The 269602-nt window shown below is 50.4% G+C and overlaps 82 protein-coding genes and 8 non-coding genes across 90 annotated transcripts in view; 50 read left to right on the plus strand and 40 right to left on the minus strand.

The window, feature by feature from the left end:
- Positions 1-2286: 2286 nt before the first annotated feature.
- On the plus strand, positions 2287-3655 carry POX_h09482 (Protein ecm33; the record flags this gene model as incomplete). Its single annotated transcript, XM_050118236.1, has 3 exons — positions 2287-2362; positions 2439-3264; positions 3352-3655. 3 exons carry the CDS (start codon positions 2287-2289, stop codon positions 3653-3655), a joined length of 1206 nt encoding a protein of 401 aa, XP_049965023.1.
- A 5684-nt stretch (positions 3656-9339) lies between these two features.
- POX_h09483 (uncharacterized protein) lies at positions 9340-9659 on the plus strand (the record flags this gene model as incomplete). Its single annotated transcript, XM_050118237.1, has 3 exons — positions 9340-9405; positions 9474-9495; positions 9553-9659. 3 exons carry the CDS (start codon positions 9340-9342, stop codon positions 9657-9659), a joined length of 195 nt encoding a protein of 64 aa, XP_049965024.1.
- A 6821-nt stretch (positions 9660-16480) lies between these two features.
- On the plus strand, positions 16481-17780 carry POX_h09484 (uncharacterized protein; the record flags this gene model as incomplete). Its single annotated transcript, XM_050118238.1, has 2 exons — positions 16481-16536; positions 16595-17780. The coding sequence occupies 2 exons, from the start codon at positions 16481-16483 to the stop codon at positions 17778-17780; spliced, it is 1242 nt and encodes a 413-aa protein (XP_049965025.1).
- A 2565-nt stretch (positions 17781-20345) lies between these two features.
- Positions 20346-21284, plus strand: POX_h09485 (uncharacterized protein; the record flags this gene model as incomplete). Its single annotated transcript, XM_050118239.1, has 1 exon — positions 20346-21284. One exon carries the CDS (start codon positions 20346-20348, stop codon positions 21282-21284), a length of 939 nt encoding a protein of 312 aa, XP_049965026.1.
- A 2388-nt stretch (positions 21285-23672) lies between these two features.
- On the plus strand, positions 23673-25207 carry POX_h09486 (Mannan polymerase II complex anp1 subunit; the record flags this gene model as incomplete). Its single annotated transcript, XM_050118240.1, has 5 exons — positions 23673-23845; positions 23925-24556; positions 24620-24667; positions 24758-24973; positions 25041-25207. 5 exons carry the CDS (start codon positions 23673-23675, stop codon positions 25205-25207), a joined length of 1236 nt encoding a protein of 411 aa, XP_049965027.1.
- Positions 25208-26559: 1352 nt separating this feature from the next.
- On the minus strand, positions 26560-27814 carry POX_h09487 (uncharacterized protein; the record flags this gene model as incomplete). The annotated part of the gene is made up of 4 exons (XM_050118241.1): positions 26560-26589; positions 26768-26931; positions 27177-27232; positions 27438-27814. 4 exons carry the CDS (start codon positions 27812-27814, stop codon positions 26560-26562), a joined length of 627 nt encoding a protein of 208 aa, XP_049965028.1.
- A 771-nt stretch (positions 27815-28585) lies between these two features.
- Positions 28586-30422, minus strand: POX_h09488 (Methionine aminopeptidase 2-1; the record flags this gene model as incomplete). Its single annotated transcript, XM_050118242.1, has 7 exons — positions 28586-28642; positions 28705-28791; positions 28856-29017; positions 29104-29367; positions 29467-30062; positions 30195-30323; positions 30383-30422. 7 exons carry the CDS (start codon positions 30420-30422, stop codon positions 28586-28588), a joined length of 1335 nt encoding a protein of 444 aa, XP_049965029.1.
- A 1510-nt stretch (positions 30423-31932) lies between these two features.
- On the plus strand, positions 31933-33377 carry POX_h09489 (uncharacterized protein; the record flags this gene model as incomplete). The annotated part of the gene is made up of 3 exons (XM_050118243.1): positions 31933-31973; positions 32068-32457; positions 32612-33377. 3 exons carry the CDS (start codon positions 31933-31935, stop codon positions 33375-33377), a joined length of 1197 nt encoding a protein of 398 aa, XP_049965030.1.
- A 674-nt stretch (positions 33378-34051) lies between these two features.
- POX_h09490 (Mitochondrial outer membrane protein porin) lies at positions 34052-35461 on the minus strand (the record flags this gene model as incomplete). The annotated part of the gene is made up of 6 exons (XM_050118244.1): positions 34052-34201; positions 34294-34796; positions 34954-34984; positions 35136-35224; positions 35276-35309; positions 35414-35461. 6 exons carry the CDS (start codon positions 35459-35461, stop codon positions 34052-34054), a joined length of 855 nt encoding a protein of 284 aa, XP_049965031.1.
- Positions 35462-36070: 609 nt separating this feature from the next.
- POX_h09491 (Asparagine synthetase [glutamine-hydrolyzing] 2) lies at positions 36071-40128 on the minus strand (the record flags this gene model as incomplete). Its single annotated transcript, XM_050118245.1, has 11 exons — positions 36071-36110; positions 36207-36311; positions 36385-37643; positions 37735-37883; positions 37958-38083; positions 38175-38200; positions 38280-38330; positions 39358-39607; positions 39769-39792; positions 39868-40028; positions 40094-40128. The coding sequence occupies 11 exons, from the start codon at positions 40126-40128 to the stop codon at positions 36071-36073; spliced, it is 2226 nt and encodes a 741-aa protein (XP_049965032.1).
- Positions 40129-40794: 666 nt separating this feature from the next.
- On the minus strand, positions 40795-42670 carry POX_h09493 (uncharacterized protein; the record flags this gene model as incomplete). The annotated part of the gene is made up of 5 exons (XM_050118246.1): positions 40795-40893; positions 40972-41064; positions 41118-41932; positions 41998-42420; positions 42490-42670. 5 exons carry the CDS (start codon positions 42668-42670, stop codon positions 40795-40797), a joined length of 1611 nt encoding a protein of 536 aa, XP_049965033.1.
- Positions 42671-43498: 828 nt separating this feature from the next.
- Positions 43499-45017, plus strand: POX_h09494 (Sphingolipid delta(4)-desaturase; the record flags this gene model as incomplete). The annotated part of the gene is made up of 3 exons (XM_050118247.1): positions 43499-43696; positions 43852-44130; positions 44211-45017. The coding sequence occupies 3 exons, from the start codon at positions 43499-43501 to the stop codon at positions 45015-45017; spliced, it is 1284 nt and encodes a 427-aa protein (XP_049965034.1).
- Positions 45018-45667: 650 nt separating this feature from the next.
- POX_h09495 (Vesicle-associated membrane protein-associated protein A) lies at positions 45668-46927 on the minus strand (the record flags this gene model as incomplete). Its single annotated transcript, XM_050118248.1, has 7 exons — positions 45668-46108; positions 46186-46290; positions 46352-46470; positions 46533-46591; positions 46662-46714; positions 46762-46832; positions 46888-46927. 7 exons carry the CDS (start codon positions 46925-46927, stop codon positions 45668-45670), a joined length of 888 nt encoding a protein of 295 aa, XP_049965035.1.
- Positions 46928-48549: 1622 nt separating this feature from the next.
- Positions 48550-49602, plus strand: POX_h09496 (uncharacterized protein; the record flags this gene model as incomplete). Its single annotated transcript, XM_050118249.1, has 3 exons — positions 48550-48631; positions 48695-49041; positions 49093-49602. The coding sequence occupies 3 exons, from the start codon at positions 48550-48552 to the stop codon at positions 49600-49602; spliced, it is 939 nt and encodes a 312-aa protein (XP_049965036.1).
- Positions 49603-49899: 297 nt separating this feature from the next.
- POX_h09497 (DNA repair and recombination protein radC) lies at positions 49900-51937 on the plus strand (the record flags this gene model as incomplete). The annotated part of the gene is made up of 6 exons (XM_050118250.1): positions 49900-49907; positions 49976-50276; positions 50333-50419; positions 50488-50667; positions 50721-50901; positions 50955-51937. 6 exons carry the CDS (start codon positions 49900-49902, stop codon positions 51935-51937), a joined length of 1740 nt encoding a protein of 579 aa, XP_049965037.1.
- A 1095-nt stretch (positions 51938-53032) lies between these two features.
- Positions 53033-54461, plus strand: POX_h09498 (uncharacterized protein; the record flags this gene model as incomplete). Its single annotated transcript, XM_050118251.1, has 3 exons — positions 53033-53692; positions 53756-54120; positions 54200-54461. The coding sequence occupies 3 exons, from the start codon at positions 53033-53035 to the stop codon at positions 54459-54461; spliced, it is 1287 nt and encodes a 428-aa protein (XP_049965038.1).
- A 506-nt stretch (positions 54462-54967) lies between these two features.
- POX_tR171 lies at positions 54968-55053 on the plus strand. The gene has a single exon. It is a non-coding gene; the product is annotated as a tRNA-Asp (tRNA).
- Positions 55054-56130: 1077 nt separating this feature from the next.
- Positions 56131-57818, minus strand: POX_h09499 (uncharacterized protein; the record flags this gene model as incomplete). The annotated part of the gene is made up of 9 exons (XM_050118252.1): positions 56131-56323; positions 56379-56602; positions 56657-56690; positions 56746-56835; positions 56894-57050; positions 57115-57309; positions 57368-57386; positions 57453-57579; positions 57649-57818. 9 exons carry the CDS (start codon positions 57816-57818, stop codon positions 56131-56133), a joined length of 1209 nt encoding a protein of 402 aa, XP_049965039.1.
- Positions 57819-59274: 1456 nt separating this feature from the next.
- Positions 59275-60238, plus strand: POX_h09500 (uncharacterized protein; the record flags this gene model as incomplete). Its single annotated transcript, XM_050118253.1, has 3 exons — positions 59275-59305; positions 59374-59832; positions 59883-60238. 3 exons carry the CDS (start codon positions 59275-59277, stop codon positions 60236-60238), a joined length of 846 nt encoding a protein of 281 aa, XP_049965040.1.
- Positions 60239-61933: 1695 nt separating this feature from the next.
- POX_h09501 (uncharacterized protein) lies at positions 61934-64076 on the plus strand (the record flags this gene model as incomplete). The annotated part of the gene is made up of 4 exons (XM_050118254.1): positions 61934-62098; positions 62167-62248; positions 62309-63132; positions 63213-64076. The coding sequence occupies 4 exons, from the start codon at positions 61934-61936 to the stop codon at positions 64074-64076; spliced, it is 1935 nt and encodes a 644-aa protein (XP_049965041.1).
- A 1013-nt stretch (positions 64077-65089) lies between these two features.
- Positions 65090-66868, plus strand: POX_h09502 (uncharacterized protein; the record flags this gene model as incomplete). The annotated part of the gene is made up of 2 exons (XM_050118255.1): positions 65090-65712; positions 65791-66868. 2 exons carry the CDS (start codon positions 65090-65092, stop codon positions 66866-66868), a joined length of 1701 nt encoding a protein of 566 aa, XP_049965042.1.
- Positions 66869-68410: 1542 nt separating this feature from the next.
- On the minus strand, positions 68411-73527 carry POX_h09503 (JmjC domain-containing histone demethylation protein 1; the record flags this gene model as incomplete). Its single annotated transcript, XM_050118256.1, has 3 exons — positions 68411-69250; positions 69323-72828; positions 72882-73527. The coding sequence occupies 3 exons, from the start codon at positions 73525-73527 to the stop codon at positions 68411-68413; spliced, it is 4992 nt and encodes a 1663-aa protein (XP_049965043.1).
- A 271-nt stretch (positions 73528-73798) lies between these two features.
- POX_h09504 (Splicing factor 3B subunit 6) lies at positions 73799-74585 on the plus strand (the record flags this gene model as incomplete). The annotated part of the gene is made up of 4 exons (XM_050118257.1): positions 73799-73830; positions 74129-74185; positions 74272-74399; positions 74485-74585. The coding sequence occupies 4 exons, from the start codon at positions 73799-73801 to the stop codon at positions 74583-74585; spliced, it is 318 nt and encodes a 105-aa protein (XP_049965044.1).
- A 1506-nt stretch (positions 74586-76091) lies between these two features.
- On the plus strand, positions 76092-77236 carry POX_h09505 (uncharacterized protein; the record flags this gene model as incomplete). Its single annotated transcript, XM_050118258.1, has 2 exons — positions 76092-76547; positions 76604-77236. The coding sequence occupies 2 exons, from the start codon at positions 76092-76094 to the stop codon at positions 77234-77236; spliced, it is 1089 nt and encodes a 362-aa protein (XP_049965045.1).
- Positions 77237-78087: 851 nt separating this feature from the next.
- POX_h09506 (uncharacterized protein) lies at positions 78088-79741 on the minus strand (the record flags this gene model as incomplete). The annotated part of the gene is made up of 5 exons (XM_050118259.1): positions 78088-78515; positions 78734-78798; positions 78867-79258; positions 79370-79477; positions 79580-79741. 5 exons carry the CDS (start codon positions 79739-79741, stop codon positions 78088-78090), a joined length of 1155 nt encoding a protein of 384 aa, XP_049965046.1.
- A 3509-nt stretch (positions 79742-83250) lies between these two features.
- On the plus strand, positions 83251-85397 carry POX_h09507 (uncharacterized protein; the record flags this gene model as incomplete). The annotated part of the gene is made up of 4 exons (XM_050118260.1): positions 83251-83580; positions 83685-84203; positions 84277-85147; positions 85246-85397. 4 exons carry the CDS (start codon positions 83251-83253, stop codon positions 85395-85397), a joined length of 1872 nt encoding a protein of 623 aa, XP_049965047.1.
- A 1519-nt stretch (positions 85398-86916) lies between these two features.
- Positions 86917-89069, minus strand: POX_h09508 (uncharacterized protein; the record flags this gene model as incomplete). The annotated part of the gene is made up of 3 exons (XM_050118261.1): positions 86917-87354; positions 87451-88916; positions 88976-89069. The coding sequence occupies 3 exons, from the start codon at positions 89067-89069 to the stop codon at positions 86917-86919; spliced, it is 1998 nt and encodes a 665-aa protein (XP_049965048.1).
- A 1230-nt stretch (positions 89070-90299) lies between these two features.
- Positions 90300-90665, plus strand: POX_h09509 (uncharacterized protein; the record flags this gene model as incomplete). Its single annotated transcript, XM_050118262.1, has 1 exon — positions 90300-90665. The coding sequence occupies one exon, from the start codon at positions 90300-90302 to the stop codon at positions 90663-90665; it is 366 nt and encodes a 121-aa protein (XP_049965049.1).
- A 1092-nt stretch (positions 90666-91757) lies between these two features.
- On the plus strand, positions 91758-92849 carry POX_h09510 (uncharacterized protein; the record flags this gene model as incomplete). Its single annotated transcript, XM_050118263.1, has 2 exons — positions 91758-91823; positions 91905-92849. The coding sequence occupies 2 exons, from the start codon at positions 91758-91760 to the stop codon at positions 92847-92849; spliced, it is 1011 nt and encodes a 336-aa protein (XP_049965050.1).
- Positions 92850-95670: 2821 nt separating this feature from the next.
- Positions 95671-95937, minus strand: POX_h09511 (uncharacterized protein; the record flags this gene model as incomplete). The annotated part of the gene is made up of 1 exon (XM_050118264.1): positions 95671-95937. One exon carries the CDS (start codon positions 95935-95937, stop codon positions 95671-95673), a length of 267 nt encoding a protein of 88 aa, XP_049965051.1.
- A 257-nt stretch (positions 95938-96194) lies between these two features.
- Positions 96195-96854, minus strand: POX_h09512 (uncharacterized protein; the record flags this gene model as incomplete). Its single annotated transcript, XM_050118265.1, has 2 exons — positions 96195-96256; positions 96473-96854. The coding sequence occupies 2 exons, from the start codon at positions 96852-96854 to the stop codon at positions 96195-96197; spliced, it is 444 nt and encodes a 147-aa protein (XP_049965052.1).
- Positions 96855-100376: 3522 nt separating this feature from the next.
- On the plus strand, positions 100377-100491 carry POX_rRNA030. Its single transcript, XR_007588121.1, has one exon. It is a non-coding gene; the product is annotated as a 5S ribosomal RNA (ribosomal RNA).
- A 179-nt stretch (positions 100492-100670) lies between these two features.
- POX_rRNA031 lies at positions 100671-100786 on the plus strand. Its single transcript, XR_007588122.1, has one exon. It is a non-coding gene; the product is annotated as a 5S ribosomal RNA (ribosomal RNA).
- A 3262-nt stretch (positions 100787-104048) lies between these two features.
- POX_h09513 (uncharacterized protein) lies at positions 104049-104585 on the plus strand (the record flags this gene model as incomplete). The annotated part of the gene is made up of 2 exons (XM_050118266.1): positions 104049-104057; positions 104385-104585. The coding sequence occupies 2 exons, from the start codon at positions 104049-104051 to the stop codon at positions 104583-104585; spliced, it is 210 nt and encodes a 69-aa protein (XP_049965053.1).
- Positions 104586-107628: 3043 nt separating this feature from the next.
- Positions 107629-108120, minus strand: POX_h09514 (uncharacterized protein; the record flags this gene model as incomplete). Its single annotated transcript, XM_050118267.1, has 1 exon — positions 107629-108120. The coding sequence occupies one exon, from the start codon at positions 108118-108120 to the stop codon at positions 107629-107631; it is 492 nt and encodes a 163-aa protein (XP_049965054.1).
- Positions 108121-110137: 2017 nt separating this feature from the next.
- POX_h09515 (NAD-specific glutamate dehydrogenase) lies at positions 110138-113745 on the plus strand (the record flags this gene model as incomplete). Its single annotated transcript, XM_050118268.1, has 4 exons — positions 110138-110453; positions 110597-113430; positions 113526-113626; positions 113709-113745. 4 exons carry the CDS (start codon positions 110138-110140, stop codon positions 113743-113745), a joined length of 3288 nt encoding a protein of 1095 aa, XP_049965055.1.
- Positions 113746-115326: 1581 nt separating this feature from the next.
- POX_h09516 (uncharacterized protein) lies at positions 115327-115857 on the minus strand (the record flags this gene model as incomplete). Its single annotated transcript, XM_050118269.1, has 1 exon — positions 115327-115857. One exon carries the CDS (start codon positions 115855-115857, stop codon positions 115327-115329), a length of 531 nt encoding a protein of 176 aa, XP_049965056.1.
- A 2449-nt stretch (positions 115858-118306) lies between these two features.
- Positions 118307-118558, plus strand: POX_h09517 (uncharacterized protein; the record flags this gene model as incomplete). Its single annotated transcript, XM_050118270.1, has 1 exon — positions 118307-118558. The coding sequence occupies one exon, from the start codon at positions 118307-118309 to the stop codon at positions 118556-118558; it is 252 nt and encodes an 83-aa protein (XP_049965057.1).
- Positions 118559-119958: 1400 nt separating this feature from the next.
- POX_h09518 (uncharacterized protein) lies at positions 119959-121432 on the minus strand (the record flags this gene model as incomplete). Its single annotated transcript, XM_050118271.1, has 3 exons — positions 119959-120379; positions 120441-120829; positions 120896-121432. The coding sequence occupies 3 exons, from the start codon at positions 121430-121432 to the stop codon at positions 119959-119961; spliced, it is 1347 nt and encodes a 448-aa protein (XP_049965058.1).
- Positions 121433-122154: 722 nt separating this feature from the next.
- On the minus strand, positions 122155-124154 carry POX_h09519 (uncharacterized protein; the record flags this gene model as incomplete). The annotated part of the gene is made up of 6 exons (XM_050118272.1): positions 122155-122826; positions 122898-123302; positions 123395-123593; positions 123668-123797; positions 123879-123935; positions 123995-124154. The coding sequence occupies 6 exons, from the start codon at positions 124152-124154 to the stop codon at positions 122155-122157; spliced, it is 1623 nt and encodes a 540-aa protein (XP_049965059.1).
- A 1011-nt stretch (positions 124155-125165) lies between these two features.
- On the minus strand, positions 125166-126349 carry POX_h09520 (uncharacterized protein; the record flags this gene model as incomplete). Its single annotated transcript, XM_050118273.1, has 3 exons — positions 125166-125295; positions 125368-125790; positions 125871-126349. 3 exons carry the CDS (start codon positions 126347-126349, stop codon positions 125166-125168), a joined length of 1032 nt encoding a protein of 343 aa, XP_049965060.1.
- A 126-nt stretch (positions 126350-126475) lies between these two features.
- On the plus strand, positions 126476-127036 carry POX_h09521 (uncharacterized protein; the record flags this gene model as incomplete). The annotated part of the gene is made up of 1 exon (XM_050118274.1): positions 126476-127036. One exon carries the CDS (start codon positions 126476-126478, stop codon positions 127034-127036), a length of 561 nt encoding a protein of 186 aa, XP_049965061.1.
- Positions 127037-127129: 93 nt separating this feature from the next.
- On the plus strand, positions 127130-128965 carry POX_h09522 (uncharacterized protein; the record flags this gene model as incomplete). The annotated part of the gene is made up of 2 exons (XM_050118275.1): positions 127130-128098; positions 128162-128965. The coding sequence occupies 2 exons, from the start codon at positions 127130-127132 to the stop codon at positions 128963-128965; spliced, it is 1773 nt and encodes a 590-aa protein (XP_049965062.1).
- A 1202-nt stretch (positions 128966-130167) lies between these two features.
- POX_h09523 (uncharacterized protein) lies at positions 130168-132989 on the plus strand (the record flags this gene model as incomplete). The annotated part of the gene is made up of 3 exons (XM_050118276.1): positions 130168-132129; positions 132259-132736; positions 132874-132989. The coding sequence occupies 3 exons, from the start codon at positions 130168-130170 to the stop codon at positions 132987-132989; spliced, it is 2556 nt and encodes an 851-aa protein (XP_049965063.1).
- A 1771-nt stretch (positions 132990-134760) lies between these two features.
- Positions 134761-136223, minus strand: POX_h09524 (uncharacterized protein; the record flags this gene model as incomplete). The annotated part of the gene is made up of 3 exons (XM_050118277.1): positions 134761-134843; positions 134907-134955; positions 135144-136223. The coding sequence occupies 3 exons, from the start codon at positions 136221-136223 to the stop codon at positions 134761-134763; spliced, it is 1212 nt and encodes a 403-aa protein (XP_049965064.1).
- Positions 136224-139529: 3306 nt separating this feature from the next.
- Positions 139530-139831, minus strand: POX_h09525 (uncharacterized protein; the record flags this gene model as incomplete). The annotated part of the gene is made up of 2 exons (XM_050118278.1): positions 139530-139667; positions 139745-139831. 2 exons carry the CDS (start codon positions 139829-139831, stop codon positions 139530-139532), a joined length of 225 nt encoding a protein of 74 aa, XP_049965065.1.
- A 2813-nt stretch (positions 139832-142644) lies between these two features.
- On the plus strand, positions 142645-145641 carry POX_h09526 (Pheromone-regulated membrane protein 10; the record flags this gene model as incomplete). The annotated part of the gene is made up of 3 exons (XM_050118279.1): positions 142645-142686; positions 142771-142808; positions 143367-145641. 3 exons carry the CDS (start codon positions 142645-142647, stop codon positions 145639-145641), a joined length of 2355 nt encoding a protein of 784 aa, XP_049965066.1.
- Positions 145642-149803: 4162 nt separating this feature from the next.
- POX_h09527 (uncharacterized protein) lies at positions 149804-151941 on the plus strand (the record flags this gene model as incomplete). Its single annotated transcript, XM_050118280.1, has 5 exons — positions 149804-150025; positions 150239-150493; positions 150576-150824; positions 150947-151253; positions 151361-151941. 5 exons carry the CDS (start codon positions 149804-149806, stop codon positions 151939-151941), a joined length of 1614 nt encoding a protein of 537 aa, XP_049965067.1.
- Positions 151942-152680: 739 nt separating this feature from the next.
- On the minus strand, positions 152681-155189 carry POX_h09528 (uncharacterized protein; the record flags this gene model as incomplete). Its single annotated transcript, XM_050118281.1, has 2 exons — positions 152681-152849; positions 152962-155189. The coding sequence occupies 2 exons, from the start codon at positions 155187-155189 to the stop codon at positions 152681-152683; spliced, it is 2397 nt and encodes a 798-aa protein (XP_049965068.1).
- Positions 155190-155511: 322 nt separating this feature from the next.
- POX_h09529 (uncharacterized protein) lies at positions 155512-156325 on the plus strand (the record flags this gene model as incomplete). The annotated part of the gene is made up of 3 exons (XM_050118282.1): positions 155512-155656; positions 155745-155980; positions 156122-156325. The coding sequence occupies 3 exons, from the start codon at positions 155512-155514 to the stop codon at positions 156323-156325; spliced, it is 585 nt and encodes a 194-aa protein (XP_049965069.1).
- Positions 156326-157886: 1561 nt separating this feature from the next.
- POX_h09530 (uncharacterized protein) lies at positions 157887-159466 on the minus strand (the record flags this gene model as incomplete). The annotated part of the gene is made up of 2 exons (XM_050118283.1): positions 157887-159077; positions 159158-159466. 2 exons carry the CDS (start codon positions 159464-159466, stop codon positions 157887-157889), a joined length of 1500 nt encoding a protein of 499 aa, XP_049965070.1.
- Positions 159467-163280: 3814 nt separating this feature from the next.
- On the plus strand, positions 163281-165287 carry POX_h09531 (putative WD repeat-containing protein; the record flags this gene model as incomplete). The annotated part of the gene is made up of 3 exons (XM_050118284.1): positions 163281-163296; positions 163372-163460; positions 163557-165287. The coding sequence occupies 3 exons, from the start codon at positions 163281-163283 to the stop codon at positions 165285-165287; spliced, it is 1836 nt and encodes a 611-aa protein (XP_049965071.1).
- Positions 165288-165813: 526 nt separating this feature from the next.
- On the plus strand, positions 165814-169247 carry POX_h09532 (uncharacterized protein; the record flags this gene model as incomplete). The annotated part of the gene is made up of 5 exons (XM_050118285.1): positions 165814-165873; positions 166012-167349; positions 167416-168850; positions 168924-169085; positions 169147-169247. The coding sequence occupies 5 exons, from the start codon at positions 165814-165816 to the stop codon at positions 169245-169247; spliced, it is 3096 nt and encodes a 1031-aa protein (XP_049965072.1).
- A 504-nt stretch (positions 169248-169751) lies between these two features.
- Positions 169752-171403, plus strand: POX_h09533 (uncharacterized protein; the record flags this gene model as incomplete). The annotated part of the gene is made up of 4 exons (XM_050118286.1): positions 169752-169959; positions 170121-170395; positions 170492-170600; positions 170727-171403. 4 exons carry the CDS (start codon positions 169752-169754, stop codon positions 171401-171403), a joined length of 1269 nt encoding a protein of 422 aa, XP_049965073.1.
- Positions 171404-173304: 1901 nt separating this feature from the next.
- On the minus strand, positions 173305-173998 carry POX_h09534 (uncharacterized protein; the record flags this gene model as incomplete). Its single annotated transcript, XM_050118287.1, has 3 exons — positions 173305-173478; positions 173536-173651; positions 173803-173998. The coding sequence occupies 3 exons, from the start codon at positions 173996-173998 to the stop codon at positions 173305-173307; spliced, it is 486 nt and encodes a 161-aa protein (XP_049965074.1).
- A 762-nt stretch (positions 173999-174760) lies between these two features.
- On the minus strand, positions 174761-177769 carry POX_h09535 (Pre-mRNA-splicing factor prp1; the record flags this gene model as incomplete). The annotated part of the gene is made up of 3 exons (XM_050118288.1): positions 174761-174904; positions 174996-177282; positions 177390-177769. 3 exons carry the CDS (start codon positions 177767-177769, stop codon positions 174761-174763), a joined length of 2811 nt encoding a protein of 936 aa, XP_049965075.1.
- A 287-nt stretch (positions 177770-178056) lies between these two features.
- POX_h09536 (Dimethyladenosine transferase) lies at positions 178057-179469 on the plus strand (the record flags this gene model as incomplete). Its single annotated transcript, XM_050118289.1, has 5 exons — positions 178057-178193; positions 178256-178289; positions 178349-178570; positions 178635-178699; positions 178791-179469. The coding sequence occupies 5 exons, from the start codon at positions 178057-178059 to the stop codon at positions 179467-179469; spliced, it is 1137 nt and encodes a 378-aa protein (XP_049965076.1).
- A 127-nt stretch (positions 179470-179596) lies between these two features.
- POX_h09537 (GTPase-activating protein gyp1) lies at positions 179597-181854 on the minus strand (the record flags this gene model as incomplete). The annotated part of the gene is made up of 8 exons (XM_050118290.1): positions 179597-179761; positions 179829-179921; positions 179982-180862; positions 180930-181390; positions 181483-181599; positions 181671-181680; positions 181748-181763; positions 181831-181854. 8 exons carry the CDS (start codon positions 181852-181854, stop codon positions 179597-179599), a joined length of 1767 nt encoding a protein of 588 aa, XP_049965077.1.
- A 750-nt stretch (positions 181855-182604) lies between these two features.
- Positions 182605-185937, plus strand: POX_h09538 (putative RNA-binding protein; the record flags this gene model as incomplete). Its single annotated transcript, XM_050118291.1, has 6 exons — positions 182605-182648; positions 182710-183000; positions 184250-184290; positions 184379-184542; positions 184677-185712; positions 185798-185937. 6 exons carry the CDS (start codon positions 182605-182607, stop codon positions 185935-185937), a joined length of 1716 nt encoding a protein of 571 aa, XP_049965078.1.
- A 1739-nt stretch (positions 185938-187676) lies between these two features.
- On the plus strand, positions 187677-189824 carry POX_h09539 (uncharacterized protein; the record flags this gene model as incomplete). The annotated part of the gene is made up of 2 exons (XM_050118292.1): positions 187677-187990; positions 188081-189824. 2 exons carry the CDS (start codon positions 187677-187679, stop codon positions 189822-189824), a joined length of 2058 nt encoding a protein of 685 aa, XP_049965079.1.
- A 1261-nt stretch (positions 189825-191085) lies between these two features.
- Positions 191086-193450, minus strand: POX_h09540 (uncharacterized protein; the record flags this gene model as incomplete). The annotated part of the gene is made up of 3 exons (XM_050118293.1): positions 191086-191384; positions 191475-193046; positions 193150-193450. The coding sequence occupies 3 exons, from the start codon at positions 193448-193450 to the stop codon at positions 191086-191088; spliced, it is 2172 nt and encodes a 723-aa protein (XP_049965080.1).
- Positions 193451-196192: 2742 nt separating this feature from the next.
- POX_h09541 (uncharacterized protein) lies at positions 196193-196340 on the plus strand (the record flags this gene model as incomplete). Its single annotated transcript, XM_050118294.1, has 2 exons — positions 196193-196241; positions 196279-196340. The coding sequence occupies 2 exons, from the start codon at positions 196193-196195 to the stop codon at positions 196338-196340; spliced, it is 111 nt and encodes a 36-aa protein (XP_049965081.1).
- Positions 196341-199956: 3616 nt separating this feature from the next.
- Positions 199957-200029, plus strand: POX_tR172. Its single transcript has one exon. It is a non-coding gene; the product is annotated as a tRNA-Thr (tRNA).
- Positions 200030-200328: 299 nt separating this feature from the next.
- On the minus strand, positions 200329-201494 carry POX_h09542 (uncharacterized protein; the record flags this gene model as incomplete). Its single annotated transcript, XM_050118295.1, has 3 exons — positions 200329-200561; positions 200643-201025; positions 201094-201494. 3 exons carry the CDS (start codon positions 201492-201494, stop codon positions 200329-200331), a joined length of 1017 nt encoding a protein of 338 aa, XP_049965082.1.
- A 340-nt stretch (positions 201495-201834) lies between these two features.
- POX_h09543 (Actin-related protein 4) lies at positions 201835-203468 on the plus strand (the record flags this gene model as incomplete). The annotated part of the gene is made up of 3 exons (XM_050118296.1): positions 201835-201877; positions 202021-202516; positions 202592-203468. 3 exons carry the CDS (start codon positions 201835-201837, stop codon positions 203466-203468), a joined length of 1416 nt encoding a protein of 471 aa, XP_049965083.1.
- Positions 203469-204647: 1179 nt separating this feature from the next.
- POX_rRNA032 lies at positions 204648-204763 on the plus strand. The gene has a single exon (XR_007588123.1). It is a non-coding gene; the product is annotated as a 5S ribosomal RNA (ribosomal RNA).
- Positions 204764-204945: 182 nt separating this feature from the next.
- Positions 204946-205060, plus strand: POX_rRNA033. The gene has a single exon (XR_007588124.1). It is a non-coding gene; the product is annotated as a 5S ribosomal RNA (ribosomal RNA).
- A 1202-nt stretch (positions 205061-206262) lies between these two features.
- On the minus strand, positions 206263-208772 carry POX_h09544 (Phomenoic acid biosynthesis cluster MFS-type transporter; the record flags this gene model as incomplete). The annotated part of the gene is made up of 14 exons (XM_050118297.1): positions 206263-206304; positions 206372-206429; positions 206511-206721; positions 206787-206942; positions 207003-207162; positions 207222-207286; positions 207356-207713; positions 207773-207854; positions 207908-207990; positions 208056-208148; positions 208215-208296; positions 208360-208412; positions 208481-208561; positions 208620-208772. The coding sequence occupies 14 exons, from the start codon at positions 208770-208772 to the stop codon at positions 206263-206265; spliced, it is 1677 nt and encodes a 558-aa protein (XP_049965084.1).
- Positions 208773-209640: 868 nt separating this feature from the next.
- Positions 209641-210065, plus strand: POX_h09545 (uncharacterized protein; the record flags this gene model as incomplete). The annotated part of the gene is made up of 2 exons (XM_050118298.1): positions 209641-209739; positions 209832-210065. 2 exons carry the CDS (start codon positions 209641-209643, stop codon positions 210063-210065), a joined length of 333 nt encoding a protein of 110 aa, XP_049965085.1.
- A 364-nt stretch (positions 210066-210429) lies between these two features.
- POX_h09546 (uncharacterized protein) lies at positions 210430-211806 on the minus strand (the record flags this gene model as incomplete). The annotated part of the gene is made up of 2 exons (XM_050118299.1): positions 210430-211053; positions 211126-211806. 2 exons carry the CDS (start codon positions 211804-211806, stop codon positions 210430-210432), a joined length of 1305 nt encoding a protein of 434 aa, XP_049965086.1.
- A 2378-nt stretch (positions 211807-214184) lies between these two features.
- Positions 214185-214862, minus strand: POX_h09547 (uncharacterized protein; the record flags this gene model as incomplete). Its single annotated transcript, XM_050118300.1, has 1 exon — positions 214185-214862. One exon carries the CDS (start codon positions 214860-214862, stop codon positions 214185-214187), a length of 678 nt encoding a protein of 225 aa, XP_049965087.1.
- Positions 214863-215858: 996 nt separating this feature from the next.
- Positions 215859-223355, plus strand: POX_h09548 (uncharacterized protein; the record flags this gene model as incomplete). Its single annotated transcript, XM_050118301.1, has 1 exon — positions 215859-223355. One exon carries the CDS (start codon positions 215859-215861, stop codon positions 223353-223355), a length of 7497 nt encoding a protein of 2498 aa, XP_049965088.1.
- Positions 223356-224141: 786 nt separating this feature from the next.
- On the plus strand, positions 224142-224257 carry POX_rRNA034. The gene has a single exon (XR_007588125.1). It is a non-coding gene; the product is annotated as a 5S ribosomal RNA (ribosomal RNA).
- Positions 224258-227205: 2948 nt separating this feature from the next.
- On the plus strand, positions 227206-227321 carry POX_rRNA035. The gene has a single exon (XR_007588126.1). It is a non-coding gene; the product is annotated as a 5S ribosomal RNA (ribosomal RNA).
- Positions 227322-228120: 799 nt separating this feature from the next.
- POX_h09549 (uncharacterized protein) lies at positions 228121-228321 on the plus strand (the record flags this gene model as incomplete). Its single annotated transcript, XM_050118302.1, has 1 exon — positions 228121-228321. The coding sequence occupies one exon, from the start codon at positions 228121-228123 to the stop codon at positions 228319-228321; it is 201 nt and encodes a 66-aa protein (XP_049965089.1).
- Positions 228322-229996: 1675 nt separating this feature from the next.
- POX_h09550 (uncharacterized protein) lies at positions 229997-230480 on the plus strand (the record flags this gene model as incomplete). Its single annotated transcript, XM_050118303.1, has 3 exons — positions 229997-230066; positions 230124-230316; positions 230375-230480. 3 exons carry the CDS (start codon positions 229997-229999, stop codon positions 230478-230480), a joined length of 369 nt encoding a protein of 122 aa, XP_049965090.1.
- Positions 230481-231340: 860 nt separating this feature from the next.
- Positions 231341-231892, minus strand: POX_h09551 (uncharacterized protein; the record flags this gene model as incomplete). Its single annotated transcript, XM_050118304.1, has 1 exon — positions 231341-231892. The coding sequence occupies one exon, from the start codon at positions 231890-231892 to the stop codon at positions 231341-231343; it is 552 nt and encodes a 183-aa protein (XP_049965091.1).
- Positions 231893-234142: 2250 nt separating this feature from the next.
- POX_h09552 (uncharacterized protein) lies at positions 234143-236798 on the minus strand (the record flags this gene model as incomplete). The annotated part of the gene is made up of 3 exons (XM_050118305.1): positions 234143-235741; positions 235868-236453; positions 236581-236798. 3 exons carry the CDS (start codon positions 236796-236798, stop codon positions 234143-234145), a joined length of 2403 nt encoding a protein of 800 aa, XP_049965092.1.
- A 509-nt stretch (positions 236799-237307) lies between these two features.
- Positions 237308-237658, minus strand: POX_h09553 (uncharacterized protein; the record flags this gene model as incomplete). Its single annotated transcript, XM_050118306.1, has 1 exon — positions 237308-237658. The coding sequence occupies one exon, from the start codon at positions 237656-237658 to the stop codon at positions 237308-237310; it is 351 nt and encodes a 116-aa protein (XP_049965093.1).
- Positions 237659-239206: 1548 nt separating this feature from the next.
- Positions 239207-241512, minus strand: POX_h09555 (uncharacterized protein; the record flags this gene model as incomplete). Its single annotated transcript, XM_050118307.1, has 2 exons — positions 239207-240129; positions 240225-241512. 2 exons carry the CDS (start codon positions 241510-241512, stop codon positions 239207-239209), a joined length of 2211 nt encoding a protein of 736 aa, XP_049965094.1.
- Positions 241513-242452: 940 nt separating this feature from the next.
- Positions 242453-243862, minus strand: POX_h09556 (Uracil-DNA glycosylase; the record flags this gene model as incomplete). Its single annotated transcript, XM_050118308.1, has 3 exons — positions 242453-242800; positions 242925-243384; positions 243477-243862. The coding sequence occupies 3 exons, from the start codon at positions 243860-243862 to the stop codon at positions 242453-242455; spliced, it is 1194 nt and encodes a 397-aa protein (XP_049965095.1).
- A 777-nt stretch (positions 243863-244639) lies between these two features.
- POX_h09557 (Protein disulfide-isomerase) lies at positions 244640-246301 on the minus strand (the record flags this gene model as incomplete). Its single annotated transcript, XM_050118309.1, has 2 exons — positions 244640-245825; positions 245916-246301. 2 exons carry the CDS (start codon positions 246299-246301, stop codon positions 244640-244642), a joined length of 1572 nt encoding a protein of 523 aa, XP_049965096.1.
- A 3867-nt stretch (positions 246302-250168) lies between these two features.
- Positions 250169-252046, minus strand: POX_h09558 (Autophagy-related protein 22-1; the record flags this gene model as incomplete). The annotated part of the gene is made up of 2 exons (XM_050118310.1): positions 250169-251799; positions 251890-252046. The coding sequence occupies 2 exons, from the start codon at positions 252044-252046 to the stop codon at positions 250169-250171; spliced, it is 1788 nt and encodes a 595-aa protein (XP_049965097.1).
- Positions 252047-252760: 714 nt separating this feature from the next.
- Positions 252761-253491, plus strand: POX_h09559 (uncharacterized protein; the record flags this gene model as incomplete). Its single annotated transcript, XM_050118311.1, has 2 exons — positions 252761-253021; positions 253078-253491. 2 exons carry the CDS (start codon positions 252761-252763, stop codon positions 253489-253491), a joined length of 675 nt encoding a protein of 224 aa, XP_049965098.1.
- Positions 253492-255074: 1583 nt separating this feature from the next.
- POX_h09560 (Mediator of RNA polymerase II transcription subunit 14) lies at positions 255075-258384 on the plus strand (the record flags this gene model as incomplete). Its single annotated transcript, XM_050118312.1, has 2 exons — positions 255075-255755; positions 255835-258384. The coding sequence occupies 2 exons, from the start codon at positions 255075-255077 to the stop codon at positions 258382-258384; spliced, it is 3231 nt and encodes a 1076-aa protein (XP_049965099.1).
- A 584-nt stretch (positions 258385-258968) lies between these two features.
- Positions 258969-261371, minus strand: POX_h09561 (uncharacterized protein; the record flags this gene model as incomplete). Its single annotated transcript, XM_050118313.1, has 1 exon — positions 258969-261371. The coding sequence occupies one exon, from the start codon at positions 261369-261371 to the stop codon at positions 258969-258971; it is 2403 nt and encodes an 800-aa protein (XP_049965100.1).
- A 545-nt stretch (positions 261372-261916) lies between these two features.
- On the plus strand, positions 261917-263521 carry POX_h09562 (uncharacterized protein; the record flags this gene model as incomplete). Its single annotated transcript, XM_050118314.1, has 1 exon — positions 261917-263521. The coding sequence occupies one exon, from the start codon at positions 261917-261919 to the stop codon at positions 263519-263521; it is 1605 nt and encodes a 534-aa protein (XP_049965101.1).
- An 816-nt stretch (positions 263522-264337) lies between these two features.
- POX_h09563 (uncharacterized protein) lies at positions 264338-265399 on the minus strand (the record flags this gene model as incomplete). Its single annotated transcript, XM_050118315.1, has 1 exon — positions 264338-265399. One exon carries the CDS (start codon positions 265397-265399, stop codon positions 264338-264340), a length of 1062 nt encoding a protein of 353 aa, XP_049965102.1.
- A 1370-nt stretch (positions 265400-266769) lies between these two features.
- Positions 266770-267748, minus strand: POX_h09564 (uncharacterized protein; the record flags this gene model as incomplete). Its single annotated transcript, XM_050118316.1, has 3 exons — positions 266770-266992; positions 267086-267523; positions 267579-267748. 3 exons carry the CDS (start codon positions 267746-267748, stop codon positions 266770-266772), a joined length of 831 nt encoding a protein of 276 aa, XP_049965103.1.
- A 1268-nt stretch (positions 267749-269016) lies between these two features.
- The window catches only part of POX_h09565 (putative RING finger protein), a gene marked incomplete at both ends in the record, with an annotated part of 2151 nt that continues 1565 nt past the window's right edge, over positions 269017-269602 (minus strand). The window contains one exon of the mRNA XM_050118317.1: positions 269017-269602. This exon is cut by the window's right edge and continues 772 nt beyond it. Coding sequence (XP_049965104.1) covers positions 269017-269602 — 586 coding nt within the window.

Here is a 269602-nt window from a genome sequence, read left to right on the forward strand (position 1 = left end):
TTTAACACTAGAGCTGCCATTATGGAAGACGATAGCGCATAGTGGCAAAATGCGATCTTCACAATGTAATTACGGGCGAATGGGCACGGGCCTACCGTGGATTCATGAATGCGTACTTTGCGAGGGACAGGTATTTAATGCAGACTCTTTACAAAACTTCAACACGACACAACTCCTCGCACGTCGCACGTTTATCGGAGACCCGTGCAGAACGCTCATGTAGCAATGGCCAATCTCGAGTCAACTCTCATTGCTCCAGAATTGACTTGTGCTGTAGTATGTAGCAAGGACCAGCTTTGTACTCAGTTGTGCTGAGCTTAGATATTCTAGCTTGGTAGAAGAAGATTTTCGGTTTCTCTTCTGAATACTCGTATTTTGCCTAGGAGCTGCAGTGTTCGAAAGCGAATTACTGGGAAGAGAGCTGTTTGTGGATTGTTGCCCGTCCGCTGCAGGTGGGTGTCATACTGCGAGTGATCTCAAGATCACAGTTTCTACCTTGATCTTCACATTCGTCCTTTCTCATATCAGCATTTCTACCATCTGCAATGCACACGGTCCGTAGCCCGTGAGTTCTAGAATCCTATCTCAATCTGGAGCTGGACTGTGTCCGATCAATGACGAGTAGAGTCACCCACAACTAGCAGCACTAGCGTCCACCAAAAATAATACTGTATTGTTCAATTAACAAAACAGGTCCCAAACCAATCAGGTCGAGGTGTATTATACCAAGGAAAGTAGCCATGGAGCGGTCGCGGCAGGACAAGCACGTGTGGAGCCAAACTCTGAGAGGAGCCGGCAATGAGGTGGCTCCGAAATTGTCGATTTTCACCACAGGTATTTGATACCAGTTGATGATCAAGACTCCCCTTGTGTGAGAGCAACTATGCCCTTCATTGCAAATGAAGAAAAGGGGAGGTCCTGCTCCACTTGAAAGAACTCAATCATTGGTCTCAGGGTGCGGAAGCAATACAGATCTCCACTTGTGGGTGCCAGGGCCATCGAAAAAGCAGGAAATGGATAGGCACCACGATCCAACTTTTGTAAAGTATGGTGGCATGAGTCAGTACGGTTTTGTACCTGTTCTCGATGTAACTTTGCTAAATGGAGCACTTTAGCTTTACAGCTGCTGAGCAGCACAGTTGAGAACCCCGAATATCCTGAGATAGGATTTAGAAGAGAAGCTCTTCCTCATATGAAACCCAATCCCATATCTGAAGCTACGGTGTGCGAGATGATATCAATTCTTTGCACGTACGTTCGAAACAAATGAGTTCTCGAGCAGCGAAATATTTTTTTGTGACGGAATTGAGCGAGATCATCCCGATGATGGGGCTGTGAGGCGTCTAGCTCAGTATGTTTTTTTACGAGCTGTGGGTGGTAATGTAATTACTTCGAGGCTTCTCTGACCTACTGTATGTTACTGTTCCTGGCCTTCCCCGTTGGTAGTCTGTTCCTGGATCCCCCACCACCCTCACAATGCTGAACAATTGATGGAGCGCTTCAATGTCTAAGCAGCTTGCCTTGATTGTTGACCATACTGCTTATGGGAATGTGTGTGCTCATCACAAGACAGAGGATGATAGCACTGTAGTAGGCTGAATCAATCCGAGCGTCGGTTATCTTCGATGCCGATGATGATTGCAATCCAATACCAGTTGTAATTTTGCTCATCTTGCTCAGGTACCCTCGGCCAGTCCCGCCACCCAGCCAATAATACAATCGCCATGCCAAAAATACCAACCAAATATCCCAAAAATAACCAGCCGAGAGAGACCTGAGCCCGAAAAGGGGAAAGGAAAATGTAAATAACCAAACAACCAGAAACACAGCGGGAATTCTCCACAAGCATACAGCGCCTCCGGTCCTTACAGGCTAACGCCCTCCCTGACCTTCCCTCGCCCCCCCTCCCCAAACTTCTTATTCCTTCCCTTTTCTCCCCCCAAACCCGTCCACTCGTTCTTTCCTTGCGAGCTGCCTTTTTACCCATTCTACCTGTACCTCCCCTTCGCTGAGGAGACTTTTTAATCTTCCATCCACTCGTTCTCCCTCTTCACCCTCAACGCTTCTATCCTTCCCCCCAATTGGTATGTCAACGAGTTGTGTTCTATTCTATTCGAACGCGTCAGCCCACGGACCTATATCCGTCCGTGGGCTCTCCCCTGGAAAATTTCCTCTTAATGGTCTTGGATTGCCGCAATAACCCGAACAACTCGCTAACAAGTCGAGTGAATCAGCAGAGGATATCTTCAAAATCCACCACAACGCATATCAGCACATTCAAACACAATGGCCTTCATCAAGTACCTGCTGCCCGCGCTGGCTGCCAGCCAAATCGCCTTCGCTGCTTCTTCCGATGACAAGTGTAAGTCATATCTTGACGAAACAGTCGTGGCACTAAATTTTTCAATCTTGAGGGCTAACTTGAATGTCTCACATAGGCGGCGATGCTGAGATTCAGAACCAGGGCGATGCGGATGCCCTCGCTAGCTGCAAGACGATCAAGGGTGACATCAAGATTGTTAAGGGCTACACCGGTTCCCTCGCCTTCAGCGGTTTTGAGCGTGTCACTGGTTCCATTACCTGCCAAGGTGGTGAGAACGTGACCGATATCACCGCCGACAAGCTCGCCGAAATTGGCGACTCTTTCAGCCTGGAGGGTCTGACCCGCCTGACCACTCTTGCTTTCGGTGGCCTGAACTCCGTCGGCTCTATCAAGTGGAATGCCCTTCCCAAGCTCCAGTCTTTGAACTTCAACTCCGGAGTCACCAAGGCTGGTGACGTTGTCATCCAGAACACTGGTCTGACCTCCCTTGACGGTATCTCCTTGAAGACCGTTGGCATGTTCCAGATTGAGAACAACCGCGACCTCATGAAGATCAACATCAACAACCTCCAGAACGCCTCCGATCTGATCAACTTCTCTGGTAACTACGACCAGCTCGTGATTGACCTGCCGAACCTCGGTACCGGTACCAACATGACTTTCCGCAACATCTCCAGCATCTCGCTGCCCTCTCTGGAGAAGCTGACCGGCCAGCTCGGCTTCTGGGGCACTGAATTCAAGACCTTCTCTGCCCCTAACCTGACCAGCACTGGTGACGTTGTCTTCATGGACAACTCCAAGCTGACCAATGTCTCCATGCCCCTCCTGGACAAGGTCAACGGTGGCTTCAACATCGCTCGTAACGACAAGCTCGCCACCATCGACTTGCCCAAGTTGAGCAAGGTCACCGGTGCTATTGACTTCTCTGGAAAGTTCAACACGTAAGGCTCCCCATTCCCTCCCCCCGCTCTTCTATGTTTCTTTTATGCCCGCCTTGATCAGGAAGTGCTAACAAATGAACATCTCAGTGTTGACCTGAACGACCTGAACGATGTTGAGGGTGGCTTCAACCTCCAGAGCACCGACGGTAACTTCAGCTGCAGCCACTTCGACAATCTCCGCAGCAACGTCATCAAGGGTAAATACGACTGCGACGCCAAGACCGACCACCCCACCACCTCCACTGGTAAATCCGGCACTTCTTCCAGCTCCGGCTCCAGCAGCTCTGGTGCTTCCACCAGCACTAGCTCTGGTGCTGCTGTTGCCAACGGTGCCAGCGTTGCTGTCACTGGTGTTGCCGCTTTCTTCTACGCTCTTTCTCAGCTCCTGTAAGGGGTTGATGTACTTGTCCCGTTCGAGAGGTGTGCTTTTTGAGTTTTTTTTGCGGTGTTTGTTGCGAAGATTGTAGATGCCAAAGTTCCGTCCAGCAATGATTTCATATCCTTGTCTTACACTGCTATCCCTCATGATAATAATCTCGTCTTCCTTCTGAGCAGAAATTACGCTCCCCCACTTTTCCCGCGCGCGCGACCGTGCTCGTCTTCGTGCCCACCAACGAGGAGTATTCCCCCCGCTTCAGTCTGTCCTTTTACACTCCTTTGCGCTTTTACTTGTCTCGATATGTGGCTTAGCCGTGAGCATCCGCCATGTGCAAAATGTATTTGATTCTCAACCCTCTGGGGCCTTGTAGACGTATCTTGTAGTGTGCGGGAGGCCGTCTGTTGGCCACGTGGTTGGCTTGAGCCTTGATCTTGTCCAGCACCCGTTCATGTTGCCTTTATCGCATCCTACCACAGGCTGGGATTTCCTACATCCGTAGCGATGGTGCATTCACGAGTTTACCTTGTGTCCATCCATGTCTCATCGTTTTGGCAGATCATGGTTGCGGCCTGGCGGCCTTGACCTCTGCAGCGCGGTACTTTGAGCAAGGAACATTCGGGTTTACTTGCCTTGAGTCAGGGTTGTTAGATCCAGATGCGGTAATTCCAGTGTATCGGTAGAGGTGCGGTGACATGAAGAATGGCGGAAGCTCTCTACCAGCAATGTTCCCTTCTTGGAAGGAGTACGTTCTACCAGTATTTTGTGTTGTAGTCTCGTGAACCTGTGGTTGAACTTGATCAGATTCTACGCAATTATATGTCGACCAGCCGGAATAGAGCCATCTACCCTACCACCCTGTCATGCTGACTCCTCTCAAACATCTATATGGCTTTCCATGGATACCTAGGTACATCCCTATCATCATCGTATCCCGTCACCCATCTCAATTTTCGTGGAGTCTGGGGTGGACTTATCGATGGAACGGAAATCTGCACCTAAGGTAGGTCCTGGGCTATGCCATCATTCAAGTATTTCCCCCCTATGCTTAGGTGTACATATGAATTCCAACCATCTTCTCGAGTAGCTACGTATATGACGGGAGTACCTAGGTCGAGTAGCCTGCTAAAACCTAATCGAGGTCAGGTTCATGTCTATCCATCTATATTCAACAGTGAACCCGAACAGGCAGCTCTATATAGGTCCGTCTAGAGGGTATCATGAAAAATCATCTCGTCAGTATTGGAGCTTTTGATGTGATTATGGTTGAAATCTCAGGGGACCATCTATGGATGGTCAAATTGAAGATATTCATTTAGATGGAAGGGAAATATAATACGGCCACACATAGGTGTCCCATGATATCCCTGCATCGACGATTGCCCATGTTTACAACTCACCAGCCATTACCACCCCGACATGATATGGACGTTTTTTCTCCCATCATTGTGTCGGTATGCTACGCCACCGTCCCACACAAGATCTACCTGAGAAAAGAAATGAGTTCGATGTATATCAAGGGGCGCCAATTCCAAAGATTGTATGCTTTATAACCTCGTGATCTTCGACCAATTCGACACCCAGCAGGCCACGACCTACAGGGTTCGTAGTTGAGTTGTCATGCTCATTATCCCAAAGCCCACCTGCTCCATGCACGAGAATGGGATGATTTCCCCGACGCTCGACTCATAACGCCTTTCCCCCCTCATCAATGTTTGAGTCACGACGCTGCATGAGATGCATCCGCAGGCAAACTGAGCGACCACTATGTCTGTCCGCCGGGAGGTCCACTGTATCTATGCATGGATACAAACATCCACCTGATAGTATCGGTCTTTTTTTCCCTTTCAGTTTTCTTTTTCTCTTTTCATTTTTTTTTCGTCCTCGAGATCTGCAGATTCTATGAAGCCGAGGATGGGACGGATGGAAATACAATACTCCTCCAGTTAAGAAAGGACGTACGGACCACAGCCACAGACCCATCGTATGAAGCGGGTTTGTTGTGAATCCACAGCATCGCCGACGGGTGATGGAAGGGGTGTTGATCTACGCATGCTCGGACGAATTTTTCTCTCGACCCTCGTTATCCAGGTACTCGGGACTGGAAGCGCCTAGTTGAGACGAGACGATTGCTCTTGAAGAACTTACGGACTACTACTGTCTGCGCCGGGGGGGGGGGGGGGGGGGGTCCACATTGACGGTCGAAGCGAAGGCGACGATGCGATGCGACCACGGAAGAGTGACTTATAGTACGTACTTTGGATGAATATGGGACAGGCAATGTGAAAGGATTGGACACTGTACGACTTCTGGGGCTCATTGTACATATTTCGTAACTGGTTCTATTCCGACCCGCGTTAGACTGTGATCTATTTCTGCGGCTAGCATTTAGTGCTAGGTGTGGGGGGTGTTTTGCTGACGACTGCTGAAGGTGAAATTTGTCCCCGCTGTCGGAAGAGTTCCATTTTGCATCGTCTGCAGTGCAGACTATGCGCTGGACGGGAGTCACGGAGTCGAATCGATTGATTTGCGTTTGGGGAAAGGTCTAATTGACCGGTGAATATCTTGAGATGGTTCACTTTTGAAATTTAGATCTGGTAGTGGGTGATTTGCTCTCGCATGGGCGGGACCTTGGCGGGTTATGTGCACTATGGATAGGGTAGAGATTCGTAATTTTGAAAGGTGATTTCATGGTCTATTGACACGTGTTAAGTGGTGTACTGTATGAATTTATTTCTCTCGCTGTGTATGTATATCATATTGTATGCATTAAAAGGATGGATTTTCTGCCACTCGGGCTAGGCAAGTCCGAGATAGTGAAAAGCCAGATTAGCCTTCCGTCTCGAGAACCAGGTCTAAGATCTAGACGTCATCAATGAACTATTACAGTCTATAATCACCACCACTATCACCTCAAGTATTATCTCCCTCCTTACTCAGTACTTTGGTGATCCCCGAGAACCAAAGCGAACTAGCAAAGTATAGCCCGATGCTCTTGAAGTCCAGAAAAAGAGCGGCAAAGTAGACCCCGAGCCCGACAAGCGGGTACGAACACCAGCCTCCGAAAGTTTAACGTGCAGGCTGGTAGAGTTGGATTGAGACTCGCTGCGGGGTCAGATTCTTCGCGAGAGGCTTTTGGGGGGGGGGGGGGGGGTGGTTTAGGGTCTCTAGATTCACTAGGCTTGACTCGTGCCTGGATTTTGACAGTTGAGGGAGAAATCATGATTCACCTCATTTGGAGGGAGGAAGAAAGAATTAGCTCAAAAAGAATGGGGATATCACTTCAACAGACGCCCTGCTCAATTAATATCAATCTGGTCGCCATACGTGTTTAAACCTGGTCTAGTCTTTACATTTTACGCAGTACGTACTGCTCTACTCCATGTGTCTTAATGTGCAAACACGAAGGAAAAGCGTGAACGATTGAAAAGGGGAGGAAAGACCAAAAGAATCCATAATAAAGTAGATGATCATCCAAAGAGCGCAAAGGTCGTCCCAAAAGACCACTCTGAGAGGAAAGAGGAGACAGAGCCTACTTGATGCTTGTCAATGTGGCCAGCGCAGTGTACACTGGGACACAACGTACTTTTGTAGTGGCTGACCTCGGCACAGATGCAGATTCTACAGATATGCTCGATCAGCAGTTCGAGGGTCGAGAACCTTTGACTAGGCTAGTACGCGCCGGATAGCATCGGCCGCTCAAGCGCACCCATCGTCGTTCCTCGATCAAAATGCGATTCTTTTGACCCAAGTGCGTCTCATGTTTGATCTCTATGCAGCGAGAAAGGCACAGGTTGAAAGCGCAATCCCAGACGAACAATGACCAATAGGAAGTCATTGCGGGATACACCAGTGTCATCGACTCGTAGATCTGAGCTTTTCTGAATGGCATGCTAGCGGATGTGTCAAGTTAACTGAATTTGAGTTTTTGGTCCGACTTTGACCTAGATTGAGAGATCCTATTCGATGATCAGCGGGCATCTGGTGACGCGTGGAAGGTAGATTGGCCGTGCTTTTGTCCAGTGCATTCGTATACGAGGACTGAGCCTCGACCCGAACTGACAGGGTGTCGCAGTGGCTTTGACATGCTCCCAGGTGAGGACACTTCTGTGATTTGTGTGGTCAGGTACGCAAGCAAATACCTCCTGACGTGGTCCCTGGATCTATGGATCAACCATTGATAAATCAGAAAATCAAAGGGATTGGAGAGGGACACCCATCTATGACTTGATCGGGGGTACTCGCCCATGCAATGGAGCGGGGAGGTGGCGAGGCTGGAGGGATGTGGCTCGTGCGAAACTTTGCGAACCCGCTATACTTTCGCTCCGGTGGAAAGGAGTCATCCAGTCATCTGCACCAAAGCTTGAGCACGTAACAGGAGGATTTGAATTTTCGTGCTGAGAAATTGGCCCAGAGACTACTTTCATCCCTACAGTAGAGTAGATGTCTTGTCGATCGCTTTTCGTACTTTATGTTTCAGCAGGTAGCTCGCTTTGCAGATGAAGAAGCCGCCTGGACGAGTCTCAAACTACATCTGGGTATCTTCTCGCATAGAGCAGGTTTTTCATTTTCTCTTTTCTCCAGACGCAGAGACACATGATCGGACGGCCAAAGACTGGAGTCAATAGCTGGAGTCAATAATGACGATGTCAGCTTAAGCATTAGAAAGCAGGACCTCTGTTCGCAAATGATCTTATCTTGCATGATGGCAGGTGCGAAAATCAGGAACACGCGACGAAATCAAGGAACAGAGACTTTGGAGATGCAAGACAAACGAACGATGGTGACCTCGTGCTCCAAGTTTCAGAATGTGCAACGAACACGTCCCGTCGCGCATGGCGGATGCCCCACGCTCCACGCCACACGCTTTGCCATGTGAAGTGGTGAACTGTCGATAGGTCAAGGCTTGGCATTTCGGGCTAGACGGGGTCTATTTGAGGAGAGAGCGAGAGAGAGAGAGAAAGCCAGTCAATCAGGAGCTGGGCGATAGGGAAATCTCACTCCCAAATTGTGCAGTCCGAGGATCGTGAACAATTATGGCATTGTTTCTTATCGGAACAAACTGGACGTTCCAACTGCACCACTGATTTTTTTTTGTTTTGTTCTCAAGTCCCAAGTCAAAAGTTTCATACAAACGATAAATCTTGCCTCACTCAGGAACCGAGCATGAAACTCGCTCAACTGTCCCTGCGGGCTAAACGAGCTGCCCGCGCATGGACCGCGCAGTCCCCACGCGCAGGTTAGCTTCCTGCACGAGTCAAGGGTATTCCCAGGGACAAACCCTAAGCGACTCGAGAGCGACAGATCCAATCTGCATTCGTCCTGAAATTGATAGTCAACAAAGTTTTTGCCCCCTCCTGTCCCCCACGGTCGGGTCATCTGGGAATCGAACCTTTGGTAGGTCGAGCGTGTAAAGATGAGTGTACACGTTCCAGGGTCTCACATATTAACATGACGACAGGACGCAGATCGTGCGACAGGGACCCTAGATCCTGACATCAATTCTGACTCGTGAGAAAACCCTATTCATGAAGAACAAGGATTCAGGAAAATTCGAGAGAAAAACATGCTGGCCATGTGGTCATACAGGTATCCCGGGGGAAGGAAAACCTCTCTTCCACGATTCGACCGTAGAAGACGGTGCTGTCATTCTGCCATTTGAGCAGTTCGCACTAAACGCTGTTTCCCGTTTGGGTCTCATGCCTGCACATGCGGTGATCTACCGGGTCATCGGTGCCCTTCAGCTCAGGGAGTCGGTTCGCCACGTAGGTCATTGATGGTACCTCCGCGGAACTAGGCCGGATGATCGTCTGGGACTAATCGCGATGATCAGAAAGGTAAACCATGGTTCATGAGTGAGGCAGAAAGGTCATTGTGCTTGATAGGCTTGTTCTGAGACAAGGATCTGATAGACTTTGTTCTCGTGACGGAGAACAATCCCGAGCCGTTGATCCAAGATAATGTGCGAGCAAGACTCGAATGGTCTGCGGTTGCTGTTCTCATTGACGGTCGATGTTGAAAAGTACGAAAGTGTAAAATATTCTGCGGGATTGATGAGCTCACTAGGTCGAATTAATGGAAGCTGCCTGAAGTTTGACGGGAGTAGTGAGAGAGAGGCATGGGCAAGGTTTCCTTGACGCAGACGCAGGGCTCACCTCGTCCACGAGTATCAAAACTGGAACAGAAAGCTTTGGTCACGAGCATAACTCCATCGTCACTGTCAGGTGCAAAGAGAATCTATTCTCAGTCTCAGGAAAAAAAAACCGTCCCTATACTGACGCTGCAAATGAATTTGGCTTTGGACTCGACACGTAACTAGTAGCTTTTTCCATGGGGAGAAGGACAAAATAGGATCCGCCTACTGTAGGCCACAAGATAACAGTATATACTTTGAAAACCGATGAATGACCTTCCACCCTGCAACCTTGCATTGGAGGCTACTGAAGATCCGAGTACGTAAGACTCCTATTTCATCTCAAGCGGCAATATTGATCAGGCAACAAAGATCCCCCGAGGGAAGACCTACCCTCGAGAGGGGAGGGGGGTGGAGGCGACCGTCAATTCAGTATTTGCATGGGCTCGTTTCTACAGCCCTCGAGGCATGCAGTATAGTGTGTCATGTAGGTACCCTTCAATCTTCTGGAGAGACCAACGTGAGTCTCCCAAGCTCGAGGACTGTTACACTTCAGCCTCGAGTCGGCGGCGTGGCTTGCATGAATCGGTACCTTGGGAAACAGACGTGTCAGATGCGGCGAATTTGAGTTTGGAGTTATTGTACCTCCCTACGCACGGTGCTATGTGGAAACCGACACGCTACTAGATCAACTGAGAATCGGATCTACGATCCTTGCAGAACTTGGTAGTAGTCGACCACTTCCATTTGGTCAGTCGGGGAATTAGGTTTGTTTGAGATCTAGCCCGTTGATGTGGTGGTGTGTGTAGGAGACCCCTTCGAGTGCATATCCATTTGTACTACGTTGAGAACATTGCTGGGGCTGATTCGTTCAAAGAAGTGCATGGAAACCCTCGAAAAGTATTTTTGAAGACTCGGTGGCCTTAATGTATTGTTCAAATTGTTACGATATTCTTTCTCGGTTTATTCGGGTTCTCTCCGACTGAGGATCCGCCACGCTTGGACTGGCGGTCTTTCTTCATGATTAGTCTTTTTCTTTGTGATCTTTGCGTCTACACTGATCCACGGAAGGCAACATCGGGGCTGAATTATCCCAAACGATATCATGGATCTAAAATGGAGAATTATTTCGAATGATTCTCAAAGGAGCGGGGCTCTCTGTAGTCCACTGCAAAAAACAATACTGTAGCACCTTTGTACAAACCGCAAGATAATCAACAATTTCGGTTCTGTTTTGTTTTCCAAAGCAGCCCCCCATGCTGAAAAGTAGCTAACATCATGAGTCTGCATAGTGCACGCCGTGCCTTGCTATAGATGATCGTGCTGACCCAAGATCAGGGTCTACGGCTTCCAGACACATAGTTACGGCGAGGGGGATCGTGGATGGGCAGCACGTATAAAATTACACTGCAGAACTGCACGATAACATCAACTTACTTGGACTTTGTATAATCCGCACGATAAACAATGCACGGAGAGAAGCAGCTCAGCTTGCCGAGGAGGCTGGCCTGTTGAGGCTAGAGCATTGTGACAAGCTCCCATTGCAGATCGTACTAAAAACGCATGAATACGATTGCTTTTTGGGAAATGCTTCCTCCTTGGGGAACTGGCTCTCTTAGTGTCAGTCAGATGTAACAAAAGAGGCAACGGCATGTGAATGGAAACAAATTAAAGCCATCATCGTGTGAAGCAATTTGAAAAATTTTCTAAAACGAATACATTTCGTAGATGGTTACTTGAGTCGAGCGACTGAGGTCAAAAATGTCGCAGGAAGTGGAGACCCTTTGAGCACTGAACATCTTTTCAGTACAACCTCAAGCTTGCGGGCAGATTCACTTAGCTTAGTGTCCAAGATCCGAGCAGTCGAGAGTGGATCAGATCGTTAGCTACACTAGTGCGAAGGGAACTCGAATCCACTACCGGGACGATCATGGCCCTTACACACACTCCACTTGGTGATCAGCAACAGTGTCGACGGGCGTGACTTGCTCTTTTGCTCTGAGATCGAGTTGGTTGAGACTTGTATACATACTGGTGAGTATCGGATTCCATTATGAAGATGTTCAGAAAGTCCCAGCTTGGCCGGTTGCAAGAGGGTACGTATCATTTGAGAACTCGTGAGTTGTCAAGCTATTATTGGGGACATCAAGAAGGCCATTGCGCAGAAAGCATCTCCAGCCGCGTCAATGATCCCTTGCTCTGTGAGTTGTTCTAACCGGAGAGTACGGTGAAGTTCTGGGCCTGTGAAACGCAAGCGCTCGAGAGGTGCAGGGGAGAAGGCTGAGCCCTTGCACCGGGATATGCGCAGCGCATGGGTCAAGGCGCACGCTGTACAAATTCTATATTGGCGAGAGGTTGGCCTTCAAAGAATAATAATCGCAAATCATCTATGCGGTTCAGAACAGCGAGATTGACAAAAAATCAATGCACCTATGCTCATTCGAGTCATGGGCGTCCTGTTTTGGATGAGCCGGTTAGGCTTTGACCTATGAACATGTACGACTTACGAGCAAGAATAGAAAATTGTTTAATCGCATCCCACAGATGAAGATAGACTTACTCTAAATGTATCGATATTCAATGCCACAATTGGAAGTTAAGGTCCACTAGCCGATCCGTCAGGTCCCTGCTGAGATATGTCGAACAGTAGTAACTCTGATATTAGGTTTCCACCCCTCTGGACTATATGCTAACCAAAGGACCGGCGTAGAGACTCATAGATCTGAATTGAACCATGGACCTGATTCCTGAGACGCGTTTTCATTACTATCAATAAAACTTAAAATCCTAATCTGAGTAAAACTATTCGTCGGGTCCTTTCTTTCACGGTCTGTCCTCTCCCATGCGCTAATGGAAGGGGTCAGCCTTGGGCTAATGGAAAACACCTGGGATAAATAGAGAGAAAGTCTTTGAATTCGCCATCATCACTGATTAACTTTTTTTGGAAAAGGCACAGAACTGAAAGCAGCCACGGAGGAGAGACTGGGATTAGGTTTGACTGGGGAGCGGTACGAACACCTAGCCTTTGCCTTGTGTCTGATTCATTGAACTCCCAGGAGATGGATACAACCCATGTGCAGCGAGCTGGGCTCAACACTACTGCAGAGAGGCGGTCCGTTGCTGGCTGATTGCGTTCTCGTCAAGGGTGTGAGCGCACTGAGGCGATATCTCCACTCGAAGGCTGGTCGAAATTGTTGCAGAAATGGATCATTTGGGTGGCGATTGAGGTCGCACGAGGAATCGAGAATTGGAGAGAGACTCGTGTACTTTTCCATCAAAATTTCAATCATAAACCACGTCAAGATTGTTTCTACCGTGAATACTCCCACGAAATGATGCCAGAATGTTCCAAATTTCCTCATGACATAGTGGACTCCCCAGAGGCACTTTTCCTGATTCAAATCTTTGGGCAAGTTTATACTAATTTTTCCCTTCTCCTTTGGCAATTGATGCAAAGAAAACGAGGGATAAATAATTTCGAGTAAGCCAAAGTGCTTCGCTCTACCTCGGGCGATGGCCCCCGCGGGGCTAAAGTAGTGGAAATATGATAGCTCATATCCTCCTCTTGACCCATTGCGGTTAATCGTGGCGAGTTTTTTCCGCACATTGCGTGCAAGTGTGCAGAAACAATAACAATGACAAAATCGTTACCAGTGTCAATTTGGCGTTACCGTATAATCTCGTTGAGGATTCTTTAATCGAACGGATCTGTTATCTTGATATTATATTCCTTTCTGGAAACCGGTTAGCCGTTCAAAACGGTTCGACACTGTTTAAGAACGTAACCCCCCACACCCCATACACGATAATTTACGGTAGTAGTCTGCTTTGGGAGTTATTTAGTCCTCTGGGGTTCCATGACTCGTTCACAGGGGCTGATCTCACGAACGCCAACCGTCCGTGTGTCATAATACTCTCGTCGATTCCAAATCTCCTTCTTTGCTCTCATTTGACCGCTGACAGGCATCGAAACCCGGTCGCTGGATCTCGGGGCGTCCCAATTGAATGGGTTTACCAGGCGACAATCATCATGATCCGGGACTTTTTGCCTAACTAACGAGGAATACGACGCTATTTTTCATCAGCTGTTTTGGCTCGTTTCAGCACAGTACGCCCCGCGTTAATACCATCCAATTTTCATTATTCAAACTCCACATGAACCAACTGTCATTTGTTTTGGCTCTGAAGACCCGAGCTCGGGGAACTCCGAGTAGAGAGCAGTACAAAAATAAAGTGTACATTTTTCTTATTGGCCTGAAGCGTTACCCATTGTGGAACAAATGAATATTGCCTGAGAGCTGTGCTATCCTAATTAGATGAGGGAGGCTTGCCCGTACTGCCGCACCTCAGAGTTGGACTTCCGAAAGGGGAAAAAGGCTAGAAGCCATCCATAGCTGTTCCGCGAATTACACAGGATCGTTTAGAATTTGATTCAACCAATACATGGAGTCTATAGTAAGAATGCCATGCCATGTCCTGAGTGGCCTCCCTCGCATCGTTTCAAAGTGAAAATCTCCGAAAGTCCTTGCCTTACTATCTTTAATTATCAGGACCAAGAGCTCGGTCAATGGCTGTGCTTCCTTGAGCTTCCAGAAGTCATAATGGCTATTTCATAGATCAAATTTGGAATCTCTCGCCCTGTCACTCCATCTCGGGACGACTCTTCGAGAACGTGGTGGACCTCCTATGATAATCCATGCACGCGATCAATTAGCTCGTTATCCCTAGGCTGGTGCAAATTCAGGTGTTTGGCATCAAGTACGACGCATATGTACAATGGCTGTGAAGACAATGTTTGAAAATGGTGTCTGACCTATCAAGATATTGAAGCGGTGCCACTGCTCATTTGCCATCGGCGGCGAACCTCTTCCCGATTAATCTTACATCACTGTATGTGCGCCATTTCAAATGCAAAGGGTTGCCACGAGTGTTTCAAGAAGCACTTGCTACAATTCCAAACATAATTTGAACCTAGTCTCCCAAATTGGCGAATTAGTAAATTCAAAGAAGCAGACTTTATCAATGAGCCAGAAAAAAAATAAACGCAAATGGAGGAGAAATTAAAATCGCTGCTTCCAATTATTATCCCCTAATGAACTTTGAGGAATTGAAATACCTCGGAGGGAATATTGACATGGATACTTTATCTCGAATAGGGGATCAAGAAGATTGCAGAAAGCACAGAGTAGGGAAGAGTGATCCTGCCATTTGATCAATTGCGCCAGGAGTTACATTGAAAATTTCCGACCAACTAAGATACACCTCTCTTATGGCACATCGAGCAGTACAGGAAGATCATCCAAGCATGTCCTCGCCGTTAGAGCCATGTTCGATATTCACGAGCTCTCAGCTTCCTGCTTAGGCCATTGCTACCTATTCGTAGTCTTTAACGATCTCGTATCGTACCAGTCTGGGCGGTCGTCACGCGCTAATGTTTCCTCTTCTTTGTGTATATAGGCACTGAGCTCGACCATCTTACCACTCGACCAAGTTTCTTACTGGTAGGAAGATTTGTCTCTCACTAGTCCCGGACAGGAGGTCGCTATTTGGTAGCCTCTACCAATAGTAGAAAATGATGGTGACCACGGTTAAGCTCTGTTGACTATTGATGCAAGGGCCAGCTCGGTGGTAGAGAGTCATAATAATAATAGAAATTTTGGTGCGTTGTGTTTTCTTCGTCCAGAAAGTTCACCCCAGTAGATTTACTCTCTGCGGAGACTCCTTCCGAGCGCCAGCAGTGCGGGTGACAAATCACGAGTTGATGCCCTCACGCCCCCGGAAACCACCTCCTCGGGCACCATCTGCCCATCGCGAACTTCTCATTCGCCGATCTCATAGAACTCGCGGTAGCCCCGTCGTCTGTGCAGAATGTGACAGATACGCTTGCTCAAAGTCTTCCAGTCCCCGGGAGCGGTGGCACAGGCAATAGAATGCAGCCTATTTCGATCGACCATCTCGCGTCTCGTCTCGGTGGGCCCAGATCCTGAGTTCCGGCTGGTCTGCGAGGCTTCCCCGGCGTGATCGTGGGTCTCGCCGTAGTCTCCTATGCGCCATGCGCTCCACGCCATGCGCCGTACAACATGCTCAATATCGAGCTGTATGACATCCCACGCTCTTTCGCGCTAGATAGTGGATGCGGTGATCGGCCCTGATCGTTCCCCTCTCCTGGGTCCCGCCCACCACAGGTCCTGAGCTCTGCGTTCGCATGATTCACCATGGCGTTTCGTGATATGCATGGACTCTCCGAGATGAGCCAAAAGTACGCTCAACTCGAGGCCAATCCCCTTTCCCCTTTCAAGACGTTCCTCGTCATCAACATATAAACATCTTGCCCAGCCCCCGTGCCTTGTTTGTCTTGCATTCTGTATCCATCGAGCAATCGCCTTTCGCCACTCCACTTTGACTATACCAAATCGTGACTCTTCATCTAGCACGCTTTACCTCTCTATCGACCTCGTTTCTTGTCTAAGAGCTCGCTCGTGCACATACAGTTCAAAGTCGCTCCATTCGGTTTCACAATCTGCCCCAAAAGAGGCATTTTTGTGTTTGGTTATTGCTGCACCAGTCGTCTCTACCATCAGCCGCCAAAAGTCTCAAGGCAGATCGACCACCCATCTTCTACAGCCTTATAGCAGGCTATTCCACTAGACTCAAGATCCCGCTTTCTCGACTCACAGCTCCTTATCATCACCTGACGATCATCAACAATGTATGAAGAAATGCGTTCCGTGGCTGACGACACTACGCGGCGCTGCTCGCTTCCGTGAGTAATATCAAGGCGTTGAATTCCCCATCGAGGCCTTTTCCTAACAGGACATCAGCTCAATGAAAGCATCTACTTCCAATGTGAGCAGCAGCGCCAACAACAACAGCAGCAGCAGCAGCAGCAGCAGCAGCAGCAACAACAACGCTTTGGGAGAAGGGCGCCGCCTGCCGCCTCTTCCACGTATGGATCCTCTTCCTCGTGGCCCCTTCAACCCCTTCAACAAGGACGTTCTCGGACCGCTTACACCGGGAGTCCACGACTCATTCCAGCTCAAGTCCCCATGGTCGGGCAACGAGCAGATCAACGCACCCCCCTCACCTGCAAACTCCGCTGAAAGCTCCTGGCAGGAGTCCTTTGCCGCTCAGCGAGCTGGATCCACTGAATGGCCTACCGATCTGACCCAAACCGAAATCATGGCACTCGTTGCACCCCAAAATATTAACCGCAAAGCACCTCTTCAACAGCTTTGCGGACGCAAGCGAAAAGGTAGCCCTGTGTCACCAGATCCCGAAGATCAGCGGGAGAAGCATCGCATCGCGGAGGGGAACCGTCGCAAGAACCTCAGCCAACTCCACCGGGAGCTCGACAGTCGAATTCACGACTTCTTCCTCGAGCGGGCGGGCTGGAATCCCTCCAAGAGCTTGCCCCAATCGAAAGAGCACATTGTGCAGGGTGCTGTGTATCTCATCGATTTTATGCTGGCAATTATTGTTCACCTAATTCGACAAGAACAGGTGACCCCGCAGCTCTCTGAGAAATTGCAGCCGCAGGTCCGCTGCATGCAGCTGCAGCAACTAGTGAATTCACTCCAGCAACAGAACCAAACATCCCAGCAGCAATTGCGCTCCGTGAAGGCTGAGAATGAGATGTTGGCCGACCGCAACCGGGCGCTAGAATTCCAACTCAAGTCCTACGAACAGATGTTTCGCTCACCCAAGCCTGAATCTACGAGTCCTTCCATGATGGAAGTTCCGGAACACAAGCGCCTGAAGAAGGCGTTGCCCGGCATGCGCGCTTTCTGCGATGAGATCGGGGCCTCTATAGGACCTGAATCTGGTGCAATGCAGCCTGTCCACTTCCATGAACCTTTGCCCAGCACCACAGCTCAGTCATTCGGTATCTCGTACCTGAACTCCACGCCCCCCGTTACTGGCCCTTCATCCCCCGCATTTCCTCCATCGCTTCACTCCTCATTCAGCCATCCATCATCGAGAGTGCCATCTATGCGGGGCTCCCCTTGAAAAAAGCTCGTGGACCAAAGTGGCCTAGTGACTTATGATATATGAGAGCTCCATGCCTGCACAGACTGCATAAAGCTACTTCTTTCTTTGCCGAACCGTTGTCCTATCTTGCGGGCTTTCCACCTTCTCCGCCTCAAACTCCTTGCAGGCGGCGATCCGTATAGCGCTGAGGTCCCCACTTTGTTGCGTCTCCCTCTGGGCAACGATTCACGCTACTGGTTGCTACAAACCTTGAAGCTCAAATGCTCGGCTCACCAAGCTACCTTTGACCAAAACCTTCAGCACAGACACTTGTGGTGATCACTCTTGCCTCTGCTGTGTATCAATATTTTACACTTTTTCTTTATTTCTCTGCCCATACTTGCCCTCTCCCTCGATATTTTTGGGGGGGGTAATACATCCGGCATGCGGGCTCAACAAATTCATCTACACTGCCTGTATTTTGGCTAGTACTTCTTGTGCTAGTTGAAATGATTGCGAAATGCGCAGTCTTCGCATTGTTTAATCTTTTTCTTTTTCCTTTTTACCTATTTTCTTTTGTTCATCTCGAATTTTTCCTATGTCTCTCCATGGCGCTATGATGATCCAGACTCAGGTTTTTTGAGAATAACTTTTTCTTTGTCTATTTTTTGGGTTACTTCTATTTCTTTTGTGGATATCCGGTCTATGATATAAATATAAATGAACATGACGAATTTGAAACAATAAATCCCTTCAAACTTACCACGGGTAGTACTGAAAATGGGTCCACGAGATCCTAAAAAAATATTACTAGAGATGATTGTCAATTTTGCTAGACTACGCGCTCACTTCCCATTACTAGGTAGGAGAGTCATCAAAGCTGAGTGAAGAAATGTGAGGAACAAACATATTCTAAGCTCTAGTGAGAGAATCACATTTATTGTTAGCTCAGTGGACAGGGGAGGCTCTGCAATCGAGGAGAATAGACATATGTTAGTGCATTCAATTCGAATATGTGAGCAATTACATGCTTCATCATCAACATGAGGCACCGGATAGTCGACTTCTTTTCAACAGGCTGTGCTGGACCTTGAAAATCTACAAACTAGCCACCAAGGCTTGGTGAATCGCTACATGTGACGGCCTCCATATCCAAGTCACCGACCATTCCGCCCGGTCTTCGCGGGAAAAGCATGACTCAAAGCGGAATGTTCTCTGAATAACTATATCTAGCAAGACTCTACTAGTGTAGTATAGCTGATGGCAAATGGTTGTCATGAATGCCTGTACAGGAAAGCTATAACAAGAAACACACGCAGTAAGCTCACGCCTTGGTCAATTTGGATTGCTTCATGGTCAACAAGTTGTAAAATTATCTGGAGGGCTGTTTTTCCGCTTGTCCGCTCGGACAGTTTCCTGAATTTCCACATGGTAAGATACAATGTGACCGTATGCCACGTGCCTGGACACGTGATATCAAACTCGATATCACTCTCGCGTCCGACGTTCACTCTCCGATGTCAGTCAGTAACCAGGCTCTAGTTCTTCTCTGGCTTTGTGCTCCCCAATTGCACTCGGACTGAGGTCTAGTGACCAAACACGAATATTTTGATGCTGAGGCTATGTAATCGCTCAAGTTGAGCCCAAGAGGATCTCTGGCAGTCATGTTCCCCGGCCTCGGCTGGTATTTGCAAGAGGGGTGCCGGTAAGTAAGTTTCTCAGAGCAAGACTAAATGACGAAAACTGACAAGCTATTGCAGAGATCTGATTGAAGCAATAATCAAAGTATTCAGGGCTGATTTGAAAGTCCATGGGTTTCCTTATGACCGGATGCTTTTTGAACACCCACTGAGGTCAGACATACTTTCCTCATTGTGCCGATAGGTGGTGACATCTCATCCTCAGCTTGGAGGCCGCTCTTTGAAGAGCAAAAGCCAGGTTTGCCGTGATGGGGGGTTGTGGTCTTACTGGAAGATCGCAAGGCCGGATGCCTGTTGAGGCAAGAAATGTTTTTCGCGCTACGTGGAGAGGCAGCGAGATCTTGGCCCGGATCCCGATGCCTTCTATCCCAAAGAGAGCACTTTGGAATATCGGGTTGATGTTTTTGAGTCGCTGCTGGCTGACTGAGCCTTGGGTATCATAAGAGCTTATGCGAAATGCACAAGTGCAGCCTGGAGCAAGGCGGTCGGCTTCCTTGCAAACGTTCCTTGTGGGATTTTCTTCGTTGACACAAGCCTAAATTGGTGATAGAGGCTTCTGGTACTCGCTGAGCCGGCGATACTCGAATTGAGAAGAAAACAGTGCCAAAGGCTCGATTTCCTTGCGATGCCTAGCAGCTCTTTGCTGTTCTGTTGGCCTAGCGTGTTTGTCCACAACAACTCTAGTGGATATAAAAGACCATCAGTCCTCTTTCCACTTCTGACCTTCACCTCACTCGTTGGTTTAGTCTTATATCCAACATCAACATCACGACGCAACGAAGGAATTCCCACCTGAAATTCAAATTCCGCACTTCATCATCATCGCTCAACTCTTCTTCTCTTCTCAACCCTCCACGTTCGTCATCTTTTTTCCACCTCGCTCTCTACAGCCCCCGTGGGAAAAATGATGCCTTCCGCCAGCCGGGACATGACTTCTCAGGAGATTGACCAAGTCCTCGGTCTCTCTGGCAATCGCACTGCTCAGGCACAACTTCGGGTCCTCCTTGACAACCTGAAGGACGAGAACAACATTTCGTCGTTCACAGGATCTGAACGGGATCGTTTCCGCCAAATTCTACATGATGTCCTGAGTGCTGAGATTCTCGGCCAGTCGTCGCGTTTCCACCAGAGTATCTTGTCTGCCTTCAGACGCGGTCCTGAGAAGTGTATCGATGCGCTTTACTCCCGGGCCAAGTTAAATCGGAAGGCAAAACAATGCCGCGAGGAACGTTACCCTCGCAAGAAGAATGAAGATTCCATCGCCTCCGGTTCTAGAAAACCTGCTCCCGCGGTACCTAGATCTCCTGCCCAGCCCGCTGATTCCCCTGCGGCTGTAGCCGCCACACCACTCGCTGCCACTCCTGCCGTGAGAGACCAAACTCCGACTCGGGCCTCAACTTCGTCGGCAATATCCTCCCCATCTTCGGTATCAAACGCGTCCACGGCACTGGCATGGCCTCACGAGCTTCCTGTGATCGAAGATATTCCCGGTCTGCCACTCCCCGACCTCGACCTTCGGTTCAGCTTTGTCAACGCCGAGGGACAGCTCCAGTCATTGGAGCGAACCCTCACTGAGCTCATGCAGGGAGGACGCCTTGACGCAGAGGCTCGTCGAAATATTGTTTTTGTCGACGTGGAGACCGACTTGTCGCTCGATGACGTTGCCCAAGTGCTCGCTGACTCGTGGCACTTGAGTCTCGAGAGAGTCGCCCGCCTTCCTATACAGCTGTCAGCCCGTCAAGGATACTGGCACGAGCTTGCAGGGGGCAACGGCAGATTCGCAAGCCTCCGGGTTTGCTGGCAAGCGTTCTTGCGATGGGCAGAGGGGACATTCTCAGTTTAGGGTGTCCTGGGCAATGCGGCTTTTTGCGGGGGGCTGATGACCTAGCCTGTGGCGTCATCAGAGTGGGAATGATAATCTTGGGGCGAGATTGGGGGTTCTCTCCTGAAGTGAAGGACCCTAGTTGGACTGATCATGATGCTGGAGTCGGGTTCGTTTCGTCGGATATCGCATCCGTCCTCTCGGATGTGATCCTCGTTGCTTTTGATATTTTGGCTTGCTGGCTTTTGGACACCATCTTTTTCTTTCGTCGGATATTATCTTGCTTTCGTCGGATACTATCGGATACGCTCCTAGTATTCGGTAATTCTTTTTTTGCGTCGGATACCACAATGCCTATAATTAAGTCTATTTTTCTTTCGTCGGATGCTACACGCGTTATGATGATGATTCACTTCTTTCCGTCGGATCGTTTTCCTCTTGAAAGACATCTATGCCTGCTTCTTACTCAGTGGTCCTTTACTGCTCTTCTTTCCAATTTTTTGTGTCAGGCGCTTCTAGGTTGTCCCGTTGTATTGAATCTTTCAATTCGCAGGTCCCCCATTTCATCATTCGTGTTTCTGAAGACAACCTATCCCCATGTTGATGAATATCCCCTTTTTGCCCCACTCTATCTACCTGCCATACGTTAAGCCTATCTCTGCCTTGAAGCAGGTTTTGAATTCCTCGTCTCTTTTTCTCCGGGTTATTGATTATTTCTTTTCTTTTTTTTTTAAAAAAAAAAAGCTTTCTTATCTTTCGCTTTTGATGCTTCCAGGCTATACGGTATTTAAGGGAAGGCGCCTCCATTTTATTTCTAGATATACTCGTAATACTCATTATTCTTCAATATCAACTTTTCTTTACGCTCGGCTCGCTCTCACTGAGAAACCATTTTCACTCCCCATTCACTGCAGCCTTGCCCTCCTCTCATAGGCTATTTGTACAGAGATCAACGGTCATTCACTGGAGGTAGAGAGGTATGCTAACTTAGAAATCACAAAATCCTGGTTCTATTTACCACCCTAGTGATAGGTAAGTGTTGAATAAAGCAAGGTCTAGTACTCAGAGTCACAAAGTCTCTTTACTTTGAATGGATGAACTGTTCAGATTGTGCAGACTACCAAGAATTATTACCCGCTAAGCGACGAGTACCATGGAATTTACAGGGCGTAAGTCCAGTGATCCCGCACTAAGCTCTCTAGTTGTGTTCGATCACTTACTCCTATAATAGTCAGAAGGCTGGAATTCTCGATTCCTTGTAGACCATTTAATGACATAATTGAAGTGCGCCGGCTGTTCTTTAAAATGATTTGAAGCTTGAGGACTAGTAATGGGACAACGCCAAGTAATTGACGCAGGTCCCTATTGAGCCGCCTGCGTAGACGCTATGATAGCGTAGTAATAAAACCCCGACTTCGTTTACTGTTGCGCTCAGGTCGTGCACTAGTATAGACGGTGGGACAGTAATCCAATTTACTGGCCAAACGAGAGATACTAACAGTTTGGAAAGGGGCATACTGCGAAAAGGACATGAGACACACGTGCAGTGTTTCTTTTTGCCCACCTTCATAACTACTACAAGTCATCACTAATGGCGTTATGCAATTTTTGTGCTCCTCAAATTCTACGACCATAGAACTATCCTATCCAATATTGTGTGTTGTGGCTGTAGCTTGCTCGCGGAAGTGGAACAGTGGCACAGAATACTAAAAATAACGTGACCGTTGCCTTGAAATCCGATTGACAAGTGCCTGAGAACTCAGGAATTACTCCTGTCACTGGAACCCCATCCCGTCAAGGGGAACCGGTGCCGGTAGATGTACATGTACCCACGGGGAATCACAGTATAACAGCACATACTTTGCAAGCGAAAGATAAGAGGATGTGGATTAGTAGCAGTCGAGCATATTAAACGGACGATAAACAGAATACCTCACTTTGAACTCTTCCGGTAATCATAGATCAATCATGGAGTTTCAGGCCTGAAGTTCCGAGAGAAACGGTGTTCTGGCCCGTTCTGCTCGTTCGAGCCTCTTTTCACGCTTGGCACTCCGGCCAATTTCCCCCCGACGATCCCGTCACGCTCTCTCCTCTTTTCTTTCTTGTGCACGACCTCACTCCGTCTCCGCCCTCCCCTTCTCCCTCTTGACAGCCGTGATCTCTAGTCTTCAGCAATCTTCCTTCAGAGACCGGTGGTTTGCGCGAGCTCTGAGACCTCATTCGTTCGGTCATTAAGGGGCTTTCGATGGGTGTGCCCTCTCCTTGATCCCTCGAACCCAAAAAAACAACATCTCAACCCAGAAGATAGTTTCACCGGGCTTCTGACAGCCGGAATCGTCCCCTTCTGTCGAGTCGCCTCTCGACGTTTATCACTCCTTACACCTAATTCGCACCTCTCCCTCTCCCAATATGTTGTTGCCAAAAGGTGGAGTGAATTGGAAGTCCGCCAGAGCGGGCTTGCCCCCATGGAGGGCCGTCCTCGTTCTCCTGACGCGGACTCGCTTTTTGGTCTCGATCGCCGTCACAGGTCTTATTATTCTGCTGTGGCGCGGTGTCAGCAAGTCTGCCTCTGAGATGCAAAAGTATGTTACTTTGCCCTCTTATCATTTGGTCTAGCTGGTCGCTCGTTCTTGCCACTAACCCTTTCACCTCCTGCAATAGTTTCTACTGCTACGGTTCCTCCAAGTCACCCATGGAGATGAGTCTCAATGAGATGGTGGCATGGAATGCTCACGCTCAAACACCTGTCCTCTTCAATCACCACGAACCTCTCGAAGTCAACAGCACTTCCATCTCGGAAGTCGACTTGAACCCCATTAAATCCACCAACAAGGCCTTCTTCAACCGCGAGCGCGTTCTCATTCTGACCCCTCTGCGCGACGCTGCCCCCTACCTCGAGCAATACTTCAACCTTCTCTACAAGTTGACCTACCCTCACGAATTGATTGATCTGGCCTTCCTTGTCGGCGACTCCAAGGATGAGACTCTCGCCACTCTTGCCGCCGAACTCGACCGCATTCAAAACCACGCCGATGAAAAAGTCCGCTTCCGCAGTGCCACCGTCATCAAGAAGGACTTTGGTGCCGAGACTGAGATGACCGTGGAGGAGCGACACTCTTTTGCTGCCCAGGGCCCTCGTCGCAAGGCTATCGGCCGTGCCCGCAATTATCTTCTTTACTCGGCCTTGAAGCCTGATCACTCATGGGTCTACTGGCGCGACGTCGATATTACCGATTGCCCCGAGCGCATTCTGGAGGATTTTATGGCCCACGATAAGGATATTTTGGTGCCCAGTACGTTTCATTGCTGAGCGATGGCTCACGACGAGAAGAATAAGTGCTGATGATAATTCGCAGACATTTGGTTCCACCGCTACCGCGATGGTCACGATATTGAGGGTCGCTGTAGGTGAACCCCTCTGAGAGAGAAATGAAAAAAAAACCTCCCGGATTTGATCTCTTTGGCGATTCTGTTGCTAACTTGAATTCGTTCAGTCGACTACAACTCCTGGATCGAATCCGACAAGGCCCGCCGCCTGCGTCAAACTCTCGACCCCGACACTATCCTTGCCGAGGGTTACAAGGAGTACGACACTGGTCGAACCTACTTGGTCAGCATGGGCGATTGGAGAAAGAACAAGGATGAGGAGGTTGAGCTTGATGGTATTGGTGGTGTCAACATTCTCGTCAAGGCCGATGTTCACCGCTCCGGTAAGTCACCCATCTCAAGTTAGGCACTCTCTTATGACGGCTCTCTAATCCGTCTCTGCTCCCTTAGGTATCAATTTCCCTGCATATTCATTCGAGAACCAAGCCGAGACGGAAGGCTTCGCCAAGATGGCCAAGCGTGCTGGCTACCAGGTCATTGGTCTCCCCAACTACGTGGTCTGGCACATCGACACCGACGAGAAGCCCGGCAACTTGGGAGATCGCAAGGCGTACTAGACGCGATACTCATGCGTTTGCATTTATAAACTTATCCATGCTTAGCGCTCCGCGAGTCACCAAGTTGATCTTCGTCTCGCGCGATCTTTTCTCCGAATCATTTCGTGACTTTGTCACCTCGATGGGATGCTCACCCGTAAGGGGGCCCACCCCGATTCCCGCCTTGCTTCGGTCATCATGTCCCCAGACTAAGCGGGCCACCCTTGTGTGATTTGATTCCGATATACGCCGTCAATGGTGGGAGTCACCGTCCCCACCAGCTGGTGTCTTTGCATTGTTTCCCGAGGAGGGACGTTTTCACTCGCCATGGAGGCATAATGATCTCTCATAATTCCACCTGTTCTTCCTTTCTTTTTCTCTCGTCATGTGTTGTCTTAGGAACGACATTTGTTGTGTGTTTTTGAGTACGTCCTCGTGTGGATGGGTCTTGTACGTTGAATGTGTGCTTGTTTTGTTCTCGGCGCTTTTGGAGAAAATGTTACTCGACCGGATCACAGGAGGTGGCAGGGGGGGGGGCCTTATAGAAAGTGCCGGTTCTTGAGACCTATCCACTACTTTTTCTTTTTTTTTCTTCTTCTTCTACTCTTAGTACTATACACATCCTTCCTTCGTCTTTCTTGATGGTCCCCTCTGCCATCCTTTTTCTTCTTATCCTGCTTGTTTCTGGTCATTTTATGGTCCTGCTTCATACATAGCCCAGATGATGAAACTACGATCTGAATCGTGATTTATATTCCGCCTCCCGTCCTGTTATCTTCCTTCATCCGATCCAGCAAAATCTGCCCGCCAATGGATGGAACTCAGGCGCGAGACTAAGGCCTCGAGTGCCAATGGCCATCACCCATGTGTCTGAAAGTGATGATCCATGCGCCTCAGAGAAGTCATGTCCTTTTAAAAATTTCCCCAGCAAATCCGCCATCATCCATTTAATAGGATCAAGGTCGGTAGCTTCTACGCCTTTGTACCTACTTTGTTTTCCCCCTTCCAAGACGGGCTTTTGAATACTCACGCCACCAACTAGGTAGAGATGTAGAGGGTGGGTAGGAGGTCCGGAAGTATGGACCTAGTATGTACGTCTCGCGGGGATTCATTGATAAATCTCCCCCTTCCACTTTTGATTGTTCAGTTTTGATGTCCAGTAATGGTCAGTTCAGTGTCCTTTTTTTTCCCCTGTTTTTTATTGAAGTAAAAACGGAGGAGTAGGGGACTATTTTGCTTTTTACAAAGTAATCATGTAGTAAAACTTGCACGGGAAAAAGTAAATTCCGGCTGGAGGGTCTATAGACGAAATAATTGATTTGGGGAGGGGGTTTTCTGTTCTCACTCAGTCTTCGCACTTGGAGATAATCGAATCACAGCTCTTTCCGCACGGCGGATTTGAACTAGAATGTTTCACACAAAGTCGGGGATTAGCAAAGTGCGTCCGCCAAATAAGCACTTGTCTTGGTTTCGAAGATCGGGGTTCGACAATACTTGACTAGAATCATGGTACGAAGGAAGGGAAAGGGAAAAAAAAGAAGATAGGAGAGAGGGGGGAGAGGTGAAAGCTCCATGACCTACCGGGATGATCTGCGCATTCGCCAAATCCCATACTCCAGAGCGGGAGTAGATATCCTTCTCGAGGAGAGCGCGCACTTCGGCTTCACTTTCAGCCACGGCAAGCATCATGCTTCCCTTGAAATTTGGAACTTCTCCCTCGGCGGGATGAGACTCGAGCATGGCGCCTGTAGGGGGGGGGGTTCCAAAAAAAAAAGTAAGTCAGCGCGCTAAATTGGATTGATTTGGGAAAGGAAAGAGCTTGTCTTCTAAATGCCTGCGACTTCGTTGACAGTGCATTATAGCCAAAGGGAAAGAAAAGAGGTAGATCATTATGCGTGATGGGTGTTTTTCCATCTCACATAGTAGGTGGCAGGGTAGGGAATCGGAGCAAATGTTGAAGTTGGGATAGTTTGTCACGCATGATACATACCTCCGGCAACGATTTCACCCGATGCAACGAGGGGCTTGACACCTTCTAGATGCGCACTGTACGGCAATGGAGTATGTCAGCCAAACATGCAGTCCAAAAGATTTGTTCCCATTTCCCTGTCCTCCTAAATCAAGTTGCTATGCGGATCTTGGACGAGTCTATCTGTTTAGTCTTGTTCGTGTACCTCTGCCTCCTACCTGCGCTTTCACCGAGGGTATAACAGCAGATTGATATTCCCACAGTAGTAATTTGAGTACTTACGGACGAACTTCCAACCGCTTCGCCTGGGCACCGGGAAAATCGGGCAGAATGCAGAGAAACTCCTTCTTCGCGGGGGCGGACGACATGATGCTTCGGACGGGGAAAGAGTGGGGAGCAAAGTGGTGGCGCGGGAAGGGAGACGGAGAGGATCCGATGAAAGAAGCAGGTCTCGAATGAGGAATTGAGTTGCGAGGGGTTCTTTCCGGAGAGATTGCCGAGTATGATCGAGCAGAGGAGGAATAGGAGAGAGAAGGAGGAGAGTAGACTCGAAGAGATGAAGTGATTCTGGACGAGCTGCGGATGAAGACGTGCCGACGGAGCGAGTGGGGGGCGGCGGCCGCAGAAGACGAAGCGGGGAGAAGGTGGTGGGGAAGCATTTTGGGTTGGCTTTGGATGAATTTAATCTGAGGGGTTCCAATGAGGAATTGATCACTGGAGCTGGGGGCCGATGGACGAGGAGGTCGGAGAGTAGTGGAGGAAACAATGTTTACGGACTCGATTGACTCTGTGAGGGGTGAGATGGGGGAGCAAAGAAAGGGGGGGGGATAAGCTTGCGAGGGATGCAAACGGAGGAGTTGGAGTTTTGAGAAAGACCGCGCGGAGCCGTTGGGGAAAGGGTACCGGTCAACTGGTCAATGGACAAGTTATTAAGTTGTCACCCAAGTCCCACCGAGGAGGCGAAGGAGATTGGGAGAACTTTGATAGATGGTGAATTTGGTTCATCAAGGGCAAATTTGTAGAGGTACAAAGAAGGTACCCAGGATGGGTGGAGAGAAGTAGGCAACTTGGGGGGAAATTGGCCTTGTATTGCATCTTTCGTCATGAGGAAAAACCGACAGTTTGAAGCGTACGCCTGGAATTTGTCCCCAGGCTGAAACGCAGACTGAGAGTTTAGAGGTTGAAGGAAAAGATCACCTGGTCTCCGAGAAAGGTATTTACGCCGCTCAGAAACCAGCTGGGTCTCATCATCCGGGCCTGTCACTTTGAAGACTATAGGTTTCCAGGTTCAAATCAAAGGTGTGTCTTGGTCCAATCTCTCGATTCCGCGACTGAATCGGACAGACCTGAACGTTTGTCTGGGGGGCTAGTTTTGGGTCGTACACAGGGCATTTTGTATTGGCAAACTAAATCATGCATCATTCCCAGCCTTAGTAGTCGTCTCCTCGGCTGATAACCTCCTTCACGTTGGGGCGGAGCACAATGGTCTAGAATCATGTAAGCCACGGTCGAAGGAAAGGAGACATCCAGTCTGTGTGATAAAACTCACGTGCTCGTATTGGGCAGTATAAGAGCCCTTGATGTCGCAGAGAGGCGGGTAATCTTGAACGATACCGGACGAAACCAGATTGTTCAACTAAGAGAATCGTCCATGTTAGCAACGACCGAGGACATATTTCCCCCAAGACGGTCTGTCTTACCCCCAGAAGATACTTCTCCTGACCCAGACGATCCAAGTATCGCCGGCAGAAGGGCAATGTGCCAAAGTTCTTTTGAATCACATTCAACAAATTCTTGGCGGATGACAGACGAAGGGGCACGTTGGGCGCATCTTGAGCAATGGCATAGTGAGAGCATTCCATCTATTCTCGCGGGTCAGCAGGGATCCTCCCTTCGACGTGTTTTGCTTTTCAATGACAGGGCACATCTGCGGCATCAAGGAACTCACTTCTTCCCGAACATATCCCTTGCCGGTACTGCCAAACGTCTCAATCGCAAAGACTTCACCTTCCTCCATCTTGGTCTGATCGGTTCCCTTGACGATAGGTACGCTCTTGCCTCCGTGAATGACATGCTGTTCAATGTTGTGTCCGTTCAAGTTTCGAATGCACTTGACCGGGTGCATGGTTCCGTTAAGCTCAACCTCGTAGCTCTCCATGGCTTCTTGGATGGCCGCACCGATATCGCTCATACGAACGTCAATTCCGGCTTCCTAATCAAGCAGTCAGTTCTGAAATCTTCGTTTCTCTTTTTCCTTTTTTTTTCTTCTTCTTCTTCTTCTTTCTTTTTTGCTAGTGGTGCATTCACGTACCCGAATACCAGTGTTGGTGGCATCCTTGACAGCCTCCAAAAGCGGATCATACACGGGGTCGAAGCTCATGGTGAAAGCACTGTCGACAATACGACCATTGATGTGCGCACCGAAATCAACCTTCATGACATCTCCTTGGTTCAAGACCATCTTGTTGCCCGCATTGGGGGTGTAGTGAGCCGCGCAGTGGTTGATGCTCAGACCACAGGGGAAACCCATGCCACCCTTCAGGTTGTCCCCTTCCTCCAAGCCAGAGTGACCGGTCAGGGCACGCACAGAGTCCTCAATGCCCTCCGCAATCTCCGTCAAAGTCTGACCCGGGCGGATATTCTTTTGGGCGTACTGCCGGACCTGACGGTGGACCTCGGCACCTTGGCGGTACTCCTGCAGGAAGTCGTTGTTCATGCGATCCAGATATCGCTTCTCCTCGTTGGTGGTGCGGTATGAATTCTCATTCTGATACTCGACAATCTCGCCCTCGGGGTAGGTGTTGTTCGGGAATAATTGAGACACGGGGACACGGGGAGGCTCGCTCTGAACCTTGGCACCACCCTTCTTCTTCTTCTTGGACTTGCGCTTCTTCTTCTTCTTGGCAGCTTTTGGAGTGCAACTTCATCGTTAGCTTCATGTCATTGAGAAACCAAGGTCGGTGCGGGGTCACGGAAGTGGGGGTTGGAGATTCATGATGTATAATGGGCCGCAGAAGCAATGGTTTGACATCAGCATACCTCCAGCTGCTCCCGCCTCCGGAGCACCCTCTCCCTCTACCTGATCATCATCAGAGTCGTCCTCGGCTTCGCCAGAGGCCGTCTGGTCAACCGCGGGGGCGTCGGCCGGAGCGCCATTTTGGCCGTTCACTGCAGAGAATGGTCAGTCTTGCCGTGTTGAACGGGGCGTTCTCCCGAAGGCAACTCACGTTCCAGCTGCTGCAGCTTCTCGGTCGCCTGGGCTGCCATTGTATGGTAGCAGATAAGCTAGCAGATGAGTGGAGGAAGAGAAATCGGGGTTGCTTTGAAGGCGTCGGGGAAAGATTTTCTCGCGCGATAAGATCCGCCCAGCCCCGCTTAATGACGGACCTCCATTTGCGGAACGAATGTGACCTCTGTCAGATGATCGTCAATTTGTCCGGCACTCCTTTCGCAATCTTTCCACCTTGTGAGTGTGTTTATGAAATACTTTGTGGGTACTATATCCCAGTGGCAGAAGGGGGGATGAAGATCGACACCTGCTACAATGAAGAAGCTTCAGGACCTCCCTCAATTGAGATCTTCAGTTCAGCGTGGCAAGGATAGGTAATCAGCACCACCTAGTGGCCAGCGCTGGTTGGCAATTGAATATGAATGCACTCATTTCTTCGTGCTCCGAGCAGGACTTTTTTTTGGTCCGGTAACCAGGCCCCTGCTATTCTCGATAGCCATTCTCGAAGAGCACCGCAACGTTTCTACTATGGTTGTCTTCAGGTACATAAAAGATTCAATCACTTCAAAACACCGTTCATTTGTCACAGATACAGAGAAAGAAGAAGAGAAAAGACAAAAAGTAGAGATCTTTTTCCAGGTCCAGGTCCTGGTCCCAATTGGAGGCATGCTTATTTAGCAGGGCATTGAGAGATGTCCGGGATTTGAACTCTATCTGTTTCCGCGTATCATGTCTTGATGACAGCAGCCAACGACCTTGAGAATTCAGAATTTCTATAGGTCAAAGATGAGAATTGTAGTTTCTCAGCGGCCTGTTCGGGACGCAGCTGAGATAGAATCAGAAAGGAGATGGTAGAATAAAGGTATGGAACTAGAGCATTCAAGAATAGAGAGACTCCATGCTTGTAGGACCACCGGCACATGGCTCTGATTAAATATTGTCCAGAGCCACACCAGCAAGCTTGTTTGAGTAACGACTACCCCGAGACCAGTCCCCCGTCAGTTCCAACACTAAGGACTGAGCGAACAAGGGTATTCAGGCTTCTCCGGCTCCCGTCTGTAATTGTATAAAGACCAACCCGACAGTAAAGACGACTCCAGTGCGCTCTGGTTGCATTCGACGAGACTCCCGATCTTGTTACCGACAAGTTTCGAGATGATGAAAATGACACTTCACTATGGACCACAAAAGTAGGTATCATTGCAATATCTGTCCCATGCACAACATTTACTCTTTAGTATATAGCAATGAGTTGCACCAGAGTCAATCGTTCCATCTAATCTGATCATCTTTACCCGACCGCCCAACTCGAGTGTGCCCTGCGGCAACGGTCCAGTGGGACGTAACAAAAGGCCCGTGAAAAGTAGTAAGCAAAGGGACCTGACGAAGATGTACAGCTTGAAATGACATTGTGGAAATTGAAGCATATTCTCAAGATTTTCCTTGACACTGACATGGTCGATGACATTCCCCAACCCTGTACAAATAGGAACTCGTGCGCTACTACAATACTCACTGTCAGTATCGAGAGGCACACATTATCCACCGATGACGCACGACCGCCGATCGATCGATTGGCTCCGGCGGAAGTACGACTGCAACTCCGCGATCTCCCTCACTTTCCCCTGCAAACAACACGACTCTGGGACTCACCTACTAACCATCACGCCTGACGCCTCACAGTGTCTTTCAAGTGACCTTGCCTTCGTCGCCGGTTCAGTCGGGGTATTCAGAATACAAGGCAATGCCTCCACTTCGCACAACGTCTCTACGAGCCCCGTCAATACCAACAGCCAGGTTGGGACCGCGCGCAACGCATAGCAACCGCCATCAGAATCACATCCGGTGTCAGAGCACATCCACACGACCAAGTCGATCTGCAGATTCTTTTCGACAATTTCCCTCATCCTCCTTCTCTTCCTACTACTACTATTGCATCTACGCAAGATATCCTCCTCCACAAATCCAAACCCAACGTCACTCCTTCTCTACCAGCGCCAGATCTCCCCGAGACCAAAATTACTATGAAATCCTCGACCTCCCCGTGACAGCCTCGCCCGTCGAGATCAAAAAGTACGCACAAATACACACACTCTCTCTCTCACACACACACATACATATCCCGTCCCCATACCTCAATACACCAACCTGCCTCCACAAATCCTACTAAAACAACCCCCCTCAATTCTCCTCCCCTCCATCTAACACCATCCATTTCAACTCCCAGAAAATTCTACGCCCTCTCCCTCCGCCACCACCCAGACCGCAACCGTGACGATCCCAACGCCAGTCAACGATTCGCCAAAATCTCCTCCGCCTACTCCGTCCTCTCCAACACCCATAAACGCGCCACCTACGATCGAGATCACGGCTTCCACCATGCCCACGGCCACGCTCACGCCCACGGCCGAGCACATCCATCCGGCTCTCACAGCAGCCACTCCGCTAACGTCCACAAAGGCGGAGGCGGATACGCCGGGTCTCGCCCAGCAAGCGGACTGAGCAATCGCCGAGGTACATTCCGAGGTCCCCCGCCTAGTTTCTACGCCCAGGGTGGATACGGTGCAACGGGAAGAACGACAGAGGGCTATGCGGCCGGGAAAGCAGGAACTGGATATGGATCCGCGGCGAGCACAGCAGGCGCGGGCGCAGACGCCAGCGCCGCGGGGAAAAAATACGATCCAGAAGAGGACCCGCTGGGCTTTATCGAGCGAAATCCGCTTCACCATTTCAATGCGCGCGGCCACTTTCGCACACAGAAAGCGGAGGATGAGCGCCGACGACAACGTGTGACGAGGGCTCGAATGGCGGCGCGCGAAAAGGCGGACATGTCGTCGGAAGCGGGTGGGGATTTCGGCTTGGTGCGGTTTATCGTCGTGTGTGGGATTTTGGTATTGGCCGGGGCGATGACGGGGTTCTGGCAGTGGTCGGCGGGAGGGGAGGATTCAAAGACGGGGAAGAAGAGGAAGGATGTCTTGTCTGTTTCGTCTTGAAACGTGTCGGGTTTCAGGTGTGAGGATCGGGGGCGAGGAGAGGAATCAGATGCGATGCATGTGGGTACATAGTGTGCGATATACGAGATGAGTGTTGGGGTCTCTTGAACGCCATGCTCTGGTAGCTGGCTCAAGATGGCGGATGAGTTATGCTCTCGGAGCTCATATCGTTCTACCGATCCCTCATTTACACAAAGTCATGTGGTAGCTAATCGAATAGAAAGATGGCCGGTGAACTTATTAGAAAGACATCTTGAAATGGGTGAGCACAACCCTCACGTGAAGGCTTATACTAAGGCCAAGATGGAACGTGGCTTGTGATCAGAATTGGTCTCAAAATATGGGGGTTACGCTGTGCCCAGGGACTTTCGACATTGCCGATGATAGATGGGAAAATACCACAAGCATCACAAATAGGAAAAGTGGTCAAACAAAGGAGAAAAGTCTTTAGATTTGATATACAACGCGCGCAAAAGGTACATAGACATATACCACGCACAGAATTATCGGCTTAATGGAGCGCGGATCAATCTTTACGTCGAACATCCTTCTGTTCAAAGACATGCGGAATTTTTTTCATACAATAAAGACCCAACCACTTCTCCGGGGAGACCATTACCAAGGCGCTTCTACAGCCGCATGGTGAAGTCCAAAGGGGGGGGAGGAGAGTGCACTTAAGCCTCGAAGGTGAAGCTGGCGCCAACCTTGTGGGCGGCCTGGTTCAGGTTCTGGGTATCGAAAGAGGCACCCAGGCCGAGGGTGACACCAGGGCGAAGGAGAACGTTGTAGGCCAGAGCGGCGATACCACGGTCGTTGATCTTGGCCTATGGGAGAGAAAAGAAGAAGAAATCACATCGTCAGCAATCTCTTCGCGTATATTTACATTTAAATCTTCCACGAGAGAGATGAAACATACCTTGGCGAAGGAAGAGGGGTCCAGGCGGTACTTGCTGGCAACCTCGAGGCCGACAGTGTTGCCGGAGGTGGAGTCCCAGGAAGCCTTGGCACCGGCCTCAACCTGAGCGTTGACGCGGTGGTAGTAAGAGGCGGAGAAGAGGGACAGGTTGTTGCTGGCAGTGATGGCAGCAGAGTACTGGGGAACGGAGTAACCGACGGCAGCAGAGTACTTGGTGATGGCAGCCTTGTTGACGTCGTAGCCACCCTCAGCACCGACGAGGAAGCCCTCGTGGCCGAGGACAGCGTCGAGGTTGGCGGTGGGGCCGTTCAACAGGTCGAAGAAGGCACGGGCGTGCAGGTTGGGCTGCTTGAAGTACAGGTTGAGCTTGGCACCCTTGGACTGCTTAGCGGGCTGGTACTGAGTGAGGATCTCAGCCTTGAGGCCCTTGGCGATGTTGTTGTTGAGCTCGAGCTTGGTGTCGAGGGCGTTGGCGGTGGTCCAAGCCTGGGTCAGGGTAAGACCTGGCACGGGGGAGGAGCATTAGCTTGAAAACATGTCATAGGTTACCCGACGCGACACAAAAGGATCGACACGACAGAGAAAGTGTCGTTGGCCGAACCTTGGACGCGCCGGGATTGGGAGGTTTCATCTCTATTGGGGGGGGGGGGGGGGCCTTACCGGTGGGCGCATCAACGTACTTGGCCTCGAGCTGCAGTGGACAAGTTTTCTCAGTCAGTGAATGATCTAAAACGTATCGCCTCTCAATGCGTCGTGTCGCGCGTGAAATATCGCCGGGCTCAGCCTCGGGAGCGGGAGGGGGAAATAGAAAGAGCGAGAGAGAAGGGGGAAAAACCACTGACCTGACCAGCAATGGCACCCTCGTGAGAGGACTTGCCCTTAACGGTGAAGGTGACACCGTTGGGGGCCTTGGACTTGACCTCAAGGGAAGCTAAAGACTAATTAGCAATGACTACAACCGATCTGGGGAAGTTCAACGTACCCGGGCTGGCGTGGTAGAAGTCCTTGTTCAGGAGCTGTCGCAAGCCATCAGCTTCAAAGAATTCCTTTCTTATTTTTTTTCTCTCAACCAGAAAAAGCCGAGTAGCATCTAGCTAGCTTCGGGTTGGCTGATACGCACATCATTGGCCGCCTTGGCGATGTCGGAGAAAGCAGCAGGAGCAGACATTTTGAGGATTTGGAGACTGAAAGAATCGGTATGATTGAGGAAGAGGAAAGAAAGGGAAGGAGTGTGATGATGTTGGGGGGGGACAGGTGGGAAGGGGCCCCAGTCCACGGGCTGATTGTTACCGCGTGATTGGCCATTGCCCGGTTGCCGGGAAAGCCCGCCGAGGATGGATGAGGTGGAAGGAAAACAAATTAGGTAAGCACCGGTTGTCCGCCGGGTACCTGCTGGACGGTACCTAGCTGAGTGCTCTACGTAGGTACCAGTAATGGACCAAGCTACAAGACTCCAGACTGCGAGGGCGCTGATAGAGAGTCAGGTGATCCTGGCCCCTGGTTTGACCTGCGGCTCGGCTGGGATCGCGTGAACCATGAACGCACAGGTGATCAGACAACATGATGGGGTCTACAGCCTCGAACGAGGAGGTGGTCTTTGCAATATATGCAAAATCGGGCAAAGACATTTACACAAGTAGAGGAGAAAGAACGTCTTGAGAGTAATCGACTTGGGTATCTGCATGTCTTGTATTTCCCCCGTATCTCTGTCTATGTCAAGCAAGAAACAATTTAAACATCAAACATCCTCGCAGACTTTTATCGTCACAGATCTTTTTTAGGCGGAATCGTACTTGGCGTTGTGGATCGCAATGGCACTGTGAAAGAGTTAGTCAGATTCGTCCGCACAGAGAGAAAAGCACGCGAAGCATCATCGCGTTCGTCAAGGGGGGGGAAGAGAAGGGACCACGTACCGGCCACTGGGATCACTCTGCTTGGACCATGTGGGGGTCCAGCGCTCGACGGTGCCAGCGCAAGTGGGAGGGAAGTGCTCGTCGAACATGCAGCGGTACCAGTAACTAAGAGAAAAAGAAAAGAAAAGAGTTAATGATGGCGCTTTGCACAAGGAGAGAAGGAAAGGGGGAGACATACGCCTCCTTGGTATCTGGGATGTCGGTGCCCCATTCGGGCTTGGGGTTCTTCATTTGCTCGTCGCTAATGTGCTTCTCGGCGTACTCCTTCAGCCCATCGATCCAGCTGTAGCCGACACCATCACTGAACTGCTCCTTCTGGCGCCACAGAATCTTATCGGGGAGGTAAGGGGTGGTGTCGGGCTCGTCGCTGGTGTCGAAGGCCTTGCGAATGATGTATTTCTCAATGCGGTCTTTGGTGATCATCTTCTCCTGGGGATCGACGGCCATGGAGATCTCAAGGAACTCCTTGTCCAAGAAAGGAACACGAGCCTCCAGACCCCAGGCGGAAGTGGACTTGTTGGCGCGCAGGCAATCCGCCAAGTGCAGGTTCTTCACACGACGGACAGTCTCCTTGTGGAACTCCTCCTTGTTGGGGGCAGCGTGGAAGTAAAGGTAACCACCAAAGATCTCGTCGCTACCCTCACCGCTCAGAACCATCTTGACACCCATGGCCTTGATCTTGCGGGAGAGCAGGTACATGGGGGTCGAGGCACGGATGGTGGTCACATCGTATGTCTCCAGGTGGAAAATGACATCTGAGAGAGCGTTCAGGCCGTCCTCGACGGTGAAAGTGAAGGCGTGGTGCTTGGTGCCCAGGAACTTGGCGACCTCCTTGGCCGCCTCAGTGTCGGGAGCACCGGGCAGACCGATAGAGAAGGAGTGAAGCTGCTGGAACGTGGTCACGGTGGACAAATCGTTCTCATCATCAATACCGACCAGTTCGTTGCCATCGGTGGCATTCTGGGCAGCCGTGCGAGCAGCCTCCTGCATGCGGAGGGTCTCCCGCTGGGCAATGGAGGCCACCAGACTAGAGTCCAGACCGCCGGACAGGAGCACACCGTAGGGAACTTCAGCCATGAGACGCTTGCGAACAGACTTCTCCAGGGAGTGACGGAGGAGCTTGTAGTCAACAGGGGTGGAGGGCACCTGCGCAGGGTCCCACCACTTGGGCTCAAAGTACCGGGTCAACTTGTCGGTCTTGGAGTCGTAGACGTGTCCGGGGGGGAAGGCGATAATGTCGTCGCAGACAGGGTGCAGCGACTTCAGTTCAGAGGCGAAGTAGACGGCACCGGGCGTCTCAGAAGAACGACCGAGGTAGAAACTGGTGATACCGATAGGATCACGAGCAGCCACAACGCGGTCCTGCTTCTTATCCCAGAGGACCCAGGAGAACATGCCGTCCAAGTGCTTGGGGGCATCGAGGCCGTGCTCCATGTACTTTCCAGCGGCGGAGACCGTCAGTAAACCCCATCCCAAGAGAATGAAGAAAAAGAAAGGCAAATTATTGGACTTTGGTCGGGCCACATACGAGAGGAATGATGACCTCACAATCAGAGTGGGTCTTGAAGTTGTAGCCGGTCTTGAGGGTCTTGCGCAGGATGCGGTGGTTGTAGATTTCGCCATTGACGGCGAGGGCGAGGGACTCATCATCGTTGACAAGAGGCTGGGCGCCGGAGTCTTTCACGGCAGTCCTCGTTAGTCCAGAGTACGGAGAGGCAGAGTCAATTGATTTTTCAAACAGGACGACATACCGACGCCGACAATGCACAGACGCTCGTGGGTCAGGACTGGAAGAGGACACGGGTCAGTGGACGAGGTATGCAACAATCCTAGGGCTTGATTAAGCTTACTCGTCGAATCACCAATGAAGTTTCCGCCTGTACAGAGGGAAAAATTCGACACGTTAGTGCACTTTCTCTTGGCTCAGCCTGCATTTGGGGGCCATTGATCTCCCGTTGTATGACTCACTCCAATCGGGGCCACGGTGACGGATGCTATGAGCAGACGAAGTTAGCATAGGGATTCCGCCATTGCAGAGAAAGCAATTGCATTCCAGAAGAGAAGGAGACTTACGCCTTGGCCATGCGCAGAGCCGTGGTCTTGAACTTCTGCACATCGGGATGGCTGTTGCGGGAGAGGGTTCAGGTTAGCACTGAGTCAGGAGTCGCCTGGCCGAGCATGGACGCTCCCGTATTCGCGAGAACACAGGTGGATATGTAGATCTCGCGGGGCAAAGGGACAGGGGCCATCGGGTGCAGCATACTGGTGACACGCGAAGATTCCACACATGATGGGTGTGAGGCGATTCAGAAATCGAGTTGATCAGAAACAATTGAAGAAGATGAAAGTATGAAAAACAAATCACTCGAGAAGAAGAGATGACTGAATGATCGCTGGTTCCGGAGGAGGGGCCACCTTTTTTTCCACGGCGGGGCGGGGGGCGATGTCGGTATTCCGGGACAAGTCTTTGAGTCACCGATAATGACTCGGCTCGATAAGAGGGAAACCCACTGGCCCGCGAGACTGCCTGAGTAGTCATTCCCATTAGTCGAGCGAGTCATCGCTGGGTTTCGTCCGCGGTTTAGTCATCGACCTGGCCGAGACTGTGGACTCGGGAGTGGGAGAAATTGCCAAGCAATCTTCACCATCGTGGGTGTGCATAAGACTGGCCATTTTGTCGGCGTATACATTCACGTGGTCTACCCACCTCGGTGACATGCCGACGGCTTTCCGGTCAGCAGGTATGCAGGCGATGAAACGGTCTCTTGACTCTCGGTCTCATTCCGGAGTCGCAAACGGACACCTGCACCAAAAGTAGAATCTATGCCATCGTGAATGGACCGAGGATCCGCAATAAACAACAGTCTTCACTTCATCAGGAAACGCCTTCCGATTTCATTTCAAATAACGCCGCGCTTGTGATCGGCCGCCAACTAGTGCTGACTGAAGCTTGCTTCACCGAGAAAAGAGAATCCATGCAATCGAGTCTTTCTCTCGCCCACCCAATGTCAATGTGAAAAAGAAAAAAAATTAAAGCGAGAAAGAAAATAGCAGAGGAAGGAGAAAATTGACCAGGTAAATGTAGTAAACGTGTCGCCGTGATTCTTTCATGCTGTTTTTCCGAGGGAGGATGGTGGCCTCCCCGGCTTACATCTTGGGATTCTCCTTCACAACCTGCTTCACCCGACGTTCATACGCGGGACGATCCTTCTTGTAAAGATTGTAGGCCTCGGCCTGAGCAGGCGATTCCGGGTTGGGGTCATTAAGTAGATCCTGAATTCCGAGCAGGATCTGCTTGATGGTGATGGCAGGTCTCCACGCCTCCTCCTCATTCAAGATGGACAGACAGACGGTGCCAGATGGGTACACATTCGGGTGGAAGAGCGGAGGTGTGAATTTGCCTGCATAGTCAAGAGGCAGCACGTCAGTATGTATTTTGACAAAAAGGCAACAGAAAGCGAGTTGCCCGGGGAAAGATGGAACTCCAGCCTCAAAAATCGAACGAGGTTGAAGGTCAACATAAGTGAGACGATATGTCTGGATGCGGAGATTTCTCACGTACACTTGGGAGGCTTTGTAGGATATTCTGAACGCGACACAAAACATTCACGGTCAGTAAACACACATTGGCCTAGATGGAAGGGAGAAAGCAAAAGCCTACCATCGGGGAAGATCAATTCAAGCTTGAACAGTCCATCAGCCCAGAGAGTGCCCGTCTTTCCAGGAATGGCGCATTCCCATCGCTTCAAATCCAAGGTGGCTTGCTGAGTGCGCATGGGCTTTGCGACGAAGCCGAACGGGTGGTCACGACGCCACTGTTTCCTGTAGGGACATCTTAGTCTCAGCATACATTACACGAGAAGCTTCATACAGCGTCGATCCCATACCGTTCTTCCTGGAGACGATTCAAGCAGAGAGACATGAGGGCGGGTTTCAGGTGCGGAGAGGCTCAATAGGGCTAGAGGAACCGAACTTCGGCCGAGGTAAGGAGGGAAAGTTTATGATGTTGAATGGGATTGATTAGATTTCTGAGAAAAGCCAATTTCCCAAGAGTCAGGTACGCAATCAAACAGCGTTATATGTCTAAACAAAGAACAAATCACGTCGCTGTCGCATCGATCGATTGAGAGATCATCTGCCAGGCGGCCCCGCCAGGTAGCTTAGGTAATCAATGTACGATGGGCCTGGCACATGCATGGATCTGATGGACCTACGAACCTAAAATAGGCAATTCCCCCAATCCATCCATATCCATTTCGCAGCTAAACGAATGGAATCGGTGGATCTATTACCTCCTCGCCATGGATCAACTCACAGCGTTACTCTGCCATGTCAGATACACCGAAGTCTTTCTTCTTGTACTTTCCTTCTCGCCTCGATGTCGCGGAATCAGTCCAGGCAAGTACCCCAAGGACATGAATCCATCAATCGATGCACTGTAAATACGGATTTGGAAGTGCAGTAGCAGGACGAAATGATCGGAACAATGGGTCTTCAGTCATTTGACTTGGTGTGTTGTTCAAAGCTTGGATCCTTACTCGGATAAAATAAACAACACCACTTCCATGTTCGGGAAGAAGAAACGATTTCAGTCAACATATATCCCCTGTTCAAACTTCTCGGGATCGAAAAATCGGGCGGATATTGCGTTTCCATTGAAAATTCGTCCCTCCAGGGCATTCACGGCCTTGAAACCAGGCAATTGTCAATATAATGTTCGAAGGGTTCACATGTACACAGCGATCACCGAGAAAGGAAAACTCACCCGTAAAGCAGAGAGCTCGTTCGTAAACTTGACAAAGACAGGCATGGGTGGACCACTGTCGCGGGCGATATAGACGCGCTCCACTCGACCGTACTGAATATTGGTCAAAAACTTGACTTCTCTTGATCATCAGGAATGTCTCGTACCTTTTCATTGCACTCCTCGCCAATCTCCTGCATCAAACCACCCCCCTCGCGGTTCAACTCTTCATCTAGATCCATGCCATCCAGCATCCCGTGAAGAACGACAACAGGGCTCATCTGTCCAAACTTGCCCCCGTCGTCATCCTTCGTCTTCCTGCCTCCAATGATCTTGCCACGTCCCCCAGGTCCTGCAAAACCTCCCCCTTCGGAATCCGGTCGCTTTTTTCTCTTTTCGACCTTCACTTGAAGGGGGTTGACAATGCCGGAGCCTGTCGCACCTAGGCCTGAGCCCTTGGTCCAACCATATTTGGCCAATTGACGCTCTGCAAAGCCCTTTTGGCCCGGACGCTTGGACCGAGGTGCATCCTCACTGTCTTCTGCTTCAGGTGGTTCCTCGCTCGCAAGCATTTGCTCCAGTTCCGCTTCAGAGGCTGGTATATCTTCGGGAGGTGGGGGGAGGCTATATCGGACTGGAGCACGGGAAATGGTTGCTGAACTCGGCTGGAAAGCATCGAGTGGTCGAGCTGCAGGCAGAGTTGGCGTGGAACCCGACGTCGGTGGGTTTGAGGGTTGCTGTGGCAGGGGACTGTCCCCAGGCGGAGGAGGGGGAGAGTCTTCTGTAGCCTGGGGCGGAGGGGGAATCTCGACATGGGCTGAAGGGTCCGATGCACCAGTCGCCGCTTGACTCATGCGTGCGCGGCGTGCGAATGCATCCTCTCCGGTAGGATCGTCAGGGAGATCGGCTGCAGGCGGTGGAGGTGGTGGAATATCGTTGAGATTCGGTGGTGGCGCAAAGCTTGCTGGAGGAGCAAAAGAGCCTAAATAAACTCTGTCAGCTTTTCCTATCATTCCTTTGCAAAGGGTTCAGATGGGATGAGCCTACGATTCACCGGTCTTTCATCATCGCTGTCTGAGTCTGGCGTTGGCGAGCGCTTCATGCGATGCGCATACAGACGATCCTTCCATTCCCGGATCTCGAGGACTTTTTCATCACTGTGCCGATACTCCTCGTAATTGTTGGGTCGGGATGGGTCATATATGTCATCCCAATTCTGCATGACCATCTGTAGTTCACGATTCTTCTTGCGTTTTTTCCTTCCCCCTCGTTGTCTCTTCTCACCCACGTAGTAGTCAAAATCGTCCTCTTCCGTGGCAGCCCAGTCTTCCAATTTGCTTTTCGCCGGTGCTGTGGCAGAAGTCCCTGCTTGGGTTGTGTGAGATGATAGTCCTGTCTTCGGAAGTGTCGGCTTCGGCTTAGGTTTCTGGTTTAGCTGCGGCCGCTTAGTGGGCTGAAATCGCAGGAAAGCTGCTCCATAGAAATCCTGTGAGCGACTATCATTTCGAGACCGTCATGGGGAAGCTTTTCACAAAGTACCGGGATTGAGCTGCTGTTTCTTTGCAGCAGATTCGTCGGTTTCCGTATCGGCCTCGGAGCTCTGCTTGAAAACAACTGGCGCACGGGAGATTGACCCTGGAGTCGATTCCGCCGAGGGATCGAGTAAATTTGCATAGAGCGACAACTTCCCCCCCTTTGAAGGCGGAACATCTGGAGCCATACTGAGAGCGTATCAGGGCGATTGTAAAGGACAATCCTTGAATTCCATCCGAGAAAGCGGCAATGGCGATGATGTCCTACGATGATAAGAAGCTGATGTTTGACTTGTTTGCACTCCAGGCCCGCGGCGATAAAACGGTCGGAGACAGGATTCTTATCGCAGATACCCGGGGGGGGGGTGCTTAGTATCGAATGTACCCGACGCAGTTGACGCATGAGAAGTTAGCAAATGCAGAGCTTCAGCCACCAGGGAATACACCTTCACTCGAGACAATAGCCTTCAGCCCCTTGGCTATGATTTGTATCTCGCGCGCATGAGCAGCTCACCGAACGAGCGAGTTCCACTGCCTGGTGTCCCAGTCAAAGTCTCCGGGTACATAACTGAACAGCCGACCAGCCCATGTGGTTCGCCAGCGGTTGCTTTATTCTATGGGAGGAAAAAAGACAACGAACGGTACGATTTCAATCGAATATCTCTCAAAATATCAAGTCATAGTACGATGTTCTTTTTCGCACTCTTACACACGTACATTGAGAATCGGCTCCTGTAACAATACTACAGTTGCATGCCTGGATGTATTGTACGGTAGCTCTGTTCTTACCAGTTGGTACGCACAGGACTCTCCCGTAGATTTAAGCATGCCGATGGATCTCCCCCTGGCTCAGACCACTCCAGTCTCCAATGGTCCTGTCCCGTGTCGCCCCACGTGGAGAATGTCTCCCACCTCGTTCACTCCAGGCATGATTATTATTTCCTCCGTGGTGAGACCTCTTCACCACCACAACTTTCCTTGACACACATTCTTTTTTTTTCGTTTGAGGGGAGATCATGCCTTCAGTCGTTGAAACACAGGCCCCCCACCTTCGGGTGTCGGCTACGAAAGCAGAATCATCGGGAGTTACAGAAAATCTCTCGACGAGAATTACACCCCCCGAGACCTCCTCGGTCGACGATCACTTTTTCTGGACCTACACAGAGGAACCACACCGGTCAAGGCGGCAAGCAATCATCAAGGCTCATCCAGAGGTATGTGCTGAAAAGCTGCTTCAGATGTCGGTGTTCCGGCTCAGAGCTCAGAATAGCCCTTTGAATCCTTGAGCGGCAAAATAACAACACCATTCCCCGGTACACTGCCAATGTCAGTGAAACCCCTTTGCTAATTCCGTATTTTGAGCTTCTAGGTGACCAAGCTCTGTGGTCCTGAGCCATTGACCAAATGGACCGTTCTTCTTGTGGTCTCCATCCAGTTGACCTGTGCCTACCTTCTCCGAAACACCTCAATCCTCGACTGGCGATTCCTCGCCACAGCGTACGTGGTGGGAGCAACAGCAAACCAAAACCTCTTCCTTGCGATCCATGAAATCTCCCATAATCTGGCCTTCCGGTCTCCCATAGCCAATCGTCTGCTGGCCATCTTTGCAAACTTGCCAATTGGACTGCCATACAGCGCCGCGTTCCGGGTGAGTCCCCTTTAGCATCAACGATCTCAATCAGAACATCTCGAAGACATAGCAAGACTAATTTTCCATCTCATCTGCAGCCTTACCACCTCACTCACCACAAATCTCTCGGTGTCAATGGTCTGGACACCGATCTTCCCACTGCACTAGAAGCATTCTTGCTTGACTCCATCCTCGGCAAAACGTTCTTTTGCACGTTCCAAATCCTCTTCTACGCCGTGCGGCCTATGTTCATCTACAGCCCTCCGTTCACTTCCATCCATCTCCTCAACCTGATCGTTCAGCTGTCCTTCGATTACGCCCTCACGAAGTCCACCAACTCTCTCCAACCCTTCTACTATTTCATTGCCAGCTCCTTCCTGGCAGGCTCTCTGCACCCGTGTGCCGGCCACTTCATCGCTGAACACTACTTCTTCTCCAACGTGGCCTCTGGCGGCACTGAGTCCATTGCTCAGCTCAAGCAGAAGCCCGGCACAGAAGTGGACGCTTCCCACCCGCTCAGCTCCCTTGCTCCGCCAGAGACTTACTCCTACTACGGTCCATTGAACATCCTGACCTACAACGTGGGCTTGCACAACGAGCACCACGACTTTCCAGCCATCCCCTGGACCAGACTACACAAGTTACACTCGATCGCGAAGGAATTTTACGAGCCGCTGCCCTGCCATCGCAGCTGGGTGTGGGTGATCTGGACCTTCATTTTGGACAAGAACGTCGGCCTCTGGTGCCGAGTGAAGCGTGCGGACGGCGGTCGTATCGTTGGCGGTGGTAGTGGGACTTCTGGCAAGAAGTCCACAGGGCGCAGTGGAGAAGGTATCTCGGCCGAGTCGGCGGGCCCGGCTGGCGAAGAGGGTGATGGGTGGAAAGAAAGTGAACTTCAGCTGTAGACTATGCGTCTGTCCTGTTTCTGCTCTGTATATCCTGCATCCCTTTCAAGACGCCTGATTCGAGAATTGGACCATTCCTTTTGCGCTTAGTCTAGAGAATCTTGAAGAGCAGGCTTTCATGCGAACCACTGTCGGGAAAATCAACTCTCTCCAATCGGTGTACTTTCTTGTGAAAAGCAAGAGGATCGATCTGATACTGCAGAGCGAAGCTTTGGGCGTGTAAACAATTACTCTATCATTGCGGATTTCAATGAGGAGGAAATGCAAGACAGGTGCTTAGTCCGTTCATCATAAAATATTAGACACACAAATAAGGACATTGTAGGGAATAAGGGGGTGGGGGAGAACCGAATGGGACGAGGATACTTCGACAAGATCGAGAATTCCACATGGGGCCGGGTAGTAAGATAGAGGAGTATGAAAGGCAGGAGGAAGGAAAATTGAGCAAGGAAAAATATGGGGTGACAGATTCAGCAGGAGGCTGATGCTGAAATCAAAACGACAGGCTCTTCGAACAAGAGGGAGGGGTCAGGGCTAGACATGAGGCGGATGATGCGAAGCCGGAGCAGGATAGAGGAAACGTTGAGATCGTAAAAGAAGAGGACTAGCCAGATCCGATGAGGCGGAACCGGTCCATCCACGCAGCAGGTCTAAAAGAAGAAATATGCGATCAGGAAGCTCAGCAGGCACAGGCCGGCAACGACCTGCACAGAGACACCTCCCTCGGCCGACCCGTGTGTCTGTTGAATCATCGCAGGGGCAGCGGGCGCCTCACCACCGGTCTTGCGCTGCCGCAAGCCCTGGTCGGCCAGACGTTCCTTAAGCCGCTGGATCTGAGCATTGGCATCGGCGAGTTGGGACTTCAGGTCTTCTCCGGAAGGCAAAGCGTTGACCACGGCTTCTTTGGCATTTGCGAAGGGAGAGCCGGATTCAGCGGGGGGCGATGGCTCGGACCTGATGGACTTTTCGGAGAAATCGGGCGCAGGAATGGGCGAGGACTGTTCGACGTGGCTCTTCTTTGCGAGACCAACAGCAGGGGTTTCGAAGTTACCGCCGGGGGAGTTGTACGCAGGAGGCTCATCCTCGAACTTCTTCACCACAATAGATCAGTCAATGCTCCTCGGGCGGCTATTTGATTTTCTCTCTCTTTCGTTTCCGCACAACTTACAGGTTGAGAGGCGGGGGGCTGGGGAGGGGACTGGGCTGCATCAGCTTGCAGCCAATTCACGCGGATCTTGCGCTCGTTGATCGAGGCCTTGGAAGCTTTCTCGAACTGTTTTGTTGCGCATGTTTAGTTCACATCTTCTGTCGCGATTCTTCGAAAGGCCACATACAACGGCAGTGACATTAGACTGGTCCAGATCCGCGTCGGCGACTGCAACAGACTGCACAAGAAACTTGTCCTTGCACTTTTGTTCCAGTGGAGGCTCTTCCTTCATGGCCTGCAGGAGAACTGTGTATTGAATCGAGTCAGCCTCACGTGGTCCAGGCGCTAATCGGGGATGGATTCCGAACCCTGGACATCGACTTGCTGGCCGGGCTCAATCCGACCGGAGTTGGGGCGAACACAATAGCTAGCGCATATTAGTGACTGGTTTCATAGGCGTCAAAGTTGTCAAAGTTGTCAGCTCAGGGGATGCGTACTGCTTGGGCGCAGTAGTTTTGACCTGTTGTTCACAAACCGAGGCCCACGTTAGCTGCATGTCCCGAATATCACACACTTTGAAGGAAAGTCGAGACGCACCTTGAAGACTACCGGGGTCTGGGTTGGATTTTGCAAGTGAAGAACCTCGCAAACTTCTTGAGTGAAGGGTCCTGCAATTCCATCAGCTTCTGCCCACAAACACAGCATGGCCAGCTCCGCACTCACGCTTGAAGCCAAGCTCGGGGGGATCCAGTTCAAGTGACATCACAGCGGTGGCGTGAGTAAGAACAAGTAGGTTCGGTAATTAATCAAAAAAGTGCACAGTGTACAAGCGCACTGCGAGGAGTTCAAGTTTTGCTTTTTGGAATTACGTGTAAATGTTTATCTGGCCAAGGGAGCCTGAGCCTCAGGAGATGATGATTGTCCTGAGTTCCCGCCGGGGTGTTGATGATGAGTCAGCAGTCAGGTGATGTCATTGTACGCCCATTTTCAAAGGGGAACGTGAAGGTCCGTCACAGGTAATAGTCCAATCTGGTGGTGAGTACTTGATATGATCAACCAAAATTTTTATTCATGATATTTACTTGAAAATTGAGATGCCTATTCTCTTTTCTCATCGAGATCTGTTTAGACCTAGGGAGGAGTCTTCGAATGACTTGGTGGAGTATGAATTTCAGAATTGTGGGTCGTGGTTCTAGAGCCAGGGTACCAGGATACACTTGGTCGCGTTGCGACTCCAGCTACATTGAAACGCTTCAACCGAACCACAGCCCCGGGACTCCAGCTTCCATACGTATGGTTTTGATGAAGGGTGGAACTCAGAGCCGCATCAAATCCTCATCTTTCATGGTTTCTTTTCCATGTGTAGGTCGGGTAATGCCACCTCCATAGGTAGGTTAGGTCTCCATTGATTCTAATAGCCATCTCAACAAAAGATCTGCATGGTGTTCTTCTGTACGGGATAAGATAATTTGGTGAATTACCTGTTGAATATACCAGAAGCTTAGTCCATGGATGAATCTATTGGACTGCCATTAGATTTGCCTTTATCTCTCATGTTCTTGGCGTCTGTTGTAGGTAGAGAGCTTCAAGGACGAACGATCGGCATGTCCCTCGAGGTAAGGTTCTAATCTGCACGTTGACATCGGTTTGCTGCGTCAAGCCATATGCCTTGCACGAGGTTCCAGCGATGTAAATATTTAAACTGGCAGCCTCTTTGGAATGACACATGCCACTTGGATCCCAGCCCGGTCCAGGTGGGCGTTGCACACCATCTCTTGAAAACTCGGACATTCAGTAGTGAGTCCGAAGCACTCCCTCTTGAATCGCACGTGTAAGCGTCAACTGGTCAACGTCATCGAAAGGAGCTAGTAAGACAAAAATTGAGAGACAATTCCTTGAGACATAACTCAAAGATATGAATAAAGACTACCTCCAATGTTCTCATTGCTCTGGATTTAAACTTGGGGGTGGATCGTTGGTTGGAATCATCGAACGAAGCTACTGCGTCTTTTTGTTTACCTCGTAGCTTGGTAGTACCACGCCCGTGTAATCAATAAAAGCACGACCGCATTGCCACATAGATCATTGATGCTCATCAGGTCCAGGGCCGGTGCTGTGTATACAAGTGGAGCTCCCCGCGTCAATCCTGCCGGACAGATCGCACTTATCGCTCGCCGCCTTTACGATACATCACCCATCATCTCCACCAGCTCTCACTTCACCTTTTGTCCCCATCCGACGCTTGATTACAAGTCTAAGTGCTTCCCTTACGAGACTTCAAAATACAAACTTACTGTCATTTCTTTTCCATCTAAGGAAACATCTTCTCCATAAATTAACACGGCATCCTCTCAGTCCGACCTTCTTCCACCACAAGTCAGCACCATGGCCTCAGACCTTGAGCAGCTCATTGAGATGGGCTTTGAGAAGGAGAGAGCGGAAATTGCAGTTCAAAAGACTGGCAATTGTAAGTTGACCAGACAGTCCGACGCTTTTTACGCCATCCATGACTGATTAGCCCTATGAACAGTGCAAGGAGCGCTTGAGTGGCTCGAGGTGAACCAGGACAAGACTTTGGAGGAGATCAAAGCATCGCAAAGCGAAGAGGCCGACAATGACGAAGCCCCCGCACTCCAGCCTGGCGAAGAAGCCCGCAGTCTGGTCTGCAATGAATGTGGCAAGAAGTTCCGAAGCCAAGCACAGGCAGAATTCCACGCCTCCAAGACCGAACACACCGATTTCTCCGAATCCACGGAGGAACTTGCGCCCCTCACTGAAGAGCAGAAGAAAGAGCGGTTGGAGGAATTGAGACAGAAACTGGCTGCCAAGCGGGCGGCTCAGGCCGAACAGGATAAGATCGAGCAGCGGAAGAACGAGGTAGGCTTGAAAAGACCCCTCGTGCAAAGACTATGCTGACGTGTATGACAGAACATCCGCCGTAAGAACACACAAGAGAACCAGGAGGCAAAGGAGGCGTTGGAGAAGAAGCAAAGACAGAAAGAGGAAGCAAAGAAACGTCAGGAAAAGCTAGACGACAAGGCGCATCTCGCTCGTGTCAAGGCGCAAATCGCGGCCGATAAAGAGGAACGCCGCCTCAGGGCCGAGCGAGAGCGCGCTGAGCGAGCTGGTGTGGCTGCTCCTCAAGCTGCTACCGCGTCTATTCCCGGTCCAACGACGTCCGGACCTGTTGCATCTAAACCTGCCTCTGCGTACACTGAGACCCGTCTTCGCTTGCAGACTTCAAATGGCAACATCATGAAGACCGTACCGGTGACGACTACCTTATTTGAGGTGGCAGAGTCCCTCAAGCAGGAGAATGGCCTCGATGTCCACAGCTTCACTCAGACTTTTCCTAAGAAAGTCTTTGATAATGAGTTCTTCGGAGAATCGCTGAAGGATCTCGGCCTCGTGCCAAGCGCCAGCCTTATCGTGCAATGATCCCCCGGATTTACGTCGAGAGGGTCTCTACCTTCGGCACCCGCAATTCTCTAGTTTAGGCAAAACGAATGATGACCACATCCGTAGAATCTTCCAAATTCGAGCTAGGCGAGAAAGATCCGAGTTTCATTTACTTATTAACTCCGTATTCAGCACATCTAATCCAGCATCTTACGGCCTGGTTGGAGTGGTTCAGATCTTATCAGCACGTGACTTCGCGATCGTGCGCGTATGAAGTGAGACGCGCTCAACAAGCATGTACAATCAACTTGCGACCAACAAATAAGGTCGCCTATTATGCCAGCGTACGTGAATATCTCTGGAGAAAGTCCCGTGTATGGAGAAACGCAGGCCAGGCTGACTTTTCCGCCAGCGTCGGTGACCAACATCGTGGCGGACCAACAGCTGTGAGAATGCCGAACGCACCTAACCCAGTCAACGCGAATCCGTTCGAGGAACCGGAACGCCGAATGAGCGAGTACACTGCGATGCAGGTGGCAACTTTGCAGGCTCGTCTCGATCGAAAGCTTGGACCTGAATACATTTCATCCCGACCGGGTGCTGCGGGGCAAAAAGTGCACTATCTTTCGGCAGACAAGTGTATCAATCTGGCGAATGAAGTTTTCGGGTTCAATGGCTGGTCCAGCTCGATACAGAGGGTGGATATCGATTTTGTAGGTCAATATGAATGATTTGGGATGGCTCTCTCTAACAGTCACATCTGGAATAGGTCGAGGAGAATGAGAACACGGGCAAGGTCAGCCTTGGACTATCAGTGATCGTGCGGGTCACGCTAAAAGATGGAACATTTCACGAGGTGAGACAAGTAAATTCTCAAGAGTTGCGGTCAACAGATTGAGACGAGACTGACTTCTGCTGGACTAGGACATCGGTTACGGGCACATAGAGAACTGCAAAGGCAAAGCGGCTGCTTTCGAGAAATCTAAGAAGGAGGGAACAACAGATGCTCTGAAACGTACCTTGAGGAACTTTGGAAATGTGCTGGGCAACTGCGTCTATGACAAGGACTATTTGTCAAAAGTTACCAAAATTAGGACCACTCCCGTGAGTGCTTCTTCTCTCCATGCTCACGGTATCCTTACTGACTATCCCTGCAGGCGAGATGGGATGTCAACGAGCTTCACCGTCATCCAGACTTTGCTCCGATGAAAAAAGAATCTGCGCCAAAAAGCAGATTATCAGAAGACGATGATCTTCCTCTACCACGCCCAACCGAGCCAGCACGAGGCGCCATCCCCAGTCACGCTGCTGTGTTCGACGGTGACGGGGAGTTTGGAAGTGAGTGTCGTCAATTTTATCGCTGATTGAATGGTTCAACTAACAAGTGAAAGGTGACGTTTTCGACGAGGCTGATTTTGTCGTAACCAATACTGGTAATCCCGACGAGATTGTAATAGAACCAGAGCAGCCGCAGCTTCCCCCCACGCCCTTAAACCGTTCATATCCCCAGGCCGTGCCCGCGCGAGGCCGATTCGATTCGAATGCTGTGACGCCTTCCAAGCCCGAAAGGTGGAGTGGAACGAATGCCACAGGTGCAAGACAGATGGTGCCTCCTCATGCTCGGCAGCAACCCCCCTCTCTCTCCGACCAGCAGCGCGGGATGCATGCGCCAGGGCCTGGAAGCAACGTGCCAAACGGCAAACTGAACGGTCCTCCCCCTATGGCCAACAACAACAACCCACCACCCCAAATTAAACGCGAGCCTGTAGCTGTACCAGCCCAGGATAGTTCGAACCAACCAACACCCACTGTGGGGTTCTTTTCCGCGAGGGCTGCTGATCAGCTGCGAGATAATCCTAATGCTGCACCCATCCCAGGATCACAGTTTGATCCACATGCAGAAAGCCCATCGATTCGGAAAACCGCTGGCATAGACCACTCGAAGACTGTGGCGGTAGTCAGAAGTGGTAACGGGGTCTCTCCAGCCCCGGACAAGGGACGCACGCGCGACGCAATCAACCCAGCAACGAATCTCCAGTCTCGGGTGGGCGGTGGCGCACCTCCCACAGGGGGCTTCGGGAGTCCATTGTCTAGAGGTCAATCGGTCTCATCTTATAGGCCTCTCACTCGACCGAGCGTTGATTCCAGGAACGCAACAAACGGGGGGGCAGGCAATCGAGCAGGAAGCGCTCCTCCACAAAATGTGAACGGGAAGCGCCCACCCCTAAGCGACGTGACTAATGCCGACGGGGTATCAGGTCCAGGCTCGAACAATCCGCAGGCTCCGGCTAGCTCGAACGAAATCAAACGACCCCGAATGGCCGAGAGTGTGCCTGGTCAGCCACAGCAGAAGCTGCCTCGGCCCCCTCAGTAATGAAAGCTCATGGACTTGAGATTCCGAAATATTAGCTTTAGCCTTGCGCACTTAGCGGGTGTTCTGATGTCCATTGTTTATTACGAATGTTATTGTTCCTGTGGTCCGGTATTCCTCATTCTCATCTTTGAATTATTATCAATTTCTTCATTCACGGGGTAAGCAAAAGCCAACTTGGTCGATCCTAATGTTGTGTCGAGACTCAGATTGTTAGCAAGCTCCTGGTATGACAAAAAATTGCTTCGCAACTCATGTTGAAGCTCCTTTCGGTGGAGAGCCCAATCTAGGATTTCCTACGGGCACTAGATCGGACCATCAGGCGTGCCGTTATCCAGTATTCCAAAGACGAGATATCCCGTGCGCCCTTGGTAATTGTCCCTAAAGTCTGTGTGCACACGGTCTGCTGGGCGGAGCCTCGATTTTGAGGTGCTCATATGATCGAGAAGGATCATTGAGCCAATCATGCTCCCAGGTGTATACGAAGCTTTCCTCGAGACTGTCATACTCAAAAAGCTGGGCAAGCTTAAGCGACTTCTATCTTCCGTCTGTCTCTTCAGGGTCAGTGTTCTGGTATCAACTGATCCAGTATGTAGTTTGATGGGTCAAGCCCAGACAGGTAATTCGGCAGGGCTTCTTTTCAGCCTCGTGTTGAGGGTTCAAGCTTGATTGGAACTTTGCTCATTGCACCCCTTAGACTTTCTTGACTCTCCCCAATTTTCTCTTTTTTTTTTCCTAGCTCGCTCTCGATCACGCTGCTTTGTGGAACTCGGTAAATGCCTCTCACAGCCCATCTGCACCTAACAAGGCTGACTGGGCGAAGCGCCGCGTGACAGAAACCAACACAACAACCCTGCGGGAGGCTGATGTGTCTCACTGTGGTTCCAACCCTTGCGAGACACCTGCACATGGCCGGGATTTGGACCCAGTGCCAACCTACCACCTGCGCAAAGGCGCGTATGTAATCGAGTAGACGTGCGGGGTAATCTTTTCAGCCTCATTCACAGTCTACTATCTTCTACTTTTATATCGAGAGTTTGTCAATTGAGAAGATGTGAGTTTGTGGGTTAAAATTTGTCTTTTTCGAACTTCATAAGAATGGGTGAGCTGGCGGTGCCAAAAGTCGCTGTGTTGAGGCCCGGCTCGCAGACTACTGATTCTCGTGAGGATGAATCAAGTTTCGATCTCCATCCTGAACTTGACGTGCCACACGGTATACCCCGCCGGCTAAGTGCGTTGCTCCTTGGACACTCGTTGACGCCCGCTCTTGGATCTTCTTCTCTGCCTTTTACCAACATACCTGGAACTCGTCCTCCTCCACCTCGGTCAAATACCCCCTTGAAGCCCCGGGGAAGGAATTCAAGAAGACGCCGCTCGGGCCAGCTGGATCCTGCACCGGATTCTGCACCTCGTTATGCATCTGGTTCTTCTTCAAAGCAGGAACATGGCGAGCAGGATTCTCAATCTAGCTTCAGCAATGGTAAGGTCGACGGCGCTGAGGAATCCGACATCGGACCCCATGGGCAACGTATGAGTGCCTTGGAAACCCACTTGGGGTCTATTTTACGGGACGGCATGAATCCGATTATTTTCGTCTGCTGGGGCAAATCATCCGACTGCACAATTGTACCAGTCCCGCTTACTAACTATGAAGATGAGGCTGCGGTATGGACAGAGATCAGAAGGGCTTGGCTGTCTCGGCTGGGGTGGAAGAAATACGTTCCCTGGTACAACGTGAAGCGAGTGGACTTGGTTGAGGTGAGCAGCTCTCTTGAGCACAGGCGTATTCTGCTGGTTGATTTGATTAAAATGTGATATCAGTTGTCTCTTGCAGGTGTCAAGCCCAACGTGTCCGGAGAGTCTGCTCAGTTCATGGGCATGTATCGAAGTCGAAACTTGAAGTCTCAAGAAGCTCATTTCCAAAAAATTGTCGATGATTACCAGGAGATGCGGGAATACCCATGTGGATATGATGTCTCCACAGGAAAGGCGTTGTGCATGTGCACTCTGACCAACTGTGCATCGGGTATTGGCGACGAGGAGTGCCCAACAGAAATTATCGTTCAGGCCATGAGGAGTCTCAGAGCCACTCAGACTCATGATTTGATGACGACGATATTTTTCCATCCCGAGTTGGCATCCGTAAATGGATTCCTGCAGGCTGAAACAGTGATTTATGGACACTCGTGAGCTCCCCTTGTAACCACAATCCCGGTGTGAAAGAGTGCCCTGCTGATAATAAGGGTAAAGTAACCTTCTTTCCAGGATATTATACTCCTGGCATTGTCCAGAACTCCGCGAACTAGAATTTCAAGCGGTGCTCCTCGACGATAATTGGGATGACATTTTGCGATGGCTTGCTGGTCCCTTGACTATCTTGGTGCCGTTGATGACCGTCCTCATTGCCCAGTACATCTTTGGCGACTGGGGGACGGCATGGAACGTCGGATGTTTCTTCGTTGCCTTCACTGTGGCGTCTCCGTTCTTGAATATGGGATGGCATACGACCCCACGTCCGGAGCATTGATGGAGGCATTTTATCTCTTTCCATGAGACGTGTTTTCTATTTTGGATGGTAATAAAGTCTCTCCTATATGAAAGTATACTTATTGGGCCTCGGCCACGGCATGAATGAGGTCAGCCAGCCTGACTGGATCCAGGTTATACCTCGCAACAGCGGCATAGCCACGGATCGGAACTGTAAACAGGACACACCAAATATATCTCCAGTCCAGCAAGGTGTAGGCTGGTCGATCTGATCGAAGTAGAGGAAAGGAATTCTCATAGCCCAATTCATTTGCAATTCAATGTAGCTGCGCTCTGTTTAATTTGCGAGAGAGAGTGTGTGGCAAAGGATACATGGATTAGCCAGTCCAGTTCAATGAGAATCGTTGAATGGCCTGATCCTTTCCTGCTTCTGATCCTCCAAACTGATGTTCCACCCGGGATTTGTCAAAAAGTGTTATAAGATCAAAAACAACCAGGTTATCATCAGCCAGCACCAAGTGGTCGAGCAGTAACTCGATCATCGCATCTTCCTTGGTCTAGTGGTCATGATTTCCGCTTGTCATTAACACCGATAAGCGCGGGAGACCGGGGTTCGATTCCCCGAGGGAGAGATTCTTTTTTGGACCCACTCGAGGTGGCTCATGCTATTCCTTGTTTTTATCACGTGGAGTGGAGATCCAAGGCTCTCCAGATCCACTGGACCTGGATGATATCCATGCAGTTGCTCTTGCTGATCTTTGAAAGCTTAAATCCTTCCGCTGATTGTACTTGCGCCCCCTCTCACCATCCCCATTAGACTGGGGCAAGTGTACCATGAAGATGTCACCAAAGCACTGGATAGAAAATAGCAGCAAGGAAAGCACTAAGCGTCGAAGCGGAGAGTTAACTGACAGAAAAGGGAAGGATGTACTGTACTTTCGCACTTTCACCTGGCCTGGATTGTGACGAGCGGCTATCATTGCGATGACTACTTATTTCTTGATTGACGATGGTCAGGGTAGGGCTGCGAAGCCGATGATGGTAATGGATTCGACCCTGAAGTATCCCCGCTGTTTCTATGACGGAGCTGACCTTGCGGCTAGTTTACGGGGTGCGAAATCAACATTTCTTGCTCGGGTTTTACTGCTAAAGTGATTGATCAACATGAGTTTTTATTTTACTAGAGAGATCCTAGGTAAATTAGGAAGAGAGAACGAGCGAGCGCTGTAGAGAAGATTAGATTCTGTGAGAGTTGAAGGACGGTAGAGTCGGTTGAGGTGGACCAATAAGGGGACAATTACTACACTACGAATAGGTAGATAGGGGCTTGACAGTGTGTGCGTCTGCTACTGATTCGCATGTCATTCCTCACCATACTACTACTAGCCGAGGCACAGCCTACGAGAAACGGATGCATGTAAAGTCTAACAATCGTAGGCTGTCACGTCTTCATGAAGTAGACGGCTCCTAGAAAATAAGAATGTGACCATATCAGACATAAAGAATTGGATGCGATGTCAGGTAATAAAGGTATAAAATCAGCAGCAAGTGGAAGACAACTTCAAAAAGCTCATTGATTGTGTATATGGCGGGAGGGTCAAGTACCGCCACCCAAATTGGGTCTGCTGTTCATTCCGATCAACAAAAAGTCCCAGGAAATGAGTTCAACCCCCCCTGAGGGACAAAGTTGCCCATGAAAGGACAATGTACTAAGCTTTCGAGGCGAAGGGAGGGACGTGATTGGACATAGAAAACATTTCCGCCTTCGAAAGTTGCAAGCCTTGGTCTTGCTCGTCAAAAGACTTGACGGTGCAATTTCCTCGGCAGCGTTTCTGAATCGTATAAGAGATGACGTCCTCATTGCCCCGATCGCAGTCTTTCAAGTATCGTGCACCGCAGTAACTTCCGGTATGTCAGCGTGGACTGCAAATCTGGTCGTTTCGCAGTTTACACTTACCTCCAATGCGCTAGCCCCATAGCTATGTCGTAGCAGCCTTGAATGAATGCGGCGGAAATATTGGCAGGTACTTCTTTGCTACTATTTGTCAAGAGAGCCCGAGAGTGACGGAGTCCTTCAACTTCATGACGAAGTAACTCGTAGCTCTCTTGCATCGCAACATTGCAGCTGAGATTGTTGTTGAGCATCAAGATAGGGATCAGGTTCTCGAATTGGTCGTCCATCTGTTTCGAGTCAGACTGAAAGCTTGTGCAATCATCACGAGAGCTTTCACGTACCATTTCCTTGCGGAAGGAGAACATGTCGTTTGATCTGCTCCCATGTCAAAAAATATCCCATGAAGGGCTCCCAGGGGGTTCATCCTCACATGTGTACAAATGAAGAGCAGTGTTTCCAAAGTTTGCGCATGACAAGACCGTCACAAACTGACTTCTCCACGTCCATTCCGTAAACGAATCTATTTTCAAGGCCTCAGTTCAATTGTCTGGTAGACCAAGGGAGAGCCTCCTACGTACGGAATGGTGGCCACCACGCACAGAGCAGCTGCGGTGGCTTCACGCCTCTCCCAATATTGCTCAACGGACGGCAACTTATTGTCTTTGAAAATGATGTCGACATTGTTCAGACTCTGGACGTATCGAAGCATCTCCGTGCAAAGCACTTCACGAGTCGCTGTCAAGCAGTCAGAATTGGTCTTTGCCGTTAGGGCATGCGTCAAATGTTTTGTAAGGCGAACCTTGGGAACAATTTCCTCGAATATGATCGCCAACTTCATCCCAGCAATGCAATGCATTTTGAAGCTGGAGATCAAAGGAGGATAGGTCCGGCATTATTCCTTGCCCGAGTAGGGTGAAACGGAAGTAATCCAGGCTCGCATCTCGGTAGCGCTGGGCCCCAAGCTGGTTATACTTTAAGGATCCGCAGTCGAAGACTAATTCAAATCAGCCATTAGAGTTGATGACGGAAAGCCATAAAATTGAGGGACATACTGTCGTCAAATACAAAGTACTGCGCTTGGTCAGCTCAGTCTATGATTATCCTCAGATAGTCAAAGAAAGGGAAGCAAAATCATACCCAGGCAAAGTATTTTGAAGCAGAGCAGAGGATCTCATATGGTCGATGATTAGGGACCCATACTGCAGCAAAACGACCAAAATCGGCCGCACAGAGAGCTCGTGCTGTATCTTTGTCTACCACCCATCTTTAGGCGGAAAGGTTATTCAGCACGAAAAGGTGCTAGAAACAGGCCAAAAAAGTTGCATTCTCTTACCTTCTGATCCACGGGTCGAGAGATTCTTCCCGCGCAAGCTTATATTTCTCGTGAAGAGTTGGCTTCCATTCCGGTACCAATTTGTAGATACTTGGGATGATCACTCTCTGGCCTTCCAAAGAATTTTTAAATTGAGCATCGATGATTGGGGGCGCAGCTTCCGACATCATGGATTCAAAAGAGTTGAATCGACTCGATCACAAGTCTTGAGTGCCCCGGAGATATTCTTACCGCAGGATTATGAAGCTGAATTGAAAGAATGAGTAAATCGCAAGGTCTTCTAGAGATCTCCAAGTTTATGATAATTTTGATTAGGGAGCAGTCATATGCCGCTTTATATGAGTAAGTCAAACCAACTAAACTGACGGAAAAATCTGCCATCAGAGCCAATGTGTGAGATAGGCTGCTAATTCTCCATCACTCCGCAACAGACTTATAGCGCTTTGACCGAGCCAATGAGGGTCTCTATCTAGCAGGCACAAATAGTGACACGAGATTATTGTTTTGTAAATCATGCTGATTAAAGTTTTGTAGGTACGCGACATTCTCCGGTGAAAAATGCGTACACGAGCCATCTTCCCTAGCAAGCTGAAATTCAGCTAAGCCGAGATAGATATTTTTATATCTTGTCAGCAGCCAGGCCTTAGAATGGACAACTGCAATCCAGTATCATTAGCAGAGAACTTAGGTGATCCTGTTAGGTCCATAATTTATCATGAGGTATCCATGTTCGGACACTGCATGTTCAAGTCGGTGTGGTTTCTGTGGCGGGCTGAAAATCCGTATTCGTCAAACCATTCAGAGGAGCAATCATTGCACATGACTGCTCCACAATTATTCGTTTAAATGTCTCCTGCATAATACACCACTTATACCCGCCTATTGCTTTGCTGAGAATTTTGAAAGAGGACTTTCACACCATATCAATGTCGCTCACTTCTCGGGGCATTTGAACTCTGATTACGAAAGCGAGCTAGTGCCTTGAGATAACCGTATTGACCTCCGCTATTTGCAGATGTCCCATGTGCAAAGCGAGCGGAACGTACTCTCAGAAATCAGCATCAAATTAACACACTTCCCGATGGCCCCGCAGTAATTTAGCGCTCGCTCATTGCCCGCGAGAATCATCTGGAAGCTCTCAGATGAATCGCTCATCGATTTGAGTTGAGAGATTGATATCATATGTGCAGTGCGAGTGGTGTGAGGCTCCCTCTTGTACTTGTCTTTCGGTGAGTGTGTAGTCTGATGGTGTACGCATATTTCGGGTGAAGATTATGAAAACCTCTCCCCTCACGCAGAGTGATGGGACTAATGCGGCCCGCTTCGGTCACATCTTGACAGGATTAGTTGCTTGAAGCCAAGTGGATAGTGGCGAATATCGACGTGCATTAGTGCTGCAGGTCGCAAATGAGAAAGGTTGGAAGTATACTCCACTTGCACGCGAACAATCCATTGCGAAAGGGCCACATACCCGATAAGAAAACGAGCTGGAATTCTTTCCGACAAACATCTTGACGTTCAGCCGTTGTCCTCCTTGTGCTCGTGGAAGAGAAAAGCTCTGAAAACAGGGCTCAATTCAGTGATTCCTCCCATTTTTGTCCTGCCAGAGGGACAGCTAGAAGTACTATGAGCCAAGTCGCAATCATCACAGGCGGTAGTAAGTATTCAACCACTTTGAATTGTCAGGTGGTATTTTTTACTAAAAGCGATACCCTAAACGTACAGCAAGTGGCATCGGCTTAGACGTTGCCCGAAAATTGGGTGAGTCTGGTGCTTGGCATGTCCACATCATCGGGAGCAGCTCTCAACGAGGCCGAGAAGCTGCAAGCTCGGTCCCAAATACAACATACAATCAAGCAGACGTTCGGAATTACCCTGAATTGGCAAAGACATTTGCCCGTGTATTCGCCGAGTCCGGTCGGATAGACTTTGTCTTTGTAAATGCAGGAGTAGCCGAATCGCATGATTTTTTTGCGCCGCACACGGAGGCAGATCTCCCACCGGAGCCACCGATTGGTTTGATCCGTATCAATCTAGATGGAGCGATGAACACGGCGTATTTGGCCATGCACTACTTTCGTCGATCTCCCATTCTGGCACCTGGTATGAAGAATTTGATTTTCACAGCCAGTATCGGTGGTCTGTATCCGTGCGCTCTTACGCCGGTATACTCCGCAACCAAACGTGGGTGATGATCGGTCGTCTTTGATAGGCAATTTACTGACAACTTGCAGATGGAATAGTTGGGTTCGCTCGGTCAATCGCAGACAAGCTTTGGGGAGAGGGTGTACGGGTCAATACAATATGTCCTGGAGTAGTCAAGACGCCACTCTTCACTGACGACTTTGAGGGGGTTTTCCCTAAAGAGGTGGAGATTCCCATTCACATTGTCACCAACTTGATATTAAGCTTGCTCACTGGCGACGAGATGGTCGATGCTAAGGGCTGTGCTGTGCCCTCGAACGCATTGTTTTCCAAGACACTGCACATCTCTGGTGAGAAATTCTACTTCATCGATCAACCCGAATTTCACGATGAGCAGGGACGCTTGACGTGGAAGGCAATGATGGATCGATGGGACAAAACATGAATCACCACCTTATTTTGCTGTCAACAATCGATATTCGGTGTATCGCCTGATCTTTGTTTCGCAATCAGACTCGTGATCGGCCCCGTAGATGTTTGAGCTTTACCAATCTCCCACTCTCCTGATTAGCAACGTGACTCGAATTGCAATATTCCCCCCAAAAGTCCTTTTCAAATCATCCGACAATGTTTCATTTTCGCTCAAGGGGGCTAGGCACATGGGGGAGAAAGTCTTTCGTCCCATCTCGGTTCACTTGCGGCCGCAGCAAAGAAGCCTCCTACAAATGACCTCTACGCAGCCTGGATGCCAGAAATTTCCGTCGAGAGTATTGATGGTAAGATTCTAGTTCGTCCAAGGATTGCCCGAGACACATTAGTTCCACACTTTTCCTAATTGAATCTGACGTATGCAGGACAAAGCGCAGGGGTTAAAGCTCGTGATTACGTTTTAGGCCAAGGTTCTAACCGATACGAAATGGTCTCATCTAACCATAAATTTCCATTGTTTGCCAGGACAGTCCCAGTATCGCCGGTGATTTGCACCAAAGAATAATGAGCACACACGGTTCAGATCTCGTGACCAGAGTGAAAGTTTTGTTCATCAGCTTGGCACTTGTCATCGCTGAATTCTCGGCGTCCTCGAAACCTTGAAAGACCGCCTTCGAGCCCTGCTGTGAGGCATTCAGAGAGTGCCCCGCGTGCGATGGCCTAATGATACCTCCACTCTTGGACCTTTGAAAGTGGAGGCGACCAAGATACTCCGATCCTACAACGATGTAGCGGCCGCCGAGAAGGATTGGGTATAGTGAGTAGCATCGTTGCTGGGCTGGACCATCAGGTCAGATTTGGGCTGATTTTCCGAACTGAATGAAACCCAGAAGTTGCTATCGAAACAAATGATAGAAGAGTTGAACACTTTGGACAGGACCAATTGCCCAAATCCGTATAGGTTGGCAAAAGGGCCTACCAAAGTACCGAGTGCGGGCGCCAATCCGGCGCCAGGCTTTCAGCATCCGTCTACTGCCTCTCATTTTCTACTGCATTCACTCAGAGACATCTCAGCCATGGAAGCTTCGAGGCTAACTTGAGGGGTCGGAGACTGTAGCCATGGCTTTTTTCCCAGTCAAGACTGCGGAGTGCTCGCACAAGAGGACGGACAGTGGATGAATCTCGGACACCCCAGGACATCTTCGGAGAAATCGCTAATTGTGGCGGGGTTGTTCCACGCTTGAGTTTCCTCCCAGGAACAGTTTCCAAGGCTGCAGAATGCCCGGGATGCCGAGGTGCGCCGCTGTGGTTATCCCGTAGTGATGTGGATTCATGATCTCGGAGAAATGCAGGAACTTCCCAGGAGGAATCTCGGGTCGTTGCATCATTTCTCGTTGGCCGCGGCAACGTTACTGTCCAGCCACAAACCCCCCATGGGCATGCGGCAATGACCCCAGACTTGTGGGGACGGATCCAAGAAAAGGCGCTTTTAGCCTTCTGAACCAGCCAGCTCGACCCTGTAAACAGCCGCAGTGGAGGGAAATGTTATGGCACAGACACCGAGGATGTGGCGACCAAAGCCCGGGCTCACTGGCGTGCTCAACTTTTTCCCCCAGCCTCTTGCGAATATAAAAGGGCATGCACCCGGCATTGGAATCTACTTGTCGCAGTGCAATTATTATCTCCAAGGCAATCAGCTGGACAACGCATCATGAAGACGCACACAATTGCTACCGCAGTGGCCCTTGGTGCTGGCTCTGCGCCAGCATTGGGACAGTCGCTCACCGTCGACCAGATCGACGGCATGGCCAACAATACTCTCTTCACACGATGGAGGCCAACTTCTCACTTTCTCGCTCCTGCGGGATGGATGAACGTCAGTCACTCATAAACAAAAAAGGAAGCATCATGTTGAGCTGGGACGAGATGCTGATAGCTCATTAGGACCCTTGTGGACCCATGTACGACCCCATCAACAAAATTTACCACCTGCATTATCAATTCCACCCTAATCATGTCAACTGGGGTATGTTTGTACCTCAACTAAATCCCCGTTGAAAGAGAAACTGACGAGATTGACCCGCAGGCAACATCTCCTGGGGACATGCTACCTCGGATGACCTCATCACCTGGAAAGATGTGGATAGTAACCCACAAGACGGAACTGCCGCTTGGAAGGACCAGCAAGCTCAATCACTTGGCACTACCAATCTGACAAGCGACCACCACACTCCGGCTCTGTACAATCACCTCGGAATTTTCTCCGGAACCGCCCAGCCTGTCAACCTGACCGGTGGATCGGACGGCACTTTGCTGGCATTCTACACATCCGTTTCTGAACTCCCCACCTCGTGGACCAAGCCTTACCTCAAGGGCACCGAGAGTCAAAGCCTGGCCTACTCTACGGACGGCGGAGTGACTTGGCAGGAGTATGAGAACAACCCTGTCATGTCCGACCCTCCCGAGGGTTGGAATGTCACCGGCTGGCGGGACCCCTTCTACCATGCTTGGCCCGAGATGGACGCTTTCTTGAACGTGTCCGAGCCGTACTACTATGCTGTTCTCGGCTCTGGTATCAAGGAGGTTGGCCCTCGAATGCCTCTCTATAAGGCACCTGCGTCAGACCTGACCAACTGGACCTTCATGGGCTCTCTGTTTGAGCCCAAGATGAACAGCTCTCTGGGTGCTCTGCCAGAGACTGGCTCTTACGGATTCAACTTTGAAGTCTCCAACTTCTTCTCCATTGGGGATCGCTACTTCGTCACCATGGGTGCCGAGGGCGGCGATACCGACTTCCACACTCGCCGTTGGTCCCTCTGGAACGAGGGAACCCTGTCTGTCCGGGCTAACGGCAGCGTTGAATTCACCCCAGTGGCCGGTGGTGCCGGAGACTGGGGATTGCTGTACGCTGTGAGTGTATTTCCTTTGAAAGCGGAGCTCCGCTCCGCTCTTCTTGCCCTTCAATGCAAGCATGCTAATATTTTTTTCAGATGACTACCTTCGACGACACCAAGAACAACCGTCGCATTCAGTGGGGTTGGTGTCCCGAGGACATGAACAACTTTGCTATCACTCAGCAAGGCTACCAGGGCTCGTTCGCTCTTCCCCGTGAGATCTTCATCAAGGATACCCACAACGTGATCCACGACATGTCCAACAGCTCCGTGCCCGGAAACTCCCGCTACTTCGCTCAGCCCAACGGGACCTGGACTGCCAGCACTCTGGGCACCAAGCCCGCGTCCGACGTCGTGCAGGGTCTCCAGCGCGGCGCCAAACATCACAAGTTCCCTTGTCACGATCACAAGTGCGATACCGAGAAGATCAAGCTCCCCACCAACATGTCCAAGTCATACCAAATCAATGTGGAGATCAAGAGCACCACCGGCATCGCCGGTCTCACCATTGCTGCATCCCCCAACCGCGAGGAGTATACCAACATCTTCTACAACCCTTCCAATTACAGCATCGCCGTGGACCGTAGCCACTCCAGCCAGATCAACATGTTCTCCAACGACACCCACCAGGGCTACTTCAAGCCATACACCGTCCGCGACCGCGAATATGGCAAGAACACCACCGAGTCCATTCAGATGAGCATCTTCGTCGATGGATCTCTCGTCGAAGTCTACGTCAACGAGCGTTTCGCTCTGACCACCCGCATCTACCCCAGTCGGGAAGACAGTACCGGTCTTGCATTCTACTCTGCCCCTTGCGCCCAAGTCGAGTACTCGAACATTGAGATTTGGGACGGTCTGTTGAATGTCTGGCCCGAGCGTCCTCAGAACAGCAGCTCCCTGCTCGTGTTTGATACTGCTGCGGAGACGAATAACTACACCTGGTGGGATGGTAATTAGAGTGTCTTTCTCTTCCCCCCCCCTTTTGGAATGAAAGCGATGAAATAAAATTAGAAACGAAATTTAATTGCACAGAATTAGCCTTTCTTTTTTCTTCTTCTTTTCTTTTCTATTTTGTCCAAAGGAGGTGCCACTTTAGACGAGTTCAGCTAGCAACGGACCGTGAAACATGTAGCGATGAGTGTTGAAAGACTAACTTCAATGGTAGCCACGAAAGAAACTGTTCCTCTAGTGTCGATCACGTCTTTCCCCTTTGAAGAGGAGAAGATGGGGACTTGGGAAAATTCCTTCACCAAAAATAAGCTCTTCCCTACATCGAAACCCAGGTCTGTGGCTTTTTTACCCAAGGCAGTCTGAAGCTGCGAGCCGTCATGGATTATAAGGGAGGGGTTTACGCCTAGAGTCCATGAAAATGAGGTGTATGGGGTTGACTTTTGTGACGCAGCTGACAGCAGCGGGTACCGATCTCAAGTGCTGTGAAGACCATGGGACATCGATTAAGGTTACCTCCTACTCCAAATCTCCATTCGGCTGAGGAACAGCAATCGTATGATGATCATAAGCAGCATGTGATTTTATATCCATGGCTCGAGATCTCCACTCAGAGCTGCCAGTAACATAACTTTAACACCACTTCAAAAACGAATTCAAAAAAATACGAATAACAGTACGGGAGATTTCTTTTATTTCATTCTTGCCTACACTCGACCCGCAATCTACTCTCTTGATCGGAATGGAAGCTTGGGTTGCCTGGTCCAGTATGGCTGATGGACTTGCAACAGTCGCGTCCAAGCGATAGCATATTCAGCAGAGCACATGCTTGAATCAATTTCCAAGATCTCCTCATTGGTATAAGGCACATGCTCATAAACACTCAACGTCATCAAACGTGGCAAACGTGACACTATGATTTCTTCGGCCGAGTGGAACGAACTTCCGCCGGTCAAGTTCCATCGATAAAAGCTCCCTTTGGTATTCTTTTGTCCCCTCCGTAGCAACATGGACGACTTGACATGAGCAGCGCTGCAAAAAGGAAGAGAAGAAAAAACAACAACAACAACAACAACAACAACAACAACAACAACAAGATGCAGCTCCAGAATAGGAATCCTTTTGAGCAGATTGACGCATGGATTCTGGGCAGTGGAACGGCCTCCTTGGCCTCGGCGCTCTATCTGATCAAGTACTCAAGGATTCCACCGGCCCGAGTGCATCTCTTAGAATCACAAGATTCAGTGCAGGAGATCCTCCACCACACGGGCGATCCACATGGTGGATATGATCAGATTGCAGGTTGCTTGCCTCTTCCCATTGGAGGTCCACTGAAGGAACTCCTGGCGTCGATCCCGGCCTCTATCCCGGCACGATCGGGCTCAAGGCAGAGTTACTTGGGTGAGATCGAGACCAACAAGCGTCGGGGCCCGCCGAAAAAAGTCACCCAAACAAACTTCTTGGTTCAAAAGAATCACCTGCTGCAGAAGATTGCGACGGCTCCTCTAGACCTGCAATGGAAACACCGCATGCGACTTGCGCAGCTCGTTCTCAGACCGGAGCCGAAACTGGGAAGAAATCAGATCAAGGATTTCTTCCACGAGACCTTTTTTGAGACCACTTTTTGGGCAATCTGGTCCGCCCAGTGAGTATGCTTTGGTTTCCACGTTGCTGATAAGGCTTGATGCGAACATGGTCTAACGGCCGGGCTGCTTGTATTCAGACTTGGCCTGCAGCCTTGGCATAGCGTCGCTGAGTTTCGGCGTGCTCTCTTCCAGTACCTGGGCGATTTCCATCGTCTGTCCATCTTGGATTGCCTCGAGACCACAGGTCGATACCAATATGAATCCATATATCTTCCAATCTACCGGTACCTCCAAGGGCTAGAGGTGGATTTTCAATTTGACACAACAATCAAAGAAATCGTAACAACCGATGCCTCTGCTCGCAGAGTTTCACGCCTCGAACTGGTCCAGAACGGATTTCCACTCTCGATCAACCTCGGACCACAGGATATCGTCATAGCCAATTTGGGTTCGACCATTTCGGGGACCGCAGTAGGATCCAACGAAAAGCAACCGTACACTTCATCGTACGAGAGCCTCGATGAAAACTGGGCACTATGGCTCGATCTTTGCTCCAAAGCCAAGAGCCTGGGTAATCCATACTGTTTCTGCTGTCGCCGATTCGAATCCATGATGGAATCATTCACCATCACTACCGAAGATATATCCTTTTTCAATCGCTTAATCTCTTTATCTTCTCTTCCTTCTTCTTCTTCTTCCTCCTCGACAGCCGGCACAATTATCATTTTGAGAGAAAGTCGCTGGAAACTTAATCTCTGTCTACCGATGCAACCGGTCTTTCAGGACCAACCACACTCCGTGCGCGTACTATGGGGCTTTGCACTCCTACCCGAACTTTCCGGAGACTACATCAAAAAGCCCATGGTCCAATGCTCCGGTGCCGATATCACCGCAGAGCTAATGCACCATCTAAACCTGCCGCCGCGGACAATCTTCCAACGTACAGTCACAATTCCCCGCGTCATGCCGCGAATGAGCAGCCTTCTCCTCGCACACTCTGGCGATGAACGACCCAAACCTATTGTTCCGGAGATTACCAACCTGGGACTCGTCGGAGAATTCGTCGAGATTCCACAGTACAGCTGCATCGATATGAGTTACGGGCTTCGAGCCGCAAAGACGGTCGTATCGCGGCTGACGGGGGTGAAGATACCGAATTCGGAACGGAAGAGGTCGCGTATCCGGCTTTTGTTGCAGATACTCCTTTGGAAGTAGGGGTCATATCGTTCTGCAAGACGTGTTTGTCTTGTATTCTGCGGGCTATGCTTAGGATGTGCCAACTTTCCTTTTTTTCCCTGTTAAAAAAAGGGGGGGAAAGGCCTAAACTTGAAGAAGGCGAGAATATATCAAAAATGCACCTACCCGGTTGACGTGTGATATATCACCCTTCATTGCGACCTCGCCGACTCGATCTTTTCTCAGCCACGTCCTTTTTCTATTCATCTGTTGGGCCAGTACCTCCACATGACCAAATCCGAGGACGATATTCGGTCTAATAGTGAGTATGCCCCATCTACTCTTCCATTCCCAACGAAGACCTGTCGAATCCAACTGTGATTGACTACAAGTCAGGTCACCCTTCACTTGCAATGACTTTTACGAAAAGCATTTGAGAAAAAAAAAAAAGGGCTCTTAGGTCCTCAAAATATGACCTTCTCACGGCGCCTTCAATCCATTCTAGGTATATACCTATCGAGCAGTAATGGGGACTCCCTTGGAAGTTTAGTTCAGTTCGAGCTCTACATTAGTAGATACATTCATTCTTCCGAGGTAAATGTGCCGCGGGCTGCTCTGACAGAGTGCCGAAGTCCTGCCCAGGTGTCCTTTGGAAACTTATTGAAGACCTAAATCTAGGATTTAGCGTGGAACAGATCAAATGTCCAGGTGTTTCCAGGTTTCCGCCCAATTCTTAACTAGGGAATCTACCTTGTGTTAGTGGCGCTGCAACTTTTAAAGGCACATTGTCTGGAAGAGGCAAATGCCTACATTTTGCCTGAAAAACGAAATGCTGCGGAAGTAGCTGGCTACCAGGTCGATCATGAGATAGGTGGGTATTATTGTCAAGGTCCCAAGGATTCTAGATCCCTAAGCCCAGCCTAGGTGGTTCGTATGAACGACCTATCCTGTAAAGAATGGCCAAAATCAAACACAATCCATTATAGTCTTCGCAAAGAAAGAATCCAAGGTCAAGAGAAAGGCTCGGAATCTAAGGATGATTCAAGCAAAAGAAGACTGCCCGGCGAAAAGGGGAGAGCATTGACTCGATCGTGAAACGAGAAAAAGCTACAGGTCAACAAAAGGGAAAAAAGAACGACAATAAAACGAAACAAAACATCAATGATTTCCATGCAAAATAGCTAGTGGGGGAGCGAGACAAGAACAACGAGAGATAAAAGAAAGAAAGGGCGGGGAAATCTCGTCAATGACGCAGCCCTATCAAAACACCACACGTGACCAAATACCGAATAAATAGGAAACGCCTGCAGAAAAGCAAAAGTAGATATAAAAAACTCCAAAATTGTCAATTCCCAATTCCCGGAAGAAGGATACCCGTGCAAGAGCCATCGCAATGATCAAATAGACAGAATGAAATAGACAGAATGGAATGTGTTTAGAGTGAAGAAAGCGGAGGGAGAAAAGAGGTAAAAGAAGAAGAAGAAGAAGAAGGTAAGAAAGGGACGCAACCGAGAATGGGAGGAACACGGAGGAACACAAAAGACGTGAATATAGAGAAAGCACTGCTCTCAATTCAAGCGGCTAGCCGCGTCTCCTTCGGAGTCCGAATTCTTCCTCTTGAAGCTCCCGAATCAGTCGTAAACTCTCCTCGTCTGCATCTTCTTTGACGCGGTGCTTCGAATGCTTCGACTGGCGCGGGGAGAGAGATGTGGTCGCATGTCGACCAAAGTGCGTCTCGACCATCGGAGAGCTCTTCTTGGCATGCGATGAGGATGGGCGAGGGGACGATTTCCGAATCGATGAGGGACCAGGGGTGACCTGTGTCGCGGGAGGCCGTGTCACATGATTTGACGAGCGAGAGGGAGGGATCTCGGTGATAAACCGTTCTCCATGTCGGGGTTGTCGAGACGAATGGCGCGAACTTGAATTGGGAGTGTGGAGAACACCGGAAGTCTCACCCTCTACTGATGTCACCGGCTCGCCTTCTTGTACCGGGTCCATCTCGTCGGCCAGCGACGTGGGTGGCGATACCAGGGAGGCGGTGGTTGGGTTCTCAGAGATGGCCAAGGAGCTCTGATCTTTGATATCCATTGAGTCGACGTGGAGGACAGGAGGTGATGCATACAGGGCTTGGCCAACAGTCACGACCTCGGCCATTTTACTGGGGTGGGCTTGGGCGTGGCGCAGTACGTCGTACGCGCTCTGCGCATCCTGCGGTAATGATGTAGCCGCATAATCTTCGAATGTCATGGCATGCAAATTCGGAGATGTGCTCTCCTGCTTGGTCTTCTTGACCGGCGCTGGGACAGTCTCATCCTCATTGGGCCGGGGTCGTTTTGAAGAAGCTGTTCCGCGGGGTTTCGACCGTTCTTGTGCTTTGATAGGATCGACACGACCGAACTCATCATGTATACACCGACGCTGTTTCAGTTCACACTGGTTAGTCCTTGATTCCTCCAGATAATCCCATCAAGAGCATGTGAAAGCACTTACTTTGCTCTTGCGACAATCGTCACACGCCTTACTTCGGCCCTTCTTCCCCCCGTTGACACCATCAGGGCTCAGCTCGGCGAGTCGACTGCCCGCAACAGTAGACGTCCCCATCACTGTTGAATGAAACTTGCCAGACCCATCAAATTGATCAAAGCCAACAACGCCATTGCTCTGAAAGCCAGCCTGAGAAGCAATGGCAGCGAGCGAGTTCAGCGCAGACACGGCATCTTGTGCTAGTGATGACGGGGTGCTTAGACCCGAGGTGAGTCCCAACCCATTTACACCCAGATGAGTACCTAAGGTGCCAGAATCGCCAGGCTCGTCCTTGTGTCGGCATCGTATCCGACGTCGACGACAAGCATCACAGGCCACCCGCTTTGGCCCCAGTCCCGAGCCACGTTGGGCGGGTCGAGTCTTCGAGGCGGATGAAGGCTCCCGGACGACCACGTCTCCTGCAAAGGCGGGCGCCACGGGTGCCACAGGCGTCGCAGGCGTAGCCGTCTCGCTGGGGACGGGAGCAGGAGGATTGTTGGCTGGAGCAGCAGGCGTAGCAGAGACGTCATCCGATGGCCGCTGAACCGCCTGTCTTTCAGCGTAGGTACGTTGACTGTCGAAATTGCGCTCCGACCGACGGCTTGGGCGGCCGGCCGATTTTTTCTCGTTCAACGGGATCTTGGGGTTCGATTCGATGACGCCAGGACGAGTCCACTGCGGTGCCTTCTCGTTGCCGCGCTTCCAAGCGACCCAAATGCCAAACTTTCGGATCATGTCGACAGGATCACTAATGCCTTTGGGAACGGACCGTCGAACTGCGTTGCGCGTTTCCACAGTTACGCCCTCAATGTTATATGAGCTCGCGATGAGCGCTGTGCGCAAGAGGTATTTGGTCAGTTCCGGCAACCCCTCCAGCTCAGCTTGAGAGTATAAGCGCGCATTGTAGTAGGCAGACCCCGGCTGCTCCTGATTTGCACGCTCTCCAAATTCATAGTAGATCGGATGGCGCCGATGAAATCGGTAATTTTCGTCTTGAGCGAACGAGTCCATCACGTTTTGAGGAATTGGATCATCCTCCAAGTAGCGCAGAGCGGTGTACCACTGGATCTTTTGGAAGAACGGATAACGGAACTTCATAGGTACTTTAGTCTCCTTCTCGATGTTGAGGACCTTGATTTGCATGCCGTAATTCAGTCGGGTCAAGAAATTGCCCCCTATCACCAAACTGTTCTCCGGCGTCCATACTGCATGAATCCAGCCCGATGGGATCAACATGGTATCGCCCTCGGAAAGGTCCACGCGGTAGCATTCTTTCGTTTGATTGCCCAAGAAGATCGAGTCCTGCGCCGGAGACTTGCACCACTCCTCGTACTTCTTGAGATGCTTGTCCTTGGGAGGAATAAAGAAGAATGTCTTCTTGCCCCTGAGGATATGATAGTAGACAGACGATCCCCCGAAATCGATGTGAAAGTCGGTATAACAATCGGCCACGGACATGAGGCAGTAGAACTGAACCTTGGGGTAGTCGCCAATGGCCTTGAGCTCCTGCGGCCACACTGCATCCTGCAGATCAAGGTCGCGCACGACTTTTGGCCGTCTGATCAGTCGACCAAGTCTACTCTGCGAGACTTCCAGACTGATGACGTTTCTCACTGGCTTGTCGGGTTCATTGCTCTCATAATAGTCGGCCCACTTCTGCATGTTCCACCGCTTGTCCTCGCCCTGTTGTGACTTGACATCGATCACTTCTACCCTTTCTTCAGGCCCGTAGAGCTCAGCGACAGCACGGACGGTCAATCCTTGTGGTACCACCATATCGAGTTGATCTTGTCCGCAATCCACCACCTCCTGGACGCCTGTCTCGACCTCGTCGACATGGTCTAGCAAATCATCGAACATCTCTTGAGTTGGAGCCTCTTCCACGAGTGATGCAAAGTCCTCGTCCAGCTCAGGCATGGCCTCTCGATGATTCCAAGCGGCAGGAATCACGACCGGCTCAGCCCAACCATTCCCGCGTTCAAAGTACTCAGCAGTGATGAGCTCGGGCTTCATGCGAGGGAAATTTTCAGGCAGAAATCGAATCTTGCCTTGCCGGATGGGTTCAAGGTAGTGGTGTTCCGCCGAGTCCGAGGCAGCCTTGATGACGCCCTGGTTGAGCCCAGCATAATCAATGGCGGTGCGGGCCCTCGAGGATTTACGGACAAAGGTCGTCTGCCCATGAGTAGCTCGGCAATTTCGACAAATAAATTTATCGACGGTGCGAATCTCTCGGTCGTTCTTGAACCCGGCACAGAGAATGTGAAACCAGCGCTTACACCCATCGCAGCCAATCCATGTATCTCCTTCCTGCTGCGCGTCCGGTTCGACCGGTATTCGCACCATGTGACATGCAGCACAAGTCGCCTGGGTTGTGTCGCCTCTCACATCTTCTTCAACCTTTGGTGCAACTGTCGTCGCATCGTGAAGGCTCTTGTCGGGTTCGTCATGTCTCTGTGGTCCGTACCCCATGTACTGTGACGTGTCCGATACTCTCGCATGTTCCTCCTCTTCCTCTTCCCAGAGTACGGGGGGCAACGCCCCGGCACTCGTCGTAGGTCGCGCGCCAGGGATAATCGGGCGAGATAGAAAAGTCGACCCATCGGATCGTGACCTCAAGCGAGATGGCGGGACGTGGTTTTCCGTGTTGTGATGTGATGGTTTTCTATCCTCGGCAGAGAAGTGCAGTGAAGGATGTGGGTATTCTTGTCGATCGTGCCGAACCAGATTGCTTCCCCAGACACCATGGTGAGTGTGGTAGGATTCGTCGATGCTGACCCGTTTCGTAGAATGCCCATTGGGCCAGAAGTTGGAAGGTCGTGCAAAGTTCAGAAGCAACTCAGCATCGGTCTTCATACTGTCCAAGACGGAGTGTTGTAGATGGCCGCTGGGCGGCAGTGCATGGGAAGAAGAGGAGGGCGAGCGATATGGAGAAGAGTCTCGTTCCGATCGGGCCCGCTTGGCCGGTCGCTCGGAGTTTTGCGAGTCATTGGAGAAAAGAGGGAATGCGGAACGAGAGTGAGGAGAGGAGGGGGCGGGAAGGAGAGGCGTGAAGGTAGGACTTGTTGCGAGCGCTATCGTAGCGAGTGTGTCAATGGTCGAATTTGACCGGCCATGCCCCGACCGTTGATGGCACTCAGAATCGGGGCCGGTACTCCGACCAGCATCTAGCGAGCGCTGATCGTGTTCGAGGCTGGCAGCACGTGCAAGATCGCGTTCAGCCCACGGTCCTCGAAATTCGGCAGTCGACGGTGTAATCGGCTCCACAGCGCGTCGGGGAGGAGATGGTGTGCGGTAATATGACGGACGCTCGCCCAGCGGCATCGAGAAGGACGCTGCGCTCATCATCATGGGCGAGATCCAGATCGATTCACACACGGGAGAGGGTTCGATGATGGTGGGATGGAGCTGCGACTGGATGCGACTTTTGCGGCGAAGTGGATGCAGCAAAGCGGGGATTGGTACAACCACACGGACTAGCGAGAAGCCGTCGCAGGAGAAAAAGGTGTCATTCCTGGACACCGAATACACCGTCGCACTTCGTCTCGATGATCGACGAGTCTCGAGGAACGATTGAGGATTGCGGAGGAGATAGCCGACGGGGAGGGAGGGGGAAACTCAGTCGCGGCGGAGAGAGTTGAGGGGGTTTGCGAGCGTTGTGGCGGCGGGTTGAGCCAGGCGCGATGGGAATCGCGCCGCAGCCCGCGGGCGGAAAGAAAGGCTGAAAGTGAGACGACTTCAGTCAGCAGGAATGAAGTCCTGCAGACCGAGTTATGGGCGGCGATTCTCCGACTGGATGAGATGTTTCCGAGGGTGGTTTGGAAGAGGGAGGAGGGGAGAACGGAGCGCGGCAGACGATGGAGAGAGGAGGGCAGATCGCTCGGGGAGCCCGTCCGCAGAGGAGGAGGGTTCTGTACGGCCGCGGCCGCTTTGTACAACCGAAGATGATGCGCTCCGAGTGAGACGTCTTTGCAGTGCGGGGGTTCCAATTGTTGCGCTTGCGAGTGAATTGTGTCTGACGACTGGAAGTGACTGGCACGAAGAGACAAAGAGTCCGCTGGCGGCTCCGAGCTTGGGACTTGCGACTGAGAGCGTCTTCGCCGAGCTCCCCAGCGGCATTGATACGGTATCGAACCGTACCACGTGTAACCGTCGATCCGACCGACTTCCGGCATGAGGAGGGTGCTCTGAACCCCAGCCGGGCGGTATCGACCGTCACGTACCGTATCCGATAGTGGCAGGCTTACCTCATCCGTCTAGCCTAAGGCTGACGCTAAGCCTGAAGGGGGAATGCCAAGGTAACCTCGTGGTGGTCTCTGCGTGTCTCTCTTTTGACTCGCAAGCGCTCTGTCTTTGAAATCATCACTTACCTACGATAACGCCGGGTATCCCACACTCATCTCACCGTTTCAACCAATCTCTCACACGGCCAGTTTCAACATAAGAATGAGCCGGAAGCTCGCCCCCGAAGCAAATCGGTACGTACAGAGGTTCTTTTTCTTGCCCCCCCTCTCCTCCCGCACGCCCTCTGGTCAACATTGGCGGACACTGAGGATGGAGTGGGCTGTTGGCGCTTGCGCTTCGAAATGCACCCTCGGCTGACCGACCGTCTTTTTTGTATGGGATAGGATTCTCTTCGTCAAGAACCTCAGGTACGCCGGCTCGTCTTCCGCGCCTCTCTCCATACATCGGCCGTTGCGCCGACCTGTTTCCCACGGTCCCCATCTCTGAGCGACCAGCGAGTGTCGAGGCCTGACTTTGATCTCTCTTCACCAGCTACAACGTAACCGCAGAGCAGCTTTTTGACTTGTTTGGGAAATTTGGACCCATTCGGTAAGATCGGACTCGCTCTCAGAATCGTTGCGTCTTTTCTTTCCCTCGCTAACCGCGCGCCTTGTCTACTTTGTGTTCCGGTGCAGACAAATTCGTCAGGGTATCGCCAACAACTCCAAGGGCACGGCATTTGTGGTCTACGAAGACGTACACGACGCCAAGCAGGCATGCGATAAGCTCAATGGCTTCAACTTCCAGAGCAGATACTTGGTCGGTACGTATGGTTGCCATCCGTGCGCCGCGGCCCACGTACTTTGAACATATGGAGGAAGGTCCCGGACTGACACGACTCTCTGCAGTATTATACCACCAGCCCGAGAAGATGGTCCGTTCCAAGGAGGATATCCAAGAACGACAGGAAAACTTGGAACGACTCAAACAGCAACACGGGATAGAGTGAGGGAGGGGGAGCATTGCAATGGATCTGCTATTACGTTGATTCTGGGAATGGTTATGGGTTAGCGGCGTTTCTCTTTGTGCTTTCTTTTTGTGCTCTTGGATTCCCTCGGGATATCCTCTTCTTTTGACGACCCTCACTTTCTTTCTGGGAAGGATGAATCCGGAATGATCTTGATCGTTGTTCGGTCGACTCTCGTTCGAAGCATCTACGAGCCGCAGAATATATCTCCAGACACTGACAGGTGACCTTGTCACCGCTGCCGTTCATGATGATTATCATTTTTACGATATGCTTCCGGGGTTTCACTTTGGTGCTGCATGGGAAAAGAGGCGCTAAGAGGTTACCTCTCATTGAGAGTGAAAGGGTGCAGCCCTCGTGCAGCACTTTTAGGCATCGATCAACCGGGACCGATTAGCTTTCGCGGTAGACCTCACGACAACCAACCGTTTGTAGTGGTCAATTCTAATGGACTAGTAATTCAGCTGGCGATTCGTCCACCCTTGTTTTTGGAATATGCTTGATAGATACCTATACAAGTTCACCTCGCGAGAATGGTTAGGGTGCTGATCTCTTTTGTTTGTGTTGCAGGGTATTCTCCGTTGAGCGCCACCGGGGTGCCAGGACATCCGCCTGACCCGACCGTCACGAGTGCGCCGACATGGCTGATACCTTCACACAGCCGAGTGCAAGGACAGCGCCGATATCTTGACAATGTCTAGAACCCTACCATTCATCTCCGACAGGATTGGGATTCGAGGGAGTGGCTGTCAAGACGGCGGCTCTTGAGACAGCAAATGCGTCACAGAAGGACACCCGAGTCTCCACTTTACTGCAAAGTGACGGGATCGCTCGCCTTGGCGATTTTGGTGAAGGACCCTGATTGTGAAGATGGGGCGTTTGGGGAGTCTTTGAAAAAAAAAGCATGATGAGACCCAAATGATGGCTTTGACGGACCCAGATTTCTTCGACTTGTCTAGTCATCGACTCAAGCCTTGTGCAAGACAACTTGTCCATCCGGACCGGAGGAGCCAAGAACTGTCGAACCTCCGATGCGCAGCTCTTCAAGAAAGGGTCATTTGCGGGGGGCCCAGCCCTCCGGAAGAACACCCGCCACACGAACCGACTTGACGCAGGCGGTGCTCTCTTGGAAGGGTTCCAACTTTCCAGCTTTGGGCGGTTCGAGGTTGCAAGATCCCGCGGTTTTCGTTCTACCTACCGCGGCCCAAGCTCTTTTTTAAAAACCATCTCCAGTGCACCTCCTCAGGATAATATTCATCTGAGGCCTACGCTCTTAATTTGTCGACATCGGCCACGTGCTGATGCAGACTTGTCTCGGGTTCAAATAGGCCCGTTTGGCCCCTCCCCGCGCGTCTGATCAGTCTCGAGGACTTGCAACGCATTCACCGAAGCGCCGGCCGCTTCCTGGTTTTAGTCTAGGGCAAAAGGTCATTTCAGAAGCCGAAGAAATCATCCCCCGTTGGCTCTTGACTGTCTTGTTGAGGCAAGATGGATGCTGCCAACACCGCGTTATCGCTCGTCGCATCTGCGGCGAGCAACTTGGCCATGGCGACGACTGCGCCCAGCTCGGTATCCTTCTGGGCAACATCGGCATCACCGTCCCCTTCATCATACATGATCTACCCCCACAACCCGACGGCTTATGGTCAAGATCCCAACGAGGAGGAAGATGGGGAGTGCAAACTTCTTGGGCCGTTCTCACTGCTGGTGCAGGCAGCTCTTGGCGCCCTGGCCCTCTCGTCGCTGGTGTACAAGCGGTGGAGGGAACGCCCGCAGCGACCGCTCAAAGTGTGGGCCTTTGATGCGTCCAAGCAAGTTTTTGGATCGGGACTGCTTCATTTGGCCAATCTTTTATTGTCCATGTTCTCGGCGGGGGAGCTGGGGATTCGCAAAGCGTACAAACCGAATCCCTGTTCGATCTATCTCCTGAATCTGGGTATTGATGTGAGTGTATGAGATGTGGATTGAGACTGGTGCAGACGGCGCTGACAACCTCCTAGACTACTCTGGGTATCCCAATCCTCATTATGATCCTGCGTGGGTTGAACTACATCGCATTCTACACCCCGCTGGCCAATCCACCCGAATCCATCGAATCCGGCAACTATGGTCAACCGCCCCGAGCTCTGTGGTGGCTGAAGCAGTCGATGATATATTTCATTGGCCTTCTCGGCATGAAGATCTGCGTATTCTTCCTCATCTCCCTGTTCCCTTTCATCATCAAGGTGGGTGACTGGGCCTTGGGTTGGACTGAAGGAAACACCGCTCTTCAAATCGCGTTTGTCATGCTCCTGTTCCCGGTCATCATGAATGCGCTTCAATACTATATCATCGATCACTTTATCAAGAAGCACGCTTCACAAGACACCTTGTACGATGCGCCCAACTCGGCAGATGACGACGAGGATGCTCCTCGGCGAGAAGCGCTCCTGGACGGATTCGATGAGGCATACTCGACCGACTCGGACGCAGAAAGCTCCCGTCAAAAGCCCACCGTGACGGTCAGCAAATCCAAGACCAAAGCCACCTCGAATGAACTGGCCCACTCGGAAGACGTTCTCACGGAAGATTTCTCGCCGGTTCCGCCTTATGAACCGCCAAGCTCGAGCAGTAGCCGCAGCGGACGCAAGTGAGAAGAAGCACCGGGATACTCGTCTCGGTGGGGACATGGGCATCATTTGTTATGAAGGGTATACGCAGACACGAGCACAGTCATGAATCCTGGGCATTGGGAAAGTTTATTGAATTTCAGGCGTTTTTCTTTTTCTTGCTTCTCGGATTTTTTTTGGCAAGGCGCGACGTGGAATCATGGTCTTTTTTCTTTCGCTTTATCAATGTATTATTCTTTTTTTTTGGTTCTTCGTTTGAACCTGAAATATTCGGATTTTCTTCTTCGAATTGGATTTTGTTTCTTTCCCCACATGAGACAAGGGGAATAGGCTGTTCACTTGAGCTTGAGCAATTCACGTCACATTTCAAGGTAGTCGCTTCTTCCAAGGCTAGAAGCAGCAACCCGGTGCCGAGAGCTACCTAGCATCCGCCGTGATCACCCGTCATTAAATACAAAGTGATCTAAGCTTATCTTTGAATATCCCAATCATGGTCACGGTCTCCTGGGGGGCTTTGTATACACATCCTGACCAAACTGTCCCACTTACCTTGCCTGTACTACAGCCGAACATTCAAGTTGGCACGAATACTAAAAAAGGTACAGGAAGAAAAAAAAAACCTCTATTCATTAGATTCATGATTCACACGTAAAACGAAACGAAACGAAAAAAAGCAAACCCGGCAAGGCAAGTCAGCTCCCGGTCAAACTGATACCAAGAAACCCTCCCAAACCTTGACCTCTCATCAAACGCCTCTCTAATCAATGCCAGACCCAAATAAATCCCTGGAACTCCCCCATATCTCAAAACAATACACCATACCCTTCCTAGAAACAAAAAGAAAGAAAGACAACCCCCGAACCTCTCACCCAAATCTACTTCGCCCTCTCCGAAACCGACTGCATAAAAGTCCGCTGCACCGTGATCCGGCCCCCCTGCGAAGCCATCAACCCAGCTTCCGAGTGAATCGCCTCCTCACTATTATTCAACATGATAAACTCCCTTGAAGCAGGGATCGTCATCACGCTGTTTTCCGAAATACTGTGTTCACTGATCTGGCCGAATTGTTTGGGCGTGCGGGTCGTGGGGACTGTGTTTCGGGTGGCTTTGAGTCCGTCGCGGTCGAGGGTTCCGAGTGGATAGGTGCTGGAGGCGCCGGGGGGGTTGCTGCGGGTGGCGCGGCCGCTGGAGAATTTCTCGTCGAGAAGCCAGCGGAAGAGAGGGCGGAGGGTGAAGAGGCTGCTGGCGATGATACCGAGGGCGGTTTCGACGACGGACCAGATGGCGATGGAGTATGTTGAGCCTGTTGGGGGGGAGAAGGGGGGTGTTAATTTTTCTTTCTTTCTTTCTTTCTTTTTTTCTTTTTTTTTTTTTGGTGGGAGAGAAAGAAGTTAGAGAGTGTGGAGTGGTGGTGATTTGTATAGGAGGCATGTAGAAATGGGTATTTGTATTGGCTTTTGCCTTGAAACGACAAGGAGGGAATGGTCACGTCCTGTGTGTGTGGGTGTGTGGATGACTTACGGAGGAGAGATGTGTCCGCGTGAAGATGGAGGTATGGAATCCGAATGATCACCGCAATACTTGCGCTGTTTGGATCGAACGAACATGTTAGCAAATCCAAAGAAAAAAGAAAAGTTGCAGAACCAAAACTTACATTCCACCCATACTCAAAATCACGACTACGGCCACTTTCGTCCTCGGACTCATCTGCAACTTCCACACCAAAAAGATGGGCAAGATGGACAGAGTCAAGTCGCAGACGATTGTAAAACTGCTATACACGTAGACGATCATGGCCAGTTCGTGCAGCGACATGCATGTTCCCGTCTTGGTGGGATTCGCCGAGTCCCAGAAGTAGGAGACGGGTCGACAATTGAGCAGGAGCGCGATCCAGAACATCAAGCTGACGGCGATTGTCACACCCATGACAAGGAAGATGATTGTACGGTGGACTCGGTCTATCGTCAAGCGGAGGAGGGCAACGGCGATGGACAGTTTGGCGAGTGCGGAAGACCATGTGTAGAAGACTTCGCACAACCACCAGTACTAGATTGAGGCTCTCAAGTTAGTTCTATCGGGTCTGGACGAGGGAAAGATCCAGACGGTTCGAGGATAAGGGGGATATGCGATGCGAGGAGGTGATTTTTGCTCACGTACCAGGAGTGAGATTCTGTAGTAGGCGGCACTGGGATAGTCGCTAGTGGAGCGACCTCCTCCATAGAACGAGCCGACAATACTGCATGTAATAAAGACGATAAAGAATACCTAAACTTGCATTAGAAAATAGAGGAAAATTGAAAAAAAATAAGAACCCCTCCCCCCCCAGGACGGGGACCCTTTGTTTACGAGTCATTCAAGATCACGTACCAGCGCAAAGAGCATAATTCCATCATCCCATCCAAAAGCGCGAACGACGTGAACACGCACGAAGATTCTCAGAGAGACGGCAATCAGAGCGAGGATCAACATGACGAGTCCGACGACGACGATCGCCATGCTCCCCCCGGTCAAAGGTAGTGGTGGGATCATTGTGGAGATATCTTGTTATGTCGTGATGTCTGATATTGACATTGCCATGGAATTGCTCTGGCGACCAAGTGATTGACTAAAAAGCTGCAAGGAATCGAGTTGATGTGATCGAGGTCGACTTGGAAACTTGTGTCGGCGTCAAGGCCCAGAGAGGGTATGAAAGATCTGAGAGAGGTATGCAAGAAAAACGAGTGGACAGAAAACAAATTTCTCTGAAGACGATCATCCGACAGTGACAGAAGAACAGAAGGCACAGTTATTTCTCCATCAGCACCTGGCCAATTCATCGATTTTCCGCTCGAACTCTGGATCGTTTTGAGGCGGGGAGGGGTCCAACCAAGCCCCACGAGTGTCGCGTGGGAGGGCTCATCATCGGAGCCACTAGTGGATGGACCAGATAATAGAGGATTAGACACTGCATGATCGATTTAAGCTACCGAGGCTGATATGGGCATCACTAGAACCGAGCGTTCAGCTTCACACATGCCTATCTAGGAATCAACCCCGCGCATCCTTCGGCTCTTTTTGCAAATCAACCGCGCATGGAACCCTCTCTTCCCAGGATCGATCGAACACTAGTGCGCCAGATGAATTTTGGATCTCCCTCCTCTCTGTTTCTCCTCCCTCCCCCAAGACCGTACCTAAGCAGGGTCTCGACACTCCAAAGCTTGGACTCTGGGCATCACCTGCGTGGGAGAGTCAAGACCTTTGAATGAGTGCCAGGGATCATCCGAGGCACCCAAAGATGAGCTCCACACAAGCGCCGAGTTACAGGGGTCCAGGCCCACTTTGCACGACCCGGACGATTGGCGGCTTTCAGCAGCGCCGCGAGCGCACAACAAGCCCGACCCTCCATGGGGAGTGAAATTGGGTCGTTTCACGTTCAATGATCTGGAAGTCTGGACTGTCGAGCTGCCTATAAGGCGTTGACGGTCATGTTCATGATCAACCTCCGAGCGGAGCCAAAATAGACACCGACGACAGCATCGGCCAAGTCCGCAATACGAGAAAACTCCCCGCGGATACGCTCCTCAGACCAGCACTCTCTCATCAAGCTTTGTTGGAAAGCCAAAGTTCCAATCCGCCGGGTCCAGTCGGCACGAATTGCTCTTCGGGCGGAACGTAACTACAAACCGTCGAGTCCACGCACGATGGTGGCATATTCGTATGGAATGAACGTCCTGAACTCCCGAGGACTCCTGAATCGAGACCTCTGCTTGAGACCAGATTCCAACCCCGCTGATGTCCGGTTTTGTATCAAAAACGTTCTCATTTTCATTGGTGGGATTCGCCATCGGCTCGTCGCACGTGTTTTCCTGTCTGCTCAACAAGACGTGACCATGGTTCGATGCGTTTTATCTTCCATGTCTGAAAATTCCTACATGATAGAAAACGGCAATGAGATGCTGCAAGAATGTAAGAATAGTGCGTCTGACAGGTGCAGGAGTGACCTCTGATTATGCCATTGGCCAGAATAGCAAAATGCGTTGGTCGATATCCGTCAAAGCTTTTAATTTGTCACTATTTTACCAGCTCCAGCCCTGATCAATGTTACCGAACCTCATCACGCACATACTCGCGGCTGTTGACTCGGTGTCGAGGTGTACCCATGTGTCAAATGATCGGCCATGTCGTCCCGCCTACGCCTTTGACAAGTTCACCACCGAGTGTGTCTTTGGACTTAATCACTCATTCCTCCCCATGGAAAAAAAAAAACTCAAAATATAGGCAAAACAAATCCCCCCCCCCCAAAAACATCCACGAGAGCCGCGCCCCCTGATTATCTATCAGAAAATAAGGGCGACCTGACCATTTGTCATCCGAATCATCGGGGAATCAGCCGTTCGCTGAACGAAGTTTTTTATCATATTCCATGCAAGAGCTCCTGCCTGATTTGGAGTAGGCCGACACCAATAATTCCTTATTTGGAAAGGCGCCGATGGTGCTGGATCGATGTGCCAAGACCGACGCACGCAAGATGCGGGACCTTCCGCATCATCGCAAAACCATGTGTCTGAGATTCACTGTCCAGGGCTCGCCCTGACGACTCCACAAGACAGGTCTCACTTGTGGTTTCGACAGCCGGAGCCATGTGGTGGTCTGGATCCACCTGTGCTCATGAGGGTCTCTCTCTCTCTCCTCTCCCAGTATGCGCGGATCTACACACGTGTTTCAGTCCAGATCAGTAAGTCACACTACGCCAATGGTCGAGTTTCTTCACATTACGGTATCTCAGAGGAGCTTCATATATAAGGAGTACTGGTACCCGGATGATCTGATGATTCATCATCCGTGAGCTCCCTGGAATGGGATATCTGGTCTCGCTGGCATCTGAACAAGGGCCGTGATGTGCTGTAATCACGGCGTGAGTTCTGAATCTGCATTTGCGTAGTGCAGATCCATGGTAATTAGTCTCGTTGCCGCCCCACTGTTTTGTTTGTGGTAGGCTGGTATATGAGCCGTCCTCTATAGCTTGAAAACGGTGCTCGTGAACTCGGCCTTTTCTTCCATTGCGAGATATAAGTCACGCCTTTTGTGCTCAAGGCAAGACGGAATCCCGACCATGTTACCTGTTGAGGCCCCCAGCTGGGAGAGAAAGACCACACATGGTCGTCGGTCTCCATTGCAGATTTCTCCCTCCAATCGAGTACGCTGCTCGCTCTGCCTTGCCGAATTTCGTCACTGAGTCTTCTGTACCGGGATCAGGCAATTCTTCGACAAGCATCCAATTCTCAAGCCAAATCTCATCCTTTTAGCAGGCAGTGATCCATGCTCATTATATACTGCTTTGGCTAAAGTCAAGAGGGGATTATCAAGAAAAACTAAACCTTGTTCGCTCAATCTTGACAGATCTCTATCGAGCATGCACGAAGCGGCATAGAGTTCTCTGCCTGAACCCCTCGGCATTAAAGGGAGAAGAGACCTCTAAGGTCATACAACGGCCTGACTTCGAGGCCAGCCAATTACTAGATCATGTCTTTGCTGGTTGAAATCTCGTTGAGAGCTGTTCATGCAAAGCAAAAAGGGTGCTGCCTTCATCAAGCTCCCGTCGGCATCTTTTGCAGTTGTAACCGGGGCTGACATGTGCCTCTCGCGTAACCGCGATTTTCCGGATATCGTAGAGATACCAACTCTTGAGTCTGGGAAATGTGAAGAATACAGACTTGAACTGTGGATTTTTGAGAAAGCCTTGTCCTGAACATTCTTCTGGGTTGACGATAGTATTTTCTCTCGACGAGCATCCATGTGCTTCAAAAGATGGCTGATTTCATGCCTCAGGCTATAGTCCCTGCCTCGGACGACAAAGTTCAGCCTCGAAACATCCGCAAATGACCATGTCCACACACCGCATAATGCGCCGCCCATTTTCTGCCAGACCATGCGAGAAAAAAAAAACCAACCCGAAAATTATTCCGATCCCGCGATAGCAAGCTTTCGGTGCGAGTTGCTCTGGATATAAGATCTCACAGGTGAATTTCGGAGTACTCTATTCGATTTGCCAAGAAAGAATGTCCAACGTAGGGCTCAAAACCAAGACCAAGCGGGTCTCCGCTCGGTCACCATTCGAGAACAACACAGCCAAATCCCACTCGGCGGACGAGGATATCGACATGGACGACGAGACCAGCTCCGACGAGGAGAGCATTCCGGAAAAGGACGAGGATGAGCTCAAGCTTGAGCGGATGCTTTTCGGTGACGATGAGGGATTCATGAGTGCGTTGAAGGCTCAGCAGCAACGAGAGGATGGAATGCGACTCGTGGTGCATAGCGATGAGAGCGCTGATGAGGAGGGGGAGGACGAGGAGGAGGTTGACTTGGCCAACATTCCCGATTCAGATGTATGCACGCACACACACACACCCTCTCTCTCTTGATGATTGGATTTTCCAATGCGATGTTTGCACGGGGCGACTAATGACGGGCTTTGTTTTTTTGCGCATAGCTTTTCTTCCTCGACTCTGGCAATGTTCAAACTTCAACCGAACTGGCCGACTCTGCGGAGACACCATCTGACGATGAGGCGGATGAGGAGGACGACGATGATGCAGTTCCTGCAGTGTGGCACGACAGTGACGATGAGCGCATTGCGGTCTCTCTAGCGAGCCAATCTAAATTGCGCAAACTACGAAACTTTGAGTCGGAGGATATCATCAGCGGTACGGAGTATATTCGACGACTACGTCGGCAATTCCAGCGCATGAACCCGACACCTGAATGGGCGGACCCGGAGCTCGCATCGAAGCGTCGCAAGGTTGACTCGGACGACTCGGGCATGGAAAGAGACGAGGAGATGGACTCGGACGAGGATGAAACCTTGTCTTCCCAGCCGCTGGCCAAGCTCCTCCAAAACACCTCTGACCTGACCCGCATTGAAGACAACTCCAAGCCTGGCAGCAAGCGCAAATTGCGCCAGGAAGTGGTGAACATCCAGCGATTGAAAGATGTCGGCAAGGCGCAACCGGTAAGAGAAGAAGCAAATGACCTGCTTGAAACTTTCTACTCCACTCTAGATGCTAATATTTTGATGGAAACAGTCCTCCATCGACTCTCTCATGTTTCACCCTCACTACCCTCTTCTGCTCTCTTCGGGCCCAGCTTCTACACTCTTCTTGCATCACATCTCACCTTCTGCACCCTCGCCCAATCCCCTCCTCACCTCCCTTCACATCAAGCGCACCCCGCTCCACACATCAGCCTTTGCGCCCCCCAATGGAAACCGAATCTTCGCGTCCGGTCGTCGCCGATACTTCCACATCTGGGATCTCGACACCGGCAAAGTTGACAAGGTCAATGGCTCAGCGGACCGCAAGGAAGAGCAAAAATCCATGGAACGATTCAAGGTCTCTCCCTGCGGACGCTACGTTGGCTTGGTCGGCACATCTCGCAAGGGTGGCGGTCTGATCAACGTCCTCGACTCGGGTACTGCGCAATGGATTGCGCAAGTTCGTGTGGACGGCCGCGGTGGTGTGGCCGATTTCGCATGGTGGTCCGATGGCGAGGGTATGACGGTGGCAAGCAAGAACGGCGAAGTATCCGAATGGGACGGTCGTCAACGTCGAATCATTGCCCGCTGGCTGGATGCCGGCGCCGTCGGAAACACCGTCATCGCACTGGGTGGTCGCAGCGGCCGGACCGAACTTGGTGGAGATCGCTGGGTGGCCATCGGCAGTACCAGTGGAATTGTCAACATCTACGATCGTCGCGACTGGGCCGCTGCAGCCGCGGCGGGTGCGTCTTCAAGCGCGAAGATCAACGACGACTCAACCCAGGCAGGTGTCCCGCGAAGCCCGACGCCCGCTCGAGTATTCGATCAGCTCACCACACCCGTCAGTCATTTGGTATTTGCACCCGATGGACAGATGATGGTGATGGCGAGTCGCTGGAAAAAAGATGCGCTCCGACTTGGTAAGACCCAATCTGACCAACGGTTCCGTACCGAATGATCAATCCACATACGCTCGAGACCGAAATATGCTAACATTTCTGGTGTTTTTTTTTCTCAGTGCACCTCCCTTCATGTACCGTGTACCGCAACTGGCCTACATCCAGCACTCCGCTCGGCCGCATTTCATCCGTTGCCATCTCTCCTAACAATGAGCAGCTCGCCATTGCCAACGAGCAAGGTCGGATTCGCTTGTTTGAAATTCGCGGATAGCAGATTGCAGAGACATGTGGAATTGACGATAGAAATTTTGTTCACTTTCATCCGAAGGTTGGCAAAATGTGACTTTGATATCGAGACATGTATACATCAAATAGACCATAGGTTTATCAGCATCAGGGCCATTCATCGAGTAGACTATGAATGTTCCCAAGACGTTGAATGCTTTAAAAAATCCATTTTACAGGAACTCGAGATCTATTTCGTCTACACCGTTGCGGCTTTATGTCACCACTCGACAGAACGAGAGTTCCACCTAAGGTAAGCCGGCTGGAGGAAACTTTCCCATAGTGTCAATATGCTCAATTCTACTACATAGTATATACACTTGACCTTACTAGACCGAGGCTAATAGATCTCACCTTCAGCCGCCGGTAGATCCACCTCATACATCAGATCAACCTTCCGTCCTCGGCTAAATGGGAAAGAACCCCCTCCCCCCAACACACAACCGGAACAAGTCCAAAGTGATGAATCGGTAGGTAAAAAGGGCTATCCCAAGTCAATTTTATAGGGGGTACCTAGGTATTTACCTAAAAGTCCTCCGCATAGAGTAGTCCTGAAGTCTTCCATCCTTCGTATGGGTTTATAAGGTTTAAAGTGAAACATCATATCGATACAAGACAGTAAGTTCCATTTTCTAGGAGAGGTTTCTGGCCCCACGCATCTTTTGACATCTTTTCGATCTTTTTTCCACTTCTAGGGAAATCAAACAGAATCTAGACAGATTGCAGAATCAAAAAGAGTGGAAAAAAAAAGAAGAAAAGAGGGGAGTAAAAAAAGGAAAGAGCAATATTCTTATTGTATGCGGGATTTTCAGGACGGTGCAGTTGGGTCAGGAAGGGAGGTTTTTTTGTCTGAATTAACAAGCAAAAGCCATGGGAATACGGAACAGCCCGCGGGGAAAAGGAAAGGAAAGAGACTGGGTTCAAACGACTGTGTAGACGCAATACCGCCAGAGTCATCAACTTGTCAATGAACTGAGTGGAGAAAACAGGGAAAAAAGAGTACATTGCGCTATCTTCGAGAGTCTCGCCGGGGTTATGGTAAGTCAAATGAGATCATGTCAAGACATGTAATTTCCAAGGCGGATCGTTTCTCATAGCAGGTCCGAGCGATGGACCGATATCATAGGATGAGTGGCTGATATTCGTGTTAGCACCTGGCCAACGTTTGTTTTTGCGGTTCGATTTTGGATGTAATGTGAAAGTGAGCCACTGAGGGTTTCCACCTCTCGCAGCAAAGAAGCGTGACAAAAAACAAAGTGTACAAAGGGTATATCGTAAGGGTAGACTGAGCAAACGCAAAACAAAAAGAGATGCAAAATAAGAAAAACCAAATCAGGAACGGATCGAGGTCTGAAGACGAGCGCCGCAATCTTTTGCCAACCAAAAATTGCCAACACCAAGGCAGAAAGGTCGATGCCTTGCTGGGTCTTGTATAGGAAGGTACTTCATTCATTTTGTTCGGAAATCCACATGTAGCAGTAGACCGGGAGGGGAGATGGATTGCTTTATTCTCCGTTCCCCGACGCTTCCAATCCCGGAGCCCGTTTCGGTTCATCGATAAAGTCTCTGATGACACAAGTCGCACGGTCAGGACCCTGGCAGACCTTGTTACGGTTCAGATGCTTGAAGCGTGGACCTATAGGTCCATTGACCCAGTGATACTGGCCAGCGAAGCGGTACTGGCGGCGATCACTGAGCGGGTAAAACTTATCTCCCCAGTGGCCTCGGAAGTAGAACCATTCTGTTGGGGCCTCGGGGTTGGCGGTTGAAGCACGGAGGTTGTCATTGTCCCAATCGTAGGTGTAGCTCTTGGAGTTCAGCACCGGATCCCAGAGTGGGCCACGGTCTGTGACATCGTGCAGAAGCCCCCAAGGTAGAACATATTCGTGGGTTCCTGGACGAGCATACATTGCATGACTGCCACTGGCCGAATAAATAACGGGCTTTAAAAAAGACAGCAATTAGCACGTCTGAAACCAAAAAGGGAAACCAATTTGATCTCCCCGGGGAAAAAAGCAACTTCAATTTCATATGCTCACCCTTTTGCCGATTTTTTCGACGGCCTCATAACGGAAGGCTTCGCCAGCAGTATGCGCGCTGAAAAACAGAGCTTTAGGTTGACCGTGGTGGAAGCGCACCAGACAATGCTCCCAGTCTCCGACATGGTTTCCGAAGCGGACATTGACGACGGTATTACCGAGGTTGAAACTGTAGAAATAGAACCAGAACGCGTCCACAACGCCGTCGCCTTTGTCCATTACCAGGAGGACAGCAGGCGCCTCGCTGCGGCCTCCAGGGCTCTGCGGGTGGGCTTCCCGAAGCTGATCCTGGATAGGCGGATGTCCTCCATACCGCTTCTTCAGCTCCTGCTTCAACCGACGATGGGCTGCTTTGGATTCACGCCGAAGCTGCTCTTGCTCGATGCGTGCTCGTCCACGCGCAGTGCGTCGCCTGAGATCGTCCCATTCTGCATCGTCATCGTGCTCCGAGGCCGCGCCTTTGGGATATTTGTCGTACTCCTCCCAAGTTGGCTCACTCAATTGCTCGCTCATTCGATCCCCAGCCTCGTCGCCCGTATCACCGCCCGGCCCCTGCGGGATGTTTTGCTGGCCTTCAAGCCACGGCGGGCGGGAAGTGGGGTCATCGTCACTCGTCAAAAAGACATGACGGCCACCTTCCCACTGATTGAGGTCATTCAAATCCTTCAACGTGGGGTGATCCCATTGAGCCTGAATGGGGGTATAATTGAGTGTCGGGGTCGTGTGGTATAGATGTTCCGCAATGTCACCAGGCCAGAATTGCTCGCCGGAATACAGATGCACAAGTGGAGCATACTCGAAGACGTAGTCGGGGATCTCCCGGTGCGCCCGCTCGTTTGCATCCCGGACAGTCTGATTATTGTTATCGACCCCACTCGCCCAGAACTTGAGCCACGGTTTCTCGGCGATTTGGTCATCAAGCGGTTTTGACCAACGATTGGGATCTTCAGCACCATAGAAGCCTTGGGCTACGTAAAAATGCGAGGCGCCACACACGCCGAGCCAGCGGCATGCCTTTCGGTCGAACCATGACTTTGACGTGGCCAGCCAACTCGACTCCTCTTTGTCTTCCTCACACCAGATCCAAGCGTCTGGGTTGACCGTTCGGGCAAGGCTGTTGATGGAGACATAGAGGATCAGCGTCGTAAGGGCGGCGATAGTCGTTTTCGCCTTTCGCCCCATTTGTTGTAGTGACCCGGTCGCAACTTGCAGCGCCGAGCTCACTGAGATATTTGTCGATACAGATTGTTGGTCAATTGCGAAAGCCGGCGTTGCAACCAGGTTGGAGAGCGCCGAGAGAGCGTTATCCTCGCCTGCTGTAATACAGTGACGAGCAAGCGAATCGGTGGGAAGCGGCAAGCATGCCGTAGAGAAGGAATCCTGCGGTGGTGTAGTTGGACGAGAAGTAACGAGGGACACAATTGCAAGCACGGCCACGAGGAACCAGGTTCGTGGGGAGGGCAATACTATAAAGATAGGGCAACACCGACGAGTCAGTTGATCATCTTGTCTTGCCCGTATATACCGAGACTTCCGGGCCCATTAGACGGATCCGTGAGCGGATCAACAAGAGGGGGGGGAGGAAAAGCATGAAAAATAATGACACAAACGTTGTCCATCAATCGTGTAAACTGGTTATGATTAACAGGGCAGCGAGGAAATAGAAAAACCCCCAAAAGCATGTTGATCCGTGAAAGACCCATCGGCCCAAATTCGGAAGACAGTAAAAAGAATGGAAAAACGAAGAAAGGTCCAATTACAAATGCGCTTAACCAGCCAACGAATACATTCACAGAAGGTGTCGGGAGACAATCGATGGACGATCTCGAACGAGTCAGAGTGGACACTGGACATCCGGGAACGTGCGGAAAATTGGAAAATTGGAAACGCATGGTAACGCGCCAAGCCGGATGCGCTCATCGCGCGAGAGAGGCGGGGCGCTCTCCTGCTCTTCTTTTCCTTCCAGGCATAAACAGTGCAGAATTCGAAAAGAGTCAAGTGGAGACAGCCCTGGCCCTGTCATGGGAGGGGGGTTGTGATGACTCTCCTGCAGGGCCAGGATGAGGCCCAGACGGGACGAACGGGGATCAACGGAAGACTCGGAACGCAAAGACTTGAACATACCTGGACAGGATGCAGACCGGGCCATGGTTTTTTTTTCTGGCGGGACTGATCCACGAGCGAGGGGCACGAATGAGTCGGTAGGTGATTGTTCTCGAGGAGGGAAAGAGCAAAATAGCTCAATTGTCTAGACACAAGGGAGAGAGGGGCGGGGGACTGGGTGTAAGCAATATGGACAACGACTGTGGACAACGACTGTGGACAATTGCCGGAAGATCAAGATGCAAGTGAGAGATGGCGGTCGGAGATGGAAGACGACGCCTGTGGAAGCAGCTGACCCATAAGGCTGAGCTGGAGTTACCCGTAGTACCACGAGTGACTCCGGATTTACCGTGGTAGGCAAAGTACCAGTACAATCCCGTTGTGGAAGTGATGAACCTTCAGACACGCTCGGGTGAGGGGAAGGCCGTAATGCGGCACCCGTACTGTGTTGGTCTACCTTTTCCTGTAAAGTCCACCTCAGTTACTGCAGATACATTCGCAGTAAACGTCCCATTAGGTACTTGTCTGCCGACTAGTCTGATGTGATTCACCAATCTTAAATCGCCGCTTGATTCCAGCGTACTTGATATATCTCGTTGATCCGATCAGGTCAGGTCGGTATGCACCCAGCGCATAACCTTACATACTCCACGCATATGAATGGAGAGTGATGAATAAACCCCGGCTCCATCCACCGACACTACGGGGGATAACTGTGACCTTGACCTATGAGATCAGATTCCAACATGACTCGACTTCGAATTGGCAATCGCTCAAACAGTACCTCACTGGCGAGTTCATCGCGCAACCGTGGTGCCGTCATTCCGTCATGTCCTGGATTGTTTCCAATTTTCGATGATCATCCAGGGATCCATTTCGGCCCCACCCACCCCGCCGCTTTCGGCTCATCCGGAAGACCCAAACGCCGCCGACCGGTCCACACCGCCTACTTAACTTTCCATCTTCGTTCAACTGATGCGATACGGCAGTCGGTGGACGCTGGACAAACTCACGGTAACTGGCGACAGGTCAAGAGACCGAGTACGCATGTGATGGAAGAGGTGTCAAGCATGACCAAGACCTACGAGATGACGCCGGTACCAGCGATCTGAGTTCCCACCATCCTTGACCACAGACTGTGGACAGTGGTTACTACTCAACAAAATGTGTAGACGCAGTGACTCCATTCTCTCCTGCTCTCGGAATGCTCCGAGTCAACAACATACCTATCTGACTTCTAGAATCCGACCTGGTGGGCAATGTGCCCGCGTAAGCCTCGCATGATTGCATAGCCTCTTCGAGCTGAGACCTACGCGGCTGCCTAAATATGGATGTCTGAAAATTCGACGAATGCAGTAAATCAATACCTCTGCGCAGCTGGCTGACTTTGCGTGAGACGGGTAAAAAAAATAGTATTCAGTGCGTCGTCTCGCATGCGCCGAATAAGCATTCGTGCTTTTTTGGAATGCCAACCAGACAATGAATATGACTAGTCATCGAAAACAGGCAGAAGAAGTCAAGCTCTCGCGTCCGGGGACTTCGGGCAATACACCAATCGCCGGGTCCGGCTGGAAGCTTGACTGGTCAGTAATAGAGATGCCTAATCGCGTGTCTACTGAAGATCTAGGTGCCTGGAGTATGCATAATCGCATGTACATATGTAATGTTTGTTTTTCCATCGATCTGCGGACTAAACAGCTAAGCCAATCTTTTTCATTGAAACCTGCACGGGCTTGAATTTGGCTCTCTCCGAGATGCATACACCGTGGTCTGGACCTCTGTCAGCCTTGGGTGTACAAATCACTATGTACCATGGTCATTTTGGAAATAATTTTTGCTTGTTTGAGCTTACTTGGAAGTTCTATCGCGTTGTATGAGATGCTAGTCTTACAGAGCTCTCAGCATTAATTGTTATCCATTCGGGCAGAAATGGTAAGTGGCTAGGTAGATTGTACAGGCACCTCCTCTCCAAAGTTGCTCCTCTATATTCAATGATCCATCTACACTAAACCGTACCCCCGGGTGCGCCGGGTCTGGCTGACCCCACGCGTCTGCATCCTACCGCCACATTCACCGCCTCAAACTGCCAATCACTCTCTCTTCAATCTTATCTTATCGTGCGACACTTGGAATCACTCAATTTGCTATCAAATACGAAAAAAAAAACATACACACGCGCACGCATTCCGAACATAAAGCGCGAGATGGACCCTCCCATCGAGTCAGATGAGGATGAATGGGAGTACGAGTATCATGAAACTGAGACCGAGGTAATTCAGCACAGTGAAATATACAAACCTCCTCTTGTTGCAATGCAGTTCCTCAAATTGATTCCCATTACTATCGCATAGTCGTTCTACCTGAACTTGGACCTCTCATCAGTCCACGGACCTATCCGCCCACCGCGACGACGCCAACCACAGGACGACATAAGCGCACTTGGTAACAATAATAACGCCAATCAACTGGGTCACCTCGGGGAAGATACCTTGACGCCTGTTGATCCCAGCGACAATGCCGCAGACCAGCCCCCCACCAACGGATCCTACACGACTGAACCAGAGGCTCTGGCCAGCGAACGAATCCAGATCCTCGGTCTCCACACGAGCAACCCGATCATCTCATATTGCAATCAACTCTTCAGCTGTACCTGGGCCGACCAAATCGGCACGGAACTCATCTTTGCGCACCCAGATGCCCACACCAACTTGGACAATACGGACCACCAGTCCCTGCCATCCCTCATGCAGGGCCCATCCTTTGAGCTACTCGCCGCCAATAGCGTGAAGATTCTCGGCCAAAAGGCCAACATAACCTCGAGCAGCAACCCCGGAGTACCGGGCGATGTGCAACCGGCGGGAGCTCGGGATAATCTGGCGACTGCTGTCCCCGCGGACGATGCTCAGGCACTATCAATGTCTACCAATTTGCCACGACGCGGCCTGCAAACTTCTCACCAGGCAAACTTCCTGGCGCGGTTGCAGGCAATTAAGACCCAAAGGGGCGAGACGGACACTGTGCGGACAACTTTCAGTACCAAGCGCACCGTGACCGTTGCGGACAGGCTAGGCGCGTGGGCCAGAACAGAAGCTCAACTTGCAGAAATTCATGCCTTGAATGACCGAGCCCATAAGGGAGATACTGCGGCCATTGCAGCTCTAGAACAGATGATGCGTGATATCATACAGCAGCAGCATCAACAGCAGTCGGAACCGCAGCTACAGAGCTCGCAGCAGCAGGACTTGGAACAACCAGAGCCGCAGGACACCATGCCCATTGATCCGCAGCTGATGTGAACCAGCAGAATGGAAGGTATCTACCAATCAAGCATTGAGCTGCAAGCAGAAGATGGTCTATCCGATCAAGGTGTTTCAAAAACATCGGCGATATCGCCTACATTGCCGCACGGTTTGCTGTACTGAACGGACCCTTCAAGGGTGTATCGATGATGCAGGCTGCTCCAAACGTCTGCACTCATCATACTCAACGTTCATCTTTCATGGTATCTTGACTTTCGACTGTGGCCTGTAGGATTCCGAAAATTGGATCACCAGTCACGTGGGTACGTCCCGCCAAGTCATGAATCGTGAATCACAAGCTTCTTCAATAATCAAGCGCCGTCGCAGCCTAGCGAGTGCTACTTGCGCCTTCATCTTCTTCTCCTACGACTTCTCTTCAGCAGACGACAGCAATTGGGGCTCAGCTTTGCACGCAAGTCTGCCGAGTGAGAGGCTTTGCAATCCCCTCCATTCTACTCTGTCTTCCGCCGCTGCATGTTCGGCTTTTACCAATCTCTCCATGAGGCAACTTGCCTTGGAGAACAGCACCCTCTTGATCTGACGTGGGCCACCGATTGCATCAGCGCCATGCTATCATCGCCGTCTTTTCGTTCGGCTTAAAGTCGGCCCTGGAACCGTGACGGAGATCCACTGGTTCGCAAACTACAGTATCATCATATGATAAATCATTGCTGGCGCTTCCGTCTCAACCAAAGTTCGCGCCGGACCCCACACAGCTCCGATCCGTACTACCCTGGATGTCGCTGGCTTGTATAGTTCTTAAGTTTTTGTTTTCCATCGGCTTCAAAGCTAGACAGCATGGTGGGGAAAACGCAGTGCTAATCGGATTGTGTTGGTTTTTCCCCCCAAACCAGCTCTGGCTTGATGGAAACGAGAGCATGTAAATCGTGAAATCAACTCAACAATTTAATATATTGATCAAGGAGAATTTTCATAGATTCGAGAAGAACCTTTTGGTACTTACGTCCTTGAGCCTCGCTGCTCCTATTACTATCTTGATCCTAGCAGATGCCTACGTAATTCCAAGCTTGATGCTCTCCCTGTCGGGAGTTGAAGCGGACTTATGTACATAAATGGTCACTTGCTCACGTGTGTCATTTGAAAAAAAAAAAAAAAAAACAGAAAAAACCTAGAAATCTTCATCCCAGCCCTTTTACATATATTCACATGCCAGAAAAACGCTGAGTATAGTAATTTGTTCCATCCACAAACTCCACATCCTGATGAAAAAGGAGTAGGTTGGGACGTAAAGAATCACTATGACGTCGGTTTTCTTGTCCCGAGACCCGAAAGCTTGGGTTCGAGCATCCTGCGCCCCACATGCACATCTATAGGACCAAGTACCTCAGTAGTGTTGATGTTGTAAGATAGCAGGGCAACGTCTTTTTTTTTCGAAAGAATCAAACGGGACTCTCTAATTGTTCTCGGCTAGGAAAATTTCTCAATACTCTAGATAGAACAAAGTATATATTACAAGGCAGCTCTACCAACCTTTAATGCCATATCATGATTCAATCAAGTTGGTTGGAGCAGACTCCAGACACGCGAACAGACAGCAACACTACTGTTTAACATTGAGATAATAGCAGCACTTAAACTCAGGACTAGGTAGCTAGCACTCACTGGGCTCAAGTGGCTGTTGACGAGTAGACTGGATCCAAGGAATTCTACCTATCTCAATAAGAATTTTAATAAATTTTCACCAGAGTTCATACTCTAGTCCGTTTGTCCGTGGTTACTTGCAACAAGAACGTATATGTTTCGACAGATTGTCAACGGATGTCTTGTCCCGTCCAGGCTCTGAAAATCTATTGGAAGATGGGTCGTACATCAACATTCGAGGTTATTGATTCACCGAGGTCTCGGATTGGGAACTGATTCTTTGGAGCATCGTAGGGGTTGAAATCTGGACGGGACAGGACGGGACTTAAGAAAGGGTAGGTAGTAATCTGGGAGTATCCGTATTCCGGGAATGAAAGGAAGATTTGAATGCTAAGGTAAGGGCGAGTGGTTTTGGGAGCACTTCGGATTATCATTTCTATGGGGTAGGTATTCCACCTGAATCCTATATGGATGAGGTCAATATGTGGATATCGATAATATGGATAGGGAATGAAATGGAACCCTACCTGATACCTCCTCAGAGATTCAATTACCGCAGACAGTGAAAGAGTCCAACCCAATTGTCAAAATAGAATAAAATAAGTATATATTGATTCCTTTCATCGTAATCTACCGCTCAACGCCTTCCAATGTCACCCCTCACTAGAGGTAGTTCCTGCTATTGTACAAATCTTCCTCCGTGACGAGGGCACCGGCCGTTTTTAGACACAAGATCAAGCTGACCGATGCGAAGAAGAAGAGAAAAAAAATAAAGGGAAGGGAAAGGAATGAAAAAACAACACAAAAAAAAGAGGACCCGAAAGAAAAAGGTTGTTGACAACCCCGCAACGCCAGCATACCCGCTCAGTTGAATTCAAGGCCGAAACCACCCAAGAGCCTGCCTACTTAAAGACGGGAAGACCAAAAAAAAGTCGCGGTGCCAAGGATGAGTGAGAGTGAGTTCATGTTTTGATTTTGCCGATCCTGAGAGACAAGGACACCATAATCAAGACCCGATGTGAATGAAAAAGCCGGGGTGGAATGGACGGGAAATGATCGAATGGAGAAGAAAAAGAGAATTGCGATCCTTTATTCCAGAGTCGCAGCACCAGGTGCGATAGATCATCTCGCAGTGCGGTGAGCCTACGTCAGAGGAAGATGGAAAGAGAGAGAGAAGAAAGGGATTTTGTAGAAGGCTCTGCTGCGGCAGAGCCTTCTAATCCAGGCTCAGACGAGAGATCTCATCAAACTTGGTGGTACATTGCCCGCCATTACTATCAATGGCAAAGCTGACCGGCGATGGAGGCGGAGCAGGTGGCATCCCGTCGATGAAATGGGAAGAAGTCTTGGTGGTCTTGTGGTGATCCTGGGAAGACACCGAGGTCCGGAACGACGTGGTCATGACGCGGGAGATGTCTTGGGAGAAAGCGGCGAGTGACTCGGCCGTGGTGGGTGGAACAATCGAATGGGACTGAGTCGACATTGTGAGGATGGTGGCACTTGGTGCGAGGTGGTTGGAGAACAGACTGATTGTATTGTTGACGGGAGTTTTGACAAGGCAAGAGTGATTAGACTGGCGTGAGAGTTTTGTTTGAAAAAACACTTGTCTTGGGGTTGTCGGGCGATTTTTTTTTGGAAGATATCAGATTGTCCTGGACCGGTGGAGCGTAGTCAAGAGGACCTCGGCACGTTTGGTGAGCAGGTGCAGTGAATTGCGTTTTCCGACGGCGCGGCTAGTAATCAAACTCCGGGCTTCGGTGCGGCCTCTTCCGGTGGGACAATCACAGTACTGATTCGAGCGTCTGAGGAATAGAGTTAGTTTTTTAAAGTTTGACAGGACGAGAGTCAAAATGAGCAGGTCAAGTTGGGAGAAAAGCAGAGAGATGAGCACAGTCTTCCGAACCCGCCCGAGGATCCGAGAGACGTCTCGGGCGTTGGGAAGATTGTGGCAAGGAAAGTATGATGTAACGGGGATCATCATGAACACTTGGATGACTGCAACTAAACGCGATACTCACTTTGAAGGCGAGAAATGTGCGAATGGCCGAATGATTGCGAGAGGCGGTCAAGAGAAGTGAGGCGAACTGGGCTAGGAATCGTACTTGTATGATGATGAGGATGAAGATGCGGCAACACAACCAGAGCACAGTGGGAAGAAAAGCAGCGTGAACGGTGAGACTTGGCGTTGCGTGAGACCTGAGGATCAAATGTCTGCGAGGGAAAATCGACGAAGTAGGTGTTCTTTAAAGTGTTTTTGCAAGCGTCACGATTGCACTGTTTTGTTCCCTGGGGAAGTTGGGAACTGTTGAATCCGGGAGGAAGTCCGGGGAAATACCACAATTCCATGTTGAACCGCCGAAAAGGGCGTCCGGTACGGTCACCACCTTGTATGGAAACCATACAGAAGTCATGGTGAGGGCACGCTTCTACGAGACAGATACGTCCAATCAAGGAACATGGAGTCATCTCCCGGCCACAGAGCTCGAATGACCCTGAGGTCATCGATGGGAAGATGATCAACATGATCAATCATGAGCACATCGTCAACATGTGTCTCTGCTTGTACAGGGATCTCTGTAACTGTACAGTAATATGGTAGTACATTCATACCGTTACATCCCCGTCTCAAGACTCCTTCGATCGGGGAAGCGCCAAAAGAATTTCCGGGTGGAGTCCCCCCAACGTAAGCCTCCCCCGCCGGGCTGCATCCTGACTCTGCGACTGGGGCTCTGGGGTAAACGAGAACCCAGTAAAGGTTTGATTTGGACTTTGTGGATGATCAATTATCACCGACTACGATGGACAGTGTGTGGTTGCTATTGCTGTTGTTGTTTGCAATCGAGGACCAAGCCTCATTGCCGAGCCTATCGAGCATCGTTGATCCCACCGCATTCAACTTTTTTTCAAAAAGCACCCACGAAATGAGCAAACCTCTTCACCAGGCTCAAGTCACTGCCGTGGTGAGCAAACACCAACAAACTCTCTTCTAGTCTACACTCTACAATCCCTCGTGTCGCGTAGTCACCTCAAACAGTACTTTTGATCAAAGTCAATCAGAAATTCATACATCCCAACCCGATGGGGAAAAGAAGCCCCAAAAGGCTGCCCGACCCTTTCTTGCGCAAGAACTGAAATCCTGTCTGTTTCCAATCACCTCCTGGCTTGGACGATCGTCTTACCCTGTACACACAACAACCGCCTCATTTTTTCTTCCCTTTTACTTCTCGTTCTCGCCACCCCCCAGGGCAAGGTTGAAAAAAAAGGGGGGGGCGCCCCTCCCAGACTCCAATAATCGAGCGATAGCAAATTCCGACACAGCAAGGCAGCGTATTCAGCAAGGTCAACGCATGATGCCTCGGTGCTAGACTTTTCAGTGATCCCAACCATCGATCCGATCTTCCAGGACCAAAGCACTCGAATGTAAGATCCTTGATCGACCAGGTGTGCAATGTTCAAGAGCCGGTCAGCTAGAGTCCATGCATAGACGAGGATCGCGGATTAAGTCAAGGCGACTGGTCTATTTCCACCAATATGATTGATATGAACAGACTGCTTATGTAGTCTCCGAGGCGTGCGGGCTGCATTTCAATCATGATGTCGATGGCTTACCCGCTGGAAATTCAGTGGTAATTTGACCGTACGCCCAAGTGTTTCACATTGCTTACATTGGACTACAGATTGTGTATTACACAATGTGTAGAGACTAGAGCTCGGAGGCCATTGTGAAAATAGGGGAGTAAAGACCTCTAAGAGGGAACTGCCTTGAAAAATAAAGAACATGAATAGTACACAGGTCATTATCTACCGTCCATCTCCCCCCTCCCCCCCCAAAAGATAGAATGCTCAAGGCAAAATGTCGTTCAGAATGATTATTGAGATTCACTGTATCCGTACAACTTAACCCACTGTTGGACTTGGCTACTTGATTCATTCGACTCTCCACTCAATTATTTGAACCCTGGGGAAGACTCCAACAGGAAACACAAACACACCTCCGAAATCAGAAATCAGGGGGTGGATCCCGGCGAGAGTGAGGCAGACTCCTGTCCTCCAGAAACCACGCCGCACTAGTCCACGACCAGCGTTAGCGTGTCTCTGTGGCTTCAGCCTTTACAGGGGCCAGGCCCACCGTGCCAGGGGGAGAGAAGGAAATAGAGAAGCTTCTCATCTTCTAGCGCCCCCGGGGAAGTCGGCTAGAACCACGGGGAAGTTAGGATTGGCTTGTTACTCCAGGTATTCAATACATAATACGGTCAGTACGGTATGCTTGGTGATGCTGAAACTATCTCCAAATCCGGGGCAAATTGCGGCCTGGGGGCTCGCTCGCTACAGTACAAGGAGAGGGTTACAGTACATGTACTGTAGGAGTGGATGTTACAATGTTCCATTCCTCCCGCTTATACCCTGTTCACGTTCACGGACTTACTCTGGTCAGGTCAGTCTAAAAGTGTCTAGACCCCGGACAGAGTGATACCAGTGTCGTTCAGTGGCCTGCTATCCTGTATCCACAATTTTGATCTGAAGATCGGCCAGTCATCAGGTATACAGCTGGGCGCGTTCTCCGAATGTTCAGGCTATACGCGACTGGATCTGATTTCAGTCTGCGCACTGGCACAGAGAGGTAGGAACCGGTGATAGCCTGCACGGCACCGCGCGGGATGTTTAGGCTGTTTTACGCTTCCCGTTTACTCGACCTCGAATGACAAGTCTAGGGTCCCTAAAAGGGAATCGAAGCCTTAATACACACAGTACCGACTCTACTGAGTGGTGAGCACTGTGCCAGGCTCGCCGTATTGAAATGCACGCAAGAGACTGGGCCCCTTGTGTATAGAAAATCAAAATCACAATAATGATTCCTCCTATAGTATAGTACATACATCTTCTTCCCACGTGTCTGGTCTCCTTTCTTTTCCTTTCTGTTTTTTTTAAAGAAAAACTCGACAACTCACAAACACACTTTCAGCCTTACTTGCTTGTAAGAGGTTCTCACACCCTCGGGCACCTCTTTCTTTGCTTTTTGACACACGCACATGCCTGTGTGTAACAGACATGTATGATCCCGCTCTGTACAAGACCCTGGTCTCGGAACATTCCCTTCGCGGCTCTGGAAGGAAATAAATCCTTCTAGCGACCTGCCAAAAAGGGGAAGCACGGCTCACTTGAAGCGGACAATGATCATTAAGACTCCCCTCGGGCATTCAGTCCCCTGCCGCTTTGTCTGCGGGTCCAGGGACGGCAATCGTTGAGAATTTGAACTGGGTTTGCAAAAAATGTAGAGATGAAGCTCTGTCTTGAATGGATATGTTGTAGGCTGCCAGGACAGTATTCACCTTGGTAGACTTGAGGATATTGACCCGTGACCACTGTTTGAAAGTGTATTTATTCTTCTTATTCTTCCTGACGAGGCTTATACGTGGCCCCTCAACAAGCACTGCACTTGTTCTCTGTGCTCTCGATCAAAGAGAGGCTTGAGAATGACTAGGCGAGCTGTGAATCTGAAAGCTCTTCATTTTTATTGTCATTGTTCTTTTAACAAGCCAAGACTTTTCGAAAGTCCTCTACCAGGTACTCGGGAACCAGAATAAATGCTGCAAGTTCTTCACCAAACACCACATTTTGAGCGAATCAACACTGAAAATAACACGCGAAGCTTCTGGTCCTTGAACCTACCTCGGCCAAGTACTGTGGAGTGGATTCAATTTCAGTCTCGAGAGACGCACGCGTAATGGGTTGCCTTTAATCTAATTGGGCGAATTATGGATCGTAACTGTCTTTGAGACAGCGATCTGGATTGAAGAACTACACTTTGAAGTTCATCGAAGATAAATCGAGACTATATTACTAGGTCCTTGTATCATACCTATGATGAAAGGGATAACAATTCTTTTTGTATCTAAATCTGAACAAATGTAAGTCCATCACATACGACCATAGGGTGTGGAGAACAGGGCTTCCCGTCCGCTCAGCCGTACTTAAGCCACACGCCGGTCAGTTAGTAGTATGGTGGGTGACCACATGCGAATCCTGACTGTTGTATGTTTTTGATTTTTGTCTACTCTCGGTATAATTCCGAAGAGACTAAGGTCCAAAACAAGGTCATAGGAGGGAACTTATATAGAATTAAACCTTACCACAGGTACTTCTAGTCGCTATTTTAACTTACCTAGTCCGATACCTCGAAAGGTATATAGAGCCTAGAAGGCCTCAACCACGCACATACGACCATAGGGTGTGGAAAATAGGGCTTCCCGTCCGCTCAGCCGTACTCAAGCCACACGCCGGCCAGTTAGTAGTATGGTGGGTGACCACATGCGAATCCTGGCTGTTGTATGTTTTTGAAAATTTTAAGCGTTTCTCTTGCTAATTATTTGCAAATTGTTCCCTTTGCCGAATGCGGTAAATTAATTACGGACACAGAGTGAGTGTGTATCCCCCGTGGTGTCTTGTTTCCTCTCTTCTCTATTGTACAGCACAATTGCGTGCCATTTGATGCAACCTGATCTCCATTACTCAACGATGCACGTCAGAGTCACAAGAGGATTGAGGAAGGTATGGACTTGGGTAAGTTTCATGCTCTTTCTTTCAATTTTCACAATCAGATAGCGTGTTCTTCTTGAAGACTAAATTCAACTTATTCTGGCAGAGCGAGAGCTTTCTTCTCAAACACCTTCCGCTCTGCAAGTACGATCAAGCTCGATCATTTGATAACTAGGCAGTTGATATTCTATTGCTGCCTTGTGATACAACCAGTGTGGAGTTTCTGAGGAGAGAGGAAGGAAGAGAGGAAAGAAGGTGATTACAGGGGTGGGGTGTAAGCTCGAAAGTGACCCTCAGTTCTCTGCTCAGAGACTGGAGTGTTTATTGAAAAGAGCAAAGATCACTTCAGTTTTTTAGGTCCTCAACTCACGATATAAGAAATCCACTGCTACACTTGTTAATCTTGAAGACGCTCCGATTTTTTTACATCACGGATCTTGGGAACGGGTCAGAATTTGACCAGATGGATTCATTATATCAACTCCCTTCACTCTATCGCATGTATGAAATTGATCTATGCGCTTGAGAATTCTGCCAAAAGATCCACACAATAGTGCAGCTGAATACACCTGGCAACTTCATTCCACTGCGGAGGCAGGTATGCTCGTTGTTATTTCTCCCGCCCCCTCGAACGTGATTCCGAAGCAAACTTGAATACTTTCAAATGAGTCACTCTGTGACGGTATAAACGGCATCTGCCCGAGAAAGATGATTTTAGTGCACTTCCAGAGGGATATGGCTGTTCGAATCTGATAGTCCTGCTTCATAAACTATCTAGGTATATCCATCCTGATCCATGTACCCCTCTGTCGTAGCTATCCATCCGGCAAAGAACGCCAATGCTATCTCAAGGCGGATGTTGAAAAATTAAAGCTTGAGACTGGATGAAGGTCATATCATAGTTTCATGACGCATTTCTCGCACGGGGGATTCCGCGGCCTAGGCTCCAGAAAATTGTTGTATTAGAAGGCTTTTGGTTAGTGATTAGCTACTTGTTACCCTGTACTATTTAGTATCAGTTTGGTTTGTGATTTCATCACAGCTGTAGAGTCTTGGGAAAGGAAAGTGATACCAGACTCGCGACATAATACATATTTCCAGGGTAATCGTTGATCTTTGTCATCGAGAATAAAGACATAAGCAAGGTAGATTACTGTAGTTCACAGGGGTGATTGACCTTATATCTGATTATATGTCACCGTGAGACCACTAGAATAATCCAAAAAAAAAAATCCCAAGAATCTGATATGCATCTATCTACACAATACGCTATTTCGTGGCAATAAAAGATATATGAGCTCTCTCATACCTGATTTCTCTCGAGTTCCCCCGAGTCACCTTGTAAATGCTGTCAAGCGCCGGCATGATCTCACTATGCAGCTAGCCGTATAGCCAGAAATGACGAGTGTACATAATTCCCAAGGAAGATTTATCACAACTCAGATAATGAAACTAGACGCAGGACCGACAAGTATTTCACCATTATACCATGCCATCTGTCCGTCGACTCTTTGCAGCTTATACTGTAAAGGGAGATCTTCCTTCATCAAAATAAGCGATGTGGAAATCGGGCCAAGGAAGCCTTTGATACCTCTTGTGAGTCATGTATTCTCCAGGATCTAGGCTATCTTCATCGAAGACTCAGACGGAAGGAGTTCTGAGATGGGAGCACTTCCCGTCTGCATGTTATTATGTGCCCCTAGGCTTGCCATCTATCTCTACTGTCCCTTTCTCTGAAATTTCATATGCGACATTTGGTAACATCCGAGGCATTATGAATCTGACTTGGATGATCATTGCTAAAATTTTTAGACGAGCTGGATGAGAATGCTCCTATTTTCTTTGGACCAGGTAAGGTATAAATCTAGTTTTCAACATTTGATCTCCATTTTCACTTCTCATCATGAGGTCCTCGTTCGACAAATATTGGATTCATCTTAGATTTCTTCTCAACTGATTGATTGTCGGTCAACTCTATAAGATGTCTGCTTTTTTACGTTGCGTTTTCAAAGGTGGAAATGAGATTATAGGAGCTCGCTGGAGTTGATATACCCTTTTGAACTAGATTCGGAAAAGTCATCCAGACCAAGCCTCATAGATGTCAATGATCGAGATGCAGTTTATGGGGTCTAAAAACCCATATGTACCAAGGTTAATCAGTTCTTCTCGAATCCTGGTCGATGAATATCGCATTGATTTGAGGCTGCACCTCGATTTATCAGTACACCTGACTATTGCTAGCCCTGTCCAATAAGTACATACGGCAGTATGTGCACTGACAAGTAGTAAAGTACACATGACCAGGGTTGATGCTCCACAACCAAACGCCACTGACTCTCGGCATCGGCACTTGAAAACTGGTCTCTGTGAGCGTGAGCGATCGGCTTGCGACGGACTACCCGCTCTGAAACGTGGTCTCGTGGCAGCAGTGGTCTAGACCTATCAAATCAAAACGGGATTAGTTTGCCGGTTAGAAATCTGACAATTAGATCGATGCTGTGATTAATCGTATAGATGTCTCTGTTTCTATTAAGACACGCGAGGACTCATGCTGATTGTATCTATGATTTTTTTTTAAAATGCAGGGTCGTGTTCGAGTTGCGCGTGATATTGTGCTGCCACGTATATTATCATGCTTGTGGAACTGTGAGGTATGATGTTAGAGGTGACTTGAGAAGCCAGGTTTGGCAATGGAATAACGGATGACAATATGCTATGACCGCTGGTTTTGATGCTATAGTGGCCGATATCTGTTTGTGAACGCAAGTTACCAATCTTATACACGTATCCAACAGAGTCTGGTGATGAAATGATACGAGACTAGTGGCCTATTACATTGAGCCACGACCTCAAAGCAAAAACCTAGCAGACTGCCGCCTCTTGTTCCCATGAGATGGAAGAGATGATTACCGAGGTGCTTATCTTATGCCTGTTATTTTCGTTTTGTATCCCCTGTAATACCTGGGAGACTCAACGTGCCGAATGCGGCTCTTCTGAGGAGTGCAATACTCACCTAGCCCTGGGAAAATTGCAAATCTGGAGCGCTGTCAGGTGAAGATGTCCATGGTATGAACACTGACCAGCTAAAGTAGATAGTGGAGCATCGTTGCAATTTAGGAGGTACTTGTGGACTGACATATATAGGGCAGGTTGCATAGATGCCTCTGAATGGTAGACAGCACGGTAAATAGACTGACCAAACAGGAAAACTTTCTATGGTTACCTTGGAAGGGACTTGCGCTTCAACAGTCAGCGTGACAATGGGAATGATCACATGGGAAATAAACCGGTTCTATTTTCAGATTAGAATCGAACCCGTCTATTTTATTGTGATTGATTTGTATTGGATAAGTCATGGTTCATTAATGCTGACACGCTACTGAAACACACCAGAATCGCATCACTTGGATGCTACTAGCAGGAGTATGCATGGACGAGTGGCGGAATCCTCGGGCTGAATCGAATCTGGAGCGGCAACCCCCAGAAACACCTCAGGCCAACCGGACTGGATCAAACTTTGATCCGTCATTCTGGCCAACCAGCCACGGTTCCTCTCGCAACGTGGGCTACTCTCGAGGACTCGAGGCTGCGTAGCAGTAGAGAGAGAGAGAGAGAGAGAGAGAGGCAAACGAAGTCCAAGGCAGATCACATATTATCTGAAACTCGTGCATTCGACTTTGGGGGGATTCAATGATCCTTCCTCTTGGGCTTCGTCGCTACTCTCCGGATGATCATCCAAGTACGCAGTCCGTTTATTATCATTCTCCTCTCGTGATCCCTCCGCTTCCCCATGCAGCCGCAGTCTCACACTTTTCCCTTCTCCAGACTTTTTCTGTCTCGGTTTCTCCAACCGGGCCCGAACCCAAATTACCTCATCTCACGCCGAGTCCGGCCGCATCTTCCAATCGCACACCCGCCGAGGCTGCCCCACCGCGTCCACCCGCCCCGCGCAGAACCAGATTTCTGTTGGGGAGCGGACTGGGATCGTGGTGTTGGATTCGAAGTTCTGCGGGTGACTTTGGCCATGTCTGGGGGGGGGAGGAGTGAGGCACTGGAAAGGTATGAGGGTGGTCTCTCTCTTGTCGTGCCTGGTGATTCGCTTGCGCCAAGGTGAAAATGTGGGCTGAATCAGGGCTGGGCACTTGGGCGTGGAATTCAATACATGCTGCACTATATTATATGCCATGTGGCACATGGGATTCGAAAAAGACGAGATGGGAGGAATGCCTCGTGCAAAGTCATTGATCGCTTTTTTGATGGACTTGCAGATGGGGGGAAATAGGAGGAGGAGGAGGTTTGAAGTATCATGTTGGTGTGTTATGCTTGTTGCAGTATAGAGGTAGTTGCAAAGCGGCTCACTACTCTTCACACTGAAAAAACACATCTCAAGTACGTAGTCCGGCAAAAGTATGCCTACGTATGCTGAAAAGACCGTCCTCAGGGCTGGAGTGTAGTAGTAAGTATAAGGACTCTACTACTATCAGTGGTCTACGTAAGGCATACTACCTACTCCAGCGAGACAAGTTCCCAAAACAGCATCATCCTGGAAAATTTCCATCATTCCATCATTTTACCCCGCAATAACCGGCCGATCCAGGTACCGACGTGCGGCGACCGTCGGTTTGCCAAAGTGGGCGAACCCTCTCATCATCCTCGTGATCGTCACGTGTGTCTGGTTGGAACCGCCCTCCGGTTCGAAGCCCGGCCCGGGAACTCTGGGGACGAAGGGAGGCAAAAACAAAAAAAAAACTCTGAAAAAGTCATACCAAAAAAAAAAGCAAACGTTCTCCCACAAAAAGCGCGCAAATCACTGCGTAATAGCCGGGGCTATTACATTATGGTTATCCTAATCGAGTCATCTTATAGGATTTTTTTTTCCCTTTTTGTCGTCTCATTCTTCTGTATGCTTCCAAGATCAGGCTCGCTCAACTGCAGTCCAGTAGAGATTCAGCAACTCTCATCTGGCTTGGAAGTGTTTTGTCATTGTTGATGATGATGAAAAGAAAAAAAAAATGCTTTTTTCTTCCCTCCGCTCCTCCAATCTGATGACGGTCCGAATCGTGATGGAGGAACGTAGTTACGTACTGTAGGGGAGAATTGCCCCATGCCGTGTTTTGCCCGCATTCGACGCTTTGGTCGCTCGGCGCTGTCCTGGGCTCCAGGTTCCTCCACACCTATCAATTTCAATTAGGTACATACATGATCAGGTACTACCCCAGGATCACCTCCCGTTGAGAGATGATGGGCGAAAATCCCCCGGACGGAAGGAAAAATGGGGATGGACGGGGATGGTCGATACGGTCAGAGATTCATTGGTGAAGGTGGGGGTGGGGGAAAGTTTCTGTTTTGCATCATGGAAGGTGTTTTGAGTATGGGGTCGCTATTGATTGAAATAGTCATTTATGTAGGATCGGGGATGGGATGGGGATGGGATGGGATGGACTCGGTATGAGTGTACTAGGTAGCAATTGGTGAATGTCTTGGTGGTTTCAAGATTACGGCATCAGGATTGGGTACTCGGCCCAATCCTGGAACTGGTATAGAATCTAGGCTGTTGTGATTTATTGCATGGAGAGGGACGGGACGCGATCCATCAGGATCTACATCCATATAGATGGATCCCGTGTGGATGGACGGGAGTATCATCAAAGTGTACAGTCATGGAACCAACTCAACTCCTCCAGGCAGTAAAACATTTGAGCAATGGCTGATTCAAACTGATTGTGGTAATACTAGAACACAGACTCTCCTACACATCAGATCCCTCCTGAAAATGCCGCGCCTGCAATGTGAGGTGCATCGCACACCCCCCCCCCCCCCAGAATCGAACCGAACCATTCAAGAAAGTGGACGGGAACGAATTGCAATTCCTCGGCAATCCGACCATCGTAGAAGGTCCTCAGCTCCTCCAGCCAACTCCGTAGGGACTCCGATCGTTGATCCCCTTGCGACTGCCTTCCCCGGGCGCCATGACACATCGCATTCCACGATGGGTGGACGATCATCTCATTTTCGGACCACTCTATCGAATCAATCGTCAGCGTGACTTTTTTTTTGCCATGCTCCCGTTACCCTTTGCTTTCCCCACTTTTCTTTTTTTCTTCCTTTTTTTTTTCTTGCTGTCTGATTGCACCGTGGACATGCGCGATTAAATGGTTCGTGCTGTAGTATGATGATATGCGGGAAAGGGTGTAGGCCTAGAATTTCATACGGGGGGTGTCTATGTGGATTGCGTTATTCAGGTGGATGGTTTGGTGATACATGAGATTCTGGCGTAGGCGTGTCTAGGTAGTCGCAAGGGCTGTACAGTAGGTGTCTCACAAAATGGATATAGCTCGTCCATATTTCATACTCCAGGCTCACTGCTAGTGCGAGTGAGTTCAATAATAGACCGGATCGGGGAATCTACCAGTCAGTAGGGGAATAATGTAGATATCAAATGGAACATTGAAATCGATGCATTCTGGGGACAAACACGCCGTACCTGACCGCGGAATGCTGCACGGTTCACGCTCAGGTGACCTGGTTCAGATGGCCCACGTTTGGATCGAGTTGATATCCCTTCACAGGCCCCCCCAGATCTCGTGACTTCCCAGAGAGAGATCCGGTGCTCTGCGGCGTATTCTAGGGCTTCGTACTAACAATAGTCCCGTCGACTCGTTTCGAACTCGTTGTGATCCACGTTTCTGCTAGATATGTGTTTGCCCCCCCTTGACGGCAATATGGGCCCCTGGATTTGTTTCTTACAGAGTTCCGCCGGCGCGAGCTTGAGACATCGCTCTGGAGGCGGTCTCCGCAATGCTTGGGTCTTGTGACTTGAACTCCTGATCAACTCGAGGTGAGCTGAGGGAGTGAACGCCGCTTCCGTTGATGCACGCTCTGAGTACCGGGGTCCGCTATTGATTTTGACATGCCAGCGATGATGGTCCTCCGGTACCGATGGTGTGATGGAAGGTTGTGGTTGCTTCGTCCATTGGAAAGGGGGGTCATTGGAATATCTGGGGTAGTGTTCATACCGAAGAGAAGAAAAAGTCCATTGATTTTTCTCTACTGAGGTCGTTTCCATAGCTACTACTGAGTACCGTGTTGATCCACTATCGAGAGCGGGAGCGCGATAGGTCCCCAACATTACGATTCCTCTTGCTCACAAAACTAGAGCCTTGAGAACATGATGTGAAGCAAGTGGCTCAGATTTACTTTTCAACACTTCTCAATCCTGATCCAAATTCATACGAGGCAATTGTTTTTGCTCAGAAGACAATTGAATAATCGAATATACGTGCCCATGAGTTTCCATCTTTTTTCGGATTTGAATTTTCCAAAAATTTCTTTTATCAGTCCGCATGACGCAGCGGGATTTTCTGGACCTACTCTCTCTCTCTCTCTCTCTCTCTCTCTCTTTCTGCTCCTTCTCTTTCGACGACTCTCGACGTTCATCCTTCGGTCCAATCCAGGGGGGCCACTGGCTGGAGGGACGTACCAATCAGCGAGTCGCCGACCGCCGGGGCCCTGTCGCGCCGGTTGGGACTCGCAGGCTTCTCCAGGCGGTGTCTTCTTCTTAGTCACGTTCTGGAGTCCCGACCCCGCCAGCGCCGAGTTCTTTTTTAGAACGCTGGGCGCAGGGGGGACCCGTGGAAATGAGCGTGGACGCAGTGGAGCCGTGGAACCCTTTTGCGGATCAAGGGCCCTCTCAGACCCGTTGGTCACGATGGAGTCACGCAGTCGGAGAATCGGAGCAGGACAGGGCTGGGCCTTGGGACGAGGGACTGGGGCAGGAGGAGGGGGGGGGAGACACATCGTGGCGGGGGAAGTCCGCCTAGCATCGGCTATGACTCTGGTTTCCCTTGTGGTGTGCCTGTTGGTAAAGAGACAAGACTGCACCGTGTGTAGTAGATTTGGAAGAGAGTCAAACAACTAAGAAAAAAAATACCCAGAAAAAAACAAATAATTGGGGGGTCGACGACTCCGGGAAGTAGCAAGTATGAGTGAATTATGCATCATGGGACCTGAAGCCAAAGCGGCCGTCAAGGGAAGAAATGGGCTCAATCATGACCCTCATTGAGGGATAAAAGTGAAGAAAACCAAGAATCATCAAAAAATCAAAATCATGGTTTTTATTATTCAATAGATATTCGATGAAATCATGGCGCAATGCAGAGGTACGAATATCGGAGTTCCAAGGCCATGGGGAACAAAAAGAGGCAAAAGAGGAAAGAAAGAAAAAAAAAATCAAATTAATATTAATGAGAAATATCAACAGACGCTGGCGACGACATTGGTATTTAAAGTGCCTGGTGGTTCCCCGGATTTTGATTTTGCCCAATCTTTAATTTCAAAAATTTTTTTCGATTCGAGTTTGAATTCTCAGAATCGTGATCGCAGATTATCTTGATACTCTTCGACGACAGTCGATGGCGACGGTGAGTCCCAATGTTTTTTGCCCCCTCCATTGTTCGATCAGTCTATCTTTGCCCACAATATCCAGTCTGTTACTGTTGGTTGTCTGCCTTTTCTCCGTCGCTGCATTACCTCCGACCAAATCTCCCTCGAGGATGGAAGAATCGGCCATTGCTTCCAAAGAAGCGGTGGAAACGAGTCCATTGATCTTGACTCTCCTATCGGAGCTTGGCCTTATCTGTGATAATCTCTCTCCCCCTTGCTTGTTATCAGTCCTGGTCGTGACCGCAATGCCCATCAAGCAAGCGCCGTTATCTTCCTGTGGTGGCGGCCGCGATAACAGCAGCCTTATCGCTGCAATCGTCGCAATCGCCGCCTTCGGTACGCTGCCGGTCGTGTTGCGGTGGGCGGTTGCAACTGCCCCGGTGCTAAGCGCGCGCGGATTGGCTTCAATTGTGTACCCCTCGGATGTTTCCTGTTTTGCTCTATCCACTTGTCTTGATCGTCTCGCATGCTGGTTCTTTGCTTTTCTGTGACACCACTTTTTTTTCCTTTTCTGCTCTCTCCCTCCTTCTCTCCCAAATCGAGCCCCACGTACGTCAAAGGATCGCTGCTAGCGGGGCTAACATTCGTTTTCTTGGATTTACCAGCATCTTTCCCTCTCTTCTCGTGTTTAGAGTCTCCGACTTGCTTCTTCGATACCGTCTCCTCGTTTCTTCTCCTCCCCCCCCCCATTCCTCATCCACATCATGTCGTCTCCTGCACTCCCCGCCACTCCCTCGGAGATGATGAACGGCAACGGCGCGGCGCTGCCTTCTCGACCCGCAGCCGGCCTCAACAGCCGCGAAGGCAGTTCGGGTCCCGGTACTCCCATCGGGTTCCAGCGATTCCCTCACAACAAGCATCTCGACCATGTTGTCAACGGAGTGCCGCGACAACCGTCGCCGCAGCCGACGCACTTGGGCATCCCCGGCACTCCTGGGACCCCGCATCGAGTGCTCTCCGAGGAAGATCCAGGCTACATTGCCGAGACCTTTGAGGGCAAGCAGAAGCAGATGGAACAAGGTAAGACCCGAAAAGGAGAGACAGAGAGAGTGAGAGAGGCCTCCAAAGAATGGTGGATCCTCTTTTCTTCCTACTGCGGGAAGCTACTGGAACTGGAATTGAGAAAGTCTGCGTCACTAACTGATTTCTCCTCGCGGTTGTAGTGATGGATCAATTGGAGGAAAAGGGCTTCTTCCCGAGTGATTTCGTCATGTCCGAGACCACATGGTTCTACAACATGCTGGGCATCGACGACACCTACTTCCAGACCGAGTCCGTCGAGAACATCGTCACCCAGATCCTCTCCTTGTACGCCGCCAAGGTGGCCGCCTACGCGCGTGATGACAAGCAGCTGGAGATTCGTCTCGACAAGGAAGCCGAGGACCACGCCGTGTACATCGACACCAGTAGGCCTGGTGTCTCGACAGTCAATGGCCCCCGCTACGAGCAGCGCATCGATGAAAAGTACATCAATACCTCCAAGGGCGCCGATAGCTACCGAGTGGAAACCTTCCGATCCCCCACCACTCTCCCTGGTGATGATGGCCAGCAGCTGCGCTGCTACTTCGTGTACAAGTGTCAATTCGCCAACCCCAATCCGGACCCCAATGAGACCAACATTGAGATCATCGGTGAGAAGCGCTTTTTGCAAAAGGCCACTCCCAACACCAAGGCCATCTACCAGGAGATCATCAGTACCGCGGTCGGCCGTCACGGTCCCGTCATCGAGATGTTCGAGATCGAGGGCAGCCGAGAGAAGCGTCTGGTGATCGCGTACCGCCAGGGCTCCGCGATGGGACTGTTCAGCGCCCTCTCGGATCTGTACCACTACTACCGCCTGACCAGCTCTCGCAAGTACTTGGAGAACTTCTCCAACGGTATCACCGTCATCTCTCTGTACCTGCGCCCCTCCGCCTCCCCCGAGTCGGCCAAGTTCCCTCCCATTGAGGCGTCTATCCACCAGATCATGAAGGAGGCGTCTCTGCTGTACTGTATCCCCCAGAACCGCTTCCAGCACCACTTTGCCACTGGTCGCCTCAGTTTGCAGGAGACCATTTACGCCCACTGCGCCTGGGTGTTTGTGCAGCAATTCCTGAACCGTCTCGGTTCCGAGTATACGTCCCTCTTGGCGCTGCTGGACTCGAACAACAGCGTCCACGCGGAACTGCTGTCCAAGATCAAGAAGCGTCTGCGTACCGAGACTTTCACCGCGGATTACATCTTCGAGATCATCAACAGCTACCCCGAATTGATCCACAAGCTCTACCTGGGCTTTGCCAACACCCACTACGTTCAGACCACCGAGACGGGGGATGATTTCTTGCCCACGCTGAGCTACCTCCGCCTGCAGGTGGACGAGGTTCTGGATGACAAGAAGCTCAAGCAGCTGATCCGCAACACCGCCGCCAACGAGCACGACGAGATGGTGATGAATTCCTTCCGGGTCTTCAACAACTCCGTCCTGAAGACCAATTTCTTCACCCCGACCAAGGTCGCTCTCAGCTTCCGCCTCAAGCCGGACTTCCTCCCCGAGCATGAGTACCCGCAGCCGCTCTACGGCATGTTCCTCGTGATCAGCTCCGAGTTCCGCGGTTTCCACCTGCGCTTCCGGGATATTGCCCGTGGCGGTATTCGCATTGTCAAGTCTCGCAACAAGGAGGCGTACAGCATCAACGCGCGGTCGCTCTTTGACGAGAACTACAACCTCGCCAACACCCAACAGCGGAAGAACAAGGATATCCCCGAAGGTGGTGCCAAGGGTGTCATTCTGCTCGATGTTAACCACCAGGACAAGGCGCGGGTCGCCTTTGAGAAGTACATTGACTCGATTATGGACCTCCTCTTGCCTCCCGTCAGCCCCGGTATCAAGGACCCCATCGTGGACTTGCACGGCAAGGACGAGATTCTCTTCATGGGTCCCGACGAGAACACCGCCGAGCTGGTCGACTGGGCGACTGAGCATGCTCGTGCCCGTGGGGCTCCCTGGTGGAAGTCCTTTTTCACCGGCAAGAGCCCCAAGCTTGGGGGTATCCCGCACGATACCTACGGCATGACCACGCTGTCTGTGCGTCAGTACGTGCTGGGCATCTACCGCAAGCTGGGCATCGATCCTTCCACCATGCGCAAGCTGCAGACGGGAGGTCCCGACGGCGATCTTGGATCCAACGAGATCCTGCTCTCCAACGAAAAGTACGTCGGCATCGTGGACGGCTCGGGTGTCCTGGTTGACCCCAATGGGCTTGACCACGCGGAGTTGATCCGCCTGGCCAAGAAGCGTGTCATGATTTCCGAGTTTGACCTGAGCAAGCTGTCTCCCGCCGGCTACCGGGTGCTGGTGGATGAGAAGAACATCAAGCTGCCTTCTGGTGAGGTGGTGCACAACGGCATGGTCTTCCGCAACACGTTCCATCTGCGCCATGCTGAGGGGGAGCAATTCGACGTTTTTGTCCCATGCGGTGGCCGTCCCGAGTCTATTGACCTGTCAACCGTTGGCAAGCTCATCCAGGAAAACAAGACCACCATCCCCTACATTGTGGAAGGTGCCAACCTTTTCATCACTCAGGACAGTAAGCTGCGTCTGGAGAAGGCTGGCTGCGTCCTGTTCAAGGACGCCTCTGCCAACAAGGGCGGTGTGACGTCTTCCTCGCTCGAGGTGCTTGCCTCGCTGTCCTTCAACGATGAAGAATTTGTGCAGAACATGTGTGTTCGCGAGGACGGGACTGTTCCCGAGTTCTACCAGGCCTATGTCAAGCAGGTCCAGGAGATCATCAAGGAGAACGCCGAACTGGAGTTTGAGGCCATCTGGCGCGAGCATGAGCAGACAGGTGTGCTGCGCAGTGTTCTGAGCGACCGCCTCAGTGTGGCCATCACCAAGCTGGATGAGGAGTTGCAGCAGACAGCCCTATGGGATAATATCGTCCTTCGCCGGTCCGTGCTCAGCGATGCTCTCCCCAACTTGCTGCTGAAGAAGATTGGCCTGGACTTGATTTTGGAGCGTGTAAGTGGTTCTTTCCCGACTTTGTGAACTTTCGTTGCTTTATCCCGGAACCTCCTTTTTTTTACTGACGCGATGGATTTTGTGTCTTTTTTTAGGTCCCCGAAAACTATCTCCGTGCCATCTTCGGTAGCCACTTGGCCAGTCGGTTCGTCTACAAATACGGCAACCAGCCCAGCCACTTTTCTTTCTTCGACTTGTAGGTTGTCCCCTTGGTTCACGTTCCCGCCAGAAGGCCAAGCCAGACGAGACCAGACCAGACGCTGACTTTTGGAAAATAGCATGACCGGGCGTATTGCCCAGATTCAGTCTTCTTAGACAGCATTAGAGGACTTGCATCCCTTCTGTTCATGTCTCCTGTTGCTTTTTTTTTGGCCCTCCCAGTGATCTCGTGAAGCTGGACCTTGCATTTGTTTTTTGACTGCCTCTTTTGATTATTTGCACACATCGCCATGGGCTTTCCCCTCACCACTCCATATCATATCATACCCCCAACCCTTCACTAGGGGGAGAGCTTGACGCTCTCTTCCCCGTCTTTTTAATCAGTTTCCCCCGTCACGATTGTATGGCTTAGAAAAAGTTGCTTTTTGGTTTTTTGTGTCGTGATTGTTTGCAATGACACTCTAGCTGTGATGGAATGAAAATTCTACATTTGTGAGCTGAGTTCCTAGCGTATTCCATGAGGAATAAGGTTGTTATTTCTCTTTGAAATATACCTTGAATGAAACATACTAGGCTCTGTGAGATGATTATCTACCAGAGCTCCATGTTGCTACTTAACCTTGATTTGATCTTGGTCAATTGAGTAACCTCAATGATCGAAATATTTCCCTGCACGTAATTTCAACCACATCTTTGACAGTGAGATAGGGCTGATCTTCACAACAAAAAATACGTCACCAAGCTTTTGTCCTTCGTATCAAGCCCATACTAATCTCATGCGCCGACTAATCTTGATTCAATATGGATGGTGGTATGATTTGATTAAGACATCAAATGCTCGCTGCCATGTTTCTCAACACACTGACTGCTTCTCTCATATTCTCATTCATCTCGTTTCCCATTTGTTTCTTTTTGCGCACACAGTTTTTATCGAGAAGCAATGTGGCATTTTGCAATGCTAAGTGATGTCTCCACGTCGAGCTGTTCCTGGCGAAATGTCACTTGCCTTGCTTTTTGGGACTATTATTGTGCAACAAAGAGGATTTAGGTTAAGGAGGATATACTCGGAAATCTTCCCAAGTCGATCACCAATCTTATTTGGCCATTCACACTTGTACCCCGGCAACGCTTCTAACATAGGCATACCCGTAGGCCAAATAATTATCTCTAATGAAGACTACAGACGTGTGCTTCTGGTAAGTAAATCTTTTCGCCAAGTCCCATTTTGGTTATCCATTTCAGTGATACGTAAACAACCTGAGTCCCATCAGAATGCTCAACTTTAATCAGCATGGACATAGGCTATTGTCTGGAAAAGCAATCGAAACACGCGAAGATTCTCCCTCAGCGATAGGAAAAGGTACAGTGAGGCTCTCATCTGAGTAACAGTGTCTCATATGAAGACGAGGATATTTTGCAAGCCGCTGCCAGCATTCTTGGAGAATCATTCACCACATATCTTCCACCTATCTAGAAGGCGAGTTCCCACTGGTCTTTTCGCATTTGGTCGTCGAGAAGCAATGGAGGAAGCGCTCGAGTCTAGTCGACAAGTTCAATTGGGTCATGATGGACGCCGAATGTAAATCGATAAGCTGAATTGATCACTGGAACTGTCATTTTGGTCTCTGCCTTCCACTGAATGAGGTTTTGAGAGAACCAAGATTGCACAGTGGTTGAGGTGACGCTCGTAATGCCGTGCCTTGAAAGATATTGCTCCAGAAAGTGAACCGCGTCGACTTAGTCGTAGGGCTGCACGGTACTATTTCCATGGCCAGACAGCCGATCTGTCTTTGCGCAGAACAAGTATTCCCAGGGAGCGGCCAACGCAGTAAGACCCAAGGCTTGAAAGACAATGGTGTGCTGGCCAATAGCCTCCGCCATAAGAACTCGTCGTATATGAGCAGGAATGAACAGGACTGTACGATTGTTGAGCCATTCAGATCCGAGCTCCTGATTGTTCTTCAATGCTGACTTCGCTACTTTTGAAAGGCACTTGACTTCCGCAGCTGTAAGACTGTCGTTGAAAAAGTAAACATCATGTGTGTGAGTACGACTCTGCAGCAGCAATGTGTTGATGGCACCCCCAACGATAATGAGAGTGATGTTTTGCTTCTTTGATGCCAGATAGTCTGCGACATTTTGGAGCGCATCTGTGAGATTTTTGCGGGTGAGGGTAGGGGGTGAGATGGTTTGGTCCCGAGGAGCGGCCAAGTCCCTGAGAGTGCGAGTGCTGTGGCGTCGACGTAGTGTGGAAATTGACTGACCCATGAAATTGACTGACCCATTGTGCTCGAAGTTAAGATTCCCGTTATGCCAAATTCTAACTGAACAGGTTTATGTTGATCAGAGAACGTCTGCTTGCTTGTTCACACGACTCAATTTAGCAGGCGCTGGATCTATTCAAGGAAAGAGGCACTTGGCCGAGGCCAACGTCTCTTCAACCCCCAATTGACAGTACTACTTGAGCCACGATAATCATGTCGATGCGCATAATACAAGACTTGAAACCCATGCATATAATTCTGCCTAAGAATCGTTTGCTCTGTATTGAAAAGATATCGATAGCGAGACAGTGAAGATCAAGAAAGAGTTTTGGCTCCCGGCGATTTTACCTGTTGCAACACATAGTATTTGATTTCCCGGTTCACCCACTTGATATTTTACCGTCATTAAAAAGACCTAGACCCTAAAGTCAGAGAAGAGACTTTTTTTCGGTCCATTTATTCACAGTACATTAGTGAAAGTAACACGAAAGACCTGAAACTTTCCTCCAAGTTCACGTTCGATATGAATCTTTGTTGAAGAACGAGCGTGGATTCTTTGGAGAACACACCAACGCAGCTTTTGGGGTCACTATCAATGAAGGTCTTGAGAATGGAGGCAAGGCTACTAAGCCGTCTTAAATTATCCGTCCAGTGACCTCTAGGTTCTCTACTACGGGTGAGATTTGTTATTTTCTACCATAGAAAGATTTGAATCACTCTTTGATTGTGTAGGAATCTATCTTATATAATATTCTTCAATCAAAGCCCATAATTCACCAGACGCGGCTCACGCTGATTGTCGACCGGGGGTAAAATACTCTTTTCGAGACAGTGGTCACCACATTGACATTGATAATGCTGGGGAAAATTGACCGCGGAAATCTAACAGCTTCTTGGCACAAAATGTTCTATGGGGTTGGGCTAAATACAGTGTTCTTCGTGTAATTCGGTTGAGTAACGGTTTGAATACAATGTCACGCGTAGGCTGCAGGCCTATCTTCTAGCATTGCCAAGGATAGTTTTGAGGTCTAGGAAGATAGTGTATCATAGCCTCGCTGTCACATTTGGTGAATACATTCATTGTTTTCGAAATTCATAGTATTATTTGAGGTCGCTAATGCCCTTTTGACAATGGCCTTGACGCAAGAGTCTATCAAAACTAAATCAATCCTTATACTAAAAGATGATTACAAATCCCGTAGGTCAAAACGTATCCATTTCTCCTAACCACAGCCTGAAAACAGGTCAAATCGGAAATCAGCTTCACGAATGAGACGTGAATTTTTCGAAGCCTGTTCACCTATGTGAGAAAAAGCTAGGACTACCTGGGCTGAGTCAGGTGGCAATATTGGTAAAATATTGATCTTCACTACGTGTAACATAGTATTTTCAATTTCAATTGCCAGAAAGGAAACAGAGTCTATTGCTGCGCAAGATGGATGGTACAGATGCGAGCTGAAATTTTTATTTCTACCCTTGAAATGCGAAGTATCCTTGGGTAAATGGTAGGCTTTCCGACGTATGTTTTAGTTCACGAGCAAGGGCCGCACAGTGAGATCCCAATATATTAATACGTACATAAAGACTTTTGCACTATCTATGAACCATTCTATTCATTACTAATATATATGTGAGAGACTCTGTTCTCTCAAGATGTTTGCCACCTCAGCAGTCAGATATCTTAAAGGGGGTTTCTCCCAGTCATGGGTTTCCCTCTTCCTTCCTCCTTTAATTCCCTAGTAGACTCCCTAATTCCGATATTCTGCCTCCAGGTTGCTTCCTTGCCTTCGGATCTATAGGTATGTCAATGCGTATTCCAATAAGACTTTGCGATTTCACACATCTTTTGAAACCAAAATTCAAATCAATTTCAATAGATAACTAGGAGTGGCTTGGGCCGGTATCATAGAATCTGCCAGAGTTGATCCAAAAAGAGCAGCATTTAAGGCGTAGATCACCAATGAAGCAACTATACCAAAACCACTTCAAAGATAAAGAATCTCTAACTCTTGCCGTGACCACCAAAAATAGTGGATTGTTTGGGGGGGAGGGGGTATTTGATCAAAGATGAGCTACAATTCACAAGTATCCATTGCACTCACACATAGCAGAACCAGTGAAATTGACAAAGCATGTTTCCCATCATATTACTGACGTCGCCATTATCCGCATATGCTCTTTCACTTGTTGAACTTGGTATGGCGCACCACTGTACTTCGCCAGGGCCAGCCACAGCGAGGAGATTATCTAAGCCCACCGCAGTCTTCAGCCGTGTGCTCGAACCCAACTTTCAGCCTCACTAACCAATTTGGCGAATACCCCATGTCTCCAGAACAAAGATTCCAAGGCAAAGTTTGAAACTTGCTGTGCGCTGTGATTCATGACAGCTACACTCGAAGATACGTTCATACGCGCTCAGTTCTGGAATCCTCCAAGTTCCCAGCGATCCCATCATGTCCGATCTTCATCAACTCATCCATCGACAGCGACCAGGACCATGGCAAAAGTTCCTTGCCCAGCCACTCGTCTATCTCTCACAAATGCTATACCACTGGCACAAACCAATCCTCGCCAAACCTCTCAAGAACGCCATCGAAATCATCTGTATCTCCGATACCCACAATGCCCAACCGCCCATTCCAACCGGCGACATCCTCATTCACGCAGGTGATCTCACACAATCCGGCACGTTTGCCGAGCTCTAAAACGCACTCAACTGGCTGCGCACGCTCCCCCATCCGACCAAAATAGTTATCGCAGGTAATCATGACCTACTACTCGACTCCTACCACGACGATCCCGCAGGTCAAGCCGCATCCCAACGCTCCAGCCTCGAATGGGGAGACATTATATACCTCGAAAATAACCAAGTCAGTATTTCCTGCCCGAGCAAGAACGGCAACGATCGCCGGCTCAGGATCTACGGGAGTCCCTACTCTGCACGACATGGTAATTGGGCCTTTCAGTATGCGCGGGAAGAGGACGTTTGGACCGATTCGGTTCCCGACGGAATTGATGTGTTAGTTACACATGGGCCACCGTTTGGGCATCTGGATTTACTCCAGTGGGGGTGTCGGGATTTACTGCGGACGTTGTGGCGGGTGCGACCCAAGTTGCATATTTTTGGACATGTTCATGAAGGGGCGGGGATGGAGTTGTTGTCGTTTGATGGGCTGCAGAGGGCGTATGAGCAGAGTGTGGCTGAAGGGGGAGGATTGAGGAATTTTTGGCGAATAGGGTGGGAATTGGGGAAGAGTTTTCTTCGATCGAGGGTGGAGACGAGAAGTATTTTGGTGAATGCGTCTGTTGTTGGAGGGTTGAGGGATGATGAGCGGAGACGGGCTGTTAGGGTTTGGTTTGGATTTGATGTTGTAGTTTTGGTGGGGGAATGAGGGATGTGTGACTAAATAAGTTGTTATCTGCTGGTTGGATTGGATTTTAGTTTCTTCAGCCTCGGTGTAGTTGAACGGGGATCAAGGAAGTTGACATTATATTTAATTGTTGGTGAATAGAGACGGATGACATTTGATAGGAAGGTTGATTATACTAAGCATTAGGTATGGTAAATCGAGACTATCAATTCGCGGATTTGGAGTCATTGTGCGCTAGTTTATCAATTGAGCTCTGGAGAAGTTCGAAGATATTGAAATAAATAAGGAAAATCTTGCCTGAAAAAGAGACAAAAAAAATCCCAGGGACAGAGCGTGGGTGGATGACAAGCGCCACGACAAGATTTAGATCGGCCTACCTGTAATGGATGCTTCCTGAGATTGAAGTATTCATTCACACTATAGAATCTGAAAAGGCTCAAGGTGAGACCGAATTAAAAAGGACTAAGCCTGAAGCAGTGTCTGTTCGTAGAGTGAAAGAACTTGAGATATTAGATCGCGGCCGGGTTGAACGCACCAGTTTCGCTGCATGCAAAGTAAATTCTCGCTCCTGTATAGTTGCCGAAATCCTCGTATATTTACCTAACTTGATATTATTTCTTTTGTATGTCCTCCTTCTCCCTGCTATCCACTTCATTACTATTCTCTTCCTTGCTATCCTCATTGGTCTTTCCCTCGTTTTCTTTCTCCTCGTTCTTTGTCCTCAACCTCTCGATCTACTCCACAGTATACTCATCCGGATCCCATGTCAAAGGCCGTGTATCCCTATCCTTCACCTTCAAATCCACACATTTCTCCATAAGCGCCTTCTCTCCAGGCTGCAAAAGGTCAAGTCTCTTCCTCCACACATCAGACAAATCCCCATCCTTGCCTATCCCCGGCCCAAAGAACCGCTGATCAATCTTCCTCCAATACACCACATCAAAGGCGAAATTGTTCCTCGCAGCATACATGATCCAAAAATCTCCACTTTCCCAACTCTCCCACATCCGACTTGATAGCCGCTGCTCTTCCACAAGTAGCTTCTCCTGCAAAGCTTCGTCCTCACATTTCCGCATTGCTGCCAGAAAGACCCGCAGCGCTTTTTCATACTCGATGCACCAGTCATCGAGACCTTCAGGCCAATTTTCCGGCTTTCTGAGAAGAAGCCACCATGGCGGCGCGTGCGAAAATTTCAGCTGGCACGGTATATGTAAACTCCCAATTGACTACTCCAGTGACGGCTTCAGTGTCCTCAACGAGGACGTTTTCGGGTCGGAAATTGTCACACCAGATTGGAAAGGGCCCGTTATCATGGAAAACCCATTGATTTCGTTGTTTTTGGTCTTGAATCATTTTCCGAAAGAGAAACCTAGCCACGAACTTGCGCCGGAAGTCGTCTGCTAAGACCTCGGTGCTGAGATCTGGCAGGATGTTCGCCTCGTTTCTCTGGCTTTGGAGGTGTTGGAGGTGTAGTTCTGCCAGAGCTTCAAAGTATGATGACGCTTTTGTGTACGTTGTGGTTCGTATTTTTGATCGGGGTAAGGTCCCTAGTTGCACAATTTCGTTCATAGAGTAGGATAAAGGTCGATGCAAGACATCCCATGTCTAATCGTCATTCTTAGCAAGGGATCCGATCTTGCTCATAGAGAGCGTAGATAACGAAAGGACAACCTTGCACAACTTGCCATATAGAGCTTCAAGTTTGCCCGCGTCGAGGTCCGGATTGAGAACTGGCTGTTGTCCACCTGGACGTCCTGGCCTCTCCAGGAGATCAGTCATCGTCCTCGTGTGATGGATATAGTTCATAATGATAAAAGGTCCCAGCTCCGAAGGACTCTCTTTTGTGCTTATCCATCGAACGACAGAAGGCACCAAGATTGGGATTTTGTCAGAGGTTTTCTCCAGCACATATCGCATGGTGGAAACTTCATTGCGAACTTTGTCCACAGGGAACATGACAGCACCTGGTAGTGGGAATCGGATCACAGCGCCATAACCGTTAGTGAATTCCATCTTGAAGCAGGTATTAACAGCACCTGTGCTCAGGTATCCGAAGACGGCCCATTTGAGGGGTTTGAACTCTTTAGAGAGAATGACTCCAATGTCATTGTAGATGTCACCATCGGCGCAGAGCAGTTCCGGCCAGTTTTCCCAGATCTGCGTGCTTATCGACCAAGCAACGTCATCGTAAGACTGAATGGTGCGCATTTTGATGAATCGATCGACGATTTGAGAAAGCTCTGGAGTTACCTGATGGTTTCTCTTGTCAAAATAGAACAGTCTGTTGCGATCAGAAGGGCATCAGGGGTATCACATCGTGCAAGCCAATGGAAGCGTGAGGATCACATGACACGCGCATATATGCAAGAGCAAATGTGAAAATACATTCCTGCAGGTCAATGAAGTATATCGAGTATTTGGAAGCTGAGAAGGCCCAGGGCCAATGTCCGAGGTTCGTTTTGCGTCAAAGACGACTCAAATAGGTGTCTTCAAAACCACAGAATACGAGCGTGTGGGCCCATTATTGCCGTTGAGCGTTGTATCATTGAAATTCACAAAAAAAGGGCGTAAGCAGTGTTGACTGTTGTGGACGAGAAACATCATGAAAGCTTCATATCAATTTTCAAAATTCACTCTGGAAGATCAACACTCCGAGTCCGATTCTCCTAATGATGAATGCCAAGAGCGTCTCGAACTCGATAAAATCGAATGCTCTGGTGACCCCGGTACCTGCGGCCAGAAGGACCTTGATGTAAATGTCTCTCTAGTCTCTAATTCCTCATTTGATGCATACATGTTGAGAATTCTCTCGCTTTCAGTCACGGGTATTAGGTAAATGTTCAATTCAGTCCCCCGTAGCAGCGCCGCCTTGATACAACATATGTACACAAAAAAAGAAAATAAGATACAGATAAATAACAAAAGAATGCTCACTCCTTATCTACAGCATATTTCCCAGTGATACGACGGATTTGTCGTCCCCAGACAAAGATGGGAATGCCGAGCAGGCCAAAAACTCCGGTCAGAGCCCCGAAAGTGCCAAATGCGCCATCGTAGCCCTTTTGATCAATAAAAGGCTGAATACCGTAGCTGACCCCAAAGGAGATAATACCCCGGAATGCGCAGATGATGATCAACAGGGAACTAGCACGCTGAGGATAACTGTCCAGCAGATATGTGATGGCCACGATGTTGGCGCCGACAAAGGCAAAGTAGTAGGCGGCCACGGCCCAGACGTACACAAACCAATGGTACTGCGATGGGTGGGTCGCTCCCATTCCATAAAGCACGGCGGTGAAAGTGCCGACGATGATGGGAAAGATAAGAGGTAGGAGACGAGTCTCGGGCTCGTGGATACCGTTTCGTCGATTGGCGAACCATTTGATGAGCTTGTCAGAGCCGAACCCGAAGACAGGGAGAGCGACGAGTGAGGTGACGATCTGTCCACAGTTGACATAGCTAGCAGACTTCTGAGGCCAGTTGTACAGGGAGGTGACGATGTTGCCGTATGTGGTGCCGATAGCGATGTTCACACCCAGGGTGAGGCCGTTCAAGGCCATGGCCCAGAGGACATTGGGGAAAAGCAGCAATTGGAAGGATTGCTGAAGAATAGGTTAGTCTCTTGTGACTCTCAACAAGGCGGAGGGGAGAGATGATATGAGGAGCGACTCACGATGAATGTATCCAAGCCCTTGCGCCATTCGGGTCGACCAATCCACAGGCGCAAGTCAGAGCGCCAGGTACGTGCCTGGTAAGTCACAAAGTCAAGAGGAGGTCGCTCAGTTGCTACTGTAAGCTCCCTCTTGCCGCCTTGATCATCAAACGTCTTGTCCAGGTCTTCACTGGATTCTGTTTCTTGGAAGGATGATTTGGGACGATCGTACTTTGTCTCGACGACAAATACGAGACTGATTATCAACGAAACACCTGAGATACAAGCCCCAAGGCCATACCACCACTGAGGTGTAATAGCATTTGCGATAGGGCTGGCAAAAAGGGTAAAGACGGCAGTGGCAATAGTTTGGATGCTTTGCTGTAGCATGAGGAATGTGCCGCGCTCGTGAAGGAAGAAGATTTCCTATTGGGATGCCGAAAGAGGGTTAGTGTCTGGGTAGTGCAGGGGAAATGGGAGGTCATCATCAGTCAATTCATTCTGTCCTCTGAACTCACCTGAGTAATCATAGGAACAAGTGCCTCACTTTGACCGGCAGCAAGGCCAATGAGCATGCGGTATCCCAAATGGGCTTCGAAGTTGTCGGCAAAAGCACACAAGATGGCTCCAACGACCATGATCGTCGTCGCCACCAGCAGTACTACTCGCCGACCGACCGCAATGGCCAAAGGCATTCCAATGAGGTTACCAATGCCCCTAAGTCATGTTAGTCATTTCCAATCACGAAAATCCCAAGGGAAAATGGAAGGGCAAAATAAATAAAAACATACATGGTCAAAGTCGGATAAGTCATGAGAGACGTAATGTCCGCATAGGTTTTCCCAGCAGCGGCATATTGAGGAATGTAGAAGCCCAAGAGGCCACCGAAACCGGAGACGAGCGATAGACCGATAGTCGAGACTACACAGGTCAGTCTTGTTGTTCTTCTTCTTTTTGCTCTCGCCTAATTTCACCCACTTGCTTGGATGGAGAAACACATACACAGAGAAATTGAAATCAAGATCATGGCTTTCTGCCACCTGCTTAGATTCAAAGGATCTTCACGGAAAGTCAGTAACTTCAAACCCATCAAAATCTTGATTATTCCATCCACCCACCTCGAGGGTCACCAGTCGGAGTAGGAATGTAGACAATCTTCCCCACGGTGAGCTGCACTGTTCCGGTGACATTCACTCTGGACTTGGAGACATGGATCTCCTCGCCCAGTTCTTCTGCACCAATGTTCTCGACATGGCTAGCAGGTGAATCCTTGTCCATGATCTGTGCTGGGTCGATGGAGACGGATTAAAGGATGGAAGAGAGGCAGTTGCTCGACAGTTGCCGATGCTGGGGTTTGAAATCAGCGTGGGGAAGCAACTATTTATAAAGAAATATGAGCCATCTGAGGGTAGATCATTGCAATCAAGATCATTCGTTGCCCCGATTCCTCAGAGATACTGCACTAGGGATCTTCGTGGTGGACGGACGGGAGGGGAATAGAATCAGGGTTAGCTCAGAGGCGCTCTCGCCAGACTGCTCCCTTTCTCGAGTCACGGTCTCACCCTCCGCTCAAGCCCAGACGCCCGCCCACAAGGAAAGTGAATCCCCCGCATTTGAAGACTTCGGAATGTGTGGGGATTGATGAGAATGCAGCAGGTGGAGTCTGTGGATGCGTTGACTGCGTTGAGAACCGGGGTAAGAAAGTGGGCTCTGGTCCGGCATTTGGTCTACGAGGCTGGCGAGGGTGAACCGAACCGAGGGGACTTTAGACTTTCCATACACCCCTCTCCCATCTTCGGTTCGCCCACATGGCGCTTAGGTCGCTTGGCTCGAGGTCGCCACAGTGCCTGTCCTCTCGGGGAATGGAGAACTGGGTTCACAACCAAGAAATATGTCTCTATCTCGAAAAGCTCCCAAGGACAGGATTGTGAAGACCATCGGTAGGTCGACGGTAGCGGTCCAAGTCCGGATCAAGTAGTGTTCAAGATGTTATTGTAAGAAAAGCAGGCATTACCTGCTCGCTTGGAGAATTCTAAGCAATCGGCCTGATTCTACTGCTTGGTGAACGGCATCTCCATAGTCTATCTTGATGGCAAGTATGAGAGAGAAATGCGGTATGGTGAGAAGTGGTTTGGAATCCCCACGATGGTATATTGAATCATCTCATTTAAATACATAAAAAGTTGTTGACGGGAAAATCCCCCGTGAAAAAAAAAGAATAAAGAGTCTGACACGCAGGGAAAACAATGAAACGCAATAGAGCCATGTCTCATCAATTTTCAATCAAGCTTAATAGGGCTTGACACCAGCAAGTTGAAGGACTTTATCAGTGAGCTCGGGCTTCTCAAAAGGCTCATTCCTGTACTTGGGGCAGATCTTTCCATCCCGCATAGGCTTGTCCTCGGCCACACGGATATTACTGAGTATGTGTAAGTAATTGCATATTTTTGGCATGAGGGGCGCACCCAGGGTGGAAAACAGATCGACTTACCAGTGAGGCCAGTGCGTGGTACCCAGCCAGTTCTCAAAGCAGTACTTCTTAGCCTCCAGGGCCTCGTCATCAGCGAATTTCCGAGGAGTCATGCAGATGTACTGGACATGGCGAATCTGGTCACCCTCGGGCAAGCAAGCATAATGCATGGTGCGGGAATCCCAGAGAACAAAGTCGCCAGGGTCCATGTTCACCTTGATCATCTCGCAGCCACGGTCCTCGAACCACTTCTTGTCCTTTTCGCTGAAGAGGAACAGATCCATCATTTCCAGCTCGGGAGGAGGGGCATCCTCGTGGTCGGCGGACTCGCGCTTCTGCTCGAAGAACTCGTTGAAGAGGTTGGCGGAGCCCTTCATGAGCATCAGACCGCCGTCCTTGGGACCGTTGGGCGCGTAGTTCAGGAGACCCTGGACTGCTTGCATACTAGAACATTACAAAAAGTGGTGAGTCATACACAACTCCAAAGTCACAACGAAAGGAGATGAGTGGGGGTTTTCACTTACCCCTTGCGCTTGGGGTTCTGATCGCAGTGTGGCCAAGGGCTCCAGGTCAGGTCCTTGCGGTTGGGCATGGAGATGTTCATTCCATCAAAGGAACTGATCAGCTCCTTGGTGCCCCAGAGCTTCTCGAAGATTTCAACCACCTTGGGCTCGGTGCGGGCTTCCCAGGCCATCTTCTCGTGGTTGGAGCCATAGCCAAAGTACATGCCACCTTTGAAGCTGACGGGCAAATGCTCGGCGGTCCAGGTGTTGGGGTCCTTCTCATCAAATCCAAGTTCGAACTTCTTCAACCACTCAATTTGCTTGTCGCAGTAGTACTGAGCGCGCTCAGGCGAGATGACACCCTTGATCAACACGCAACCGTTCTTGTGGAACTCATCCCGCCAGTCGCCATAGATGGTATCTTTGTCGAAAGTCACAAGGTCCTTGGTCTCAAAGCGAGTCGCAAAGTTGCGCTGCTTGGTCTCGGTGACGGTGGACATGATGGATGATCTTTTGGAAAGGGGATCAATGGAGAGGAAAGAACAGAACAGAGATTTAATGTGATGTCTGGTCTTGGAAGGTGAAGAGTGAGAGACAACAGATTCTCGCCGTGATTTTATCTATCTATGAAATGCTGGAAGCGAAAGCACAACAACCCGGCGCGGGGGAGGCAAGCTCGGTTCGGCTGGATGCCTCCCACTGCTGCTCGGTTCGGCATGCTGACCCCAGGTCTGGGGAGAGCTCCCCCACGTCTCCCGTCCACTCGCAACTGGTGGCGATGTTCGACCCTGGCAGATGCCAGACGCACTGGCACTAAGATGCAAGCCCCACCCGAGATGCATGATGTTGTTTTGGGGCTGGCGTACAGCCACGATTCGCCGGGGACATGGTTGTTGGCTACTTCGGACGGTCTACACTTGCCCGCTGTCCAAGTGCGAGCCGAGCTCGGCACAATCCCCACCCGTCCCCCACGGGGAAGCAACACCCCTCCACAGCAGATAGAAAAAAAAAAGATGAACACTCGCCTATTGGGAGTATCCTCGGGAATATGCTGTGCCTTTGGTGCCTGCGGAGCTTGTGTGGATGGCCTCGGCTCGCTTGTGTCCGTGACCCGTACCGAGATCGCAACAGAGAGCAGAGCCCCCTCGGATGCGATCAGCTCCAAATTGTCAAGGCACTTAACTTGATTGAATTCCTTCCAACGCTGTCGGATTCTGCTTTGTTTCAACAGCAATTTCCATTTTTTTGTCTTTCTTTCGAGTTCAGAGACTTTGCCCGACATGCCCATTCCATACCAAGTCGCTTACAAGCCATTGAGCAAGCCCGAAGTAGGCGTCAATGGCTATGTCGAGCCTACGCCCGGCAAGTCAGAGGTTCTAGCAAAGGGGTCGGCACCTTTCAATGCGCGAACGCTCGACTCGGACGTTCGCATCGATCATGACGTGGAGATTGTTGTTCGCGACGGCTGTCGTTTATACGCCGACATCTACCGACCTACAGATGACGAAAATATCCCCGTCATCATCTCCTGGTCACCTTATGGGAAAAAGTACTCCGCCCTGGAGATGATTTTCAATGTCTGCACCTGGGCTTGCTGCATGAAGCGCGATGAGGTGAGCGGACTCGAGAAGTTCGAAGGGTTGGATCCAGCTTGGTGGGTGGCACGCGGGTACGCCATTGCCAGCGTCGATGTGCGCGGTGCTGGCAACAGCGATGGTGATACACCTTGTATGGGTCAGCAAGAAGCCGAAGATGCCCACGACGTGATTGAAGCTCTCGCAAAGATGTCTTGGTGCAATGGAAATGTCGGCATGGCTGGCAACTCCTATCTCGCTATCATGCAGTGGCACGCCGCTGCTCAAAATCCACCCTCGCTCAAGGCCATTGCGCCCTGGGAGGGATCTGGTGACATCTTCCGTGAGCAATTCTGTCGTGGTGGCTGGTTCAACATGAGTAATTACGACCTGATCACAACTCTTGTGATCAAGGGCCAGCACGGCGTGGAGGACTTTTCAGAGATGTACCGCCGCAAGCAACAAGCCAATGTATACTGGGACGACAAGCGCGTGGACATGAAAAAGATCAACATCCCCTGCTTCATCACGGGATCCGACTTTAGTCAAATTCATACCATGGGCGCTGTTCGAGGCTGGATGGAGGCCAACACCGACAAGAAATGGATCAAGTGGAGTGGCTACCAGGAGTGGTTCGAGCTGTACTCGGAGCCGGAAAGTTACCATGAGCTGAAGGTGAGATTTTGCAACGACTCCCTGCAAACCGAGGATTTATGTTCCATACTGACCTGTCCGCAGAAATTCTTCGACAAGTACCTCAAGGGAATCGATAACGACTGGGAGAAGACACCCAAGGTTCGCTGGGCTACTCTTCCCTTTGGCGACCGGGACGTCACCAGCGACATCGTGCTTCCCGACTTCCCTGTCCCCAACACTGACTACCGCACTTTCTATCTCGCACCCAACGGTACCCTCTCGTCCGAGTTGCCCCGTGAAACAAACACATCTGTCCACAACTCAGAAGACCGATGGTCCATCTCCAAGTTCAAGTACACTTTCTCCCAAAAGTCCCGGTTGATCGGTTTGCCCAAGGCAGAGCTGTACATGAGCTGCAATGCTCTGGATGACATGGTTGTCTTCGTCCAGCTCCGAAAGCTAGACAAGAACGGCAAAGAGCTCTCTCAGCTCCAGTTCCCTTTCAGCCGCGCCCCTGTCGACTCCATTGACGAGATCGCCGAGAAAGACCGCAGCAGTCTCACCCTGCACAATGGATCAATCGGTATCCTGCGTGCCTCTCAGCGAAAGATTGACCCCTCCCGGTCCATTCATCCCCAGTTCCCCTTCCATCCTCACGACGAAGTGCAAAAGGTGCCCAAGGGGGAGATTATCAAATTGGAGATTGGCATCTGGGCAATGGGCGTGGACTATGAGGAGGGAGAAAGTATTCAAGTGGATGTTCTGGGTCAGTGGCCTGGTTTCACAGAGGTGGCTGCTTTTAGCAAGCCTCGACCGGATCATGAGAAGAACAAGGGCGAGCATGTGATTCACTTTGGCGGTGAATATCCCAGCCGGGTGATCTTGCCGTTTGTGCCAATGGAGTAGAGAAGATAATCGACATGGGATGAATCACGAGTTGATGGATTTTTTCTTAGAGAGCTGTATTTACTTGGACTTTTTGGTGTTGGGGTGTTTGAATAGCTGATGGACTTGGGATGACGTGATTGGAAGATATGCTGCTCAATCACATGACCTCTGCATAAGAAGTTAATTGTTCTACGATAACCTTCTACCATTCTTCAAAAATCTTTAAAATCATACTGTCCCACCTCTTCGCACGTAAATTGGCTCGAAGCCCGTCGCCAACCTCGGCCATCCATTAGACCCCAAGTGAGCCGTCGAATCTCCCTCGGGTTCGATGAGCTTTCCACGTGTCCCTGAAACAGAATAAGTATTACATACAGTAGAGTCTCTCAATCGTTGATCGCCATATAAATTTCTAGAATTTTGATCGCGGAGCCTTAGCCGGAAACTAGTCAGGCTATCGTTCTCATGTCCATTTCCCCTTCATCCTTCATAGCTCCCAGGTAGTAGTAGGTAGGTAGGGTAGGTCTTTGACCACGCGTCCCCAGCCAAGCCATTCAGTTTGCCCCACTTCTCAACATTATTGGTGTCTGTAAGAACAACCAATCCGAGAGAAAGAATATTCAATCAGTCATCATGTGGCTATTTCGTGTTCGGAGTCTCTCCGGCCCTGGCTTATTAGAGGCCATGGTTTACCCATCCCGTTAGGGTTCCGGTGACGGGCAAGCCTCTTCATTCCGAAGTGGGCCCGATAAGGTTCGGTTCGGCAGAGAGATGCTGTGGTGCGGAGAAGCCTCAAAGGGCGACATACGCACCCGACAAAATGGGAATGTATCGCTGTAAATGAAATTACAGCTTGTGCTTCCAACCGAGGCATGGAAAGCCACTTGTCCTCAAGTCAACTTTCAGATGCAAACAACATGCAAGCGATTATGTTGACACATCAAGTTGTTCGTTCGCCTTTTCTCCCGATCCATATCGTCTTGAACCATTATTGACTTGCCTGGCATTCTACAGCACATACAGATTTATGACCCGGCTATTGCTATTCATTCGTGAAGTATGTATGTAACGTAACGGCAGATGGTACAACCGTAATCCCGACCACATCGGGACGGGCGACCTTGCTCCCACATCAGCCGAAAGTGGGGGGGGCGGATGATTGAACAGCTTATTCCTGCCGACATGATCTCTCCGAAGTTCATCCAGCTCGGTTCGTATGCATGACATCGTCCTTCCCAGCTGACTTCGGTCCAAATGATATGTCCAAGCCCCTTGAGAGCCACACGCACTCACTCACTCAGTCGGACGCGGCGCAGAATGCCACTGGCCAGGGACGGGGATCCGCAGGTAGCGACTCTTTTGATCCACCGGATAAGCCGATTCGGCTCGCTCTAGCTTGTAATCAGTGTCGAAAACGCAAGGTTCGATGCGACGCGCAGCATCCCAAGTGCCGGAATTGCAGTCTCCGTGGCGACGTTTGTGAAACGTCCGATCCCAGAAAGCCGGGCAATTATCCCGCTGTGCGTCGGCGGGCTTCGAGGCATGGTCAAAACAAACGGGCTCGGAGGGCGTCTGATAGAACCCTGTCGCCAAGTACAGGAGCTCTACCTGCTGGGACTGCCCAAGTGGGCCCTGTCTCAGTGAGCTCAATCAATTCGGTGCTGAATCCCACAGCGCCGGCCCCAGTACCCATGTCGGTAGGGGTGGCAATGCCAATATCTGGAGCTGTCACTGGCTCAGCTGTTACTGGTGTGAATGGACCCTGGCCAGAGCTGACTCGCGGCGTTTCCTCGGCGGGGAACTACGTGTCGCCGAGCGTAGGGGGAAGCTCGAAGAGTCCTGCTGTGAATGGCTCCAATGTTTCTACCGTGAGCCCGGCCAATTCTTCATGGCGCACGACTCAGAGTGAACGACTAGGAGAAGATCATTATTCCTGGCAAAGCAGGGCATACGAGGAGACCCATGGCCAGGAGATTGTAGATAATCCCGAGACAGAAGGGGAACCACAGGAGCCAGGAAATGGGGGTACGCACTCTGCAGACGAGGCGGATAGTGCTGACGACGTCTCTAGGCCACGCACCAAGGTAAGTTCTTGGGCATTCTTAGCGTATCCCGTTGAGATCGTCCTCATCCTTGTTGCAAATGCTGATTTGAAGCTCTGTGTTCAGCATCTTGGTGCGAGCAGTGTGCAGTGTCTTTTCAATTTCGTGGATCTGCACCTGGCGCAACTGGGATTCAAACATGACACGCCCCTCTTTAAGCATGGCATGCTTCATACGGAAGAGTTTCCATTACCCATTATCCCTCATATGCCCGACCTACCAGACCAGACGGTATTGAAAAGTTATCTCGACATCTTCTTCGCCAGGATATGGCCAGTCTACCCCGTTCTCGATCGAAAAGCCTTTGAGACGGACATAAACACCGTATTTTTCTTGCAAACAGCCCGAGAGGCGTGGCCAGGGAGTATCACATTATCACACGTTCCTACTCTCGTCTCTATTTATGCAATCACATCGCTTGGTCTGAGTGAAACATCAGACGATTCAGACGCAAGTTTTGACTATCTGACGGCTAGTCATAGCCTCCATGGTCACCTGGTTGCTGTGCCATACACTACCAGCGTACAGGCTCTTTTTCTGCTCGCTCTTGGACTCCGAGCCATAGCCAAGGATGGACAAGCATGGCACATAATCGGTCAAGCTATCCGCATGGCCCAGTCTATCGGGCTGCACAAGTCGGCGAAAAGACACATGTCGGGAGACTATTTCACACTTGGTCCCGAACCGGAAGGTCTCCGTGAACGACTGTGGTGGTCACTGTTTGGGATGGAGAAGCTCATGCAATTAGAATGTGGCCGGCCATCTATTATTGATCGAAGTTACGACTCACTGCAGGTCCTTTCTGACCACGATTCTTCCGACTCTGCTCACCAAAACCGGTACTTTCGTGCCTGGGTGGGTCTCGCTACCTTGATGGGCAATATTTCGCACCGTCTCTACACGCATAAATTCATGGGAGGATCCGCAGAGATGCTTGGTGCGGTGGCCCAGCTTGATCTGGAGTTGTCAGAATGGGAGAATTCCTTGCCAGAGGATTTGAAACCTCGAAGAGCTTTGGTCGGCCATGCGGGACCAGACCATCACATCATAACGACTTTTTTGTCTCAACAATACCATCATGTGAGTTTTCACATCCATTCTTCTCATCATCATACAGATTTGCATTTTTTTTTTTTTTGGTTATATTCCCTATTCGCCCTTTTTGCAACATCGAATTCTGACTATTACCTCTCACTTGGTCACTTTTAGGCTCAACTAAGCATTCTCCGAGTATCCATCATCTTCCCCCAATACAGTATCAGCCAAGAAATCCACCGTCACAGTCCCCAACTTCCCATCCTCAAACGTGTTCTCGATGGCGCCATCACCTGCGCCAACGCCGCTCGAACCATCGTCACCCAGTCCCTCCAGTTAGAAGACCGCGGTCTCAAATCCACTCTCCTCTCCATCTCCCCCACCTATCTCGCTGCCGTCATTCTCGCCCTGGGCGCCCTTCGTCAACCAACCAGCCGCCTTGTCCGATCCGACGTGGAACTTCTCGCCTCAGCCACCGAATACGTAGAAGCCTGGTTCTCACAGCGTGGATTTGGCCCTGCGTTCACGCAAACCTGCGTGCAGTTACGTGAAAGGGTAGCTTATGCATTTGCTTCGCCCCGGTGTGACGATGACAGGGGTACGCACCAGAACCAGCATCTTGCCCGTCGCGCGGGCGAGCCGCGTGGGCCCGGTGCGTCTGAGGGGGGCGGACATGATTCGAATGGGCTTCATCATCGTGGATCCAGAATTGGGGGAATGGCCCGGTAGGAGGAGGAGATGGGTCGCGGGCGGGCCTGAATACTTCTGGGATTGACCAGCTTCATCCAGCGGGGGACTCGTCGGGGATGGGACCATTTGGTGGGTTTGGGTTTGAGGAGGTGTGGAATTTGACGGATTTGGATTTTATGGTGTATGGTGAGGAGAATGCAATTTTTCCATCGTGAGTGGGGAGGACTTGAGAGTTGAGAGCTGATCTCATATCTAACTCTATTAGTGGGAAAAGTTTATAGTTTAAATTTGAATCCATTACCTAATTCTAGCTAACATGTATCCTACATGTAGCGCTATAGCGGCCTATAGGGCTAAGTTATCTATTTTTTTTATTTATGAAAAAGTAATCAACGATACATGCAATAAAGTTGAACCCGCCTCTCGAGTCACTCGAAATCAACATGTCAGGATGAATGGTCACCTACTCCGAACAAGTTAGGTGGATTTAACTTATGCATTATTTTCACACTGGACCCGGCATCAGATCCCCAACGGGCCATCCACCCATCTCTGTTCCCAAATAAAACAAAATGCCATCCACATCCGATCCCAATATATCCCTATGATCAGTATTGACATCCCCACCTAGCACTGCATCCATCCATCAATATACCTTAAATCTCTATCCACCTGAATCAACTCTCTATCCAACCGAGATAGCTCACACTTACAAATGTACATGGATGAGATTTCATTAAATATGTGTAGATTGTCACCTAAAAAAGGCCTCTTTTTGATTGACTTTTATGGGTCTAGGTTAGGGTGAAATGAGTCGATATAGATACGGTTCGGGGAGAGTGACTGATAGTTGGGTGCGCAAAGCGGTTAGTGTCGGTGAAGTTGATACTGTGAGCGGAGGTCGCCGAGTGGAAATATACTCCCGTGTAGTATGTATAGGAAGTCGGAGGTCGATGTCTCAATCGCCCAGCTCAAGTCAAGAGATTAGGTAAACAAAGGCACGAGAAAGATTGGTGTGAATTGAAGAAGAAGAAGAAGAAGAAGAAGAAGAAGAAGAAGAAGAAGAAGAAGAAGAAGAAGAAGAAGAAGAAGAAGAAGAGAAGAAGAGGCTAGGCACATGATCGAGTAAAACAGGTAACACTTCCTTTAGTACGTTCTTCCCTATGAGCTAGCCCTAACTCTCAAAACTTGTCATCCTTTTAGATCTACAGAGATCCTCCGATAATCAACATCCTAGATAGATAATTCCACGATCCGACGCTGTATATCCGCCTTGCACCCGGTAGAGACTTTCCTTAATACCGGATCCTGATGCAAGAGATACAGGTATGAGTGCTGTAGGTGTGCCATGTTCCTATGATCATGTGATCATTGATCCCTTTCCATGTTTCATTGAGCAAGGGGTATCTTTTCTAGATATCATTCCGATATTCGCGCTTATTCTGGCGAGTGGGTAGACAAATATAGCATTTGCTATTCAGAGATAGAACCGTTTAGTCTGAGTGTCACTTGGGCAGATAGGCGAACGGGAGGGAGAGTGAAGATATGGGAAATGCCAGTGAGAGAAAAAATGAGAGTGAGAACATCATCATGGAGAAGAAGAAAAGGAGGGAAGAAAAAAAAAAGAGGAAAAATGGTGGAACGATCACGGAGAGAGAGAGAGAGAGAGAGAGAGAGAGAGAGAGAGAGAGAGAGAGAGAGAGAGAGAGAGAGAGAGAGAGAGAGAGAGCGGGTCATATGATCATCAAAGGCGTCAATATCACAGAGTGATAGAAAAGAAATGAAAATGTGATAGAATAAAACTCCCAAATAGGGTCGCAGCCCTCCAAAGGCCTGCGACGCAGGCTCGATAGAAGATGAAGAGAGATGCTCATGAGCATGTAAGTAGTCCTTTGCAAAGCAAAAAAAAGAAAAGAAATGAGGAGAAAATGAAAAAGAAAAAATCCGAGCAAGAGAAAAGCAACGCGATTTCATCTCCTTCGTTATTCATCCTCGTTTTGGACTCGACTCCTCGATTTGAAACGCCTTGGTGTGCGTGGTTTCGTGCGAGCTGTTAGGAGGATCGCGATCTGGAAGCGCACAAAAGACAGCTTCTAGTGAAAACGCGATGGACGTTTATTTGATTCGCATACGGTATTCGTGTCGGACGAATTCCGCCATAATCAACACAATACTAACGGCCTGTTGATACAAAAAAAACAATAGAGCGGTCAGTCAACGTTCAATCTCGGCAAGCACTTGAAGACTCTCGCGATCGACATGGCACTTCGATGCTAATGCCATACTACGCGTAAAAGGAATATATTCGAGGGGAAACGTTCCTTCATTATGCGCATGCACAAGGTGAGAAAAAAAAATACTCCACTTACCAACAACAAATCCACTCCCTCTGCAATGCCCACCTCCCACCGATCCATCAACCCTCCCAGTTTGAAATCCATCTTCTTTTCCCGCCGGATCGAGACAATCTTCTTGTCTCCCATCATCACCGCCGCCACCGTATTGCTCATCTGCACCACTCGCAGGTCCACATTCTCCCCCACCGCCGCCTCGGAATACCGTCTTGCCGGTGGGAATGAATACGCAAAACTCGTCGCCGGCGCCGGCAAGGCGGGGGGTTCTACGGCCTCGAGCAGTTCGCGCAGTGAATGCGTGGATCGGCGATGTGCAGACGCATACGACGGCAGATGCGTACTCCTTGAGCTGACCGTGTCGGTGGAATGTCGACGACGCAGCGCTTGGCCTCCGCCAGCAACGTTACTGGGATTCGAAGTTGGGTTGGACGTTGCGGTCGCGGTCGCAGTGTACGGCGGGGGCGGCGAGGCCCACCGTCTATATTGGTGATACTGCGAGCGACGAGCCCCGCCACGACCGCCGGTGCGCGTGTGGTTGTACGTGGGGTAATACTCGCTGCGCAGGAACTCGTCGTCGCCAGGATAATCCCCGTACACGCCGGTGGATCGCCGACCAGCACCAGGTCCGGCACCGACTAGCAAGGCATTCTTTACCCGAACCGCCATTTTTGTCTTGGAACCGGTACTCCAGCGCATTTCGGCACCCATGAGCTCTTCACTATTATTTCCACCCCCGCCTCGATCACCGGCGCCACCCTCACCCCCTCTCCCCGCACGCTTGACGCTCCATTCACGCTGCCACCAGTTCCGACGGAGTTCGAGAAGAGGCCGGCCGGCGGCATCTCGAATTTCGCGCGCTTGGGTGCCGCTCCAGAACTTGCCGGTGACGGTGTAGAGGAGGGCGCGGCGGGTGGGGCTGTCGTATGGCTCGTGCATGCGGAGGTGGTGGATGATAAAACCGCGGCCGGAGAGCGTGTTGGTGCGGGTGATGGTGAGGGTCGTGGGGGTGTTGGTGAGGCGATCCGGGCCCGGCGCAATAAGATGAGTGCGACGCAGGGCGATCGGATGGTCGGGGGCTTGAAGCGCTGAAGGCATGATGGAAGATGCGCGAGAGTCTGCAGATGGGGGAGCCTTGACTGGGGGGGGGGGGGGGGGGGGAGGTGGAATCCGCTTGGGCGGGACAAAAGTAGAATGAGGAGCTTCACCCCTGACGGGGAAGAGAGAGGATTCTTTGTATCGCAGACAGGGATGTAGATTGTCTAAAAGAATTATCGAGAAGAGAGTAAGAGAGACAGAAATGGGTGCAAATGAGCAGGTTAGGCCTGGCTGGGTCACGACAATGGAGAGAGAAAGAAAAGGGAAGAAGAGGGGAAGGTCGAGAAAGAGCAGAGGCGTAGGAAGATATGGAGCATCAATGTCCGCGATCTCGACGGGTGGGAGTGCGCCGTGTATCCTCTAAATGACCGGAGAGTTACGAGTCCAATGTGCGTCCCCCGTCCAGATTGGGTTCAAATCCAGGTCCGGATCCAGGTCCAGGTCTCAATCCAGGACCCAGTGAACGAATTATTTGCATGCGCGAGCTCCAGTCTGGCCCGAGCTATGAATTCAGATGCGCACCATGTAATTAATAATCGCTTTACTCCGTCAGCTTTGACACGGAACTTTCTCAAGATAGTTCAAGTCCAGAAAGAGGGGCATCCGTCCAAGGTCTGGTCCAACCACGCCCGCCCACCTTCACTCGGCCTCGAGCTTCCTTGAAGGAGAGGGGGGCAGCCTCGGATACCATGCGATGCCCCTTGACTAGCTTGGCCGGAACTTGCAGGCGCACTAGTTGATCCACTCCAGTCACCAGTGCCAAAAAGGTGTGTTCGCTTGTACCTCATCACATTCGAGATTGGGTGCAGCTTGGGAGTGTCCGTGCAACACCGCGCGAGACGATTGGACCTAGACGAGCTGGGAGACGCGGCCTCTGGGTGCCAAACGGTCAAACAGCGATCGATGGCAGATCGTCTACGATCTCTCTGATTCCTGAAGAACGGAGACAACGGTTCGATCTGCCAGCCACCGCAGGATTACATCATGAGCACTGGGTCGATCGTCATTCTGGGGACCTGACTTCTCCGTTCGCAGCATGTCTCAATGTCACAGTTCCAAAGTTGCTCGCGCGAAACTTGACTGGGAGGGAGCACGGACCAAGTGTGGCGCAGTGCGGAGTCCAGCCCGGACCACGCGTGGGGTCCAGGCACGGCAAGGCGCGTTCACTGGTCAGTACCTGGACCTCGTCCTCTCATCCTATAAGTAGAAGTAATCCCCTCACCTCGCGGACTACTCTCGTCTGAGTATAGGCAATAGTAGAGTGGGGAGGGACAGAGAGAGAGAGGGACGGAAAGTGAGACACTGACCTCGCTTGGCGGATAATGCATCGGTGCGTTGGTCGGATATCGGGTCAAAAAAGAGGACGGGTCAAATCATGACTTTGTAAAAGCTGCACAAGGGTATATTCCTGCTTGAGTGCAGAGGGGGTTACTCATCCTCAAGTATGATTGGAGGTATCGGAGTAGAAACAATTCCCACATGGTGAAAGACAGCGTGGGCGAGTTAGGCAGCGATGTTCTGGGTGCTATCGGTGTTGTCTTGGCATGAGCGCCCGCTCGAATCGGTGACAGATGAGGGGAGGAGTGGAAGTGAGGGGTAGAAAGTTCCGGGTGGGGAAGCTTCCACATTCTACACTCAGTCACGCGTTGCTGAGCTACCACCAAATACGGAACCATCTAGCGCTATTCGGATGGTGAATCTCACGAGTCGACGATTAGTATTTACGGGTAATTCAGAGAGTCAGCGACAGACAGAGAAAAGGACCTAGCTCCAGGTTGTGTAAGCTCTATACTACAGTACTACCACCGATGGCGGATAATGGAGACTTGACTATACCCGTATACCGGATATCCGCGGGCCCACAGCAGTCCTCGATGACTCGATGAGTAGTGTGACAGACCTGACCGACTTGGGACAGTGGAGTCACACATGAAGCAGGCGATTATGCACGACATTATGAAACCGCCTCGGTCCATCAAGAGCTGGGTACAAATGCCCTCTACTGGAGAGTCACACCAGCGCAATATGTCTTCTCAGCGCCATCTTCCATTACACACGAATATTAGAAACAAACCACCGGGAGTCAGTGCTGCGAATATATAAGCTGACTGCATACACCCACCAATCGAAAGAGAAAAATTCAAGACAAAGTTTCTCCAAAGCACATGACGGGACGGGGCTGAAAAGTACAACTGATAGAAGAAAGGTACTGTAGTAAGCTGAGGCGGCTGAAAAAAAAACTACACTGAATATCCGTCCATCCTCATGATCGTGGCTTAGCATTTGCCAACCCCCAAAGTCAGGTGTCGAGGTCTGGACACAGAATGGAGCATTCATATAGCTGCACCGCTCAAGCCCAACTCAGACCAGCATCTGACCCTCATCAAAGAGCAACTTATCAGCCTATCACTCGAATCCCCCACTTTCTCAAATGGCCGTGCACACAGCCACAGCCAAGGCTCAGCGGAGTTTCGCAGTAGTGGCGGAGGACTTGCCCGAGCTAGAGGGAGGCTAGGAAAACTGAGATTAAGAGCGACGCACTGGACGCTGAGTACTCCAATAGTGCCTTTTCAACTCCCTACCGGGCACTCTCTGAATCCATCTTGGATCCCTTCAATTGTCAAATGTGTACGCAGAACTGAAACTGGGCATTCAAAGTTACTTCATCAATTATAGTTCTCGTGCTCTGTGGTGATTATCGCAAACTTTTCACAGTTTTATTTCTTATTCAAGCCTCTTGGCGCATGGAGATAATCTTATGATCAAACAGTTCCTGGAAACCGATTCTACATATTGTATCGCGGTTTCAAATTCAGCAAAACCTGTATCGAGGCACTCTTTATTGCACTGGATAAGACAGTCAGGTAAATTTTAATTGGGATAACCAGATATTTGCTCAATAGTCTTGCCACCCTTGGCTCATATCACATGGCCAGTAAGCTCATGCTACATTTAGACCCACTCGTCTACTTTATCCATCCCCCCCCCCCGCCTTCTATATCTGAGGGTCATCTCATCTTAATCGTGTATTCTTTGTCATCTCTCAGGAACACCCATCATCCTTCTCGCAGTGAACGAAAACCATCAAATTCCGAAATAGACAAAGCTATTCATATGATTTTCATCTAGCCTACTTCTTCTTTGAGATCCAATTTAATCTTCAATGCGCAGCTCTTTTGGCCCTCGGTGTCTGAATGGTGCATGAGTAAATTCAAAGGATTTTTTATTATTATTTTTACTCTCGTGCTATCAAGTTTTCTTCGCGTTGTTAGTACATGGCTACTAATAGAGCAATCCCGTATAACACTACAGGTTGTTGCCGGAGCGTACTGTCCTGTGACTCGCTCTTGTGAACAATAACCCAGACTGGTCGGACCAGGTAGTCACGAGGGATGCATTCGCTGTGTAGGTGCGAAGAGATTGCGAGGCGTAGCAGAGCTCAGTCTTTTTGTAGTTTCTCCATCTTCAAACAAGCTAAGCTAGAAAGCCAGGCACCGTTTTTCGCATGGTGCTGTCTCTACCTTAGACGGAAGATTTGAAATTGCAATCATACCGAGAAGGGTTTCCATTCCGAGTTTCTTCTTTGGTATCCTCTGCTTGAGTGACATGCTTATACTTCGATACAACCTTTTATTGAGGTATCTTCAATGAATCGAGCCCATGTATTCCGATGGGGGGGAGTTCAGGTTGTGAAGGATTTATATACAAACTGATAATTCTATTTTCATCTGGGCGTGCATTCTTTCTTTCTTCGGCAAGATGGCGAATGACCTTTAAAAATCGCTTATACCCACAATGTGTGTGAAATTTTCCATTGAAGAAATCCACTAATCGCCCAACAAGACAATCATCGGTTCCGGCCGAGGAAAAGGCCATCTATATACTCTGAAATATTGGATGGGAAATCACGGATGAGACTGTGCCCCTTGGAGTAAACTAAGAATAAGAGACGTCGCTGCGCAGGATTCCTGGGGCATAGCGTGTGCTAAGTGAGACCAATCTTAGTATCTCCATGAAGACTTACTGGAAATGTCTTCAGGGGAATGATTCATGCAGGAAGGTGACAGAACCAAAAACTGGTGAATTGCGGACATTGCCTAGATGGTGGTACGGGTTCGGACGTGTATTGTATTATATTACCCTACCGTCCGACACGAAGATGACAGAGGAAATAGAATATTAACTTACAGGAAAATGAAAAATATGCGAGTTTGATGGTTGGATTTTGGAGATGAGAAGCTCTCATGATCAGGCTGCATCTGTTCATTGGAAGTAGATATCAATACAAGATCGATGTACTTCTATGATGTTGAAAACTGTCATTTGCAGCCTCTGAATCGACCAAGATCTTCCACACCCTTCCAAGAAACTTCCTGAGCTCCTTCATGTGACACTCTTAAAATTGTTTAACCTCAAGATTAGTGGAAAGGATAGTGAACTCTGGCTGGATTGAGTTCAATTATCAAGATATCCTCATAAAGTAGAAGGGCTTTGAAAGTCCAACAGCCTCATTTCCCAAATATCTTGAATAAAATCCCCAATGTCCTGGGAATTTGCTGCTGAAATTGGGATCTGAATCGTACAGAATTGGGAAATGGAATTCAAAAATTCAAATGTAGTATTTTCAATTCGCATCTTGATAGTGCACGCCTACTAACCACAAGCTTCCAGCTACAAGTACTCGCGCAGCCAAATGAAAAATGATGTCAGCAAAACCATTACCGAAGACACCATGCCCACGGATCCTGCTATTGGAAAGCCTACTGACTTTGATTCATTTCCCCTCCAATCGATGTGGTTTTGAATTGGAGGGTCTTTCCTTGCTGTATTGAATATCCAGCGACTGGCAAAGCCCAGAAGAGTCTGTGCGGGACTTTTTCAAAGAGGCCATTTAACCCGATGAGGTAATGAACCAATGAACAGACATCCAACTGCTCTCTATGCTCTTGCATCGTATATCTGATCCTCTGAGATGTTCCTTCAACAAGCAAGGCTGCTCCTTCCACCCTCGGTCAACACTGAATGCTGCACGTGAAGCAGCGGACCCACCGTGCTCTGAACGTAATTCCAATTTCGATCATCCTTTTCACGCCTTCCCTTACATTTTTAGTAGGCTCTGCACTTAAGCTTTGTTCCGCATCCTTAAAACAAAACTTCCTGTGTTCAGGGATTGCGCTGAAAAGCATAGCATTATGTACCCCTTACAATCGAGGGCCAAATTAACAGTATGACTAGGGAAACTTCGTTTCCAAGATACCCCAGAGACATAGTTCAAGAACGCATTGCGATCTAGAAAAGATCGATCAATTCATATTGCAAAATTCACCCTCAAAAAACAGACCAATTTCCCAGCAAGAACATAAAGTTGGTGCACTACCCGTTGATCGGGATTAAAGAGTCTAAAATTAGCAGCGCACGGGCCAGAAGGAGAATTTCGAATGGTCAAGTGAGAGAAAGAAATCGCGGGTTCTAGAACATCACCTGACCGGCGGTCGAGTCCGCCACCCGCCCGGGTCGGTCCAAGTCGCTGCAGAAAGTTCACCCACATTGTAATGGGAGAGATTATAGCGAACGTTCCTCTCAAATTTTTCTCAGATGGGACTTGAAAAATTCTTCTTGGAGCTGTTGGTTCTTAGACCACAACAAAGCTCTTTCGGGATTTCCCTCTTTCCAGTGGAAGAGCTGTGGATAGAATGTATGGTTCGTGTTTCGATTCTCTGACATTTTGACTGTACAAGTACTACTATGTACCGTAGTACCACGCTATATGCAGGGCACCGGCCGTGGCTTGGGGCTACTGTACGTTCAAACTTTGACATCGCATTTTCTCCGTCTTCTACACAACTCGACCTTTTTCGAGGATTGACGGTATCTGGCTCAATGGAATGTCAAATCATATGTGGGTCATGAATTAATGCTGACGAGTCGTGATTGACCCACGTGGAGAGAGCGACCTGGAGGCGGTGACGAATGATGAAAGTTCACATGTGTGATGATCTACGTATATAGTGGACGCAGGGGCGTTGACACGATGATTGACATTGGATGGCGAAAGATCCGCGTTGGAAGTAGGTTACTTGGGAATGTATTGCTCTGATAATCCACGTTGATACACCGTATCTTCGTGGCTGTGTTTCGAATATAACTGCTCTCAGGCTCCGGTCCACTGCCGAATTAGCGTCAGCTTTGGGCGATCAGTTGGGCCAACTTGTTCCCAAGTCTTGCGTCTGTCCCGGATGACGGGAAGTGACGTGTATGTTCAGGGATTATTTATGAAATGCACGCAATTTTGTTATCGTCGATTGAGTATAGAGCATGACGTCTAGTGTGCATGCCACTATACAGTTCCTCGAAAGGTCATCTTGGGCATAGTACAAGATCCTCTGGCCATGGGGGTTGGTTCCCCGGTCCCGTTCCAATGATGTCGGCCCAATGGCACAACATTGATGGTGACATGGCCCTGGTATAGCACGATATGAGCCTGCCGTGCGACATACACTCTCCTTTTCGGTGAGCTTCACAATACAACTAGACTTGACTCACACAGCTCCCTCCGTCGGGTGAGAAACCGAGCTGCTTCACACGGTACTCATAATTGAGTGACAGGCAAAGTGGCTTCTTTTCCAGTTTTCCTTTTTTTTCTGACGTGACCCAGGCCTCCTCGGCTCCAACGGCAAAACACCGACTAAACATGACTCGTCAATGGGATCCACCTGGCCACTTTACAACCCACGAATCCCCCGCATTCGCTATTTATGATTGGCCAACATCACAAAATTGGACCCTCTGTCGGCAATCCTCCTGAAAAGTAGATACAAAGAAGCATCTTCTCCGCGCGGACTCTTCCCCTGTCTTTTTCATCTTTCCAAACTCCTTTGCATCTAATCATAATCGAACCTGAGCCTGACATCCATCTTATTTTGATTGCTTTCCTCGTCATTTTCAACCGAGCGCCGGCATCTCCCAGCTCAGCTCAGACAGAAATACTCACATAATCGATACCTTTGCTCTGACGCAGGTCATCTATCTCCCAATTGATCCGCTCTGTTCCGGCAGGCCTCCTCCCTGCCGCCATCTCTCTGACACGAATGTCCTATTTTGATGAGAACAACCCTGAAACTCCTAACCTCCAATCCGATCAAGGCTTGGGGTCTCGATCCCGAAAGTGGAGGAGGAACACCACTCAGACATCCAGCATGGCGCAGCGCAGTCTCCAAACTCTCCTCTCGCACGAGTCTCGCAAGATGACGTGATTGAGAAATCCAGCGCGACTTCCATCCCCAATCGTTGGAAGACGGTCAGCCAACGCATCCGAGAACGAGCAGGCACGATTGCCGAGGCACTTGGCCGGCCCCATGAAAGAGACTCGGACGACCTGGGGGCAAGCTTGTCCCCCGAGTGCTACGGGGCCACCGACGATATTCGAAGCTATGAAGCGCGTACTGCAGTGGACGAGGAGCAACGTCTGATGGGGACCGATTACAATTCCCAAGCACAGCATTTGCTCCGGCAATTGGGACTTCGTCATCATCGGCGACAGTCAAGCGGTGTTCGAGGTCAAGATGCTGGCGAAGGGCTGTCTGGCGCAAGTACTCCCGGCGCCATCACCCCCGGGGAGAGTGGAGCATCTACTCCTCTCAACGGAGGCCTGCTATCGCATCTGCTTCGTGTGTATGCCAATAATATGGAATCGGCGAGCCGAATGAGCGTGGCCACCACGGCTGCCGCCTCTGACCCCGAAACGGAAACTCTTCCACCCAAACAATTCGGCTCAGGGACCCCTGGTACTGCGACGCCCGGGAGTATGGGTATGGGAACGGCTACGGGAACGAACACGGGGCCTGTGACCCCCGGTGGAGGCACCCCGACAGGAAAGAAAGAAAAGGTCAAATGGTACAAGAGCGCCAACAACAGCAAAGAAAATTTGGCCCAAAAGTCGGGCGGTCACCATTACACCTCCTCGCTCATCTCTGCCTCGATGGGCATGGGCCGAGTGGGTGTTCCCGGTGCCCAGGGTCCTCCACCCATGACCGCAAAAGAGAGACGCAAGCAGAAACGAAGGAGTGCCAAGGAAGTCAAATTGACGGTGCACATTGCCGCCATGTTGGCCCGTCAGCAATACATCATGCAGCTCTGCCGTGCGCTGATGAAGTACGGTGCACCTACCCACCGCCTGGAAGAATACATGGTCATGACCTCCAATGTGCTCGACGTGAACGCGCAATTTCTGTACATTCCCGGCTGCATGTTCATGTCATTTGACGATCCGTTGACTCGGACTGCTGAAGTAAAGATCATCCGTGTGGTGCAGGGTCTAGATCTCTCACGGCTTGCCGAAACCCACAACGTCTACAAGAATGTTGTGCACGACGTGATCAGTGTGGAGGATGCCACTGGACAACTGGATGCGATTATGCAACGGAAGCCCCGATACAATCGTTGGATTCTTATCCTCCTCACGGGTCTTGCGAGTGTCGCTGTGGGTCCCTACGCCTTTTCTGCTCGACCCATCGACTTGCCTATCATTTTCGTCCTCGGGTCTTTGGTCGGATTTATGCAACACATTCTTGCTCCCACATCATCCACTTACACCAACGTACTTGAAGTCTCTGCCGCCATCCTCACCTCCTTCCTCGCCCGTGCCTTTGGCAGTATCAGCCACAACGGCGAGCGTGTGTTCTGTTTCGCCGCCATGGCTCAATCCTCCATCGCCATGATTCTCCCCGGGTTCGCTGTCCTCTCATCCTCCCTCGAGCTGCAAAGTCATCAGATGAACGCGGGATCCATCCGCATGGTTTTCACGCTCATCTACTCTCTCTTCCTCGGCTACGGTGTCACTGTCGGCACGACCATCTACGGTCTCATAGACAACAACGCCACTGCAGACTCGACCTGCCCCAACGCCACGGCTGTCTGGGGCAACGAATACATTCAACACTTCCCCTTTGTTGCCCTCTTCTGTCTTTTCGCTGCGCTCATCAATCAAGCCAAATTCAAACAACTCCCGGTCACCGTCATCATGGGCGTGTGTGGCTACGTCACCAACTACTTCTCCACCAAGAAGCTGGGTGCGAACCAGGTCGCCAACACCGTCGGAGCATTCACCATTGGCCTGCTGGCTAATCTGTACTCGCGTATTTGGCATGGCCACGCGGCGGCAGCCATCATCCCGGGCATCTTCACGCTTGTCCCGTCAGGATTGGCCAGCAGTGGCTCCATCTTGAGTGGATTGCAATATTCCGAGGCCGTAAAGAGCGGCAATGTGAACAATACGAACAGTAGCACGAGCGGGAGTAACCTACTGGGCTTGGGATACGGAATGATCCAGACCGCGATCGGTATCTCGGTGGGTCTATTTGTCTCTGCATTGATTGTGTATCCGCATGGAAAGAAGAGGAGTGGTATTTTCAGTCTGTAATGGGAACTTGATTGGTTTTTTTTTCCAGCGGTGGATCGACTATCCAGGAGCTTTTGATTCCTCATGCATTGTTTGGCGACCTTTTTTGCATCTTCATCACATGACTGCATCTTTCATGTCTTCGAGTCCGTTATGGCGGAGAGACCTTGTACTCACAGATTCGTTTATGATGTCTGTTTTTTTCCCCTTCCACTTGCGTCTTGTGGTTTCTTTTTTTCCTGTTTTTTTTCTCTTGTCATGCATCTCGAATATCTTTTTTTTTTGATAAAAACGAGCGGAGTTTTGGTTGGCATATTCAACTTTATCCTGAGATGGGATCCGAGCGAGCGTCCATTGGATTTTCCTTCTGGTGTTTATTTTTCGACCACTGTGTTTCGCTTTCTTTCCTCTAACTGCATATTAGAGATAATTGCATCTCCACATAGATGTCCAGGAATCAAAATCTTGGGAAAGATCGACAAATGTCTCTTATAAAGTACGCAGAAGATCACTCGCACTAGTCTTTAATCTACAGTACGCACTACCGGCTTAGTACAAGCCATCTATAGGTCCATATATGGATTGAGTTGAGGTATCTACAGGACGTAATATAACCGAGTAAATGCAGAGTGCACGATTTCAGACCCCTCGCCTCCAAGCAGCCAGAGACCTCAAAGGCAGAATGATCGCTTCTCATGTGTCTCGCTCACCAATTCATGCATTCTGACTTTGATCGCTTGGTAAGTTTTTACTAGTACAGCATATGTCCAATAGCCTGATCAGCATCGGGTACTGGGATAAGAGAGGATAGTACAGAATCATGTTGTTTCCGACGGGCTTGTCAAGGTTTTGTTTTTTGCTAAATCAGTCGAGAAGGGAAAGAGAAGAGATGAGATGAGAAAAGAAAGGAAAGAGAGAAAATGAAACTCGTTGACGAAAGCGACTCGCTTTATTTCAATTCACGATAAGACTATTACTTCAGAGAGTAGAGTGCAATCTTCTCTCATTCACGTAGAGCACCCGTTTCTCCCGAAATCTTCAATTCAATATAGTGTCTTGCCTACATACGTAGTAAGAGGTCGATCTGTATCGAAGACTAGACAGATGTGTGTACCACCTTCGATCGTGCAATTGAGTACATCAGTGCCCTTGAAGGCGCAAAGCCATAATATTCTACGGCGGATCGCTTTGACACTTGAGTATTTGATTGGTCCATTTGGGTGCAAAAGGTTTGAGAATTGAGGTAATGACTCAACAGATGAGTTAGGTGCCTAAGATACTACGTCTAGGTCGTAGTTTGTAGTATCTGGAGGGTTCCGCAGTTATATTTCCATTGACCAGATAGAGATTGCGAAATAGTAGTGGCAGCGGCACCGAATTTTGAAGATTTGAATGAGTGCCCGCCCAAAAAAAAGCAAACTAGAACCCCCCCAACCAAAAATGAGAAAAAAATCTCGGTCAAATCGAGGCGGGCGCGGAGACTGGTATGTATTGTTTTTTTAATTTATTTTCTTTTTCATGTATTTTTGTGGGTGCTCGCCGGTAGGTTCCGAATTCCAGACTTCGACTGGGTAAAAGTGAGCATAGTGCCTAAATGTCCGGTGTCTTGTCTCTCGATGGGGCGTTGATGCCCGGAAGAGGGTCCTTTTGCCGGGGTTATGGCGATGGTCAGCAGTTGCAATCTACGTGCCATTGTAGGTGTGCATTGAAAGCGACGGGTGAAGTTTTACGGTTGGGGGGAGCTTTTTCTTTTGTGGTTTTTAAGCACAAAAATTGAAACAAAAAAAAAGACTTGGTGAAAGAATTTGGACGAGAGGATATAATATTTTGGATTGCCGGTCTGAGTAGATGAGAGCAATGATGGGATGGAAGAAAAGAGCGGAATGACTCGGGAAGTGTGGAAGAATTATTGCCCGTGGATAAGGGAGAGAGAGAGCCTAGCATGACTTGGCAACAAGAACGTGAATTATTTTTTCTTCGAAAAAAAGAAACAAACAAGTTGATGGAGCAGACAAAGACTCTGCTTGACCACACCAACCCTCCCTCGTCATCGCTCCGTCCCTGAAATGAAGGCGCAACCTCCCAACGTGATGATGGCGGATGTCATCCCAACTTTTTCCAGCTTCTCCCTCCCACTCTTTCTGGGGAATCCCCGCGACTCCGGCTTTTCCCTCACCCACAAAAATGGGGAGAGGAGTGGAAATCTTCGCAGTGGGGTGGGCAGGAGAAAAAGGAGGGGCAGGTTGGATTGATGGTGGAATCAGCAGTTGACACTGTCTCTTTCTCTTGTCCACACTCCACTATTACGGAGATGGGTTGGACGAGCCTGCGAGGACGGTGTTTGAATTCTACCAAGTCAGGTCCTGCCGATCCACTTTTCCAGGAGCATCCAGCGTATCCTTTTTCATCCGGTCATGGAGGGATATTCAGGGTCTAGTGGGTTTGTTTTTCTCTTCAACCGAGCGCCCAGCAGAGACGCGCAGAGAAGAAGCTCTGCTGCTTTTATTTTCTTCCCATCATATACTCTTCGGCATCCTGAGGTGTTCAGATTCCGAGATTGTCCTTCTCTGCCGAATCAACTCGGGAATCCGAGCCTCGCGCGCAGTGTGGACAAGGTCCGTGGTCAGCCCGTCTGGGCACCCGTTCAGCGGTGTTGCCGCCCTGCTGTCCGGACGAGGCGTCCGGAACCAAAGGTCTTTCGGCGCTAGTGTCAAGCCGATGAGAAAAAGGCGATGATCGACTTCCCCGAGGGGGGCCAGGTGTGGTCCGGAATTATTCCACCTATCCCGGGATGGGTAAATTGGGGGGTTCAATCAAGATGGGGCTCTCGCAACCGTCAGATGGGTGAGACACCGCGTCCGAGTAGTCTACACTCAAACTCTACATGGAAAGTGAAGGACGCCAGGACTGTCGGGGCTGTCGAGTCGGGCAGACGCACGGAAGCGTTTCGGACCCGTCCCAATACGGTCTCGGCCCGGGAGAACAACGCTAAGCCTGTTTGGGGGCCAGTTTGAGCGTGGTTCCGCTGGAGTGCAGGGAAAAGGACCAATCAGGTGCATTTAATGTGGTGGAGATTTGTCCCCGACCAAATTGAACACAAGAATGAGGCAGAGGCGGCATCGTTGCAAGCAAAGGACGGCTTCTTCATTTCCGAGAATCATTGTCGAGAAGACGGGCGACTACCCGGTCTCTGCTTCATCTAGGCCAGAAAAAGTGTTTGCTCTGACTTACAACACCAGGATATCTGAAAATTGGACAAGGTGGTTGGAAACCACGGTCCTGGAAGCCTCTGGGGCCCATATCGCCATGCATATGCACACTTATACTACGGGTATCCTAGTACGGTATCTTTCTCCTAGACGAGACCTCCTGTCGGGCTCAAGTGAATACTGAGCCCAAGTCGTTAACCGAGATTGAGGAGTCCAGATACTAGTATAATGGATTCTAACAGAGCTGTTCGTCTGGATGTATGCTACCAGATAGGAGACCAGGAATGTACATGTACTTTCAATCGTGCTTTACACTCAATTCTTACAGTATAGACTCTACGGTGGTAGAGTGTACTGCACACAAAATAGTACAACTACACCGCGTTGAAAACGAAAGTAGTACTTCACGGCATGTACTTCCACATCACATGTTCCCCCTCTCGACAGTCGTCAATTTCCTGCTCGTTCGAATTCAATTCAACTCCACCACCACCGACTCGCCATCCCCACGCCGTCTGGCCCGCACTATCCCGCAATTTCTTCCCCCGTCCTGAGGTGTTCCTCCACTGGATCCTTCCTGATTGAGGGTTCTGCCCCGGTTTCCTCCCCAGACCCCGCTCACCGGTGGAATCATATCGTGAGTTCTCCAGTTTCCTGCGTCCCTCTCCTCCCCCAGGTCTCGCCCGCACAACAGATCCAAATGGTGGACAATTCCGTCACCAGGGGAGGAGGATCCTGGCAGCTGGCAGGGTAGCATCGGTCATATTTAAGGACTCCCACCTCGTGTGCTACTCTGACTTTCGTCAACCTCGATTTTCTGTCTTTTCCCTCTGCCATTGACTGTTCAATTCACTTTAAGTGGCATTTGGACATCCTTTTCTCTTCGTCCCACTCTATCTTTCTACTGGTTCTTCTTCCATTGAGGGTTGCACTTGCGACAGGGAAAAAAAAAAGATCGAGCCCTCATCGTCAAAATGTCCGTCTCCAGGGATGGGCAGTCCACGCCCACGGAGAAGCCCATGAACCACGAATTGGAAAAGGTTGAGGTCGAGCAGATGGAAAAGGTACTCGGTGATGGTGACCTCCTCAGTGAGGCTGCCATGGCCGAGAACAAGGAGCACGAGATGGGGGTGTGGGAGGCCGCGAAGAAGCACCCCTGGGCATGTCTGTGGGCATTTACCATGTGTTTTACAATTGTACGTCTTCAATTTCTTTCCTCCATCTTTCCCCTGCATATAGGAAGCCCGAAGACACAAGGAGTCTTGAGTCACAATGAATCTTTCTTTCGAAAAACATTGTCGGCCACAGTGTGATCTGGTTCTCTGACTTTCGTCTCAACCCTCTTTTTCCGTTGTCACTCGTGTCTGATCCTACACAATGAACAACCATACTAATCGGTCATCTCATAGGTCATGGAATCTTTTGACATGTTCCTCAACGGCAACTTTGTCGCGCAAAGTGCGTTTCAAAAGCGATACGGTGTTCCAGTCGGCGACGGTTATGCCATTCCCACTCGGTGGCAGAGTGCTCTCTTCCAGTCTGGCCAATGCGGTGCCTTTGTGGGTGTCTTCGCCGCGGGCCCCATCACCAACTGGCTTGGATACCGTTGGACTACCATCTTGGCCTTGATCATGATGAATGCCACCATCTTTGTCTCTTTCTTCGTAAGTGATCTCTGTATTTTTGACCGTCAGCTGCATAGCATCGCCTCGAGACAGCCTGCTCACACCTAGATCAATTGAATAGGCCGACTCCCTTGCTCTCCTGGTGGTTGGTCAAGCCCTCGAAGGTGTGCCATGGGGCTTCTTCATTGCCAACGCCCCCGCCTATGCCAGCGAAGTCGTTCCTCTCGCACTCCGCGGCGCCTGCACTGCCACCTTACAACTGTCGTGGTCCATTGGATCAATCATCGTGGCAGCGGCCACCTATAGTTACAACAAGCGAACGGATGAATGGGCCTGGCGGGCACCTCTCGCTCTGCAGTGGCTTTTCCCCGTGAGTCTCCTTTCGCTGCCTGTCTGGTCTCACTCGTCCAGTCTTTTAGGACGTTGTGGCTCAAATTCCAGAGAAACACCCTGGCTAACCATCCCCCCCCCCCCTTTTTTCCCCCGGGGTAGACTCCTCTCATGATTCTGCTCTTCCTGGCTCCCGAATCTCCATGGTGGCTCATTCGCCGAGGCCGCAAGGCAGAGGCCCTGCGTAGTATCGAGCGTCTGGGTGATGGATCTGCCGAGTCGGCCCAGCAGTCCTTGGCCATGATGGAGCGCACAGTCCAGATCGAGTCTCAGATGGGTGGATCCCCCACTCTTCTTGATCTGTTTAAGGGCACTGATCTGCGTCGGACAACGATCACCTGTTTGGTGTATGCGTCGCAGAACTTTGCTGGTAATCTGATTGCCAATCAGGCAACATTCTTCTTTGAGCGTGAGTTTTTTATATCTTTTTCTTCCTGTGGCAACCATTTCTTTCGCTTTTTCCCCCTGTTCGAAAAAGATACATCATCGCGAATCGAAGCTAACAAGAATGTACAGAGGCTGGAATCTCCCACGACATGTCCTTCCAACTCAATCTCGTCAACTCCTGTCTCCAATTGATCGCCAACGTTTTCTCCTGGTTCCTAACCCCCTACTTTGGCCGCCGAGCCATCTACCTCTGGGGCACTATCACAAATATCACCCTCCTCTTCATCCTCGGTATCGTCGCCTCCGTGCCCCAATCCGCCGCCACCAACTACGTCCAGGCCATCCTGGGAATACTCATCTCCTTCGTCTTTGCCGGCTCGCTAGGCCCAATCTCATACACCATCATCTCCGAGACCAGTTCCGTGCGCCTGCGCGCACTGAGCACCGGCGTGGGTCGCGCAGCGTACTACGTGGCGGAGATCCCGATGATCTACCTTGCCTCGCAGATGTTGAATGCCACCGGATGGGACCTGGCCGGCAAGTGCGGGTATGTCTTGGGTGGTACTGCCTGCGTATGCTGGGTGATGGCGTACTTCTTCTTGCCCGAGTTGAAAGACCGGTCTTATCGGGAATTGGACATCTTGTTCAATCGCAAGACGCCGGCGAGGAAGTTCAAGGATACCGTTATTGATGTGCGGGAGAATCACTAGAGAGTTTCTTGCCCTCTCTTCTTTCATTATTTTTTTTCAATCGTGGAGGTTATCCGTTAGCCTCCCTATGTTTGTCATGTTTCTTGATTCGTTTTTAAGCGAGTTTGTCTTGGGGTGAAATTCCTGGCTTGCCATTTCTTCGGAATTGATTTCTGATTACCTATGGGCTGTCAAGGATTCGGACGTGGGAGTTTTGCGAGCATTTGTGGATAGCGCATGATCTTGATGAGTTTTATGGAGTTTCTACCTACGTGTAGGAACATTATGAAGAGCAAGCGAAGTGATATCAATAGAATTTACTCGAATTCGATCATAGAGACATCACATTCTCAATCAAGTATATGGATATAATGGTAGGTAAGTAAGTAGGTAAACAGGTAGGTAGGTCGTGGTGCCGGGTGATGACAATCCGCTTCTAGCACTCTCGATGTGGGTGAATCGACTTGAACAAGATTGATTCATGTGGAGGAACAGAAAAGCGAATTTGTACATTTTTTTTAATTCAGACTGATGTTTCTAGATAAAGTCTAGCAAGTCGTGATGCAAAGAAGAGATTTTGGAGAGGGGAAAGAAGAAACAAGAAGGGTGTTCGAATGTTCATGCATTAGTAAATGGTACACGGTTCTATTGATACAGACGAAAGATTTGCATGAGATGACAACCAATGGTCAAAGTCAGGTTATTGATAATACAGGTATTCAGGACAAGTATCTGTGTTGTAGTATGAGGTAGGGTATATTCATACCCATACTTCGTTGGAGATGGCGTCAAACTTTTGACCTTCTTCGTGTTCGGTGCGCTCCATTCCAGCCAGATGGTCCCATAGGTCGGGGTACGTCTTACGTGCCCACTCTTCCACCTGGTCTTTCCAGTACTGGTAAGGGATGGCATTGTAAAAGAGTCCAATTCTGCGTAGAAGTGACGAGTTAGTATTGTAGGCGTCGAAAACGTCATTTAACATGACTCGAACGGAAAAGGTAAAGAACAAAAAAAAAAAACAAATCTCAAGGACCAACTCACGTTGTACTCGTTGGGCAAACACCAATCTCAGATTCCATGTTCTTGATAGCTTCCGTGGCCCGATCAAATTCACACTGTGCAGCCAATGCCTCGATATAGGATGAGTAAAGCCGGCGATCAACTTCAATCTCCAACTTCTTCACTTTACTCATCATTTTGGTGGCTTCGTGAACACCATTGTGGTGCTTCTCACAGACCTTGAAGAACAGGGCAATCGTCTTGGTCGAGGGTCCTTCGTCCGATTGTAAGATCTGTCGAAAGATGCTCATGCTCTTATCTGCCATCTCGCAGGCCGCATATGCCAGCATCAGCCCGTTGAGAATCCGAGTGTTGAGTTCCACTTCGAGGTCCAATTTCAGCATATTGTGAACCAGCTCGAGGTTGGTTGCGTCGGCGTTGCGTGCGATGCCTTGAAAGCACCGGGCATAAGTGTCGGGCTTGGGCCGGCGCGAAAGGTCGTCGGCTTGGCGCATATGACCAAACACCAAAACGGCCAGGTCGCTGCGCTTTCGTTCGAAAAACGCGCTCATAAGCTCCGTGCGGACGCCGACGCCTGCGTCGGGGAATGCGAGTTTGAACAGCTCGTAGACTTCCCATACATCCTCGTCCGTCTCCTTGGGGTCCAAGATGAAGCCTGTCACGGCGTCACGAATTAATGTCTTGCCTTGGCTGTCAAAAGTCGCCAACCGGGGGCGGAGTAATTGCGAAACCGCCTCATTGTCATGCCGATACAGCAACATACTGGTCAATGCAGCGACGGTAGATGCCTCGAGATAAACCCCATCCTGGAACAGCGGATCTAGGAGCGAAGAAATCTTTTGGAAAAGCTCTTCCCTCTTCTCCGACAAACACAGCATGGTAATGAGTCTGTTGGCGATGGAAGGGTCCGCTCTCGAGAGCAAAGTGGGATCCATCTGCTTTTCCAGGAGATAAAGTGAGCCCTCCACATCCGCAGCCTGAATCATCGAGTCCAGCTGCAGCAAATGAGTCTCCTCATCGGGAACAAGGCTCCAGCGGTCAATCAGACTGGCGAATGAGTTGGCCAAAATCGGGTCTTTTTGTGAATTAGCGTAGCGAAGAAGACTGTTTACGTCTGCGATTGTGACTGCATCCTTAATTTGAGGCCTTGTTGCACTCCACAGGGCAAGCTGTTCCTCTAATGCAGACGCATCAGCACCGTGAGCTGCTTTCCACAGCAGTGCAACGCCGACAGTCTCTGCGGTTGGGGTTTGCTTATCGATCATTGACTGGTAAATCGGTTCCGCCCATGCATGTTCCGAGTTGAACAATGCGTGACTAATAATTGCCTTTTTGGTGGCTAACGAGGGCTCCGCTTTCCCTGCAACAGGACACTCGTAGATGGTCTGCGCCGCTTTGAACAGGTTCTGGTCAATCAGAATCTCAATCAGCTCCTGATGGGAAGCTTGGTCGAATGTGACGCCGTATTTGTCCAAATCCTGAACAATCTTGCGCATTTGCCGGCGGTCGTCCTTCAGGGCAAATCCCTTCAGAACGGTGAGCCATGGTGATGGCTTTGATCCACGCAACTGTCCTCCGAAATTGATGATCACTTGTCGTGCATCCTCTGGGTTCCCATTAGTAGCCAGCAAGTTGATGTATACTAACAGCGCAGGTCTGCTGATAGTATTCGGTCCGAACCCATGATCGGCGCAGAGTTCCAGGTAGGCATACCGAGCCAGTCGCAGGATCGTGTCTCGAGCTTCGGGGAGACATTGTGCCTCAGATAGCACAAACAGAATCCGTTCCAGACTATCCACGGAGAAAACTTTGTGCCAGTCATTGTCATCCAACTCCTCTTGTCGGCTCTTGAGATGCTTCCATGTCATGGACAGTAACCGAGCCTGGAACAGGTTGATCACTCCAGGGGAATCGACCCGGGTCTCGAAGAAGAGCCTGAAACCTTCGACGAGCGTACTGTCTGGAGGCGCTCTGCTCTTATCTTCGAGAGACCGCTTTAGATCGGTCATTGGCTTCAGGCCTTTTTCCGAGGTCAAGGTGGCGGGCATCCCATCGCCCGAGACCTCTTTGGGATCCAAGTTAAACGCAAAGAGACTGCGTGATTGTACACGGGAAATGCGAGTGATGCTTGGCCGGACTCTCGCTGGGGAAATGCTGTGCAGCAGTCGGGTGCGTCGGCATGTCGAAAAAGACAACGGCTCATTATTGATCAGAGCCCGAAAGACCCGTCGCGTCAAATGGGACTGCATGACAAAGTGCAAGCTGGCGCTCAGACTCAATTGCAGGCGACCAAAAAGTTCCCCGGTTTGGCGGAGCAGTGCTTACTCGATTCGAAAGGGAGCTGACGTGAACGAAGGGAAAGGTGGTTCGGAGGTAAAGAGGTTGCGCGACGCGGAGAAGCTGTGCAGGCGGAGGGCGGTCTTGGCACTACGAAAAAAGTATCCGCTTGTTCGGCCACCGCGTTGATCCTCCGTCCGACGGACTCTGCAACTCTTGCCCAACAGCATCCAATCCTCTCCTCGCAGCGCAACCGATTCTCAGCTATTTTGCGTATAATCACAGTCTTGCAAAATGTCACAAGGTCTTTTCTCATCATCTTCATCCTTGTTTCGGAGCGTCGCCAATGCGATTCCTTCCTCCTGCCGCTGGAGCTCAAGTTCGACCGCCGCGTTGAGCGCTTTCACCTCCCAGCGCACATCTCCTTCTCACAGCCAGAGTATGTTGCCAAACTTCAATGCGGACATTGTGGTTGCTCACAGATGTGAGCCGGTCACTTCCCCTTGATAGCTGACCTTTGCGCATAGCTCCTCGAGCCACGATCCGGCGCCGACTACCGAACCGCCTGCGATTCTTGGAGGAACAAAAGGCTCAGGGTGAGAGCCGAGCCCTGGAAAAGTTCCAGACCCGCGACTGGAAGGCTGGTGATGTCTATGCTCCCCATGACCTGAGTCCAGCCGAGATGAAGAAATGGGGCAAGCGCAAGAGCCCTTCACGGGATGCCTTTGATGCTTTGAACTTGAACCCATTGGACCTTTACAGGGTATGTGTGACCGAAGAAAATTGATTCCTGATGGGGCGGAAAAGTTGCGCAAAGTCTCCTCCGAGTTGGAGACCTTCTAACTCCAAGTGACATGGCTTGAAACCGTCCTTGTGCTAACAACTTTCTTCTCCCGGTCTCCAGAACTTCTCGATCATGTCCGAATACGTCTCCCCTCTCGGCCGGATCAAGTCTCGTGAACAGACTGGTCTGCGACCCGTCAACCAGCGCAAGATTGCCAAGGCCATCCGCCGGGCCATGGGTCTTGGTCTCATGCCTTCTGTCCACCGACACCCCGAAATTCTGGCCGCAGAGATGAAGGCCAAGATGGACGGTGGATTCCGGTAGAGATTCTTGCTTTTTTGATGGTTCTGCATATGAATCGATTTGATGGTTGTTTTTGTACAGAGTATAGTTGGAGTCCTCTTGAAAGGCACACCCCGTTCATGTATTTCTAGTTTTCGAGAGAAAAAACGCATTTGATTTCTCATGTGTTCTATTCGTAATCTTCCTCTCCAATCAGCGTGTCTTGTCCACAGCGTAGTGGACGGGGAGATATCAAATGACTTAAGCAACGCCCAGCGCCGTGAGACCAGACCACAAATTCCTTCCCGGTTACGCTCTGGTATCAACCTAGAGCCCACACCTACACAACGAGCATCAGCCGGCTCCTAGTTTGTTATTGTGACTTTATATCAGCAGATAATCTGCTACTATGTATGCCATTGTATATCAAAGAGAAATGAAATCAATCATCAAGCGCCATTTCTTTTGGGCTGGGACCGCCCAGAAAAAAGTTCTGTGATAGTCCCCGCCACGCTCAGTCTGGACTGGTTGACTAAATAAGTCGAAAGCTCCTATCAGCACCGAAATAAAGAGCTATTTAGAGTCATACTTCCATGCGATAGTCCTTTGCGCTGAGTCACAGTCAAGTTCAAAGTCGACCCCTCCCTCAAACGCGTACTTGTACTGGTACTGCAAATTCGACAAAGAGTGCCCCAAGTTCAATCAGCACTGCACAATTTCCTCACCACTGATAGATGGAACATAAAGTAGATGAAAATCGTATGAAGCAATGGTCTCGGCAGCTCAGTCATGAAGAAATGCCAATTCTCATATCATTCAGCCCTTGACATTTTTTTAAAATTTTCGTTGCATAAGTCGAGACCTTCAAAACATGGCATATACTTATTTGCGATACTTTACTCCCAGACCTGAGTATCTGACACCCACGAGTCAACGCGTTGATTTTTGACATGCGAGGCATTAATGTTGATCTGCGCTAGTTTGAATTCTTCATTCTGGAAACGATGTTTTGGCTACATAAATAGGCAGATGGATACCGAGGTCAAACTACCTGCAATTGGGAGAGTGCCCGTTTCACGCACAAAATCTTCTTGTTTTCCGCCGGACAGTGGAAGTACGAAGACGATCGTATATTTAGGACTTGAGATGGGCTGACTAACTAGGATAAAGCTATCATGAGCTGTGTGGCATGATCTTTGTTTTGTTGTATAAGGTAATATCGTTATCCATCTATGAGGTCCGATTAGGTTCTCATCTATGAGGTTCCGATTAGGTTGTTTTATTTTGCGCCATATTTCTTACCGGAATTTCCCATAGAATCTTTACTTTCGGACGGATGATATGTTCTTCGGTACGATGTACGATTCAAGGAGGGCTTTCTACTGCGGATGCTTCCGCGTCTAGAGGCCCAGTCAATGAAAGTTGCATTGTACTCTCCAAACGAATCTGGAAGATCACCAATCTGTCATAATGGTCATTCAAATTATGGATATCTAGTCAGTTCTCGTTTTGTGATGACTAGATACATGGAATTAGATTGCACAAAAGAATCCTTCAAGAAATGAAATGACAGTTGGCAATAGACAGGGGATGCGGGCTGATTCTAGAAGAAAAAGAATGTAAAGATGGCTGCTACCATGGCAAACACGGTCGAGGTCGGTCCCATCTTAGTACCAGCATTAAAGACGGGGCCTGATGCCGTGGTCGACACCGACGAGGAAGGGTTTCCAGAGATCGAGCCGGTCATGGAAGCATGCGAGGTCAGTGGTGTGGAGCTGAAAGAGACAATGCCAGCTTTGCTCGTGCCTTGAGCAGGAGCAGAAGTTGATGAAGAGATGGCTGAGTGGACAGTTTGAAGAGTCTGAATGGTTCCAGGCTGAGTTGGGCCGGACTGAGCTCCCACGTCGTAGGCTGGAGACCCGGCCATATGGGTAGCTACAACCCAGTAAGTGGCGGTGTACGAGCTGACAGTCTGGGTGGTGGTATAAGTCGTCTGCTGGCTAGCGGGACAGTGGTGAATGGACGACGGGCAGGCCGTCACCGTCTGGATTGCGGTGACGTAGACGGTTGAAGTAGTCAAAGCTGACGCTGAGACGCCGGTCTCCGAGACTTGATGTCCGACCTGATTCACGGTTGTCTGGGGAAGTGCAGTGCCGGTCACGGCAGGCAAGGTGCCAAGAGTACTGGGATTACCAGGACACTCGGTGACCACACGAGTGATGGTTTCGGTGGTCACATGAGTGGTCATTTGATGGGCTGGGCAGTTGGTGACGGTAGCGGCGCAAGAGGTGATCGTGCGGACCTGTGTCTCCGTGACCGTATAGGTTGTTGCACTCGTGGTGCTCTGAATAGAGGATGTCACCGTGGCCGAGGTGGTCTGAGAAGAAGAAGAAGAAGAAGAAGAAGAAGAAGAAGTCGAGATAAAGGACTGGGTAGAGACGCTGGTCGTAGAGACGACCGGGGTCGACGATCGAATTGGAGACGAAGAGCGACTTGGCGACGAAGAACGGACCGGCGAGGATGAACGAACAGGTGAAGGCGAGCGAACCGGTGTCGAGGAACGAACAGGCGTCGAGGACCGAATAGGCGTCGAGGACCGAACAGGCGAGGGCGTCGGTGTGTCGGTGTCGGTGTCGGCGTGGTCGAGGGTTCCGTGACAGTCGAGATGACTGGAACCAGCGACGTACTCACATCGAACTCCGTGACCACGGTGCTGGTAGTGCACGTGTTGGTCGTTTGAGACAGCCGTTGACCAAGTTGCCAATTTCCCCCGGAAGAGACCCTCTGGGGCGCACTCGCCAGAAAATAGCATTCGTTGGCTAAAGGAAGGAACATGACGAAATTGCAGCCAGGATTGAGATTGCAATCGCTGACGCAATCGCTGATCTGCGTAATGGAACTTGTTTGAACTCCGAAGAGGAAATTGTTCGGAGACCAATTCACTCCGCAAGTCTCCTTCCAGGCATCAACGCTGCCGCTATCAAAGGCCAACCCATCGCTACAAGCGCCCACCGCGGTTGGAAAGGTACAACCCGGGATGGTACTGGTCACGGTGGAAATGGACGTCTTGGTGATGAGATCCGTCGAGGTTCCGACGGTGACAGTCTTTGCGTGGGAAACTGGTGCCAGAGCGACGACCAGGCCCAGGGCAGGAATCAAGAGGTGATCTGTCCACCGACCCATGGCGATCTGTAGTTGTTGAGATAATCAAACGAGTGTATAACAACTTGAAAGCGCAGCGACGACGAAGCAGTTACGGAAATGGCAACTGCTTTCCTATATATTAGTTTTGATAAAGAGAGGAACTAAGACAACCGCTTGGTACTCGCCGTGCTTTTCCTACTTCTTCTTATTTAATTTTGCTTTTTGGCTTCTTCCCTGATTTGAGTGGCTCGTTGAGCCAATACACTTTGCAATGCCCGAGATCTGCCATGATGACCAGTTAATTTCCACGGGCCCCCCTGAGCCCTACCGTTCGACGCGGACGATAAGGTAAAATAAGCGACGGACGATGGAGCCAACTGGGCCGGGCGTTGGACTTTGGCCGGGACCTGAATCGATAGTTTGGCCAACTCACTCCACAAGGGCGTATAGCTCTAACCAGAAAAGGATAAGTGATGGGTTCGCAACGACTCCAAGTTCACCAGTCCCGAACCACCAGGGCTCGAGGGCACCGGATGATGCGTATCGGGTACCGTCCCATGAGCACCTTTTTCTACTTTAGATGAGATGGGTAGAGCCTTCAATAGTTTGCCTGATAGTCATACAACGCCCAGTTCTTGCAATGATTCGTATTAGTCTCCCTGTGGACTTGTGGAGTGGGGGCACTTCTACAGAGGTAGCGCAGAGATGTGTACTGTAAGAGCTTCATAGTGATGATCAAAATCGCGGGGCTGGCCCGATCTCTTCGGAATTGCTGTATTGAGTTTCCAACACCATCCCATCTCGTGTGGGCGACGGGCGGGCGAGAGGTCAGCAGCGCTAACGCCTAGTAGTCCCAGAGAAAAAAAACTCGATCGTCCCTTGATTCCGCGGCCCATGAACCTTGAAATAGCCAACACTCATGATTCATCTTCATAAGCTAGTCCAAAAGAAGTAACGGTAACTTATCCAGCTCACGTTATTTATGGTTATCACAAGCTTTTTTTTAAGCACGGGCAGAAGCTCTCTCTGTAGTCCACGCTGCACGTTCTTTCTAGGATGATCCACACAAGATACTGGAGATGCATGCATCTCTTCGGATTGTGCTGTAAACAGTAAAAAAATAATTCGGATGACTTCTTATTCCACGACTGGTGTTTTTTTTTGTCACCTCTTATATGCTCCCTAGGGTCCTTCAGTCCGGATGATGGCCTTTTTTCCAACTGTCTAGTCCCACAGTGGAAGGTCGAAAGGTACTTTCTTACCCGGGCGACCCATGGCTGGGGGGACTCTCCACGATCACCTCCACGCCGATCGATAGGCTTAGGCGGGTGCGATCAAGCCCCACAAGCTCCGCTCCTCTGCATTCGATCTCAGTGTCTCAACCCGAGGAGCTGGATCACCTTTCTGGCTTTCATTCCCAGCTTTAATGAGCCGCTTTTTTCGGACTTGACCGGTTCAAGGAGTACCTCAGCTGGCTGGAGTAGCTTTGACGCTGGGTAGCTCATGATGGAAAACATTGTGCGCTGGCGGTGGCTGGCTCTGCGAGGAATTAAGACTGGAGCGCCACCTCAGCTCTCCTAACCTGAAGTGCATACCTTTAAATGAAAACCTCATTGGGAATACGAGTTGACAACATCTATGCCGTGAGGATGAGAGTTACAGCTCAGGCGTATGAGCTTACAAATGAAATCAATCTTAGCACGTAAATACATACGGATTTGGAGGAAGAAGGAAAGAGAGAAGTGGGAATCAATATGAGAGAATAGCCCTCATCCTAAGATGAATAAATACGTCTATCAATTACAGGCTTGGGAACAAAGACACACTTGTCTTGAAGCATAGAGCCTCCATCCCGCTTCAGATGGGAATACTTTGAATGAGAACGACGACAAAAACTGACGGAAATATCCACCTCTGCCCGTGAAGATGGATAAACAACAATAGTCGCCTTGCCCGGCAATAAACACTTAAAAAAATATTGGGCTGTACAGGAAAACATCCGACTCCGTCTTCACGCTGCTCAAATGAGATCAGATCTCTAGATTGTTTTCGTTTTGTGCAAAACATCTTCGTCGTTCACAATAGAAATATTCTATATTCGCTGAGACTCCAACCAAAAACCCTAAGGTCAAGAATAAAGCCTCAGCTCATATAACTGCCTTTTCCACCCATTGAATGCATAGCATACCTGACTACCTAGGAGGTAGAAGTCCAGACTCAAGTTCATTTCCAATCGGGGACGTCATGAATCACCAACATGTCTCATTTTCGGCAGTCAGATCAGACCTACACTTTCCCTCTTGAGTCTCTGTCCCGAGTTTAGGTCGTAGACCAAGGATGTGTTTGCCCGCTTGAGCCTCGATAAGCAGATCTGAGTGCATTCAGCGGCTTTCAAACGACCTTCAGCTGCCACAGTGACTAGGGTAGCTCCATATTTACCAACAAAGACCCACAAGTCGTGGTCGTCCTGGTCGCTTGGGAGAATGGCTTCTATTCAGAGGTATACACCCTTTCCGAGCCTGGTATCACAGTGGGGAAAGCCTCATACCATCTTGGGAATAAGTCTTGAAGGACAAAAAAACAGTGTGGATCTTACTTGGCTTCCGGATGCCCGGTAATTACCTCTATTTTTTCTCATCCGATCAGAACTAGCACGCCGCGCAGGCATTTCATCCGACGTTTTGTCCCTCACCGGTAGCTTCTGTGGAGTGATGTTCCATGGATGAAGTGCAGCAGAGAGCCGTTTCTGGGGTAAGATGAAGGGGCATCACAAGTCCCCATACTTCTAAGCAGGCTTTGCCCGATGGAGAGGTGGTAGGTACACCGAAACTAGCCAGTCAAGCAGGAATGACAATACACCTATTTTGATAAGGTCATCTTGATGTTGCCATTGAATGGGCGTCGAATATTAATTATCTCTGGTAATACTACGTACTTAGCGTGAGCGTGGGTGGATGGGCTATTAACTTGACTCGAGTCACTTGATTTTAGCTTTGAATACACCAAAGACCCAGATCATCGTGTCATACATAACTTGTAAGATAAAAGGGCATACTGTGAGCTTCCTGAGTGACCTTGGGGAAGCTCAGGCTGGAGAGCCTCGGCATCCGAAATCTCCAGCAACACCAATTCAAATAGTTGCAAGACTTTTCTAAGTGATAAAAAGAGTTTTTGAAATTGACCATCCTCAAGAAAGACTCCTTTTACCATTTACGTTTTCTTCAATGCAGTAGACTATGGTTTCTAAGAGTGTGTAGGCTGGTCAATACAGCTCCTACAGGGTAGTAGGCAGCGACTAGCCCTGTTGTGCTGTTCTCAGGCATCAGTATTTCGAGGTCACCTTAGTCTGAATCCCAAGGTGAGTCGAGATTGACACTCGCGACATCAGGAAGCTATAGACTCTTCAAAAATGTTTATGTGAGGATATAAATAACGTAGGCAACTATTTGTCTGTTCGGCAGGGGCAGTCGAAACCAAATGAAACACCAAGGACAGCATCGAAAAGCCCTGACCTCTTAGAAAGACTACCAGATATGCTGGAAAAAATGAAAGGTGAAAATGACGGTTGTAAGTTCAAATTATAGATTTGATCATTTTCTGCCTGCTCCGCAATGTATGCGTCTGGAAAACGCTGCAAGATCAGTCATGACCCAACACAGAGTGGTTGTTGACGTACAAGCTTCGACCGACGAGGTAAAAGGTACACACAATGTGCGGCTCTCCCCGCTCGAGGGGTGCCTGGCCCCACGTACGTCAGCCCGCCTCCTCGTAAACAACCCACTCGGCCTCTTTTAAATCGCTCGCATTCTGATCCCTTTTCCACTCCACCCCAACGTCAAGTCGTGTCTCCAACATGGCGATCACAAACGGTACAGACCTCAATCTGCTCGATTAGTCTCGTTGCTTTGCGCTGTCATCATACTGATACATCGTCTCCATCCTAGAATCGATCTGGGCGGCCAGCCCCTCCACAACCCGGGGTGCTCCCACCCAGCTCTCCTCTGACGCCAAGGGCGAGCGACTTGCGTATGCGGTACGGTTCTTTTGATTCCCCTGGGTACTTTTATTTTTTTCCCTATGAGGGCTATAGGGGGCATTCAGTCCATTGACTTTGGGACCGTTCTTTTAGTCCAATAAATCGATTTTCATCCGGTCGATCGACAACCCCGCAATTGGGCGACAGTACACCGAGCACAAGGCCCAAACCACAGTAGCGCGCTTCTCCCCTTCGGGGTTTTACGTGGCCAGTGGTGATGCAACGGGTACAGTAAGGGTTTGGGATTGCGTCGGCGAGGGTATCACCAAGGGCGACTATAGCATTGTTAACGGCCGCATCAACGATTTGGCCTGGGATGGGGACTCTCAGCGCATCATCGCCGTGGGTGACGGAAAGCAACGGTATGGACATTGCATCACTTGGGACAGCGGAAATACAGTCGGTGAGATCTACGGTCACACGCAACAGATCAACTCCGTTTCGATCAGGCAGCAGAGACCTCTCCGGGCCGCGGCCGCCGGTGATGATAAGAAGCTGGTCTTCTACCACGGCGCCCCTTTCAAGTTCAACACGGGTATCGGTGACAAGCACACCAACTACATCTACGGGGTTGGCTTCAGCCCAGATGGATCACACTTGGTCAGTGTTGGCGCAGACCGAAAAATCTGGCTGTATGACGGCAAGACGGGCGAGACCAAGGGACAGATCGGTGAAGGGGAGCACAAGGGAAGCATCTTCAGTGTGTCGTGGTCCAAGGACTCGCACAAATTTGTGACCGCCAGTGCCGACCGGACCGTGAAGATCTGGGATGTCGAAGCGGGCAAGGCTACGCAGACCTGGACTCTCGGTGAGGATGGCGCCAATGCGATCCGTGATCACCAGGTCGGTGTCGTTTGGCCCCCGGGTCGAAGCGACGGCCTGATCATCAGTCTGTCCCTGAGCGGCGATCTAAACTATCTCACCGAGGGCACGGCCAAGCCCCGCCAGGTCATTCAGGGCCACCAGAAGAGCATCACCTCGCTCGGTCAGTCTACCTTTGATGGCAAAGAGACCTTGTGGACGGGCAGCTTCGAGGGTCGCGTGTGCAGCTGGGATGTCGCCTCGGGCTCCTCGGAGGAAGTTGAGGGTGATGGACACCCGGGGTACATTGCCGGTCTGGCGTCGACAACCGAGGGCTCTGGCCGGATCTACAGTGTTGGTTGGGATGACACCATCCGGTCCGTCGATGTGGCTGCCAAGACATATACCGGTAGCGCATCGAAGCTGAGCGCCCAGCCCAAGGGTGTGGCTGCTGCCGGGACCAGTGTTCTGGTGGGCGGTGCGGAGGCTGTCGAGATCTTCCAAGATGGCCAGAAAACAGGTGACTACAAGACTCAGTTCTCGGTGACCACCGTGGCCGCACACGGAGAAATTGCGGCCATCGGCGGCGAGAACGGAGCCGTGCAGATATGCAAGGTCTCAGGTGCCAGCCTGTCCGCCCAGACCGACATTCAAGCCTCTCGTAATCAGATCTCCATGTTGGCTTTCTCTCCCGATGGATCTATCTTGGCGGTAGGAGATTTGCGTGGTCGTGTTTTGGTCTACAAGGTGGCCGACGGCAGTCTCGTGACAGATCGCTGGACGGCACACACTGCGCGCATTACCTCGCTGGCCTGGAACCCGGCTGGAACCCATCTTGTCAGTGGCTCTCTGGATACCAATATCTTTGTCTGGAGTCTCGCCAAGCCGGGTGACTGGCTGGAGGTCAAGAACGCGCACAAGGAGGGTGTCAATGGAGTCGCGTGGATCGACGGTGGATCCAAGATTGCATCTGCCGGCGCCGATGCTGCTGTGAAGGTGTGGAAGGTAGAAGGTCTGCAATGAGATGCCATTGAGCGACATGTGTATTTTTCGTTCCTTGTCTTTACTTTTGAATTGTGCGAACGCATTTTCTCTCTTTCCTTCCCTTTTTTTTTTCTCCATCCTCCCTTTTCTACTTGACTGTTCTCTGATTGGTTGAAAATTCAGCTTCATAGGCCGGAGACATGTTCATGGTCTCACGGGTCAACGTTAAAGCATGGGCGATCGCATTATCCTCCCATAGTTACCCAAAGCTGCATCTCCACCCCGTAAGGCAGGGATGTCTGTTCGGCGGTGGTCGCAGGGCTGTGCGGCTGGATCAAACAGAGTGGGACTGGGCCTGGTCGGGAGCCTTCTGACTGGGCGGCGTCATGACTTCATTCTTGTTCAGTGCGCAATGGCTCTGCCATTCTTCCATTTTCTTCTTCCCACTCCTCGAGCCATATCTCCAGTGTACCATTTCAACTTGACCTGCACCATGGAGATCTACCTGGCCTGGACCTGATCTCGCCCATCCATCTCCGAAGCAAATGCGGGAGAGCCGCACGGAATGGCGCCGTCCGAGATTGGAGGAGCTCCCAGTAGCTCCCGCCGCTTATTGCGACCCAAGGTGTGTTTGTGCCCGATCGGCACTTTTTCGGTGGTTCTGCGCCAGCCAGCCACGAACCGGACTGGCAATGGTGGATGGCAAGAAGGGTTAATGAGAAGAATTAGAATGCAATATACTAAACAAAAATGCCATTGACAGCTGCGGAATGCAACATTCGTTCTCCCACGTACCGGTCAACGACTACAAGGCCTGGTCAACCTCCGCGATTCCACTCGAAGACCAGGCGCACAGGGTGATGAGAGCGATGCGCGCGAAGAACGACGCGGTCTACTGTCGGGCGAACTCGAGTCACACCATGGTGGTCATGGAGAATGGCTGTCAAAGCAGGCGCAACAGCTATGGGCACGATTATTGAGCTTCCTCGCCTCCGAGCAGGGCATCGGAGTCCTCAAATGTAGCCTGGCCTACTTGCTGGGTTCAATGGCAACCTTTGTCCCCGCCTTGTCAGCTTTTCTTGGTCATCAGCAAGGGAAGCATATGGTGGCGACGGTGACTGTGTACTTCCATCCAGCTCGGTCACGAGGGAGCATGTATCGCGCGCTGATCTGCGCACTGCTTGCCTTTTTCTATGCCTCGTTCCTGTCAATTACGAGTATGCTGGTAGAGGGCTTCTTTCAGGACACGCTAAACCTACCTGCATTGGGACATGCAGTGGTGCTGATTGTCTTCTGCGGCGGCGGCCTGGGTTTCGTTGGATGGATCAAGCAGAGACTGGGTGACCCCTTGGTGAATGTGGCGTGCTCGCTCACTGCACTTTCAACGATCACGGTGTTGACTAAAGAAGGTGCCGTGCAGAGTGGTGATTTGTCATTGAACAAGATCATCCAGGTCTTGAAGATGGTCATCATGGGTGTCGTCTTTGCGGGGGCTGTTTCATTCTCGATATTCCCCATCTCGGCGCGAAAGAAGCTACGCGCAAATCTCGTAACTACAACCGATACCTTGGCCGTGATGCTGGCCCTCATCACGGAGAGTTTTCTCGAGGGGTCCGAAGATGAGCTCAAATCTGCCGAGTTCATCGAGGCCGAAACGAAACACAAAAAGGCATACAGCCAGCTGGATAAGTTGATCCGCGAGGCGAAGCTCGAGCACTACTTTGCCGGCACGGAACGCGAGTATCGACTGGAAAAGAGGCTGGTTCGCTGGGTGCAGGACATCACCCACAACATGGGTGGCTTGCGTAGTGCAGCGTCGCTTCAATTCAGCTTGATTCGGGAGACTCTGGATCGCGAATTGCAGGCCTCGGATGGACAATCCAGTTCGCCTCAGCCGCCTTACTATGGCTCGCTAGAACGGTCCTGGTCATTTCCCGATGGGTCTTTCTTAGAGCCTATCGACGAGCGTCCGGAGGAAGAACTTACGTACAGTGCAAGTGTCACGACGCCAGGTGGAACTGGGAACACGGAGCCTGTCAAGCAGCCTCTTCTTCCCGCCGAGGTGTTCACGCTCTTCATTTCCCACCTTGGTCCGGCCATGGTGAGACTCCAATGCTTTTAGTGTTGCGCAATTGTGAGGAATGCGGTACTGACTCTCTCGTTGCAGCGATCCCTTGCCTTTACCTTGAAGGAGATCTTCAATGAGATTCCCTTTGGGCCAGCTCCCCATTATAAAATCTCTGTCCATAGTCGATTACTGACCAGTCTCGATCGGGCTCTCGCACTCTATCAGGAATCGCGTGAACGGACCCTCAAGTCGCTCTACCAGCAAATCGAGTCGATCAAGTTGAGGACGCACGAAGCACAAGCGGACCTGGAAGAGGTATCTGCCAGCTGTGGTCATTTCAGTTCATCGCTGCTAGAGTTTGGTGAGCAGTTGCATGAGCTCCTCGAGATCCTGGATCAGCTTCAGCTTGAAATGGACGAGCGGCCTGGCGGTCGATCTTGGAGCTGGCTCCGGTTTTGGCGGAAGAAAGATAGAGGCGATGGCATTGGATCTGGGTTCTTCGTGCCACTTGAAGCTGTTGATGCGCCTGTAGGCGCTCCCGCTTCGGCTCGCGAACCATCCCCATCCGACACAACAATTAAGCAAAGACTTGGCTATCGCATCTGGAAATCTTTCAAGTGGCTCCGCAGGGATGATACCAGATACGCCATCAAAGTGGGTGCCGGTGCGGCGCTCTATGCTCTGCCCGCGTTTCTCCCTTCAACAAGGCCCTTCTATCAACACTGGCGGGGAGAATGGGGTCTCTTGTCATACATGCTGGTGTGCTCAATGTACGTCGGTTCGTCAAACACAGTGGGCTCAGCTCGGTTCCTGGGGACATGTTTGGGCGCAGTCTTGGCCATCGTCGCCTGGTACCTTTCCCACGGGAACGCCTTCGTTCTCGCCACGTTTGGCTGGATCATGGCCGTCTGGATTTCTTACATCACCATCGTCCAGGGCAACGGACCCTTGGGTCGCTTCATCATGCTGACCTACAATCTCTCCGTGTTGTATGCCTATTCTCTCACGCAAGAGGAAAGTGACGGCTCTGGAGATGAGGGCGGCCAAAACCCCGTCATCGGCGAGATTGCGCTCCATCGCGTCGTGGCTGTGCTTTCGGGTTGCATTTGGGGTGTGATCATCACCCGAATGATCTGGCCGATCAGAGCGCGGGATAGACTAAAAGACAGTCTGAGTATGCTGTGGCTACGCCTGAGCTTGATCTGGAGGCGTGATCCCCTCTCGGCAATGGTGGAGTCGAGGAAATCCGTCGTGTATATGACCGCGCGCGAGAGACTTGAATTTGAGCGTTTTCTTACTCGCTTGGAAGCGCTGCTCGTTTCTGCACGGTCGGAGTTTGAGCTTCGCAGTGCGTTTCCGGAAGCGACCTACACGAGCATCATTCGATGCACTCGACGGATGGTGAACACGTTCAATGCGATGAATCTCGAGCTGATGAAGACCGAAACTGCTACCGATGGCGAGATCAATCTGCTCCGGTATACTGCGACCGAGAGGCAGCAGCTTTCGGCTCGAATCAGCCACCTTCTCTCAGGTACGTGGCTTCCCTTCAATGTCTTAGTTTTGACTCTTTGCGACATTCTAATTATGCTGTTACCTCATTCCAGTCATGGCATCCTCTATGAAACTCGAATATCCTCTGAATGACGTCCTGCCCAGTGTGGAACATGCTCGAGACCGACTCCTTGCGCGCATCTATCGATACCGTCAAGATCATGAGGTCTCGCTGCTGACAACGGAGGAAGATAGCTCGCTCTTGTATTCCTATAGTGAGTACTGTATTCCCTCGTGTGCTCTTTCGGTTCTCTGGCTTACACTGCAATCATCTAGTTCTCGTGACGGGGCAATTTGCTCAGGAAATTCATCAAATTCTAGCAGATATAGGACAGTTGTTTGGTGTACTGAGTGAAGACATCTTGCACATGGCGTAGTTACCAGCCGCAATTTTTCCCCGGATCTCTTTCCTTTTCTTTTTGTCATATACAATCCCTTTGTACATATGATGCAGGAAACTATGCTCTGGCTCAGATCCTTTGTTTTGTAAATTTGAATTCCTTGGAGAAATCGAACCCTCTCTCTCGCTCATCATCTTGCGATCGATTCAGACTGCAAATCGCGTTGCTGCACCTGCTCGTCGTCTTTGGTTTGTTCCCGGGAGACGAGAACGTCCGTTTCTGGCGGGGGAGCTGCAACTTGCGGAAACCTCACTTCTAACCTCTCACTTCGCCCAGAATCTCCTTCCATCAATTTAATCGCCTTAACCATCATCTTTTCATCCATCCCCCCCTGTCGCTCGTTCTTTCCTATCTCATCAATCCGACCACTCGACTTTTGGTCCCCTTCCCCCCCAGCCCGGCTTCATGAATGCGTAGTCCTCACCACCCAGCCGCCCTTCGGCCTCGCCTCGTCGCGCTCCTCCCAGCCCGCCCGCTATCATGCAAATCGATCCGGCGGCCCTGAGTCGCCCCGACTCATCCAATGCAGCCAAGGCTGCGGCGACGACCTCATCGACGGCGGTCAAATCATCACGGAGTCTTCCCTCCGTGCCGCGCTTGGACCTGGAACCGGCGTACACAGAGCTGAAGGCCGCCATCGGCGATAAGTGGGCGGAATACAAGGAGGCCACTGCGTCCTTCCTCCTAGGTACGTGGTCGTGAATCATCGGACAAGGATGGGAGAATCATCAATGGTGCTCATAGCAATGGCGTCTCACGCGCATTCGCTCTTGAACGTCTTCTCCGCGACATCATTGGAAACCCACCCGTTTGGGCGATTTTGACCTCCTGACCTCTTTCCGTTTCTAGGACATTACAACCAAAACGAGTACGCGTCGCGAGTCGATTACTTCCTATGTGCAGATACAAAAATTGAACACCTACATAATAATTTCATATGCGCGATCTTCGCAAACCTCACACGCGACCTTCCCGACCATGGCGTCGCAGTCTGGGTCTCGGCGAACGATAAGCCGTCCCTCGTGTCGAAGCCGGTCTCCGGAGATGCGGCTGAACAGAGATTGAAGACGGAGGTGATGCAATTGCCTCCGCGGGATCGTCGCAGGATCAAGGCTATTCCAGAGGTATGCATGGTGCGATGAGAGAAGAAGTGTCAAAACGGAGGGCGTATTGAGGGTAGATCAAGATTGCTAATCTGGGACTGGGTTTTCCGACGATAGCGAGATCCGAACGATGCGCCTGCTCCAGAGCTGGAGATTTACCATCAGGCGAAACAAATCAAGTTGCCTAGTCAAGTCCCTGCGAGCGCTGGGGGACTGAACAAAACAAGTGAGTGGTCGCATGGGGTCGCATCGTGTGCCCTTGAGCGCTTGTTTTTTTACGATTGGCGCACAGGTGTCTGCCTTCCGGCTGGGAAAAATCATACCCGTGCTGACTATGTCTGAACGTGTCTAGACTGGGAACTCGAGATCCGAAAACGATACGCGCAACCTCTTGCCGCCGACACGGGCGAATTTCCCGATGCCGAATCGATCTACGCTCGAATGGTCCCCATGTGTTACGAGGAGTCCCTGCCGGGCGGCGCTAGCTTGCCGTGCGCGGAATTTATGGCCATCGCCACGGAAACGTTTGTCAAGGATGTTCTTTCGGCGGTCTTCTCGCGCACTCGCTGCAATGGTCCGTCGGGGACCATCAACGGCATGATGATGCGCAAATACCGGCAACAATTGGAACGGGAGGAGCTCGCGTTCACGCGGGGTGAAATCGCCAAAGATACGGCAACTGGTCTGCTGCCAGTTGAGGCAAAAGAAGCCGCCACCCGTCGTTCTCTTGGGGTCAGAGACCTTCGGCTTACGTTAGAACTGAGCCGAGGGGTCCTCGGTCATATGCCGTTGGTCATCGATCAGATCATGGGCGGGTACTTTGAAGACGAGCTTGACACAAGCAAGCAAGATCGTCTCCCGAATGGCGTGAGCGGAGTGTCCGAACATCACGTAGGGAAGCTTGAGGACGACGAAATGGATCTGGACAATGACGAGGACGGTGACTTTTCCGACTGGGAAGGGGGCACTACCTTTGACCGTGAGCAATTAGGTAGCTTGCTCGACGATTGTTTGTCTATGGCTGCTTGAGAAATGAGGAAACCGAGAATTGATACCCATACACCCACCCATGACTGCTGCTTTCTGCTATTCTTTTTGCGGGATTCTTTTTTTTTCCTTCCTCTCCCGGCCCATGATGGCCCTGGGACGGCTATGCCTTTTGATATACACACTTGCCACATTATTTCTCATCAACTACTCCCTGAACACTCGACTCGATGGCTTTTTCGGAATATTACTTCTGAGAGAGCTTTTCTCAAATACTACTCTTTTAAAACGCGCCTCGGTTCAGCATGTACGCGCAAGCGCATTAGAGCAGTGGGCCATGGGTAGCATGTAATCGAGATATTCGTGGTCTTTTTTGATGCACGAGATAATCGACTGCTGCGAACATATTGATCATTATTTCCTATTTCCAATCCCGGCAGGAGATTGCCCCTGATGAAAAAAGAAAATGAATGGAGAGAAGGAAAAAAAACCGAAGTGAGAAGTGAAGTGAAATGAAATGGAAATTGATTGAAACTGCTCCTAAATTTCCATATTCCTCGTCCCATCTTCCATGTACGAGCAGCTCTGAGATATGCCCCTTCCATTCAGCCTGTGGGATGATCCAAGCTTGGTCTAATATATCGGCTGCGGGCCTGCTTGAGGTGACCACCTTTTTGTCGAATGGATTGATCAGGCATCATGGCTTTGAAGGGGCCTGAAGGACCGGGATAGCCAGGATTCGATTCATGGGTACAAATTGCTTAGTTAATGATGCGCTTGGCTCAAGCCATCTCGACGGGTCATTTGCGGTTCTTCTTGGCCAGGAGCTGATTCTTTGCTCTCTTTCTCGTCTGTGAAATTTCTTGCAATTCATGGATGCTGGGAGTCTTTGATGAAGATTGTTGTGTTTCGGTATCGAGGGAAAAATTCATCATCGTCGAAAGAATTTACCGCGCCATTAACATGGCACTTTGAAGGTCACAGCTGGTTTCGTTAGATAGGCTCCCCGTTGGATATCCACATATAATCAGGCTACAGGATAGATTGAGGTTCATCCCTGGAACGCTTGTTTTAGAGAAATGTCATATTCTTCCTTATCCTTCACCCTTTGCCAAATAAAATCAAGCGTGTGAAATTTTCAATAGGGTGTCATGGTGGTCCAGAAAACGGGGCCCTCACGATGCTTGTCAGTGAACCTCGGCTGAATGTGGTCGTAGAATATACTGAATAAGCCCGAGGGACTGAGAAGTGCTAATACACACCAGAAGGTACCTCTATCCCACCCCTGCTGCAAGATGGGATGAAGAGGGATGGAAGGCTTAATTTCAGCTTCTTCCTCTGCAAAAGCCGTCATGAACTCTGCGTGAAAACTTCCGTATTCTTCGGAGTTAATTCCATCAATGGCCTGGTTTGTCAGCCAACATGGGGGAGGGATCATTTCCACTGGATGTGAGCACGCCCACTCCAGATCAATCAGGCATTTGATGTTCCATTCGTCATCCACGAACACATTGTTCTGATTCATGTCCGTCAGATTTAGGAAGAAGGCCCACGGAAGAGCTCTCGACGAAAGAAACAAGACCAGATGCTTCTCATGACCATTAACGCAGATGTCTGATAGAGGCCGCCTTCGGCACTGGTGACTGCGGTTGGCTGATGGTGGAGCCGGCTTTCGTGATATGCAATTCTGTCGGTTATATACGAGGCAACGTTTGTATAGGTGACATCTCGTGGTATATCGACGGGTATATGCTCATTTTCCAGTTGTTGAATTTCCAGAGTAAGAGGACGTTTACTCAAGCTCAGGTATCCGTTCTCGTCTATCTTGAAGGAACCGATTCGAGGCAATGGAATACGAGTCAAGCTCAAAATGCTGCGTGAAAGGCCGTGGAAGAAATTGCGGCGGTCATGGCGTCCTTCCATGTCTCAGAAAGCGTTTTGCCTCACAATGGGTCGATGTATTCGATAAGATATGGCATGCTAAACGTCGCATCCTGGTCTTGCTGGGGATGCGGAACGTACCGAGATGGCACTGCACGGCCGAGGGAGGGCAGAAGCCAACGACGCACCCGCTCATATGTACGGCGGAAGATAGGCAAGTTGTCGAGAAAGGTAAACTAACCTTCATAAGTAAAGCCCATTTGAAATTCATGATGCATCAAGTGTGAACATACAGTTTGGCCTGTGGACAGTCTGAGCCCGTACAGCTTGGGTATAGTGATATCTGCGCAATTCTCTTCAATCCATGCGTATGTGCCAGCTTCACAGCGGACTTTCTCGTCCGCGTTCCCTGGATGGGTGTTCTCGCCAATTCGATACGGTAGAGGAAATCGAATGATCAACTGTTTATCGGGACTTTTTTCTTGCATACCAACGTCGACTCGAACGCATACATTGAAGCTCCCATGAATCCAATCCTCCACATCTACAACGTGACATACGTCTGTAGAGATGATGGGCAATGATACCTCTAATCAGGTCTCGATTTCGGTAAATATGAACAAGGAATTTAAGTTCTCGATCGTAATAGCTCAGTTGATGAAGAATGTTTGCCTCTTTGGCTTTTGCTTCCTCGTAGGTAATTTCATCTCGGATCATGGGGAGAGGTTTGAACTCGCTAGGAGGATCAGAGTCCATCCTTCCGGGACTGGTGCATTCAACTTTGGAATGCAAAGCCGACTGTCTCGACTATTTTGTTATTAGCAATATTGAGGGCTTGATACGCAATATCAACAAATGATGAGCATCGGGAGCTCAGGGGACAGCGGCGCACGTGTTGACACGTCGGATCGGGCGAATGATTCTCCTGGTTGGTCCCTCTTGTGTTTTGGACTCGGCTGGCATTGATCACTGGCCACTTGCGGAATCCAAGAGTCAGTCTCCATGTCAAGCTACTCGAGAAAATAACTAGAGCATGGTATGCCTCTCCTGTGCCGCTGTGTGGACGGAATCCTTTTGAGGATCTGCTCGTGGGTAAGAGGATAAAGACTAAAGAATGTGAATTGTATCCACCTGCGGGACCACTTAAGCTAGTTAGTTACCCACTAACACACACCTTATTCTCTTGGGTAACAAAGTGGGTGTACAACTTCGAAAACACGAAGGGGATTATAATGAGAGCTGGATGTATGCCAGAATCTTGTATCCTGAAGTTCTAGGTCTGACTTGTTACATAGTCAAAGTAGTCCCACCATCTGCTTTACGGAGAGAAACTCGATTGTCGTCTCCTCCTGAGGAGACATTGGGTGAGCATTGACTCTAAGTGGACGAGAAAGATCTAGATTCAAAACACCCTCCCTGACCGAATCAAACGCCTCTTATGTGCACATGAACAAAACACCTCATGGTAGTACATGACGAAAAAGAAAAGATTGAGAAAGAAAACACCATCCCACATGTTTAGTTGACCGCTTCAGCAACAAGCTTCAAGATTTCCTCGGTTGACTTGGATGCATTCCGCGGGTCTTTTGCGATAGACTGCCATATCTCGCCATGCTTAGGCTCAGTGATGACGCATTTGGAAATCACATCTGCTCGTTTCTCCTGTGGTAAGGGGGAAAAGAGAGTGTTAGCCATATGACTCCTTGGGAGATGAAAAGGTGTGCTGAATGGGTAAAGAGAAATAACGACTCACCTCTGTGCCATGCTGCAGCAAGAACTTGTAGTACCATGCCCATCCATCGCCGTAGTCGCTGTCTGCGACAATGGCTTTCTCAAACCATGTCATGGCTTTCTCTAGCCGGCGCTCGCCCCAGAAGATACGTGCGACAGTGATAAAGAGAATTGGGTCATTCTCAACTTTCTTGATGGCCTCCAAGCTGCGTGCCTTGCGAGAGGCCCGTGGCTCAAGATGCCAGATACTCTCGCTCCAGAGAAGACCTGAAGCAGGAACGTCTTGCAATGCTCGTGCCATGAGGACCTTTGCCTGAGCAATATTGTTGGCGCGTCGCTCGACACGGACACTTTCGGTCCAGAGCTCGGGGCTTTTAGGAACAGCAAGACGAGCTCGGTCGAGAACAGATCGGGCTCGCACCACCGCACCAGCTTTTTCTTCCAGGCGCGATGCGAGAAGCCACAGGGGCACTGATTTAGGACAAGCTCGTGTACCAGTGCCGTAGGCCTCACGGGCTTGTGGGAACTTGTTTTGAGATTCGTAGATTTGGCCCTTCATCATCCAGAGCTTGTCCGCCTTGGGGTACTGTTGTAATCCCTGGTTGACCAGGTCCAAGGCCTCATCCACATTGCCCAACTGCCGCTCAAAAGCGACACTTTTGATCCAGACACGATCGGTACCAGCCTCTCGGCGAGCGGTCGAGAGAAGCTCGCGTGCTTGATCGGTCTGCTTCGCATCGGCTTCCAACTTAACGGCAGCAAGCCAGATGTCTTCGTTGTTGGGATTCTGGTTGAAAGCACGACCCAGGACTCGTCGGGCATCGTCAATCTCGCCTGACTGCCACTTCTCCTTTGCAAGGTGCAGCCAAAGCTCTTCACTCTGCGGGCAAGCTTCCACGGCTTTCTCGAGGACCTGCCACAGTGCCTCCTTATCACCATGATTGCGCTCAAGGTCCGCGGCTGCGAGCCAGATCGATCTACGATTCACAAAGACCCGTAGTGCATATGCGTAAATGGCCCGAGCTGTTTCGTACTTGCCTCGAGCAATACTGGATTTGGCGTCATCCATCCAAATATCTTTTCGATCGTCGTCCTCGTCCAAACCCCACCCCAGCGTCTCACGAATGATGGCACCACATGTGAGAATGGCACCCTCTTCCTCGCAACGCTCCGCTTCCGCGATCCACTCCTCTCGCTTCAGCATAGCATTTTCCTTGGCAAGAGACTGCACCGCACGTTTCATAACATTGACCTTCTCAAAAGTGCCCATCTGCTCCTGCAAGCGAGCAGCGGCAATCCAAATTTCATGACTGGTGGGCACTGCTTTCCGCGCTGCGTTAAGAACCTTCTGGGCATTCTCCGGCGTCTCCAGGCGTGCCAGAGCGAGCCACAGCTCCACAGAGAGGGGAATCATTTCGACTGCTTTAGCCAGCAGTAGACGAGCATCGGCGGGATCGTCTTCCAGATTGACAGCTTCTTTCCAGATCTGCACTGATTGTGGGATATGCAAGATAGCCTGTCGCAACACATTCTTCTTCGCGCGAGTATCGGTCTCCAACTTCATAGCCTCGATCCACAGCCGGGTGGAGTGGTCATTGTTCTTGATCGCGTTCGCTGCAATGACCTTCGCATTGTGCCCTTCGTTGAGTCGAATGTTCTCCAGCCACAAGTCCTCGCTCTTCGGGCAAAGCTCACAGCCCTTGGCTGCAGCGTTCCGGGCCGCAACAATCCGGCCAGCAAGCTCCTCCAAACGTGAAAGAGCGATCCATCCAGGCGCATGCTTGGGGTTGGTTTTAGTAACTGATTCGAGCAGAGGCCGCACTCGCTTGATGTCCCCGACTTCGACCTCGCCAGCTTTCATCTCCGTCTGCGTCAAACTAGTGAGGTAGCCCTTGGGATCGATGCTAGTCGCACTGCCTGATGAAGCCACGGTGGCTGAAGAGCCCTGCGCAGCCTGATCCAATCGCACCTTGAGGACCTTATCACGAGCGGCACCAATGTCTGCAAAGTTCGTCATCGTTCCGTCGGCACTTTCCCCTCCATCAGGAGCTCCATCTTCGGCGATCGTTGTGTCGAATTGAGCGGAATCTCGGGCGCTTGCAATGACACTATCGGGAACGGCGTAGAATCGCTGACGGAGGTTTTGCTTGGCACGTCGGTTCTTGCCTGTGAGATCACCAACTTCTGGGAGGTTGGCCCAGTCCTCTTCTGAGACGGCTGCAAGTGATCTCTTCAGATCGGCAAATTGTTGCTGGATCTTCGGATTCTTCCGCTCGTATTCTTCACGTTCTTGTTTCTCGCGAGCTTCCCTATACGTGGCGAACGATTGAAGTCGGTAATCTATCCATACAACGGGGGATTGGCCCGATGAACAAATTGTCTGATGGTACATCAGATCCGAGGGGGTACAACTCACCTGCGAGCTTTGCGACGACGATCCATCTTTTCATCAACCTCCTGGTAGATGCGATCGGCCTCATCGTCTTCCTGGTCGAATTGGCCGTACGCAAACAGACCGACCTCATTATCGGGGTCTTGAAACCGCTCATCATCCTCCTCTTCCTTTTCCTCTTTGCCACCTTTTTCGCGGGACTTTTCGCCGTATGCTGTAGGAGCTGCAGCGCCGAGAAGCGCAGCTCGTTTTGTGAGCGCCGCTTGAATCTGTTCCGGCGTGGGACCTTCGCGCGCGGGTCCTAGATCGGATCGTGTAGTGAAACCCGTCGCACCACGACCCAGACCGGCCACATAATTCTCAGGTGCCTGCTGGCTGAGAAAATCTTTGCGTCCAGACGCCATTTTGAGGCACGGATATCAAGCTTGCGAGCTTGAATGCGATACAGTACGTAGAGCTCTAGATGGGCGGAAAGCGACATGGAGGCGGGCCCCGTAGAAAAGTAGGCCCGAGGACCGATAACAACCTTATCGCAATCCGAAAAAAAAGTTGCCCACAGTTCATCGGCCAGTCCGCGGGGAATACAACTTGCAGGCTTCTCCTCTCACCCGGGGCCTCTTTGCGTGTGTCTACTTCGCTCGATTAACTCCGGCCCTCTTTATTCAGTATATGTGGAAGGGAGCTGCTCAAAATGCCCAAAGTTCAGAAGGGAAAGCGCAATAATGCGCACGCGGATGCCGCCGCCAAGACAAAGGCTGCGCACAGCATCTTCAAGATGAATACAGATATCGGCCAGCACGTGTTGAAGAACCCCGGTATTGCTGAGCAGTGAGTGTCATTTCTCATAAAAGTGGCTGCGGGTAATCTGGATTCTAATATGTGAGCTCTAGAATTGTGATTAAAGCCGACCTCAAGCAAAGCGACGTAAGTGTCCATCGGTGGAGGAAATCTCAAGAAAATCGCACTGACTGGTCTCCGCAAAGATTGTCCTCGAAATTGGCCCTGGTACCGGTAATTTGACTGCCAAAATTTTAGAAAAGGCCAAGAAGGTCATCGCGGTGGAACTGGATCCTCGAATGGCCGCAGAAGTTACAAAGCGTTTCCAAGGAACTCCCCTGCAGAAGCGCTTGGAAGTCATCCTCGGCGATGTGATGAAGACAGAGCTGCCATACTTTGATGTCTGCATCAGTAACACGCCTTACCAGGTCAGTGCTGTTCGCCTGGCGGCTGCCTGACACACTCCTGTCATCGTGCTAACCAACCCTCAAGATCTCTTCACCTCTTACTTTCAAATTACTCGCCACCACACCTGCTCCCCGGACGTGTGTCCTCATGTACGTATACAACACACTCATGCTTATTCTTGCGCATATGATATTATTCGAGTATTGGTCAAATGCTAAGACGTGCCTATTTCCTGGACAGGTTTCAGCGTGAATTTGCTCTGCGTCTATTCGCCAAACCCGGCGACAAGCTCTACAGTCGACTGTCTGTCAATGCGCAGATGTGGGCCAAGATTGATCACATCATGAAGGTCGGAAAAAACAATTTCAAGCCTCCACCCTTGGTTGAGTCCAGCGTGATTCGCATGGTGCCCAAGGTTCCCCGGCCACAAATCAATTACGAGGAATGGGACGGCCTGCTGCGCATCGCATTTGTGCGAAAGAACAAGACACTTCGGGCCAGCTTTATTGGTACACCCAGCATTATGAACATGCTCGAGCAAAACTACCGCACCTGGTGTGCTCAAAACGACATTCCCGTGGAGGATGGCCCCGTGGAAGATGCAGAGGGTGATGTTATGGACATGGGCGGGGAGCAGGACCCAGAAGGCGACGAGGATGTCCCTGATGAGGTCATGGAAATGGACGATGATGACGTTCCCGATTTCTTCAAGGAGGAAGCCAACGCACGCATTCAACAGGCGCTCAGCAAGCCTCAGCGTAAGAAGCGCGGAAAGGTCTCGGAGCTGGTTCGTGAGAAGGTGCGGCAGGTTCTGGAAGACGAGACCGGCCTGGCCGAGAAGCGCGCAAGGATGTGCGATGAGAATGAGTTCTTGAAGTTGCTGTGGGCGTTCAACCAGAAGGGTATCCACTTCAACTGATTGGGAGATCTAAAGAAAAAGAATCGTCTCTCTTCCTCTCACTCTCTCGCTTCGCTCCTCCCAGATACCCACGGACAATCAAGGCATGAAGAACGTCCGGCACAGAATGATGAATTAATGATTATTGTCAATAAAAGATACCATTTTCAGGAGGCTCGTTTCCTGTGGGCCGAAGATGAGCGCGTGAGTCCTGGAACAAGCTCTGCCAGATGAATGCTTCGCTCAGTAGAAGCTCGATATCTTTCTCGGTCCAATCCTTTGTGGGCAGCGCTTGGAGAAACATCATCACCTCCTGTGGGCGGTTGGTCAGCTTCAGGGGATGCAAAAATGAACGATGAGGTGAATGAAAGCTTTCGCACCTGGAAATCCATCTTGACGAGCTGGTCTGTCCATTTGACCAGAAAAGCTGCGCAGACATAGAGGTGAAATCGGGAGAAGCCCTGCTCCTCGGCCTGCGGATATCGTTAGTGAGATTGCAGAAAATGAAATTGATGAAAGCGCGTGTTCCATACCATATAAGTGTCCCACATTCGTATTGTGTTTCGGATGCTCATTTCCCGCATGAGCAAGCAATTCATCCAACGGAAACTGAATTGCATAAATTCCACACCTTCCTGCTCGAGGTGGTTGGCCAGAGCAGAGTCAATGCGCTTTGTGAGATCACGCAAAGCTCTGACCTGGCGATGAATGCCAGGTTGAGCGTAGATGTAGTTGTCTTGGATGCCATCTAGTAATTTCGTGAGGCACCAAAAGGTATCGGCCTCGACAGCATCTAACACACTCCGGGGTAATTGCCCTGGGTCCATGCCTGATTCGACATTGAGATCGGTGATGTACACCCCCAGGAACACCTGCCAGAACGGAGTCACCAAGTCATTGATGCCTTGAACGTAGCCACTCGCGGGGTGGCGAATCGCCCACACGTAGAGTATTCGTTCGAGGGATCGCTGTGTGGCCTCGTATCCGTACAGTGGTATATGTGGGCTAGTGCGTGGAACGTCGATACTGATCTGGTGCCAGATTGCTTCATCCAATCCCCGTCCACGTCCCGTGGTCGAAGCCGGCGGATTTGCAACAGTTCCGCTGCCTCGCTCAAATGCCTGGCGCACTCCATCAAGATACTCTTTGCGCTTTCGCTCAAGCGTCGAGATGCGGCGCTCGCTATTCGTGGGAAGGTATCCAAGCAGTAGCTGCCAGGTCATCGGACGGACCTCTTCGGGAACACCAGACCATGCCAGGTCGCGGAGCTCGGTGAGTGATACAGTGCTCGCTTGGAGAATGCGCTTGAACTTGTTGATGCGTGTAATTCGACTGGAATGGATTTCCCTCTCTTTCGGTGAGGCATTGGTGGGTGGAGGTGAATGGTTGATTAAATTAAGCGCATTTGCCGGGTCTGGGGGGATCACGTCAACTACCAAAGCTCCAATACCCTCCGAAAGCCTGTTCTTCTTGAAACGTACCACGAAGAATATCCTTGTACTGTGGACGGAGGATCTTGCCTTCAGTTTTCCGTGCGGTTGGGTACATTGGGGTCCCACGTTCTTCGGCAATATCGGAGCTATTAGCACGCTGTCTGTTCATGGCGGCCAGTCCGAATCCCAAGGCTGAAGGGCTCCCTCTTGCCGAGTATCCAGAATCCAAATTTTTGTTTTTCGAAGATAGAGCTTTCTTCCTCCTCATGCTGGCGAGACTAGGCAGGCCAAACTCGTCCTCATCGTCATCATAAACAATTTCATCGTCGTCATCGTCATCATCATCCTCCTCTTGGTCGGCTGGATTGCGGCCCCACTCGTTTGATCCTTTCCCTTGGAGTCCAGGATATGCGTGTCGAGGCGGTGATGCGACCATGCTTGCCGATCGATTCGCCATATGCGACCCGGCTTGGGGGGGTGTCTTGGTTCGTTGGTGCGACAAAGCGCTTCTGTATCGATCATTGCTAGTCAGGAAGTGTTGTGCCAAATGACCAGGTCGAGCCAAGTTGCACATGCCGTGTCCACAGGTGAGGCTACTCACTGAACAATGTCGGCATGGGAATACGATGCGCCGACAACAGGGGTTGGGCCATACACTCTCGACGAGCCCTGGTTCAACGATACACTACGACCAGCCCAAAAGGGAGATTCGGTACGCCTGCGAGAAATATCAGCTACTCTCCGGCGGTAAGTGTAGAGAAGACATGCTGAACATGGCCAAAAACATACTCGGAATTACCTAGTGATGCCGGCTTTAGATTAGTTTCGCGGGGGAAACAATGTGGAGACAGGGAGTGTGAACGCACCGACCTGCACCATCTCCTGATCTCATGTTTAGCATTCAATTCTGCGGTGTTCGAATGAAAATGACATATAAAAGACCACGTACTTGTTGGCCCTTTTTATTTGCCATATTTGCTGCTTCTTGGCTTGTCAACTCGGTCTGGTCTCAGCGGCGTCTGAATGCGGGGCGGCCGAGGAGTGGATATCGTAGTTCGTCTGCCAGCTAAGCCATTAATTCAAGCTTTCGATCAAAATTCCATTGCAGTGCCCAAGAGCTGTCCAAGTTCAAGAAGCACAAGCAGCAAAACGAAAAAGGACAAGTAAGCTCCAGTGGCCTTCGGTGGTGGTGGTGGTGGTTGACGTCGCGGACTGGACTAATTTGTCGCAGAATCGCAAGCCACTTACTCCCCAGCTCGGTACTCATGCGCTTGACCGCCTTCTTCACCACCTTCCGAGAGGGCACGGTCTTTCATCATGACAAGAGGCTGTACACGTCCACAATAGTATGTATCATTTGGGTATTGATGAAGAAAGACAAGAGGTATTCCTTTAGAAAGGGTGTAGGGTATAGTTTTTAAACGTAGAGAATAATCTTTCGCTGTGGAATTCAAGGTCCTTTTGATCTCTGTTGCCTGTTGAGCCCACTGTTACCAACGCGCCTACAGTCCCAAACGTCCCAAACCGCGCCGGGCGTATGTAAGCCAGAACTCTCCGCTTTCACTACCTTCCAGGTCTTCACTCCTTCACTCTCCTCCACAACAAAACACCTTACCACCAGACTGCAAAGAAGTCGTCGATTTTCAGCCAAGACGTAGCTATCTGGGCTTGATCTAATTTTCATTGATTGCAGTTTCAACACATCTACTAACCCTCTAGAACCATGGCAGACTCCGGAGAAATTGACGATGATCTCTTCGCGGATCTGTACGTTTTTGCGCATGATCCCAGTCACTGATTTATGGCTCACTAATATGTATCACCCTAGTTACGATGCTGATGAGTCTACAAACCGGGCGACTTCGGCGGTAGAGGCTCCCAAGCCCACAGAGCCCGTTGCAGCTCCGGCCCCTGTGCAGCCGAGTGAAGAGACTGCCGCTCCAAGCCACAACACTTCGTCTACGGACGCGTACCAGAACCAGTCTGCGCCCCAGCAAGATTACTACTCCGGGGGTCACAATGGAGTGGATCATGCTCAATCTCAGGGTCACCAGCATGCTGCGTCGCATCATGCTGATCACGAAGAACCCAGATCCGGGACAGGTATCAAAGAAGATGGGTAAGTGCGATGAGAATTTGTGTTTTGTCTTTTTTTCCCTTCTTTCTCGATGGACCTTCATCCACTGTGGGATGGTCAAAACAACCTTGCGGGTTGCACGTACGTCGTGAGGCTTCAAGTCACGGTGGGGCAGGGCGCGAATAGAGGCGAGGAGTAGCTTCAAGTCGCCACGACGGTGTCACTTGCACTCGGCACGGGGAGACTGCCACGGCAGGATTTTGCTGGTCATGGTCATCAAGGACGAGAGGGAACAAAGAGGCTGTGTGGGCAGTCAAAGAATGAGCCACGCGCTCAAAGGCCTCGACCCACGTCATGAACATGAGAAAGGACTCAATCTTGTCCGCCGTCGACCTTGCAAATCGCTCCCAACAGCTCGAGCAGCATTTGATTCAGAAAATGCTTCGCCGTCAGCTAGCGTCTGATTCAGCGTCAAGCCCCTTACACTGCGCGCCCTCGGAAAAAAGAAAGTTGAAAATCCAGATCGGTCTCTGCAGCAAGCGGTCATATAGTACAGTTGATACTATAGAGCTTTGTCGATAAAGTTGATAGAGCAGATCGCAGGGGTACAGAGCCTGCTCTAGCAGAAAGAGCTTTCGTGTCTGCGCTTCGGATCTCAGGACATTTTTTAGACAAGGACTTGTCGTTCCCACTTCGAGTCAGAGCAAAAAAAATCAGGCAGAGCAGACAGACAGAGTTACAGTGACAAATTCACTTCTTCGCCTCAATCCCGTTTTCTTCGATACTGCGGTTCTCCCATCTGCTTCCATTCTTTCGGGTCCCACTGGTACATCCGATTTGATCAACGAACGCCTATACCCCAAAAAAGAAGACACGGAACGTGGTGATCGACCCTGGATGTCTAAAACCCATGTAGTCCAGTGGGCGAACCTGATTTTCGACTTTGCGAATGTTTGACTCGGACGATCTGATCTGGCCGCGTAACTGAACCGATTGATCGGGTAGCTGCACGTCCTCGACATTTCCCTCGGGTGACCTACTGTGTGAAATCTCACTTGGTCAAGCTGTTGATATCGTGACTTGAACGAGCGTCGCCTGTATCTGAGGATTTCAGTATAACGCCTCTGCTTCGTGGTGAAGCCATGGGATCAACATGGACAAGAAGATGGAGCTCTTATTTGTGATCAATGTCTTGTGCCTTTTTGTGGCCTTTTAATTGTCTTGCACCAATGTTCTCGCTTCAAAATTTCATGTTGCGGTCAGCATCTGATACTGATACGATTCTGGCTAGGAAAATGTTCATTGGTGGCTTGAATTGGGAGACTACAGATCGTACGTATCACAAAATCCAGGATATCCAGAGTGGATTGGTTTGAGATAGCGCGGCAAGATTTCTGACTTTACATGAAATTTAACATAGAATCTCTTCGGGATTACTTCTCCCAGTTCGGTGAGGTCCAAGAATGCACCGTCATGCGTGACAGTGCTACTGGTCGCTCGCGTGGTTTCGGTTTCCTTACTTTCCGTGATCCCAAGACTGTCAACACTGTCATGGTCAAGGAGCACTATCTTGATGGCAAGATTGTAAGTCGCCAACCAATGCGTCCAAATGAAGAAAGGGAGACTGCCATATCGAATTGTTATCGGGACTAGCGGTCATTTCGGTGCAGCTATATAAATTGCTTGGCTGACCCTTGTCCCTTTTCTCAACCCTCTAGATCGACCCCAAGCGCGCTATTCCTCGTGATGAGCAGGAGAAAACTAGCAAGATCTTCGTTGGCGGCGTTAGTCAGGAAGCTACCGAGCAGGACTTTAAGCAATTCTTCACCCAATTTGGCCGTGTCATTGATGCTACCCTCATGATCGACAAGGATACCGGCCGGCCACGTGGATTTGGTTTTGTCACTTTCGACAGCGAAGCCGCAGTTGAAAATGCCCTATCCCGCCCCCTTGAAATCCTGGGCAAGCAGATTGAAGTTAAGAAGGCTCAGCCACGGGGCAACCTCCGAGACGAGAACCGCGGCGGCCGAGGCGGTCGTGATAACTTCCGTGACATGAACCAGGGCGGCGACACCTCGAGCGGCCAGCAGCAAGGCGGACCTCAGCAGGGCATGGCTGGTGGAATGACCCCACAGATGATGGCCCAGTATTGGCAGCGCATGCAGCAATACTTTGCGATGATGCAGCAGCAGATGGCGATGGGTGGGGGCCAGATGAACATGGGAGCCATGAACCCCGCGATGATGCAGCAAATGCAACAGATGCAGATGAAGCAGATGGCCGCACAAATGGGCGGTGGTCCCCAACAGCAGCAGGGCCAGCAGCAGCCGGGGCCACAACAGCAACAGCAACCCGGTGGAATGAGTCCCAACCCAGCATCTCCCGGACCGCAGCAAAGCATGCCCAACATGATGAATGCAGCCATGATGCAACAGATGCAGGGCCAGCCTCAGGGCCAAATGCCCTCCGGTGCCGGTGCACATGACGGCTCTGGCTACAACCGCCAGCAGCAGCAGCAGCAGCAACAGCAACAGCAGCCTGGTGGACCTGGTTACAATGCTCAGGAGCAAATTGCCTTTGAGCAGCAAAAGTATGAGCAACAGCAGGCTCGTCGGGCCATGGATCCCAGCCGTGGTTATGCTCCGTATCAGCAAGGTGGCCCAACTTCGTGGGAGGGCATGTATGATGAGGTGCCTCAGCCGAACATTCCTACCGGACCTCAAGGTATGGCTCGTGGGGGTAGTATGGGTCGTGGTAAGTCTGCCACCATGGCTCTTTATCAGTCAATTTGTTCGCAAACTAACATTTTCTTTTTTTTCTCTTTTCTTTCTATACTCAGGCGCAAGTGCAACTCCTCAACCTCAAAGTGCTGCCCCGGCCAACGCTCCTACCGGCCCTCGCAATGCCGGTAAGCCAGGTGCAAACTACCGTGGCGGTGGTCGTGGCGGACACCGTGGATTCCATCCTTATTCTCGATAAATTGACAATTGGTCCCTCGACACGATCTGAATGGACAAAGAAGTGAAGTTACCCGATCATGAGACAAAAAAAAATAGGACTGGGAGGATATCTCTTTATTTCCCCTCTCTTCATGTATTCTCATTTCAAACATCCTTGAGTTTTTTGTCCGTTTTCTTCTCTTACTGCCTCTGTTTTTTTTAGTTTGGCGGCGGGGCTGGATTGATTGATTTGTCCATCCGTTTTGACCATCCTGATCCTGACTGCCAAAAGGTGATATTCTCATGTTCTTCTTCCTGATTCTTATCCCACCTGTACCATGTTTCATTGTTCTCCTTCATCTTTCTTTACCCCCTTTCTATGCTACAGTATGTCTTCTTATTATCGATAGCAGATTTGAACTATCAAACGGGGTCCATATCTTTGTTTTTGAAGGATTATGTCACTCTCTCGTCCAGGATCCTTCCACAACAGTGATTTCGCTTTGTCATTGGTCATCACTAGCCTGGATACTCAAAACATCCATCATTTACGCACGTAGGGGATTTTGGGGCGGAGAATCGGACATTAACTGTACGACTTGGTGCAAACCATCCGTATACGGAAATTGGAAAGCTTCTTGGTCTGTTGACCCCGGCGTGGAGTACCTAGACACTTTAATAATCCGCGCTTCAGGACACGATACGCCCGTAGCTCAGACTAGTAGGATTCTTGATCTATTTCCAGATATGCATTTCGCCTCTACCTCACATCATTGCATGTAGCTCATGTACTCCAACCTACCGAGTCCAAGCTTCAACTTTCTACGGATGAGTAGTCGATGCTGCTACCGGTAGGTAGGTGGATGTAAAGCGGAGCATGCCTTATTCTTTAGATGATTCTGAAATGATACCGTGCCGAGTAGGTAGGTTTCTTTCATTTGATTCAATCGATTGACTCCTCAATCGCTCAAGCCCTATTGCCGCTTCCCTGGCCCTACAACCTCGATATTCCCATGCATCTCCAGTATCCCATTACGCGATCAGGCAGATTTAGTTCCTCAAAGTTGATGACATAGTAAAGACATACATAAGCACATTCTTGTACCTACCTTATTCATTTACACTCTGTTTACTCGTTTCCTTATCTACCTACATCAGGTAGTGTGACGCATGAACCAAGGCCAAACAGCCAACTGGCGGGTTGACCGAGCCCGCTACTTCGCAGAGACGGTGGATCGCCGCTGACTGGTGAGTCAGTTGACCAATTCCAGGCTTTGTAGTTTGAGATGTTGAGGATAAAGGGGTTGTATCACTTCGAGTCTATAATACGCAAGACTACAGTAAGGTGAAGGTGACGGGCCACACTAGGATTACGTAACTCTACGTTATACTCATCACTGGCTTGACGTCTCGTCGCGTTCATCTTTCTCTCGACCCTGTTGCACTACATTTTCCAAAGTCAATAGGATTTTGGTCAATGGACGAGGAATGTCTCATGGCAGATCATACGAGATCAACATTGGCCTTTGAAAACCCTATTGGGAATGGTCTAGATGGCTTTCGTGCCACTTTCACCTCAATCTGTGAGGGTGCGGGTTTAAGCTCATCGGATAGGGCTGTCGACCAGCTATAACGCGAGGGTAAGGCAAAGGACTTCTTCTAAAGCAGTTATTTTCGCTCACTTTTATTGCAGATGTGCAAGATCTTGCTTCGATGCTTCTGACAGCTCTTCAGATTCTTCCTGTCGCTCGTCTCCTACCGTCTAATTCACGAGAAATCATGCGCAGTGCCCTGCTTCAACTCATTTACGCCGTCGCATCAGATAATATCGATCTCGACCGAATTAAACCACTGCTCAAAGCTGCCTTTACGGATACTTCAACAGACGAGCAGATATGGGAGCTTGTAGACCTTTTAGCAACAGAATCTACGCCTCTCCCTCGAGCGATTACCTCCTCCTCCTCCTCCTCCTCCTCCTCCTCCACCACCTCCATTCAACAAACCCTATGGCTCCACAACACGAGCAGTTTTGCAAACTCCTCAGAGTACCGCCAAGACGTCGATAAAATCCTTAAATCAGTACTTGGCCCTCTGTATGTAGGGCTCCCACAATTCCAATCGACATTTTTCGGACGAGTCCATAGTCTTCAAGTAGCATCCCAGGCTCTATTTGAACGATGCAGGGAAGGCGACAATGCCCTCTTTGCCAATGGTTGGAACGGATGGCCAAAAGATGCAAGCCAGGAAGATGTCTTGAGTTGGCTTGTAGATCTGATTGAGAAGCTGGCAACTTTCTCAGCAGACAAAAGTCCTGGAACCGCACCCCTGCGGAGACCGCTTGCACAGCCCCAAAAACCTATCCAAGGCTCTACGGGAGAGCGCAAGCTAGACATCGAATTTGTAAGTGTCGCAACTGCGGCAAAGGACACTCGATGTCAGTGGTCACAAATTATCATTCCCGGGCAGCTAAAAAGCAATCCGGCAGCTGACACCGCCGCCAAAGCATGGCTTGACCTGGGGAGGTACGCCAGGGAAGTCCTCGCGGCCCAAGATACTCGTCGCTATGTCCTTGGCTTTACATTGTGTGAGTCAGTCATGAGAATATGGGCGTTTGATCGTCTTGGAGGGGTCGCATCCGAACAATTCGATATTAACGAGGATGGGCTTCACTTTGTGTCCACTATCTTAGGGTTCATGTGGATGAGCGAGACAGTCTGCGGATTTGACCCCACTATAACTATACAAAATGGCAGGCGAATGATCGAAATTGAACGGAACGGTCAGACAGAACGACTCGTCCTTGACAGCGTGTTGGAACGCGCGCCTTGCATCGCGGGTCGAGCAACAACATGCTGGAAAGCATATCGTGAGACGGACCCTCAAATTCCACTCGTTGTCAAAGACTCCTGGCAGTATACAGAACGCGACGAAGAAGGCGAGCTTCTTCAAGAAGCCACCGAAAGAGGTGTCATCAATGTCGCGCGGTACTACCACCATTCGACCGTTCGCGTCCGCGGTCAGCCTGATGATGTCCGGGACAATATTCGAGGTGGGTTAGACATCAGGACCGCCAGAAACTATCGGCCAGAACGGTCGGCGCTTTTGATAGACACAAGCGCATTCAATGCTCCGCGAAAGGGTCGTAACGGCGGCAGAACCGGCACAAAACGCTCTTCCAGTCAAACTGGTGCTTCTCTGCCACCTACGAAGCGATCGTACTCTGCATCTTCAACCAAGCTACGTTGTAATTCACTGCCAAATCGAGTTCATCTGCGGGTCATCGTGCGCGACTTCGGCAAACCAATTTACAAGGCAAGCTCACACACTGCCCTGCTCGCTGCATTAGAGGGCTGCATTGTAGGACACCAGTCTTTGCAAAGAGCAGGAATTCTCCATCGAGATGTATCCATCAACAACCTCATGATCAACGAGAATCAAGAGAATCCTTCATGGCCATCATTTCCCATCGATCTTGACCTGGCCATCAAGGAGCAGCGAGTCAGCGTTACGGGGGCAAGTGGAAAGACTGGGACGAGGGCCTTTATGGCTATTGGCTCACTTCTGGGCGAGAAACATTCTTTTATGCATGATCTTGAATCGTTTTTCTGGGTGTTTTTCTGGATTTGTATTCACTACGAGGGGTCTGGTGTTGGAAGAGTCGTTGGTCGATTTGACAAGTGGAATTACGCGGATACCGAGGAGTTGGCTGGTATGAAGAAGGGCGAGATATCCGACGAGGCGGATTTTGTGAGATTCGCAACCGATTGTTTCACGGTGTACTACCAGCCACTCATTTCCTGCGCTAATGCGCTTCGGAAGGTGGTCTTTCCCCATGGAAGGAGGTGGTCGAAGGAAGATCCTGGATTATACAGCCGGATGACAGAGATCCTTAGGGGCGCTCAGACAGATATGCCCCAGCCCGTATAAGGAAGTAATCTTTCTTAGAGGACTAGGATCGAAACAGAAGCGGAAGAAAAGCAACGCGTAATTGACGTTCGCTGCGGAAGCTTTCAATTAATCCCATCCACCAATTTGCGTGTGCGTGGCTGGTTTCCTTGCCTCCCATTTCTGACTGTCATATGAACTTCCCAAATTCGACAAATTTCAGTAAAGGTGTGCTCTTTTGACCTGGCTGGAAGGAGTGTAAATCATCCTCCTTCTACCCGAGGGAGAAGATGCCGATGAGGAGGACAATTAACACGGTTGTGTGCTAGCTTCGAACAAGTGTGTGGTGCGCCGTCAAGAAGAGAGGACAGTGGCTGGCAGCCATTGCAAAAGGAAACGGAACTTCGTACAGGTCTTATCGATGAGAAATGGAATTTCTTGGGGGCAATGCCCACCCGTTTATATCGAACCTTGAAGACAATTGCTCTGCAGATGTCGACTGGCGGATGAAGCAGAAACCTTAAATGCCCGGACTGATTCAGGGATTGATACTTGAAGGAGATAGCACACTTTTTCCCTACGATACCCAATGCACGCAGACTTACACATCGATGAAACTGGAGCAGATACTAAAGGGTGAAACACCTTTGCTCACAAACGACGGGATATGTACATTACATAGATGGAAGCTAGTATTCATTGAAAACCACAAACACACGTAGAAATTCAGAAGACAAGGAAAAAAAGACCACAAATCAGATCATAGAAGATCCCAGATCTCAGATCCAGAGAAATATATAGTCTCAAAACCAGGGTTAAGAGTCAAGAGGCATAGCATTGATCACGGGTGTCAGACACGAGACACACAAACAAAAAAGGAGAGTCGAGCGGTGGGAATCTGGTGGGGACAAAATCAAGAGATGGAAGAAGAATGGCGACTTCACAAAAAGAAGCAAAAAAGTCAAAGACACAAAAAGACAAATACAGGGCGGAGAAATGTCATTTCATCCGGCGAGGTCTGGAGAGATCATCGATCAAAAAGGATCCAAATGGTGGGTTTTTTGCGACAATCTTGCCATTTGCACCCGAAAGTGCCCTGGACACTTTCTCCGCCATGCAATAAACGCTAAATCGAACCAGCCAGCAGAGTGAATAATTCACGCGGTCTTTTAGGGTTGAGGTATGCATAAGGGAGAAGAAGGAGGTGGGGAGGAATATAAGAAGGGAGAAGAAAGATGAGTCAACAAAAGACCCAGGAAGGAAAGTGTTATAGAATCAGAAATGGGGCGACAATGTCGTGACATCAATAGGCCATGCCGTAACCGGGGGCAGTCGGCTTTCGACCTTCCATGGACGACCGGGAGTCAGCGGCGGGGCTGTGACTTCGGTCATAGGCAGTGCCACGGGCAACTCCGTGGTCGGCGTAGACCAAGTGCTCGTGGCTCTCGGATCGGTGCATGGGTTGATCCCGGTAGGGCTCATAAGGGGTGGTGAAGTTGAACTTGCTCATCTCCGTGAAGTCGCGCTTGGGCGGGTGATCGATCAGAAGAGATTCACGCGCATCAAGCGGAGTGAGATCGTCAAGGTCCTTGTTTGCTTTTTCTGGAAAGGAGAGTTGTTAGCATTGCACCACGAAATAGAAAAAAAATCCCTCCCCCCAATTGGGAGAGTGATAAGGGGGCATCCACGTACCGGCTTCGCGAAGCTTCTTGGCATGAGGGTTCTCCCGCACACACACGATAATGGCATTGATGGCAATGAGGATGGCCAGAACACCCGTTAGGGTGGATTGCACAACAATCAGCACGACACCGGTCACAGTTTTGGTGGTCTGGGATAGACCGAGTTCCTCCACAAAGACCAGCACGCAAATGACGGACAAGACACGCACAATCTGGATGGTCATGTTGATACCCATGGACGACTTGGTCGCATAGGGACGATTCCACAGCAGCAAGGCCAACATGCAGCACTCGACCACAAGCTGGCCAATGGTCTGAACCATACCGTGCCCCTCGGCGCCCGCGATGATGCAACCCTTGGCCAGAGCGTAGACGATCACGGGAATGAACAGCCACCACACATCCTTCTTGTAGCAGTCGTAGAACAGGCTGTACTTGCGCCAGGTCTCGCGGTCCTCGTACAGGCGTGCGATATCACCCTCGGTCTTCTTGTACTTGTGAGCGAGGTGGACGATTCTCCAGGCGAAGAAGGCCAGAACGGCGGTGAAGAGACCCAAGGTCACCGCCGCGAGTACTTTGGCGGCCCACGAGTCACCATTGCGCAATTGGTAGACACAGTACAGCACCCAGATACTGTAGAGGACCAGGATCATGTTGGTGATGGTCCGAGCCATGATGCCCCAGTAGTCGTTCCGGAAGTTGGTCAAGCTCTTGGGGAAATTGCCGTACAATGCCCAGAGCTCCAGAATCACCTTGAGCAGGAGAATGCCGACGACGATGACCGCCACGACGATGGCAAAGACCAGGAGAATAGTCATGAAGACGTTGGCGGAGGGGATCATGACCTCCTGAGCGTAGCACTTGAAGTTGGACACGACATCACCGCACTCGGTCAAACTGCCGCTCCCGCTGGACGCGCTGCTGGTGGCATTTGCGGTGGCGGTGCTGTCGGAAACGTTCGTCTCTGACACCTCCAAGGAGCGAATCACCAGACCGGCCGCACGATAAACCAGGTCTACACTCCGCTTGGAGGCAGAGGAAGTGGAGTTGGCAGCGTCTGCGGAAGTGGCCGTGCTGAGGCCGGTGAGGTAGATGTAGCTGTTGTGGGTCAAGTTACCGCCCGTCGATCTGCGAAAGTCGTCGATCGAGTTCTGCATGCTGGCCCAGGGGATCAGGCCGGTACTCCAGGCAAAGTTCTTGGTGAAACTCTTGTAGACGGGCGGGTAGTGGACGCTCAGCATGCCGTTCATGGCTACCGAGCCAAACCATCCCATGATATCCCCCACGGAGGGGCTGGACGCGGGCACCCCGCTGGCGCCCGCCGTGCCGAGCGCAGAGATACCACCGAGAGCCAGCGCCCCCGCGGCAATACCGGCCGAGGCCCAGGAGACCCCGGGAACGGTGGTGCTCTTGCCGTTGGAAAGGGTGGACTGCACGCAGGCCACATCGGTGTCGTTCGAGGTCAGGGTGAGTTTGGCCTGGCCATCCAGGTCGGGGATATTAAACGCAATAGAGGGGATCTGGCTGGCGTATTCGTCAGGTACCGTAATGTCGCCGCTGGCGGCGAATCCTTTGGCGGGGACTACAGCGAGGCACGCGTGATTAGCCATTGAAAACGAGAAACCAGGTGCTCATATCTCGGCCGTCTTGGGCGAGATCTGTCGTACCCCCGGGGACATCCTTACCTGGACATAACTGATCCACATGGATCTCCGTTCCGCAGGGATCAAAGGTCTTTGTATAAATCTCATTGCCGTAAGCAGTCACCACCAGGGAGGCGGTGACATATTGTTCCTTCGCACTGGAGCCAGCCACGTCGAAGACGACTTGTTGAGTCGATTTGGAGTAGGACACATCCAATTTCTGCACCGAGATATCCGAATTCTGCATGCACAGACTGAACCCCTTGGTGCTGAGCGTGTCGTCGGCGAGAGCCTGGGGCACCAGAGCACCCAGACCCAGGAGGGCCAAGATGATGGTGTGCATCTTGGACCGAAATGGCGCAGAGCCGAGAAATGTTGGGAGAATTGAGATGGCGAAAAAGACGAATAGAAAGATATAAAACCAAGTAGATAATGACTGATGGGATCAGGCAATGTCGGTCGAATTTACAGCGCAGCACATGGACGGAGATTCTGCACGATGAGGTGTAGATGAAGAGACCGATGTGAGCGAGGCGAGGCAGACTCAGCAGGATCAACCTGCGAGAGGACGACGCTTCAAAGTAACGATTGCAGTGGTGACTGGAAGAGTTCTGGTAGATCTTTGCCGACGTGGTGGAATTCAATCGAGGAGCCGAAGCGAGTGACAGGGATGGGGGCTGCGGTCGGGCGTAAGGGAGCGAACGTGTGTATACAATGTTCAAGTCGAATGATTAGAAGGCAATGAATGCGTGAATTGTGACGCCGAACGAAGGGCAGAGACGGAGAGACGGAGTGTGCTGTGTGTCTACTCCGAACGATAAACCGAGCGAGTGTCGAGATCCTACCGAAAGGCAGGCTGGTGATTGTGGTTGATGTGCAAGGAGAGAAAGTCGTCGAAGAGAGAGTGTGGGAAAGAGAGGCCAGGGTGAGTGGAGGACAAATGGCAGATGGCGGAGGGGGGGTCAGGGTGCCCCTGAAGGCGGGCTGATTGGGTGCGACGCGTTTCAGCAGTTCGAGACGGGTCCAAAAAAGAAAACATACAGAGTCCCGACAAAGTGGGCGCCACGACGAGCCACAGAGCGCAACGAAAGGGAATGGAGACTCGAAAATGGCTTGGAATGCCACCCCAAGCCAACGGGCCCACTTACCACTACGGTCGTCCTACTCGAGCAGAGAATTCCCAAGTTTAGAATCGCGAATTCTTTTCTCCCCCTCTCTCGCTTTTTCTCGAGGAGTCCGTCGCCCGGACCCTGAGGATCATCCGGATTGCACGCTGTACTGACACTGACGCAGTGATGTCCTCTGATAGGGTGACGTACTAGTACCCAGCTGCTATATCTTGTGGTACGTGTGGTGACTTTGATCTGGACTTATATACTTGGGGGGGGAGGAACGGTCAAGTACCACTCGGTCCGTAATTACACTGGACCGGCCATGTTTCGACCAGTTCCTCTGGAAGATGAGTCTGACGTAGATTTCCAACACTGAAGCAGCACAGAGAGTACAGAGGAAGGAATATGGATTATGAAAGGAAGACAACTGGAGTCCATTCCGACCTATTCCCCTGGACACTCTTCCCCCTGGCCCAGTGGAGTCGATCCAAGCGGGCCGGTCTCGAGCTTCCACGGTTTCTCCCTTTCTGTGCCGTGTTGGTCCTCCCCAATTGGGGCCGCTAACCGAATCTGAGCCGATCCAACGAGACCCCCCAGGTACTGTACCGTACCCACGACAATCATCCGAAATCAAGGACCCATCTTCCTACTCAGGTACACGCAGCGGTAGTATACTTACGTTGATTCAATGAGGAAGTACACATGTACCACACTACATCCATCCAAATGATGAAAGCACAATACTCTTCTTGTTGGCCTCTGGACTTTCTTCTAGGATCAATCTGCGTGCGGGCGAGATCGCCCCAGTCTGCAAGGCACAGCTTATCAACGGTTCCTGCATGGTCATTCACGGGCCGCTCGTACAGTCGTACGGTAGTGTCTTTTGAGCTCCCCCGTCAGGTTCCGTCCACGGCTGACTAAAAAGTGTAAGTACCAACCCTGTAAGTAGCACTTTATTCGGCAACAATGCACATGATAAGACTCCCAGTACGGATGTATGTAGTTCTTAGATACTCAGAAGAGGGATGTGTATCCGTACGCGCCCTCATCCTTGGCCGACAAAAGCCTTCAAGAATTCTAGGCACTGGGCTCGACCCAGCCAAGACCCAGTCGGTCGCTGGGAGAAACAATCAGACTCGTGTCGATCGGGCGGTTCTAGACCCAACCACGTTGGCAGTACAGCACCTGGACACTGATCGCTAGTCTGCTGCTAACTTTAGTATGTGCAGGTCCGGGTTCTGGATGACCGTTTTCTATTTTTGCACCCTATGACGATGTCTTGGGGGTTGAGTAGAACAATATAGACCCAGACACTTCGGTGCAACCTCACATGCTGATCGCTGAGTCGCTGCAAGCCCGTGAGATTGAGATGCCGTTGTAGACTGTACTAGACTAGTCAAGATAAAATGTCAAATGCCGAGGACACATCCATTGCAGGACGACTTCCGACCATCCCACCTACTCTTCTCTTTCAATGTACCAAATACATCTGTTGATTCTCGGTTAAATAGATTATTCCCTCCTTTTCCTCCAACCCATCGCCACACAAAGTCCCCCTCGACCTCGAAATTCCTCTCTAATCCCACAATTCACATCCTGTCCTATTGTCACTATCTATCTCAATATCGCTTTGACAACATATCTCCTACCATTACTGTATTTTGATGTTCCAGCATCGATGCGTCCGATTGCACCTGCCGGGCCAGAGCCACCTGGAAAAAAAATCTCGCTCCCTCCACATCCTCCATCCTATTGGTCCAGAAGATCCTTCGGGCGCTATCAATCTGAGACACCACTGGCCACCAGTAATTTCCTCTCCGACGTGATTGAAGCCACGGCAAGTTGATGATGGCGAGACTGCAGTACCGCCAACCACAATCTCACATGGAAATTGTCCTGTCTTACCTCCTACGCACTCCCTCCCGTAATGAGAATGTGTGAGCGCGGAGAATGATATTTGTGGAAATATTATCATGGCCGTGTATGTCTGGATTACGGTATCAGTCCGTTGGCACCACAACTGTAAGATAGGTAGATGTTCTCTACGTACATACTTCAGGTCGTGCATCTGACCGTCTGAGCATGCTCTGGATGGTTGGCATTGACGAATCTCAGTCATGAGTTGCCAGACACACATTACGTTGCGTGATGAGCTTGAAGATCTGAAGTGATTGGCTATTTGGTGCTTGAGATTTACAGGGAGTCCATGGCCTACTATGTAATGACTCCTCAGGAACGTGGACAAGCTCGAGTAGACTCCGGGTCGGACAGAATGCAAGATACTTGCTTGCTTGGGTCCAGTACGGCAGCGGAGACTGTACCATACTACCTGAGGATGAAAATTACAAAAACATACAACAGTCAGGATTTGCATGTGGTCACCCACCATATTACTCACTGACCAGCCTAAAATAAAGAAAGCAAGGGAGATTCACAAGACACAAGAGGAACCAAACGGGAAGTAAAAGCCAGACAAGAAAATTAAAATCAAGGAAAAGGACAACAACTCAAAGCCCTTGAGAATCCCATATATCACCCGCAATCTCCTCCAGGCACGAAGTCGGAATCATCGCATCTGCCTCAGGTGGGTTTGGTGGACGGCACATTACCTCCTCGAACTCGATTACAAAAAGACGATAGGCTCGGCACCGTAGTGAGAGGTTTACCGGGTTAGCCAGACGACTTTGATCGACTGACGCCTGTGAGGCCGGTATTGTCGTCGACTCGGTGGCTGCTCAAGTACCACGGATTCAAACACCATCTCAGCCAGATTACGATTGATCGAGATGAGGGTTACTACATTGACTTTCCCCTTAGACTTAGCTAGCCACCAGGCAGTATCCGCGCGGAATTTTCTTCAAGGGCAACCGATGACCAAGTCGGACTTCGACCGGAAGGAAGGACATTTGGGAAAGATGACCAGTCTGGCTCTTCAGAGTATTGCGCGCCTTCTATCCTCGGTGCTGGTTGCGAGACGAAAGAAAGCGCTATCTCAGCCGCACAAAGAGATCAGCTAGTAAAAAAAAATTGAAATGTCCGACAGCAATTTTGTGATGCCGCTCCGGTACTGTAACAAGCAAGCGCCGCTTTGCTGCGTCATAGAAAATAGAAATAGGCAACCTGGTAAATCAGACAAGCAACAGAGAGAAGTCACAGCCTTCCTAGATCATCTCCTTCCACGCCGATGAGAGGAGTGTAGTCCAAGATTTATTCACTATCAGCATGTGCTGGACCGCATTATTCCAGGTTTTGCCTGCGAGCACGTCAGCTCCAGAAACTCTTGCAGGAGAGATCCCAGAATACTGCAAGACCCCACAGCTCCTCGATGGTGGTAATGGGTTCTTCCTCAAAAAAACGTCTTCCACCAAAAGCCAAGGCAGGAATAGCTTGACAAAGAGAAGATATCAGCGAGGAGCTTGTAAAAAGCAAAGATTTGATGGCGAAATATAGTAATAATAGCCAGAGAGGCATATAAGCCACTTTCTCTCTCTTTCAATACCGACAGACAATTATTTTAGCCCGAGCTGCTACATCACAAGTCTCGCCGTATAAAATATAAAAAGGTCTATCCTCGTGCTTCTCGAAGATTTGCATTGCCCGTCATCTCGAAGAAGTAGGGCGCTTGAACACCTTTCTGGAGCAACTCACCAAGCAAAATCGACCTAACGGCACAACGTGTCGCATTTTGCACAGAAGCACCAAGCTCTACATGCGGTTCCGCTCGCATGCGATTGATCTACGAGACCCTGCAGATCAGAATCCTCGTATCTCCCCTGCTGCGATTTCATGCTGATGCTGGAGGTCAACATGGACCTAGAGTCTCGGAGCGCGCGAAATTCATCGCAGAGGTGTTATTTCCACACTACATTCCTTGCAAATGCTTCTCTAGGGCAGAGTCTTCGCAATTTCCACGATAAGTAATGGTATCTCGGTGATATAATCAACTGTTTCATCACACAACCAAGAGACTAACATGGAGTGAGGAAGGGCCAAGTGCTGTTCTTTGATCACCTGCCGGGCATGCCGAGTATTTCAAGTACTTGTAATGCCGCAACATGCAGTCATAACAAGCGAGCTAGTCTATGCTGAAGTCCAATGAGAATAATAGATTTTGAATATCAAAGAGACTACAGTCCCGGATTTATTTGACCCATACCGAGATATTCACCAATAGTGCCCTATAGTCCATCGCGGACACCTCCAAAGTGACAGCGGAGTAACCCGTCTCCAAGCTGGGCTCAAGCAAGAAATTTCGTATCGCAAAGAATTTCGGCTTGTATGCCAGCAATCAACTACAATACGGTAGTATTCTATTTGTACACATGTACGACCGCACTCCGTTTCTGACACTGATAATGAACTAATGCACCCTCCGAATGAATATGCAGAAGCTTGAGAGGATCAATCAAGGCTTGGCTACTCATCGCCTAGAGCAAAGGGTCGATAGTCAGGACAAGAAGAACGAGTCATTGCAACCTGGTCCCCAGCAGCTCATCGGTCTCACATTTCGGGAGTGTATGCGGCTGCAGAGCTTTGTAGAGGTGAATTCAATCTACCAGAAGAAAGATTGGGGATGAGGAAGGTAAAGCTTCTACGATCACTCTTCAAGAACAACCCCCCTGGTGTCGGATCGTGGTCAGCCTGATCGTGCAAATGATGACTCGAATGAACCCCCTCCCGCTGTCCAGATAAGTTTGCCTAAGAGTCAGAGCAGTTTCAGAGGTGTGACGGAACAACAACATGAGCAAATTAGTCTTAAGGTCCTCTTGACGAGAGACTAGCAAAGACAAAAGACAACCGAGTACGAGAATTCCGCGGCTCATTCGTCACGAGTCAACGCAGAAATTATTTCGAAAAGCCGGTCAAACAGTAGATACCACATTTTATCTCTTTCCTAAATATGGAGTATCGTGTGTAGATACACGAGTCACGGGTCATCGGAGAAATGGGCAAGGGATCTAGTAGCCACACTCCTGAGGTTTGGATCCATCAAAAACGCCCCCGGTTGGATGGGCCACGATCAGCCATCCAGACACATTCCAATGTCGTCGTCTTGTCATGTGTGCAATAATCTTATGCGTCATGTCATTTTACCGGATATGAACATTGTGTTTGTTCAGGAAATTAAAGCAGGATCTCCTTTTTTTTTCTGAATCAATGTGACTAGATCTGATTGAGCTCACAGCTTCTCCAACATGTTCAAGATCCCGGCACGATCTCAATGGAAGGTACATTTCCTACTACCTAGTGCCTACGTAGTACCTACGGGAATTTGATCACATTGGGCGCTTTATCAGGACGAGGCCACGGAAATACCAGAACGCAACTCCAATTTTATTTTGATTATGAGGGAGATCTCGACTTTAAGCTGAAATTGATTAGGAGAAAGGTAAAAGGAGAGCCCCTTGAGCTACTCAAAATGACGCCCTTTAGCTTCCCTGTACATGTACATATTGTCGGTGGGGTTTCAGAAGTAACTAACACGAAGGATCTGGTGGATGTGAACTTACCCACGGTTGATCCACTGCATTCGGGACAATTCGCTCCCCGGCAAAAGGAACCTGAGCGTTCCGAGTACGTTAGCCCGCAGCTGAGACGATACTCGGCGGCCCTTTGGACACAAGTCTAGTCGAACGTGGTAGAAATCGGCACCTTGTTCTGTATGGCATTTCAAACTCAGTCCAAAGAATATCTCTAAATTGATATATGCTCAAAAAACCTTGCCATACATCAACCAGCTCGCTTAGCTCAGTTGGTAGAGCGCGTGACTAGTAATCACGAGGTCGCTAGTTCAAATCTGGCAGTGAGCAGAGCTGTATCTTTTTGTCCGACAGTTTTTTTTGGCCTGGTCAGTTTGGTAAATCCTCTCTAATTAATTAGGGTCGGCATAATCCCTGCAAGATACAACTTGCTTGGCTTTCTTTTTTTCAAACGGAAGTTGGACCTGGAAAAACCTTAAGCGGTGATAACTCGAGCCATGTCGCCTGATCATCAATACTTCGAAAATTCGGGAGTCTTCGTGTAGAAAAGCGAGATGACGCGCAAATGAAATTCCACGTTATTCTAAGTCCCTATATGTAGACACTCTCATGTGATCTTCTCCCCTCAATTACTTGCGCGCAGCTTTAGCCTGAGATTCACGCATGGCCGCTCGCGCGCTGCGACTTCCTCCCAGTTTCGGACCTCTCGGTACATCGGTCTGCTTGGCCGTCTTCGCAGGCCGATTCCTGCGTCGACTTTGAATCGCATCATAGAAGTCTCGTCGGAACTGCTCGGCGATGCGATCATCGGCCGCCTGGTCATCACCCTGTGGCTCCTCCAACGGCTCATCGTAGACGTCCACTGAAAAATCACGAGAATTAGCGACAATCCCCAAGCCGAGCCGAGGTACTTCGAGGACGGGGGCGCGCAATAGCAACTTACATTTACTCTCACGTAAAATCTCTTCGACTAGCCGGTCCCGCTCAATATCTGCACTGGTGCGTCGCTTGCGATTGCGCCATTGCTTTCCGGATGATCCTGCGCGATCTGCCGACTGTTTCGACTCATCTGTCTGCTGCGAGTCTTCTTGGCCTGCAAGCCGGCGCGCTGCAGCCTGTGTTCGCGCAATATTTTGCAACTTGGTCTCCTGTCCCAGGTCGATTTCGTGGAGCTTGCCTAGTGATGCTGGCAGTCGCCCAAGTGGCTGTCCCGTTGAAGCTGTCATCCCAGACGCCGGTCGTGGGTCTGGCTGTTCTGTTGATACGTCCTCTGATACCGGGCCACGGCGGAAGCGCTTAGCCATCTCGGCGTCTATGTATGCCATCCTTATCACGTTAGTCGGGTTTACTCCGTGGATGATATCGTAAGATTCCAAGGGGAAAAGGGTTCGTACATGTGTTTGTCAACATCTTCTCCCTGCCCCGTGTATGTCTGGAAACGATCTGCCATCGCCTGGATCGTCTCCTTCTCTTGGTCTTCAGACGACACGAGCGCGGTCTGAGCATTTTCGGCCTTGCTTGATGGCCGTGCTGTGGCGGAGAAGCCAATTCCTCCTTTGTGTAGAGCCTTTGGTCTTCGCAGACGAACTACACCAGTCGCATGTTCCGATTCATCCGATTCATCTCGTACAATAGGCTCGGGTGTTCGAGAAGCTTTTGCAGGGTTCTCAGAGGCCGATTCAGTCGCGGTAGCAGTCGGCGTTTCGCCATCGGAATCTTGGCGACGACGAGCAAACTTGCGCCGCTTTGCCGAGCGGAAAAGGTTCTGAGGAGTAACCTCAACTTCTGTATCCATTTTTGAGGTAAAGTCGATGTGTGACTGCGAATCCGTGCTCAGCAGCGCAAATGAAAATGCAAATGGTTGCTCAGAGGAAAGATCAAAGGCGGGCGCAACGTGAGGTCATCTGCCCGGCACGGGAGAGAGCAGCGGGTGTCTCTCCGCCCGCAACCAAAAGGCCTCTTGACTCTGCCGCACCAAAAAGAAAACCTCCGCCCTTTATTCCTCCTTTGCCATTCCCATGCCTTGAGCCCCGCTCGCTCGACTTTCCATTCGAATCGAAGAATCTGGGAGACTGACGGTCCCATTTGAAACTTGCTCACCAAGTCACCCCGTAACCTCAATTGCCCCTCCCACGATGAACCCTTCCAATCCGCCTCAAGCGGCTGAGTACGGTGGAGGTACGTACCTTTTGCGCGACGCGACAGAACTCCCCCCCCCCCTCTCGGCGAAATCGCGCTACCTCAACATGGTGTTCAGTCCATGAACCTGCAGTATGCTCTCATTGTGATTCAGTACTGATATGATTGTTGTGCGCATTCAGATGAGGTCTCCGCCATTGTCCTCGACCCCGGCTACTCAACCACGCGCGCTGGTTTCGCCGGTGAAGACGCCCCTAAGTCGTTGATTCCAACCTACTACGGCAAATACAACGTCGATGGGCAAGAAAAGCTCGTTTACGGAGATGAGATTTACGTCAACCCTCGCCCTGCGCTCTCGATCCACAACCCGATGGGCAAGGATGGGATTGTCGAAGATTGGGATATGGCCGAGAAGGTCTGGGAATACTCCTTCACCTCACGACTGCTCGGGACGAAGCCCGGCAATCCGTTCCAGAATGGTCTCAATGATATCCCCGCCGAGGAGCTTCCCACAGAGATGGAAGTGGAAACGGAAGAGAAGCCTCTCGCCGACAGCCCGCTCCTCATGACCGAGCCTGCCTGGAACCCAGCCAAGGCGCGTGAGAAGACGATTGAAATTGCGATGGAAAAATGGGGGACACCTGCTTTCTACTTGGCGCGAAACGGTGTGCTCGCTGCGTATGTTTTGAAGCCACCGAGAGCAAGAGAAAACGTCCAGGAGCTGGGATTGGGATGTGACTGACAGTGCACTAGATTCGCATCGGGAAAAGCCTCCGGTCTTGTTGTCGACATTGGCGCCTCCAACATCTCCATTACTCCCGTACACGATGGCATGATTCTCAAGCGTGGTGTGCAGCACTCACCACTCGGTGGCGACTATGTCTCATCTCAAATCCGGGCGTTGTTCAAGAAGAACTCCCCGCAACCCATCACCGTCACCCCTCACTACCTCGTCAGCTCAAAATCCCCCGTTGAAGCTGGCCAACCACCCCAAGCCAAGTACAGAACATTCCCTGCAGACAAGGCACCCGACGCATCTTATCGGGCGCTCGTGGAGGAGCGTACCTTGTCCGAATTCAAGGAGTGCGTAGTCCAGGTCTGGCCTGGTCCCAACAAGCTTTCCGCGACGGGCCCCACGGGCGCCTCCAACGAAGACATGGCCCGTTCCTCGCCTGGCCGACCTTTCGAATTCCCCGACGGATACAACCAAGTCTTTGGCGTGGATCGCTTCCGCGTCGTCGAGTCTCTCTTTGACGCGAAGGCTGCGATTCCAGACCCAGACTCATCGGTTCCCGCTCCCACACAAGCGCAGACCATCCCCGAGTTGATCAAGGCTTCTCTGGGCGGCGTGGATGTTGACATTCGCCCTCATTTGCTGTCAAATGTGGTGGTGACTGGTGGCTCAAGTCTTTTGTATGGATTCACTGATCGTCTGAACCACGAGCTGCAGCAGCTTTACCCTGGCCCCCGTGTGCGTATTTCTGCTCCTGGAAACACCGCCGAACGTCGGTTCGGCTCATGGATCGGCGGCAGTATCCTGGCCAGTCTGGGTACGTTCCACCAGATGTGGATTTCCAAGAAGGAATATGAGGAGCACGGTGCGAACATTGTTGAAAAGCGCTGTAAATAAGTTGATTGATGATGGTCGAACCTCAACAAGAAGAGTCTTTGGTCGTTGTTTACTATGTCTACGACGTGAGTCTTCCTCGGACTTGGCGAAATCGCAAGATTCTCCGTGCAACATTTTTAGTCAGTGTGATACGAACCGGTCGACTTCATTTCTATTTTTCTGTTTTTCTTGGATCTTGCTTGGGTTGGGCGTTTCAATTGTGTGACGAATAATTATTGCGGACTTAGGTCTACTTTCCTGCCCTTTTTGCCTCCCCTTCCATCTCGCTTGAATGAAATGCAATCTGGATTGACTTTTACTCTCGCGTGCTTTCCATCGGTTCGCTCCCGTTTGACATAAGGCCGCTGGTCTGGACTTGATTGAAACCATTTTGACGAATGACTCGTACCAGGGAGCCGGGGGAAGAGGAAGAAGTCAATGCAAATGCAGTTCTCCTCCACATTCCCTCTCAACCCTTCCATCTCTTTAAATCCCTTGCGGGAGCCGCGATTGGGGCCGGTCATCCACAGCTCTGGCACAGTGAGTTGTGAAAGCCTGCGCATTATTTTTTTGGGTCGTAAAGGATCAATTCTCAATGAAAATATGGCCGCTCATGGAACGAGTCGAATGTAGGTGCCAAGGATTGCAACAAGGCCTATTGGCCTCTCAAACTGCGTCGAAATGAGCACCAGGGGAGTTTCGCAGCGGGGAATGATGTCTATCATATACATAGGTGGCATTTCTTTCAATGCCGGGTGACACGTAAAGCACCAGAATGTCTGTTTGTGCCCCTCGGCCCCTTTTCCCCATAAATGGTCATGCGCATGTTGAATGTATGAAGCTTGGAGGCATGCTAGGAAAACAAATCCCGTCCCAAATTGTCTCGTCCCTCGCCGGAGCAATCCTTACGACAAACACACCCCTTGACCGAATCTGGTAGGCTTTACGGTTAAATTTTTCGATGAACGTCCCCTGTACCTAAATGGTTTTTGCTGGCTATAGATGAAAGTCGAGACCACATGATATGTATATGCAGTCGCATGACATGCCCCTACACCAAGTATGCTTAAACAGGATGGAACGTCAGCCGTGCCTCTCTGTAGAGTACTAGAATGAACCTACGTAATCGGCGGAGGCATATATGATCTGTGAGTCCAGATGCTGCAATTGGCTTAAAGGGCATCAAAACAAAAACAAAAACATACAACAGCCAGGATTCGCATGTGGTCACCCACCATACTACTAACTGGCCGGCGTGTGGCTTGAGTACGGCTGAGCGGACGGGAAGCCCTATTTTCCACACCCTATGGTCGTATGTGCGTGGTTGAAGCCTTCTAGACTCTATATACCTTTCAAGGTATCGGACTAGGTAAGTTAGAACAGCGACTAGAAATACCTGTGGTTAGGTTTAATTCTATATAAGTTCCCTCTTATGACCCTGTTTTGGACTTTAGTCTTCAAAATTATGCTAAGACTTAATAAAAGTAAAAATAAAAACATACAACAGTCAGGATTCGCATGTGGTCACCCACCATACTACTAACTGACCGGCGTGTGGCTTAAGTACGGCTGAGCGGACGGGAAGCCCTGTTTTCCACACCCTATGGTCGTATGTGCCTGTTCTAGTTGAATAGCATACTATATGCTCTATTGCACACCTTATCGCGTAGCTCTCTCTACTTCGATCGCCATAGAAGTACCTGTTAACAGCTGACAAACTTATCAACTTATTATTGTTCTTTCTACCCTAATTTCGCAAGAAACTCGTTTGAGAATTCAGAAAAGTTTTAATAAGCCCTCAAATTCCCCTTGGGGTCTACTTTCTGGTAGGTTGATACTTATGTAAAGTGTATTCCTCAAAAGGGTCTCGGAGATATATATTCCATGCGGTGGCCTTTAATTGACAGAGTCACCATGTAATATGCCCCGGTTCCCTGTGCGCGTTTCACCTGTCTTCTTACACAAGGCTACCTGGACAACTCCATTCAATCATCATTAGCCTTCATAGGGGAAAAGATTTGGCTGCCTTCGGAAATCACTATGAAGTGAAGCGACCGACATAGAAACGGTGACAGGAATCCTCACTTCTGGTAGGATCCCCAGGGCTGCGCAGTGACTCGTGAAAAGCGGTGTCCATGAGGGCATCAGGTGATTTTTGGATGATGGATTGGATGATGGATTGGATGATGGATTGGATGATGGATTGGATGATGGATTGGATGATGGATTGGATGATGGATTGGATGATGGATTGGATGATGGATTGGATGATGGATTGGATGATGGATTGGATGATGGATTGGATGATGGATTGGATGATGGATTGGATGATGGATTGGATGATGGATTGGATGATGGATTGGATGATGGATTGGATGATGGATTGGATGATGGATTGGATGCTAACCCTGATGCCTAATCTGATAAGCAAGTCTGCAATTCTGAAAAAAAAAAAGCTCAAGATGTGATACCATCATTTCCAGTACTCGTTCAAATAGCTCCTTCACCATAGATACGGATTTTGTATAGAGTCCAAACTTAATTTTTATTCCATGCCAGTCGCCTCGCTCCATAGTCATTTCCGAAGGCGACAAAGTCCTTTCCCTCAAAGAGGCTACTTCTCTTGTATGGGCCCCCCGCTCCAGATTTGACGCTTATCCTATTAAATGGGCTCGAGATATTTTTGTTGTGTCTTCGACGAGACACAATAGTGGTTGAATAGGCCCCTGAGCACCTCTGTGCTTTCCTTCAACTCCCCGCCCCAAAGCAAGCTTGGGACTGGAGAGTCTTGAGAGACCCGAGCACGAGATGATTTCTAGGCACCACCGGCTGCTGCTTCCATGAACAATCTCTCACGCTGGAAATTGTTAGTGGAGGCCCCGAGAAGAGACTACGGTAGATAGAGACAGAGAGGAGAGACCTACCTTCAGGAAGACAGACAGAAGAACGCCAAGTGCACCCGCAACGATCAAAAGAACATAACTAAAGAATTGAAAGTCAGCAACTCGGAATACTTTTGAAAAGTAAATGTTGATCAAGGATGAAGTTGGAAAAAAAACTTACACGTCATCAATGGCCCGAACAATAATATCAAGAGCTGCCGTCTGCTGATCCTTGGTCAGGGTGTTGAAGAAGCCGCTACTCGTGCCTGCGATGGTGTTCTTGACTTCATCGGGGTTGGAATCCGGAAGCAACGCGAGAAGCTGATCCGTTGCCTTGTTGACGAAGATAGCGCCTGCCATGCCCAAGGCCAAAACAATGCCTCCCAGTTGGGCTATTGCTTCATGTTAGCTTCATGGTAGGTAGTGGGAGTGCCGTGATTCAGAATATATGACTTACAAACCATCATGAAGCCCAGAGCCCATGGAATCTCTGTCTTCTTCACCTTTGCCTGCACCACGCTGTAGCCTGCCTGGTTGAAGGCACCAACACCCAGGGCCATGAGGGATGTGTATCCATAGATTGCACTAGCGGAAGTATCCGGCTTGACAAGATCTAAATATACAGCCCCGGTTAGTTCATGTGCATTTTCAACAGCTGCCAGATGAACCTTACACATTAAGACGGCGGCGACAAGCTCGCAAGCGGAACCGAAAAGGTACCACGGGACGTAGTAACCAAACTTGGACATCATGTGGCCATTGGCAATGATGATGAAGATCAGAACCATCACGAACGGCAAGATACGCAAGGAAGCGTGGACGGCAGTATCACCCTGATATCCAGTCAACATCCGTGTTTCCATGGTCAGTTTGAACGCGCCGATTTACTCACCTGAGTGAACTGGAAATACAACGGAATGTAGTAGACCGAGATGAAGAGACCACTGCTAGCACACGCTAATGATAGGGGATAGGCAATCAGTGACAAGAAAACAAAAAGTCATATCGTGGGCAGGGGTTACTCACTGTTGAGAATGAACAGCAGCAACAACGAGCGTCTCTTGAGAAAGTGGATTGGGAAGAGTCTGTTCTGCTCATTGCAGAAGATGTAGAAGGTTTGTTGTATGCCGAACAAGACGAAGAGCACACCGGACACCACGAAGAGCGCAATGGACTGGCCACTGCCCCATGCCCATTGCACTCCTCCAAAGTCAATGCCCATAATCAAAGTTGCCAGCGCACCGATGAAAAGGACGACGCCCACCCAGTCGATGTTCTTTGCCTTCTCCTTGGAGGTGGCATTTGGAAGGGGCTCAAATGAAGGCAAAAGGAGGATGTAGACCGGAGCGAAGACTGCGCCAATGACGAGATTGATGTAAAAAGCCTGATGATGTTCGATTAGATGGAGAACTCGTGAAAGTAACCAGTTGGTTCGACACATACCCAACGCCATGTGGCAGCACTCTCGGCAAATGCGCCACCAATGGCCGGACCAGTGACTGTTCCGATACCCCATGAGACAGCGCTAAATAGTCAGCGCCGGTATGAGCATAGATTTCACCATCCTCGTGGACTTACGTCAATCCAATGTAAAACGGACGCTCGGAGACGGTCGTATTGACGGACAATTGCGTCAAGACACCGAAATACATGCCGCTTCCCTGAAAATATTTTGTTATTCATTGAGATCATCAGGACCCTTTCAACCCAAAGATTGCCGACTTACCCCAGCACCAGCCATAGCTCGACCAACAATCATGGAGTTCATGTCTGGAGCAGCCCCACACAAAGCGGAACCTGCCATAAAGAGGACGACGCACTAGTTGATAATAATTAGACATGCTCCCTGTCGCCTAATCTTTTGTCGTAGACATAATGTCCTTACCCCGATGTACAGCCACTTGGCATTGTAGGTTGCGTAGGCCTTGGACCAAGGAAGACACAAAGCCGATGAGCAGAGAGTGAATCTAGCCAGAAACATTGCCAGGTCAGGAAGATGATCGATTTGTGAGAAAGAGGGGGCGCCTTACCCAACAGAGAGCCACGAAATCTGCTCAGCTTGGTTGAATTCCGTAAGAATAGCCTTTGCAAGATCAATGGGAGTTAGCGTTCATTTGCCACTGCCTGTCAACGTCTGGCGGGAGAACCAACCGGTTGGATATTAGCGACAATGGTATTGTCGAGGGCAAAGAGCATATGGCTCGACAAGATGGCGGTCACAACCAGAATCCACTATAGTTTTTATAAAATTTAGCGACGTCCATGGTGAAAACCAATTGATCCCACGGACCTTGAACCCGGTGATGGATCTCTCCTCTTCTTTCTCGACCTCCTCAGAGGAGCTGTCATTTTTCTCACTGAGCTGGGACATCGAGCCGGGGGTGCAAGGCTCGGCAAGAACGGACGGAAGCCCGGCCTCGCATTTGTCTTGTATTTCAGTCATTGCAACTGACTAGACAGTCGATTTATCGAGGCAGTTCAAGTAATAGATTGCAGGTGAGTTTGAAGGGGTCCGATCTTTGAATTTCCAGGGCACCGGTTCGACTTTTATGAGAACAGACCAGCACCCGATTCCGATCTACTATTCTCACTGAAAGCATGACCACTAATGCTGCTATGCTCAGACACCTGGGATAGCGATGGGATACCGAATCACCTGCCAATCAGACCCAGCAATGGGACCCCTATTGGGATAGCGACGGGCCGGGCTGCACTTAGTTCAGCCACGAGATGCATCACGAAGCCACAATGGGATGCCGATGGGATGACGACGGGCCGGACCGTATTTCTTCGGCGAAACACATCGCCCAAGTCGTAAATGGGATACCGGTGGGATAGCCACGGGCCGGACCGTACTTTTGTGCGACGAAACGCACCACGAAGCTGCAATGGGATGCCGCTGGGATAGCGTGCGTACCTGAATTCTGCATGCCATCTGAGCCTTTGGGGGGTCACGGCTATCCACACTTCCATCGGGTGGTCGATGGCCCCTTTTGGTTCCTTCGACATCTGGGTTCCACTTCCATCCCACTCTTGGCAAGGATAGCACCGTCAACATTGACGGACCTGGCCTCGGAGGGCTAGTTAGGGCGGGCGGCATTTAGGATATCGCAAGCGATGCTAAAGCGCGACTCAATGTGAGAAGCCTATGGAGTTTTAATATAAACCATTTATGTTGATTGCTCTCAAGCATTGTTCTACAACTTCTCTCTCTCTCTCTGTTTTCCACCATCAACATTCTCATTGAAAACATACGTCTGCATTTTTGGAAAAGAATACCCCCACCTGCCTTCATCGTCATCCTCATCATCATGACCATTCACCGCGTTACGCTGTTTAACATCCCCAAACCGGAGAATATTGATCTCCTGGTGGCCGAATATCGTAACCTCGCTCAAGAAGCAAAGAGGGTATGTCCAGGAGAGCTCTCGTGCGAGGTGTCTGGTGTCAAATTTTGGCGACTGACAATGCTGATTGCTCTATCTATGATCGAAAACGACAGAACTCCGAGCCCTATATTCTCGACGTTCAAGCTGGTCGCACTTTGCCCGATGCACGAACCAAGGGCTATACACTAGCCGTGAAGACCACTTTCCGCAATCTAGACGACATGGAATTCTACGATTCTGACTGTGAGACACACAAGCGTCTGAAGTCGGTGGCAGCGCCTCTCAGGGAGGGCGATGTGTTTGTTGCGTATTTCGAAGATGAGGTGGCATTGGCCTCAAGTGTCTAGCTTAAGCTTTAACGAAATATGATCGAGGAGATGTTTGGGTTCTTTACGTGGCTGGCTTCGTATTGTAGGTTGGACTATAACGCTGGGTTGATTGGTAAAACGTGAGTTTGGGGGGGGGGGGGGGGGGGGGGTAAGTTTATTTGGTTATTGTCAATGCCGGAAGCCTCAATACCTGGCCAGAGGATACTGTTTCTGGCAATCCCGACGTGTCGAATCAACCAAGACTTCCGTGTCACGTGAGTGCTGTGCTACCCCGTTGTGCCATTATTTCCATCTTCCGCGGGCAAGCATTTGTACGATCAAGGGGGGAGGATATGTACACTGGATGGATGTTAAAAGTTTGAAAGAAAAAAAAAAGAAAGTGTCATATCCACTGAAATTGTGCATCACGAGGCTGCAAAAGCCGCGCAGTTTGAGAAATCCAGTTCTCTTCAACGTTCCCATTTTGATACGCGGTTGGGTTTTCCGCGAGTCGCGCCGCCAAACCTGACGTGGTATTCCAGAGCTCATCACTGTCTGGCAAAGCAAATTGCAAGTCTGTCAGAGACAGAAGCCGTCCCCCGGGTGGTCGCGGTCCACGATGGGGGCTGAAACTGGACATGTCTTCCAGGAGGTTGGGTTCAGATACTCGGGACTGCCGGCACACTCGGTATAATGACAGACAGAACCGTTTGACCTCTTCGATACCCAGCCAGATAAATACGTCAGGATCCACTCCAGGCTTGAATTGAGTTAACATCGAGGGATAGAAGAACATATTCCGCTTCAGACAGGTGCGCACAAGCGCGACGAGAAGCCGCGAAGGTATTTCAGGCAACGCGTGCGTCAACTGCAGGTCCAAATGGTCATGAGAGAGAAGAAGGGCAAAAATGAGGTGCAACAATATTCCTTGATAGGTTGCCATTGGCCAAGGAGTAGACTCCGACGAGGGTGTGTCATTGGGTTGGACTTGTGACTCGTCCTGGTGAATTGACAAGTCCCATATCTCCTATCGCCCATGATATTAATATGTGAAATAAAAAAAACAACCGGAAAATTATCAACAGAATATGTTACCAACTTTTTGCTCATAGATTGAAAGAGTGAGTTTCTGATGAAGGTCCTTTGCAGTCTGTCGCGCCGTGCTCTCACCCGTCACCCAAAGTCCTATCATAATCACCGATTGCAGAAGAAAAGCTGGCTCACGGTCCGGATCGAACGTCGCAGGGTGTAGAAATGGCCATTTGGGGTGGAAGATGTCGAAATAAGCCTCCACGTATCGTGCGATTCTACGTGGGTTGCTTTCAGTCACTTCGGCACGCTGAATAGAGCCTGATTCTGCCGCAAACGAAGTGGTGGAATCGGCCGAATCCGCCTCTACACCCGCCGTGGAGCTCGTGTCGTCCGTTGGACTGTCGGTAGCTTCCAACACACGGCGTCGCGGATTCGGTGAGTAGAGACACTGATTCCCTCGCTGAAGACAGGCGTCACAGGGAGTCTGTCCGTCGCATTTGGATCTTCGCGCGCGACAGTATTGGCAAGCTTGGATTGCCCGACTTGATTGAAACTCCTTGTTTTTATGATGTGTGCGGATATGTTGCCGGCGCGTGTCATTCCTAGCATAGACGCGGTCGCAAAAGGGGCATTCATAAGACCGTGGTTGGATGTGGCTTTTGGCATGCCGCGTCAGATGTTCCTTGCGACGATAGCTCAGGCCACACCCGGGGAAGTCACATTGGAACGGCGGTTGCTGCGGAGTCATCTGGACTAATCTGGAAAAAAATCGAGACAACCAAAGCGTGAGGGAATGACACGCGCACAATAGGACGGGGAAGATCGTCCAGGCTTCACGTCCGAGGATCGGCGACGAGGTGGATCAGATATGACAATTGCAATGCAGGAGGGTGGGATGGCGAACACGAGGGACCCACGTTGGCGTCTGGGATACCGAAGGAGGACGGAGGTGGTGGGATACCGCTGGGAGCCCGCGATGGGATGAAGGGATGCCGATCGGATGGAGCCGCAGAACTGTCATGCCTCAGGTTTCCAGGGCATCTTCAGCGCGACCAGACCCTTGGTGCGCACGGTCCTCCCCCAAAAGACGCTTCCTTCTTGGCAACTTATTTCTTGGCACTTTTGGGTCATGCCCCTGCTTGGCATCTTCAGCATGACCCCAAATATTGTACAAGAGTAGTGTGCATAACCGCCGCCTTATGCCAACCTCGAACGATGTATGCGCGAGTAAATTTCCGAGTCGCAGTTCTTGATACTACACTTGACATGTTGAGAGTGTATCTACAGTGATTGATGATTACCTACCTTGGTACTTGATTTGACACCTGATTTCGCACTTGAATCTGTACTTGAATTCGTGCTCAAACGAGTAGTCAAAGTGGCAGTGAAATCGGTCGGGGACACAGCCCAAAAGTGCCAAGAAATTAGCGTCTTCTTTTTGGGTCGTGCGCACTAAGGGCTGGGCCGTGCTGAACTGTTACCCGAGGCTTCGACTCGGCATACCGCCGCTCAATGGGTCAGAGTGGTCTGCCGATGGCAAATCACACTCGATCTGAATTGTGAAAAGACCCCTGACTGGCAATTGAGATGAACTCTGCGGAGTACAGTAATACATGACAAATCTTGGCAGACGCGGAGTACAGTAGTATCCCCCGTCAAGTATCCACCTGCTGCTTCGTTCCGACACTTGATGTTCTTGATGGTGTGGGACGGTGTGCTCACTTTCTAATTTTGTCTCTGGTTATTTGTATTTTCTTTTTGGGTGCCCTTCGGGTGGGCAAACTAGGCCCACGTACAGGAAGACAAGAGAGAGAAACGATTGAATTGGGGATTTGCGAACAGGCAAAACAGACACAGCGAAGAGAGAGAAAGCCAGGGTTCAAAAAATCCCCCACTCTATTACATGACGGTTAGGCCTACACCCAAGGGGGAAATATTCGTCAACTTCTCAAGTTGGCATGGATGCTTCTTGGCATGGACCACTTTATGACTCGCTCTGTGCCGTCGGGCTTACCCGTCTCATCACAATGCGGCCCGTACGGCTTAGTGCTTACTTTAAAGTTTCACGAGCGGGTCTACCCTTTTTTAGTTTTTATTCAGAAGAGGAGAGGAGATTTTTGACTCTTCCGAGGCCGATTCTAAGGTTCTCACCAACACGTTATGTAAGGTCTTTGAATGGAGAATCTTGGGAGCCTTAGAGTAGTGTGACTGACACCCCTCTCTCGTCAACGTTGTACTCCCACTTCGTCCGACTGTTTAGTTTTGGTACGAGTTACCGTATCTCCAAAGGTACTATAGGCCACCTGATTGAAATGACCTTGGTTCCTCGATCGGGACGTAACAGGGTTTGGACGTTTTTCGCCTCTAACGGGCGGGGCGATCACCTCGGGTGTTAGGTCACCGGAACTATTGAGTGGCTTTGTCGAAGTAACCTAACGTCGCTCAGGGTGGACCAGTCATAGGGCATCGGCTAGTGATTCGATTGCCCGCCTTACGCTTGCAGAAAGTACTTCATGTGGAGCTAATGGTAGACATCACCCGGGGCCAGATTGGAATCGGCAGTCTCTGGCTGTCACAGACTACGCGAGGGGCCACCAGGGCGCAAGCGGCGTTTTGACAGTACAGAACGCGGATAGTGGATCCCCGCCCGTATTTTGAGCCTCTCCTGATTGATTCCCTGGATTGATGGGTGGAGTTTGATGCAGAATCCGTGACCCACCTTAACGTGCTTCTGGCGGCCGAGAAATCACTGTTACCATATCGTTTCTTCTGGCGAAATGAAACGATTTGCCATCAACTAACGGAGGAAGATGCATGATCACTCGCGAAAACCTAGCCCGGGGCAATTGGAGCGAGTAGGAAAAAAAATCGACTTGCGGTCCATGCGCACCACGAGTGAAAGGATGCACTCTTTTTGGACAAGCTTCAAACTCGAGTGTCCCGATCAGAGAGCAATCTGGCGGTCTTTCTTGTTGCTTGATATTGATTTTTGCTATTTTCAATATTTACTCTTTTCGGTAGGTTCAAACGTGAAGAATAAATCATTTCTCATTTTTCTACCAGAAGAAATTTTCCAACGAATCACTAGCTCCTCCTTTTAGGTACATGCTCTGTTCCACCTTTCCTTTACTCTCCACGGTCTTTCTGACCGGTCAGGGAGGTCAAGGAATCCATGAGACCTGGAATCTCTGGGTCTTCGTCGATGCGGCTGACGTTGGCCACCCGGCCGAAGATGGTGTATAGACCCACAATGACAATGACCTCGAAAATCTCTCGGGTGCTGAAGTTGGCTTTGAGGTCCTCCAGGGTCGCATCGCTGGCGTTGTTGTTGCGGACGAGCTCCTCGACAAAGCGGAGCAGGACACGATCACGCAGGGTGAAGAACTCGGTATCATCAACCTTGCCAAAGGCAATGAGAAGGCGCTTGGCATTGGGCATGCCGTTGACCAGCGCTACCGGGGTGTTGATCTCGAAGACATAGTGAGCACCAATCAGGGCTGCAGTGCGCAGAACCACCAGCTGCCACTCGAGGGTGGGAAGCTCCCGAGTAGAGCGGAACACGGTGCCCAGGAGGCTGGAGATGGAAGGGAAGAATCCCTCGGCGTGGGCCAGAAGCTTGAGCACATTGCGCTCGAACGGAAGGACTTTGAAGGCCTCTGCCAACTCTGGGTTGACCTTGCTGGGGTCCACGTACGGGAACGCAGCTCGCTGGTTGGGATAGGTGGTTGTAGGAAGGGCAGCGCTCGTCTGCACCTTTCCGGTGGCAGAAGTGCCCGCAGATGTGGATTCAGAGATGGAAGACATTTTTGATTGATTGGATCAAGAGAAGACAAGGGAAGAAAGCAGCGTTGAGTAGAATCTTGGAGGATGTCTGAAGGTTCTGGAGTTTGTGTTGGAAAAAAATCAAAAAACTCCGGGCGTATGAGAAGTTATATACATGGCTCCTCCAGTCGATGTCGGCCGTGAAGATGTGATTCTTGAGCTTATTAGTCCACAATTCGCGTAATTCTCATTATTGTATTAGAAATCAAACGAGGTCTTTCCAAAACAACAGGTCTGCCAAAACTGCAAGTCCCGGGAAAACCCCCACGTGTCGCTGCAAGTAGAGTTAAACGAGATGAGTAATCCTAGGCGATCTCGATCTCAGGCGTTCCGTGCATGCATGAGGCTAAATATGCACGAGGCTAAGCATGCATGACACTAAGGTAGACTAATCCATGGTACCTAGATCTAGGCACACTTGCCTTTCTCAGCCTCAACGGATCATGGCCGACGCCGCTTTCCGCCAAGGTATGAACCAAAGCCATCGTGAGCAATGACTGTTGCATCCAATAAGGATAATGGCAAGATGGCAGAGAATACGGATAGACCATTCTTCAACCCACGCTAGGCTCGAAATTCCTCGAGAACCTCGGCTGCTGACGTGGGGGGTGGAATCATCATCGTGTTGAAGTCAGGCCCGGACTCGTATAGATCGCAGAATACTCAGGAGAGTAAGCTTGATCAAACAAAGTTTCATTTGTGGTATTGTGAAATCGGATTTGCCGATTTCGGTTATTCAGAAGAAAAGATGGACCCTACCAAGTGAATTGCTTCCCGTCTGCAAAGGAACGAAGTGCGGAAAAATCCCGAAGGCGAAGAACTTCACAGCCAGCACAAAGGTATAAATAGGAAGCAATGGTAGGGTTCTCACAGAAGTAGAAAATAAAACAACCTCTCTTCCCTTCTTCTTGATACCCCCTTCCAACTGGCTTGTTATATGCCCTTTTTTGGACAAGCAAGTCATTCACAAAAGCAGCCATGGCTCTACAAGCGCAATTACTCCAGGGTCTTCATGCACCCCCGATGATTGTGTCAGAAAGGTTCCAACAAGTCTTTCCTCGCGTGGACGCACGACCAATTCCAACGAAGCGGCCTGGCAGTCCAGATACGGAGACTGAGCTTGTTGACCTGACACCAATTCAGCAAGAGATTATCTCAGCTCTGGGGTTTCAATCAGCATGGACCTCGTTTACGTTTGAGATTCCAGACCAAATGGCCTTCAGCATTGATCGTCTCCGAATGACTTGGCAGGCTGTTGCAGCACACCACCCATTGCTTCGGACTGTCATTGTCCCTAGTGAGAATGGCAATGGTCCCTACCGACAGAGAGTGATGCACCAAGTGATACCTATGGTACTCAGTACTTGGGAGCCAAGCTTCAAGAGCTTGCCCTACTTGGTCTATGATGAAGCGAGTGTCGGCCGCCAGACGTTGACGATCCATTATCATCGCGCTCTGATTGATGTCAAATCGCTACTTCTCATCTGGAATGACTTCGAACTCTTCTTTCATGGCTTTTCATTCCCACCACGCATTCCATTTACCACATACGCCAAAGCAATTGCCCTTCGAGGAAGCCAAGAAGCATCCAAATTCTGGGACAGTTATCTCCAAGGATATTCTGCCAGCCGTCTCTTTGCGCGCAACCTCGTTGCTCAGACAAAGGTTAAAACGAGTGTGTACGGCGATGTGAGCCTTCTCTCCCAAGTTGAGAAGTTTGCACACGAGCATCAAGTCAGCGTGAAAGCGGTGTTCCTTGCCGGATGGGCTGTCACTCTATCTCGCCACCTGCAGAGTCACGATGTGGCCTTTTATACCAACCTTCGGGATTGCAGCTTCGACCCGACGGAGTATGTTGTTGGTCCAATGGACGTAATCGCCCCCGTTCGAATTCAGCTGTTGGAGAGGGAGACCGCGCTCGAGGCCGTCCATAGACTGGAGGGTGAAAAGAGAACCGTTTCTCAATATTCCTATCTGGGAGGAGCTTCCATCAGGAAGCACGGTCACATTCAAACATCTCTGTCATCCATGTTCACCGTTCGCGAATCGGAAATCCCCGTGCACAATGTTGAGAACCCCGACATTACCACAGAAACCACACTCAACTTCGCAACTCGTCAACTCACTCTGGTCCATGACTCGAGTCTCTCATCCCCCCGAGCCACGATCATCTTGCAGCACTTCTGGGAGGCCATCCAGCAGATCATCACCAGTCCAAATGACCAGTATCAGAGCTTGAGGCTCACATCCGAGCAAGAAAATAGCTCTCTGTTGAGCTTCAGGTCCTCTTCTGGAAATGTCTCTCCTCGGATGGTGCACAACCTCATTGAGGAGCAGGCTTCTACCGATGGAAATGCTCCTGCTCTACAGTTTGAGCTCAGTGAGTTCATGAGCTTTACTCAACTGAATGCTGCTGCAAACCGTGTCGCCCATCGTCTTACTGGGCTGATGTCTCCAGGAACCATTGTTCCGGTTCATATGGATATATCCGTTCAGTTCGTGGTTGGTCTTCTGGCTATTCTCAAGGCAGGAGGTGCCTATGTGATTCTCGATCCTTTCCAGCCACCATCTCGCAAAGCATACATTCTCAACGATGTCAAAGCACCTTTCTGTCTGACGAATGGAGGGCCTATCGAAGGGATTGCAGATGTGCCGGCTTACTCAGTTGAAGATCTCATGCAGAATTCCACCCCAGATGCGGAAAACAATCTGGTCTTGTCTCTTGACCCTGAGCAGCCTGCATACATCATTTATACCTCAGGGTCCACCGGCACCCCCAAAGGTGTGATCTTGAGTCACCGCGCAGCTTCCACAGGAATTTTGTGCGCTCCAACCGTGCCCAACAACCGCAATCTGCTTTTCTACAATCCTATCTTCTCGGCAGCCCAGAGAACCATTCTGTCGACTTTGGCCAAGGGTGGCTGTCTCTGTCTGGCAAGTCGACCGAATCTTCAAAGATCTCTGATGCGCCTCATCAATGATATGGAAATCAATTCTCTTGGTATAACATCCTCAACCATTGCGCTTTTGGATCCCGAGATGGTTCCTACGCTGCAGAGAATCAACCTCACGGGTGAATCGCTAGACCCTTCCGTTGTTGCACGATGGGCCAACCGTGTTGAGCTGAGGAACAACTACGGCCTTAGTGAATGTACACAACTCACCTGGGGTCGACAATTGTGTTCAGGAGAGCAACAGTCCTCTCAAAATGTTGGACAGCCATCTGACACGACATCTGCCTATATTCTGGACCCGGATACATGCAACCTAACACCATTCCTGGTTGCAGGAGAGCTGTGTCTCGAAGGTCCCCAAATTGCGAGTGGCTATTTGAATCGGAAAGAAGCAACGGAGAAGGTCTTTGTCGATAGCCCTTTCACTCCAGGGCGCAAGCTGTATCGGACCGGTGACATGGCCATTCGACTGGAAGACGGCACTGTTGAAATTGTCGGCCGGATTGACTTCCAAACCAAGATCAACGGTCAGCGAGTAGAGCCCGGGGAGATCTCCGCTTTCCTTCATCAGCAAAGCTTGGTTCACGCAGCGGTAGTAGTGGCTGCCACTGTCGAGGAAGAAAAAGTTCTCGTTGCTTGCGTTTCGCCGAGTGACACATCGCTGTCCTGGCCTCAAGTGGTCTCTACCCTCCGAGCAGCAACGCTTGCCAGTCTCCCATCCTATATGACGCCTGCATACTGGCTGTCATTCGACAAGCTGCCGGTCAATCACAATGGAAAGACGGACGTGCTGAAACTGAGGAACAAAATCCAGGCAATGGATCGATCTGAGCTGATTAGTGCCTCAATGGATACAGAGGAAGTTCAGCGAGAACTGTCTGATGTGGAAAAGGTACTCCAGTCCGTCTGGAGTAAGGTTCTTTCTCTCCCCTCGGAGGTTGTCACAATCAACAAGTCATTCCTGGCGCTGGGAGGCGACTCACTCAAGGCCTTGCTGGTTATTTCGGAATTATTGTCCCGCAACTACCTTGCGGAGCTTGGTGATATCCTTCGCGCGGACTCTTTAGCCACCGCGGCTTCCTCTTTGGTTTATCAAGAAAACGCATCTGCGGAGCAGGATTCCCCCGCACCATTCAGTTTGATGGCAGACAAAACGGACGTGGATCGGACAACATTTGAAGATGTATACCCTGCCACACCGTTCCAGGAGAGCGTCATCTCCGCGCATCAGGTTGCTGGAGGATATGTGTATCACCGCGCGTTCGACATTGAAGGGTACGACGTGCCTCGGCTTCAGCAAGCTTTTCAGATGGTGATCAACAACAATGCCATCTATCGAACTGGGTTCGTGGCCCGTGGTACAGGTTTCTTGCAGATGGTCCATCGACAGTTCACGCTATCTTGGGACATTGTCAATGACACGGCCTCCGTCGATTCCTATGTATCGCATGTTCATAAGCAAGAGATGGACATCGCGCAACCTCTCATTCGCGCAGCAATTCTGAATGGTCAGATCCTCGTGATTATCATGCACCACGTTCTGTTTGATTTCTGGTCCTCCAAGTTTCTCTTTCAAGATGCTGCAGCCATCTACAACAATCAGACGGTGACTTCCAGGCTGCCATTCAACATGTTCGTCCGGCACTATCAACAACGAGTGAACGAAAAAGAGGCCTCAGAGTTCTGGTCCCATTACCTCCAGAATTCTTCTGCTACACGTTTGACCACAGAGGAGATGCCATTCAATACCGCGAGTCGAATTTTCCGCCAGAGCCTCCGGGAGTTTTCAGCATCTGCAGGAGTCACCCCGGGTGCTCTCATGTACGCGGTATGGTCTATAATTCTGTGGAAGCATACTGGAAATTCTGAGGTCACCTTCGGTGTAACTTTATCCGGACGTGATGCTCCGATTGTCGGGGTTCAGGATCTGAACGGCCCGACAATGACGACTGTTCCTGTCCGAATTCAACTGGAACCTACAATGAGCCTCATGAAAGTCGTTGACTTGGTGCAACAGGAAATCTGGAATGTTGCCCGCTACTCCCAGCTTGGGCTCCGCAGGGTACTAAAAGCATCTGGCCAAGACTCTAGTCTCTTTGATTCCATGGTCAACTTCCTTGTCAAGTCTGATATTGGTCCAGATGCGACTGCCTTGAAGCCATATGGGGAACGACCCATCTGGAACACCGGTTTCAACTCTCTAGAGGTTGAAGAGACGATGAGTGGAGAGTTTGAAATTCGTCTGTCCGGATATATGGAGTCTGTCAGGACCAAGTTCATCATGGAGGAAGTCGTACTATTGCTCGAAACCATCGTCAGGAACGGGCAAAAGTCACTCAAAGATGTGGACATTGTCCCCCCCTCGGAGGCACTGTTCCTCCAGCAGATGTCTACCTTGCCGACTGTCACTGATGCCAAGTTCCTGCACAAGCGCTTTGAAGTCACCGCGTTGGAGGCTGGGGACCGTGTGGCCATCGAGTTTGAAAAAGATGAGCCTGTCAGCTACCGAGAGTTGAACAGTCGGGCTAACCAGTGGGCGAGGTATCTTGTCCAGCAGGGCATTGGGGCAGACTCTTTGGTTCCAGTCTGTTTGGGCAAATCTGTTGAGATGATCACGATCATTCTGGCGATTCTCAAGGCAGGAGGAGGTTTCGTCCCACTGGATCCCGAAAACCCTTCCGAGCGAAACAACTTCATCGTGAGAGACGTGTCTGCCACCATTGTTCTGACTGAAGAAAGCCTGTGTGAAATCTTTGAAGCCGATTCCGGCGTGAAGGTCGTCGACATCTACAACACTCACGTCTCGGACTTTGCTGACAGCAATTTGGATATCGTGGATCTGGAGCCTCATAACCTGGCGTACGCCATCTACACATCCGGCTCGACAGGTCTTCCGAAGGGAGTCTTGGTTCCTCATCAATCCATTGCCGCTGGCATTGAAAGTATTTCGATGGCAGAGAGTTGGCAGCCTGAGTGGCGCGTTCTGCAATTCTCCAATTATGTATTTGACGTGTCTGTCGGTGATATCTTTTGCACACTCGGCATAGGTGCCACCCTCTGCATGGCTCCCATGGAATCTCTTCTCTCCGACCTAGCACAGGTGATCAACTCGATGGGAGTGAACCGACTCTTCCTGACACCCACTGTCGCCAAGTTGATTCACCCGACTGAGGTGCCAGGTGTCAAAGGCCTGTACTTGGCTGGGGAGCCAGTCACCCCCGATCTCGTGGAAATTTGGACCCCACATTGCGTGGTCATGAACTGCTATGGACCGACTGAGGCTTCAATTCTCGCAGCCGCAGGCTATATTGAGCCCGGTGGGAATGCCCGAGTCATTGGACACCCGCTCCCAAACTGCGCCGCCATGATCTTGGAGGTGGACAGCCTGAGACTTGCGCCATACGGAGCTGTTGGAGAGCTTTGCCTGAGTGGTCCTCAGTTGGCGCGAGGTTATCTCAATCGGCCAGAAGCGACAGCAAACGCTTTCGTTCTGCGCGGCGGTGACCGTGTTTACCGGACAGGAGATCTTTCACGATGGCTCCAGAACAAACGCATTGAATGTTTTGGCAGAAAGGATAGTCAAGTCAAGATCAATGGACATCGGATTGAGCTGGGTGAGATTGAGAGCGCCATCCTGAAGACGAACCAGGTCCAACACGCAATCGTCAGCGTTGTGGAAATTCAAAAGAAGATGCAACTGGCAGCCTTCTGCGTGGTCGATTCTCGGAATCCCAATGGTATCCTTCCCGCCGAAGAATACCTTGAGACGCTGACAACTGTGAGCATCAGCTTGACCTCCCTGCCACCATACATGGTTCCAACTATTTGGATTCCTGTCGGAACGCTGCCTCTACTTCCATCTGGAAAGACGAACCGCAAAAAGCTCCTGGAATGGATCAACGGCATGGGTAGCGATGAGCTACAACAATATTCCAACACGGGTGCCCAGGCCGAGTTTGTCGCGCCAGTCAGTACGGAGGAGATTCTTCTACAGGGTCTCTGGGCAGGTCTGTTTCACAAAGATGCCAGCGAAATCAGCAGTACCAGCCCTTTCTTTGCCCATGGTGGAGACTCCATCTCAGCAATTAACCTGGTTAGCAAGTGCAAGGGTGCAGGGTATGTCCTCGCGGTCAGTGACGTGCTTGCCTTTCCACTGCTCTCGGATATGGCCCGTCGTATGAGGCCTGTCAAAAAGGATTCGACCAAGATTGAACATGTCTCTTTTACGGCATCCGATGAGACTTACGCCACTATTGCTGCGGCGGGAGTTCGCCAGACAGATATCGAGACCATCTACCGGGCCCCCCCGGGAGTTGAAGATTTCCTCGTTCGTGGCGCTAAGGCGGAGCAGTTCTGGCAGTGCCAGACCGTTCGACCTCTGCCCAGTGTGATCGACTTCGACCGCTGGATCGAGATTACCACCGAGCTTACCGCAAGAAATGAGATTCTACGCTCCATGTGGTTGGAGGCGGACGGAACGTGGCTCCAGGTGGTGTTGTCCAAGCCCGTTCTGGATCTGCAGATCATTCCTTGCGAGTCGGAAAGTGACAAAGAGGAGAAGATCAACCAGACCTGGGACAAGCCGTTTGAGATTGGGATGCCTTTCATCCGTTACCGTCTGTTTGTTCTACCAGATGGACAGCGCGACCTGCTGCTCAAGATACACCACGCCATGTATGACGGAACCCTGCTTCGCATCTTCGATGACGAATTCAAGGCTCTCTTCAAGAAGCAGTCTGTTCCAGAGACAGTGTCTTTCCGTGACTACGTATCCTACATGGATTCAACTGACCGAGAGAAGTCTCTCGTCTTCTGGAAAGACCTGTTACAGGATAATCTGTCCCCGTTCCCTGAAGCCAAGCATCCTATCAGTTCGGCAATGAGAATCGCCACCACAGACCGAAAGGTGGATTCCTTCGCAGCGCACTGCGGTATCACCGTTCCCATCGTCTTCCAGACAGCCTTCAGTCTCCTCCTCTGTCGCCTCAGTGGGCGCACTGATGTCACTTATGACAACCTGATCACTGGCCGCAATGTCGACATGGAGGAAGCCCAGACCATCGCGGGCACTTGTGCCAACTTCCTCCCTTTCCGAAGTGCCTTTACTGAAGAAACCACAATCAAAGAACTCCTGAAGGACACCCAGTCGCTCTTCTGGATCACAACCGAGAATGGCAACGTCAGTCTCAATGACATCTATGGTTCCATGAACCAGGATCGGGATACTTCCGCCTCGCGCGCGTTGTTCCTATTCCAGCCATTTGACCAAGCCCCTCCTACCGCCAATGTTGTCGAAAAACATATGCGCTGGATGGTGATGGCGCTCAGCAAGGTGCGCATGCCTATTGACTACGCACTTCATCTGGAGGTCTCCAAGACGCCGACCGGGTACACCTTGAAGTTCAAGTATGACCCGAAACTTTACAGCGACGATCAGTTGGATGGACTCATGGGGTCATTCTTGGATATTCTGGAGAAGATGATGTCGCACTCTCGAAGTCGGGTGATGACAATTGTTTGACATGTTTCTTTTCAAAAAAAAGATTTTTTTCCTGTGATATTCAATTTTTGTTGATATTCTTGCGTTTTCGTTTACTAGATCACATTGATTTTCCGTTCCAAAGTCTACAGTTATTTTGAGTCGACAGATGATAGGACTAATGCCTGGTACTCATCATATGTACCACGAGACGTTGACATGTTGACGGGGATGAACCGCATGGAGAACTTCTGTTCTTCAAGCTTATTGTACACATTTTGTGGCCTGATTAGATTGAATTCAAGTATTGCCTCAGCCCCTTATTCGAACAGCAAGTTACCTAGGTAGAAATGGAAACAGAATAGAATATTGTAACAGCGCCCTCGGCTCATGTTTATGGCATCAGATCAGGCGAGAAGACCTAGATAGATGAGAACGGGATGAGAGTGGATTTTAGAAAGGAGCAAGGAAGAATCTTCTCACCAATATCATCTCATACTCGCTCTAACATAAAATTCGACGCCGTTCTAGAGCCCAGGGCGCATTGAAAATTCACTGCGTACTGTAATAGGCTTGAGAACAGCTAGACGGACGGGGAGCCCTATTTTACGCCCTGTGCACATACATACTTGGCAACTGATTGTAGAAGATTGTATTCCTTTCCTCCAGTCTGACTGAGCTTAGCCACTTTGATTATGTCACCTACTCCCTATTATACAGATTAGAGATAATACCGGAGTTGATTTATTATAATACTATTTGTCTGAGCTTATCAGAATCAAGTTCTCCTCTGGTTTACTAAAGAGGTAAAAAGAAATTGTGTAAAAACATACAACAGCCAGGATTCGCATGTGGTCACCCACCATACTACTAACTGGCCGGCGTGTGGCTTAAGTACGGCTGAGCGGACGGGAAGCCCTGTTTTCCACACCCTGTGGTCGTATGTGCTTCATATGGCATAATAGCTTGCTATAATCTCAAGCCCATATCTTATTAGGCATGTATAGTTGTACACAATTTTTCCTGAATGACCGTCAAAAGTTGACGACTCAAATCATCACCTTTTGATTTTTCCTACCTTAAAATTTGCGGCGCATTCATATTTTCGGCACATGATAGGTTCAACGAGCCCCCCCATCTACCGATCGATCTCTTCTCGACCGAGTCAATACTTGTATCAAGTCTATTCCATGCTTCAGTTTCAGTAGTGCATTTTATTTGTCCCCCCTTCCAGCTTTTGATTTGAACAAGTCAGTTGCACCCACATTGTCTTTGTAATTAAAGAGGTGTAGATTTCCAAAATTATCTGTATTTATTATTCATTTTGTAAGACATCTCATACCTAATCTAAGTATCAAAAAACCTCCGAAGACGACATTTTTGCTGCTTGGCAAGGAGCTGAGAAGACCTTGATCGAATCAACAGACCAGCTTCCCAGATTGAAGCGCCATTCTGGTGCTCGCTTCATCCTTGGCTCGCCCTCTTCCGAGAATTCTGGGCTCGTCTGACCGGTATCCTCCAGAATTTGGCATACCTGACTGGGAGAGAATCATGTCCGATTCAAATAAAACAGCCATTAGTCGGAGCCCTGCTGAACCCCACCTTCGGGGTCTTGTGGCCTGAGAATGAGTTCTGGGTGTATGTCAACCCGTCATGGTTGGCCGCTTCATCAGCATCGGACCGATTCCAGTAGTGGTGAGTTTCCAGGTGGAGAGAGGCTCCAAATGCCGAATTACTCTAATTCCCAAGGATGATCAATTAACCCGACAGTTATGACCCTTACATAGATGAGATCTGGAATTTCTAACTTGGAGTCTCTAATCTGGTGATCTTTGCCCTTTCGATTGCGGCCGCAGATACTGATTGTGTCTCGGTATTTCATTTTTTTGGTTGGCTGCCAGCTTCTTTGTCTATTGGTATTATTGTTTCAGGTACTTGTGTACGGATTGAGGTGTATAGCTGTCCATTCCTCAACATGGAAGACTTGTGTGCCGTACTTCCGAGTCCTCCATCATGTGCTTGTCAAAAAGAAGTTTTGAGGATATGTTGGGTTTCACCCACGAAGTAATACATAACTAGGGACGTGGTGAGTTTGCTATCATCACTGCGTGGTTTTGGATTGAATTCCAAGGATCTCAGCTTACTACGCATGTATCACCCCAGGGATCCATCCTAGACAAAGTAGACAAATGTTGATCAAGACACTTGCACCACAACCACTCCTGAACAAGACAGCAAGTGGCGGTAGAAAAAAAGCAAGCAGAATATTGCAACAGTTCCTGAAGTCATGGTCTCAGCGGTGAAGAATGCGGTAATGCTTTCAGCTCAAGAGTGACTTACACTTGATCTCTAGGTCTCTCAGCAGGAAAACTTTGCATCATAGGGGCCTGATATTGGGGCGGCACGTGAGCCTCCTCGTCGTGGGGCATTTTTACCATGCCTTTATCGAGCGCAACCACCCTTTAAAAGTAGGATTTTGATTTCTTTTCGTACTAAGCAAGCGGTTGTGAGGTGAGCAGGAGACAAGAGGTTGACAAGAACCTCAGCAAGTTCTGATACCAGCACCGTGCTTCTTAAATGGATCCTTTGTCTTGAACGTGGCGCATTACACCACAGAAAAAGTCTCGTACTCGTTCTTGTTATCTCCTCTTATGGATAGGCTGAACAGTTAGACACTGTGGTTGGTGGATCGCGGCCAGTGGATCTTATCATCGAGATCTCCAGGTAGTCATGGAGATGATCCACGTGGCTGCGACACTAATTAGAGCCGATCAAGGAGGCTTTTTGATTGGTTGCGAACTGTGTCACATTATTGATATCAATTCGACTAAATCCTCTCGGTGATCCTCGGCACGAATATGCAGAAATTTCCCCATCGAGTATAGTCCGTATCAAGATCTCTTTAGGTCGTTTTTGAGCCTCTTCGGCCTAGCAGCAAAATCCATGGAGCCTTTTGGAGAATTCGAACAATGAGCCAATCACATAATTCCGATTTCGACTGGGTGTCCCATTTGGACATGACTTGGCTTCAGCCTCAAAAAGACTACCACAGCACCCATTATTAAGTAATTGACGGTCGAGGATCGAGTGTAAATTTTTGTTTCAAGGATTATTCAGAGCTAAGATCGACGATGAATAGAATCTGCAATGCACCACAAAGGCCTAATATGTTTTGAAGTTCAATAATGGCTGCTAATTTAATTAAGATGCCATGATGCTATCCACTCGGAGTTGGCTACAAGGCCGCCGCGGTGATGTGATGCGCAAGGCTAACTTGCGCAAGTGAGTGAAGCAGCTCAAACAGTTGTGGGAAAGAGAATCACGTCTGTGCCGTTCGGGCGTCCTTAAAATGGAAATTATTGATCAAAATACAAGTTATATACCCAACAAAAAACTCTCAGTATTTCCTGGGGCACTACCATAACCCCCAAGGGAGTGCGTTGGTGCCAGAAAAAGGGCAAAAAGCAGTCGGGTCGATTGGCATCACTAATCATACATTTTGAGCCGAGTCAATAGTAATGTATTCTGAGAAGATGGAAGCTCGATCAAAGAAATACAAAAAGTCAAAGGAAAAAAAACATACAACAGTCAGGATTCGCATGTGGTCACCCACCATACTACTAACTGACCGGCGTGTGGCTTGAGTACGGCTGAGCGGACGGGAAGCCCTATTTTCCACACCCTGTGGTCGTATGTGGTTGAAAAACAATAGTATTGGATTATATCTTCTATACCAGAGCTTGACTAGGCAGGTTGTCTAGATTATCTTATTCAGTCTCCTTTTTAAGGATGTACTTATTATTCTGTTGTAGTGACATATTACTAAGCTCTTGAGAATCCTGCTTATTCTCGTCTAGTCATTAAGAGAGAACAAAAACAGAAAATTCAAAAACATACAACAGCCAGGATTCGCATGTGGTCACCCACCATACTACTAACTGGCCGGCGTGTGGCTTAAGTACGGCTGAGCGGACGGGAAGCCCTGTTCTCCACACCCTATGGTCGTATGTGCAAGCCCAGTAGTTGAGGTAATTCATATCCCTCACATCGAATTCAAATCAGTAGGTATGTTTCATGAAATACACAAGAGCTCTACATATTGTTTAACTTCATTGTAGTATCCTAATTAAATATCAGCTACCTAGTGGCCAGATGTCATGTATCGAAGTGGATGGGCTGCAGTACACTCACCACTCACCCAGGCCACTGATAATTAGCAAGATAGCATTTGAGGTTAGTGCCCGAGATGAGTCTGCGGGGAGAATATATACATGTACGATTTTGCTGTGCGAGGTTGTTATACGAGTCGCCAATAACGTCGATCGCCTTGACGCATTAGCGTGTCAGCTTCCACATAATGGATTCGAGAATGGTTATAATTACCGTCTCCTCGCACCACAGGATTGATTCCAACTGCAGTCCAATCCGTCCAGTCAGTAGCCAGTGAATCGCCATAATCAAGTCACTCATTCCTTCCTTGCTGGCTATCCTTTCCCTTTACTACTGCCGGTACACCAGCAAATTCAGCCCACCACAATTACGTGGACGCAGTTTACTCGCAATAAGACTTCTCTCGTGAGCTCGAATCATGCTTCTGACTAAGAGTGCCGAAGTGGGATATCACAGTCTCTGACACAACCGCACTGCAAATGTTAGGTTTGCGTCCGTCAGAAGCTAAGCGATGCGCCAAGTATAGCCAGTTGCCCTGAACAAACCAAGCCATGCAGCGAGAATCTGTATTAACAGCCTTGTGGTAACAGGACTGATTGACTCACGTGGGACGGCTGAACCATAAGGAGTCTCGACGATGTCCTATCCGATGATCAAAAATATCCCTGCGAACGTGGCTGGTGGTGTCAGCCTGTCAAAAGAGAATCCAGCTGCCGCCGATCGGATCAGGTCTTCCTGCCTCCGAGAGGGTCTCCTTTGGGAATTAAATTCTGCATGCATTTCCACTGTCATGATGGCAGTCTTTTCTATCAAAGAAATGTTGGAAAATCAATCTTAAAAGCTTTCTCCACATGCTCAAACGGAGCTTCGGCCATGGTGCCAATGGAAGCGATGTATGAAAGACCTAGTGTTTGTCAAAACCTGAACCTATCTCTGTTGTGTTGTCAATCTTGTTATGATTTCACTGAGGCAATGAGGCTCATTCCCTGAGCTATTCTTGAATACTTCCCTTGTCACTTTCTTTCCCAAGGACCAGAGTATCAGTATAGCCGTGACTACGGATCATCATCCAAAGGACAAGGTCATTTGTCCCCACTCAAAGTGGCGAGGAAGAACCCTGCATCACTAGTAAATTGTGCCCTCTGTTGCAGACTAAAAGCTCTGCACCGTAGCACTACATTCGCGGGGAGTCTCGGAGTTGGTGACTTTTGGATACTCCACCGCCTGGTGGACCTCGGACTCTCCTATGTAGGCGAGTCAGCCCGATGTCGAAAGATGAGATTTCCATTTCACAACCCACAACGATCAGCTAGAATCACGCGATATGGACATACATAGTTGCGGTGTGGCCATTTTCTGCTTGTTTTCCTTTTTTCCCTTCAAGCTTTAATAGACAGCTTGTAAAGTGACTAGTTTGAAACAAATTCCGCTTCAGCACACACACACACACACACACACACCACACACACACACACACACACCATTCGCCATCACCCAGCGGCTTCTAATTGAATAGCCTCCATTTGCCCCAAAAGGCGGTCTCTTGGTGCTTGGTAATTGGCTTTTGATTTGTAGCCCCCCAGCCTACCTTGGTTAGAACTTCTCATCTACATCGACCACACCATTCCTTTCTCCTCGTTCTGGTTGCGGCTCCTTCTTGTCGCTGGTCCCCGAGGCTTGGCATCTGCATTTACCACCAAACTCCAACTTAGATTGGCCGAATGAAAAGCGAGGCTGACGCTGACAGCTTAATTGCAGAAAGTTGAAAGCGGGTTAGCCCGGTATGGCTACCGTGATTACGACCTTGGGAAGACCCTGCATAGATCCCGTTAATGATAGGTGCCAAGAGCCCTCTCCACTTCGCCAAGAAACCCTTTATGAGATAATTAGCCCCCTTCTTCACCGTTGTGAATCATGCCGTCCATCAATATTAGGTCATTTCCTTCCCTTATAGAGCCCTCGTGCTTGACTATCTTATCAAGAATCTATTCGCGTCGTCGGGAATAGACGGATTCCCTGGAGATCACATAGCCGCAGAGAGGTTCGCAACAATGCTCCACGTGTGCTCCTAGATCAAGCAACCTCTAGCGCAGAACTCGGTGGCGTTGCTAAAGGGACCGTTAGGCGTCCAGCCTAAGATGTAAGAATCTCATTTCTATGTACTCCGTATACCACCTCACCAATTGTTCCAATCAAGCTCGAGATTTCCAAAAACAATGTGGATTCTGGATTATTGGCTATTGGCAGTTCTGTGGAACTTGGAAGGACCCCTATCTCCAGATCTGGACGTGAGCATGATTGTTGAGCGTATTCACCCGCATGAGGTTACACTAAGGCGTCCATTGAACTGCAGTAAGAAAGATCTCTAGATTAACTCTACTTACCGTAAGAGTGGCTCCGACACGCACAGCACATGGAAAGCATATAAATACTTACTCCTCAGCCAAGTATCGAAATTTTTAATTCATCTATCTTCAACGAATAAAACAGTCAATTTCATTCGACAAGCAAATATGCAATTTTTCAACCCCGTGTTTGTGTTGATGGCCTTGGTCACCTCTCAAGCCATTGCCGCACCCGCAGGTAAACACCCTTTCCCTCTCAGTCAAGTGCGTTTGAACCTCCATTGATCAATCATAGCCGAGGTTACGGACCTGGAAGCCCGCGCCAAAAATTGCGTTACTGTCAAAATCTGCCACGGCTACAACTGGGAGGGCGGCTGCTATAAAGAATGCCTGGAAATTGGTAAACCTCATAATATCAGGAAAGAATATCGGAAGAACGTGGGCTCGTTCAAGATCGGAGAGAAGGGGTACGAGTGCACTGCTGGAAGGTAAGTTTGCCACCTCGCGACTATATGTAAAGGATAGGAGCTGATTTTTTTTATCAAGCGCCACGGAGGCGTCGGTGGTCATGCACTATCCTGGAAAGAAAAGACTTGAAGATAGAGCGATCAACCATCTTGACGGATACCAGTGCATGAAGATGAAAAATTAGGCGCTTTCAAAAACTGACATGGTGCTGTTATGGGGCCTGAAGGTTATGTGAGGAAATGACGGGCTTGGTCGTGAGGGGGGGGGGAGGGAATACTGCAATCACTCCAGTGGTGTCACTTTCGGGAAACCGTATGCATGGGCATGTGTATGTACACAATTCGAAAATACAACGTCAGCATCCTATATGATATGCTGCCAGATTTATCAGAAAACGTTTGTTTCATGTAGCCTTGGAAGCAACCTCACACCCGGTTTCGGACCCTACGTAGCAAGTGTAGGTAAGCTTCAGAAGCGGTGGAAAACACGGTGAATCAAATGCTCTGACTGGGCGCTTTTGAAACGAAAATGACAATCGATTGCTGTTCATTGCGTGATATCTAAATAGGCTCCTTACCTGGACATCTGAGTAAATGGTTGCGAAGCTAGTGTCAAGGGAGGATGCTGACTCTATGTGTTTGGATAAGACATGTGTTTTGGAACCACAGGCTGGTCTTTAAACATACGTACAGAGTTCCAGGTTTAGCAAGGCCTTCAATCTATCCACATGTGACCACTATGACTGAGCAACCATATAGGATCCAGGTCTTTTTATACTTGAGCCCCGTACATCATTCCTCGAATCCCTTGACTTGTTTCATTCGTAGGCTGCGCATGAAAATTTAGTTGAAATCCTATCGCAGGAAGAGGAGATGTCGATTTTTTTCATTTAATCAATCTCTGAAATTTGCGGCTGGAACTCGTGGATTTCAATGGTACAATAATCTGGAAAAAAAAAGAGAGAAAAAAGAAAACCAACGAGATGAATAATGGAGCAAAAACAACAGAAAGCCCAAAGGTGCAGAGCCAGAAGCGTGCACGCTCTCATTCGAGTTCACCTTTATAGGTACACTTCATTCTCGAGTGACTGGCCCAGGTAAAGCCACAATTCTCCGAGAACTGATGGTCGTCCCTCACACACTCATATCCGCTTGCGCTAAAATCGTCCAAGGCGGTTAAGATGAGACCCTCTCGACCCCTTCCCTTTCCGCAACTTTTCACGTCTCGCTGCCAGATGCCCTGACCCATAGGAGTGTCCACTTTGACCATATCTTGACTCTTGATGCTGCAGAATTTTTCAAAGGCCGAATCCACAGGGTGATCATTGCAAGACTTGTATTCTCCTTCTTTGCCCCATTTCATAGTGATCAGGTCGCCGCAGTGAGGAAATCCACTGCCGGAAGAGAAGCAGCCGTGGCTGAAAATGAGGTATCCGATCTTCTTCTCGTTTGGTAGATCATCACGTGGGACTAATCCGGATTGGGATCCCTTTTGGGTCAGGATGTTTTTCGCGGTAAAGGAGATGTCAGGATGTGGGACAGCAGTCACGAGAGGAGCCGTCAAGGCTGCAATGAGACTGATGAGGATGGAACGCATAGTGAATGGAGGTAAAATGTGATAGAGATATCTCAATCAAACAGCTGTGGTAGGCTTTTCTTCTTTTGATTTTCCCAAGTCGGGTCGGGTCAGGAAGAGAAGGGTAGAGGAGATAGCTTTTGGGTTTGTGTTTTTTAATTCACTGATGATAGTCCTGTCGAAAATAAGATCGCACCGGCCTTTATATAGATGTTCAACCGCAATGGTCTGACTGAGTGTCCGATTCATAGACGAGCAGTTTATTTTTGCAAGGCTCAGTATCAAACTGAAGCCTGTGCGGTATGAAAACGAAGGGGTGGCGACGAACAAAGTTCAGGCCTCCAGGGCCCCCATACCCTCGGACTTCCCATGATCACAGCAAAACACCATGTCCAGTAACGATAGCAAGTCTCACGAGGGTACAGTCCGGGTCTTCATTTGCACTGCCCTTCTCTTGGACTTGGCGCTTATTCTGAGACCAGTCCCCTCGCCCCGTTTGATGTCAGGCGGATTCTGCGATCTTCATACTAAAACGACCCATATTAGCAGTCGTGACAGCTGATTTATCCTTTGTAACTTTCTTCATTTCTTCTCCAACTTCAAATGATCAATACAATTGGTGATATGCCAAGTCATATTATTCTTGGCGTTGTGTTTGTGGCTGACAATGTTCTCATGGATAGTTGGTGGCGATGCTCGTGCACGCAAAAAAAGTAAAATAAAAACCCTGCTCTAGGTGTGATTTCATCTCGGGCGTTGACACGACTAGTACATGCAGTACATACATAGAAAAGTTTGTGCTGAAATGCATTACCAGCCAGGTTGAGAGATACTAATATAATTACTCGGCGTTGAACATACATCGTCGGCCAACGCTGATTGACTAGTTCATTGCACCTGCACAAAAGAGCGTAAGGGAGATAGATACCCAGCATCCACAGTCCCAAATATTATGTTCTATATTGACTATTTTTACCTCTGGTTCGCCCTTCTATGACTCTTTGAAGTAACTTGATCACATCTGCTTTGGTAAATCTTAGGCGTCTACTTTGATAAATCTATACGTGTTGGTTGCCAATCTGGTTGGAGGGATACATTCTGAAAGTCACAGACACTGAATTTCTTTTTTTTTCAAAGTCACCCTACAATAAAAATTATTCTAGGATCCTTCTACCGCGTCTTACGTTCTTGACCCATCGGTCCTTGTTCATCATGAGATATACCTATAAATAGGTAGTGTACTGGGACCACCTGGCCTACGGGTATTTGACACGTGATGATAGGATTCTTTTCTCAATCCTGCTGATTCTATTGCTTAGGGGGAAACATTGATTGAAAGCGATGACCCAGATCTTGAGGTTGCCTGGGAATAGGCTGACTCTGACTATGACAGTGATATTTAGTTGTTCGGTGCTTGGGGAAAGAATGACGGAGAGATTCAATACTTTACTTATCAGTCTTGTTGTTGGATTGCAGATCCCGAATCTTGTGGTATGAGAGAGAGTGAGTGTGTATGAGAGAGAGAACAGTAATCACTTGCATGTTGTCTATTCATCATCTCGTAAGCTAGTAGTTACAATGTAGAACAATCATTAATGAAGAGGTTGATCTATTTGAGTGACATGATACTGGCGGTTGTTTTCTCGCAAGTGATGGTCCGCAGTTGACATCCTAGTTTGGCGAAAGAGAGCGAAATAAAACCAAGTGGCGAAGATGCTATGAACTCAAAGGTCGAGTCGTTTTTTTTGGTCATTGCTCTCGTGGGCTGCTCGGCAGTGTTGGAATTGCTCGGGTCTGCTGAAAAGCCTTTTCAAAAGGTAGATAGAGATAGTCGGGATAATTTCTGATGGTTCAGGAGCGCTCTTGCCCGAGAGATGACGGGATATACCCCCTCATTTTGATATGACAGCCTGAATGGTTCAATAGGGGGAAATGATACGTCTTGGAGCTTCGTTTTTTTTTTCTACGAGCGCGCACGGAATGAATAGGTACAGAGTTCAGAATCTCTATAATGATACAGGTTCCATGTGTATAGCTGGAACTACTAATAATCCCCTGTCTTTGACATATATACATAACTAAACACAAAAAGGAGTACCCGATCTGATCCCGAACAATGCCGGCGAGGTGTTTCTCAAAAATGAAGCGTGATCGAGACGAGATGGATACATCTCTCCAAAAGGTTCAGAAGAGATACAACCGTGAATTCTCAAGTCTGCTTCCCCATAAACCTCATCATCCTTTGGATCATCATGTACCAGATCCTCCCTCTTATCCACTCACAGCCGGAAAGACACTCCATCCCCCGGCCGAAGCTGGAGGTGCACTTACAGGCGTCCTGAGTCTCGGTGCGGGCACCGCGGGCAATGCGGTAATGCTCGATCCCGTCTCGGCGTGAGATCCCGCGTCACTTGCCCGCTCCATGCTCATGCTGGCGCTGGCACTCACGCTCCCGCTCACGCTCGACCCTGTACTCGTGCTGACGCTGAGATTGACACTGAGACTCGTGCTCCGACTCATACTTCCCTGATGCCGCGTGCGAGCACGACCCAGCCCACGACGATGACCCGGACGGTGTGTCTGACTCAGATTTGGCGTCTGACTATTCTCCGAAAAACTCTTCTCTAGCTCTTCATCAATGGCAATGGACAAGACGTGAATCCGTGGCGACGCCGAGGGTCTCCGCTTGAACGAAAAGGTGTTGAGTTGCGGCTCGGGTAGTTGCGTCCAAGATAATGATCCGTCATGGTCCGCTGCTGCCGCCGGAGTTGTTTCTGTCTTTCTTGGCGTGTTCGTGGTGGTGGTCGTCGTCGTTGGTGCTGGGGCGGTCGTCGCTGCGGGTCTAGATTTGGACCTCGATCTCGATCTGAACCCGGAAAGGGAACTGGATCGATGCTTGGTTTTGCAGGGTTTGGTCGTCGCGGGCGCGCTCGCGCTCGCGTTGGTGGTGACATCTGTCTGTGCGGTCTGTGGCCTCTGACCCGGTGCCCGGGCCTCGGAGGCTGAAGGCGACTTGGCCCGAAAGACGCTACTGGGCCATTGCTTGGTCTTTGCCAGGGATGCTCCACAGCAATTTGCCGTCTTGGCGATATTGTCCCAGGCTTCAACGACACGGTCCGTTTTGAGAAAGTGGGAGATTTGGTCTTTCATGTTTTCGACATTGGCCACAGGTTCCCCGTCGTGGCGAAGGGGCTCTTGTAAAGGGGGTTGTGCGTGGCCGGCGGTTTGTTGCTGGCGCAGTGGCGACGGTGATGCCATCGCCGGTGCCGATGTCGCAGCGACAGATGCTGACCGCGCGGGACGAATGGATTGCTGGGTGCGTGGTCGACTGGGCATCCATCGTGATTTTGGCCGGTCAAAAGAGGTGCTTGGTGGTTGATGAATTGTCTGGAGACCGGGTGCGGTCGAGGGTCGGTGGTCCAGGTTGATGGTGGCGTTGGTGCTCGTATTCGCAGCGACATTGGAGGGTGGGTCGTCGAAAGTTCGCTTGGAGAGAAATGGCCGAGAAAAGGAAAATGCTCTGGACAGTCGCGAGGCGGACCGCGACGGTGGACGTGGTCCACCCGTGCTACTGCTGACATCGCCAGCCAAGGCAGTGCACGACCTGGCGCGATTGAGAACCTGGGGGGTCGTGCTGTGTGCTCGGGATGGGTAGGACCCGGGGGAGTTGATCTGGCCGGGATGGACGCTGAATCGATCATCCCACCTCGAGGCCGGTCGAGCATCCAGCTCTGTGAGCGGGTCAACCGGGAGCGGCTTGTCGGATGATTTTCGTCCAGGAGTGCCCGGCCCGGAGCCTCTGGAGAAGAGTTTTCGACGAACAGACTTGGATCGCGTAGACATGCTCCCGTTGGCATTGATCCTTGAGCGCTGCACGATGACACCCAGTCAGCGCATGCACGTTGAGTTTGGCTTTCCACGAAGGGCCGAAGCGTTTTCCTCTTCTCTTCCTTTGGAGGAGGATCCCCCTCTTTTTGACGCAAGACGACTACTTACCAACTCCTTTCGGCTGGCCACTCCCACCCGGCGTTGCATTTCCATAATCGTAAAGGCAAGCTGACCGAGAGCCTGCTGCAGGGCCTGTCCCTGTCGATGAAGCTTGGCAAGGGTCCCAATCCAGCCGTCCATGTTTTCCAGCATGGTGCGAGCGAAGGTCCGCAGATTGTCCGCTTCAAAACAGCCGTCATTGGTGATCTCTTGGAGATAATGTGAGAAGATCGCCACCGCTTCTTTCCCCTTGTGCAGGTCCTTGAGCGCATCGATGATGGCCAGGGTGAATCGCTCGACGGCGTGTTCAATCTGGTCATTGTAGGAGATCAGTGCGAGTCGAAAGTGTCGGTCATCCAGCATTTCATCGAAGACGGCCAGATTGCCGAGTGGCAGACTCAGGTACTGAATCCGCGTGCGCACGTCCAGGTGGATGATCAAAAAGTCCTCGGTCGTCCGTTGGAGGAAACCATCCATCTCGTCCACGTGCCCCTGGAGAATGCGCATGACCGTGACGGGAGACTTGGCTTGTTGTCTGGCCAGTAAATGTACGCCAAAGACCATCTGGGAGACCAGCTTCCAGAGGGGATGGTACCTGTGGCCGGGAGCACGATTAGTCTGCAAGCTTCACAAAGCCCCCCCCACGGCCCGGGGTTGAGGTTGAGAATATGGGTGATGGATGCCGGAGACACCGGTGGGCAGGAGATGCTGGTGGGGCTCACTTTTCCGAGGCTCGTTGGCGCCATTTCCTTCCACAGAGTCGTTCATATTCATCATTTTCGAGCAGATCCCGCCGGCGGGTTTGCGCATCCACCTGTACAATCCACTGTGCGGCGACGTCGGGGCTCACCTCGGCGATGGACTCTTCGAATGGGCCTTGCAGCTGCGGAATGGGGTGACTTGGCGGAGGGGTCGCCGGGACCCTGACGCCCGTCGCCATGGACCTTTGTGGGGATGGAATATAATCTTCTATCGGTTGCTTGCGAGAGATGATGGCGATTTGCTTCTTTTGTTCTTTGGAGAGGGGGGTTGGGGTTGGGCCAGCGAGCCGTGTTTCGTATCGTCGCCGACCACCGTCTAGTTGCCGTGAGGACTCCAACCGCCCATGATGGGTAATAATTAGTCTATGATGACGGCCCGAGGGGTACAAGAGTCCAATTGGAAGAGTGAGAGAATGGGAGAGAAGAGCCCAACTCTCAGCGAGGGCGACGCCGATACAAGGAGAGAGAGAGAGAGTGTGTGTGTGTGTGTGAGAGAGAGAGAGAGAGAGAGAGAGGACAAGTGAGAGAGTGAGGATGTTTGAACCAAGCGGGGGCCAAGTGGGTATAGATAGTCCACGCAATGATGTAGAGTGTCAATGCAGGGCGGCAGACGTGGAGCCCGACAACTCAAATGAGATGCTCAGAATGGGTTGAAACGTGTGTGAGAGGCCCGTTGAGTCATTCCCGATCAGGACGCCCGAATGGCTGGAACAAGGACCACCGAGCGCGTGGCAGTGTACTGGGCCCAGAACCAGATGTGCTGATGATGGTTGATATGATGGCTGGACGAGGCGACATCCCACCCTTTCGGACGTCCAGCCCTTTTGGGGGCAGTGAGCAGATGGAGAGAATCTCCCTTGAGAGAGGGCAGGAGAGGAGGCTTGACGGTGGTCCGTCGTTTAATGTTGGACTCACGGGACGGGAGGTAAGATTGGAGATCACTTTGTGTCTCAGCACCGTCGGTGGCCCCCCCCCCCCAGTGGGAGACGGTGGATCCGATGAAATTGTCAGAGAAGATTCGAAGCGGAGTGTCAATCATTCGAAATCCAGAACGAATCTCAAGGCCTTTGGGTGTCTCTTGCGCGTCTCGATTCCCTCTGGGGGGAAAAAAGTGGAGTCTCGGGAAATTAAAAAAATCGCCAGCCCAGTCCAGTCAGGTACCCGTTACCACGATACCGTACCTGGTAACAAGAAGACCGTCAAAACACGTCAAACAGACTCGATTGCAGTACTCTGGAGTCTGGACATTCTTGACATGGAGCAGGACGGTATAGCTTAGTACGGAGTACCGTCAAAGTGCAAAGAGGGAATCACCAAGAATACTACTACGTAGTATCATAGACGTCTAGAGCTCTATGGAGCGAGGTGAGATTATTACAGGCATAGAACATAAGAACAGCACTCAACCCTCGTCCAAGGCGGATGTAGCCGAGATACTAGGGAGAACAAAGTAGTCAGCATCAAAGCAGTCAAGCAAGAGCCAAGCCCATTCACAGACCTTCAATTTGGCGGCATGGCTCAGGTAGGTGAGGAAAGGGTTTCCCACGCGAGATCGATCGTCCAGATGTCACCCTTGACAACGGTCTGGTAGACATGCAAAGCCTCCTTGCCCCACACAATATGAAGACCGAATCGATCCCATTGACATCACCGTACAGCTTGTGGGGAGGGTATACCAAAAAGAGAAAGAAAAAGAAAAAGACCGTGGTGGGAAAATGGTTCATGACTGTAGTTCCGCTGCTGGAATCTGCGTGGTCTGCAAGGGGGGATGAAAGAGAGAGAGAGAGAGAGGTTGAGTGGCTGGAGACAAATCAACCATCAGATCGAGGATCGAGGGATCAACCCTTTGGGGTGTGATGGCGGGAAGAGAAAAGGGATGTCGGGAAGGGAATCATGTACTAGTGGGTGGATACTCGAGATTGCCTGGCGAGGACAGTGTTCATTTACTAAGGTAATAGTGTACTAATGTGCTATTGTGAGGACGGTAAATAGTGCTAGGACATACTCCTGAGTTCTCGGGGCGATCTCTCATCGAGGTCCACTCGAGTCAGTCCAGATCAATGCTTGGTCAGGTCTAGACCCGGATCGTTGATTGTCTCGAATATTCACTCACTCTCTCTCTCTCTCTCTCTCTCTCTCTCTCTCTCTCTCTCTCTCTCTCTCTCTCTCTCTCTCTCTCTGACCATCACTTTAATATCATTCACGAGTCTGAATTGTATTCAATCATTCGGTCATTCAGTCATTCAGTCATAAAGAAAATATACCCCCCCCCTCCAGATTGGTCCACCAGCCCGTGTACACCGGTACATCACGATTCCACTCGCACCTCAACATCCACAATCCATCGCCACCCAAAAGAAAGGACAGAGGTCAAAAAGAGCAACGGCAAAAATTAAACACACACACACACGACAATATACATCTATCCATGCATATATACCTCACTCTCCCAATCCCAGCTCCCCTTCGGCAAACAGAGGGTCCCAGAAATTCGTCGGCAGCGAGAGATCCAAAAACTCGCCAAAGAGAAGATCGATATCCGTCAAGTGGTGCTGGTGATCTTCGTCGCCGTCCCCGTCCCGATGAGCTACCGGAGAAAAACGGTGCTCGTCCAAGTGGCGGTCCGAGTAGCAGCAGCAGCAGCAGCAGTAGTAGTAATAGTAGCAACAGACGCCGATGCTGGCGCCGGTACCAGAGCATCTCTCACATTTGGCGGATACCCAGTCTTGTACGTCCCATGAGAGTCAGTCCCAACGCTGGGAGACTTGAATCTGCAATCGTCATGCCTCTCGCCCACAAGATTGTCCCCGTCGACTGGTCGAGATAGCGTTTCACTTCCAATAGAGAGGCTACCACTACCACGATCCTCATCCTGATCCCCATCTCCCCCCATCTCAATCTGCATCAACGCCTTCCGGCCCAGCCTCGCCATCGCCTCGGCCGCATACCACTCTGCACTCAGACTCTCCAGCAGAGCACAACTTGCGGCGAGACTCGCTTTGGCTCGGTCCAGATGCGTGATGAGTCTGCTCGAGCGCATTTCTCGGTATGAGACTCCCAGGGCGAGAGAGAGGGCGTAGGGGATGATGGGGAGGGCAGGCAGGGAGACGGTGCGGGTGAGTGGAAGAAAAAGCGGACCATCACGTTGGGTATCTTGATGTACGTCATCATGGGCGGATTCCGAGGTGAGGAGGAGGGAATGAATACGTAGAGCGGAAAGACCCTGTCGGAGAGAAGAGTGTTTGGTGTGGTCGAGAGGTTCCCGAGGGGAGTAGCGCCGGGAGAGAATGGCGACGGAGTGATAGTAGAGTTCGAGGAGACCTGAATTTCTCTCGAAGAAGAGGGAACGGAGGGTTAAAATGGAGTCTTGGGGAAGTAGGATGATGTATTTCACGACCACGACGGGGTGGGGTAAGCGGGGCCAGACGCAAGGGGGAGGAGAGAAAAAGGACAGAAACGAGGTCAACTCAACCGGGGGAATCGCTGCAAAAAGGGAATAAGGTTTCGAGACTGACAGAGAGTAGAATAATTTAGATCGCGCCCTGGAACCGTCTCGCCGACGAGATCCTCAAACGCAGGGAAGCCATCTTCCCATCCACTCGTACCCTCCGCCGAGGGTCGATAGAATCTGATCACCGTGGCGAGAACCTCGGAGATGCGAAACCACACACGAAACGGCTCAAGATGGCCGTGATCGGGGTTGGACTTTGATGATAGAGTTCGAGGTCGCGTCGGACCTGTTTGCCCTTCATTCATCCCATTTTCCATCCCCACGTCCATCACATTCCCCATCTTCGATCTCTCGTGCCCCCACGGCCGCTCCAGTCCAATATCCCGATCCGCCAGAATGATCGGCCTTCCTCCCAAACAGGCATGCATCTTATCCAGGGTCCACAGTCCCCAGAACAGCAACGACAAGGCATCATGCGGATCTCGGCTGGTCCCTGGCCGTGCCAGGTGTAACCCTACGGTTTGAGCCTGGTGGATCGCTTCGCAGAGATGCAGGGATGCGGCTTCAGCGCCTTCATACCCTTCGCAATGCAGGGACAGGAGGGCAAGGATGCGGATGCGCGTGTACCGGTCGGGCTCGAGACCGGCATGCATGGCGGATACGAGGCCGTGGTAGATTTCGGTGCAGAAAGATCGTGAGGGAAGGGGGTTACGACTGCGGCTGCGGCTGCCGGTGGTGTTGGTGTTGGAAGGATTTGTGAGATGAAGATGAGGTTTGACCGCAGGGTCTTTGGCCGCAACGAGACAGATGGCTCGTTCAAGGAGTGGGGAGAAGCGTCGTTGTGGGTTGGCAGCGGCCGCGGGAGTCACAGTGGTATCAAGAGCCTGCGCCGGTCTCGTGGATGGATCAAGTAGCGGAATGATGGGATTGATTTTGGCAAAATACAGTGTCGTCAGTGGCTCGACTGTGGACCAAGGAAGACGATTGCAGGCTTGCATGGCTGATTCATACTGCTGGAAAAGCCGTCTTTCAGCGATACTGTGAGCGGAAGAAAAGGCTTCATCGGGAGCTTCAGATGGGCGGCGGCGGTGATGATGTTGGCCATGGTAGTGACTGTTGGAGATTGTCTTTTCATGTGAGGAAAAAGACCTCGACGCAGCATCTACACGATCCGCCGAATGAATCCAAAGACCAATTCGATCGCGTAGAGGAGTCGCGGAGGATTCATGCAGTCGCTCACGAATGACTGCTTCGGGATTGAGATCACCCACGAACCGCTCCGTTTGCGCTGCTGATGCTGCGCCGAGAACAGGCTCTGTAGAAGTAGTCCTCCTCGCCGTAGGACTATCGGGGACCGAGTCCGAGATCAACCGAAAGCCATCAGACCTCTCGCTGGTGACCATCTTCACCATGTCGAATCCAAGCCTGACGATTCGACACATTCGACTCTTGAACCCGGGTCCTCTTCCGAGATGGCTCCTCCGACTCCGGCTCAGAGCCTGGCAACAGGTGCCGACATCGTTTCTGCAAACACAATGAGTTTTCTGACCGATAAATACTTTCAGACCACACCAGGCTAACCCAATTCAAAAAAAAAGGAAAGAGAAAGAGAAAGACGGAGAAAACGACATCTCACCTTTCGACGCTGACAATCCGCACACGCCTTTGCTGCCCGCACCCGATTCCTCGACTGGGGCGTATCTGCCAACCATGTGAGTTGCATTCCATGAAGAATAAAGAATCTCCCTGGGGTCTGATAGAGTCAATGTAAGTTGCAGTGTAATAAATTCTTGTATCCAAGAGGAGGCCGGCAGTTAAATAAATAAGTACCAGTGCGTACTGCGTAAAGAGTCAGCTCAGCTCAGCTCAGGTAGCACTACCATCGTCACGAGTGAAGATTGAAAGAAGGTCACATCCACTTGGAGGCTGAGGGATGGGTTTTCTCGGCTCAGGTGTGGAGCCTTGTTCGACAGGTCCACGTGGTGTGGAGGATGCGGATGTGGATGGGGGAGCTTGTGTGTAGGTTAGTAGCTACCTCTGACTACTAGCTACTATTGTCATTTGATCCGTGCAGTAGGACGGGAGTAGTAGGGATAATATACAGAGTATGTTCTATGTTCAGTTGAATAGTGGGTTGCAGACCAATTAAAAACTACCTCTGTAGGTCCTAGCGCACATATATGCTACCTAGACATTTCTACTCGTTTACTCGTCTGTCATTGACTAGTCTACTCCAGGTATAGGCCTATTGAACCTGTGAATGACAAAATGGTACTCGTGCCCAACTCAAACAAAAATAGATGGTCCCCTTTACCGGGAGACAAATATAATGAATCCCATTTATAGGAACGATATTTCCCGCCTATACGTGTCCCACTCAAATCAAGCCACCTTTTTCGTATTCTCTCCCACTTCTTCGAGGATTTCTTTCTTTTCCGCTTCCACCAGAGCTTCCAGCGCATCCTCATCGTCAAATTCATCCTCGACGGCTTCTTTGGTTGCGGTCGTCTCTCTCCCCGTTTGATCCTTTTGATCAACGTTGGATGCATTCAGTGCATCTGTCAAGGGTGCGGTATTCTCCTTGTTAGCGCCCGTTGAAGAAGTGGAAGAGGGCGCGGGCGGAGGAACTGCAGCTTTGGAGACGGGGGTCAAGCTCCAGTCGATGATTCCATCTTCACCGTATCGCTCAGCGAGCCAGTCATTGCATTTCTTGAAGTGGCCATTGTCAAACTGGGTCAAATATTAGTATGAGTGATTTGGTAAATTTCCCAAGAAAAAGATAGGGAATAAAATAGAGGGCAGGGGGTTCAAAAAAAAAGGTCAAGGACGGAAAGAACAAGGACATCCAACTTACAAATCCTCCATGCGCACTCAATGGACTCGGATGCACCGATTGCAAAACACAATGCTTCGACTTGTTCACCTTGGCGACTCTCTGCCCGGCCGGTTTCCCCCACGCCAGAAATACAACTCCGTTGCTTCGCACCCGTGCCACCAGATCAATGGCCTTTTGGGTGAATCGCTCCCATCCCTTTCCAGCGTGGCTGTTCGCCTGGTGCGCGCGCACGGTCAGACACGTGTTGAGCATGAGAACACCGCGCTCGGCCCAGGGCGTCAGAAGACCGCCGTTGTTGGGCGGGGCCACAAAGTCAGGATAGTTCTTTTTAATGCCCTTGTAGATGTTGACGAGGGAGGGAGGGGCGCGGGTGGGCGGGCGGACAGAAAAGCAGAGGCCGTGGGCTTGATTATCGTTGTGGTAGGGATCTTGGCCGAGGATGACGGCTTTGACGGTGTGAAGAGGAGTATGGCGAGACCTGATGAGGAAGAGGATGAGTGGGTAGTCTTGGTCGGAAGGAAAAGATTCACGAAAGGAAACTGGGGAGAGAAGGAAGAAAAGAAGACTCACCAAGAATACACATCCTCCTCGGGTGGAAAGACCTTGACCTTGTTCTCCTTCTCCTTCTTCAAAAACCGCTTCAAGTTCAAGAATTCCGTCGTCACCACTTCATCCTTGAGATGCGCCAGCCAACTCTCGTGTAAAGTGTCAATCTCCAACTGCAGCAATTCTTTCTGCTCGGGAGTCAAGGATTGAACCCATTTCTCTTTGTCAAAAGTGCTGGACCGGGACGACGAGCCTGCTGCGGCGGGTGTGCTGCCGGTGCCGTTGGCCGACGAGGGCTTGGGCTTGGGGACGCCAAAGAATGCAGTGATGCTGCCGCCTTTGGGTTTCTTGGACTCGGATGAGGGGGTCGTGAGGTGGTCCGCGTTGCGCTTGATGGCGGGGCTGACCATGGTGAATGTAAAGGGACGTCGCGTGCACGTGGAGAGAGTCGCTGCTGGTGCCGGTGAGAGAGGAGTGGGAGATTGGAATCGTAGTCTTGGTAGAGCTCGAGATCGTAGTAAAAGTTGGACGGGGACGAGTAGAAGCATGCAATGGTGGTATACCGTGCCAGTAGATTTAGAAAAGAAAAAAAACCGAAAATTAATGCAAGAGCAGTGAAGTTGCAAGAAGATCTCTTTTTCTAGTGCACACGAGTGTGAAGAAGCGCGTTGAGAATCGAGGAGAGACTGTCGTAGCAGCAGAGCACTGAGGGTCCAATCGATCGACGCGTTTGCGCGAGAGCCGGACGCGTGTCGGGGATAAGATAAGCGGGTGGTGCAGAGGCCCGAATGAAGTTAGATCGATCCGATCGAGGCTGCGGAATCCAAATGGGAGAGATCACATTTTATTTGCAAAAGAAGACATGAGGTCAATTCAAATCAACAGGCAGTCCACTGTAAGACTTGGATAAGAATCAAATGATGAACAAACACCCACGAGGGTGGAAATGACTTGGGACAATATGTCCCAGAGCTTCATCAAGGACGCATCTGGCCCTTGACATGGCAGCGGCAGACCTCTGGACTCTCTCTCTCTCTAGCCTCTACGGTCTACATGACCAGATCGACATCACAATCGTTGGTCGATTCCAATCTTACAAGCGAGAAAAAAAGATAAATGGGAAAATAAAAATTCAATCGAGACAGATTTCCTACACTTTTTGTTTCAAAGAGGAAAACGGGTCTCATTTACAGCTCATCGTGAACATCCATGTCCTCGACAGCCGCGGGAGTCTCGGCGGCCTCAGTGGCGGTGGCCGAGGGAGCGGCAGTGACATCGCCACCCTCGGACGCCTTCTTACCACCGGCGAGACCGTCAGCCTGGTACTTGCCGTTCTCCTTGATGAACTTGACCAGGTCCTCGACGGTGCGGTCACCGGCGTACTCAACAGCCTCCTCCTTCTTGCCAGCAGGGAAGAGCTTGATGGTGGGGAAGCCGGTGATGGAGTCGGGGACATCGTTGGCGGTGGCGTCCACCTTGGCCACAACGACCTTGTCCTTGAGCTCGTCGTTGTTGACGTACAGGGCAGCGAGCTCCTCATACTTGGGGGCCAGAGCCTTGCAGTGACCGCACCAGGGGGCGTAGAACTCGACGAGAACGTCCTTGTCGTTGTCCATGACCACCTCCTCGTAGTTCTTGCCCACGATGATGGTGACGGAGCCGTCCTTGCCCTCGGGGATGGGCTCTGACTTGATGCTGGGGTCAACCTTGCCGGCCAGGACGTCCTTGATGAACTTGCCAATCTCCTTGGCATCGATCTTCTTGGTCTGGTCGTAGGGGTACTTGGCGTTCTTGTCGGTCTCCTGGATGGCAAAGGCGGGGAACTTCTCGGGCTCGAGGTTCAGGTTGCCGGCGTGGGCACCGAAAGCCTTGGCGTCGAGAGTCACAATGTTGATCTCCCCGCGGTGCTTCTCCGCAATGGGGCGGAACTCCTCGGCGTACTTCTCACGCTCCTCGGCGGTCTCGGCGAAGATGTAGGCAAGGGGGATACCGGCGGCCATGTACTTAGAGTAGGTCTCGGGGCCGAGCTCGCCAACGAGGGGAGTGCTGGCGATGGTGACCCAGGAGAGGATGGACTCGAGATCCTGCTTGCCATCGTAGACGGCCTTCTTCTCGTCAAAGTCCTTGTAGAGAACGATGGAGGGCTGCTTGACACCCTCAGCCTTGGCCAAGGCGGCGTCGTTGGAGGCACCGAAGAGGTAGTTGTCGCGCTGAGACTCGGCAAAGGTGGTGAAGCTCTTGTTGGTGGCCTTGTCATCGGCACCGAGGTAACCAACGATGACAATCTTGTCCATGGTCTTGAAGTCCTCCAGGGTCTCCTCGGTCAACATGGAGATGGCGGGCATCGACTGCTTGGTCATGTAAGAGACGATCCTAGATGATCCGTGTTAGTGGGTCAAGGTTCTCAGGCCCCGAAGAGCTCTCCCCCCCTCTCCCAGTGGAGGGAGATACAGGGAAACATACGAGTCAGTCTGGCGGGCACCAGAGTAGGGCTTGTGGGAGTCGGGGCCACGGAAGACCTTGAGGGTTGGGTAACCGTCGACCTCGTAGGTGCGGCAAAGCTCCTCCTCGGCGGTACAATCGATCTTAGCCAGGGGGATGTTCTTGCTCTTCAGCTCGGTGGCGGCCTCCTCGTACTTGGGGGCGAGGGCCTTGCAGTGACCGCACCAGGGGGCGTAGAATTCAGCGAGAACCAGCTCGTGCTCCTTGACAAAGTCATTGAAGTTCTCAGCGGTCAAGACGTGGACGTTGGAGTCCGCCGCGGCCTCGGCGGCGGCGGCAGGCTCTGAGGCCGAAACGGCCGCTGAGGCGCCCAAAAGGCTGAGCAGAAGGGGTGTGAAGGATCGCATTATGACGATTGTTGTATGTAACAAAAAGAAGCCGCAATCACCTGTATGCACGCAATGGAAGGGATGAGAATTAGCTTCTGTTGATCAATCTTCTGTTTTTCTCTCTCTCTCCCTCTCCCGTCTTCGCTCGAACAAAAGACCGGTCACCAGAGAGCTGTCTCTTTGGGAGCCAGATCAACCGGGGATGCAGAGTAGAAAATGACAGGAGCGAGAACGAGAGAGATGAATGGCAACAGAACTTACCCGAACGGCTAGTAGTATACAAAAAGAGCGGATGAAGAAGAGGAGAAAGAACTGAGGAGTGAAGGGGAGGGGGATTGTATTTATTTATTAATAACACTCCGCTTCGGGGCCAGGCGTGTGTCGTAGAGGACAGTTTGTTCTTTGCGGGCGGTACACCCAGTGGAGGGCGGAGAGTGGAGACGACGAGTTCACGACTCCACAGGAGCAAATCCGAGTGGAGCCGCTTGGCTCCTCATGAGTAACTCTACAGCTGCTGATTCGTCTGTGCTCTTGTGCCAGTGGCACAATTGGTAGAATTGTAACCGCGGGACCGCCCAGTATGCAGGGTGGCCCTGGGAGGCAGTAAGGGGATGGACAAACTAGCAGACATGTACGGTGTCTACTCTTACGACCCAGCATCCACACTGAGACTGACTGAGGTACGAGCAACTCTTGACGACTCAACATGGAACAGTCGTGGGGAGGTTGAGATTGGCGGGCTTTCTGCAATCAATCAGTGCACGTGATGTCAGATATGGGGGCGACCCATCACTTGATGATGAGGGAGTGAAAGTGGTTCTGCAATTTTGTCCATCGGTACTGGACGATCTCGTGGATCTCGTGAGGGGAATATCGTCGTACTTGTGAGAGCTCTCCCAAATTCTTCAGCGGGTCAGTCACCGCCTGGCACGATCACGACTCTTGTGCTGTAGTACGACTAATCCTACTACTACGAGTATCAGTCTCTCTCTCTGCTCTCTAGTCTCTACAAGTTAGTAAGTACTGTCATGTGGAGTACAGTATTATTATAGTACCTCAGCTTGGTCGACTTGGCCACAGCCCCCCGAATTCCCTTGTAGATTGTACGACTACTAGTCCGTGGGGGGAACATCCTCTGAAGAAAGACTCCCATTACGGCTCGGCACTCAGGAACCACCCAGTGGATTGGAGCGTCGGAAAAAAAAGGTTCTGGCGACAAAGCTCATCGAGGTACTTCCTGCCTTCTATCCGATTGTTAGTAGCTGTCCATTTCTCGGGATCCCTCATGGCTGAGAAAATCTGGTCTACGTGTCTGCCTTCTGCAGAAAAGAGAAATCGTGTTCTTTTCTACTAGCGCCCACGGGTACCCCCTCGACTTGGCCCAACACGGCGTAGCGTGATGAATTCTTAAATCGAGGGGGAGGAGGGAATGGGGTCCGACAGGAAAGATGAAACGGCCCCTGGGCTCGGATGCTGAGAAACTCCGGGGAAACAGGCTTAAAGGGAAACGGTCTCGGCAGCCGAGGTGGGGGAGAGAGTCGGTCGTGAGTCTACCATCGCCTATCAAGTCGACGCTGGCTCGGCGCGTCTTCCGTGCTCAACGTGGCTGTGGTATTCATATAGTCACATGACTCTCTCTCGTCAAGGAGGCCGTGGAGGAATGGTATTGGGGATACACTCGGCCCAGAATAACGAATAAAGAAAAGAAGAATGGTGGAATTAGAGATATTAGTACAATATACTTCATCACTGCTATATCACTTGGGCTAGTTTTTGCGATATTTTAAACTGGAAATCCATCTCGTGAGAGTTTGACAGAAGGTCGATGATTATATAGATACTAAACCAGGAAGAGATCTCTGACGCGATGGCAGACAACATTGAGTAACAGAGGTTTCAGTCTAACATGAATCTTCACCTCTTCCTCTGCTTATGTGTTCTTTTCCACAGCAGTACCATGCCGCTGTACTCGGGTAGTGTTTCGAGTATTGTACGGGTACTGTACTATGCGCTTATATAGTGATGTCCAGATGGACATCTACAGTTTAACCCTAGCTCTCCAAGAGGGATCAACCGACCGCTTTACGCATCAGAAGCATGCAGACCCTCTCTACCCTCAGTTTCCATTCTCATTGGGATGAATTCAATCTTTTAGATTCGCATCTCCTTGCCTTCTTTCTCTCGACCCTCTCTTGCTTTACGCCTTGTGCACGGAAGAGAGACTCCATTTCTTGGATATAGTTGATCTCTGCGAAATGGTCGTATTTTTTTCATGTTAAAAAAAGAAGACCTACAAAATTTCTACCCAAGAAGTGTACGGTAGACGAGAAATAACATAAGAAATTGCAGGTGCGTCTGCAAATGAGATGAGTGAACCCTGTGGTACAAGACACTGATCTCCTCCTTTCACTAATTTCGTCCTCGATCAAGGCACCAGAACGAGGGCTCTGACCCCTTACCCAGATTCCTCCCAAGTCTTCGTCTTTGACCGCCCATGACTCTCGCAACTGCTGACCGTCCCAATCCTGGTGCTATTTGCGCTTGTAAAAAGTGGCAAAAGGTGGCTAAAGGCGATAATTGCGCCACCATCGAGAAGCATTACAGCGTCAGCGCGGCCCACTTCAATAAGTGGAACCCGAAGGTGGGAAAGAGCTGCTCAACTCTTTGGCTGGGATATTTTGTGTGCATCGGCGTGTAAGCTTGGGGTCAAGCATCGTCCTGAGCATGTGTCACAATGAAGGTGGTGGGAAATCCGACAAGAAAAGGGTCTCTTGGAATTACCCCTGAAGCTTAAAAAGACATGTAGGAGAGAATACCTCCTTGCTCTATAAGAGAATCTCTCAAGAACCATAATGTTTGAATCTTGTTTGGCCTATACACAAGGTGGTCTGCAGGGGAGGAATTTGAGGAGGTGAGAATCGAAGAGAGACTTAGGGCTGCTTTAAATAGAGCAGTCATGATCGCATGCGTCACTTCCATATCACAGTATTCTTTAGCAGAACAGCTATACGGAAAGCACTATCACATTAATAATCCAGCAGCTTCATCGCCCAAGGATTTCTCGACTTCTCACCGTCAGGTCGGTACCAATGCCAGATTTTTCATGGCTTGCTCAATTGGGGAGAATATCAGTAGTGTAAGGAAAGAATGGCAACAAAAACACTCTTTGCGTGTTTTCTGGCTTTGAATGAGAAAAAATACATTGGACCGATGTGCCAAGCCTTGAACACATTATACCGTAGGTCAACCAGAAGTCTGCGCCCCACGAAATTTAACTTGAATCAACTTACCATTTGCAATCCCATGTTGCTCTGACCCAACTCCGATTGAGCGACAGGCACATATGTACTTCGTTCTTGATACATATGAATAGAGCACCACTGCTTAGTTCCAGAGAAACAACTGACCGGCAACACAACACCTGAAAGGCTCTCTATTGAGAAATATCATGAACAATTCTGCTTGTTGATTTGATATTCTTGACTCTGTCGTATAGGGAGAACAGGGACCTAATTAGGGAAAATTGTCTCATCTAATTGGCTATGATCATGACCATTCTCATCTGTGTCTTGGCATACAATCGACGGGTGATCAGAATTTGTACATTATAGCACGGCTCCAATAATCCATGTTGGATCGGAAACATGGAAACACGCTTTCTACCCCTATGCTTCTTGGACTCGGCCCCCCAAAATGCCGAGTCAAACATTGCGAGTCACATCACTCCTACACAAAGTGGAAGGAAGTTGCTGATTTCGAAGAATGAATTTGGGCATATATGCGATTATGGGGCACTGGGTATCTGCAGCAAATTGACACAAGCAAAGAAAGGAAAAGGATTAGTCAGACAGGCAGGCAGGCAGACAGATAAACAGACAGCCACATCTACAAGTCAGGTGTCACCGGCTCGATTTCGGTATATCCTGCAGTTTCATATAGATGGTCCAACTCGGCACCCAGCTCCAGCGCATCCCGCTTGCCCCGGTCCACGTCAACCAGAAGCATCAGAGGCAGCGGTAAAAAGATAAGGACGGCCAGAAAGATAAAAGCTGGACGAATCTGACCATAGCGATCCGTGATCAGCCCGACAATGACTGGGCCAAAGATACTCGACCCTTTGTCCGTGATCGCATACAAGGCGTAAAAGGCTGCCTCATAGCCCGGGGGAATGAGTTCCGCGAAGAAACTGCGACAATAGGACGATAATCCACCCATCACCAAGCCATATACCGCTCCCAGCGGATACATCTCCCACGGCTGTTGCAGACCGAAGCCCAGTTGCTTGACCGAAGGGAGAAATCCAAGAATTCCGTAGAGGGGGATGATTTCGAACAGTATAATGCAAGCAATGATCGTCTGCGAGGTTCGCAGCCCAAGTAATCCAGACATAAACCTCCACGAGAATGCCCCAAAGACTCCTGCCGCCATCACGATCACGTTGATCAGACCAAGTGCGGCCGGCTTCATGTCAAGCTCGGTTTTGGCGAATAGAACCGCCGTCCCGCTCACCGTAGCGATGCCGTCGCTGAGCAAGAACCATGCCGCCAGAAAGATGAGGATATCCTTTAGACGCCGAGCTCGTAGGGCTGTCTTGGCGAGAGACTTCCATGAGTATCGGAGATAGGCGTTCCAAGAGTCGAGGGGCTTTCCGTCGCTGGCTAAAAGCGGTGGTCCCGGGCGTGTACGTAGCCACAGACTCGCCGGAATGGTGAAAAGCATCCACCATAAGCCAATCAAGAACAGCACCAGCCGCAAGGAGAAGGTTGTTTGGTGAAACACCACCACGACCATGATGGCGATCATTTGCAGAATCACCGCACCGACGTAGCCGATTCCGATGCCGTGCGATGAGATTTTGGTGGATACCTGAAGCTCGACAGAGGTCATAATGTCCAGCGGGTCTTGTAGTTCTGTCGAGCCCTCGGGATCCAGCAGGGGTGTGGTGATGTCTGGTGGTCGCAGTATATCACCCTCGACCATGCCGGAATTCTCCCCAATCTGCCCAGCGGCGTCCAAAGCATCTTGAACAGCCTGGGTCCTTTCCAAAACCAAGGGATGATGACGGACGAGGACTGGCAAGAACGAATTGAGAAGCACAAATGATGCGCCGAAGCAAGTGTTGGCGACGATAGCAAGCATCCCCCCAACCAGATAGATTCGAGGAATCACAGCGAGGAACAGCATGGTTGCAGAAGCGCCGATGAATGCAAAAGCGACAAGTAATTGCTTGCGATAACTGCCGTGGTCGGCCGCGCCCGACATGGAGATGATCAGGATGGCTTGGACAAAGACGCTCAATGAAAAAGTATACATCGCGAAACTTGCTGTGTTGATTTCGGCACCCAGAATAGTGACAATACATTGGCCCGTGTCGGGTCCCTGAATGTGATACTCATCTAGACCGCCGAGCCCATCCGTTGCAGGGTTCCAAGTCGGTGTGCAAGGGGTAGCTCGATCTGACAAAAGCACGCCGCGATCCCGCGCGAGCTGTTCGAGCGTGATGGGGAGAAATGAGCCTGTTCATCATCAGCAACAAATTCGAGAGCCAGTCACCATTGCCAAGGTTCATCAAGGTCCGGCCGCGTTGTTCCTGCACTGGTACATACCCATGGCACACACGGTAAAGACCTCGGCCGCCCAGCCATAACAATACCACCCTGCAAGCTCTCGCTTGCTTGTCGGTCGCGGGTCATCCCCAGGGTAATGTGGCAGTAGACCAGAAGCCTCTATCCCTTCGTCATCGTCGGCTTGATGTAGACTCATGCTTACTGAGGGGTCCTTTCCTCCTCGAGATGATTCAAGGAGACCCTTTGGAGATCTGAAGGAGGGGAAGTCAATTAACCTTCATAGTCTCTTACCAGATAGTGAGGTCATGGGATGCGCGGAGCTGGTATTTGGGCTGTAATATACAGTCTCCCCCAAACGGTTTAGCACCACCACGCTTAACCGCCCTCTATACCGCCTACCAAGATTATACCCCCTTCCATATTCAGCCAGGCTTAACATTAATATCGATATCAAATTTATCAAAAATTTAGATCAACTTCGGCAAGACCCACCAAAGTTCATTGAAACTTTACACCGGAGGGCAGCACTAATATATTTGCCGATAAAACTGAACATATCGTTGCCATTGGAATTTGAAAATCCGGCAGAATCCCAGTGGGGCAGGGGGGTGGTGCTAAACTTTTCGGGGGAGACTGTAAGAGCCCACCCGGCACCGTCCCAGATGACCACTAAATATTTTCCAACCCTTCATTAAACACGCATCTGTTCGACTCATCAGAGAACGGGGGTTCATTGTAAGGAATGCCTTTCCTCGATAGTCGTCTCAAGATACTGACCATTCCAGATAATGTGAACCACATGCGTTCGTCTCAGCTGCTCGACCGGCAAATAAATGTGCCGGAGGCAAGTGAGGTCTTTGAAGAGACTGACGGATGTTTCAATTTTGCGGGCACACTCATAGTGTAGCAAATGAACAAAGAGGTGTACCATGCAGTTTTGAAAATCTATTATTCTTCTCCTTCGGACGTCCGTCCAGAGCTTCTCGAGAAGGTCATCTGGGTTCCTAAATCGGCCTTTAACCCTCCATTCTTACCTAAATTTACGCGTGCACCTGAACCGCTGCCGGTCTCTTCTTACATCAGGAAGCCTCAGCTGATCTGTTACGATCGGATTTGTCAAGGCCCCCAACCGAATTTGATTGCAGACTCTGTCCTTATCGAGGCAGAAATTGTGAGCTTTTAACGAAGCATGACTATCCCAATGTTGCTATATATCTGGGTTACCAGGTTCCTGACGGCAGAATCACCGGCCTTTGCTTCGTTAAATATCCGTACACCCTAACGCAAGAGGTCAGCCCTGGTAGCCTTACGAAGCGAAAACTTAGAAGGGCGCGTCAGGCCACAAAAGACTACAGTCGTATTCTTCCTGGAATCGAAGATGGCATCAAACATCTTCATTCTTTAGGATTGGTTCATAATGACATCAACCCAAGCAACATTATGCTAGACGGTGATAGGGCAGTTTTCATCGATTTTGGCTCTTGCCGGAAGTTGGGACAAAGCTTAAAAGGCGTCGGTTGCACTTATGAGTGGTATGATGAGCAGGTACAGCAGTCTGTCTTTGAAAATGACCTCAATGCTTTGGAAGAGATTCGTATATGGCTAGGAGATGATTCACGAGAGTTTCAGTTTGATGAGTAGCTTTTTGATATACATGAGAAATGATTCGGTGAACCAAGGTCCCGAATCTATCAGAGATGAACGAAAACGTGGCATCTCAATAAACGCAGGATCGTTCAATCGCTTGACAGCACTCATCACAGGATCATGATACCGCATGAGTTGCTCCTAGAAAGACTCGCCAGTCCTTAACTCACGAGTTCGAGCTACGATAGCCGGCTCGCCGCGAGTAATTGCAAGGCCTACTCAGACTCTTGCACGGTATGTGGCTGAACCACTGAATGCCAAAATCATTCCAAATACCAAAGCTATCTCAAACTGTTCTATGAAGCAGGTGACTGAGGCATCGGGTCGTTGAACTTAAGATCGATATTGAAATATTGAGGTGATATAGCCTTCCAACCTTCGAGGTGCCAAATGTTCAATTCGTACAGAAACAGACATCTATTACTGATCCCGCTGTTATCGATTCTTGGACAGCCCCTTATATTAATGCGGCGTATCCCTAGCAAACCTTTCAGCAAATCTTGGCCACAGCTCTCTCTGGACGAAAAAGAGTGTATAGCAGAGTAGACTGCTGAGTATGCTAGACATAAAATGGTACTCGGTTGGTGTCGAGGGGTCTGTGGCATTGGAATCGCTTGATGCTATAAGCTTTACACCGCCCTGGAGACCAATCAGGGCCGAGAGATCCTGCCGGAAGTAACCACCCGCCGTTTCTATGGCGTCGCTTCACTTTGTATTTGGTGGTATGAATTAGATATCTTGAGACGATCATGAAATTTCATTCACAAAGAAAAAAAAATAGGGAGAACACTCTTTTGGTAGGCTGTGGAGGAATACGGTCTGTTTGGAGACAGCAAGATCATTGTAATAGTGTCGAGACGAGGTTTGATGGTCGATATTTATGTCCATTCATGTTCCGGAAGCTGAGACGCAGAAAGGCGGCAGAAATTAGCGTCCATCTTCCGGGTTTCTATTGATACGTAATAACCGCGCGCCTTCGAGATCTCACGCAGTGACATCCCCGTCAATTTTCCAAATCAACGCCCTCCGCATCTCTCTGCCACCCCCGACTCGTGTCGCGTGAGCTGGGATAGTTGCTCCGAGAACTTGAACACTTCTGGAGATCCTGCTGCAGCCGCCCCCCGAGTGCAAAGTCCCGTGACTGCATCTCTTATCCACCTGAGATCGCGATCAATTACCCTCGGCGCATATTCAACAGCATCGTTGTCCCCTCACCTACCCACCCAGCTCCTTCGCGACCTCGCTGGACCTCGTTGAGAAAACCTCTCTGGGATCCTGTCACGCGAAATCCTTGGACTCGGAATTTGGTCCTGCGCCCGTGTTCCCTTGATTATGCCCAGGCCCGCTGTTTGAGACGCCCTTTGATGCGCATGGCTCTGGGGTGAGTGTCTTGTTTTTGACTGGTCTTTGCGCCTCATCGCCTAGCTGTTGGCATAGCACCGACACCGTGAGTGTCCTTGCGCTGGCGGATTAGTGAAGTCGCCTGGTCGGTGCCGTGCGCCTGGTCGAGGAAACATCGTCTCCAGAAACGAGATCCTGCCTCAAAAGAGATTCACTCAATTCGCAACAGACGAGACATGCCCGGTGTCATCATGGACAATGCTAATATGGATGGGTCTTCACGAAGGCCTGGACTTCACCAAGCCACCAATGGCGCATTGAGTCCGATGGGCGGAAATGAAAAACTGGGCTCACGGGCGACGCCAAACGGGTCGTCCCACGTGAATGGCACAAGTCGCGACTCGGAGAAATCAGATCAGCGTACGAAAGCGCTACAGCGAGCTCCCACTCCCTTTGAAATTCCACACATCACCCAAGGCTTCTTTCCGTTCGGAACGCTCGTTCACCGAGCGGTGCAGAATTGCTGGAATGAGCTTACAGAATTGATATCGGATTTGGCGACGATTCAAGTACCCGCAGATAACAATACAAATGCGCCTGGCGGGAGCGGCAAATCGTCGGGGAACCAAACGGCACAGAATATGCACAAAAAGCTTAAGATCTTGGAATGGGGACACGCAAGGAGAGCAGAGTTCATCAAACTTCTCGTTCTCTCAGAATGGAGTCGTCATGCGGCAGAGGTGAGCCGGCTTATCGATATTCAGGGCTTCATTCGTATACGGCACCAAGCCTACATGACGGCCATGAATTCGGTGGGAATGATGAAGCAGGATCTTGTGAGGGCCCAGGTGGCCAACCCAGACCTGAAAACCGCACTCGAGGTTCTCGCCAAGGGCAAGGTTGCCTCATTACCGGATGTGAGTGTTCTGCACAATGTCCTTCACCTTCAAGCCAGCCGATATTTTAAGGTTGCTAACATCCTGACTCTCTTTTCAGTTTGGTTACAAGCCCCCCAAGCCATTGTCAGCGCGAACTGCCCTGAAGAAGTTGCACAAGATCAACCGAATTATCAGCGCAAGACTCATACTCCAAGACCAAGTGCCACATGCCTTGCGAAACTATCGGGTTCATGACGGCCGTGTGACCTTTACGGTAGCCGGTGAATTTGAGCTCGATCTTTCGGTCGCCCAGGAAGCAAAGACCAGTCAATTTTTCTTTGTCGACATCCGCTTTCTCTTCATGCCTTCTTCCTCTATTCCAAAGGGTCGGATTCTGGACGAGCTCGAAGTGGAAATCAATCGAATTCTCTTCAACGACGGGCTGCTCGCATGTTTCAACTTCCTCCATGGGCTGGTTCTGACGAACAAAGTCAACACTCTCTTCAGACAGGCTCAGGATCTTTCTCGGGGGACATGGTCCGGTCTCTTGCGGATTGAGCTTCTCCATCGTACTCTCGTCGTACAATACTGGACAGCACGGGCAGGACCTAAGAGCTGGATCGAAATTGGCATTCGACGAGGTAGCGGTGATCTCAAAACCGCAGTGCCACAGTTGCACCTCCGCTGGATGCGCGACGGTAAACAAACGAACAGCGCTGGAGTCAAGTTTGACACCGACTCACTCTCAATGGAGCACATTCTCCGCAGCGTTATCGCGCTCCACATTTCCCATGTCCTTTCTCTCGTCTACACAACTCTGAAGAAGCATCTGCTGTTCGCAAATCACGTTCTTACCTTGGGTGGCAAACTCTCGTCCTCTGAGCCCAGTGACTGCTTTCTCAACGTGCAATTGACAACCACACGTGAATTGCGCGTCTCCATTGAGCCTCAAACCGGAACCCCTACGCTGTCGGGCACGCCCAGTGTGGTGGAACGGCCAGAACCAGGTCCACCAAAGCCAGTAGTGGAAGAGCTACTCGGTCGGATTGCTCGCCTTCGCTGTACCACTGCGATGGATGAGGTAGAGTCCAGCTCCAAGGGACTTGGCTTGGAAGGGGTCAATCCCAGGATAGTGGGGATGGACGTGCGCAAGTTGTTCCCTCCCAACACGCTGCGTTCCGCATTCTTTACACACCACACCTGGGACCGCCGCTGGATTACTGCTGTAACGAGCAGCATGGACGGTGATAGATGGTGGCTCGTTCAGCTTCGGCCCGAGGCTGGGCGGCCCACACTCGCCCATGCTGTGAGCAACACTATGATGGGGATTGGCCGGCGAACGGATTACACTGCATGTGCAGAGCTCGTGTACGGCCTGACTGGGATTTTGGCGATTTATGCAAACGCTCGCTATCTAGCGGACCTACCAGAAGCGCGCTTTCAACCGGTGCTGGAGAAGCTGCAGCTTGAAGAGGACCTGCTGGTACCCGATCTGTTTGTCGATTATGAGCCTTCCACATTGCCCAAGCCTCTGCAAATAGCATTGCCGCATTCGTACCTCAAGAATGGGTCATTCATTGATGGTGCCATTCGTCTGTCTTTCCAAGGGGTCGATCGAGAGCACAATTCCACCATTCTCGTGGCACATGGGAAGCTCAGACGTCGCGTCAAGTCCTTACAGCTACTCATCACGCAGCTAGACCCGGAGCTCCTTGTGCAGGATCAGGGGGGTGGGTTTGCGCTTCGCCTGGTTGTTCCGGCTGGGCAGCCTGCAATATTTGGACTTTTTGAGCGCCTGCAACGTCTCGACTGCGCGATTTATCTCCTCCAAAAACTCATTCAAAAGGGCATGGAGCCACGCTCAATTTCACTATCGCAATGCTCTTTCCTCTACGGCCCCGAAAAGAAGATGCTTGCCAAATTCGGCCTTGAAGTTTCCGGGCCAGCAATCACGAGCGACACCGACATTGGCCAACTCATGTCTCGATCTGACCCGATCTATCAATTGCGTCTCAAGCTCAGCTTTGATCGCCCGAGTCCACATCGACGCATCCAAGAATCCCTCACTTTCGCGCTCAATGATCGATTTGCTGAGACTGGCATTGACCACGTTCTTTGTTTGATGGCTGATTCATTCCCCATTCTCTGCAGCTTTGATGAGATTGTGACCAAATCCGCATCATCGGAGACAGCTCTGGTGTACATCACCGTCCGCAGCCCCACGAGTTATCAGATTCACTACCCCCGACAACGGTATCGGTTTAGTCTATTCGCTCACTTGCCACGGGGCAAGACTGAATGGGTGCTGGACGACGCGAACCGAGATTGGCCGTCGACCGAACCTCACCCTGTCTCGGCCGTGGTCCGAGAGCAAATTTACAACGCTCGGGGTGATGGGTGGCAGGGCCTAGGGGACGGTGCCAGAGCATCCATCCATCGTGTGGGGAATCTTCTTCACAAGCTGCACGACTGTCTTGGGACATGCCCACCCGTACCTGAACCCGTCAAGAGAGGTGCCAATGACGCCGCGAGACCCTCGATTCCGGCCAAGTCCGAGATCCAGCCACAATCACTGAAACCCGTCCCTCCACCAGCAGCCAACCCGACGAACGTGTCGCCGAAAAAGAAGGCTGCAAAGGGGAACAACAATGTCATCACCATTGATTGAATAGGCGAGCTGGAATGTGGAATGCGCAACGGGAGATGGGAGATGCGTTTAAGGGGAAACGGGGATTTTTATCTCTAATCTCTCTTTTCCCCCTCTCTATCAAGAAATGATTTAGCATCTTGAGATCTATTTGGCCGTTTAGATCGGATGATGCGGTAACCCCCTTCGACAGAGATATCCAACCCCATGTAATGTATTCCTAGACTTTGTGAGATGTCCAATCCGCCCATTACCTTTAGTTCCAACTAGATTTTGCGAATCACCTTACTGGGCTTTTTGATTGTAATGAATCTTGGTTCCTGATGTCGTAGATGTTATTAAGCGGATTCATTCTATGATCTCAGGGCCCAAGCTATGGAGCTGGAGGTTTACATACATCGAGGTACTACCGGGCTGGGCCTCGAGAAAACCCACACAATTATTATATATCATCCATGAGTTGCAAGTACGCGTTTGAACATTAGAGATTGAACGCTTAGCTTCACAAAATAAACTTATCTTTTATACCACGCCGGACTTCTTCCGTATTTATCTTTCTCCCATCTGCCCATTCTAGTCCCTCCCCACCAGCCTCCACAACAAACTTAGAACCGCTCCTCCTTCACACGGCCTCGGTTGCGCAAAACATCATATTCAATCCATTTGACCATCGATACATCCCCCGGAGCCAACATCCGTCCCGGGTTCATCACATGACACCCTTCGTAGGTCATGCAGAACGGAGCCGCTTCCGCGTCAGCGAGCACCACTGCCGTAGGCAGGGGATATAATTGTACTGCAGAGGCATGATCCCATAATACGGGCCGGACATGGAGAGGAAAGGGGGACATGGTGCCTTGATCAAGGATGGTTTTGACTAATTTGCGGGCCATTGCGGCGCTGGTTGTGGCGGCGGCGTTGGTGGTGGATGACGGGCCGTTGAGGGCGGGTTTGGACCCGTTGGCTTGATCGAGGTCGACGGGGTCGTCGTTGGAGGGGGAGTCTGGTGCATCTTGCATGATGTTATCGTGTGGCTCGGCGTTGGTCTCGTCTTCGTCGTGCTCCGCAGCGAGTTGGGTGGTAATGGCGGTGCGACGAAGTCGGCCTGAGAGATCATCGCGAAAGACTGCGATCTCGTGGGTGGGACCGAACCAGGAGAGACGGGTGGGGTTGGAGGTCCAAATGGCTTCGCCTGGTGGTTCGGTCGATTGAGATTTGTCGTTTTCAGAATTGGCCGTGGCAAAGGCTCGGCGGATTCGAGAGGTGAAGAGTTCTGGAATGGGTTGTCGTGGAATGGTGGTGGCCGCACCGGCGGAGAAGGAAGATGCCCAGGGGTCGTTGTCGCCCGGGACAAAGACGAACGTTGAGTGTTGGAGAAGAGCAGGGAAGTCGGAGAGAACGAGAGCAAGTGAGTCGAAGAACTCCTTGTACTCGATGCTTCCGGCGCGTCCTCCACCGTTGATGATGGGGGTTTGAACGAAATTGCCAATTAAGAGGAATGATTCGGGGCGATCGCAGAGCGCCAAATCGTTATAGGTGCTGAAGACCTTGCGCAAGGCGTCGAGGGTTTTCATGTTGTCCAGGTGGACTTCGCTCAAGATGGCGACCTTGAGCCGTGCCGGAGATGGATCGATAGATTCGGCTGAAGACGCCGCCGCCGCAGCGGCAGCGGCAGCAGCAGTTGTTGCACGGAGAGATTTCTCCTGGATGCGCCTCATACGAGCCCCCTGGGCGCGCTCGCTGCCAGTGCCGAGGAAATCGACCCAGCCGAATCCACCACTTGAACTGACATCGCCCGCGCCTTGACGAGTGCCCGTTCCCAAGGAGATATCTCTGCGCTCGCAGGGGGGTCCGCAGATGGACACACCAACAAAGTGGCCGCCAATGGCGCCACCCACGCCGTGATTCCCACCGAGCATAGAGCCTTGAACCATTTCCTCTTCCTCATAGATGCCGTCCACGAGCACAATCATGCCCGGCGCAAACCACGCGCCGTCTTCGGGAATCATGCGGGCATGGCTGAGATCCAAGACCACAGTCCCCGTCAGATCCACCAAGGAGAGGTCTCCCGTGGGCGAAGTGGAGAGCAGGCCCAGAAGGAGATGAGATGTGCCGCTGCGTCCGAGCAAGTTGGCAATTGGGGTCAACTTGTAGGATTGTTGAACGCCCAGATTCGACGACGATCGCTGCAGAGAAGGCATGCCGGCCACGCCCAACGAGCTCTGAAAGGATTCGTTGCGTAACAATCGCTGGTACACCAGGTTATAGCGGTCTCGAAAGAGGGCTGTTTTATGGGACGGCGGCGGGAATAACGTCGGTTTTGACTTATGGGTCTCAAAGTACTTCTTGTCGACATTGTATGTGAGGCGCGGAAGGTCCGTGGCGTCAATGACTTTGAGCCAATGCCGAGGATGAAGCGACAACTTGGAGTCGTCTTCCTCCGTCTCCCCCGGCCGCGTTGTGAGAGAGCCCTCTTTGCCACTTGCGTCCCTCGTCCGTCCAGTCGCCTCCATACCGAGACTGGATAATCTTCCAGATCCGTCTGGTACAGTTGCCTTCCCGACCACCACGCGACCGCCGCTCATACTGCTCTCGAGCGTTTGAAGGATTGTTTTCAATGAGGCGCCTTTGCCCTCCTCCACAATGACGCCGCCTCCTGCTCGTTTCCAAGCCTTGGCCACTTCGTCCAAGGCCTTTTCGGCGAGACCCTCTTCGCGCCATCCTGAACCGCAATTCTTGCCAATAAAGACGGCCAAGGTCTGGAGCGCCGAGGACGAGATTGTCAGATTGTGCTTGCGAGTGAATGTCCGAAAGGCCACTGGCCGCAGAGTGGCCGGGGGTAGAAGGATCGGGAGAATCGAGGTTTTTGTAGGCGGCGCATTTACCCTTGCGAGTCGCAGCGGACGCGCAGGTGTCCCGAATCCCGGCGACGATGATGGCACTGGGTCTGCAGCACCTACACCCATTCGAAAGCGATTTGAATGCCGCGGAGTGGTGGTTGGATCCATATTGATTGATGTGTTGCTATTATGAGCTTCTTGTTGACGATGATGAGTGGGACTCGATGGAAATCGAGTCTCTTTGAAGGTCGGGCCGTGGGAATCAACGAAGCAGAACGAACAAGTCTCGGTAGATGAGAGATAATTGAGGTATATAGAGCAGCCGTGAATTCATTTGTCATGTCATTATTTCAAGTCTGTCCTCTACTTCACCCTGCGTGGCTGTTTGAGTCGAGTGCCGTCGATGATCAAACGGGCAAGTTGGAAAAGCGAAGACGCGTTGCGACACGCGCCGCGCCCGCGTGGCCAAGTGGGCCGAGAGCTTATCGGCTCGTAATCGCTTTCACCTCTTTTTCTTTGCGCTTCAACATCATTTCGAACACGCTTCTACGTCTTACGAGCCCTCGGACGATTTGAAAGCTCTGCGTGAACTCCAGAACTTCTGAGAATAGAACGAATCTTCACTTTGCTCTCACTTTTATATCCTCATCTGCCTCTCTTGCATCTTTGGAAATCGTCTTCTTCTTCTCTCTCCCTCTCACAATCCACCCATCATGACCGAAATGGACCAGCCCCCCAAGACAAGCGATCAGATCGACGTGACCACAGACACAGACAAGAAAGCCCAATTACAAGATCTGATCACACGCGCAGCTGCCAAAGATGCGGCCAAAGACCACAATGCCGCTTCGGAGCTTTATTCCCAGGCCACCGAGCTCCAGGCCGAATTGAACGGCGAAATGTCGCCCGACAACGCCGACTTGCTCTATGCGTACGGAAAATCTCTGTATAACGTCGCGGTGAGCAAGAGTGACGTTTTGGGCACCAAGGTGGCTGGCGAGCAGCCTCAGTCGTCGGGTGCTGTTCCGGCGGCCAAGTCATCCTCGGCTGCTGGGTCGGGGTCTGCGACGGGTGGAAGCTTGGTCAAGGATGCGATCTCGAGCTCGATGGGCCAGACCGCATCCACTTCAAAGAAGAGTGCGGGCGTCGAATTGGACAGTGCGCCATCAAAGCCGTTCTTCCAGTTCACCGGCGACGAGAACTTTGTCGACTCGGACGAGGAAGATGACGAGGGTGGTGACGGGGAGAATGGCGATGGGCCGGATGGTCAAGAGGAAGAAGAAGAGGAAGATGACTTTGCAAACGCGTTCGAGGTACTCGACCTGGCTCGGGTGCTGTATCTGAAGCGATTGGAAGCTGCAGAGGAAGCCAGCGCAGACAAAGGGAAAGGGAAATCGGGCGCAGCCACCACAGCAACAGACGCCCAGCTCCCCGCCGATCTGAAACACATCAAAGAACGTCTCGCCGATACATATGACCTGCAAGCGGAGATTTCACTCGAAGGCGAACGGTTCTCCGATGCAGTAACCGATTTGCGCACCGCGCTTGACCTCCGAAATACGCTGTTCCCGTTCGAGGATCCGTCGGTGGCAGAGTGTCATTACAAGCTTTCTCTTGCGCTGGAATTCGCCTCGGTACAGCAGCACGGAGAAGGTGATGAGGATGTCGATGAGGACAGGGAGGGTCAAGAAAAGACCGTGGACCAGGAGATGCGCAACGAGGCTGCCACTCAGATGGAACGAGCGATTGAAAGCTGCAAGGCGCGCATGGCTTCGGAGCAGAAGAAGCTGGAGACGGAGGATCTGGATGAGGATAAGAAGATTGCCACGCAGAGGAGAATCTCTAATAGCAAAGAGATTATTGCGGATATGGAGCAACGAGTAAGTTCTTTTTGTCTTTTCCCCTCTGTGTTTTACTCCTCCTTTTCGACACTTTCATCTCTCTTCATCTTCATCTTCATCCTTGTTTCAAGCCATATCAAATTGCTAATCGCTAATCTTCTCTCCCTCTCCCCACAGCTCATCGATCTCCGCCGATCGCCCGTCTCTCTCGAACAGAAAGAACGTGAAAACGAGGCTATGCTCAAAGGTATCCTCGGCCAAATCGTCGGCCAATCCGCCACAGATCAACAGGCCCGTCTCGACGCCGTCAGCAAAGAAGCAAATGACCTGTCATCTCTCGTTCGGCGCAAGCCCGCGCCCACCGCTTCAGCTGCCACCCAGTCTTCATCTACGGGGTCATCCTCGTCCAAGCGGCCCGCCGAAGATGTGTCTGCGGACAACGAGTCGAAGCGTGCGCGTGTGGATGGAGAGGCGTAAGATGGATGAGGGGCATGGGGGAATGGGGAGTCCTTGCTTTGGTTTTTTTTTTTTTTTTAATTTCGAGCTTTTTTCGAGCTTTTTCACTTATTCCCTATTATTATATTCCTTTTCTTTTGTGGTTCCCTCGAGCATTGGAGGTATTTGCCGTGATTCGATCTTACCCGAGAGGTTTTCTCAACCCTTTTTTTTTTCTTAAAATTTTGGCTCTAGGAGAAAAGCACCGTGTATAGATTAGTCCTTACTGCTTCCCTCTTTCTTACGGCCTGACTCTTAACTATGTCTATGCACTCGGCAATGAACAAAGACTGAAAATTGGGCCTGGATCATGAAGTCTTGCAAAATGGCAGTATCGTTGGCATTTCATGAAATGGCGAGCTTCTTCTCGTCTCCAGGGCGAACATCCTAGCGCGAAACCTTGCCCAGATTCCAGCATTTACCTATATCATAGTGTTTGTGTCTTTGGACATCAGCGGAGAGAGATTGGGGTCGAGGGTATGCTGACATCCCTCATAGAGGCATAAAAGGCTAGGTCATTTTGCATTCTCAAGGTATTATGCATATTAAGAGTTCCATCCACGCCGACGCAGAACAGGTCGAAGGGGGGAAGGGAGGTGACCATGTGGGGAAATAGGGAGTAGAGAAAAAATGGGCAATAATCAAAAAATCATCAAGGTCCAAGTTCATCATCAAGACGCTGGACGTTCAAAAGGACTATTAGTTCCGATTCTCCTGGCCTGGCACAGTCGATGCGCAATCAGATTCCTCATTCTACACCTCGAGTGCATTTGGTTTCGTTCTATTTCGATGCCAGTATCAGGCGAATCCAAACATCGTCGCCGCCATAGAGCTGGGTCTCTTCTCAATCTTCCGACTGCGTCGACGAGTCGCCAGTCCCGGACTCCAGATGCCGGCAAAGAGATCCTCGCATTCATCTTCGTCTTGGCTGTCGAATTCAATCTCACGTCCCGGCATGCCAGTTTGCCTCTCTTGCTTGCGCACGTGCTCGTTCCCATGGTCATGCCCATAGTCATAATTTGGGTCATGGCTATGATGATGATGGTCGTGCTCACCCTCGTCGCCGCGCCCACGACTATTCTTACTCTTTTCTCTCTCATCGCCATCCAAATGATGCCCACCATCATCATCCCCGTCCCCATTCTCAATATCCAGACTCGTCGCTCGACCAGCATATCTACGGCTCCGCACCGCATCCTGTCGACCCCCATCCGATTCTCCACTCTCCCCAACGCCCTCCCAAGCCGTTGCCGTGGTTATCTTCTTCGTTTCCAGGATAAATTTTCCCACTTTATACCGCTGCGTCTCCTCCTCCGCCTCGACGTATTTCCATCCTAGCACGATTCCACACAACAGGCAGCTGATATCGCTGACGGTGTGCGCGCCCGTGACGAGCTGGCGTGAGACGGGCCGGTGGAGGAGTGTATTAGGCAGAGTCTGAGTAGCTTGTGATGGACACAGTGCAGACGGGGGCGACGCTTTGCGCAAGGCTTGTTCGTGGGGATCAGGAGAAGTGCTCTGAGCGCAGACGAGATAGGCGCGTCCGTGGCGGCCGGTGAAGCCCTTGCTGATGATCTGGGAAGTGAAGCAGAGATGGGCGCCGCAAGTGATGCAGTGGATGTAGGAAGTGTGGTGGGTGAGGGATTTGGAGGTTGTGGGGGAGAGTCGTTGTAGGGATGTCTTTTTCCCTTTGCCCTTGGTTGACAGGTTTCCGGGTGGTGGTACTTGGGCTTGTGCTTCCACAGGAGATGTTGGTGAGGATACAGGGGAAGGGGAAGGTGAGAGGGTGTTACGCTCCGGTGTGGAGGAGTTGGGCAGGAAAGAGGGAATGAGATATTGGGGGAAGAGCATGGAGAGCATGGTGGATTATAATGATGTGGTAAGGATCTCTTCTATGGGTGGAGAGTGGTTGGGGAAGAGATGGTGAGAGTGGTAGAGCAGTGAAGGGGAGAAGAAAGAAAGGAAGGAAGGAAGGAAGCAAGCTGGACTCTATTCAAAGTGCAAGTCACCTTCCCAGAGAGTGTTGTTACGAGGACGAGAGATACTCATCGCGTCACGTATTCTTTGGTGGGACTGGAAGTACCTGGTGGATCGACTCGGTGCCGTGACCGAAAGCTGCTACGTGCATGTGGCAGAGGGTGTGCCATGCACATGCACAGAGCTAGTGACAAGTCATGGTCAAAACTTCCTATTAGAATAAAAACACTCTATTACATCAAGGTTCACCGACCCTCCTAGAGAAGATCTCTAGAATTTAGTATTGCCTGACAAAAGTCACACCATCTCGAATCAGTGTTGATGTCATCCGACAGGCAAATCCACAGCACCAGTTGATCAGCACCTTGTTTTTATCTGCGGGGAAAAAGCAGGCCGAGGAGGGAGCCAACTGGCGAGTCCATCTGATCAGCCTTGACACGATCACTCATGGTCACCTAGCAAGTGAACCACTTGAAGGAAAAATAAAAGCAGAAAAGAAATCGGATCCACCACACCTTTCGTCCAGCTTGTGTCGGTAGTAAAGGTGGATTGACGAAATCGATCGAGCTAAACAGCTTTTAGAGTGTTTCTTCAGTGGGGCCCGTGCTTTGGGTCCGGTCTCCACTTGGTACTCGTTGCCGACTTCCGAGGACGTTGGCTCGATCTGATATCCGTAATTCTCCATATACGTGATTCAGTTCCACACTCGGTTGAATGTGTGAGCAGGACCGTACGTGACGAGTTGATGCTCAGTTCTTCAAGGTGAATCCTATCTATCATTGTAAATGGTGCGTGAATGGGAATCAAAGAGCACTAGGTACTGGGCGAGATGGAATATTGCGATACTACTTTGGAAGACAAGCGTGGAGGAACAAGTACTGGATACCTATAAGATGGCAGATGACTGGTGCTATTAAGTGTCGTTGCAGCAGGAAGAATATCACAGAAAAAGAAATCACCCCGACTCCAAACGCAATCCTTCACAAATGAAAATAGAGCGAACGTCTCCATTCATGGCCAGTCCGAAACGAGAAGGAGGGAAACAGGAGGTCCGAAGAATAAACAGTGACCATCACTAATGATCAGGAGAAAAAGTGACCATCCAGAGTTGGGAACAGAAGAATAGGAAACAAAGTCCGAAAGGGAAGAGGGAGAAAAAAAAAAGAGGACCAGCAATCCGAGTTACAAAAGTGATCAAGTCTGCTAGAATAGTCCGGTCATCGCTCTACGACCCTGGATTGACCATGTGATGTTTACACCTCGGCCACCAAGAAGAGCCATTTTGTGCTGACCGCCGGACCTGCTGCAACCGAGCTACCCCGGATCCAGGGATCCAGAGTCGTCAGGTTGAAGCCGCACCATCCGAGACTACGAACAATTTCCATCTCATCCTGGTGCTGTGACCGGTTGACACAGGCGACAATCTGGGTGCAATCAAAGGCGTCCGAACCGGCCAATTCAAAGAGTGCAATCAGTCTGTTGGAAACAACGAGCCAAGAGGCATGGTCAGTCCATGGTCAACTCTTGCGTTGCAAGACTTAAGAGAAAAAAAAAAGAACGGTATCTTACCCAGATTTGAGTCCCTGGCCAATGGTCCCATCTTCGAGAAAGACAAACAGCGTGCGTTCGTCGCCGTCGCCCGTGACGAATCCGCGATAGATGGCGTCGCCACTGTAATCCCACACCTCGATCCATTTCTCAATCGATCCATGAGACTGTCGACGATGAAATGCGGGACGATACTGTTGACCTGGCTGAGTCTGTTGAAACGTACCCATTCCCAGTGACTCCTGTCCAACGTCAATCCTCTCACCAAGGAAGGTCGTAGATAGTGTGTCACAGAAGAGCCTCTCACACTCTTCCGGAATGGTGTGCGCCGCCTCCCCCTTGGCGTGCGACTCGGGCCAGTTGGTCCCGGTCCAGTTGAGTGTGCCGCTGGGCGCGGCATACTCGAGGGGAGGTCTTGGGGTGGAGATTTTAGATCCCGAAGGGACCTCAGGGATACCACTGTGCTCCTAAAAGGTGGCAGAAGAGGGAAAGGGTCAGTGACAAAACGCCGCACGGTGTGGAGAGGGATTCCCAGAGACGAGAAATGGGGTGGCAATGGCTGGGAGGCAACATACCGGCGCCCAGAGTAGTGCAGTAGTGGAAGCCGTGAACGCTGCCGCTGGAGGATTCGACGGTGTAACAGCTGGCGGTGACCGTCGATCGCTGAGCGAGAAACCGGGGCATTTGATTGGAATTACTACTGTGATTACTCATGTACGTCGCCATGGCTGATGAATTTTGTTTTTTCTTGAGTAAGATGTGAGGGATTGAAGTTGAACGGGTGTGTTGACGACGAGGCGCGGTGGGACAAGAAGCGGTTGAGTCGGTGTGCGTACAAGTGTGGAGAGGACCAAGATGGATGGGTTGGATTCAAGAAGAAGAAAGGTGGAGAAGTCGCAGAAGGAAATCGAATTGAGTCGGGTGGGGATTTCCATCGAGTCACCTGATTAGGCCTTGGCTGTGGCCGTTTTGGGGCGTCTTGGCCCGTTGGGCACTACTACCGTGGCCAAGTCCGGTAGTCGTGACTCAGTCAGCCAGCACCGCCAGTACGGGCATCCGTAGTCTCTGGTACTCTGCTGTAGTCTGTAGTCTGTACGACTGTCCTGTCCATGGCTCGATGCACGATCCGCATGATAGGGCAGTGATTGGCGCAAAAAGCAGAAAGCACAGAACCCTGGCTTATGCTCCCTAACCGTCCCACAGTGACTAGTGAAAGCAACCGCTTGTCGAAGGAACTTTGATGAAAAAAGACTTCAAAACTACTCTTGAAAAAGACAGAGAAGAAACTTTTTTTTTTAAAAAAAAAAAAAAAAAAAACAAAAACAAAAACAAAAACAAAAACAAACAAAAACAAAAGAAGTCCTGCATTGAACGTACTATAAGACGAAGAGCTTTCTACGCGAGGAGGTGGAAATACGAGAACGAGGAGCCTGTCCCAACACGGGCACCAGCGATGCGCTCATGACCAAAACAAAGGCAAAGAGTCCATGGGAGAAAAGTGAAAAATAAAATGTCTGTCAAGTAAAGCTACCTACAACTTCAAAAAGTATAGGTGGGAAAACTCTGAATAATGCGAAACTCCTCCGCCTGAACCAATGCGTCATGCAAGAAAGAGTAATCAGAGGGCCATGGAGACCAATGCAAAGGGATAAAAAACAATACAAAGGACACTGAGGTAAAAGAGAAGGTGCCAAGAAAAAGCGAAAACAAGAAAGTCAGGCAAAGGCTGAGGGCAATCTAGACCCTCTCCAGAAAAAAATCGGAAATAGATACAAGACGAAGATGAAGATGATGAACAGCCTGTTCATCCACGACCGTTCAGAAGGAGGAGGAAACAAGAACAACGCCCGGGGGGTATCACCAAGTCCATGAGAAGAGAGAGAGAGAGAGAGAGAGAGAGAGAGAGAGAGAGAGAGAGAGAGAGAAAGGAAAAGAAAGGCCAGAGAAATCCTCTACAGCTCGCGATAATCGCTCGGTCGGACCCGTCGATTCCGCGCTTGGTGTCGTTGGGGGTTCACCGGCTGTCGGAAGTACGGCGAGTCCTCCTCCCGGGCATACGGCCCGCTGAAGGCGGTGCGTTGTTGATTGGCAAAGTTGTTCATCGGCTGGGTCGGGAAGCCGTTGTTCTGGTTCGGCATCCCTCCCATGCCGCCCATGCCAAACATCATCGAGGGATCTCCATTGAACATATTAGGGAAGCCTGGGTTCTGGTTGCCAAACATGTTGCCCTGCATGGGCGGGAAAGGCATGTTCATCGCATTCCAACCGGGGCCCATGGGGTTAGGGAAGCCGTTGGGCATGCCCATCGGGTTCATGAAGGGCATTCCGTTTGGATCAAACCCGCCGTTGGGGAAAGAAGGCATCATGTTGGTGAAGTCACCAAAGGGCATCTGCGGATTGAACGGCATCGTATGGTTAGGCATGGGCCCAGGAGTCTTGGTTTGAGGGGTGCCGTGCGCAGTCGAAGGAGTAGCGGCGGGGGTATTGTTAGCCCCAGTACCGGCACTGGCGGTCTCGGAGTGATCGTCACTCTTCAGT

This window comes from Penicillium oxalicum, chromosome VIII (assembly GCF_001723175.1).
Source record: "Penicillium oxalicum strain HP7-1 chromosome VIII, whole genome shotgun sequence".
Taxonomy (NCBI): domain Eukaryota; kingdom Fungi; phylum Ascomycota; class Eurotiomycetes; order Eurotiales; family Aspergillaceae; genus Penicillium; species Penicillium oxalicum.